The following is a 288,358-nucleotide window of genomic DNA, read 5'->3' on the forward strand; positions in this document are numbered from 1 at the left end:
GTGGCATTAACCCTTAATAGTTAAAAGAAGGTGTTTACTTCAAAGAGTTTGCATTGACTTCTCTCCCCATAGGAATACATTGCCTGCACCTCTAAATTCAACCTGAAGCCTATGTGGGTTATGAATGCCTTATGAACCTGTCTTCTATGACAGTCCATCAGACCACTATGAGGTCTACCTGTGTCGATTCTAAGCTTCCTGGAGCAACCGGAAGTGGTTAGATTGACCCAAAAGGAGTTTTGATGTACATAACCTTCAAAGGTGAAAATGACTGCATTCAACACTGTGTAGATCATAGATCAGTCAATTCTTAACTTAAAGACTTAAAACTCAGGATTCTGTAAGTTTCTATGTCAATCAAGACATGTGTTTACTTATAGCCTCCTGTGCCAACCGGAAGTGCCTTTAATGATGTCACAGTGGCAGTTTCCAAGGGTTAAAAAGGTCAGATCTTTTCAAAACTTCATATGTGTGACTAGGTAACCCTCATGAACTGTAAATCAGTCATTTCTCCCAACATATGTCAAAGAAAAGCTCTCACACGCACACACAGCAAGGCTGGAGTGAAAAAGTGCGGTTCTCAAAGACACAGAGAGCAGGCAATGGCATAAACATAATCTCTAGGCTGTGCCGAGTTCAACGAGATATCCCGCTTGACCGTAGCTCGCTCGGTCTGAGCGCAGCGACCATTAGAAAAGTAGGCCCAAAATGAAGCCTGCCCCACAACATCATTTGCTTTTGGGTGACAGTGAGAGAACCGTTAGGGTGAGAAGCACAATTCGACCTCAGTTATGTTCCTAAGGTCCTTCCGATCCGTGCAAGCCTAACATTGACCGTGTGGCATTAACCCTTAATAGTTAAAAGAAGGTGTTTACTTCAAAGAGTTTGCATTGACTTCTCTCCCCATAGGAATACATTGCCTACACCCCTAAATTCAACCTGAAGTCTATATGGGTTATGAATGCCGTATGAACCTGTCTTTGATAACAGTCCATCAGGCCAGTATGAGGTCTACCTGTGTTGATTCTAGGCTTCCTGGACCAACCGGAAGTGGTTAAAATCACCCTAAAAGTGTTTTTCCATTACCTGCCTGCAGTTTGATAGACATAGTGCATTCAACCCTGTGTAAATCAGTCAATTCTTAACGTAAGGACTTAAAACTCAGGATTCTGTAAAAGCATACCCCAGTGAGGATATGTCTTGACTTATAGCTTCCTGTGCCAACCGGAAGTGCCTTAATTGGTGTCTCGGGGGCTGTTTCGAGGGGTTAAAAAAGTCAGATCTGTCCAAAACTTCATATGTGTGATTAGGCAACCCCCATGAACTGTAAATCAGTCATTTTTCCCATAAAATTTCGAAGGAAAACTAAATCACACAGACACACAACTTGGACACCTACACCACCCGTTGTTACAGGAAGGCCATAAAGATCATCAAGGACATCAACCACCCGAACCACTGCCTGTTCACCCCGCTATCATCCAGAAGGCGAGGTCAGTACAGGTGCATCAAAGCTGGGACCGAGAGACTGAAAAACAGCTTCTATCTCAAGGCCATCAGACTGTTAAACAGCCACCACTAACACTGAGTGGCTGCTGCCAACACACTGTCATTGACACTGACCCAACTCCAGCCATTTTAATAATGGGAATTGATGGGAAATTATGTAAATATATCACTAGCCACTTTAAACAATGCTACCTTATATAATGTTACTTACCCTACATTATTCATCTCATATGCATATGTATATACTGTACTCTACATCATCGACTGCATCCTTATGTAATACATGTATCACTAGCCACTTTAACTATGCCACTTTGTTTACTTTGTCTACACACTCATCTCATATGTATATACTGTATTCGATACCATCTACTGTATCTTGCCTATGCTGCTCTGTACCATCACTCATTCATATATCCTTATGTACATGTTCCTTATCCCCTTACACTGTGTATAAGACAGTAGTTTTGGAATTGTTAGTTAGATTACTTGTTGGTTATCACTGCATTGTCGGAACTAGAAGCACAAGCATTTCGCTACACTCGCATTAACATCTGCTAACCATGTGTATGTGACAAATAAAATTTGATTTGATTTGATTTGATTTGGAAGGCGGGACGTATTGGGGTTTGTAGAGACAGACAGTGCCTCCAATAGTTAGCTTTGTTCGAGCTAAAAAAGAACCGTCAGATCTAGAGTTCCGAAACTTTAGAAACCTGTTCTAGACCTCAGGTCGATAGTGCATGGTGAGTTACGTGGCTCTAGACGGTTCTCGGACCGAGAAACAGCTTCGTACATTTGCAATGACTTCAATTCATTTTGACCATTACGAAAATGGCGACATTTAGAAATGTCTCAGAGACACAAGACTAGGTGCATTGCGACCGTCTCGGCCCATATAGACAGACCCCAACGTTTCTGTCCGATAGCTCATTCAAGGACCCCGTAGCAAGTCATGGAAAAAAGTGGATTTTCAGCACCAGTTAGGGTTTTGCTCGGACACCAAATGACCGATCGAGCCGAAACTTGGGATTCGGGGTCGCCTCAGCTAGGCCTACACGTAACATAAGAAATGGACCCGCAGCTAGAACGTAACTATGTGTTTTATGTTTTTTTTTATGGTTTGAACCAAAGGCGTTGTGAATTTTGGGCCAGCTCTGAAGTATGTGATAGTTGGCTACTAAACAGGTTGGAAAAAGTGGGTTTAGTGTCAGTTTGTATCAGTTTGGTATCAGAATGATATCTAATTGACTGATGGACGGTGACTTGCTGGTGACTCTTGTCCATTTGCAATATGTTTAAACAGTGAGGTACCATCACCAAAAGTGGCATTCTGAAATCAACCCTAACGAGCCATTGAGATGAACCAGAATCACTGCCCAGCCATCCCGAGTTCATCGGGCCAGTCAATTTCACATTCCTGCAGGATTTTTATAGCATGACAAATTCGTGATGGTACCTGCCCATTGAACCATATTGCAAATGCACAGTGACTTTGCAAAAGTGAGAAAACATAAACAAATGGACATGATGAAATCAACACAACGAGTGATGGAAATGTACAACTATCACTGCTTGGCCATCCTGTGTTCATCAGACCAGTCAATTTTGCATTTTTGAGCATGTCAAATTTCATATGGTAAATGCACATTGAAACATATTGCAAATGCACGTGCATTTGCAATATGATTCTATAGTGAAAAAACATCACAAAATGGACATGATGAAGTCAATATAACGAGCGATGGAAAGGAGCAACTATCACTGTCAGGCCATCCCGAGTTCATCTGGCCAGTCAATTTTGCATTTCTGCAGGACTTTTGAGCATGTCAAATTTCATATAGTAATTGTCCATTGAACCATATTGCAAATGCACGTGCACTTGCAATATGATTATATAGTGAAAAAACATCACAAAATGGACATGATGAAGTCAACACAACGAGTGATGGAAAGGAACAACTATCACTGCCCGGCCATCCCGAGTTCATCAGGCCAGTCAATTTTGCATTTCTGCAGGATTTTTGAGCATGTCAAATTTCTTATGTCATTTGGCCCACAAAAAATTCCTTATGCACAATTTAAAAAAATATATAAAAAAATATGAGAATAAAATTGGACAAAAGTATATTCATACAGTTCTTACACATGTGTAATTGACAAAAAAATCGAAAGAATTTCGAAAAACGGTCCAGAAAGCACTTTTTTAAGGGTGTGTGAAGTTTACAAAATTTTGACATTTTTGACTTTTGACTTTTGACTTCCTATGAAATCATATTGAAATTGGACAAAACATATTCCTTATGCGCATGTAAAAATAAAAAAATTATGATAATAAAATTGGACAAAAGTATATTCATACAGTTCTTACACATGTGTAATTGACAAAAAAAATCAAAGAATTTCGAAAAACGGCCCAGAAAGCACTTTTTTAAGGGGTGATAAGTTTGACAAAAAATGCATTTTTTCAAAATTTTACTTTTGGACGTTGACTTGGGTTACATTTCCAATATGAAAAACCCCGGTGGAGCGCATTCGCCCCCTGTTGAATTTTTAAAGTGTTTACAACTGGCAATTGCCATATGGCATTTGCAATACACTTTGCATGAATCAATGCCGAATTGGGTGGTATTGGCCAATGTGTATATGGTTTGTCCGATGCCAATGACTTGCCATTCATTTTTGTCCAATACAGGGGGGACTTCCCTTACTGAAGAAAACGCACTAACAAAATGGAGGTGTTTAGATATAAAGAGACTTCATCGAAGAAAAGGAACATTTATTGAGTAAATGAATGTCTTCTGATTAACACCATATGAAGATCATCCAAAGGTAAGGGATTAAATGTATCTCTATTTCTGAGTTTTGTAACGCTTCTGCTTGGCTGGTTACTGTTTGTAATAATTTGTCAACTGAGCTATGTTCTGGGCTAGGTATGTTCTAAGCTAGGTATGCTTTCGCCGAAAAGCATTTTATAAATATGACACTGTGGTTGGTTTAACAAGAAGTTAACCTTTAAACCTTTGTATAATATGTTTTGTTTACTATAATGAGCATTTCTGTAATTGAATTTGGCGCTCTGCAACCTCACTGGATGTTGGCCAGATGAGCACATACCCTAGAGAGGTTAAAACCTTTTGGGGATAGGGGGCAGCATTTTAACTTTTGGATGAATAGCGTGCCCAGTGAGATATGAATGAGCATGCACTTCCTAGGGCTTCCACTAGTTACACAATGGATTGTCGTTTTGTTCGATAAAGTCCTTCTTTATATCCCAAAAATGTCTATTTATTTGGCGGGTTTGATTCAGCAATACACCTGTTCCAACTCGCCCAACATGCCTACAAAGGATCTAAAAAGTTACCTGTAAACTTGGTCCAAACATTTCAAACAACGTTTCTAATCCAACCTCAGGTACTCTAATATGTAAATAATCTATAAAATTAAAGACAGAATAAACTGTTTTCAATACCGGAGAAAAACAACAAGGAGCGTGCACTGATTCACGTGCACCAAAAGACTAGAGTCCTTTGAGTGACACTTAAAAATAATACGAATACTTCTTCATTTAATAGCTCTTTCTCTCTAATTGAATTGCTTTATTGGCATGAAAACATTGCATAGATATTGCCAATGCATCAATGTATGCAGTTGTAATACTAACCCTAACCCTAGTGACAATAATAGGCTAAACATGGAAAATTAACACGTTACTATTAATACTACTAAAATGAATGCTACCACCACAACTAACACTGACGAAGAGGAGTAGTAGGAAGGATCGGAGGACCAATGCGCAGCGTGGTAAGTGTTCATCTTGTTTATTTGCCTGAACACTAAAATACAAAATAACAACGTGAATAAACGAAACAAACGAAACAGTCCGGTATGGAACAAACACCGACACGGAAAATAATCCCCCACAACTCAAAAGTGAAACCAGGCTACCTAAGTATGGTTCTCAATCAGGGACAACGATTGACAGCTGCCTCTGATTGAGAACAATAGCAGGCCAAACACAGAAATCCCAAATTATAGAAAAAGGAACATATACTGCCCACCCCAACTCACGCCCTGACCATACTAAAACAAAGACAAAACAAAGGAACGTAGGTCAGAACGTGACACCATGCACCTACAAGATAGCTCAGATGAGAGAATGCATTTTTGAATGTTGAAAGTAAAACACAACAGTAGATGTAACATTATCAAATGTAAAGTACCCATCAAAAGTTGACACACCTACTCATTCCAGGGTATTTCTTTATTTTTATATCACAACTATGGAATATATTTATATTTGAGATTCCTCAAAGTAGTCACCCTTTGCCTTGATGACAGCTTTGCATACTCTTGGCATTCTCTCAACCACCTTCATGGGGAATGCTTTTCCAACAGTCTTGAATGAGTTCCCACATACAGTATGCTGAGCACTTGTTGGCTGCTTTTCCTTCACACTGTGGTCCAACTTATCCCAATCCATCTCAATTGGGTTGAGGTAGGGTGATTGTGGAGGCCAAGTCATCTGCTGCAGCATTCCGTCACTTTACTTCTTGGTCAAATATCCCTTACACAGCCTGGAGGTGTGTTGGGTCATTTACCCGTTGAAAAACAAATGATAATGGGACTAACTCTAAACCAGATGGGATGGAGTATCCCTGCAGAATGCTGTCGTAGACATTCTGGTTAAATGTTTCTTGAATTCTAAATAAATTACAGACAGTGTCACCAGAAAAGCACTCCCGCTCCATCACACCTCATCCTGCATGCTTCACGGTGGGAACCACACATGCGGAGATCATCCGTTCACCTACTCTGCATCTCACAAAGGCTCGGTTGGAACCGAAATAGACTCAGACCAAGGGACAGATTTCAACAGGTCTAATGTCCATTGTTTGTGTTTCTTGGCCGAAGCAAGTCTCTTCATATTGGTGTCCTCTAGTAGTGATTTCTTAGAAGCAATTTGACCATGTAGGTCTGATTCACGCAGTCTCCTCTGAACAGTTGATGTTGAGATGTGTTGAGATGCATTTATTTGGGCTGCAATCTGAGTTGCAGTTAACGCGAATGAACTTATCCTCTGCAGCAGAGGTACTCGGAGTCCCCCTTTCCTGTAGCGGTCCTCATGAGAGCCAGTTTCATCATAGCACTTGATGGTTTTTGCAACTCCACTTAGTCAAAATAGTCGTGATCATTTTAAGGAGAACAAAAACGACTTACTGTGAGGATCGATGTTGGAGACAAGAAGCAGGTACAGGGAGTGAATATTTAATAAACAACGGACGTAGAACAGGAACAACGAAAATAATGACATCAATGCTGACACCGGGAACAAACTGAGGAGCAGACAAATATAGAAGGGTAATCAACAAATTAATGGAGTCCAGGTGAGACCAATATTGAGCAACTGCGAGTAATGATGGTGACAGGTGTGCATAAGAAGGGCAGCCTGGCCCCTTTGAACGCCAGAGAGAGAGAGCTGGAGCAGGTGTGACACTTACATTTGAACACCACCGCAAAAGTTTCGCTCTTTGCCATCTTTCAAGTTGTTTTGTTGTTTAGAGATCTAGCTATCAAAACCAGTGGTGGAAAAAGTATCACATTTTCATACTTATAAAAGTAAAGACAATTTAAAAGAAAATGGCTCAAGTAAAAGTGAAAGTCCCCCATTACATACTACTTGAGTAAAAGTCTAAAATATTTGTTTTTAAATGTAGTATCAAAAGTAAAAGTATAAATCATTTCAAATGTATTATATTAAGCAAACCAGACAACACGATTTTCATGTTTTTTTAATTCATGGATAGCTAGCATTTGTGTTTAATGAGTCTGCCAGATCAGAGAAAGTAGGGATGACCAGGGATGTTCTCTAGATAAGTACGTGAATTAGACTATTTTCCTGTCCTACTAAGCATTCAAAATGTAACAAGTACTTTTGGGTGTCAGGGAAAATGTAAGGAGTAGAAAGTACATTATTTTCTTTAGGAATGTAGTGGAATAAAAGTAAAAGTAAAAATATAAATAGTAAAGTACAGATAAGTAGTACTTTACACCACTGATCAAAACTCACAGTCCCCTCTTCCAATGCATTGTGGCTGTGAAATGTGTGTGTACAGTTAATTCTACTAGATGAAAAGCCAAAATGAGTATGACTTCCGGGCATTTAAAGTACATACGATTTTCGGAAAATGTCACATACGATTAAACTACATTTTTTTGCATACTGAAACGGCCTACTATTTAGCACGCAAGTGTGGGTATTCGGACACAGCCATTGTTATCATCACCATTATATCAGTACTACAACTACCGTTATCATTACTACTACCACACCTACTACCCTTACAACTACTACTTGGAATAATAATAAATGTTACTACTTAGTATGCAGATGTAATTATTCAGTCTCTCTCTCTCCTTCTAACCAACCTCCTCACCTCTACTCCACAACTCTCCCTAACTCTCCCTCCCTCTCTCCAAGGTGTTACCCTGACAGGGAATTTGGCTGGTACTGTTATGCAGGTGAGTGAGGACCCAAAAGCGACTTAACAGAAACAGAGTTTATTTAAGTCCAAACAGAAAATAACATAATCCTCAATCCTTAACAGGAAATGTCCAAACGGGGATAACAGAAATCCTCTAGTTGTAGAGGGGAATAACAGGATAAGCGGCAACAGACTGCAGGTCCCTTCGGGAGGGAGCGGGCCGTAGCTGACAGAGACACCTGCTCACACGCAGCATCTGATGAAGGCAAAACACGACAGGACGGAACAAGAACACAGCAACAGCAAACAAGGATCCGACAAGGACAGAAGCAGAAACAGAGAGAGAAATAGAGACTTAATCAGAGGGCAAACTAGGGGACAGGTGTGAAAGAGTAAACGAGGTCGTTAGGAGAATGAGGAACAGCTGGGAGCAGGAACGGAACGATAGAGAGAGACTTAAGGTGAATCAGTGCACAGTACCCAGTGTTTTTGTGCCTGAGGGGGGTGATATCCCTGCACAGGCTCTAGCGGAGGGCTGGAGGAGGAGGGGTGTGGAGGGCGGTGAAATGCCGCCCCCGGGCTCCAGCACATAGAAGCTTAACCCGGGCGGAGTTTGACTGACAGCTTTTTAAGTCATAGGCCCTGGAGTTGGACCAGGTGTGTGTGACAGAGGCGAAGCTCCCACACGATGAGGCCCATATTAGGAGCCAATGTCTGGGGGAGGGAGAGGACGGAGACAGCCCAGCCAAATCTATTCACATTTTATTTGTCACATGCAACAGGTGTAGAACTTACCGTGAAATGCTTACTTACAAGTCCTTAACCAAGAAAGAGTTAAGAAATTATTTACTAAATAAACTAAAGTACAAAATAAAATTAAATGTAACACAATAAAGTAACATTATCAAGGCTATATACAGGGGTTACCGGTACCGAGTCAATATGCAAGGGTACAGGTTAGTCAAGGTCATTTTTACACGTAGGTAGGGGTAAAGTGACTATGCATAGATGACAAACAGCGAGTATCATCAGCGGTTGAGGGGGTCAACATAAATAGTCCGGGTGGCCATTTGATTAATTGTTCAGCAGTCTTTTGGCTTGGGGGTAGAAGCTGTTTTAAGGAGCCTTTTGGTCCTAGACTTGGTGCTCAGGTACTGCTTGCCATGCAGTAGCAGAGAAAACAGTCTATGAGGGTGCATCGAGTCCTTGACAATTTTTTGGGCCTTCATTGGACACCACCTAGTAGATAGGTCCTGGATGGCAGGAATCTTGGCCCCAGTGATGTACTGGGTCATACGCACTACCCTCTGTAGTGCCTTACGGTCAGATGCCGAGCTGTTGCCATACCAAGCAGTGATGCAATGCAACCGGTCAGGATACTCTCGATGGTGCAGCTGTATAACCTTTTGGGGGTGTTTGAGAGGTTCTCAACTGCGTGGAAAGACAAGTGGATTTATCTGGTGCTCAAATTAATGGAGAACACCCCATGGCATATCATGTACCTGCTTTCTCTGGATTTAGGAGCTGTCTCTCAAGTCAAGTTAACTGAATATGATTTGTCCAGGAAAATCCTCTCTTCCAAAATGCAGGTCCCTTCGGGTTGTTGCGCCAATCAAGGCCTCTGACTAGGCAGGACTTCCTGTCAACAGAACATAAGGAAACGGATGGCAGCACAGTGGTATGCATTTACTACTACAGACCCGGTCAGGCATCTGTTTAGCTGCCACAGCTGAATGTGTTTTGGTATTTGTCTGGAGCTCTGAAGGCACAGCCACATACCCTCTGTCACCTCCGCTCATGCTAGACTCTGTGGCACCATGTACTAGTCATTGAGATCTTTGCTATGGCATTGATTCATGGGTAATGTAGTTTTCTTTGACATGTTTGGTACTACAGGTTCAGTTAGAAGTCAGTTGTGAGTCTTTTTGATGACCTCTGGTTCACATCAGCACGCATTGTTTTGAACAGTCCTCTCAATCTAATCCAGGTAACCTGGGGTAACAACAGCTGTGGCGGTGTGCAAACAGAAGGTCAAAGGTTGCACCTCAATTAAGGGTTCAATTAAGCACTTTAATGCTTAGCCTGGGAAAGAAATAACCGACGAGGCTGGGACGCAATCATTGAAAACCAAATTATTAAGTCAGAGCCACAAGAACATAGCTTACCTGCGGCGTTGTATATAGCTTGCTGGTAGAGAAAGCAGTGGAGCACACTATGAACTGATCCTCAAGTTGGTAGTAACACCTATGGTGTATTCAGGATGGACCAGACTCTTTTTGGTTACCACATTTAACTGCTGAAGGGTAGTTGGGGATACAATGCGAGCACACCCAGCCATGCTCCAGACCAGCGTGAATAAAAAGGGAGGTACTCAACTAACTGCTTCATTGAATTAATTGACTTTCATATGGTTTGAAATGTGAGGAATGGCTTAAGTCTAACCTGTACCCCTGCATATTGACTTGGTACCGGTACCCCCTGTATATAACCTCGTTATTGCTATTTTATTGTGTTACTATTTTTTTTTTATTTTTGTAAATATTTTCTTACCTCTTATTTTCTGATATCTGCATTGTTGGTTAAGGGCTTGTAAGTAAGCTTTTCATGGTAAGTGTCACGACTTCTGCCCAAAGTCGGCCCCTCTCCTTGTTCGGGCGGTGTTCGGCGGTCGACGTCACCGGCGGTCGACGTCACCGGCGGTCGACGTCACCGGTGGTCGACGTCACCGGCTTTCTAGCCATCGCCGCTCCATTTTTCTATTATCCATTTGTTTTGTCTTGTTCCATTCACACCTGGTTTGCATTCCCCAATCACACTAGATGTATTTATTCCTCTGTTCCCCCTCATGTCTTTGTGTGAAATGATTTGTGTGTTACGTGTTGTACGCACTAGGCAGAGCTCCGTAATCTGGACAGAGTCAGAGAGGTACAGGACTTCAGTCATCCTCGTGGTTAGAACCGGGAAAAACTAGGAAACAGAACTTGTGAAACAGGAAGACGGGAAAGCACGCTGGTAAGCCCCAAAAAGACGAACTGGCAGTACAATACACAGGGGATAATGGGACATTTGGGCAACACCTGGAGGGGGTGGAAACAAGCACAAAGACAAAACAGATTAGTGTGCGACACTTTCGCAGTCAAAAAGCAAGCCGAGCTCTACTGCTCAGACTTTTTAAACATGACTTAAATGTAACATTAACCTAAAAAAACAGTTATGTAGGAATGAGGTTTGTGTAGTAGGCCTAATACATTATTACAGTATATTGGCTATATGCCTGGCCTGCCAATATTGTTATTATCAGACCATATTATAATTCAAAACTCAAGCTTTGATAACAAAATAGATCAATTGGTGTAGCACTTGCAAGGCACAGCTGAGCATAAATTGACATAATTTGCAAATAATTACATGTTTTATTTGGACCTGGACCTGCATCATTTTATAGTACCTGCATCTGATGAGCATGGTGCTTTCAAGAAAACTGCGAGTTGGGGGGGAAAAAGCGATGTCAAATCAGTGATCTTCAGGTTTGAAAGTTGGAGCTTTCCAACTTGGAATTCCGAGTTTGATGACCGTTCAAAGCGATTTTTCCCAGTTGGATCTTGTTCTTTTCAGAGTTTCTAGTTGTCTTGAAGTCAGAAGTCGAAGAGTTACGAGTTGTTTTGAACACGGCATTACTCTCAGCAGAGGGAGGGAAAAAGCAGCAGAGGGCCTCTCATTTTCCCTGCTCTCTCATTCTTTTCCTCTGGTGAGACTGACCAGAGAGAGGGGACACCGACTTCCACCTATGGTGAAACTCGACAGAGAAAGTGAAATATTCCTCGTTTCTAAAATAGAAACGTCAAGCTACTAATAATAATAATAACAATGGAGGGCTATCGATACACTTGGCTACTAATTTATTGCAGCTTCAGCTTGAGTGGAAGTAGGGAGAAGCGTGTTTTGTAATAGTGTTAAATAAAAACATTGACAGCGCTGAATAAAAATGTAGACATGAAGTCACTCGTAAAAACAGCAGCGCTTTGCTCTATTCTTTTATCATGGTTTTAAAAGTTATTAAATCTCAAAATTAACACTTTGTTTAACGGTGTGCAGGGCTCCTGAATCAAGTGCACCTACCGCCAACAGCGCAACACTATGTTACCACCTAGTACTCTACCCTGCACCTTAAAGACTAATGCCCTATATACATAGTTGTTGAACACTGGTCACTTTAATAATGTTAGCATACTTTTACCCACTTTTACCCACTTTATATACAGTGCCTTGCGAGAGTATTCGGCCCCCTTGAACTTTGCGACCTTTTGCCACATTTCAGGCTTCAAACATAAAGATATAATACTGTATTTTTTTGTGAAGAATCAACAACAAGTGGGACACAATCATGAAGTGGAACGACATTTATTGGATATTTCAAACTTTTTTAACAAATCAAAAACTGAAAAATTGGGCGTGCAAAATTATTCAGCCCCCTTAAGTTAATACTTTGTAGCGCCACCTTTTGCTGCGATTACAACTGTAAGTCGCTTGGGGTATGTCTCTATCAGTTTTGCACATCGAGAGAATGAAATGTTTTCCCATTTCGCAAGGCACTGTATATATACTGAATTCTAGTCATGGCTCATCCTATATAACACAGCTTTTCTGTCCATACTGTATATAAACATCATATACAGAGCCTTCAGAGAGTGTTCACACATCACTTTTTCCATATTTTGTTGTGTCAGAGTCTGAATTTAAAATTGATTTAATTTAGATTTTCTGTCACTGGCCTACACACAACACCCCATAATGTCTACGTGGAATTATGTTTTAATCTTGTTGAGGATAGTGGGCAGTATTTTCACTTTTGATGAATTGCGTGCCCATAGTGAACTGCATTCTACTCTGTCCTAGATTGCTAATATATGCATATTATTATTACTATCGGATAGAAAACACTCTTAAGTTTCTAAAACTGTTTGAATTATGTCTGTGAGTATAACAGAACTCATAGGGCAGGCAATCTTCCAAACAAGAAGTGAAATTCTGAATGTGGGTCAACTTTGAAGTCCTCGTCCCCTCCTTTCCCAACAAGATATGGATCTGGTAGCACTTCCTACGCCTCATTCAGTAGAAAGTGGAATGGAGCCTTTGGTGTGAACTTTAACCAAATGGGAGGGGAAATAATCACTGTCCCAACAGAATTCCATTTTCCTGTGACGCATTTCTCTGTGGGTGCCACCGTCGTTCCATTTGGCTGCAGCTGAAAACGTATGATCCGGTTGGAACGTTATTGGATATATATGAAAATAACATCTTGAAGATTGATTCTCTACTTAGTTTGACCAGTTTATTTGACCTGGAATATATCTTTTTGAAGTTTTCGTGCGAATAGTCTTGGACCAGCATCAGTTTTTGGGCACGTGAGCTGAAAGTGGTAGCAAAAGCAGCTAATTGGACACTAGTATTGGACATTATGGAACAAAACAATGATTTATTGTGGAACTAGGACTCCTTGCACTGCATTCTGATGAAAGATCATCAAAGGTAAGGGAATATTTATGATGTAATTTCATATTTCTGTTGACTCCAACATGGCGGAGAAATACTTTTACGTCTGAGCGATGTCTCAGATTATTGCATGGTAGGCTTTTTCTGTAACGTTTTAAAAAAATCTGACACAGCGATTGCATTTAAGAACCAGTGTTTCTTTAATTATATGTAGAACATGTATCTTTAGTCAAAGTTTATGATGAGTATTTCTGTTATCTGGCGTAGCTTTCTATAATTCCTCCGGATATTTTGGAGGCATTTCTGAACATGGCGTCAATGTAAACCGAGATATGTGGATATAAATATGCATATTATCGAACAAAACATAAACGTATTGTGTAACATGTCATGACTGTTATCTGATGAATATTTACAAAAGGTTAGTGATTCATTTTATCTCTAATCCTGCTTTTGTGACTATCTTTGGCTGGAAAAAATGGCTGCCTTTTTCCTTTGATTTGGTGGTGGTCTAACATAAATATATGTTGTGTTTTCGCTGTAAAACATTTTAAAAATCGGACATGATGGGTAGATGAACAAGATGTTTATCTTTCATTTGAGGTATTGGATGTGTGAAAGTTAAATATTTCTAAAGAATATTTTTGAATTCCCTGTGCCACCTTTTCATCTGAATGGGGGGGTGGAGTTCCCCTTGGGGATCGCCTTGCCATAATTTTAAGAGATTTTTTATCAATTAAAAATGAAAGTAGGAAATGTTTTGAGTCAATAAGTATTCAACCCCTTTGTTATGACAAGCCTAAATAAGTTCAGGAGTAAATAATTTCTTCACAAGTCACATAAATTGCATGGAATAATAGTTTTGTCACACCCTGATCTGTTTCACCTGTCTTTGTGCTTGTTTCACCTGTCTTTGTGCTTGTCTCCACCCCTCTAGGTGTCACCCATCTTCCCCATTATCCCCTGTTTATTCATACCTGTGTTCTCTATTTGTCTGTTGCCAGTTTGTCTTGTCATGTCAGGTCTTACCAGCGTCTTACCGCCTTCCTGTTTCTCTAGTTGTGTTTCCTAGTTTTTTCCGGTTCTGACCATTCTGCCTGCCCTGACCATGAGCCTGCCCTGACCCCGTACCTGCCTGCCGTTCTGTACCTGTCTGACTCTGACCTGATTACAAATCTCTGCTTGCCCTCGGCCTGCCCCGTGTTTACAATAAATAATCTGAGAACTGTATTATCAGCCTCCCGTGTCTGCATCTGGGTCATATCCTGAGTTGTGATAAGTTTACCATTATTTTTAATGATTATCTCATCTCTGTACCCAACACATACAATTATATGTAAGGTCCCTCAGTCAAGCAATGAATTTCAAACACAGATTCAACCACAAATACCAATAAGGTTTTCCAATGCCTCACAAAGAAGGGCACCAATTGGTAAAAAAAAGAAGACACTGAATATCCTTTAAAGCATGGTGAAGTTATTTATTACACTTTTGATAGTGTGTCAATACACCCAGTCACTACAAAATTGCAGGTGTCCTTTCTAATTCAGTTGCCAGAGAGGAAGAAAACCACTCAGGGATTTCACCATTACTCCACAATACTAACTTAACTGACAGAGTGAGAATAAAAATATTCCAAAACATGCATCATGTTTACAATGGCACTGAAGTAATACTGCAAAAAATGTGTCAAAACAATTAACTTTTTATCCTGAATACAAAGTATTATGTTGGGGTCAAATCCAATACAACTCATGACTGAGTACCATTCTCCATATTTTCAAGCATAGTGGTGGCTGCATCATGTTACGGGTATGCTTGCAATTGTTATGGACTGGAGAGTTTTTCAGGACAAAAAAATTTAAGGAATGGACTGAAGAACAGGCAAAATTCTAGAGGAAACCTGGTTCTGTTTGCTTTCCACCAGACACTGGGAGATTAATTCACATTTCAGCAGGACAATAACCTAAAACACAAGGCCAAATCTCCACTGGAGTTGTTTACCAAAGAGACTGTTAATGTTCCTGAGTGGCCGAGTTACAGTTTGAAACAAATCTACTTGAAAAACTATCGCAAGACCTGAAAGTGGTTGCTTAGCAATGATAAATAACACATTTGACAGTGCTTGAAAAATTCAAAAAAATTATAATGGGCAAATGTTGCACAATTCAGGTGTGGAAAGCTCTTAGAAACTTACCCAGAAAGACGTCATAAGGTGAATGCACCAATTTGTAAGTCGCTCTGGATAAGAGCGTCTGCTAAATGACTTAAATGTAAATGTAAAATGTACTTACAGCTGTAATCGATGCCAAAGGTTATTCTACAAAGTATTGAATCAGGGGTGTAAATACTTATGTAAAGGAGATATCTGTATTTAATTTTAAATAAATATACAAACAATTCTAAAAACATGTGTTCAGTCTAATACAACAAAATGTGGAATAAGTCAAGGGGTATGAATACTTTCTGAAGGCACTGTGTGTGAGTATATATATATGCACAGCCATTAAAACTTGCTTTTCCACTACTCCACAAATATCTTGTTAATAACAAACTATAGTTTTGGCAAGTCGGTTAGGACATCTACTTTGTGAATGACACAAGTAATTTTTACAACAATTGTTTACAGATTATTTCACTTATAATTCATTGTATCACAATTCCAGTGGGACAGAAGTTACATACACTAAGTTGATTGTACCAGCTTGGAAAATTCCCGAAAATGTCATGGCTTAAGAAGCTACTGATAGGCTAATTGACATCATTTGAGTTCATTGGAGGTGTATCTGTGGATGTATTTCAAGGCCTAGAGAAAACAGGTATAAAGTGTCTATATCCACCTTAGTCAAATACATTTATACTCAGTTTGTCATGATTCCTGACATTTAATCAGAGTAAAAATTCCCTGATTAAGGTCAGTTAGGATCACCACGTTATTTTAAGAATGTGAAATGTCAGAATAATAGAGAATTATTTATTTGAGCTTTTACTTCTTTCATCACATTCTTAACATACATTCAATTAGTATTTGCTAGCATTGCCTTTAAATTGTTTAACTTGGGTCAAACGTTACAGGTAGCCTTCCACAAGCTTCCCACAATAAATTGGGTGAATTTTGGCCCATTCTTGCTGACAGAGCTGGTGTAACTGAGTCAGGTGTGTAGGCCTCCTTGCTCCCACAAGCTTTTTCAGTTCTGCCAACACATGTTCTATAGATTTGAGGTCAGGGCATTCTGATGGCCACTCCAATACCTTGACTTTGTTGTCCTTTAGCAATTTTACCACAACTTTGGAAGTATGCTAGGGGTCATTGTCCTTTTCGAAGACCGGTTTGCAACCAAGCTTTAATTTCCACATAATTTTCCACCCTCATGATGCCATCTATTTTGTGAAATGCACCAGTCCATCCTGCAGCAAAGTACCCCCACAACATGATGCTGCCAACCCCGTGCTTCACGGTTGGCATAGTGTTCTTCGGCTTGCAAGCCTCACCCTTTTTCATCCAAACATAATGATGGTTATTATTGTAACGGTTCTCTTTTCTTCCTCTTCCTCCGAAGAAGAGGTGTAGTAGGGATCGGACCAAGACGCAGCGTGGTTATAATTCATGGTTTCTTTTAATAACGAAACTATACAAGAAATAGACTACAAAACAAGAAACATGAAAACCCAAAACAGTCCCGTGTGGTACAAACACTGACACGAGACAACCACCCACAAAACCCAACACAAAACAGGCTACCTAAATATGGTTCCCAATCATTGACAATGACTAACACCTGCCTCTGATTGAGAACCATATCAGGGCAAACATAGAAATAGACAAACCAGACACACAACATAGAATGTTGTGTTGGAGCAGTGGCTTCTTCCTTGCTGAGCGGCCTTCAGGTTATGTCGATATAGGACTTGTTATACTGTCGATATAGATACTTTTGTATTTGTTTCCTCCAGCATCTTCACAAGGTTTTTTGCTGTTGTTCTGGGATTGATTTGTACTTTTCTCACCAAAGTATGTTAATCTCTAAGAGACGGAACACGTCTCCTTCCTGAGTGGTATGATGCCTGTGGGGTCCCATGGTGTTTATACTTGCATACTATTGTTTGTACAGATGAATGTGGTACCTTCAGGCGTTTGGAAATTCCTCCCAAGGATGATCCAGACTTGTGGAGGTCGACAAAAAATAAATAAATCTGAGGTCTTGGCTGATTTCTTTTGATTTTCCCATGATGTGAAGCAAAGAGGCTCTGAGTTTGAAGGTAGGCCTTGAAATACATCCAAAGGTACACCTCCATGATGTCAGTTAGCCTATCAGAAGCTTCTAAAGCCATGACATACTTTTCTGGAATTTTCAGAGCTGTTTAAAGGCACAGTCAACTTAGTGTATGTAAACTTCTGACCCACCCACTGGACTTGTGATGTCGTGAATTTTAAGTGGAATAATGTGTTTGTAAACAATTGTTGAAAAACTGACTTGTTTCATGCACAAAGTAGATGCCCAAACAGACTTGCCAAAACTATAGTTTGTCAACAAGAGTGGGGTAACATCTGGAAAATCTGGTGCAGTACATGAGGAGGAGATGCACTGCAGTACTTAATGCAGCTGGTGGCCAGACCAAATATTGACTGTTACTTCTCATTTTGACCCCCCCTTTGTTCAGGGACACATTATTTCATTTCTGTTAGTCACATGTCTGTGGAACTTGTTCAGTTTATGTCTCAGTTGTTGAATCTTGTTGTTCATACAAAAATGTACACATGTTAAGTTTGCTAAAAAATAAACGCAGTTGACAGTGAGATGAAGTTTATTTTTTTGCTGAGTTTATATTGATTTGTTTAACACTCTTTGGTTGCTACATGATTCCATGTGTTATTTCATAGATTTGATGTTGTCCCTATTAATGAAGAAAAACCCTGGAATGACTAGGTCCTTCTGTAGCTCAGTTGGTAGAGCATGGCGCTTGTAACGCCAGGGTAGTGGGTTCGATTCCCGGGACCACCCATACGTAGAATGTATGCACACATGACTGTAAGTCGCTTTGGATAAAAGCATCTACTAAATGGCATATATACTAGGTGTGTCCAAACTTTTGAGTTGTACTGTACATGTAAAAACATTTCCTGATCTTTCTTATATCGCTCAGATAGAGGACAGACACTTCAGAACAAACTTCATTCCTTTTTTGGGGGGGACAGTTATTCAATGGGCTTGTAAATCAAATATATATATTTTTTTCATTTTACCTTTATTTAACCAGGCAAGTCAGTTAAGAACATATTCTTATTTTCAATGACGGCCTGGGAACAGTGGGTTAACTGCCTGTTCAGGGGCAGAACGACAGATTTGTACCTTGTCAGCTCAGGGGTTTGAACTCACAACCTTCCGGTTACTAGTCCAACGCTCTAACCACTAGGCTACGCTGCCGCCCCATATATAGTACATTTAGTATATGTTGTTTTATACTTCAGGCTGTCAAACTTCTAAATCAAATAGCTAAATGATCTAGACAGAGCATAGACTTTCGAGAGTTATTAAACAGCATGATCATTATACAGGTGCACCTTGTGTTGGGGACAATAAAAGGCCACATTAAAATGTACAGTTTTTTCACACAACACAATGCCACAGGTGTCTCAAGTTTTGAGAGAGCATGCAAATGGCATGCTGACTACAGGATTGTCCACCAGAGCTGTTGCCAGAGATTTTAATGTTCATTTCTCTACCATAAGCCGCCTCCAACCGGCCTCACAACTACAGACCATGTGTAACCATGCCAGTCCAGCAGTGGCGGTCAGTGCCGTTTATGATGAGGAAGGACAATTTTTATTTTATTTATTTATTTATTTTATTGCTGTAACAAGGTGGATTCCATTTAATGTAACATCAATAGGTTTAGGCCACTACATGATACACAAATGTTCTCTACACCCATCATGAGGTTGCTACAACCTAGCCTATGAATGAAAGTTTACAAAGTAGGTGCACACAGGTAGAGAAAAACATTTGAGATGACATACAGTGACATATGGACAGACAGTGACAAATTCAATACCGCCTTGCACACTCTTGCCTGCATCTAGCTTATCTAGGGTGTAATCATTAGTCCAAAAGTTGCAAACAAGAGTTTCTTTCGGACAAATTCAGGCATTTTCATTATCCCTGTTTCATTTGCTTCCGTTTAAGAAAAGTTTTTCAACAGAATTGGCGGAATGAGTACACCCCTGATCACAGTTCACTTTCATAGCAGCCACGTTGTAGTCATTCTAGCCTCTATGCACTCTCCTCCTCTCACCGTTCCCTTCGTTTGTGAACTTCAATAAATAACACATTAGCTGTATGTGAACAGGCAAAAAAAACTTTACAGGCCAAGCAAGGTCATAACTGCTAACAAGCAGCCTATAGCGTTGTCCCCATATTAGCTAAACTAACGTCCTAGTCAACATAGCTAATAGAACTAATGCATTAGTAAACCTGCTACAGTCATGCAGTAATGTTAGTGTATAGTCAGTAAGCAGTTACACTTGCGTGCCCCAGTGGCAATATATTAATAAAACCAAAAGCTTACGTTGAATTGGAAGAGTTCCAGTGTTGTGTTGGATAGTCATAGCCAGCTAGCTAACATAGCATCCCTCTGTTTGAGCAACTAAACTAGCCAGCTGCATTTGCTAGTTCAGTGAAACTGAAAGTGAAAAAAATGAGAATCTCTCTCTTGATTCTCCTTAATTTAAAGAAATTAAACTGTTCAACTATTGTCTTTCTTTCTCTTTGAGTCTGCTAATCACCACATTTTATGCACTGCAGTGCTAGCTAGCTGTAGCTTATGCTTTCAGTACTAGATTAATTATTTGATCCTTTGATTGAGTGGACAATATATCAGTTCATACTGCAAGAGCTCTGATAGTATGAAGGACGTCCTCTGGAAGTTGTCATAATTACTGTGTAAGTCTATGGAAGGGGGTGAGAACCAAGAGCCTCCTAGGTTTTGTGTTGAATTAAATATACCAAGAGGAGGATGGAAGCTAGCTGTCCTCTGGCTAAACCATGGTGCTACCCTACAGAGTGCTGTTGAGGCTGCTGTAGACCGTGTGTTTTAATCAATTATTTGGTGACTTGAATATATTTAGTATAGATTTATCTCAAATTGATTACTTTTTCAATGTTTTACCATTTTTATTTTTATGTAATTCACTGAAGAGAATGATCACCCCTTCTTTCCTCTGAGGAACCTCCACCTCTGAGGAACCACCCGGACAGCTGATGAAACTGTGGGTTTGCACAAGCAACGTATTTCGGCACAAACTGTCAGAAACCATCTCAGGGAAGCTCATCTGCGTACTTGTTGTCCATACCAGGGTTCTTGACCTGACTGCAGTTCGGCGTCGTAACCGACTTCAGGGGGAAAATGCTCATCTTCGATGGCCACTGGCTAGCTGGAGAAGTGTGCTCTTTGTGAATGAATCCCGGTTTCAACAATTCTGTGTGTATATCATTGTCTTGGTGAGTGATTTGCTTATGTCAATGTTGTGAACAGAGTGCCCCGTGGTGGCGTTGAGGTTTTAGTATCGGCAGGCATAAGCTATGGAAAACAAACACAATTGCATTTTATCGATGGCAATTTGAATGCACAGAGATACCATGATGAGATCCTAACGCCATTACCTCAAATGTCCCAGTTCTTCCATGGCCTGCATATTCACCAAACATGTCACCCATTGAGCACGTTTGGGATGCTCTGGATCGACATGTTCGACAGCGTATTCCAGTTCCTGCCAATATCCATCAACTTCGCACAGCAATTGAAGCGGAGTGGGAAAAAATTCCACAGGCAACAATCAACAACCTGATCAACTATATGCAGATGAGGCAAATGGTGTTTTTTATTGCTAGGTATTACTGCACTAGAAACACAAGCTGCATAGCGATTCAAGCTGCAAGGCATTCAAGCGATAACACTTGAAATCTGTGTACGTGACCAATAAACTGATTTAATGTTGTCATTGAGGGACAAATGACCAGTGGGAAGAATTGTCTATTGAATGCCTTGTTTATTTTATTTTATTATTTAATTCCACAGTGTTTGTTCAGTACCTTGTGCTTTTTATTTGCAGGCTGCACTGTGGGGGCATGGTAGAGGTGGGCAGGCACAGGGTCTGTATTCTGGGGGTAATGTGTGTTATAAGCTCATATCTCTCTCTTCACTCTCTCTGACTCCTCTCTTTCTCTCTTTGCCTCTCTCTTTCCATGTCTCTCTCACTCCCTCTTTGCCCCCACCCCTCCCTATCTGTTGGGGGGTTTGATGTTGGGAGTGCGGCTGTCTGCCAAGGCACAGACAGCCCCCTATTCCCCCATGATTAGGGAAACGAATGCTGTATTTATGTAATGTTAGCATAGCTATTATTAAAAAAGCTATTTTTTATCCAATTTTGACTTTGCAGCTGGCCTATCTAAGGAGAAATCGCTCAGTTCTGCCCCTAGGGCAACACTCATGACAAGAAACATTGACCTGCATTTAAATTAGGGGGAATAGAGAGTAATGAATAATACTCATACATTCCACAAATCCAGTGTTTTTCCCCTGCTTGCTCTCAGACTCAAAAACAATGGGACATTGTCACCAGAGAAAAGAAAAGCCTTGTTGAATGTGTTACTGCCTTTTTTTCTTCCTTTCATTTCATTCCATTCATCTTCTCCTTCTCTCCCATTCACCCCTTTTTCTGCACTCACTTTTTCCTTATTTGTCTTATATGAATGCATATTCATGCCGGACAATTTCAGAATGGCAGGGCCCAGGATGATTTCTGAACTGTGTGAGCGAGTGTGTGACCTGCTGCACAGTGGGCCCTTTGTGTAGGGCCCTGGTTTATAACACCTCCACTCTCCTCTGCCGCACTGCTTTTACAGTATCCCCTTTCTCCTCACCACCACTCCCTCCCTATTCCACCACACCAGCCCAGAAACACTTTCATGCACAGACATCAAACTGCTGCTTGGTTTTTATTGTAGGCAAGGATCACTACATCTTTCCACAGAGGGAAGCATGTTGTGTACTTTTCTCTCTAAATCATGAGCTTTCACTGCAGGGAAAGGCAACATACAGTACAAAGTACATACACAAATGCAATAGCTTTGTTCTGGGCGTCCACAATAGTGTATTTTCCTGTGGTATGTAGGGCGGCTATATGTAGGACCAGATGTTTGGAAGAATAAGTGTAACGACATTCGTCTGTTGAAGAAAGAGAGTCAGACCGAAATGCAGCGTGTTGGTTACTCATGACTTTAATGAAAGAAAACGCGGTACATGAAATAACTGATACTAAATACAAAAACAACAGAACGGAACGTGAAACTAATTACAGCCTATCTGGTGACTACAACACAGAGACAGGAATAATCACCCACGAAATACAAAGCGAAACTCAGGCTGCCTAAATACGGTTCCCAATCAGAGACAACGAGAATGACCTGACTGATTGAGAATCGCATCAGGCAGCCAAGCCTATACAACACCCCTAATCAGCTGCGATCCCAAAATCTACAAACCCCAACACGAAAAACAACATATAAACCCATGTCACACCCTGGTCTACCCAAACATATAACAAAAACACAAAATACAATGACCAAGGCGTGACAGAACCCCCCTAAGGTGCAGACTCCTGGACGCACCTCAAAAGCATAGGGAGGGTCCGGGTGGGCGTCTGTCCATGGTGGTGGTTCCGGCTCGGGATGTGGACCCCACTCCATTAATGTCCTTGTTCCTCCCCTTCGCGTCCTGGGATAATCCACCCTCTCCGCCGACCATGGCCTAATAGTCCTCACCCAGGTCCCCACATAACTGAGGAGCAGCTCGTGACAGAGGGGCAGCTCGGGACAGAGGGGCAGCTCGGGACATGGGCAGCCCGGGACTGAGGGGAAGCCCAGTACTGAGAGGAAACCCAGTACTGAGAGGAAGCCCAGTACTGAGAGGAAGTCCAGTACTGAGATGAAGCTCAGGCAGGTAGTAGGCTCCGGTAAATCCTGGCTGGCTGGCGGAACTGGAAGATTCAGGTTGACAAGCAGATCTGGAAGATTCTGGTTGTCTGGCAGATCTGGAAGAGACTGGTTGTCTGGCAGATCTGGAAGAGACTGGTTGTCTGGCAGATCTGGAAGAGACTGGTTGTCTGGCAGATCTGGAAGAGACTGGTTGTCTGGCAGATCTGGAAGAGACTGGTTGTCTGGCGGCGCTGGGCAGACTGGGAGCACTGGCGGTGCTGGGCAGACTGGGAGCATTGGCAGCGCTGGGCAGACTGGGAGCACTGGCGGCGCTGGGCAGACTGGGAGCACTGGCGGCGCTGGGCAGACTGGGAGCACTGGCGGCGCTGGGCAGACTGGGAGCACTGGCGGCGCTGGGCAGACTGGGAGCACTGGCGGAGCTGGGCAGACTGGCGGCACTGGCGGTGCTGGGCAGACGGGAGACTCCGGCAGCGCAGGAGAGGAGAAAGGCTCTGGCTGTGCTAAACAGACGGGAGACTCCGACAGCGCAGGAGAGGAGAAAAGCGCTGGCTGCACTGAACAGGCGAGGCGCACTGGAGGCCTGGTGCGTGGTGCTGGAACTGGTGGTACTGGATCGAGGATACGCACAGGAAGCCTGGTGCGGGGAGCTGCTACCGGAGGACTGGTGTGTGGAGGTGGCTCTTGATAGACCGGACCGTGCAGGCGCACTGGAGCTCTTGAGCACCGAGCCTGCCCAAGCTTACCTGGCTCGATGCCCACTCTAGCCTGGCCAATAGGAAGGGCTGGAATGTGCCGCACCGGGCTATGCTCCCGCACTGAGAACACAGTGCGCTCCATAGCATAACACGGTGCCTGCCCGGTCTCTTTAGCCCAACGGTGAGCACAGGGAGTTTGCGCAGGTCTCCTACCTGGCATAACCATACTCCCTTCTAGCCCCCCCAATATTTTTTTTGGGCTGCTTTTCGGGTTTCCTTGCCAACCGTGTTCCCTCGTATCGTCGGCTCCTATCTCCGGCTGCCTCTGCTCTCCTTAGTGCCTCCACCTGTTCCCATGGGAGGCGATCTCTTCCGGCCAATATCTCCTCCCAAGTGTAACAACCTTTACCATCCAACACGTCTTCCCATGTCCATTCTCCGAATAATTCATCCTCCTTTTGCTGCTCCAGCTGTCGCTGCCTGTTTATACCAGCGCCTCTCCGTTTTAGACGGCGTGTCCTTTACTTTGACTCCATTCGCCTATAGTCCTTTTCGCACTGCTGCAGCGAATCCCAGGCGGGCTCCTGCACTCTCTCTGGGTCAGCCGCCCACCTGTCGATTTCTTCCCACGTCGTATACTCCGTGCCTCTGCTATCCATAACGTCCTCCTTTCGCTGCTGAAGCTGTTGCTGCCAGTTTACACACTGCTCGGTCCGATTGTGGTGGGTGATTCTGTAACGGCGTTCGTCTGTTGAAGGAAGAGAGTCGGACCGAAATGCAGCGTGTTGGTTACTCATGACTTTAATGAAAGAAAACGCGGTACATGAAATAACTGATACTAAATACAAAAACAACAGAACGGAACGTGAAACTAATTATAGCCTATCTGGTGACTACAACACAGAGACAGGAACAATCACTCACGAAATACAAAGCGAAACTCAGGCTGCCTAAATACGGTTCCCAATCAGAGACAACAAGAATCACCTGACTGATTGAGAATCGCCTCAGGCAGCCAAGCCTATACAACACCCCTAATCAGCCGCGATCCCAAAATCTACAAACCCCAATACGAAAAACAACATATAAACCCATGCCACACCCTGGCCTACCCAAACATATAACAAAAACACAAAATACAATGACCAAGGCGTGGCAATAAGTCAACAAGTCAAAACCATTATAATCCTTATACTGTGCTACCATCATAGCTTTCATTTTCTCTTTTCTTTATCGTGCTGTAGTTAACTTACTCAGTCCCTGTCAGCAACATACACTTTAATCTCTAGTAGTGGCGGGTGAATTAAAAGTTATATGGACGTTTTAATGAAGCCAATGGGATTACGGATTTATTTACAAAGAGGATTGCTTTTGTTGTTTCCTGAAATTCATGAGGTAGACCATCCTCTTCTTGCTCCCTTGAGGAGCCTTCCATGGTATCTTCCATGTCCTCTACTCCCTCCATCCAGTATACCTCTTTTCTCTGCCTCCTTCCTTTCCCCCTCTCTCTTTCACCACCTTTCTCTAAAAGAGACATGCAGTGCATCTCTATTAGCAGCAGACAGTAGCACCACCACTTCTAGGTCAACATCTGGTGCACAGAGATTACAGTACTCACAGTTCATGGTGCTATGTGTTAACACCGGTTAGAAGAAAATAGGGCACTCCATATTGTCTTTTTCTCTGTTTTTGTCACTGAGAAATGTAAATGAGGAATGTAAAGTGTAAATGTTTCTTGAAGGCTTTTAGTCCAACAGAATGTAGTGTGGTCATAGTTATTATGACTAGCTACACATGATGACGGCTCCTTTTACATACTTTCTTCAGACCCCCATTCAGACGCATTGAGAGCACCATCAATATCGCCACCTTTTTTATTTTCCTACATTAAAAAATGCTGTGTTGTTTGGATGACCCAACTGCTGGGTTGCAGGCGTTCAGGTAACTTAGTCAGGTTGTTTTCTTTAAAAGAGCAGGGTTGGGTTGTTGATTGTGGGTTATTGGTGCTGGGTTTTTAAGATATGTGTGGCGTGGCTTTCAGATAGTTCTTTGTAACCACCCACCAGGATTAAAAGTAATCCCTTTTTATCTGTTCTGCTAAGGTTGACATTTTTGTAGCTTCAATTAGGTTTTCAGAAGTGCATAGGTTCCCTAAAGGCCTATGCAGATCCCACCTTAACCTCTTAGCGCCACCTGAGACGTCTGCGTCCCACCCAGCCATCAGGAAATGCAAATGCACCACGCCAAATGCTAATAGCACTCGTTAAAACTCAAACGTTCATTAAAACACACATGCAAGGTACTCAATTAAAGCTACACTCGTTGTGAATCTCGCCAACGAGTCAGATTTTTAAAATGCTTTTCGGCAAAAGCATGAGAGCCTATTATCTGATAGCATGCAACACCCCAAAATACCTGAAGGGGACGTAAACAAAAGAATTAGCGCGTAGCCGGCGCTACACAAAATGCAGAAATAAAATATAAAACATTCATTACCTTTGACGAGCTTCTTTGTTGGCACTCCTATATGTCCCATAAACATCACTATTGGGTCTTTTTTCAATTAAATCGGTCCATATATACCCAAAATGTCCATTTATAATCATATTATTCAATTATGAATTTTGTTTGTTTTGGAAAATTGTAGTTTGCACTATGTACGTTTAACATGATGAACAGAAATGTAATTTACTCTCACTGTTGGCCAATAAAATCTGAAAGCAACACCTCCAATTGTAAATAACCTAAGGATTATATTAAAAAAGACCCAGCTGCTAGGTCAAACCAGTAGGAAATTAAAAAATACCTGATAGTTACCGACAGTGTCATTGCATTTTGGTGTACCAGAAGCACATTAATTCCCAATGGAATGCTGCATTTGTGTTGCAATATTGCGTTGCAGAGGCAGTGGGTTCTGTGTGGTGCTTAAGTTGGATTTATCAAACATATGTGTCAAACTGTCTGCATAGATGGCTTGACAGAAATGGTAGTTTAATTTTTGTTGAACACATATTCAGATGATACTGCGTAACATTTTGCACAAAGACGCTGTTGGTATGATCAAGTCGTCAGACTCACCACTGAGCAACACATCACTGTCTATCTCAGTAGCCTACTCTCTGTAAAGCAAAGTTGTCATGAGTATTTAATAATTGCTGAGGTACACTCCATTTAACGTTAGCTTCTTACTTACATCCTTCTAACTGGAAAATACTAGCCAGAACCCTTCAACGTTACTGCAATAGAAGTCTCTGCCGGCACCTAACCATCTGGCTAACTGAAATACAGAATCTATCAGCTTATTATACAACGGGTGGGTCTAATCCTGCATGATGATTGGTTAAAACCACATTCCAGCCGGTGTCTATTGCACAAGTTACCACCAGGCTATTAACTCCGTTCCTATTAACTCCATTCCATCTGACTGCGCAATCCACTGTCTCATCAGCCCAGCCAGGCACTTTATAAACTTGATCTCCACTATAAAAGCATCTAGACATTATCTCACATTTATTTTAGACAAACATTTAGTTTTCAACAGCAGACATTTGCTATCTGTGTCTCTGACATTTGCAAAATTGTTTCAATATTCAAAATGTTGCCTTTTTAGCTCATTGTTAAGTATCTATCCAAATAAATGTCACTAGAAAACAGCTTAAACAAATGCAGCTAATTTCCTTTTATTCTGGCAGTAAGTTAACCTTAGTTGTCTAGTTAGCAAACAAGGTATAAGAACGTTGCCAGAAAACATTTAAAACAAACGACTGGGTCACGTCCATAGACACGGAACAAAAAGTGTGAACGACCAGCCGGCTTGGGTAGCAACTCTAGATTTGTGTAGGGACTATATATTGTGGATGGATGAAATATTCTGAATAAATGTATCAAAATAACAACTTTAATGAAAACATGTCAATCATTATTTGAATAAACTAACAGTCAAACAATGCCTAACACCCATACCAATATATTCTCCAAACACCGGCTTCTCGGAATTATCACTTAACTATTTACCAGTTGTTCAATCATCCTCCGACAGTCAGTTTTTGTTTGGGGGATGTCTGTAGACATGGCAGGAGTCACGGGACATTTTAAAAATGCCTTTTGTCCAGCACCTCACACACACACACGCTAAGCATGATCCAGAGGGGTTGGGTTAAATGCATAAGACACATTTCAGTTGAAGGCATTCAGTTGTACAACTGACTGGGTATCCCCCTTTCCTTTCCCTTTAGCTCCCTACTTGAGCCGACTCCGTGCCGCAAGAGGGCGGAGTTAGCCCTTTGAGAGAGTGGTGAATGTGCTGCTAAAAAGGCAAATCGGGGGACACAGGTGAGCATAAATATAAAATCCCTGTTCATGATTCCACTCGTTCACAAAGAGGCAAGCATGATTAGAACTCAGTCAGATCAAGAATCTACGCTGGGAGAAATATTTAGATGTTGACCCGTAATTTATTTTCTTTATTGTGTACATATAATTTTATTATAGCCCCAAGCTCATTGTTGCCTGTAGCCTGTATCAGAACACACAGCTCAACATGCAGCCACAACCAGCCAGTCAGGGCTGAACAGAGAAATGAAAAAGCTAACAAATTGCTAATAAGCAAAGAGGGGAGGAATGTGAGAGAGAGGTCAGTGGGAATATTGACAGAAATTATTAAAAGTGGTGGGGACTCTCTCTCTGTCTCTCTCTCTCTCTTATTCTTCTCAGTTTGATTGTTCTCTCTCTTTCTCGCCCTCCATCATGGTATGTTGGATATGAGTGATAGGCACTCTGCACAGGTATAGTGGGAAGAGGGGGAGAACAATACCCACTCTGTGCAAAGGGCGTGCCCCCCTGGGAGGGAGAAGCAGGGGCAGGATGGGACAGAACATATCTCAAGAGGAACATCTTGAGGTGGAGGTGTGCTGGGTGGGGGTGCAGGCGGTGGGGGTGGGTACTCCAACTCCCCCATTTCCTCAGACTATTTTCATTTCTGTTTCTTCTCTGCCCCCCTTTTCTTCCCCATACCTCTCTCTCTCCCCTCCCTCTTTCCCCTCTCTCTCTCCCTCCCTAACTAACCCCCCCTCTCTCCCTCTGTTATCTCCCACAGACTGACACCAAGAAAAGTGACAGTTCTTTATGGAAGCCCTCCCACCTTTAGACAATCATTCTCTCTCTGTCTGTTGTTCCCTTTCTCTCCTGTTCTCTTTTTTTTCGTGATAGTAAACAGTCAACAGTGGTTGAATCGGTGCCATCCCTGAGTGAACTAGGCCAGCCAAGTACTGCTACAGGTCATCAGGTTTGCAAGGCAGAGAGTGAGAAAGCAATTAAGTAGTTGCTAAATAAAGACTGAGAATAGATGGGAACAGGATGAAAACAACTTATGTGCATGTCAAATGGCATCCTATTTACTATACACTTAAAAATAAGAGTCCTGCCGTAGGGTGTTATTTGCATATTTCCCAAGGTGCCTTTCGAGTGAATTTTAGAGTTAACAGTACCACCCATGACTATGTTTTTTAGTGACATTGTTGTTGTATGCATTCATTCCTAATACTGTGGCCTTCAGTAATTGAGTGGATATGTTAACGTTCAAATGTAATTATTTAAGCTATGACAATACAAAATAGTCCTGTGTGGCTCAACTGGAGAGAGCATGGTGCCAGAGTTGTGGGTTTGATTCCCACTGGAGATCAGTACGAGATAATGTTTTCACTCATTACTGTCAGTCAGTCTGGACAAGAAGGTCTACTGAATAACTCAAATGTAACATATTTCATAAGGCTTTCTTTCTTACACCCTGAAACTCTTAGGCTTGCAAAGTGATGGAAAGAGTAAGTTGCGCGACTACCTTAAATCACCTAAACTACAACAACCATTTCAGTAATGGGTTCAACAAGTCCAAGTAACAGATTGGAACAGTTTAGAAAAATGTATATAATTTATATTTGTGTAACATAATATTAATTAATCAATCAATGTACATGCAAAAACGTAGATATTGAAACAAACAAATCTAAAAACCAACCTGCAATAGAGCATGCTGGGAAATATGATCATGACTGCCGTGGTTTTGGTTCAACTTTGGTATTAACACCAACGTTGGTTATTTTACGCCACTGAGTGTTAATTGAACTCTTCACAGTGTTAATTTAACTCTTGAATCAACACTAGAAATGTTTAACAAAAAAGTCAACACTGTCCAATTTACTGCGTGCTATGAAAGAGACATCTCCTATAAGGTATGAAGGTAAGACCCAGATGCAGACAACGTCGAATAAACAATAGTTTAATTTCCCAACAAAGGTAGGCAATAGACAGGTCAAGGCAGGCAGGGGTCAGTAAACCAGAGGTGGGGCAACAGTACCGGGAGGCAGGCAGGGTCAGGGTAAGGTAGAGGTCGGTAATCCAGAGGGGGCAAAGGAACAAAATTAATTACTTAAAAATCATACAATGTGATTTTATGGAGTTTTGTTTTAGATTCCGTCTCTCACAGTTGAAGTGAACCTATGATAAAAATGACAGACCTCTACATGCTTTGTAAGTAGGGAAACCTGCAAAATCGGCAGTGTATCAAATACTTGTTCTCCCCACTGTATGTGCTCAAATCATGACAAATATTAGTTATACTAACAGAGTAGGCCAATTTAAAGGCTAGAAAGACAAGGAAAGGCTATGGATTGTGGCATGTTTGAAATTTGTGGGCGAGATTGAAAAGTAGCTAGCTCAGCATATTGATAGCAACACTAACAAGTCATTTCTGGGTCACGGATTTGGGATCATTTCAAAATAAAAGTACCCCATGTCATAGTAGAAAAGTGTCAAAAACATATTTGAAAACCTTTTTCCCTATGTAGTTATAATGTTGCATCCTAATGCAATGTTGTGCACTATGCTAAACATTTTGAATTGATATCACACTTTTATTTTGTAACACTTCAAAAGTCAGTCAGCTGTCTTCTACAAGTTCTCCTCTAACCAGTGATTTTTCAAATTATTCCCACATTCCTTGTGGTGGTCCTTCTGTAGCTCAGTTGGTAGAGCATGGCGCTTGTAACACCAGGGTAGTGGGTTTGATCCCCGGGACCACCCATACGTAGAATGTATGCACACATGACTGTAAGTCGCTTTGGATAAAAGCGTCTGCTAAATGGCATATGTTATTATTATTGAGCTGTTTTACTTAACAGGACATGCAACCTGATTTCCCCCCGCTCGCTCTATTGATCACAATGTGATGTCGATATACAGAATTGATTGATAAAACAGTGTTGCGTTTCCTTTTCTGTTTTGTTGACCCCCGCATCAAAATCCAACACACTGAAATATAGCAGGCTGTCCTCTATCCAGCGATGTAAAAAACAACTCCAATTCCAAGTGGTTTTTGAGTTGTTAGTTTCAACAGCATATACAGTGCCTTCAGAAAGTATTCATATCCCTTGACTTGTTGCACATTTTGTGGTTATACATCCTGAATTCAAAATTGATCAAATAAATGTTTTTTCTCACCCATCTACACTCGATACCCCAATATGACAAAGTGAAAACATGTATAGAAAATGAAATACAGAAATATCTCCTTTATATAAGTATTCACACCACTGAGTCAATACATGTTAGAAGCTGTGAATCTGTCTGGTTAAGTCTCTAATACCTTTGCACACCTGGATTGTAAAATATTTGCACATTATTATTTTTAGAATTCTTCAAGCTCTGGCAAATTGGTTGTTGGTCATTGCTAGACAGCCCTTATCAAGTCTTGACATATATTGGGGGTTCACATTCTTAAAATAAAGTGGTGATCCTAACTGACAGTGATTTTTTACTCAGATTAAATGTCTGGAATTGTGAAAATCTGAGTCTAAATGAATTTGGCTAAGGTGTATGTAAACCTCTGACTTCAACTGTATGCACGCACCACTTTTCTGTTTTGAATGTTTCACTTCCCCAATTTGGAATATGTTGTGTATGTCCATTACATGATATCCAAATTAAAATCTATTTAAATTACAGATTGTAATGCAACAAAATAGGAAAAACGCCAAGGGGGATGAATACCTTTGCAAGGCACTGTATGTCTGTGTCTGAGCCCTGCCTGCAGCTGTATGTGCTAATGGTACGCAGGCTCTCATCATTCTCTCTCTCTCTCTCTCGCTCTCACACACACACACACAAGTGTACTGTCTCTTTTTGGAGGGTCACACAGGGATAAAACGTAAAATCCTTGAGATGCATTATGTGTAACTCTAACAAAGTTTCGAAACATTCTCCCATAGACATCTATGCATGTGAGGTTCACACACATTTCCCAAATTTTGGATTTGACCCAGAGAGAGAAAGCATTGCACCCTGACCACCCAGGGCCACACTAAATTGCAGTTCAATTGCACAACGTCTCCACATAAAACAATGCACAACAAACAAACCCCCCAAAAATTCTAAACATGCAAAGCTATGTGTTAAACAGGACGAATTGACAACACACTGAACGGCAACATTTGCAGAAAGTCTGAAGATCATCCATGCTTATAAATAATGCTGTTATCAATTCATTTAGTTGGTGGAGTCATACTGACAGACCCCTTAGGCATAAATCACAGCTTGAATATGTGATAAAGGATGCATGTGTTTTGTGGGATCAATAAAAGTTTATTGGCTTTGAGCAGACCTGGGTTTAAATTGAATCTTTTTTTTCAAATACTTTTAGCATTTGCTTTAGTCTGCATGGAGTGCCATATGGGCAGGGTTTGCACTTTGCAACTCTTCCATTAGTTATATTACATCAGGCAAGTTCAATCAAGCCCAGATACATACTTTTAAATGATTTCAAATAGTATTTGAACCCAGGTCCTGCTTTCAGTATAGGCCTTCCCCTTTCATTCTCTAAAGTTCCTGTGGCAACACTTGTTATCAAATGAGAGACTTTCACTCAGAGCAAACAGAAAAACAGTTTGTATGCTGGTTAGTGGAAGACACACAAAGCTGAATTATGAAAAAGACACACAAAAACATGGCTTGGTAAGTAAAAGGCCATTCATTGAACAAAGGTTTTATCAACAGAGGGTATTTTCAAGAGACTGAGGAGGCAGGGAAGTGAAGTGAACTAAGCTTCACTCTGATCAGGCTATTGTTGGTTTATCTTAACCCAATCCAGCCATATCCCTTATCAAGATCGAGGAGATCAGTTTTAACTTAGTCCCTATTCCCATTACGAGATGCGAAGGAGAGTCTGAGGAGCGGGGTGGCGAAAGAGAATTCTACTTTTCAATTGACATTACATCTTTGTCTTACCTTTCATTGTGGCTGGCAACTCTACATTCTTGGTCCGCAGCTCAAATTGACAGGAGCCATCAGCCAGTAAGCACAAACTATTCAATAATGACAGAAACGTTTCTTCTTAAATATATCTTCAATATTGCAACAATACATAAGTATGTATGTGCAGACAATATAAGGGTTTATTTTCTCATCTGTATACATTTTTATTTTATTTAACCTTTATATATCAAGGCAAGTCAGTTAAAATAACAAATTATGATTTACTTATATACAATGACGCCCTAAACACAGCCAAACCTCAGCTGATATATCACAGTGCTGTACAGAAACCCAGCCTACAACCCCAAACAGCAATGCAGGTGTAGAAGCACGGTGGCTAGGAAAAACTCCTTAGAAAGACCAAAACCTAGGAAGAAACCTAGAGATGAACCAGGCTATGAGGGGTGGCCAGTCCTCCTCTGGCTGTGTCGGGTGGAGATTATAACAGAACATGGCCAAGATGTTCAAATATTCATAAATGACCAGCATGGTCAAATAATAATAATCACAGTAGTTGTCGAGGGTGCAGCAAGTCAGCACCTCAGGAGTAATTGTCAGTTGGCTTTTCATAGCTGGTCATTAAGAGTATCTCTACCGCTCCTGCTGTCTCTAGACAGGTGGACTGGGGACAGCAAGGAGTCATCATGCCTAGGGCTCATGTCCCACGAGAGAGAGAAAGAAAGAGAGAAGGAGAGAGCATACTTAAATTAACGCAGGACAATGAATAAGACAGGAGAAGTACTCCAGATATAATGAACTTACCCTAGCCCCCCCCCACCCTCGACACAAACTACCGTAGTATAAATACTGGAGGCTGGGACAGGAGGGGTCAGGAGACACTGTGGCCCCATCCGATGATAGCCCCGGACAGGGCCAAACAGAAAGGATATAACCCCACCCACTTTGCCAAATCACAGCCCCCACACCACCAGAGGGATTTCTTCAACCACCAACTTACCATCCCGAGACAAGGCCGAGTATAGCTCACAAAGATCTCCGCCACGGCACAACCCAAGGGGGGGCACCAACCCAAACAGGAAGATCACGTCAGTGACTCAACCCACTCAAGTGACGCATCCCTCCTAGGGACGGCATGAAAAAGCACCAGTAAGCCAGTGACTCAGCCCCTGTAATAGGGTTAGAGGCAGAGAATCCCAGTGGAGAGAGGGGAACCGGCCAGGCAGAGACAGCAAGGGCGGTTCGTTGCTCCAGAGCCTTTCCGTTCACCTTCACACTCCAGGGCCAGACTACACTCAATCATATGACCCTCTGAAGAGATGAGTCTTCAGTAAAGACTTAAAGGTTGAGACCGAGTCTGTGTCTCTTGGCAGGCCATTCCATAAAAATGGAGCTCGAAAGGAGAAAGCCCTGCCTCCAGCTGTTTGCTTAGAAATTCTAGGGACAATTAGGAGGCCTGCGTCTTGTGACCGTAGCGTATGTGTAGGTATGTACGGCAGGACCAAATCGGAAATATAGGTAGGAGCAAGCCCATGTAATGCTTTGTAGGTTAGCAGTAAAACCTTGAAATCAGCCCTTGCCTTGACAGGAAGCCAGTGTAGGGAGGCTAGCACTGGAGTAATATGATCAAAGTTTTTGGTTCTCGTCAGGATTCTAGCAGCCGTATTTAGCACTAACTGAAGTTTATTCAGTGCTTTATCTGGGTAGCTGGAAAGTAGAGCATTGCAGTAGTCTAACCTAGAAGTGACAAAAGCATGGATTAATTTTTCTGCATCATTTTTGGACAGAACGTTTCTGATGTTTGCAATGTTACATAGATGAAAAAAAAGCTGTCCTTGAAACAGTCTTGATATGTTCGTCAAAAGAGAGATCATGGTCCAGAGTAACGCCGAGGTCCTTCACAGTTTTATTTGAGATTACTGTACAACCATTAAGATTAATTGTCAGATTCAACAGAAGATCCCTTTGTTTCTTGGGACCGAGAACAAGCACCTCTGTTTTGTCCGAGTTTAAAAGTAGAAAGTTTGCAGCTATCCACTTCGTTATGTCTGAAACGCAGACTTCTAGCGAGGGCAATTTTGGGGCTTCACCATGTTTCATTGAGATGTACAGCTGTGTGTCATCCGCATAGCAGTGAAAGTTTACATTTTGTTTTCGAATGACATCCTCAAGAGGTAAAATATATAGTGAAAACAATAGTGATACTAAAATGGAAGTGGTGAGTCGAGGAACTCTGGAATTCCTCAATGAACCAGATTCGAGGAACACTGGAGTTGCAATGGTTCATATTTGCACCTTCGGTTAGTTGAGGGGTTCGTGGAGGAACCTTTAATGGTTCAATGTAGAAACGGGAACCTGGAGGAACCCTGGAGTGGTGGCGAGGCTTAATAGGAGTGTGGATTTAAGATCTTTTTTGAGGGGGGTGGTTCACCTGGTACAGTAATTGTCATTGTTTTTCATCGGTTCTATTGTCATCACATGTTAAGGGTAAACACTGACAGTTTTGTATCTTTAATTAGGCTAAGTTCCCCCAACGTTGAATTTTATTACTACATTCCCACCCCTTGACGTTTTTCACATTTTGTTGTGTTAAAGTGGGATTCAAATGTATTTTATTGTCATTTTTAGTCAACGATCTACACTAAATACTCTGTTATATCAGTGTGGTGCCACAACAACTTCTCCCTCAATGTCAGCAAGACCAAGAAGCTGATCGTGGATGACAGGAAAAAAGGGGGCTAGCACGCCCCCATCCACATCGACAGGGCGGCAGTGGAGCAGGTGGACAGCTTCAAGTTCCTCTGTGTCCAAATCACTATAGACTTAAAATGGTTCAAACACACACGCACATTCGTTAAGAAGGCGCAACAGTGCCTCTTCCCCCTCAGGAAGTTGAAGAAGTTTGGAATGGGCCCTCATATCCTGAAATGGTTCTACAGCTGTACCATTGAGAGCATACTGACTGGTTGCATCACTGCTTGATATGGCAATAGCACCGCCCTCGATCATATGGCGCTATAGAGGGCCCAATACATTACTGGGGCCGAGCTCCCTTACATCCAGGACCTCTATATCAGGCGGTGTGAATAGAAGTCCCAGAAAATCGTCAAAAACCCAAACCACACACACCATAGACTATTTTCTCTGCTGCCGCACGGCAAGAGGTAGCGCTACATCGAGTCTGAAACCAACAAGCTCTTGAACAGCTTCTATCCCCAAGCAACACGGCTGATATACAGTGCCTTGCGAAAGTATTCGGCCCCCTTGAACTTTGCGACCTTTTGCCACATTTCAGGCTTCAAAAATAAAGATATAAAACTGTATGTTTTTGTGAAGAATCAACAACAAGTGGGACACAATCATGAAGTGGAACGACATTTATTGGATATTTCTAACTTTTTTAACAAATCAAAAACTTAAAAATTGGGCGTGCAAAATTATTCAGCCCCTTTACTTTCAGTGCAGCAAACTCTCTCCAGAAGTTCAGTGAGGATCTCTGAATGATCCAATGTTGACCTAAATGACTTATGATGATTTTTCTGGATCAAAAGCACCAAATAGATTGACATTTTGGATATATATCGACAGAATTAATCAAACAAATTGGTCATATTGGAGTGCCAACAGAAGAAGCTCATCAAAGGTAAGGCATGAAATATATCTTTATTTCTGTGTTTTGTGTTGCGCCTGCAGGGTTGAAATATGCTTTTCTCTCTTTGTTTACTGGGGTAATAGCATTGATAATAGCATTGTTTGCTTTCACCGAAAAGCCTTTTTGAAATCTGACACGTTGGAAGGATTCACAACAAGTGTAACTTTATTTTGCTATCTTACATGTGTGATTACATCAAAGTTAGATTTTTAAAGTAATTTATTTGAATTTGGCACTCTGCATTTTCACTGGCTTTTGGCGAGGTGGGATGCTAGTGTCCCACATATCCCGAGAGGTTTTTATTTTTTATTTTTTATTTATTTAACCAGGTAGGTTAGTTGAGAACAAGTTCTCATTTGCAACTGCGACCTGGCCAACATAATAAAGCATAACAGTGTGAACACACAACAACACAGAGTCACACATGGAGTAAACAATAAACAAGTCAATAACACAGTATAAAAAAATAAAAAAAGAGTCTATATACATTGTGTGCAAAAGGCATGAGGAGGTAGGCAAATAATTACAATTTTGCAGATTAGCACTGGAGTGATAAATTATCAGATGGTCATGTGCAGGTAGAGATACTGGTGTGCAAAAGAGCAGAAAAGTAAATAAATAAAAACGGTATGGGGATGAGGTAGGTAAATTGGGTGGGCTATTTACCGATGGCCTATGTACAGCTGCAGCGATCGGTTCGCTGCTCAGATAGCAGAAAGTTTAAAGTTAGTGAGGGAGATAAAAGTCTCCAACTTCAGCGATTTTTGCAATTTGTTCCAGTCACAGGCAGCAGAGAACTGGAACGAAAGGCGGCCAAATGAGGTGTTGGCTTTAGGGATGATCAGTGAGATACACCTGCTGGAGCGCGTGCTACGGGTGGGTGTTTCCATCGTGACCAGTGAACTGAGATAAGGCGGAGCTTTACCTAGCATGGACTTGTAGATGACCTGGAGCCAGTGGGTCTGGCGACGAATATGTAGCGAGGGCCAGCCGACTTGAGCATACAGGTCGCAGTGGTGGGTGGTATAAGGTGCTTTAGTGACAAAACGGATGGCACTGTGATAAACTGCATCCAGTTTGCTGAGTAGAGTGTTGGAAGCTACAGATGTAGATGACATCGCTAAAGTCATGGATCGGTAGGATAGTCAGTTTTACTAGGGTAAGTTTGGCGGCGTGAATGAAGGAGGCTTTGTTGCGGAATATAAAGCCGACTCTAGATTTTATTTTCGATTGGAGATGTTTGATATGAGTCTGGAAGGAGAGTTTACAGTCTAGCCAGACACCTAGGTACTTATAGATGTCCACATATTCTAGGTCGGAACCATCCAGGGTGGTGATGCTAGTCGGGCGTGCGGGTGCAGGCAGCGAATGGTTGAAAAGCATGCATTTGGTTTTACTAGCGTTTAAGAGCAGTTGGTGGCCACGGAAGGAGTGTTGTATGGCATTGAAGGTCGTTTGGAGGTTAGATAGCACAGTGTCCAAGGAAGGGCCAGTAGTATACAGAATGGTGTCGTCTGCGTATAGGTGGACCAGGGAATCACTCGCAGCAAGAGCAACATCATTGATATATACAGAGAAAAGAGTCGGCCCGAGAATTGAACCCTGTGGCACCCCCATAGAGACTGCCAGAGGACCGGACAACATGCCCTTCGATTTGACACACTGAACTCTTGTCTGCAAAGTAGTTGGTGAACCAGGCAAGGCAGTCATTAGAAAAACCGAGGCTACTGAGTCTGCCGATATGAATATGGTGATTGCTTTTGGCTTTTGAGTCGAAAGCCTTGGCCTAGTTGATGAAGACGGTTGCACAGTACTGTCTTTTATCGATGGCGGTTATGATATCGTTTAGTACCTTGAGCGGGCTGAGGTGCACCCGTGACCAGCTCAGAAACCGGATTGCACAGCGGAGAAGGTACGGTGGGATTTGAGATGGTCAGTGACCTGTTTGTTGACTTGGCTTTCGAAGACCTTAGATAGGCAGGGCAGGATGGATATAGGTCTGTAACAGTTTGGGTCCAGGGTGTCTCTCCCTTTGAAGAGGGGGATGACTGCGGCAGCTTTCCAATCATTGGGGATATCAGACGATATGAAAGAGAGGTTGAACAGGCTGGTAATAGGGGTTGCGACAATGGCGGCGGATAGTTTCAGAAATAGAGGGTCCAGATTGTCAAGCCCAGCTGATTTATACGGGTCCAGGTTTTGCAGCTCTTTCAGAACATCTGCTATCTTGATTTGGGTAAAGGAGAAGCTGAGGAGTCTTGGGCGAGAAGCTGCGCGGGGGTTGGGGGGGAGCTGTAGGCCGAGGTTGGAGTAGCCAGGAGGATGGCATGGCCACCCGTTGAGAAATGCTTGTTGAAGTTTGATTATCATGGATTAATCGGTGGTGACCGTGTTACTAATCTCAGTGCAGTTGGCAGCTGGGAGGAGGTGCTCTTGTTCTCCATGGACGTTATAGTGTCCCAGAACTTTTTGGAGTTAGAGCTACAGGAATAATGGGTATAGGGGTTGAATGGTCATATAAAGGGTGTAGAATGTTTAAATAGTATATTTACGAGGTTCTCCAATATCAATATAAAACAGTTTTTTAAAACATTTACATACATACACTTATTTTCTGCCATGAAACTCTATACACCCATAGAAAATCTTTTGTTTTGATAAAATCTGTTTTGATAAGCCATGTCTGGTCATGGAATGTTTTTGGTAGCTCAGACTTGTGGCTTGGTCAAAAATATATTTGGCGTGTATGGTGAATAAATGTCAAGATTATGTTATAATGTTGTTATTTTATCAGAGAATACACTGCTTGTCATTTCCGGTCACAACTTGCAGACTTGTTTATGTGTTGCTGTGCGTTTTGTTGCCAAGCTTACTTTGCTACCTGACAACTTTACGGTTTTTACTTTTTAATTACCGCTTATATTTTTAGTTATTCCCTCACTCAACTTTTTTTTCATTCAACTTTTTCACTCTGGACGCTTTATCTGGACATGGTTCGTCAGGACCTCCAACAGCCGAAGCTAAGTAGTAACATTAACATGCCTTCTAATTGCAGTCGCTGTACTCATATACAGGAGAACGATCGCCTTACGGCGAGGATAGCTGTGCTGCAAGCCCAGCTTCAGATACAATCATTAGGCAAGGGTAATTTCAGTGTAGGAAAGGATGAAACAGCATCTGTGCCACCAGTAAGTACAGATAGTAACATTAGTAAAAAATCCCCTCGCACGGTCCCCGCAGCCGGACAACTTTCTCATTGCTTCTGGAAGGAAATGCTGTAGGAATGCTCAACCAGTGTCGTTCATTCAGAGGACAGAAACTTTCAACCGGTTTTCCCCATTAAGTAGCGAGTCGGAGTCTGAGGCTGAGTCTTCTCTTGTCCCTACCCCCCTCGTTTCGGGGTCTGAGATGCCGAAGCTTCCCACCATTAGCTCTGACAAATTAAAAACCCTAGTCATTGGCGACTCCATTACCCCCAGTATTAGACTTAAAACGAATCATCCAGCGATCATACACTGTTTACCAGGGGGCAGGGCTACCGACGTTAAATATAATCTGAAGATGGTGCTGGCTAAAGCTAAAACTGAAGAGTGTAGAGAGTATAGAGATATTGTTATCCACGTCGGCACCGACAATTTTAGGATGAAACAGTCAGAGGTCACCAAGCGCAACATAGCTTCAGCATGTAAATCAGCTAGAAAGATGTGTCGGCATCGAGAAATTGTCTCTGGCCCCCTCCCAGTTAGGGGGAGTGATGAGCTATACAGCAGAGTCTCACAACTCAATCGCTGGTTGAAAACTGTTTTCTGCACCTCCCAAAAGATAGAATTTGTAGATAATTGACCCACTTTCTGGGACTCACCCACAAACAGGACCAAGCCTGGCCTGCTGAGGAGTGACGGACTCCATCCTAGTTGTAGGGGTGCTCTCATCTTATCTACCAACATAGACAGGGCTCTAACCCCTCTAGCTCCACAATGAAATAGGGTGCAGGCCAGGCAGCAGGCTGTTAGCCAGCCTGACAGCTTAGTGGTGTCTGCCACTAGCACAGTCAGTGTAGTCAGCTCAGCTATCCCCATTGAGACCGTGTCTGTGCCTCGAACTAGGTTGGGCAAAACTAAACATGGCGGTGTTCGCCTTAGCAATCTCACTAGGATAAATACCTCCTCCATTCCTGCCATTATTGAAATAGATCGTGATACCTCACATCTAAAAATAGGGCTACTTAATGTTAGATCCCTCACTTGATCAGTGAGCAAATCACTGATCATAATCTTGATGTGATTGGCCTGACTGAAACATGGCTTAAGCCTGATGAATTTACTGTGTTATAAATGAGGCCTCACCTCCTGGTTACACTAGTGACCATATCCCCCATGCATGCCGCAAAGGCGGGGTGTTGCTAACATTTACAATAGCAAATTTCAATTTACAATATTTTTTTGCGTTTTCGTCTTTTGAACTTCTAGTCATGAAATCTATGCACCAAAATTGCCCTTGCTAGAAGCCTGTGTTTAAGACATAAGGAAGTGGATGGCTGCAAACTTTCTTCTACTTTTAACCTTTCTAGGGCAAGTGTTCCGCTAGCGGAACCCCTCCATAACATTCCGCTGAAAAAGCAGCGTGCGAAATTCAAAAATATGTTTTAGAAATATGTAACTTTCCCACATTAACAAGTCCAATATAGCAAATGAAAGATAAACATCTTGTTAATATACCCATCGTGTCTGATTTAAAAAAATTCAATTTACATTGAAAGCACAAGATATGATTATGTTAGGTCATAGCCAAGTCCAAAAAACACACAGCCATTTTTCCAGCCAAGTCACAAAAAGCAGAAATATAGATCAAATTAATCACTAACCTTTGATGATCTTCATCAGATAACACTCATAGGACATCATGTTACACAATACATGTATGGTTTGTTCGATAATGTGCATATTTATATCCAAAAATCTCAGTTTACAAGCTTTGAAAAACTACAAACCTCAGATGTCCCACTTCCTGGTTGGATTTTTCTCAGGTTTTCACGTACCATTTGAGTTCTGTTACACTCACAGACATCGTTCAAACAGTTTTAGAAACTCCAGACTGTTTTCTATCCAATACTAATAATAATCATATGAATATATTAGCATCTGGGACAGAGTAGGAGGCAGTTTGCTCTGGGCACGCTCTTCATCCAAAAGTGACAATGCTGCCCCCGATCCCAAAAAGGACAAAACAGAGATCCTTGTTCTAGGTCCCCTGAAACAAAGAGATCTTATGTTGAATCTGACAATGAATCTTGATGGTTGTACAGTCGTCTCAAATAAAACTGTGAAGGACCTCGGCGTTACTCTGGACCATGATCTCTCTTTTGACGAACATATCAAGACTGTTTCAAGGACAACTTTTTTCCATCTACATAACATCGCAAAAATCTGAAACTTTCTGTCCAAAAATGATGCAAAAAAATGTATCCATGCTTTTGTTACTTCTAGGTTAGACTACTGCAATGCTCTACTTTCTGGCTACCCGGATAAAGCACTAAATAAACGTCAGTTAGTGCTAAACATGACTGATAGACTAGAACCAAAAATGTGATCATATTACTCCTGTGCTAGCCTCCCTACACTGGCTTCCTGTTAAGGCAAGGGCTGATTTCAAAGTTTCACTGCTTACCTACAAAGCATTACATGGGCTTGCTCCTACCTATCTTTCCAATTTGGTCCTGCCGTACATACCTACACGTACGCTATGATCACAAGACACAGGCCTCCTAATTGTCCCTAGAATTTCTAAGCAAACAGCTGGAGGCAGGGCTTTCTCCTATAGAGCTCCATTTTTATGGAATGGTCTGCCTACCCATGTGAGAGACGTAGACTCGGTCTCAACCTTTAACCAGTTGTATATAGGGGACGCTGTTTTAATTTTTGGATGAAAAACGTTCCCGTTTTCAACAAGATATTTTGTCTCGAAAAGATGCTTGACTATGCATATAATTGACAGCTTTGGAAAGAAAACACTGACGTTTCCAAAACTGCAAAGATATTGTCTGTGAGTGCCTGAGAACTGATGTTACAGGCGAAACCCAGATAAATATCCAATCAGGAAGTGCCGCACTTTTTGAAACCGCCTCATGCCAATGACTGGCTGTGAATGAGCTACGAATGTCCATCCAAATACTTCTGGCAGGGCAATAATAGTCCAGCTCTAATGAACTTCAATGGAAAGTGCATTTGAAAAATAGAGAGTCTGTTGCAGGGTAAAGCACTGGAACGAGAGGGAAGAGAAAGAGAGAGAAAAAGAGAAATCTTAGCTGTGGTCTTCAGGCCTGCCGGTGTCTGACTGTCCGATGGTTTGTTGGTTTGTATGTTAAAGCTTCGCAACAATGTTGCTACTAATCCATGCGATCCATAAACAAAAACGCGGTCCCAAACAAAAACAACCACGATCTAAAGCGATCACACCGATGATTGAGTTAAATACTACTACTATACTAAACTACAAACGCTGAAAACAAACAAAACGTCTACAGCACAGCACACACAATCAAACTGTCGCACCACCCAAGAGCCCCTCCCCAAAGAGCTGAATGAGCTCTCTTTATTTCCTCCTTCCTTACTGCTCATGTGCTCTTAAAGTGGCAGTGAACAGTGAAGGCTCGGTGCAGATTTCGCCACACTCCTCCCCCCATGAAAAAACAATGCCTGTAGAAACAAAGAGGATGCAGGCTTTGACAAGTTCATGTTCCTGCTACACAAAACCAGGGAAGTCCTCCTCATCAGAGTCCTCCACGAAGAGGTCCTGCAGGTGTTGCTTTTGCCTGCGATCCAGCTCTTCTGCCGTAGGGTCGCAGGGCTTTTGGTCAACAACATGCACTGTCCTGACATCTTCCCCAGTGTCCTCCAAACAGACCAAGTAATTCACTGGTCCCAACTGCTGCACTACACGGTATGGACCTTTCCATCTCAAAGCTAGCTAGGCAGTGAACTTCTTAGATGCCTTTGACAGATGATGTGAACGTACCCAGACACGAGACTGGGGTGGAAAACACATGTCTCGTCTATGTTTGTCATAGTTTCTCAGCTGTCGTTGTTTGGCTTTGGTTTTGCTGGCCTCCACTCTGGCTAGCAAGGTGTGGTGGTGTTGTACGGCATCAAACGCTGGGCAATCAGGTGAAATATTCGAACTTTGCAAGACCCTGTCCATCGGACCTTTTAGGTGGGAAGACCACTAAGAGCTGGATGGTTCACCACGGTCTGCTGCATTTTCCCGGCAGGTCTGCCAATGTCTGGTTTGTATTTCTGGCAGACTTCACACTGCTGTACAAACTTCCGGGTATCAACCCAAATGACCGGCCAGTAAACCACCTCTTGTAGTCTTCGATAAGTTTTATAAACTCCAAGATGGCCACTCATGGGATTGGCATGATAAACTTGGATTATCTGGTCACACAATGTAGAGGGAATGAAGATGCGATAATGGGTGCTGTGTATTCCATCTCCTCTTGGAGTTTTTCGATACACTTTATCCTGAATTATGCTATACTTATCATTGAAGCGACTCTTGGAGTCTTCTTCCGACAGACTCTTGTGGATCGCCATGATGGCAGCATCCTTCGGCTGTGCTCTCCATACACTCTCATCATCCAGAGGAAAGGAATCATCCAGACATTTAGCGGTAGTATAAGTACTGCACAAGGGAGGACAAACATTGGCAGTCTCTGTAATCCGAGAAAGGGCATCTGGTACAACGTTCAGTTTTCCTTTGCGATACTCAATGATGAAGTCAAACTTCTGCAGTTTGATAGACCAGCGAATAAGACGGCTGTTGGTCTTGCCTGATGCCAGAACCCACTGCAGAGCAGCATGGTCTGTGACAACGGTGAAGATCTTTGCCTCCAAGTAGTAGCTCCATTTCTCCAAAGCCCAGACCACAGCGAGGCACTCCCTTTCAGTCGTTGAATAATTCCTCTCGGCTGAATTAAGGGTGCGACTTGCATAGGCAAGAACTTCTGCTGTTCCAAGTCCTGTTTGTTGAGCCAAGGCTGCTCCAAGTCCTGTTTGACTTGCATCCGTGTACACAATGAAATGAGCATTCAGGTTAGGATGTACAAGCACTGGAGGAGTAATTAGACTGTTTTTGAGTGCTTCAAATGCACTTTGGCATGCAGGGATCCATTGGAATTTCACACCTTTCTTCTTCTGTGGTACCATCCAGCCATACTCAGAAACCGCTGAACAGCCTTGAGAGATGTGGGAATTGGGAATTCCTGCACGGCTGCAACTTTGGCTGGATCGGCATGGATACCTTCAGCATTAACCACATAACCAAGGAACTTGAGTTCTGGCAGACAGAAACGTCACTTCTTCAAGTTCAAGGTCTAACCTGCAGCCTTTAGTCTGTCAAAAACGGACTGAATGTCTTGCAGATGATCCACGACAGAGGAGGAGTAGATTATGATGTCATCCAGATACACAAGACACTTCCTACCCCTCAAATCTCCCAAGACAGTCTCTATCAACCGTTGGAAGGTTGCTGGAGCATTCTTCAACCCAAAAGTGGCTATTGGTAGGTGTCAATGGATCCCGCTAGTCAGGACAAGACTGCCTTTGTCACCCCTGCTGGTTTGTACTCCTTCAAAGTGATGCCTTTTGGGTTGTTCATTGAGAATTGCCAGTTTGGCGGGGGACAGCCTGTAAGGACGCTTCAGAATTGGCGCCCAAACAGGGACTTGAAGAGAAATACCCATTTCTCCCGGAGAAGATCTCACGTAAAATACTGAGGTAGCCATTTTTCCAATCACTTCTTATGAGAAAACAATTGCCTCGACGGATATATTATCGAATATATATGTTAAAAACACCTTGAGGATGGATCCTAAGCAACGTTTGCCGTGTTTCTGTCGATATTATGGAGGACATTTTTCAAAAAGTTTGGCGTTATAGTTTAAGTATTTTTCGGTCAATTTCTCAGCCAAAACTGATGAACAAACGAGAGCTTTTTCGCCTACAAAAATATTATTTTTGGAAAAAAGGAACATTTGCTATCTAACTGGGAGTCTCCTGAGTGAAAGCATCTGAAGTTCTTCAAAGGTTATTGAAGTTGGTTGTTTTTCTTATTTTCGTGAAAATGTTGCCTGCTGCCAGCAGAGCCTAGCATAGCATTATGCCATGCTAAACTTACACAAATGCTTGTCTAGCATTGGTTGTAACGCATATTTTGAAAATCTGAGATGACAGTGTTGTTAACAAAAGGCTAAGCTTGTGTTTGAATATATTTATTTCATTTCATTTGAGATTTTCATGAATAGGAAAAGTTGCGTTATGCTAATGCATTTGAGGCTATGATTACGCTCCCGGATACGGGTATGCTAGTCACCTTTAGTAAAGACTCATCTCTTCAGTGGGTCATATGATTGAGTGTTGTCTGGCCCAGGAGTGTGAAGGTGGACGGATAGGCTCTAGAGCAACGCACCACCCTTGCTGTCTCTGCCTGGCCGGTTCCCCTCTCTCCACTGGGATTCTCTGTCTCTAACCCTATTACAGGGGCTGAGTCACTGGCTTACTGGTGCTCTTTCATGCCGTCCCTAGAAGGGGTGCGTCACTTGAGTGGGTTGAGTCACTGACGTGATCTTCCTGTCTGGTTTGGCGCCCCCTTTGAGTTGTGCCGTGGCAGAAATCTTTGTGGGCTATACTCGGCCTTGTCTCAGGATGGTAAGTTGGTGCTTGAAGATATCCATCTAGTGGTGTGGGGGCTGTGATTTGGCAAAGTGGGTGGGGTTATATTATTTCTGTTGGCCCTGTCTGGGGGTATCATCGGATGGGGCCACAGTGTCTCCTGACCCTTGCTGTCCCCAGTCCACCTGATCGAGCTGCTGCTCATGTTTCAACTGTTCTATGGAACCCTGACCTGTTCCCTAGATGTGCTACTTGTCCTAGACCTGCTGTTTTCAACTCTCTAGAGACAGCAGGAGCGGAAGAGGTACTCTTAATGATCGGCTATGAAAAGCCAACTGACATTTACTCTTGAGGTGCTGACTTGCTGCACCCTCGACAACTACTGTAATTATTATTTGACCATACTGGTCATTTATGAACATTAGAACATTTTGGCCATGTTCTGTTATAATCTCCACCCTGCACAGCCAGAAGAGGACTGGCCACCCCTCATAGCCTGGTTCCTCTCTAGGTTTCTTCCTAGGTTTTGGCCTTTCTAGGGAGTTTTTCCCAGCCACCGTGCTTTTTTTGTACCGCACTTTGAGATATCAGCTGATGTAAGAAGGGCTATATAAATACATTTGATTTGATATGTGTTCTACTGAGAATGGGCTTCTGGAAAACGTACGATGTCTTTGGGTGATTCCGCATTCTAGAGTATGAGTTAATGTTTCTGTTCTATAAGGTACCAGGGAGAGATAACTCCAAGGCCAGACCTTGGTCTCTCATACAAATCTTAACCTTGTCACCCATTCCATACATCTGTTGTTTGTCATGTAGCCTGAAGGGGTTGTCACTTGGCTATAAAAGACCTTTGTATTGTTGTCTCAGGGCTATCACTGAATCATCTGAGGGTGATTTGTCGATCAGCCATCATTATCGTAGAGCACTCAATCGATTCACTTTATATATAGTGGGGCAAAAAAAGTATTTAGTCAGCCACCAATTGTGCAAGTTCTCCCACTTAAAAAGATGAAAGAGGCCTGTAATTTTCATCGTAGGTACACTTCAGCTATCACAGACAAAATGAGGGAAAAAAATCCAGAAAATCACATTGTAGGATTTTTTATGAATTTATTTGCAAATTATGGTGGAAATAAGCAGTTTCTCAATACTTTGTTGTGTACCCTTTGTTGGCAATGACAGAGGTCAAACATTTTCTGTAAGTCTTCACAAGGTTTTCACACACTGTTGCTGGTATTTTGGCCCATTCCTCCATGCAGTTCTCCTCTAGAGCAGTGATGTTTTGGGGCTGTTGCTGGGCAACACGGACTTTCAACTCCCTCCAAAGATTTTCTATGGGGTTGAGATCTGGAGACTGGCTAGGCCACTCCAGGACCTTGAAATGCTTCTTACGAAGCCACTCCTTCATTGCCCGGGCGGTGTGTTTGGGATCATTGTCATGCTGAAATACTCAGCCACGTTTCATCTTCAATGCCCTTGCTGATGGAAGGAGGTTTTCACTCAAAATCTCACGATACATGGCCCCATTTATTCCCAACAAGTAATCTAACTAACAATTCCAAAACTACTGTCTTATACACAGTGTAAGGGGATAAAGAATATGTACATAAGGATATATGAATGAGTGATGGTACAGAGCAGCATAGACAAGATACAGTAGATGGTATCGAGTACAGTATATACATATGAGATAAGTATGTAAACAAAGTGGCATAGTTAAAGTGGCTAGTGATACATGTATTACATAAGGATGCAGTCGATGACAGGATCCGCGTCGCGAAAATCATATTCTTGTTCGTACTGATGGTGAGTTGACGCTGATCTTATATTCAGTAGTTGTTCTCGACTGTATGTAATGAAACCTAAGATGACCTGGGGTACTAATGTAAGAAATAACACGGGATGAATCCCGGATTCAACTGTATCGGGCAGATGGCAGACAGCATGTATGGCGTTTCCTGATGACAAAGTTGTGAACAGAGTGCCCCGTGGTGGGGGCGTTATGTTATGGGCAGGCATAAGCTACGGACAACGAACATAATTGCATTTTATCATTGGCAATTTGAATGCACAGAGATGCCTTGATGAGATTCTAAGGCCCATTGTCGTGCCATTCAGCCACTATCATCTCATGTTTTAGCATGATAATAAACAACCCCCAGGATCTGTACGCAATTCAAATCAATTCAAATCAAATTTTATTTGTCACATACACATGGTTAGCAGATGTTAATGCGAGTGTAGCGAAATGCTTGTGCTTCTAGTTCCGACAATGCAGTGATAACCAACAAGTAATCTAACTAACAATTCCAAAAATACTGTCTTATACACAGTGTAAGGGGATAAGGAATATGTACATAAGGATATATGAATGAGTGATGGTACAGAGCAGCATACAGTAGATGGTATCGAGTACAGTATATACATATGAGATGAGTGTGTAGACAAAGTAAACAAAGTGGCATAGTTAAAGTGGCTAGTGATACATGTATTACATAAGGATGCAGTCGATGATGTAGAGTACAGTATATACATATGCATATGAGATGAATAATGTAGGGTAAGTAACATTATATAAGGTAACATTGTTTAAAGTGGCTAGTGATATATTTACATCATTTCCCATCAATTCCCATTATTAAAATGGCTGGAGTTGGGTCAGTGTCAATGACAGTGTGTTGGCAGCAGCCACTCAATGTTAGTTGTGGCTGTTTAACAGTCTGATGGCCTTGAGATAGAAGCTGTTTTTCAGTCTCTCGGTCCCAGCTTTGATGCACCTGTACTGACCACGCCTTCTGGATGATAGCGGGGTGAACAGGCAGTGGTTCGGGTGGTTGATGTCCTTGATGATCTTTATGGCCTTCCTGTAACATCGGGTGGTGTAGGTGTCCTGGAGGGCAGGTAGTTTGCCCCCGGTGATGCGTTGTGCAGTCCTCACTACCCTCTGGAGAGCCTTACGGTTGAGGGCGGAGCAGTTGCCGTACCAGGCGGTGATACAGCCCGCCAGGATGCTCTCGATTGTGCATCTGTAGAAGTTTGTGAGTGCTTTTGGTGACAAGCCGAATTTCTTCAGCCTCCTGAGGTTGAAGAGGCGCTGCTGCGCCTTCTTCACGACGCTGTCAGTGTGAGTGGACCAATTCAGTTTGTCTGTGATGTGTATGCCGAGGAACTTAAAACTAGCTACCCTCTCCACTACTGTTCCATCGATGTGGATAGGGGGGTGTTCCCTCTGCTGTTTCCTGAAGTCCACAATCATCTCCTTAGTTTTGTTGACGTTGAGTGTGAGGTTATTTTCCTGACACCACACTCCGAGGGCCCTCACCTCCTCCCTGGAAGCTATAAATGTCCCAGCTCTTCCATGGCCTGCATACTCACCAGACATGTCACCCATTGAGCACCCATGCTCTGGATAGACGTGTACGAAAGCGTATTCCGGTATCCAGCAACTTCGTATAGCCATTGAAGAGTGGGACAACATTCCACAGGCCACAATCAACAACCTGATCAACTCTATGCAAAGGAGATGTTGCGCTGCATGAGGCAATTGGTCACACCATTTTATTTTTATTTATTTTTATTTCACCTTTATTTAACCAGGTCGGCAAGTTGAGAACAAGTTCTCATTTACAATTGCGACCTGGCAATACTGACTGGTTTTCTGATCCACGCCCACATCTTTTTTTAAGGTATCTGTGAACAACAGATGCACGTCTGTATTCCCAGTCATGCGAAATACATAGCTTTAGAGGTAATGGATTTATTTCAATTGACTTATGTCGTTATGAACTAACTCAGTAAAATCTTTTGAAATTGTTGCATGTTGCGTTTCATATTTTTGTTCAGTCTGTCAGCACCTAAATAGAGTGCCTTCAGAAAGTATTCATACCCCTTGACTTATTCCCCATTTTTTTGTTACAGCATGAATTCAAAATGGATTCAATATTCTACTCACAATACCCCATAATGATAAACAAGTTTTTATAAATGCTTGCACATTTATTGAATATGAAATACAGATATTTCCATTTACATAATTATTCACACACCTACGTCCATATGTGTTAGAATCACCTTTGGCAGCGATTACAGCTGTGAGCATGTCTCAGCTTTGCACACCTTAATTTGTACAATATTATTTTACAAATTCTAGTTCTGTCAAGTTGGTTGTTGATCACAGCCATTTTCAAGCAGGTTCAAGTCAAAACTGTAACTTGGCCACTCAGGAACAGTGTTTATTTGGCCTTGTGTTTTAGGTTATTTTCCCGCTGAAAAGTGCATTTGTCTCCCATTGTCTGTCGAAAAGCAGACTAAGCCAGGTTTTCCTTCAGGATTTTGCCTGTGTTTAGCTCTATTATGTTTATTTTTATCCATAACTCCCCAGTTCTTGCCAATGACAAGCATACCCACAACATGATGCAGCCTCCACCATGCTTAAAAATATAAAGAGTGGTACTCAGTGATGTGTTTTGATTTGCCCCAAACATAATGTTTGTATCCAGGACATAAAGTTAATTTCTTTGCCACATTTTTTTTCACAGTGTCCTATCCCTCAAAGCTCATCATTTAAGCTTGAGGCCCCGGGTCTGAACCCTGCCCTGTCCACCTGGGTCCTAGACTTCCTGATGGCCCGCCCCAGATGGAGAAGGTAGGAAACAACAACTGTACTTCACTGATCCTCAACACTGGGGCCACACAAGGATGCGTGCTCAGCCCCCTCCTGAACTCCCTGTTCACCCATGACTGCATGGACACGCACGCCTCCAACTCAATCATCAAGTTTGCAGAAGACACTTTAGTAGACCTGATTTCTAACAATGACGAGACAGCCTACAGCGAGGAGGTGAGGGCCCTGTGAGTGTGGTGCCAGGAAAGTAACCTCTCACCCAACAAAACAAAGGAGAGGTAACACCCCCCAGTGTTGAGGATTCATCACCTTAAGAAATTTCTTCTTAACTGGCCTTTTTTCTATAGACTATAGATTTAAGAAGAAAGTTAAGCAAAGTTGCTATTCCTCAGAGTTATTGGAAATGTTAAGGTTTTTCTTAACTTTTTTTCTAAGGAAGAAACGTAAGAAGAAATGGGATTTACTTAGCTTTAGGACAGCTAAACCCTCGCCTTGAGACGAATGGCTACTTTTGTAACCAATAATGTTTTCTTGCGCCACAGAAACAGTTGGCTACCGGATATTTAAATACAGCAAGAATATAAATTTAACACGCATTATCTAGCTAGCTAGTAATTAACAATATATTAATATTCTGGAAGTGTTAAATAGCTAGCGCGTCAATTTGCAAAGAAGAATTTGGCAAACTTAGCTAATGATGTTAACGTTAGCTAACTTACCAGTCGCGCAGCCCCTCTACCACCATCTCTATGATGGATGACACCTTCTCCTGAAGCTGGTCCACATGAATGAACACTTCTTTTTTACGGCGTCACTGTCCCTCTTCCACTCTCGCCCATCCTCTCTTTTTGGTCTCTGCAGTGAACCTGCTGTTATCAACGGTCCCCAACAGCAACTTTTTCCTTGCTGCTATTTCTTCCACCATCACTTCAAGCTCTTGTTTACTGAAGTTTTTATTGCGTTTTCCTTGGTTATCCATTTTTTGTTTGATGTACAGTAGCTAACATGAGTGATGGTTATAATATACACTGCTCAAAAAAATAAAGGGAACACTAAAATAACACATCCTAGATCTGAATGAATGAAATGTTCTTATTAAATACTTTTTTTCTTGACATAGTTGAATGTGCTGACAAAAAAAAATCACACAAAAATTATCAATGGCAATCAAATTTGTCAACCCTTGGAGGTCTGGATTTGGAGTCACACTCAAAATTAAAGTGGAAAACCACACTACAGGCTGATCAAACTTTGATGTAATGTCCTTAAAACAAGTCAAAATGAGGCTCAGTAGTATGTGTGGCCTCCACATACCTGTATGACCTCACTACAACGCCTGGGTATGCTCCTGATGAGGTGGCGGATGGTCTCCTGAGGGATCTCCTCCCAGACCTGGACAAAAGCATCCATCAACTCCTGGACAGTCTGTGGTGCAACGTGGCGTTGGTGGATGGAGAATGACATGATGTCCCAGATGTGCTCAATTGGATTCAGGTCTGGGGAACGGGCAGGCCAGTCCATAGCATCAATGCCTTCCTCTTGCAGGAACTGCTGACACACTCCAGCCACATGAGGTCTAGCATTGTCTTGCATTAGGAGGAACCCAGGGCCAACCGCACCAGCATATGGTCTCACAAGGGGTCTGAGGATCTCATCTCTGTACCTAATGGCAGTCAGGCTACCTCTGGCGAGCATATGGGGGGCTGTGCGCCTCCCCAAAGAAATGCCACCCCACACCATGACTGACCGACCGCCAAACCGGTCATGCTGGAGGATGTTGCAGGCAGCAGAACGTTCTCCACGGCGTCTCCAGACTTTCACGTCTGTCACATGTGCTCAGTGTGAACCTGCTTTTATCTGTGAAGAGCACAGGGCGCCAGTGGAGAATTTGCCAATCTGGGTGTTTCTGGCAAATGAAAAACGTCCTGCACAGTGTTGGGCTGTAAGCACAACCCCCACCTGTGGATGTCGGGCCCTCATACCACCCTCATGGAGTCTGTTTCTGACCTTTTGAGCAGACACATGCACATTTGTGGCCTGTTGGAGGTCATTTTGCAGGGCTCTGGCAGAGCTACTCCTGCTCCTCCCTGCACAAAGGCAGAGGTAGCGGTCCTGCTGCTGGGTTGTTGCCCTCCTACCGCCTCCTCCATGTCTCCTGATGTACTGGCCTGTCTCCTGGTAGCGCCTCCTTGCTCTGCACACTACGCTGAAAGACACAGCAAACCTTCTTGCCACAGCTCGCATTGATGTGCCATCCTGGATGAGCTGCACTACCTGAGCCACTTGTGTAAGTTGTAGACTCCGTCTCCTGCTACCACTAGAGTGAAAGCACCGCCAGTATTCAAAAGCGACCAAAACATCAGCCAGGAAGCATAGAAACTGAGAAGTGGTCTGTGGTCACCGCCTGCAGAACCACTCCTTTATTGGGGGTGTCTTGCTAATTGCCTATATTTTCCACCTGTTGTCTATTCCATTTTCACAACAGCATGTGAAATTTATTGTCAATCAGTGTTGCTTCCTAAGTGGACAGTTTGATTTCATAGAAGTGTGATTGACTTGGAGTTACATTGTGTTGTTTAAGTGTTCCCTTTATTTTTTTGAGCAGTGTATATTTTTTAATTTATGTGTAAAGGGTTTGCGAGCCAAATAAATAAAAAATATTCAAGACAAAGCAAAAACATACATGTAATAAAATTTAAATATCAACACTTTTATTGTGGGCCAAATCCTATCATCCCTGTCACAGACTTATTTATTGGTTTCAAGCACATCACTAATTCCACATAAGAAGATATTTAGTTCTTAAAACCTCTTAGGGAAGCTGCGAAAATTTGCAGCTTTTTGTTAAAAATCGCACAACATTTCAGCACCCTGCTATTCATGCCAGGAATATAGTATATGCATATGATTAGTATGTGTGGATAGAAAACACTCAGACGTTTCTAAAACTGGTTAAATCACGGCTGTGACTATAACAGAACGTGCGTTTCATTGAAAAGTGCAGGAAAATCTGATCACTGAAAATGGAAAGAAATATCCATGCGCCACTTCCAAGGATTGTTAAAGGTGAACCGGATTAAATGAGGTCGAGGTTGAAATACCTACAGCTCCCACACGTTGTCTAGAGTCTTGACATTTGCCTACTATTTGTTTCTTGGTCAAACAGACGCAAGGCAGTGCATTTCTTCCAGTCTCCGACCGGATATTTTGGTTGAGATTTATCCGGACAGCATTTCCAGACGGACACCTATAGAATTGACATCGCCTCGTGATCAATTTTATCGCTTATTAACATGTACTAATACCTAAAGTTGCATTACAAAAGTATTTCGAAGTGTTTTGTGAAAGTTTATCGTCTACTTTTTTTATTTAAAAAAATGACGTTACGTCAGATAATAGCTTCTCATGATGAGCTTTGAGGGAACTATTGTAACGATGTTCGTCTGAGGAAGAAGGAGTAGACCAAAGCGCAGCGTGGTACGTGTTCATATTTCCTTTAATTAACTGAACACCAAATACAAAAGAACAAGAGAATAAATGAAAACCGAAACAGTCCCGTATGGTGCAAACACTCAAACGGAAAACTACTCACAACCCATAGTGGGAAAACAGGCTGCTTAAGTATGGTTCTCAATCAGAGACAACGATTGACAGCTGCCTCTGATTGGGAACCATACCAGGCCAAACACCTAGAAATATAACACACAGTAGCAAAACATAGAATGCCCACCCCAACTCACGCCCTGACAAAACTAAAATAGAGACATAAATAAGGAACTAAGGTCAGGACGTGACGACTATGGTGTTGAATGCCAAGCTATAGTCAATGAACAGCATTCTTACATAGGTATTCCTCTTGTCCAGATGGGATAAGGCAGTGTGCAATGAGATGGCGATTGCATTGTCTGTGTACCTATTGGGGCAGTTAGCAAATTGAAGTGGGTCTAGGGTGACACGTGGAGGTAATATGATCATTGACTCGTCTCTCAAAGCACTTCATGATGGCAGAAGTCAGTGCTACAGGGCGATAGTCATTTAGTTCAGTTACCTTTGATTTATTGTGCAAAGGGTTCATCAAGGCAAAGGGTGGCTACTTTGAAGAATCTCAAATAAATTATAAAAAATATGTTGATTTGAACACTTTTTTTGGTTACTACATGATTCCATATGTGTTATTTCATAGTTTTTATGTCTTCACTATTATTCTATAATGTAGAAAATAGTATACTTATCGGTAAACTCAACAGCCTTGGTTTCTCAAATTACTGCATCGCCTGGTTCACCAACTACTTCTCAGACAGAGTTCAGTGTGTCAAATAGGCGGGCCTGTTGTGCGGACATCTGGCAGTCTCTATGTGGGTTCAATTCTCTGGCCAACTCTTCTCTGTATACATCAATGATGTCGCTCTTGCTGCTGGTGATTCTCTGATCCACCTCTACGCAAAAGACACCATTCTGTATACTTCTGGACCTTCTTTGGACACTGTTAAAACCTCTTGGGGATAGGGCTGTCTACTGTCCCCGCTGGAGTAATTGCGTGCCCATAGTAAACAATTCTTTTTGTCAAAAGTTGCTAATATATGCAAATAAAAAATATTATTGAATAGAAAACACTCTAAAGCTTCTAAAACCGTTTAAATTATGTCTGTATGTAAAGCAGAACTCTCAGGGCAGTCATTCTCCCAAACTCTCTCTTGTCATCATAAAAGTTGGCCCAACTTTGACGTCATCGCCCCCACCCTTTCCAAGCAGTTACAGGTCTGGGAACAGTCTCTCTGTCTTCAGCGCGATCTCAGCTTTCAATGGGGATTCTCATTGTGAGAATCGCGCGCTCACGAGAGTTTTGGCGGGCCGAAACCTTTCGGTCACGCGAAAAAACAGGTCACTTTTGTGCCCGCTCTCCTCTGGTGATGTCTTTTTTCCAAAGTTGATTAAACAATTGCTGTGCAATCGCTGTGCACCTTTATAACATGTTAAAGCTTGATTATGAAGTTAGTTTGACAAGTTTAATCGACATATAATAATGTAAGTTCAACGTTTTGGTGCGCATCCACTTGACTTTTGGCTACATTTCAACCGAAATGTGTCGTGATTGACAACGGAAAGAGATAGACTGCAAAACTAAACGCTGTTTTTGGTAAGTATAATTCCTTCCAGGTCTTCTGATGGAAGAACAGCAAAGGTAAGGGAATATTTATGTGGTAAATTTGGGTTTATGTGGACTCCAAGATAGAGGAGTCATAATGCTACTTTTTGAGCGCCGACTCATAGTATAGCCTAGTGAACGAAACCTGTAACGTTAAAAATAAATGTAACACAGCGATTGCATTCAGAAGAAGTGTATCTAACTCTATATATGTAGAACATGCATATTTAGTCAAAGTTTATGATGTGTATTCCTTGTTAGCTGACGTTATCTGCCGGAGCTATCGTCATTTCTCAGGACATTTGAGTAGCATTTTTTGAACGATGCATCCTTGTAAACACAGATTTATGGATATATATAGCATATTATTGAAAAAAACATAAATGTACTGTGTAACATGTTATATTACTGTCATCTGATGAAGATTTCAAAAGGTTAGTGCATTATTTTTCTTTTAATCCTGCGTTTGTTGATTGCATATTCTTTTCAACTTGGCTATGCAAATTAGTCGTGTCTTCGGTGGTGGTTTGACATAAATATGTGCTATGTTTTTGCCGTAAAACATTTTAGAAATCTGACTTGCTGGGTAGATAAACAAGGTGTTTATCTTTCATTTGAGCCATTGGACTTGTTAATGTGTGGAGGTTAAATATTTTTAGGAATATTTTTGCGTTCCATGCGCCACCTTCCACCTGAACCTGGGGGGTGTTCCAAAATTGGAACCCTAGTCTCCTTCTGGTTAACTAACCTCCAGACGAGCTTCAAAGCCATACAAACCTCCTTCAGTGGCCTCCAACTGCAAGTAAAACTAAATGCATGCTCTTCAACCGATCGCTGCCCCCACCTGCCCAGCTGTCCAGCATCACCACTCTGGAAAATTACAAATACCTAGGTGTCTGGTTTGACTGTAAACTCTCCTTCCAGACTCACAAACCTGTTATGGCAAGGCGATCCCCGAGGGGAACTCCACCCCCCATCCAGTTGAAAAGGTGGCGCAGGGAATTCAAAAATATTCTTTAGAAATATTTAACTTGCACACATTAACAAGTCCAATACAGCAAAGGAAAGATAAACATCTTGTTCATCTACCCATCATGTCCGATTTTTAAAATGTTTTACAGCGAAAACACAACATATATTTATGTTAGACCACCGACAAAATCAAAGGAAAAACACAGCCATTTTTTCCAACCAAAGATAGTCACAAAAGCAGGATTAGAGATCAAATTAATCACTAAACTTTTGAAAATCTTCATCAGATGACACTCATATGACATGTTACACAATACATTTATGTTTTCTTCGAAAATATGCATATTTATATCCACAAATCTCGGTTTACATTGACGCCATGTTCAGAAATGCCTCCAAAATATCCGGAGAAATTATAGAAAGCTATGCCAGATAACAGAAACTCATCATAAACTTTGACTAAAGATACATTGGTTCTTAATGCAACCGCTGTGTCAGATTTTTTTTAAACGTTACGGAAAAAGCCTACCATGCAATAATCTGAGACAGCGCTCAGACGTAAAATAATATTTCTCCGCCATGTTGGAGTCAACAGAAATACGAAATTACATCATAAATATTCCCTTACCTTTCTTTGATGATCTTTCATCAGAATGCAGTGCAAGGAGTCCTAGTTCCACAAATCGTTGTTTTGTTCCATAATGTCCAATACTAGTGTCCAATTAGCTGCATTTGCTACCACTTTCAGCTCACGTGCCCAAAAACTGACGCTGGTCCAAGACAACTTGCACGAAAACTTAAAAAAAGATATATTCCAGGTCGAATAAACTGGTCAAACTAAGTAGAGAATCAATCTTCAGGATGTTATTTTCATATATATCCAATAACGTTCCAAACGGATCATACGTTTTCAGCTGCAGCCAAATGGAACAACGGTGGCACCCACAGAGAAAAGCGCCACAGGAAAATATAATTCTGTCGGGACAGTGACTATTTCCCATTCGGTCAAAGTTCACACCAAAAGCTCCATTCCACTTTCTACTCAATGAGGACATCTAGTGGAAGCCAATAGAAGTGCTACCATATCCATATATTGTTGGGAAAGGAGGGGGCGATGATGTCAAAGTTGACCCACATTCAGAATTTCACTTCTTGTTTGGAAGATTGCCTGCCCTATGAGTTCTGTTATACTCACAGACATAATTCAAACAGTTTTAGAAGTTTTAGAAACTTCAGAGTGTTTTCTATCCAATAGTAATAATAATATGCATATATTAGCAATCTAGGACAGAGTAGGATGCAGTTCACTTTGGGCACGCAATTCATCCAAAGTGAAAATACTGCCCCCTATCCTCAACACGATCTAAAATTAAATCTAGAATCGGCTTCCAATTTTGCAACAAAGCATCCTTCACTCATGCTGCCAAACATACCCTTGTAAAACGGACTATCCTACCGATCCTTGACTTCGGCGAGGATCACTCTACTCAACATTCTACTCAGCGAATTGTATGCAGTCTATCACAGTACCATCCATTTAGTCACCAAATACCCATTTTTGTTACCTTTATTTAACTAGGCAAGTCAGTTAAGAACAAATTCCTATTTTCAATGATGGCCTCAGAACAGTGGGTTAACTGCCTGTTCAGGGGGAGAACGATAGATTTGCAGCTTGTCAGCTCGGAGATTTGAACTTGCAATCTTTTGGTTACTAGTCCAACACTCTAACCACTAGGCTACCCTGCCACCCCATATACTACCCACCACTGCGATCTGTATGCTCTCGTTGGCTTGCCATTGCTTCAAATTCATCGCCAAACCCACTGGCTCCAGGTCACCTATAAGTCTTTGCTAGGAAAAGCCCCACCTTATCTCAGCTCACTGGTCACCATAGCAGCACCCACCCGTAGCACGTGCTCCAGCAGGTATATTTCACTGGTCACCCCCAAAGCCTATTCCTCCTTTGGATGCCTTTCCTTCCAGTTCTCTGCTGCCAATGCCTGGAACTAATCATAAATCACTGAAACTGGAGACTCATATCTCCCTCACTAGCGTTAAGCATCAGCTGTCAGAGCAGCTTACCGATCACTACACTTGTACATAGCCCATCTGTAAATAGGCCATCCATCCTACCTCATCTCCATATTGTTAATTATTTTTATATATTTTTTTGCTCCTTTGCACCCCAGTATCTCTACTTGCAGATTCATCTTCTGCACATCTATCACTCCAGTATTTAATTGCTAAAATACTTCGCCACTACGGCCTATTTATTGCCTTACCTCCCTAATCTTACTTCATTTGCGCACGCTGTATATAGATTTATTTTCCTATTGTGTTATTGACTGTATGTTTGTTTATTCCATGTGTAACTCTGCATTGTTTGGGTCGCACTCTGTCACGTTCTGACCTTAGTTCCTTTGTTTTGTCTTTGTTTTAGTTGGTCAGGGCGTGAGTTGGGTGGGCAGTCTATGTGTGTTTTTCTATGTTGGGGTTTTGAGTTCGGCCTAGTATGGTTCTCAATCAGAGATGCAGCTGTCAATCGTTGTCCCTGATTGATAAACATAGCCTTGGTTTCACTTTTGAGTTGTGGGTGTTTGTTTCCGTATGAGTGTTAGTTGCCACACGGTACCGTTTCGATTTCCGTTCACGTTTATTGTTTTGTATTTCATAGTGTTCAGTTTATGTCTTAAAATAAACGTTATGGACACTTACCACGCTGCGCATTGGTCCTCCGATCCTTCTCGCTACTCCTCCTCGGAAGAGGAGGAAGAATGCCGTCACACATTTGCTCTATCTTGGCCAGGTTGCAGTTGTAAATGAGAACTCAACTGGCTTTCCTGGTTAAATAAAGGTGAAAGAAAATAAAAATAAAGGAAAAACCCTTGAATGAGTAGGTGTGTCCAAACTTTTGACTGGTATCTTTTGTATACACGTTGTTCAACTAAGTGTAGAAGTAGCCTGTGACAAATTATTTGAAATTAAATTAACAGTGAATTGATGTATACACATGACTAGAAAGGCAAATGAATAACGTAAGGCAAGTTTAAAATGGAGGAAAATGAAAAGGGGACTATAGAAACAAGGAGGAGTGGATCAGCAGTTCGTGAGGTGTTTGCACATGCTCAAATGCTTCATTGTGTGTGTGGGTTTGCCCCCAGCTTTGTCAGGCTGACTGTTTCTATAATCCAAATGATTGATTGCCATAACAATGCCATGGTGATAGACGTGGGATATAAATCACGGTGTATAACCCTCCTACATACATCTCTTTTTCCAAGCTAACAAGCAGCCCAGTGTTTCTCTCAATACTATAGCTGCTCATTTAACATAGGCGTCTCTTTCTCCCAGTCAATTTCATATATGTTTCAAAGTTCTCTCTCTCGCTCTGTCCCCTGAAAGCCTAGGTACTGTTTCTTCTTTCCCAGGGTAGTTGTGTGTTGCTGATTATTTTGAGGGCAGGTAAAGAGAATGCCTCTGAATGTCTTGGCCTGCGTTCCAAATGCCACCCATTTCCCTATATGGTGCACAGCTTTTGATCAGAGCCCTATGGCTTGGCCTATGGGCCTTGGTCAAAAGTAGTGCACTATAAAGGGAATAGGGTGCAATTTCAGACACACTAACTACATACAGTAGGGAGGAGGTAATTAAAGAAAAGCGTTCCCTCAGTACCTACCCGCCCTGCTCCAACTGAAACCCGCTCTGTCTTGCCCAGACAAGAGGTAATTACAGTTTGACTTAAATGCTCACCTTCAAGCTCTTCACTTCATTCTCTCTCTCTCTCTCTCTCTCTCCATCTCTCCCTTTCTTGCCAAGAGTCAAGATGTGTAACTTTGTGGAATGTTACTTTTTAAAATCATAGACAATAAAGGGTTGGGAGAGATCAATACAGTAGTTCTGACATGTAAAAAAGCAAACAGTGCAAGCAGCGCTGGAAGCTATGCTTAGAGATCAGCTTAACATTTATTTTAAGGTTATTAATAAGATCCATGTTAAGGGCTCCTGAGTGCTGCAGCGGTCTAAGGCACTGCATCTCAGTGTTAGAGGTCTCACTACAGACCCTGGTTCGTTTCCAGGCTGTACCACAACCAGCCGTGATTGGGCGGCGCACAATTGGCCCAGTGTCGTCCGGGTTAGGGTTTGGCCAGGGTAGACCGTCATTGTAAATAATAATTTGTTCTTAACTGACTTGCCTACTTAAATAAAGGTTTAACATGACTACTACATATGTCTCAAAGGTGTGTGTATGCAAAGTAAAGCAAAGCTGCTGTAGTAATGAAACAGTATGTTTATTTGCACAAACCATTAGGAACAGAGGTTCTCTTTTCTAAACATTGTTGTACAGTATTCAAAAATACATCTTACAGCATATCCATACTTTCATTTAAGTGTCTGTGGCCCTTCAGCCAGAGAGTTAGGGGGGAAAATATGAATGTGAATTCCTGAGCCTCAGCCCATTTTTCTGCACTGAAAGCATTCCCTCCCAGGCTTTATGAGGTGACTGGACCCTGGCTGAGGGGAGAGAGGGTGAATGGGCCCCTGAAAAGGTACTTTGTGCAGGGCTATACTCTGGCCAGCTCAACTCCATCAGAGGTTGTGGTTCTAGGCCAGAGGCCAGGTGCTCAGACCCCCTCCGCTGGCACCAGCGGAGCCACCATCTGGGCCAAGGGGGTGATGGGTTGGCCCTCCCTGAGCAGGTCCGTCCACACCGAATTCAACCCTCCAGTCCTTAAACCCTGCATTTCCATTCCCATGGGAGGGTTCCAGACTTCGAGAATGCTCCACGCGGAACTTACAGTGCCTTGCAAAAGTATTCATCCCCCTTGGTGTATTTCCTATTTTGTTGCATTACAACCTTTAATTTAAATGAATTTTTATTTGGATTTCATGTAACGGACATAGACAAAATTGTCCAAATTGGTGAAATTAACATTTTTAAAATACTTGCTTAAAAATAAAAAATAAAAAACGGAAAACTGGTGCGTGCGTATGTATTCAACCACTTTGCTATGAAGCCCCTAAATAAGATCTGGTGCAACCAATTACCTTCAGAAGTCACACAATTGGTTAAATGAAGTCCAATATAAGTGTCACATGATCTGTCAGTATATACATATACACCTGTTCTGAAAGGCCCCAGAGTCTGCAACACCACCAAGCACGGGGCACCACCAAGCAAGTGGCACCATGAAGACCAAGGAGCTCTCCAAACAGGTCGGGGACAAAGTTGTGGAGAAGTACAAATAAGGGTTGGGTTATAATAAAATATCTGAATCTTTGAACATCCCACGGAGCACCGTTAAATCCATTATTAAAAAAGTTGAAAGATTATGTCACCACAACAAACCTGCCAAAAGAGGGCCGCCCACCAAAACTCACAGACCAGGCAATGAGGGCATTAATCAAGAAAAGCAACAAAGAAACCAAAGATAATGCTGAAGGAGCTGCAAAGCTCCATAGCGGAGATTCGAGTATTTGTCCATAGAACCACTAAGGCGTACACTCCACAGAGCTGGGCTTATGGAAGAGTGGCCAGAAAAAAAGCCATTGCTTAAAGAAGAAAATAAGCAAACACATTTGGTGTTCGCCAAATGGCATGTGGGAGACTCCCCAAACATATGGAAGAAGGTACTCTGGTCAGACGAGACTAAAATGTAGCTTTTTGGCCATTGTGCTGCCATCCTGTTAGAAGATAACAGATTATTTTATTACAATGGTTAAATTGGTGAATGCACCAATTTGTAAGTCGCTCTGGATAAGAGCGTCTGCTAAATGACTTAAATGTAAATGTAAATGTAAATTGGATTTTCATTGTTCAATGGTGTTATTTGCCCCCTAGTGGCGCTTTCTGGTACTTAGAGAGACGCGCAAACAGGAAGTTCAGAATTTGTTTTGCACGCATAGAGCAGCTACAAGCAACGCTACGGTGCAGGTCTTTCAATGTAGTTATTTCTTGTCACGCTTCAGCCTTGGAAAAATATTTGTTTGTAAGTTCGATTCAAGCATTTAGCTAATGATGATAATCTTGTTATTGATAGAGTTTCTTACATATCATGGTTGCATTTACTCACAAATTGCAATGCCTTTTGTGTATGTCGTTAGCTGTATTACTTTGCTCATGCGTCATGCAAACGAATTGTAAAATATACAATACTGTAGTTTTGTTACTGTTTCTAGTGTAATATGCTTTGTTATTCTACATAGATGGTTATACATTATTAGAGTAATGAAAGGAGCAATTACCATATGGTTAACAATTAGATATATGGTTTGGCATCATGCCAGATGCATGGTACCTTAGCACGTGCTTTGTATTATGCAACTTCAAATGTTTAATGTACAGCTACAGTATGTCGGTGTGAATTGAACACTAAAGTATATTCTTTTCTGTATTTTGCAGTTTCACAACATAAACGTTTTCAATATATTCATTCAAGAAAAGTCACGCCTTGGGAGTTTTATTGAAGACTTAGTTGTTAGCTATCTGTCTAGTTTTGCATGGGAACGCAACTCAAGGGCAGAATAGCCATCAAGGAAAATGTCTGGTGCAAACCCAACACCTCTCATCACCCTGAGAACACCACCCTCACAGTGAAGCATATTGGTGGCAGCATCATGCTTTGGGGATGTTTTCATAGGCAGGGACTGGGAAACTGGTCAGAATTGAAGGAATGATGGATGGTGCTACATATAGGGAAATTCTTCCAGAGATTTGAGGTTGGAACGGAGGTTCACCTTCCAGCAGGACAATGACCCTGAGCATACTGCTAAAGCAACACTTGAGTGGTTTAGGGGGAAACATTTAAATGTCTTGGAATGGCCTAGTCGAAGCCCAGACCTCAATCCAATTGAGAATCTGTGCTATGACTTGAAGCTTGCTATACACCAGTGGAACCAATCCAAGTTGAAGGAGCTGGAGCAGTTTTGCGTTGAAGAATGGGCAAAAATCGCAGTGACTAGATGTACCAAGCTTATAGAGACATACCCCAAGAGACTTGCAGCTGTAATTGCTGCAAAAGGTGGCTCTACAAAGTATTGACTATTGGGGGGGTGAATAGTTATGCACGCTCAAGTTCTGTTTTTTTGTTATATTTCTTGTTTGTTTCACAATACAAAATATTTTGCATCTTCAAAGTGGCAGGCATGTTGTGTAAATCAAATGATACAAACACACACAAAAAATACTTTAATTCCAGGTTGTAAGGCAACAAAATAGGAAAAATTTCAAGGGGGATGAATACTTTCGCAAGCCACTGTAGAACACTTGAACCTGACCCATACACACATTTCGAATTCATGAATTGCATTTCTGTAACCATACAAAGGTGATGTTCCAACACGTTCTATGCAAGGTATTGGGCATGCATTCTGAGTTTTGGTTCGGTAAAATAAAGTTTAAAAAACAACTCAATATGACATGGCAGGGGAATGATCATGTTCGGTGACTCGTTTTAACTCAGGTTCCTCCATTCGGCTGTCTGCTGCTATATCCCACATCTGAATATTACAAAAGCAAGTGTGAAGATTCAGTATCATCAAATGTGATTTATACTTTTTTATTCAATGCTTGCCTTGGATGTCAACATTGTGGGCGAGCTGAGGAGCTCAATGATCTGCGCACCACTTGGTCGAGAAATGCTGCAAACACAATTAGGGCTGCTTCCCAAATGGCACCCTATTCCCTATATAGTGCACTACTTTTGACCATGGCCCATAGTGGTGCAGTTGTCTTGATGTTCTCTGAGTGGAGGCCCACTGTCTTGACTTTGAAAACACATGTACTAGACTATTAGAGAAGTAGTGAAGTGGATCCTAAGACTAGCTGAGAACTCGAACAGAACAATGTAAAGTGAAGAGGGAAGAAACACACATAGCCATTCTGTGGACTTTGCCTAACTCCCTGGAATTCTTGGAGACAGCCCAAGCCAAACAAATTATAGGACAATTTTTTTTAAATATAACCTCTGTCACGCAAAAACATCACTAAGCTCAGTCCCTCTCTTCTGGAACGGACTCCATACTTTATCCTGTTCTTGGGAGCAGAGCCTTTGTCCTGAATCCTAGAAGAGAGAGAGGGTAGAAGAAAACAAACAGAAGATAGAATGAGAGAAAGTCAAGCATTACGATCTTTTAATTTATTTAAGGCAAGCAAGAAACACTTATGTCAGGATAACCATAACTGGTTGAATGAATGAACGATTCATTCTAGTTTTTAAATAATTAATATTGTTGCCCATTGCCAAATCATGGTTGAGTTAACAAAACCTCTGTCTATGTAGCTGTGAAATGGCAAGCTAGTTAGAGTGACATCATTGATTGTCCAAACTGTATTTCACACCTTGTGATTTATGAGGGGGGAGTGTCCGGAAGTAATCAAATTAGGTCATTTGGTTGTAAACATCCGATTTGGGTGGGACTGATTTGGGGGTTGGTAATTAGGTTGTTCTCCTGTGGCTGTGGGCTTTAGTTATGATAATTAAGGCTCTTTAAATTAGGTTTGTGTGGGTGTTGTCTGTGATTGATGTCTGTTTATATCAAATTACATAATGTCCGGTAGAACCTGACCGGGAGTTGTGACTTATGATTTCAGATGTTAAATCTGTGACTAGGGACTGATTTCTATAAAAGGGTATTTGTACTTACAAGAACATAATGTTACACAAATTAACATATGTAACATGTAAAAGGTTATCAGATTCAATTTGTAAGGTATTATATCCACTGATGCTGCAAACAACACTTGGTGATGAAAAATGTCTGATATTCAAAGACATACATCATCACTTGTGCAATATGTCACATTGCAGTCAGTGAATCTTATGATAGGAACTCAGTCCTGCCAGTGATCAAATGACAGGTCTTAATCAAATCAAATTGTATTTGTCATATACACGTGTTTAGCATATATTGCAATTGTGGCGAAATGCTTGTGATTCTAGCTCTAACAGTGCAGTAATATCTAACAATACATACTATCTAAATTTAAGGAATGGAATTTAGAATATATAAATATTTGGATGAGCAATGTCAGAGCGGCACAGACTTAGATACAGTAGAATAGGACAGAATACAGTATATACATATGAGATGAGTAACGCAAAATATGCAAACATTATTAAAGTGACTAGTGTTCCAGTTATTAAAGTGGCCAATGATTTCAAGTCTATGTATTTAGGGAAGCAGCCTCTAATGTGCTAGCTATTTAACAGTCTGATGGCCTTGAGATGTAAGCTATTTTTCAGTCTCTCGGTCCCAGCTTTGACACACCTCTATTGACCTCGCCTTCTGGATGATAGCAGGGTGAACAGATAGTGGATCGGGTGGTTGTTGTCCTTGATGATCTTTTTGGCTTTCCTGTGACATCAAGGGGTGCTGTAGGTGTCCTGGGGGGCAGGTAGTTTGTCCCCAATGATGCGTTGGGCAGAACGCACCACTCTCTGGAGAGCACCACGGTTGTGGGCGGTGCAGTTGCCCTTACCAGGGGGTGATACAGAACAACAGGATGCTCTCAATTGTGCATCTTTAAAAGTTTGAGGGTTTTAGATGCCAAGCCAAATTTCTTCAGCCTCCTGTGGTTGAAGAGGCGCTGTTGCGCCTTCACCACACTCTCTTTGGGTGGACCATTTCGGGTTGTCTGTGATATGTACGCCAACGAACTTGAAGCTGTCCACCTTCTCCGCTGCGGTCTTGTCAATGTGGATAGGAAGTCCACGATCAGCTCCTTTGTTTTGTTGACGTTAGGTGAGAGGTTATTTTCCTGGCACCACACTCAGGGTCCGCACCACCTCGCTGTAGGCTGTCTCGTCATTGTTGGTAATCAGGCCTACTGTTATGTCATCTACAAACTTGATGATTGAGTTTGAGGCTTGCGTGGCCACGCAGTCATGGGTGAACAGGAAGTACAAGAGGGGGCTGAGCACACATCATTGTGTGACCTCAGTGTTGAAGATCAGCGAAGTGGAGGTATTGTTTCCTACCGTCACCACCTGGGGGCAGCCCATCAGGAAGTCCAGGTCCCAGTTGCACAAGGCAGAGTTCAGACGCAGGGCCTCGAACTTAATGATGAGCTCTGAGGGTACAATGGTGTTGAATGATGCGCTAGAGTCAAAGAAAAGCATTCTTATATAGGTATTCCTCTTGCCCAGATGGGATAGGGTAGTGTGCAGTGTGATGGCGATTACATTGTCTGTGGATCTGTTGGGGCGGTAAGAACATTTAAGTGGGTCTAGGGTGTCAGTTAAGGCAGAGGTGATATGATCCTTGACTAGTCTCTCAAGCACTTCATTATGACAGAAGTGAGTGCTACAGGGCGATAGTCATTTAGTTCAGTTACCTTTACTTTCATGGGTACAGGAACAATGGTGGCCATCTTGAAGCATGTGGGGACAATAGACTGGGATAGGGTTGAGAATGAATATGTCCATAAACACTCCAGCCTGCTGGTCTACGCATGCTCTGAGAAAGCGGCTAGGGATGCCGTCTGGGCCGGCAGCCTTGTTGACACGTTTAAATGTCTTGCTCATGTCGGCCACGGAGAAGGCGAGCCCACAGTCCTTTGCAGCGTGCTCAGTCGGTAGCACAGTGTTATCCTCAAAGTGGGCAAAGAAGTTTAGCTTGTCCAGAAGCAAGGCGTCGGGGTCCGCGACGTGGCTGGTTTTCCTTTGTAGTCTGTGATTTTCTATAGACCCTGCCACATACTTCTTGTGTCTGAGCCGTTGAATTGCGACTCCACACCGATGTTTTGCCTGTTTGATTGCCTTACGGAGGGAATATCTACACTGTTTGTATTTGGACATATTCCCAGTCACCTTGCCATGGTTAAATGCGATGGTTCGCACTTTCAGTTTTGCGCGAATGCTGCCATCTATCCACAGTTTCTCGTTAGGGTAGGTTTTAATAGCCACAGTGGGTACAACATCTCCTATACACTTCCTGATAAACTCAGTCACTGTATCAGCATATGTGTCTGTTGTTTCTGAGACTACATATCCCAGTCCGCGTGATTAAAACAATCTTGAAGCGTGGATTCCGATTGGTCAGACCAGCATTGAATAGTCCTTAGCACGGGTACTTCCTGTTTGAGTTTCTGCCTATAGGAAGGGAGGAGCAAAATCGAGTCGTGATCAGATTTGCCGAAGGGAGGGCCTCGTAGACATCCCGGAAGTTGAAGTAGCAGTGGTTGAGTGTTTTAGCGGATTACTACAGTCAATGTGTTCGGTAACGTTTTCCTCAAATTTGCTTTGTTAAAATCCCCAGCTATCCCCAGCTACAATGAATGTGGCCTCAAGATGCAGCCCCCCTACTCACAAGGCAGGCAATACGCTCGACCTCATCTTTACTAGATGCTGTTCTTCCACTAACCTCATTGCAACTCCCCTCCAAGTCTCCGACCACTACCTTGTATCCTTTTCCCTCTCGCTCTCATCCAACACTTCCCACACTGCCCCTACTCGAATGGTATCGCGCCGTCCCAACCTTCGCTCTCTCTCCCCCGCTACTCTCTCCTCTTCCATCCTATCATCTCTTCCCTCTGCTCAAACCTTCTCCAACCTATCTCCTGATTCTGCCTCCTCAACCCTCCTCTTCTCCCTTTCTGCATCCTTTGACTCTATGCCCCCTATCCTCCAGGCCGGCTCGGTCCTCCCCTCCCGCTCCGTGGCTCGACGACTCATTGCGAGCTCACAGAACAGAGCTCCGGGCAGCCGAGTGGAAATGGAGGAAAACTCGCCTCCCTGCGGACCTGGCATCCTTTCACTCCCTCCTCTCTACATTTTCCTCTTCTGTCTCTGCTGCTAAAGCCACTTTCTACCACTCTAAATTCCAAGCATCTGCCTCTAACCCTAGGAAGCTCTTTGCCACCTTCTTCTCCCTCCTGAATCCTCCTCCCCCCCCCCCCCTCCTCCCTCTCTGCAGATGACTTCGTCAACCATTTTGAAAAGAAGGTCGACGACATCCGATCCTCGTTTGCTAAGTCAAACGACACCGCTGGTTCTGCTCACACTGCCCTACCCTGTGCTCTGACCTCTTTCTCCCCTCTCTCTCCAGATGAAATCTCGCGTCTTGTGACGGCCGGCCGCCCAACAACCTGCCCGCTTGACCCTATCCCCTCCTCTCTTCTCCAGACCATTTCCGGAGACCTTCTCCCTTACCTCACCTCGCTCATCAACTCATCCCTGACCGCTGGCTACGTCCCTTCCGTCTTCAAGAGAGCGAGAGTTGCACCCCTTCTGAAAAAACCTACACTCGATCCCTCCGATGTCAACAACTACAGACCAGTATCCCTTCTTTCTTTTCTTCCAAAACTCTTGAACGTGCCGTCCTTGGCCAGCTCTCCCGCTATCTCTCTCAGAATGACCTTCTTGATCCAAATCAGTTAGGTTTCAAGACTAGTCATACAACTGAGACTGCTCTTCTCTGTATCACGGAGGCGCTCCGCACTGCTAAAGCTAACTCTCTCTCCTCTTCTCTCATCCTTCTAGACCTATCGGCTGCCTTCGATACTGTGAACCATCAGATCCTCCTCTCCACCCTCTCCGAGTTGGGCATATCCGGCGCGGCCCACGCTTGGATTGCGTCCTACCTGACAGGTCGCTCCTACCAGGTGGCATGGCGAGAATCTGTCTCCTCACCACACGCTCTCACCACTGGTGTCCCCCAGGGCTCTGTTCTTGGCCCTCTCCTATTCTCGCTATACACCAAGTCACTTGGCTCTGTCATAACCTCACATGGTCTCTCCTATCATTGCAATGCAGACGACACACAATTAATCTTCTCCTTTCCCCCTTCTGATGACCAGGTGGCGAATCGTATCTCTGCATGTCTGGCAGACATATCAGTGTGGATGACGGATCACCACCTCAAGCTGAACCTCGGTAAGATGGAGCTGCTCTTCCTCCCGGGGAAGGACTGCCCGTTCCATGATCTCGCCATCACGGTTGACAACTCCATTGTGTCCTCCTCCCAGAGCGCTAAGAACCTTGGCGTGATCCTGGACAACACCCTGTCGTTCTCAACTAACATCAAGGCAGTGGCCCGTTCCTGTAGGTTCATGCTCTACAACATCCGCAGAGTACGACCCTACCTCACACAGGAAGCGGCGCAGGTCCTAATCCAGGCACTTGTCATCTCCCATCTGGATTACTGCAACTCGCTGTTGGCTGGGCTCCCTGCCTGTGCCATTAAACCCCTACAACTCATCCAGAACGTCGCAGCCCGTCTGGTGTTCAACCTTCCCAAGTTCTCTCACGTCACCCCGCTCCTCCGCTCTCTCCACTGGCTTCCAGTTGAAGCTCGCATCCGCTACAAGACCATGGTGCTTGCCTACGGAGCTGTGAGGGGAACGGCACCACAGTACCTCCAGGCTCTGATCAGGCCCTACACCCAAACAAGGGCACTGCGTTCATCCACCTCTGGCCTGCTCGCCTCCCTACCACTGAGGAAGTACAGTTCCCGCTCAGCCCAGTCAAAACTGTTCGCTGCTCTGGCCCCCCAATGGTGGAACAAACTCCCTCACGACGCCAGGACAGCGGAGTCAATCACCACCTTCCGGAGACACCTGAAACCCCACCTCTTTAAGGAATACCTAGGATAGGATAAAGTAATCCTTCTCACCCCCCCCCTTAAAAGATTTAGATGCACTATTGTAAGTGGTTGTTCCACTGGATGTCACAAGGTGAATGCACCAATTTGTAAGTCGCTCTGGATAAGAGCGTCTGCTAAATGACTTAAATGTAAATGTAAATGTATCACAAAGTACTTGATGTAGTGTTACTTTTCCTAAGTAACTTTTCCTAAGTAACTTTAAGTCAAATATATTTTTCTTAACCTAACCTTAACTTCTTCCAGTGTGAAGTAATTGGTAGTTTGGTAACTATATTACATGACTCTCTCACAAACCTTCTCAAAGCCTCTCAACTTATCATACTTAATTCCTTGCTGATGGTTGATGGGCTCCTCATTGTATTCAAAATGGTTGCGTATGTTCAGGCCCCAGAACATTCACACCTACCCAAATGAATCAACAAGCAGTTATCTAAACTTCACAGAGCCTTGGAAGTTAATTGAAAATGAACACAGATGAAGGTTATTTATGAAACTTATTTATATAACCGATATGATATCCACATTGTATCAAAAGATAGATATATATTTTCCATATCCATCCCAAATACTAGTCAATTTAAATCTTCTCACATACTGTTGTTGCTGATGTGATACATTTTTCCTGAACATATGCAATTAGGTTATTCTGTTTAACCCTCATACTACCAACTGGGTTCATTTTGACCCCAGAGGCATATTTTTTTATCATAGTCCAAAGGTGTTTTAGTAAATTGTTCACATTTTACATGACGTTGCCAATCAAATCTCTAGCCACTTTAATAATAAAAAATTGGATGTAATAAATGTATCACTAGTCACTTTAAACAATGCCGCTTTATACAATGTTGACATACCCTACATTACTCATCTCATATGCACCTTGCCTATGCCGTTCGGCCATTGCTCATCCATGTATTTCTATGTACATATTCTTATTCATTCCTTTACACTTGTGTGTATAAGGTAGTTGTTGTGAAACTGTTAGATATTACTGCATGGTCGGAACTAGAAGCACAAGCATTTTGCTACGCTCGCATTAACATCTGCTAACCATGTGTATGTGACCAATACAATTTGAATTCATTTGTTTTAACAAATATAAATCATTGTTTAATGTTTCTATATCAAGTCCTTTGGGGTCATTTTGACTCCAGCGAAAATACACCTAATTACACCTATGGTAATTTGATAAATAGGACCTTTATTTCACTCTAGGTTTCTCTGGAGACATAATTCAAACAAATAGATGAGAACTTCTATGTTGGATTTGCCATAATGAACACATGTTACTTTATTGTATTGCTTTTTACAAAACTAACCCATTACTAATTGTGTTCAGATGTTTAACCAGCATTGTTTTCTTAAACCCTAGATGTAAATAATGCAGTTGAACATTGTATTATTATACTACGTAATGTTGTCTTACATTTTATGTCGATAGCACATCCCACCAAAATACAAAGTTTGTTAAATATTTAACAATCAGATTACGTTGAGACAAATATACACCATATATACAAAATTATGTGGACGCCCCTTCAAATTAGTGGACATGGCTATTTCAGCCACACCCATTGCTGACAGGTGTATAACATCGAGCACACAGCCATGCAATCTCCATAGACAAACAATGGCAGTAGAACGGCCTTACTGAAGAGCTCAGTGACTGTCAACATGGCACTGTCATAGTATGCCACCTTAACAAGTCAGTTCATCAAATTTATGACCTGCTAGAGCTTCCCCTGTCAACTGATGGCAGACAGGGACCGGCTGACCAACCAACCAACCGCGTCAACATCCCCACCTGCCCCCCTCTCAACCAACTGTAGAGACCTAACTCAGGGGGGAGGAGGGGGGAGTGGGTGCGTGCCTGCGTGCGTGCATGTGTGTGTGTTGAGACAGAGAGAGCGAGGAAGGGGGACACTTAAACGAGAGAGAAAAGAGGGATACTTATTTTTTTCTTTCTCTTTTCTCCCTCAGTTTTATTTCATGACACCTTGTAAAAAAGGGTTTATGACTGTCAGTGTGGAGTGGTGGGTTCTGGGAGTTTTCAGTGGGATTTAGAAGTCCTTTAGGGCTAGTGCTTAGTCCAAGTGACAAGAAAGCATCTCCAGAGAGAGCTACCCCGGTAAATGTGAAACTCTTTAATCCAACTCCTTCCTCTCTCGCTTGCACTCTCTCTCTCTCCGTCTCCTTTCTCTGTCTTAATCGCTCTCTCTCATCCCTTCACTTGATTCTACCTTCTCTTCTCCTCTCAATATATCACACACACCAACACCCATGCACTGTTCAAAGTGTTCACAATTGCAAATACCTGGACAGGCCCCTCAAAAATGGTAACATCTACAATTTTCACAATTCCTGACATTTAATCCTAGTAAAGATTCCATGTCTTAGGTCAGTTAGGATCACCACTTTATTTTAAGAAAGTGACATGTCAGAATAATAGTAGACAGAATGATTTATTTCAGCTTTTATTTCTTTCATCAAATTCCCAGACGGTCAGACGTTTGCATACACTCAATTAGTATTTGGTAGCATAGCCTTTAACTTGGGTCAAACATTTTGCATGGTCTTCCACAAGCTTCCCACAATAAGTTGGGTGAATTCTGGCCCATTCCTCCTGACAGAGCTGGTGTAACTGAGTCAGGTTTGTAGGCCTCCTTGCTCGCATATGCTTATTTTCAGTTCTGCCCACACATTTTCTATAGGATGAAGTCAGGGCTTTGTGATGCCCACTCCAATACTTTATCTTTGTTGACCTTAAGCCATTTTACCACAACTTTGGAAGTATGCTTGGGTCATTGTTCATTTGGAAGACCCATTTGTGATCGAGCTTTAACTTCCGGACTGATGTCTTGAAATGTTGCTTCAATATATCCACATAATTTCCCTTCCTTGTGATGCAATCTATTTTTTGAAGTGCACCAGTCCCTCCTGCAACAAAGCACCCCCACAACATAATGCTGCCACCCCTGTGCTTCACGGTTGGGATGCTGTTCTTTGGCTTGCAAGCCTCCCCCTTTTTCATCCAAACGTAACGATGGTCATTATGGCCAAACAGCTCTATTTTTGTTTCATCAGACCAGAGGACATTTCTCCAAAAAGTACAATCATTGTTCCCATGTGCAGTTGCAAATCGTCATCTGGCTTTTTTATGGCGGTTTTGGAGCAGTGGCTTCTTCCTTGCTGAGCGGCCTTTCAGGTTTGTCAATATAGGACTCGTTTTACTGTGGATATACAGTGGGGAGAACAAGTATTTGAAACACTGCCAATTTTGCAGGTTTTCCTACTTACAAAGCATGTAGAGGTCTGTAATTTTTACCATAGGTACACTTCAACTGTGAGAGACGGAATCTAAAACAAATATCCAGAAAATGACATTGTATGATTTTTAAGTAATTCATTTGCATTTCATTGCATGACATTAGTATTTGATACATCAGAAAAGCAGAACTTAATATTTGGTACAGAAACCTGTGTTTGCAATAACAGAGATCATAATTTTCCTGTAGTTCTTGACCAGGTTTGCACACACTGCAGCAGGGATTTTGCCCCACTCCTCCATACAGACCTTCTCCAGATCCTTCAGGTTTCAGGGCTGTCGCTGGTCAATACAGACTTTCAGCTCCTTCCAAAGATTTTCCATTGGGTTCAGGTATGGAGACTGGCTCGGCCACTCCAGGGCTCAAGTTGTCATTCCTCCAGCCACAGACAAACATCGAAACCATTGGTCAATATAATCAGCCGCTCAGAACTCAGGAGTTACACACACAGTGGAGGAGAGAAGGGCCTCCCCATTCCCCAGCCTCTTGGTTGCAGGCAGTACAGTGCCATACACACACTCCGGAACAGGTAATGGGACCAGTCTATTTCTATGAGTGTATAGCCTTGCGTGTGATGCATGACGGCACCCAGCACTGCCCCACCTGCTTTAATTCTCCCACCATCTGAGAGGTCATATTGGAGTGTGTGCCCCCTTCAACGTACTGAATGCTCTAAACAGAGACCCTAGGTCCTTATCCCCAACAACCCTCCCGGTCCGATCCGCAACTCCCACCCTCGACCCTACACACCCATTAATATCTGACACCAGAAGACAAATTACAAACAGCATTCAAGCCTCCGGCAGATGTTTTGATGAGGAACCCATATTGGAGTTTGAGCCTGAAGTATGAAAAGGATGAGAAATAAACTGTTGTCAGATAAAGACAACAGTTGTGGAACACACCACCAGTCGAGTGCAACCTCTCGGCATCAACCATATGGTGGCACTTACTTGAACCCCTTTTTCAGCACTGCATTGTTTAATTTCACAAGCGCCTGTTACAGAGGGGAATATATTTGTTTATTCCTATAATGGAATTTGGTTTTGTTGAATAGATAAATGTTTACATCCAGAAAACAAAATAAATAAATCACTTTTATGATGATTTCTCAACTCAAAACAATGCAGACGGATTCTCTAAACAGTATACATTGAGTGAAGGAGTTCATTTATTACAAATTACAGTTGTTTAGTCTCATTTTAGTTTCTCAGGTGATGTCATTGTGTGTGTCTTTGTTTCGTTTGAGCGTAATCATCTTGTGATATTTATTTTATTTATCATTGTTCTCAGATCTGCATCCATTTATAAATACATAAAATGTTTAAGGTTTGTTTCCCATACACTGATTAAGCTCAGACCTGCACTAAAAAGCATACTCAATGGAAATTCTCCACTGAAATTAAAGTTGAACAAGTCAGACAAAAGACATCACCATCCTATTTTAGATGCATTTAAAAAGTTACTCCACCTGGAATTACCAAAAACAAAGAGAGCTTTCCTCACCCACTTTGGCTGAATATGAGAAAATGACAACAAGGTCCAGTGACCTTAGAGGAGAACTATATTATATGGGCCCTGGTCAAATGTATTGTGCTAAAAATGGAATAGGATGCCATTTGGGATGCAGCCATACACTTCCCACTGGGCACATTTAATTTAAATGACGTGGACACAACGTTGATTCAACCAGTGTGTGCCCAGTGGGTTAGAACCACAGAGGACAACAATGATCTACTACTCACGTTTCCTCACAATATTGTTTTGAACATTTGTTTTAGGACTGATGCCCAGTTGAGCATTCTACAGTCTCAGTAGGTGCTGTTGAAGATTGTCTAAAATGCATTTCTTGAAGCAAATAATGAACATGACAAGCTTTTGTCATCACTGTGATGTAGCAAGATTGATTTTAGATGCAGTATAACTTAAGATAGCTAACGTAAACTCACCCCATTCCGTACAAATGTGCGCAACCGCAACAAAAGAAAACGAATGGGACTGTAGTGACTGTGTTGACTTCAAAATCGGGGGTGTGAACTAGGTTTCTATTCATGCGTTGATCGACATGGTGATTGCTCTAGTATTGGAGAAAAGTTGAAAAAATGGACCCTCCGTTACATCGGGACGTGTCATGTGGTAACATACAGCACGCATAAAGCAACTATTTCTGTCTTACAATCTCTCCACCAGGTGTAGCACTTCTCTCATCCTTTAAAAACAAGAAATGGACAGTGACGGGGTAAGGGGGGAATACTTAGTCATTTTTTCCGTCATCATTGCATGCGATCATCATTCTCAAAGCTGTTGTTTACTTCTAAGATCACTTTACCACCACCCTAAAAACCAGATTAAAATTCGGCAAAGCTTCAAATAGGTATGTAATGACACATTTGATAAACTCTTTATAGTGTTTTATTTACATTTTAGAGGCGATAAGGTGATAAGTTGGACAGATCGAGTGAAAAAAAGCAATTTTCCCACACGTGATCTCTCCTTTTAACTATCACACATTAGTTTAGCTTACCCACCCGCCATTTTTAAAAAGACCCGACAGGGCTCATTGCCTGCTTGAACTATGCAGAAACAGGCAGCGTTTAGGACATGTAATTGATTCTGTTGGAAAGGGCAGAAATTGTGCTTTACAATGGTATTGACATTACAGTTGATCTGGAAGTACGTTCTGTTTTTGGGGCGCTAAAATAAGGGCAATTGTACAGAACAAGGCGATGTACGAGCTTACGTGAGTTTACGTTAGCTGATCAGAGGGAAGATCACTTAAATTTTAACTAGCTAACTATAGTGTTGCTAGCTATTTCTGTCTGACTTTTAAGTAAACTTGACAACATCATCATGATAAAGTTATTTTAGGCCACTGTAGTGTAATTTTGACGAAACAGTCATTAGCCCCCGTTAAGACGAAGCATTAACCATCAATATGCTGCGGCATCTGTAGAATGTAGATAACAATGGCAACAACATGAACAAGTTACGTAGGTGCAACCCATGAATAGTCATCTCCAAGGGCCAGGAACATTAAGCCCATTTTAGACTGACCAGTGTTGTGAGTGGGAACGATTGTCAGGGGTGAGGAGGTGTGAGGAGGGGTAGAAAATTAATATGGGCTCTGTAATCATCGCAATAACCACCAAGGCAGGAATGTGGATGAGAAGGACTTTGAGGCATTGTAAGAGTGACAGAAAGTGAGAGTGCGCATGTGTGTGAGTGTGTACTCATGGGAGGTGAAAATGCAGTATGTAATGAGAAAGGAGGGTCTGTTTGAGGTTAGAGAGAAGACCTTCCATTACTAAAGAAAAGGGGAAATGTCTGTAGTTATTGTTGATGGATGGTGTGATAAATGAGAGGATGGGTCATAGGTCCCTGGGAGGAAAAGTAAGGGATGAAGAGGAGAAGTGTAGTTTAGAGAGGTGTTCTCATCTCTCTCTCACCTCTGTGATGTAATGTCTACCTCTCATAGAATGACCTTACTGATCGGTATGAGCCATAACACCTGGTTAACACCTGGTCCGAATAGTATTGTCGACATTTAAAAATGTATTTGCTGTAAAGGTGCCTGGAAGAGCTCACCGGCGGAACAGTTCCAGTTGAATCCTGGCGTCCAAGCTTGGCGTCCCCACTCAAGAACTTCCCTGTATTTAGCGCCATCTTTCAATTCTGACCAGTTTCCCAGTCCCTGCCGATGAAAAACTTCCCCACAGCATTATGCTGCCACCACCATGCTTCACTGAGGTGTTGGCTTTGCGCCAGACATAGCATTTTCCTTGATGGCCAAAAAGCTCAATTTTAGTCTCATCTGACCAGAGCACCTTCTTCCATATGTTTGGGGAGTCTCCCGCGTGCCTTTTGGCAAACACCAAATGTGTTGGCTTACTTTTTTCTTGAAGCAATGGCTTTTTCTGGCCACTCTTCAATAAAACCCAGCTCTGTGGAGTGTACGGCTTCGTGGTTCTATGGACAGATACTCCAATCTCTGCTGTGGAGCTTTGCAACTCCTTCAGGTTTATCTTTGTTGCTTCTGATTAATGCCCTCCTTGCCTGGTCTGTGAGTTTTGGTGGGCAGTCCTCTCTTGGCAGGTTTGTTGTGATGCCATATTATTTAAGATTTTTATAATGGATTTAACGGTTTCTGATAATTTTTTTATAACCCAATCCTGATCTGTACTTCAACACAACTTTGTCCCTGATCTGTTTGGAGCGCACCTTGATCTTCATGGTGCCGCTTGCTTGGTGGTGCCCCTTGCTTAGTGTTGTTGCAGACTCTGGGGCCTTTCAGAACAGGTATATATATACTGAGATCATGTGACACTTAGATTGCACACAGGTGGACTTTATTTAATCAATTATGTGACTTCTGAAGGTAATTGGTTGCACCAGATCTTATTTAGGGGCTTCGTTGTGAAGGGGGTGAATACATACGCACGCAACTCTTTTCCGTTGAAGTTTATTTTGAATTTTTTGAAACAAGACATTTTTTAAATTTCACTTTCCCAATTTGGGCTGTTTTGTGTATGTCCACTACATCAACTCTAAATAAAAATAATTTTAAATTACAGGTTGTTATGCAACAAAATAGGAAAAACGCCAAGGGGGATGAATACTTTTGCAAGGCACTGAAGTTATTTTTGGCCAAATGTCATTCCTGTTCATCATGTTGTATGCAAATGTAAACTTTCTTTGAAAATGTATGAATATTACATATTCTAATATAATGTAAAAATAAATAAATGAAAAATGCAATGTTTGGTCATTGGCCTACATACAATACCCCATAATGTCAAAGTGGAAATATACATTTTTAAAAATGACTTTAATTAAAAATGAAAAGCTGAAATGTCTTGAGTCAATAACTATTCAACCCCTTTGTTATGGCAAGCCTGTCACATCCTGATCTGTTTCACCTATCTTTGTGCTTGTCTCCACCCCCCTCCAGGTTCACCCATCTTCCCCAGTACCCCAAGTGTATTTACAGTTGAAGTCAGAAGTTTACATTCACCTTAGCCAAATATATTGAAACTCAGTCTTTCACAATTCCTGACATTTAATCCTTGTAAAAATTCCCTTTCTTAGATCAGTTTGGATCACCACTTTATTTTAAGAATGTAAAATATCAGAATAAGAGTAGTGATTTATTTCAGCTTTTATTTATTTCATCGCATTCCCAGTGCATCAGAAGTTTACATACACTCAATTAGTATTTGGTAGCATTGCCTTTAAATTGTTTAACTTGGGTTAAACGTTTTGGGTAGCCTTCCATAGGCGTCCCAAAATAAGTTGGGTGAATTTTGGCCATTCCTCCTGACAGAGCTGGTGTAACTGAGTCAGGTTTGTAGGCCTCCTTGCTCGCAGACGCATTTTCAGTTCTGCCCACAAATATTCGACAGGATGGAGGTTGGGCTTTGTGAATGGCCACTTCAATTACCTTGACTTTGTTGTCCTTAAGCCATTTTGCCACAACTTTGGAAGTGCGCTTGGGGTCTTTGTCCAGTTGGAAGCTTTAACTTCCTGATGGATGTCTTGAGATGTTGCTTCAATATATCCATGTAATTTTCCTACCTCATGATGTCATCTATTTTGTGAAGTGCACCAGTCCCTCCTGCAGCAAAGAACCCCCACAACATGATGCTGCCACACCCGTGCCTCACGGTTGGGATGGTGTTCTTCGGCTTGCAAGCCTCCCCCTTTTTCCTCCAAACGTAACGATGGTCATTATGGCCAAGCAGTTCAATCAGTGCAAATGTATAAAAAGTCTTACGTAAGTATACAGACCCTGTACTCAGTACTTTGTTGAAGCGCGTTTGGCAGTGATTACAGCCTCGAGTCTTCTTGGGTATGATGCTACAAGCTTGAAACACCTGTATTTGGGGAGTTTGTCCCATTCTTTGGATGGGACAAACAAGGATGGGGAGTGTTGCTGCACAGCTACAGTATTTTCACCTCTCTCCAGAGATGTATGATTGAGTTCACGTCCGGGCTCTGGCTGGGCCACTCAAGGACATTCAGAGATTTGTCCCGAAGCCACACCTGCATTGTCTTGGCTGTGTGCTTAGGGTTGTTGTCCTTTTGGAAGGTGAACCTTCACCCCAGTCTGAGGTCCTGAGCAGGTTTTCATCAAGGATCGCAGTGTACTTTGCTCCATTCATCTTTCCCTGGATCCTGACTAGTCACCCAGTCCCCACAGCATGATGCTGGCACCACGCTTCACCGTAGGGATGGATCCAGGTTTCCTCCAGACGTGACGCTTGACATTCAGTCCGGGATGATATGACAACAGCCAGTGAATGTGCAGTGCTCCAAATTCAAAACAACAGAAATCTCATAAGTCCTCAAACATAGATGTATCTTATACCGTTTTAAAGGTCGTCTTGCTGTTAATCCCACCACAGTGTCCGATTTCAAATAGGCTTTACAGCGAAAGCACCACAAACGATTATGTTACCACCAAACCACAATTAAAAACAGCCATTTTCCCAGCCAAAAAGAGGAGTCACAAAAAGCACAAATAGTGATAAAATGAATCACTGACATGAATCACTAACCTTTGATGATCTTCATCACTCATAGGACTTCATGTTACACAATACATGTATGTTTTGTTTGAAAAAGTTCATATTTATATAAAAAAGTCTGAGTTTACATTGGCGCATTACATTCACTAATTCCAAAAACATCCAGTGATTTTGCATAGCCACATCGATTCAACAGAAATACTCATCATAAATGTAGATGATAGATGATGATTTGTTCTCAGGTTTTTTCCTGCATATGAGTTCTGTTATACTCTTCAGAGTGTTTTCTATCCAATATTAATAATAATATGCATATATTAGCAACTGAAACTGAGGAGCAGGCCCTTTACTCTGCGCACCTTTCATCCAAGCTACTCAATAGTGCCCCTGCAGCCATAAGAAGTTAAGAATGGAGGCCCCATGTTCTTGGGGACCTTTAATGCTGCAGAAATGTTTTGGTATCCTTCCCCAGATCTGTGCCTCGACACAATCCTGTCTCAGAGCTATATGGAATATTCCATCGACCTCATGGCTTGGTTTTTGCTCTGACGTACGCTGTCAACTGTGGGACCTTATTTTGACAGTTGTGTGCCTTTCCAAATCATGTCCAATCAATTGAATTTACCACAGGTGGACTCCAATCAAGTTGCAGAAACATCAAGGATCATTGATGGAAACAGGATCCACCTATGCTCAATTTTGAGTCTCAAAGCAAAGGGTCTGAATACTTATGTAAATAAAATGTTTATACATTGTAAAAATTCAAAAAACTTGTTTTTGCTTTGTCTTTATGGGGTATTGTGTAGATTGATTTGGAATATGTTTTATACATTTTAGAAAAAGGCTGTAACGTAACAAAAATGTGGAAAAAGGGAAGTGGTCTGAATACTTTCCGAATCCACTATACATAGAAAAGCTAAGTAGCAGCGGTTTAGGTTGGAGAGCCAATGAAACAATCAAAATGCAGGGGGACTGATTTATAACACAATTATGCTACATAATGGGACCCTCATTTCATTCTTTGTAGGGAGGGATTGGTGGTCACTGGCGGTAAAAAAGTAACAAGTTAAACTTCAAGTCAACTTCAAGTCTAGGGTAAACATTTTACAATGTTCAATGAGTGTTTCTTATTGGACAAGTCCAGGTTGTCCCTGTCACGACTTCCGCCGAAGTCTGTTCTTCCCCTTGTTCAGGCGGAGCTCGACCGGTTTTGTACCCATTTGTTTGTTTTTCTGGTTTCCGGTCGTTTTATGAATAAAAATGCTCCGTTGATTACCCAGTTTTGATCTCCTGCGCCTGACTTCCCTGTTACCAGTTACACACTCCCTTACAGTCCCTTCCTATTTCAGTCTGCTTTGTTCCATTTGGTGCCTAATGAACACAGCCAAGTTCCTGAACAAAGTCTCTCTAAGGGGTGAAATTCAGACCCAAATGATGCTTATGTAAATGGAATTTACTTCCCTTTTCATGCACTAATCTCTCTACGTGTATACTGACCTTGAAGTTAAGCATGGGCCAGTGTTAGAAAGGTACACGTATGGGATGGAGATCAAAGAAATGGAGGTGTGTCTACAGTAGTGGCAAAAAAGTTTTGAGAATGACACAAATATTAATTTCCTGAAAGTTTGCTGCTTCAGAGACTCGATATTTGTCAGATGTTTCTATGGAATACTGACATATAATTACAAGCATTTCACAAGTGTCAAAGGCTTTAATTGACAATTACATGAAGTTGATGCAAAGAGTCCATATTTGCAGTGTTGACCCTTCTTTTTCATAACCTCTGCAATCCGCCCTGGCATGCTGTCAATTAACTTCTGGGCCAAATACTGACTGATGGCAGCCCATTCTTGCATAATCAATGCTTGGAGTTTGTCAGAATTTGTGAGTTTTTGTTTGTCCACCTGCCTCTTGAGGATTGACCACAAGTTCTCAATGAAATTAAGGTCTGGGGAGTTTCCTGGCCTTGGACCCAAAATATCGATGTTTTGATCCCCGAGCCACTTAGTTATCACTTTTTCCTTATGGCAAGGTGCTCCATCATGCTGGAAAACACATTGTTTGTCACCAAACTGTTCCTGGAGGGTTGGGCGAAGTTGCTCTCGGAGGATGTGTTGGTACCATTCTTTATTCATGGCTGTGTTAGGCAAAATTGTGAGTGAGCCCACTCCCTTAGCTGAGAAGCAAACGCACACATGAATGGTCTCAGGATGCTTTACTGTTGGCATGACACAGGACTGATGGTAGCGCTCACCTTGTCTTCTCTGGACAAGCTTTTTTTCCGGCTGCACCAAACAATTGGAAAGGGAATTCCGCAGAGGAAATAACTTTACCTCAGTACTCAGCAGTCCAATACCTGTACCTTTTGCAGAAAGTGGCTTCTTTGCTGCCCTTCTTGACACCAGGCCATCCTCCAAAAGTCAGATGCACTCACAACTGCGTGCTGACATTCCTGAGCAAGCTCTGTACAGGTGGTGCTCTGATCCCACAGCTGAATCAACTTTAGGAGACGGTCCTGGCTAGAGGTCGACATATTATGATTTTTCAATGCTGATACCGATACCGACTATTGGAGACCAAAAAAAGCCGATACCGATTAATCGGCCGTTTTTTGAAATGTATTTTTAATAATGACAATTAAACAATACTGAATGAACACTTATTTTAACATAATATAATACATCAATAAAATCTATTTAGCCTCAAATAAATAATGAAACATGTTTAATTTGGTTTAAATAATGCAAAAACAAAGTGTTGGAGAAGAAAGTAAAAGTGCAGTATGTGCCATGTAAGAAAGCTAACGTTTAAGTTCCTTGCTCAGAACATATGAAAGCTGGTGGTTCCTTTTAACATGAGTCTTCAATATTCCCAGGTAAGAAGTTTTAGGTTGTCGTTATTATAGGAATTATAGGACTATTTCTCTCTATACTATTTCTATTTCATTAACCTCTGACTATTGGATGTTCTTATAGGCACTTTAGTATTGCCAGTGTAACAGTATAGCTTCTGTCCCTCTCCTCGCTCCTCCCTGGGCTCGAACCAGGAACACAACGACAACAGCCAACCTCGAAGCAGCGTTACCCATGCAGAGCAAGGGGAACAACCAATCCAAGTTTCAGAGTGAGTGACATTTGAAACGCTATTAGTGTGCACCATGCGATCTAGCTCGCCATTTCATATCAGTTACACCAGCCTAATTTTGAGAGTTTTTGGGAGTTGATAGGCTTGAAGTCATAAACGTCATAATATGAGATATAATATGAGATATATACTGGAGATATAATATGAGATATATACTGTAGACATAATATGAGATATATACTGTAGACATAATATGAGATATATACTGGAGACATAATATGAGATATATACTGGAGACATAATATGAGATATAATATGAGATATATACTGGAGATATAATATGAGATATATACTGTAGACATAATATGAGATATATACTGTAGACATAACATGAGATATATACTGGAGATATAATATGAGATATATACTGGAGATATAATATGAGATATATACTGGAGACATAATGAGATATATACTGTAGACATAATATGAGATATAGACTGTAGACATAATATGAGATATATACTGGAGACATAATATGAGATATATACTGGAGATATAATATGAGATATATACTGGAGATATAATATGAGATATAATATGAGATATATACTGGAGATATAATATGAGATATATACTGGAGATATAATATGAGATATAATATGAGATATATACTGGAGATATAATATGAGATATAATATGAGATATATACTGGAGACATAATATGAGATATAATATGAGATATATACTGGAGACATAATATGAGATATATACTGGAGACATAATATGAGATATATACTGGAGACATAATATGAGATATAATATGAGATATATACTGGAGACATAATATGAGATATAATATGAGACATATACTGGAGACATAATATGAGGTATATACTGGAGACATAACATGAGATATATACTGGAGATATAATATGAGATATATACTGGAGACATAATATGAGATATATACTGTAGACATAACATGAGATATATACTGGAGATATAATATGAGTTATATACTATAGACATAATATGAGACGTGAAATGTCTTTATTCTTTTGGAACTTTTGTGAGTGTAATGTTTACACTCACAAAAGTGTAAGATGAAATCTCCAGACGAAATCTCGCGTCTTGTGACGGCCGGCCGCCCAACAACCTGCCCGCTTGACCCTATCCCCTCCTCTCTTCTCCAGACCATTTCCGGAGACCGTCTCCCTTACCTCACCTCGCTCATCAACTCATCCCTGACTGCTGGCTACGTCTCTTCCGTCTTCAAGAGAGCGAGTGTTGCACCCCTTCTGAAAAAACCTACACTCGATCCCTCCGATGTCAACAACTACAGACCAGTATCCCTTCTTTCTTTTCTCTCCAAAACTCTTGAACGTGCCGTCCTTGGCCAGCTCTCCCGCTATCTCTCTCAGAATGACCTTCTTGATCCAAATCAGTCAGGTTTCAAGACTAGTCATTCAACTGAGACTGCTCTTCTCTGTATCATGGAGGCGCTCCGCACTGCTAAAGCTAACTCTCTCTCCTCTGCTCTCATCCTTCTAGACCTATCGGCTGCCTTCGATACTGTGAACCATCAGATCCTCCTCTCCACCCTCTCCGAGTTGGGCATCTCCGGCGCGGCCCACGCTTGGATTGCGTCCTACCTGACAGGTCGCTCCTACCAAGTGGCGTGGCGAGAATCTGTCTCCTCACCACGCGCTCTCACCACTGGTGTCCCCCAGGGCTCTGTTCTAGGCCCTCTCCTATTCTCGCTATGCACCAAGTCACTTGGCTCTGTCATAACCTCACATGGTCTCTCCTATCATTGCTATGCAGACGACACACAATTAATATTCTCCTTTCCCCCTTCTGATGACCAGGTGGCGAATCGCATCTCTGCATGTCTGGCAGACATATCAGTGTGGATGACGGATCACCACCTCAAGCTGAACCTCGGCAAGACGGAGCTGCTCTTCCTCCCGGGGAAGGACTGCCCGTTCCATGATCTCGCCATCACGGTTGACAACTCCATTGTGTCCTCCTCCCAGAGCGCTAAGAACCTTGGCGTGATCCTGGACAACACCCTGTCGTTCTCAACTAACATCAAGGCGGTGGCCCTTCCTGTAGGTTCATGCTCTACAACATCCGCAGAGTACGACCCTGCCTCACACAGGAAGCAGCGCAGGTCCTAATCCAGGCACTTGTCATCTCCCGTCTGGATTACTGCAACTCGCTGTTGGCTGGGCTCCCTGCCTGTGCCATTAAACTCCTACAACTCATCCAGAACGCCGCAGCCCGTCTGGTGTTCAACCTTCCCAAGTTCTCTCACGTCACCCCGCTCCTCCGCTCTCTCCACTGGCTTCCATTGAAGCTCGCATCCGCTACAAGACCATGGTGCTTGCCTACGGAGCTGTGAGGGGAACGGCACCTCAGTACCTCCAGGCTCTGATCAGGCCCTACACCCAAACAAGGGCACTGCGTTCATCCACCTCTGGCCTGCTCGCCTCCCTACCACTGAGGAAGTACAGTTCCCGCTCAGCCCAGTCAAAACTGTTCGCTGCTCTGGCCCCCAATGGTGGAACAAACTCCCTCACGACGCCAGGACAGCGGAGTCAATACCTTCCGGAGACACCTGAAACCCCACCTCTTTAAGGAATACCTAGGATAGGATAAAGTAATCCTTCTCACCCCCCTTAAAAGATTTAGATGCACTATTGTAAAGTGGCTGCTCCACTGGATGTCATAAGGTGAACGCACCAATTTGTAAGTCGCTCTGGATAAGAGCGTCTGCTAAATGACTTAAATGTAATGTAAATGTAAATAAACAGCGCAATGCTTGACGCACAACGAAGGACTGCTGGCAAAACGCACGAAAGTGCTTTTTGAATGAATGCTTATGAGCCTGCTGCTGCCTACCACAGCTCAGTCAGTCTGCACTATCAAATCATATACTTAGTTATAATATAACACACAGAAATATGAGCCTTAGGTCATTAATATGGTCGAATCTGGAAACTATCATCTCGAAAACAAAACGTTTATTCTTTCAGTGAAATACGGAACCGTTCCTGTTACATTGCACAACCTTCAATGTTATGTCATAATTTCGTAAAATTCTGGCAAATTAGGCGGCCCAAACTGTTGCATATACACTGACTCTGCATGCAATGAACGCAAGAGAAGTGACAGAATTTCACCTGGTTATTATTGCCTGTTAACCTGGATTTGATGTTCATGGTTAGGTACACATTGGAGCAACGATACGCACCGCATGGATTATATTCAACGCAGGACACATTAGATAAACTAGTAATATCATCAACCATGTGTAGTTAACTAGTGATTATGATTGATTGTTTTTTATAAGATAAGTTTAATGCTAGCTAGAAACTTAACTTGGCTTACTGCATTCGCGTAACAGGCAGGCTCCTCGTGGAGTGCAATGAGAGGCAGGTGGTTAGAGCATTGGACCAGTTAACTGTAAATTTGCAAGATTGAATCCCCGAGCTGACAAGGTGAAAATATGTCGAACTGCCCCTGAATGAGGTAGTTAACCCACCGTTCCCAGGCCGTCATTGAAAATAGAATGTGTTCTTAACTGACTTGCCTTGTTAAATAAAGATGAAATAAAATGTGTAAAAAAATATATATCTATTTAAATCGGCCAAATCGGTGTCCAAAAATACCGATTTCCGATTGTTATGAAAACTTGAAATCGGCCCCAATTGATCGGCCATTCCGATTAATCGGTCGACCTCTAGTCCTGGCGCTTGCTGGACTTTCTTGGGCGCCCTGAAGCCTTCGTCACAACAATTGAACCGCTCTCCTTGAAGTTCTTGATGATCTGATGAATGGTTGATTTAGGTGCCATCTTACTGGCAACAATATCCTTGCCTGTGAAGCCCTTTTTTGTGCAAAGTAACAGCACGTGTTTCCTTGCAGGCAACCATGTTTGACAGAGGAAGAACAATGATTCCAAACAATGACGCCTTTTGAAGCTTCCAGTCTGTTATTCGAACTCAATTAGCATGACAGAGTGATCTCCAGCCTTGTCCTTGTCAACACTCACACCTGTGTTAACAAGAGAATCCATGACATGTCTGCTGGTCCTTTTGTGGCAGGGCTGAAATGCAGTGGAAATGTTCTTTGGGGATTCAATTCATTTGCATGGCAAAGAGGGACTTTGCAAGTATTTGCAATTCATCTGATCACTCTTCATAACATTCTGGAGTATATGCAAATTGCCATCATACAAACTGAGGCAGCAGACTTTGTGAAAATGTATATTTGTGTCATTGTCAAAACTTTTGGCCATGACTGTACCGATACCACAGGAAGTTGTTGGCACCTTAATTAAGGAGAATGGGATGGTGGTAATGACTGGAATGGTATCAATACATGGTTTCCTGGTATCAATACATGGTTTCCTGGTATTTGATGCCATTCCATTTGCGCGGTTCTGGACATTATTATGTGCCATTCTCCCCTCAGCAGCCTCCTGTGACAGATATGCCATATTCTGACCTTAACTTAATTCCCTAATAATTCCACATTCACGTGCAAGGGAACCATGAATAACGTAGAGCGAACCTGATGATTCCAAGCTGAAAAAGCATCTACTTAATTTTTTTCCGATAGAAAAAAACAGAATTCTCCATGCACTGTATTTTATACATTGATAAGAGCTACAAAATACAAAATTACAACATAAATATTCCCTTACCTTTGATGATCTTTCATCAGAATGTAGTGCAAGGAGTCCTAGCTCAACAATAAATTGTTTTGTTTCATAATGTTCAATTCTAGTGTCCAAGTAGCAGCATTTGCTTCCACTTTCAGCTCACATGGCCAAAAAATTACTTCTGGTCCAGGATAACTTTGCATGAAAACTTCCAAAACTTCCAAAAGACACATTACAGGTCGAAGAAACTGGTCAAACTAAGTGCAGAATCAATCTTCAGGATGTTATAATCATATATATCCAATAGCATTCCAACCGGATCATTCGTTTTCATCTGGGGCTGATTGGAACAGCCGAAGCACTCAAAGACAAACGCGCCACAACAAAATGGCATTATTTTGCGACACCAACTACTTTCCTTCCCATTAGGTCAAAGTTCCCAGCAAATGCTCCATTACACTTTCTACTGAATGAGGACATCTAGTGGAAGATGTAGGAAGTGTTTCCAGATCCATAACTTGTTGGGAAGCGAGGGGGCGATGACGTCAAAGTTGCCCCAACTTTCAGGATTTCAAAACTTGTTTGGAAAAAGTGTAAAAAGTTGTCAAAAGTGTAGTATTTGGTTCCATATTTGTAGCACGCAATGACTATGTTAAGTTTGTGACTACAAACTCATTGGATGCATTTGCAGTTTGTTTTGATGTGTCAACATTTAAGACCATGGTCAACATTGGCTGACAAAACCAAAGACTTTCAATATACATTTCAACAGTCGTCATCATTCCCTGTAAAGACGAACTGAGCTCCAGGGCAGCGTGTGGTCATGCCTGCCCTGTGAGTTCTGTTATACTCACAGACATAATTCAAATGGTTTTTAGAAACTTCAGAGTGTTTTCTATCCAATATTAATAATAATATGCATATATAAGCAATTTAGGACAGATTTTGATGCAGTTCACTATCGGCACGCAATTCATCCAAAGTGGAAATACTGCCCCCTATCTGTAAGTGAGTAATCCGTTTGGAGAAGAGATTGTAAATACACATAGCAATTGTTTTTAGATGATTTTCCCTTATGATCTCTGGAGACAAATGGGAAACCAGTCATATGAAAGCAAACTGATAATCATATCAATATGACGTATTGTGACCCCTTTTCCACATTTAAGTAGGCTATAAATAGCTGTGCCGTTTTTAACTGTATGCCCTCATAATTTGCAGGGGTAAAATTCTGAGACCCAAGCTATATGTTTCTGTAACCCAGAACCTGACGAGTTGATTTATGCGCTTTAGAAGATTAAGTATATTCCGGGGCTTTATTTGACAATTTGTAAAATATTAGCCAATATCAGGAGCCACCGTCAATAATATATACATTTATAACTGTCACTTTAGTGTTAGTTATCCTTCCATTTGTAGCCTACATTTTAAATTATTCAATTTTCTTTACCTTTCTTCTGTCACATAGTTGTACCCGAAGATTGCTGGCAATAGTTGATCCCATTAGGCCAACGCGTAATAATTTGAGACTTGAAGACTATTTGAATCATTATGGAACACAGACCACACATTGCAGTTTAAACCTGGAGCATGGTTCAGGATGACCTTTGTCATACAGTTCCATGATTAGTGAAGATTAGGGTAGAATTAGAGTACCATTGTTCAACCCCTATTGTACATTTTATTCCACCTTCCAATATTTAATGGATTGTACTCGTTACGTTCCCCAGCAAGAAAATCCAAAATTGTCGCTTCAAACAGAAAGGGGACTAAGAGTCACTGACCAACAGCCAAAACGAAACAGACAGGGTCTTAGGAGGAGTTCTGAAAAGACACTCATAGGGGTATCCACTGAAAGTTGACTAGCAACAACAGGAACCTAAGACACACCCACCATGAGGGCCCACTAAATGTTACTATTGCAGATAGAATGTGGCTTCCATCAATGTAATTGTCTGCATCATTTCCAATCCCCCATATATAAAAAACATATTTTCATGTATTATTTCCACTAACCCTACCAAGCCTCCCCTTATTGGAGTAAACTAATGGACAACATTTAGGTTTCTACTTCTAATTAGGTTTATACTTATTTTACAATAGTTGTCTTTTGATTGTTTTTAGTCCCATCCTTCAGCTCCACTCATCCCCTCCAGTCTATCTAGGAACACCATGCAGTTTTGATTTCTATTTGCCACATATTTTTCAACTGTACTGTGATGTTTCTGAACCTTTCTATTCTCATAGATTCTACATTTTGTAAATTAAATAACATTTTTGGTAAGAGTATTATTATTATTGATCGACGGCCTCCACTTTTTCCAGGACTGGTCGGACTTCTGCAACATTTGAAACGTTACTCCGGCATTTCGTAACTCAAACGGAAGTGGAAGGTTGGAAAACAAACCATCAGGAGTGACAAAAGTAAACAACTATTTGCCTTCAGCAGATGAAACTTGCTAACGTACTTAGCAGATCCAACACGTTCCACACAATCATCAATCTTGTGCAAAGGGTATGAGTCTGCCTTAGAAACGGCATTGAGCGAGAGGGCCAGGCTGACCTGCATCACACACTCCTGCCATCACCATTACGCACACCTGCCTTCCTTCATCACGCGCATCAGCGATATTGAGTCACCTGGACTCACTCATCACCTGTTTATTACCTCCCCTATATTTGTCAGTTCCCCTGCTCTGTTCCCTGCTGATGCGTAATTTTTTTGTCTGTGTTACCCGTTTGCCGATGCTGTTACTGTCTCGTTCGTTGTCCGTTCTATATTATATGTTTTCTCCCCGTACCTGCTTCGTCTCTCCAGCGTCATCCATGTGACAGAATACAGCAGCCATCACACGATGCATCAGGGAGTACTGGCATTCCAGTTGGTATGGTGGCATTGGCTCTGGGTCGCCACCAATGGATCCGGGGATGCCTAAGCAAGCGCGTCGGGCTCTCACGCCCTGGCTGGCTCGAGAGGTTTCCTTGCCTCGGTTGGCTAGGATGGCGCCCATTCCACATCGGGCCTCAGCCAAATCGTCAGTTCTTGTTTGCCAGGCCAGTCCAGGAGTTTTTTTGTTTGTTTTTTTGTTGGTGACGTGGGGGTGCCTAAGCCAGCCCGTCCAGCTTTCACGCCCTGGCTGGCTCAAGAGGTTTCCTTGCCTCGGTTGGCTCGGCGGCTTCCCATCGTACGTCACTCTACACCGGATCGTCGGGCTGCCTCGCTGCAGCAGGATCGACAGGCGTCTTGCCTCAGCCATATTGTCTGGCTTCCATGCCTCAGCGGGTCATGGAAAACAATTAATGCATCAGCAGGGAACAGAGAAGGGGAACTGACAAACAGGTGATGAGTAAGTCTAGGTGAATCCAATAACGCTGATGCTCATGACGACCGAAGGCAGGTGTGCGTGATGCAGGGCAGCCTGGCACCCTCGAGCGCCAGGGGGGGGAAGAGCGGGCGCAGATGTGACAGTACTCCCCCCTCCTACCATGGGGCACCACCTGGCATCCCACCTGGGCGAACCGATCGAGACATGGGCGCTGGGCAAGCCGGTTGGCGCGTGGGAGCCCAACGAACCGGTAGGAGCATGAGAGCCTGGGTACTGTCACGTCTGCTCCCGCTCTACCCCCTGCATCATGTGCATCAGCGATATTGGATTAAAAAAATAAACTCCAGCTGATGCTGTTACTGTCTCGTTCCATGTCCGTTTTATTTCAAATGTTTTTCCCCGTACCTGCTTTGTAAATTCAGTGTCATTCCTTTGTGACAGCTCTAGTACATTTGTCTGGGTTGGCATATCTGAGAATAAACCCTGATATTCTAAAAGCAGTGCAACAATGTCACCTTTTTCCTCTGGAGACAAGTTTGCAAAAAAGTCATCAAGGTTTTCTAGAATCTCCGAGGTACTCAACCGTTCAACCGCCATTGGTGTCAGCAGTGGCCAGAGTGAGAACATCACTACCGGTTTCCACCGACTTTGCCGCCAAATAGTAGCGGGTGAAGTATGGTTTCAACATGTTGACGTGACACAGCCTAGTTTTTCTCCTGCACTCTGATGTGGCAATGTAATCCAGATTATAAGCCTGCAATGGTGGTTTAAGGTGTTGCCCTGCAACAACCTCTCTCTCAGCAAGCTCAAAGGACCCACATTGGGTCAACCCCACCCACTTGCCAAAGCACAGCCCCCCACACCACTGGAGGGATATCTTCGAAGCACCAATTTACAATTTACTTGCAGCATGCCTAAGGCATGAGCAGGGACCCTGGGCATCTTTCTTTGGGGGGTTTTCAGAGTCAGTAGAAAGACCTCTTTAGTGTCCTTAGTTTTCATAACTGTGACCTTAATTGCCTACCGTCTGTAAGCTGTTAGTGTCTTAACATCCGTTCCACAGGTGCATGTTCATGAATTGTTTATGGTTCATTGAACAAGCATGGGAAACAGTGTTCAAACCCTTTACAATGAAGATCTGTGAAGTTATTTGGATTTTTACAAATTATCTTTGAAAGACAGGGTCCTGAAAAAGGGACGTTTCTTTTTTTGCTGAGTTTATTTAGATGGCTTTCTTTCATCGACCCCTATATTCTGAAGCCATTCTCTCAATGTATTCTACTGAGTCTGAAAAAATTCAAATTAAACTGTATTTAAAGGGATGGCAACGATAAATGCCCTGATAACCATGATAAAAAGTCTAATTAAATGTATCCAATGCGCGCAAGGTAGTGACATCTGAAGACCACATTATGTGCCTGCATTAAGTCTGAATACCAACTACTGGGAAGTGAGTAGGAAAGGCATACAGTTCCTGAGTCTGAATTGGACCCTTATTGCCCATAGGTTGCCAATGGCTGCCGCCTTGTCTCCGTAGAAGTTGGCCAAGGCTAATATTGTAGCCCCCTCTATGGGATAGCCAACACTTTGTCTGGGTGTGCTGGTCAGCATTTAAGATCATCTCTAAACCAGAAAGTCCTATTTTGCAATCATCCCTGGGATGCAGTTTAATAAAACAATACATTTACATTTAACATTTAAGTCATTTAGCAGACGCTCTTATCCAGAGCGACTTACAAATTGGTGCATTCACCTTAATATGAATACCTCACCAAAATAATACATGTGATATCAATAAATTCACAGAATGTTCCGAATAAAATTATACAGTAATGTACAGTTCTAGAAATGTGTTTTTTTGAAAGGTACATTAGTCTCGTTTGCCACTCATGGAGCTCCATGCAGAGGCTGTGGGAAGAAACTAAAGGTACAGTAACTGCGTAGTATATACATTGCAAGGAAATGTCTGTATACTTTATCCGTGTGTGTGGTCTTTAAATAACAACTTCTTTCAATCTCAGTCACTAACTTCGGGAAAAAATGTTTAATTATGGGTAGCATTGAACTTGTGTATAGGGAGCACTCTAAACTCTCTCCAGTCTCAGTCACTAACTTCGGGAAAAAATGTTTCATTATGGGTAGCATTGAACTTGTGTATAGGGAGCACTCTAAACTCTCTCCAGTCTCAATATGCAACCTCCTCATTGGAGTGTGTTCACCCCACCCTGGCCTCTCCAGGACTGTGTATAGCCAGCCCACAGGACAATGGAGAGCGGCTGAGCCTTGGTGCTGATAACAGTGAGCTAAAGCCAGTGTGGATAGCCGGCCAACACCACCGCCTTTCTCTCTTTCTCTACACCTCATAATGAAGGGTGTTCGGCTCTGTGGTTAAACTCTGCCACTTTTTCTCTCCTCCAATCCTACAGGGCTCTTCTTGGCCTTTCAGTGTTTCCCTCTATTCGGTGGAAAAAGCTAAATCTCAGGTTACAGGGGCATGAGAGAACACGTCGAGTGGAAGAAGGAGCCATCGAGTCACAGGGGTGAGGGTGCAGTGCACTCTGAGATTCTCAGAGCAAGACAAGTCAATACGTGGTTACTAAGGGTGAGGGAATGAAGATTTACTCTAAAGAATGTAATTGTAAATGTCTAATCTTAATCGCTGGCCTTCCAACTTGACTTGACTTAGGGCTTGTTTCAATCCATATCGCGGAAGATCCGGGGTATTGTTAGGGGACGATTTGGCCGGGGTAGGTTGTCATTGTAATATAAGAATTTGTTCTTAACTGACTTGCCTAGTTAAATAAAAATGAGTAAAATAGTGAGATTGAAATTTAAAGGTAATTTCCAATTGAGGCGATATATGCAGCATGTACCGTGAATGTAGTCCCTGTGAACGCAGGAACATTGCATTTATACATTTAAATCGTGCCAAACCACAGATCTTGATAAGAGCGTCTGCTAAATGACTTAAATGTAATGTAAATCTTCCGCGATACAGATTGAATCGAGCCCTTATTCCTTTTAGCTCCTAGAGGAGCAAAGGGCCTCAACAGTGCACCTCCAGCGAACCCTGTTCTGGGCAATTTTCCTAACTTCATTCCAGGCCCTACAACTAGACACATCATTCCCCTACCCCTCCTATAGACTGGCAGGAAAAATTATCATACATTTTAATGAAAGCTGAATGAATTTGGTGATACTTTAACTCAGTTTTTTATGCCATTGTCTTGCTGTATGTTGCTATTAATGTTATTTCTTTGCTTATAAGAATACAGTGCCATTAACTATATGAACACAGCCATTATCAATTAAATTGATAATTAATATAGCCATTCTCAGACCTCTTTTCTCTCTCAAGGAAATGACAAGATAGCAGAAACTAGTAACGTTTGACTGAATAGTGTGATTACACAAAATAGAAATCAACACACTTGTTTTTCCATCTTTAATTTTGCAAATGTGTCAAGAACACTAGCAAAGAACATCTTAAACTTGGTCCAGTAGAAAAAAAAATACTTGAATGATTTAATACTTTGTTTTTCAGCTTTGAACCCTCTGGTGTGAATTTGGAATCTTACAGATTGCTAGTGGGTGGTTCCAAAATAATTATTCTTTTCAATCATATATAAATATCCAGATATCATATAATTTTGAATGCAAACCTAAGAGTAAAATGACTGGATAGAAACGGCATTATCTACATAAGGGATTAGCAGACAAAATGTACAGTACACTACTAAAAATAGCTTTTGCTTCTGTTACCTCTGAAAGAGAATTTTAAATTACGATAATAAACATAATGGATTATTTATTATCGGCATCATTAATAGCATATCTTTATTACTATTTCAATTTTTTATATATTTTTTTTTCGTAAAAAAAAATCAATAAATTAACAAGCTACCTCTTTCCCTGAAAGCCAATACTCCACTGTGTCATTGAATGAGTGTGTGTGTTTTGTGTGTGTGCGTATATGTGTGTGCATGCCTATATTTGTGTGTGTTGTGTTTAAAAGAACACAAGTGAACAGAAACATAACCTGGGTGATGAAACACCAGTCTCAAACCCAATGAAGGAGGAGGGGAGAGGGGGGATAATTCTGGAGTCCATACAAAAAATAATTCACTGTAAATATATAATATATATTTATACATATTTGAATATATTTACAAATATACCCAGCCCTATATACTGTATATTATTTTTCTCCATAATAATAACAATAAGTGTGTGGACTTATCAAGAGAAAGTATAAAGAAACAAGACAATATTACAAAATATAAAGAAGAGGCAGTGTCTGTCTGTATGCGCTCTTCTCCTATTCATCTGTTTTTGTTAGTTGATTCTTTCTTTCAGTCCTTTCAGTTTCCTATTTTGTCGTCCTCTTTTTGAGTCTCTTGTTTTTTCCGTTCATTACGGTCCATATTTTCCCTCTGGGAACAAGCAAAAGTCTTGGAATGCCAGCCAACGGAATGGAATCACGAAACGCAAAAATAGTAAATTCCAAACTCTAGTAGAAAACAACCGGAACAAATAAAACGGCAAGAGAGGAGAGGAGGTGGACCCTTGGGAACAGATATTCATTCAGTCAGACAAGAGGAACACTGATGAAGGGTCCCGGTCCTCTTCCTAAGACCTTGAACATGTGTATGAATGTGTGTGCAAATGTGTGTGTGTGTGTGTGTGTGTTCAGTTCTAAAAGCAGCACTGTCACCAGCCAAGTCCCATCTGGGTCCGTTAGTCCATTTGGAGCCAGGGGGGGGTTGGGGGCCAGGAGGTTTGTGGGGTTGGTGGTGGGGGTATATCTAATTTTCTCTCTATGGAATTGTCACTTTGTGGGTGTCACTTTGTGGGGGGGGGGGGGGGGGGTCAGGCTGGAGCTGGATGGGGGGATTGAGGAGGGGAGGGCTCATGTTTTGATGCCTCCATTGATGTGCTGGTACTTGGGGAGGCAGGGCTGGTCTGGCAGGGGGTCATGGGAGAACACGGAGTCGTCACCGGAGGAACAGGAGCTGTGTGTGTCCTGGAAGCTGGGAGAATACTGCTCGGCTGGGGCACACAGGTCCAGATACTCCTATACACAGACAGGGTGAGAAGGTAGAACTATTACACTCACAGGTTTAGAGTAGTGAGAGAGCGGAGAGAGAGAGACAAATGGAAAATACTGAAATAGAGAAAGGCATGAAGACAGTTTCAGGAGGACAGTGATGGACATGTGGAGAGTATAATTTTCATTATTTTATTTATGCAAAATATAAATATAAATTATTCCCAAATCACGCTGGACGGATTTATGAAAAATGTTGGCGCCAGGAGAGCAAACGATTTGATACCGGATCCATATGAAAATATGTGGATGAATAATACTTCATAAATGGGGCGTGGGCTAGAGAGAGGGAAACTGTCCAGCACAGTTCACATAGAGCAATGCTGACCTGGTTGCTGTTAGTCTCAGTATAAAATGGTTCAATGTGTCTGGGCGGGCGAGGAAGAACACCCAGACAGAGAGAGCGAGCGAAAGTGAACGAGCGCAGTAGGAGAATGACTGAAAAAAAATATCCCAAAAGCCAAGGAAAAGATAAAGGTACATTTTGTTATTAAAGACATGCTCCGGAACTTTGGCAACTACTAAGTCTTTTTTAAACCTCTTGCTTTGAGCTGGATGTGCCAATCTGTAGTTCATACATCCATAATCTATGATCAGAATGACTGTTTTACCTCAATTAGCCACAACATTTGAAAGCAAGGGTTTTTCTGGAATCTGTGCTGTGCCATTTCCCCTACATTTTCCCCCATGTGTGCCAGCCCCCTTACAATTCGAGTTCTAGCCAATGAGCTTCAGCTCCTGGCCATTTGAGTGGCAGCTAGCAAGATGAACACACAGCAGAGTGAGAAGAGAGAGCAATGACATGGTGCATATATCTGCACATATGTGACATAGTAACCATTTTCGGGGATCATTTTTGGCCCTTAAGTTTATTTTCAAAAGAATTGGCACAAACGTACTGGAGAATCTCTAATGTTAGTTGTTAAAAAAACTTGAACAAGCATTTTGCAGTTGTTTTTGCTCTTTTCATCTTCATCCCTGCACCCTCCTCTCTCCATTTTCTCTTGTCTTTTGTGTCAGTTATTGGAATAGTTGTGAGGTTAAGAAATAGTTGAGAGTGAGTGGGGAGGAAGAAGAGAAGCGTTGTTGGTGTTTGAGCATTCATATAAAAATGAGTGCTGGCTTCCATTTCTCAGCTCAACACAAGGCATCTCACATTACTAAAGAGCGGTTTTAAAAAAAGGAAGGCGCTTTATTACATTTCAAAAGTTCAAACACTGAAACACTTAAGTTGTAGCTTTTGGCATAATCTATGGCGGCCCAGTCTGAAGCCAGACGAGCCCTGACATATTTCCATCCAACAGCCCCTCTTCAGGCCCGTGCATGGATGTCACACACAACAGGGGGGGAATGGTAAGAAACACAAGCCATTATTCTGAGGCGAGGAATAGCTCAGAGTATCTTTTGATGATTTGGCAACATCAGTGGGCCATGGGCACAGCTCTGGGGCCTGGTTTGAATCAAGCAGCCATTTTCTGGTCATTGTTAAGGTCATGTGTCAGCCAACGCAGGATCCTTCTAATGCTTTTCAACATTCTTGGTTAAAAAAAGTGTTGATCAACTTTGCTTGCCCTGGCAATTGGAGTGTCCGTGAGCCTGTATAGTGTGCATCTTTTTCCAAGCTTTTAGGAAGAAGACTGACATGCTTTTTTGACCAAGCACTTCCAAGAATACAAGGTCAGCAGGGTTGGGGTCAACTCCTTTTAAACTCAGTCAATTCAGGAAGTAAACTGAAATTCCAATTCCATGTTTACTCACAATTGAATTGAAAGGGAATTGACCCCAACTCTGGAGGAAAGTGAATTGCTCTGGCTCCATATTCTAAATATGAAAAGGTGAAGCGGAAATGACTGGTTTGTGCCCTCACCTCATTCGTGGCCAGGGTGAGGATGCGATCTAGATCCTCCACCAGCTGCTTGAAGGTGGGCCGGTGGGAGGAGATGGCATGCCAACAGTCTTTCATCATCATGTACCTGAGAGAGAGAGAAGAGAGAGAGAGAAACAAGGAGTATGAACGGTTAGTAAAAGTACTTAATTGTTTTTCTTTCCAAAACACATGCTATGCCATGCCACTCATTCCATAGACTGATGCACATTTCTAAAATCATTGTCCAATTTCCTGTCAAACGTGGGTGAGATGATAAAGACTAATTTATCTGAGCCTAGGTGTCAAGGTATGAACCAGCCAATCCAAACACAGAGCTATGCTGGTTCTATTTCTCTGCACACTCCTCTCTGCACTCTCCGTTTAAGACAAATGCACGCCAATACCAATCCTATCCTAGGTCTGTCTGTCTCCACTGTAGATTTCACTGTTTCCAGTAGAGCGTGAGACCATTAGGCCCGACAATACCGGTGCAGGCAGTGACATTATGTGCTGTGTAACTGGAATGGGCCCATTGTGAATGACAACATTGATACAGGCCCAGGCCAGCTGTGTAGGATCATGGATCTGATGGAGATGGGGTGAGGGTGGGGACCCCAGTAGGGTTTGTGTGTGTGTGCACAATTGTGTGTGTGTGAGTGTGCACATTTGTGCGTGTGTGTGTCTGCCTGCATATATATGTGTGTGTGTGTATATATGAGATAAAGTGAATCAAATAGTATTATACAGCTCATTGGTGCAGTTGCCAGGCTTGTCCATACGATGGCCCTCTTTCAACAGCTTGAAGAGCTCCTCTACGGGGATACCAGGGTACGGAGAACCCCCCAGGGTGAAGATCTCCCACATCAGCACCCCAAATGACCAGCTGGGAAGAAAAACACAAACACACATATTCAACATTAATGCTTTCATTACTATTATCATGTTATGCATCCATTGATACATACATACATACATACATACATACATACATACATACATACATACATACATACATACATACATACATACATACATACATACATACATACATACATACATACATACATACATACATACATACATACATACATACATACATACATACATACATACATACATACATACATACATACATACATACATACATACATACATACATACATACATACATACATACATACATACAAGTGATAACAATGGATGGCAATGAAGTATTACTTTCTTTTTTTTTTACACGATTTCAACTGCTACTGCTCGGAGAAACAAAGGGTTGAAGGGTAACTATATCATCCCATTGATTCCATAATTAATGGAATCAATGGAATTAATTGATTCCGCTAACCATTCTCTATAAATGTCCACCCTAACATTAATTTAGGACTTTAGGGCTCAGAGTGGCATAGCGGTCTAAGGCACTGCATCTCAGTGCAAGAGGGGTCACTACAGATCCTGGTTCGATTCCAGGATGTATCACAACTGGCCATGTTTGGGAGTCCCATAGGGCGGTGCACAATTGGCCCAGCGTCGTCCGGGTTTGGCCGTGGTAGGCCGTCATTGTAAATAAGATTTTTTTTTTTTAAGTGACTTTAAAAAAGTGACTTGCCTTGATAAATAAAGGTTAAATAAATAATCAATGACTCTTCATGGCAGTGTGTGTGTTGGGAGCAACAAAGAGTGTATTGTAGCACCCGCAGGGAATGGAGGCATACACACACACACACCAACACGCCTACGTTAGTGACCCAAAGAGTCCACAACACAATACAAAGACACCGTGATCTTTTATTTGCTCCTGTGGTTATCTCTCCATCGATCTGTTGACATAACTGGCCCTGCGTTTGTTCTCTCTTTCTATCTCTACATTTCTCTGTTTGATAACACATCCCTTTGCTCCATTCAATGGCACTTCGTATCCATCGCTCACCTATTGTCATTCCACTGGCCCATGTAGATACAGTTGAAGTCGGAAGTTTACATACACCTTAGCCAACTACATTTAAACTCAGTTTTTCATAATTCCTGGCATTTAATCCTTGTAAAAAATTCCCTGTCTTAGGTCAGTTAGGATCACCACTTTATTTTAAGAATGTGAAATGTCAGATTAATAGCAGAGAGTATTATTTATTTATTTCATCACATTCCCAGTGGGTCAGACGTTTACATACACTCAATTGGTATTTGAAAGCATTGCCTTTAAATTGTTTAACTTGGGTCAAACGTTTAGGATGGCCTTCCACAAGCTTCCCACAATAAGTTGGGTGAATTTTGGCCCATTCCTCCTGACAGAGCTAGTGTAACTGAGTCAGGTTTGTAGGCCTCCTTGCTCGCACACACTTTTTCAGTTCTACCCACACATTTTCTATAGGATTGAGGTCAGGGCTTTGTGATGGCCACTCCAATACCTTGATGTCCTTAACTTCTTTGGTAGGGGGCAATATTTTCACATCCGGATGAAAAGCATTTTATTTTATTTTACCTTTATTTAACTAGGCAAGTCAGTTAATGTTAAGAAGAAATTCTTATTTTCAATGACGGCCTAGGAACAGTGGGTTAACTGCCTGTTCAGGGGCAGAACGACAGATTTGTACCTTGTCAGCTCGGGGATTTGAACTGGCAACCTTTCAGTAAACTAGTCCAACACTCTAACCACTAGGCTACCCTGCATGCCCAGAGTAAATGGCATGCTACAAAGCCATAAAAGCTAGAAAATGCATATTATTAGTAGATTTGGATATAAACCACTGAAGTTTCTAAAACTTTTTGAATGATGTCTGTGAGTATAACAGAACTCATATGGCAGGCAAAAACCAGAGAAAAAATCCAACCAGGAAGTGGGAAATCTGAGGTTGTTCGATTTTCAACTCAGCTCCTATTGAAGATGTGGGAAATCAAATCAAATTTTATTTGTCACTTACACATGGTTAGCAGATGTTAATGCGAGTGTAGCGAAATGCTTGTGCTTCTAGTTCCGACAATGCAGTAATAACCAACAAGTAATCTAACTAACAATTCCAAAACTACTGTCTTATACACAGTGTAAGGGGATAAAGAATATGTACATAAAGATATATGAATGAGTGATGGTACAGAGCAGCATATGCTCTACAGTAGATGGTATCGGGTACAGTATATACATATGAGATGAGTATGTAAACAAAGTGGCATAGTTAAAGTGGCTAGTGATACATGTATTACATAAGGATGCAGTAGATGATATAGAGTACAGTATATACGTATGCATATGAGATGAATAATGTAGGGTATGTAAACATTATATTGGGTAGCATTGTTTAAAGTTGCTAGTGATATATTTGACATAATTTCCCATCAATTCCCATTATTAAAGTGGCTGGAGTTGAGTCAGTGTCAGTGTGTTGGCAGCAGCCAATCAATGTCAGTGTTGGCTGTTTAACAGTCTGATGGCCTTGAGATAGAAGCTGTTTTTCAGTCTCTCGGTCCCAGCTTTGATGCACCTGTACTGACCTCGCCTTCTGGATGATAGCGGGGTGAACAGGCAGTGGCTCGGGTGGTTGTTGTCCTTGATCATCTTTATGGCCTTCCTGTAACATCGGGTGGTGTAGGTGTCCTGGAGGGCAGGTAGTTTGCCCCCGGTGATGCGTTGTGCAGACCTCACTACCCTCTGGAGAGCCTTACGGTTGTGGGCGGAGCAGTTGCCGTACCAGGCGGTGATACAGCCCGCCAGGATGCCCTCGATTGTGCATCTGTAGAAGTTTGTGAGTGCTTTTGGTGACAAGCCAAATTTCTTCAGCCTCCTGAGGTTGAAGAGGCGCTGCTGCACCTTCTTCACGATGCTGTCTGTGTGAGTGGACCAATTCAGTTTGTCTGTGATGTGTATGCCGAGGAACTTAAAACGTACTACCCTCTCCACTACTGTTCCATCAATGTGGATAGGGGGGTGTTCCCTCTGCTGTTTCCTGAAGTCCACAATCATCTCCTTAGTTTTGTTGACGTTGAGTGTGAGGTTATTTTCCTGACACCACACTCCGAGGGCCCTCACCTCCTCCCTGTAGGCCGTCTCGTCGTTGTTGGTAATCAAGCCTACCACTGTTGTGTCGTCCGCAAACTTAATGATTGAGTTGGAGGCGTGCGTGGCCACGCAGTAGTGGGTGAACAGGGAGTACAGGAGAGGGCTCAGAACGCACCCCCTTGTGGGGCCCCAGTGTTGAGGATCAGCGGGGTGGAGATGTTGTTGCCTACCCTCACCACCTGGGGGCGGCCCATCAGGAAGTCCAGTACCCAGTTGCACAGGGCGGGGTTGAGACCCAGGGTCTCGAGCTTGATGACGAGCTTGGAGGGTACTATGGTGTTGAATGCCGAGCTGTAGTCGATGAACAGCATTCTCACATAGGTATTCCTCTTGTCCAGATGGGTTAGGGCAATGTGCAGTGTGGTTGAGATTGCATCGTCTGTGGACCTATTGGGGCGGTAAGCAAATTGGAGTGGGTCTAGGGTGTCAGGTAGGGTGGAGGTGATATGGTCCTTGACTAGTCTCTCAAAGCACTTCATGATGATGTAAGTGAATGCTACGGGGCGATAGTAGTTTAGCTCAGGTACCTTAGCTTTCTTGGGAACAGGAACAATGGTGGCCCTCATGAAGCATGTTGGAACAGCAGACTGGGATAGGGATTGATTGAATATGTCCGTAAGCACACCAGCCTGCTGGTCTGCGCATGCTCTGAGGACCTAGGGATGCCGTCTGGGCCGGAAGCCTTAACACGTTTAAATGTTGTTCTCATGTTGGCTGCAGTGAAGGAGAGCCCGCAGGTTTTGGTAGCAGGCCGTGTCGGTGGCACTGTATTGTCCTCAAAGCGAGCAAAGAAGTTGTTTAGTTTGTCTGGGAACAAGACATCGGGGACCGCGACGAGGCTGGGTTTTGTAGTCCGTGATTGACTGTAGATTGTAGACCCTGCCACATACCTCTCGTGTCTGAGCCATTGAATTGCGACTCTACTTTGTCTCTATACTGACGCTTAGCTTGTTTGATTGCCTTGGAGGGAATAGCTACACTGTTTGTATTTGGTCATGTTTCCGGTCGCCTTGCCCTGATTAAAAGCAGGGGTTCGCGCTTTCAGTTTTGTGCGAATGCTGCCATCAATCCACGGTTTCTGGTTGGACGGTAGTGTTCCACCTGGCCAACATCCGGTGAAATTGCAGTGCGCGAAATTCAAAAATAGTAAATTCATATATTTAACATTCTTGAAAATATGTGTTATACATCAAAATAAAGTAACTTCTTGTTAATCCAGCCGCTGTGTCAGATTTGAAAAAGGCTTTACTGCAAAAAGCACACCATGCGATTATCTGAGGACAGTGCCCCGGATATAAACACATTAAAATAATTTGTAATAATTTTATAATTTAGGCTATATAATTTAATAAAGAAACCGATGAATTCCTGAAGCTGTTACTTCGTATGTCGATTATTTATCACACGGACCCCGCACACATAGCCTAGCTTGAGAGTGTTGCGTGAAGCAGCTCACTGAAGACCGACAGCGGTATGGGGTAGGAAAGCGTTAAGAAAGATGTTCCAATATCATTTTTTTTTTGTAATGTCAACGCATAATGCCATTGGGAAGGCTTAAAAAAACATGCATTATTCTCTATGTGGTAATGCATACTTTTTTGCAAACATTTTGGGGGGAGATTTATTTCTAAAGGCTATTACAACAATTCAATATAAAATGTAGGTCCATGAAAATTACAATTAAGTACTGGAAAAAGTCCCTGAAGGTCCTTGAATTTGACTTGTCAATGTCTGTATGAATGCTGTAGGCTACTTGCTCAGCCCATATTAAAGATAAAATCACCTGCTATTGAAATTACATGTGCATCATCCGCTTTTCTGCCAGATCTTGACCCAGGACAGAATTATTTTCATACGGGACAGTAACTTTCAGTTGGCAATGGCTCGGTGTGCCATTGGCAAATGTACCTGAATGTCAAGCATTAATTGGGTGTATTGTTTTTAATTGTTAGGTATTACTGCACTGTTGCAGCTAGAAACATAAGCATTTTGCTGCACCTGTGATAACATCTGCAAAATAAGTGTACGCGACCAATAACATTTATTTGATTTGAATTGGAAATGTGATTTTTGCATATCTCCCTGATATCCTCATTACTTGCCCTTTGGGGTTTTATGCTGGGTTTCATTATGAGCACTTTGTGACATCTGCTGATGTAATAAGGGCTTTATAAATACAATTGAATTGGAGTGCAGGGCAGGGGGGAGGTGGGCTCTGGCCCCTTCCAGAGGCTTTGAAGACAGGCAGATTAGTAACAGCATCAGGCCGTGTGAAACTTTCCCTTTCGCCACAGACCGGCCAGTACACACCCCACCCCCCAAACAAATCCCCCTGCACCCCCCTAACTCCGCCACCACCATATCACCTCACTAAACTCCTGTACCCATTCCTCCACCACCATCCCAACCTCTTACCCCCTCAGTCTCACAGCAAAATTTGCATCAGAAAGCTACAGCCAGTGTATAGGCCAGGGTCGTGTTCATTAGGGCACACAATGGAAAACTTTTTAAAACGGCTGGGTTTTAACAGGTTTTCTTACGTTGGGTGCCTAATGAACACAGTCTATGCTGAGTTGCTCTTTCTAAAACAGTAAGCGAATTGTGTGTGTAAGAGAGTAAAATCAAGGTACAGTACTTACACATCACTCTGGTGAGTGTACACACGGTCAAACAGCGCCTCTGGAGCCATCCACTTCACCGGGAGACGACCCTGAGGAGGACACATACACACAGGTCAATAGGTCAAGGTCAAAAAGGTAACATTGAAATATCTATACACAGACAGACATAGCCAATACCAATAGGGAATTCCCAGAGGTACTGTCATACATTTATAGCAGTTAGCAAATAAACTGGGTTGCAGATAAAGACAGTTTATTGCTGCATGTCATTAAACACTGCAGCATGGATAGCAGGTGACAAGCAGGGTCAAATACATTCATGCATACTGAAGTTGCAGTGTAGGAGAAATTATTTTAGTATGGGTAATAGAAAGGTAGGAGCAGATGATAATCACGATTATGATTAACATTAGTTCTGCCCCTACCTTTTTATTAGGCCTTCTGAAATAAGTCTAATTTATCCAAGACTAGAACATAGTATTGTTAAGACTGATGGATTGGAGATTATCGTCATCATCACCATTACCCATTGTCTATGGCTCATGCTGTGTTGTGGTTGGTTGTTTTTGTGGTGCTTGTTGTTTTTAACCAGGCTAGGCTCTCAGCGTGTAATGAAAAGACAGCCATGCATACTAAAGGAGGATGTGCTCTACAGTGGGAATCAGATGAATGCTACTGGGGGTCTGCTATGGAGATGTCAAGCACTCTGTTGCTCTCCCTCTATTTCAGTGTCTCTCCATCTCTTGGTCTGTTAGGACAAGTGGCTATGGAAGTGAAGAAACAAGAGAGGAGGCACAAACTAGTGCAGAGCCTCTATAGAAGCACTGCATTCACTGATGGCCTGGGAACCTCCAGTTAGAGAGCTGCTGGCGGTGTGGAAGGCATTTTTCATGCTGTGGGTGGGAGCGAGTGGTCAGACAGATAACTTTGGGATTAAAATATTTTTGGGTCCCACAGATTATTTAGAACAGTTGTCTTTCTTATCTATTGTATTAAAAACAGCTCTTTGTCGCAATATTTACAAACTCTCAAAGGATAATTTTGCTTCAAGTTCTATAACCTAGCTCTTCTCTATTGTGTTGGGCGTGGGAGATCAAATGTGCCTGTGTTTGGTCTCAATGAAACCTGTATGCTGTATGAATGGATGAGAAGCACGCGCAATGTTCTTTCCGTGGAGATTAATTTCCTAAATATGATAGGCTGTAGTTTAGGTTCCAACTTTGACTGTATATAAATATTGATAACACATTTATTTGTGCCTGCTTTCAAATTGTCCCGCTCCTATATTGAAGTTTTGCAAGATTATTTCAAAACCATTTTGTCTTTCTGTTTTGTAGGCCATTCATTATCTACAGTGCCATCAGAAAGTATAAACACATTCCACTTTTTGTTGTGTTACAGCCTGAATTTAAAATGGCTTAAATTGAGGTGTTGTGTAACTGATCTACACACAATACCCCATAATGTCAAAGTGGAATTATGTTTTTACAAATGTAAAAAAGTTTTGTTATGACAAGTCTAAATCAGTTCAAGAGTAAAAATGTGCTTAATCTCTCTTGGGTAGGGGGCAATATATTGACTTCTGCCTGCCCTGACCCTGAGCCTGCCTGCCGTTCTGTACCCTTTGGACTCTGATCTGGATTACCGACCTCTGCCTGCCCTTGACCTGTCGTTTTGACGGCCCGCTGTTCTAGTAATAAACTTATGTTACAGACACTGTCTGCATCTGGGTCTTCCCTAGAACGTAATAGTACGAACTGACCTTGACTAACCCAGCAGACATCATTGAGCTGCAGCCCTCCTCCTTCCCCTGCTCTAAGATAGCGTACTTCATCACGCTAATGTCCGCGAGTGCTCTCGCCTGGCCTTCGGCACTATGGGAACAACAGTTGGTCGAATGCTTATGTCAGGAGGAGTTTGTGGCGGAGGTAAATACAGTTTTTGATGCTCCATTGTCCGGGACAGAGGCTGCCCAGAAGTTACTCCAGCTTCGGCAAGACTCCTGCAGTGTGGAAGACAATGCGGTGGATTTCCGCACATGCCTGGAACCCGGAAGCGCTGTTCGACATGCTCCTGCACGGACTTTCAGAGGAAGTAAAGAACGAGCTTGCAGCCCAGAAACTACGAAGAAGAGGAGATTTGATTTTGCCCGCCCAAGGATTCAACCTCACCTCCGAGGCATCCCGGAAGTCCTCGATGGAGACGTTGCCGAGAGAACCAGAGGCTACCCGAGCTCCGTCGAGAGTCTCAGAAGTCTGCCGATTCACCTCTTCCCGAGCCAATGCAACTAGGCAGAGTTAGGCTGCCTGTATTGTGGGACTACTGGTAATTTCTTCTCCACCTGTCCACTAAAAGACCAGGCTCACCAGTAGGAGCGAATACTCTGGTGGGCCATACGGAGAACTTTTCCTCTCCCCTTACTCACACCCCTTTTCATGTGATTTTGCTGTGGGGGAACCAATCTAAAGCTCTCCGGGTACTCATCGACTCTGGGGCAAATGAGAGCTTTATGGACGCTACCCTGTCGTCCGAGCTGGGCATCCCCACTCAGCCTCTCTCCATTCCCATGGATGTTAAAGCACTGGACGGGCATTATAGACCGGGTCATCCACAATACCACCCCCATCAACCTACAGGTGTCAGGGAACCACAGAGACAATCCAATTCCTGCTCTAAGTCTCCTCAGGTTCCTGTGGTATTGGGATTCTCTTGGCTCCAGCGATACAATCCTCTTATTGACTGGTCTGCTGGTGCCGTCATGGGCTGGAACTTATGATGGCACTCCTTCAAGACTGTTGGAAAACCATTCCAGGTGAAGCTGCTTAAGATAATGCCAAGAGTGTGCAAAGCTGTCATCAAGGCAAAGCGTGGCTTTGAAGAATCTCAAATTGTGACCCACTGGAATAGTGAGACAGTAAAATAATCTGTCAGTAAACAATTGTTGGAAAAATGACTTGTGTCATGCACAAAGCAGATGTCCTAACCGACTTGCCAAAACTATACTTTGTTAACCTCTCTAGGGTAGGGGGCAGCATTCGGAATTTTGGATGAAAAGCACGCCCAAATTAAATGGCCTGCTCCTCGGGCCCAGAAGATATGATATGCATATAACTGGTAGATTTGGATAGAAAACAAAGTTTTCAAAACTGTTAAAATAGTGTCTGTGAGTATAATAGAACTGATTTAGCAGGTAAAAACCTGAGAAAAATCCATTCAGGAAGTAGTTATGTTTTTGGTTTTGTAGTTTTCTATTCAATGCCATTACAGTATCCATTGACTTAGGACTCCATTTGCTGTTCCTATGCCTTCCACTAAATATCAACAGTCTTTAGAAATCGTTTCAGGCTTGAATTCTTATTCATGAGGGAGTAAGACCAGTCTGAACGAGTGAACCCTAACGTGACGCAGAGTTTTTTCAGGCGCATGTGCATTTCTTGTTCACCTTTTATATTGACGACGTTATTATCCGGTTGAAATATTATAGATCATTTAGGCTAAAAAACAACCTGAGGATTGAATATAAACATCGTTTGACTTGTTTCTATGAGCTTTACGGATATCATTTAAAAATATATATATTTTTTGTCTGATTGTTTTGACTGAGTTTGAGCCTGTGGATTACTGAAGAAAACGCGCTAACAAAACTGAGGTTTTTGGATATAAAGAGACTTCATTGAACAAAAGGAACATTTATTGAGTAAATGAATGTCTTCTGATTGCCACCATATGAAGATCATCAAAGGTAAGGGATTAATTTTATCTCTATTTCTGAGCTTTGTAACTTGGCTGGTTACTGTTAGTAATAATTTGTCAACTGGGCTATGTTATATATATGTTCTGGGCTAGGTATGCTTTCGCTGAAAACCATTTTATAAATATGACACTGTGGTTGGTTTAACAAGAAGTTAATCTTTAAACCTATGTAAAATATGTTTTGTTTTCTGAATTTTTATAATGAGCATTTCTGTAATTGAATTTGGCGCACTGCAAACTCACTGGATGTTGGCCAGATGGGACGCTAAGCGTCTCACATACCCTAGAGAGATTAACAAGAAATTTGTGGAGTGGTTGAAAAACTAGTTTTAATGACTCTAACCTAAGTGTATGTAAACTTCCGACTTCATCTGTATATCTTATATACACTTCGATGTTGGACATAAAACACTATAAAATCACCAGGAAATCAGAGTGATTTTAATTTACACTGAACAAAAATATAAACGCAACATACAACAATTTCAAAGATTTACAGTTCATATAAGGAAATCAGTCAATTGAAATGAATTCTATACGCCCTAATCAATGGATTTGACATGACTGGGAATCCAGATATGCATCTGTTAGCCACAGATACCTTAAAAAAAGTAGGGGTGTGTATCGAAACCACCATTTGCCTCATGCAGCGCAACACATCTCCTTTGCATAAAGTTGATCAAGCTGTTGAATGTGGCCTGTGGAATGTTGTCCCACTCCTCTTCAATGGCTGTGCGAAGTTGCTGGTTATTTGCTGGAACTGGAAAACGTTTTTCTTAGCACATGCCCCCAAGTTTAGTCTCTGTAGTAGAGGAACGCTTGTCACCTCTCAAACAGGGCCAATCACAAGGGCAAGCTCACAAGTATTGGCTTTTTAGACACGGTTCCTATTCAACACTAAAAGCAATATCATTTTGAAAACATAAAAAAACAAATGATTGCATCGACACAGACCGCAAACTGGCTACACAATGCTCAAGTAGGCTACTGCAAAGGGAATCTGACCACTGTTCACTAGAAGAGTCTGGTTTTTCAGCCTATGTAAAGGTGCCTATTGTATTTCTATGCAGAGCATACATCATTTCAGATTTTCGTAATTGATCAAATCTCAAATCTAATGCAAAATGCATTTTAGAAGCATTGCCGCTAATACCGGACACTCATTCATTCTTCATCGCGCAGTCTTCTAAACTCCCGACTCCATTTAATGGCAAGAAGTTTATTTTTATTTTTGATTATAGTTTTGTAATGCTTCTTGTGGCGTGGATCATAATTACAGTTACAGTCTCAGGTTGCGTGATCCTCCTAATGTTACATGGAAAATACAACTAATGGGATGCAGAATTAAATTTATATCACACTTGCACAAATGCAACCGGTTATTTTTCGTATTTGCATTTAATTCACTAGCAAATGCAAGTGAACTGCTGGCACTTTAGAGCCCACTGAATGTCCATCTTATGTTCGCTAACGTTAACTTGAAACAATTAGTGTTTACCTTTCCACAACTCGCAGAGTCGAAAATGGATTTGTCTATGTGTTATGTGCTGCTGACAGTCAGCGAACTCAGCATCACAGCAAACAGGAGGAGGGGCAGACACTGGGTAGCTACGTCGAATAATGATGTATTGATCTCCATGTCCAATTTGTAAGTCGCTCTGGATAAGAGCGTCTGCTAAATGACTTAAATGTAAATGTAAATGTAATGTCCGTTGACACAAACTCTGTACATGTCTGTGTGTTGCAGCTCGAGAATCGGGATGTTAGATTTATTCAGTGGATTTATTTTTTATTAAAATGTAAATATTTTTATATATATATATATATATATATATATATATATATATATATCAGGCCCTTTTCATTTTTCATTTTTGCATACTTTTAACTCGGATCTCGTACCTACGTACATGGACAGAGAGTTACGTAGTTGATACGCAAAATGCTTGCATGTTGGCAGGTCTGCTAATCGCTCAGCAGTAATATTTTCTCTTATTCCAATGTAATCAAGGTTTGAAATGATTATGTTTTTGTCAAATACTATATCTGTTTGTGATTCGTGCGGTCAATTTGCAGTGTACAAATTATTTATAACTATGTTCCGGCCCCGGACCATCCGCTCAAGGAAAAATTGGCTCACGGCAGAATGTAATTGGCAACCCCCTGACCTACAATAACAATGCAGTATGACGGCCGGGTTCGGGACCAGTTCTTGCTGGAGCGGGTGGGAATCGAACAAGAAGTCAGTGGGAGCATGCGTGCATGGTATGAAAAGCAGTGGGAGCGGGATGAAGGAATCAGTCCCGCGCAGACTTCTACCTCCTGTCTCTGCCAAGACTGAGAAGGACGGACGGAGGCTCAATTTACACAATACAAAAAGTAAACTGAAATTCAAATTTTCCTTAAGGAATATCGGTTTACTTCATGAATTAATCAATTGAAATGGAGTTGACTGTCACATACACCCCCTCACAACATTACAGAACACACGACACAGTATACACTCCTCAAGTGCCCCCCCCCCCCCCCAAACTACTCACGTTAGTTGTCTTTTTATAGTAATCGATGTTGTGGACGTCCCTGGCCAGGCCAAAGTCAGCAATCTTCATGAAGTTGCTCTCTGTGACCAGAACGTTTCTCGCTGCTAGATCTCTATGTATACACTGGATGGAGAGAAGGAGAGAAAATGGGACGGGGTGGATGGAGATATAGATGAAATTGAGAATGAGAAATAAAACTTTAATAGAAACACAAGTAAGCTATGCTAAAAATGTTATACTATGTATGTGTATGGTAAGTGTACCAGAAACATATTTAATGAACCCTTTGACAAGTACCAACAAACGTGTGTGATCATTCTACAGTGATCCCTGCAGCGTACACTCAAACCGGTGTGATTAGACCGCTTATTTAGAGCATCCAGTTTCGATTGACGCAACAGTCAACGTTTCAGCTGGCAACACTGCTTTTTCTCATAAACATTTTGCACAAACACAGTCCTCAGAAAGTTATGTCCTGAATTTGACCAGTTTATTTTTGGATGCAATGTTTAAACATTCACAGAAGTAGCAACAGCATAACACAATCATTCAAACTGGAAAATGTAGGCTACATTAGTCCTAGCGCTAATTGAGGAAAGATTGAGGTAACGCATGCGGTCATATTTAGCTAACTCTCGGCTGACAGAAACCACACCATGCTAATAGAAATGACTACTTACAATTCATCACATAACGGGTGAGTTCTCCATTGATTGAAATAACTGAGCAAAACACCATTCCTTCACCTCATTTTGTTATAACACCTTTGGTCTGACAGACGTTGAAGTGACACCCAGAATGCATTGTATAATGTCAACAAACATGGCCCCACACATAGCTGGTAAATAGCTTAGCATTAGCTCATCATAATTAGTACAACCTTCAAAAAGTATTTTACACATACCATAGATGTGGTGAACAACAAAACAACATCTCCACTTCACTGACCCTCAACACTGGGGCACCACAAGGGTGAGTGCTCAGCTCCCTACTGTACTCCCTGTTCACCCAGGACTGCGTGGCCATGCACACCTACAACTCATTCATCAAGTTTGCAGAAGACACAACAGTAGTGGGCTTGATTAGCAACAACGACGAGACAGCCTACAAATAGGAGGTGAGGGCACTCGGAGTGTGGTGTCAGGAAAACAACCTCTCAATCAACATCAACAAAACAAAGGAGATGATCGTGGACTTCAGGAAACAGCAGATGGAGCACCCCCCGATCCACATCGAAGGGACAGCAGTGGAGAAAGTGGAAAGTTTTCACATCACATACAAACTGAAATTGTCCACCCACACAGACAGCCTCAGGAGGCTGAAGAAATGTGGTTTGTCACCTAAAACTCTGACAAACTTTTAGAGATGCACAATCGAGAGCATCCTGTCGGGCTGTATCACAGCTTGGGGCGGCAACTGCCCTCAACCGCAAGGCTCTCCAGAGGGTGGTGAGGTCTGCACAACGCATCACAGGGGAAAACTACCTGCCCTCCATGACACCAGTCCTTCTGTAGCTCTGTTGGTAGAGCATGGCGCTTGTAACGCCAGGGTAGTGGGTTTGTTTCCCGGGACCACCCATACGTAGAATGTATGCACACATGACTGTAAGTCGCTTTGGATAAAAGCGTCTGATAAATGGCATATATTATTATTATATATTACCTACAGCACCCGATGACACAGGAAGGCCAAAAAGATCATCGACAACAACCACCGAGCCACTGCCTGTTCACATTGCTACCATCCAGAAGGAGAGGTCAGTACAGGTGCATCAAAGCTGGGACCGAGAGACTGAAAAACAGCTTCTGTCTCAAGGCCATCAGACTGCTAAACAGCAATCACTACCTCAAAGATGCTGCTGCCTACATAGAGACTCAAATCAGTGGCCACATTAATACATGGATCACTAGACACTTTAAACAATGACACTTTAAAAAAATGCCTATTTAATAATGTTTACATATCTTACATCACTCAAATCATATGTATTTACTGTGTTGATGCCATCTACTGCACCTTGCCTATGCCGCTCGGCCATCGCTCATCCATATATTTATATGTACATATTCTCATTCACCCCTTTAGATTTGTGTGTATTCGGTAGTTGTTGGGAAATTGATAGATTACTTGTTAGATATTACTGCACTGTTGGAACTAGAAGCACAAGCATTTCGCTACACTCGCATTAACATCTGCTAACCATGTGTATGTGACCAATACAATTTGATTTGTTGTCCATTACAATCTATGCAATAATCAGAATGCATGATTTGTCACCAGAACTTCAATTAATGAGGAGGTAGAACACACCACAATTCAAACTGTTGTTAGAAAATAAAACTTAAAGAAGAACTTAAGTAAGAAAATAGCTTGAAAGTGACAAGTTATTTTTGTTTGGGGCAGCGCGGGTTAATTGTGCCGTTCCGTAATAATCACATTTTGGAACAGTGAGTGCATTTTGACATCATGTGCATAAAAACAAAACTCGCCCTGGGGCGACTGTTAGAGATATTTGGAACTCATGCGTGAAAAGGTTAAAGTACACACTACCTAATATAACATGACAACAAAATACATGCACGACAAACATCCCTGAATTGGCGGAAGATTCATGACAGATACATGGTAGAAGTTGTTTGTGCATCTAGATGTGTATGTCTGCCTGTGCATGTGTGTTTATGTGCATGTGTGTATGCGTGTGTATGTATGCGTGTGAGTGTGTTAGCATACTGTGTTATTGTATGCTCTAGGCTCTGTCACATTCCTCTAGTAAGCAGGAGCGTGATGGAGTGTTTGGCTATAGTGCCCATTGCTAGTTGTGAATGCGTTGTGAAAATGCTATTCTTCAGTTGTCCACACAGAGAAGCTTTGTGTGATAGAGAGAGACAATGCTGAGATTTGGACAGGTGGCTAGAGATGTGTTTTCTGGAGACAATATTGATAAACACACACTTTTTACATAACCACCATGGCTAAAGCCCTAGTCACAAGGACCCAGTACAATGCCAAGGAAGTGTGTCTACCAAGCAGAATGGTGAGAATGAACATGTTGTATGTGTGTTTGTGTGTGTGTGTGTACCTTCTGTGAGGCCAGGTATTCCATGCCCCGTGCCACCTGGTAGGTACAGGAGACCAAGTCCTTGAAGGTGAGCTGTTCATCTGAGCAGCGGGTAATATCGTAGGAGTATTCCATGCCAGGGGGCCTGCGGGCACGTAGGTACTCCCTCAGGTTCCCTTTAGAGGCATACTCCACTATCACATATAGAGGGCCTGTCACAGAGAGAAAAAGAGACACAGACAGAAAGAGAGAGAGGACGCATGCACACATTTAGGACTCCACACTGACTGATCACTGCTTTACAAATTGGGGGGGAGGGATGAATCTTGAGTATTGAAGGAACCGAGTCAATCAGGGATTATCGGCATCAGGATGTTATCTTGAAAACTTGAATGACAGAGTCAAACATGACAAATATATGGTGGGAGAGGTTTTGTCGTGTGTGAGGATAAAATACGGATGTAGATTCAGTTCTGATATTCAACACCATATTCATAGTACAGTCGTTGCCAAAAGTTTTGAGACTGACACAAATATAAATTTTCACAAAGTCTGCTGCCTCAGTTTGTATGATGGCAATTTACATATCCTCCAGAATATTATAAAAGTGATCAGATGAATTACAATTAATTGCCTTGCAAATGAACTGAATCCCCAAAAAACATTTCCACTGCATTTCAGCCCTGCCACAAAAGGACCAGCTGACATCATGTCAGTGATTCTCTCGTTAACCTCTCTATGACGCTAGCGTCCCACCTGGCCAACATCCAGTGAGATTGCAGAGCGCCAAATTCAAATACAGGCATACTCATTATACAACTATTTGACATTGGTTTAAAGATTAACTTCTTGTGAATCCAACCACGGTTTCAAAAATGCTTTACGGCGAAAGCATACCTTACGATTATTTGAGAACATAGCCCAGCAGACAAATCATTACAAACAGTAACCAGCCAAGGAGAAGAGTTCAACAAGTCAGAAATAGAGAGAAAATGAATCTCTTACCTTTGATAATCTTCATATGGGTGCACTCAGAAGACATTAACGTATTCAATAAATGTTTATTTTATTCGATAATCCACTTTATATCCGTAAAGTTCATAGAAACATGTCAAACAATGTTTATATTCAATCCTCAGGTTGTTTTTAGCCTAAATAATCTATAATATTTCAACCGGACAATAACGTCGTCAATATAAAAGGTAAACAAGAAAGGCACTGTCTCTGGTCGCGCGCATGAAAAAGCTCTGACACGGCAGGGTCCACTCATTCAGACTGCTCTTACTTCCTCATTTTTCAGAATAAAAGCCTGAAACAATTTCTAAAGACTGTTGACATCTAGTGGAATGCACAGAAACTGCAATTTGAGTCCTAAATCAATGGATACTGCAATGGCATTGAATAGAAAACTACAGAAAAAAAACGACTTCCTGAATGGATTTGTCAGGTTTTCGCCTGCCAAATCAGTTCTGTTATATTCACATTCATTTAACAGTTTTGGAAACTTTAGAGTGTTTTCTATCCTAATCTACTAATTATATGCATATTCTATCTTCTGGGCCTGAGTAGAAAGATGGCATGCTTTTCATCCAAAATTCCAAATGCTGCCCCCTACCATAGAGAATTTAACACAGTTGTGAGTGTTGATGAGGACAGGGCTGGAGATCACTCTGTCATGCTGATTGAGTTCGAATAACAGACTGGAAGCTTCAAAAGGAGGGTGGTGCTTGGAATCATTGTTCTTCCTCTGTCAAACACGTGCCGTCATCATTGCTTTGCACAAAAAGGGCTTCACAGGTATGGATATTGCTGTAAGATTGCACCTAAATCAACCATTTATTGGATCATCAAGAACTTCAAGGAGAGCGGTTCAATTGTTGTGAAGAAGGCTTCAGGGCGCCCAAGAAAATCCAGCAAGTGCCAGGACCGTCTGCTAAAATTGATTCAGCTGCGGGATCGGGGCACCACCACTACAGAGATTGCTCAGGAATGGCAGCACGCAGCACAGTGAGGCAAATACTTTTGGAGGATGGCCTGGTGTCAAGAAGGGCAGCAAAGAAGCCACTTCTCTCCAGGAAAAACATCAGGGACAGACTGATATTCTGCAAAAGGTACAGGGATTGCACAGCTGAGGACTGGGGTAAAGTACATTTCCAATTTTTTGGTGCAGCCGGAAAAATAGCTTGTCCGGAGAAGACATGGTGAGCGCTACCATCAGTCCTGTGTCATGCCAACAGTAAAGCATCCTGAGACCATTCATGTGTGGGGTTGCTTCTCAGCTAAGGGAGTGAGTGGGCTGTGTTTTTCCGAACACAGACATGAATAAAGAATGGTACCAACACATCCTCAGAGAGCAACTTCTCCCAACCATCCAGGAACAGTTTGGTGACAAACAATGCATTTTCCAGCATGATGGAGCACCTTGCCATAAGGCAAAAGTGATAATTAAGTGGCTCGGGGAACAAAACATCAATATTTTGGGTCCAAGATCAGGAAACTCCCCAGACCTTAATCCCATTGAGAACTTGTGGTCAATCCTGAAGAGGCGGGTGGACAATCAAAAACCCACAAATTCTGACAAACTCCAAACATTTATTATGCAAGAATACGCGGCCGTCAGTTTGGCCCAGAAGTTAATTTACAGCATGCCAGGGCGGATTGCAGAGGTCTTGAAAAAGAAGGGTCAATACTGCAAATATTGACTCTTTGCATCAACTTTATGTAATTGTCAATAAAAGCCTTTATCACTTATGAAATGCTTGTAATTTACTGAAATACTTCAGTATTCCATAGTGACATCTGACAAAAAATAACTGAAGACAGTGAAGCAGCAAACTTTGTGGAAATTAATATTTGTGCCATTCTCAACTTTTGGCCACGACTGTAGATGTATGGGAGAGGTACAGAGTAAGTTATGGTAGAGCCCCTTGTACTCACCATCTTGTGTACAGGCCCCTAGCAGGTTGATAATGTTCTTGTGTTTACCGATCATCTTCATCATCTCCATCTCTGACACCAGATCAGACAGGTCCTTTTCTGTAGCATCGTCTGGAGGGGGGAAGGAGGAGGGATGAACAATGGGTCATTATAGAGGACAGAATATACATATTCATTAATTACAGACACATGCGCAATGTTATAGGCTGCATTCATTTGTCAACATCATTACCTGTTAACTAGCCCTCCCTGGATGGTCCTGTCTCGCTCAGTTACTTTAAAATGTAAAGTCCCCATATTTGGGGACCCTATTAGATGTTTTATTTATTCAATTCAGTTTGGAAAAGTAGGGTGTCTGCGGAAAGCTAAGTATCTTGGCTATTGATCGGCGCCTTCAAATCTTTGGTGTGACCTACTACCAAATATGGGCATATGAATTTACAAGGGCAGGCCGAGCCCCAGAGTCATAATGTTTACTTTATACAATGTTTTCACCAAACAGCAAACATCTTAAAATGTAAGTTTCAATTTGGTCTGTGTGTGAGCTATAGCTACATGGGGGCTATCAAATGAATCCTTAGGTAGATAGAAACAAATCTAGCCAATTTCCAATGTTATCTGATTATGTATGACTTAATGGCAACATTAACTCATTACCGAGTTCCAAACTGTCTCTGGAAGCAACATCAGCACAAGAACTGTCAGTCGGGAGCTTCATGAAATGAGTTTCCATGGCCGAGCAGCCACCCACAAGCCTAAAATCACCATGCACAATGCCAAGGGTCGGCTGGAGTGGTGTAAAGCTTGGGGCTATTGGACTATGATGTGATGAATCACGCTTCACCATCTGGCAGTCCGACGGACAAATCTGGGTTTGGAGGATGCCTGTGGAACGCTACCTGACCGAATGCATAGTGCCAACTGTAAAGTTTGGTGAAGGAGGAATAATGATCTGGGTCTGTTTTTCATGGTTTGGGCTAGGCCACTTAGTTCCAGTGAAGATGAATCTAAATGCTACAGCATACAATGACATTCTAAACGATTCTGTGCTTCCAACTTTGTGGCAACAGTTTGGGGGAAGGTCCTGTTTTCGCATGAGAATGCCCTTGCACACAAACCGAGGTCCATACAGAAATGGTTTGTCGAGATCGGCGTGGAAGAACTTTGACTGGCCTGGACAGAGCCCTGACCTCAACCCCATCGAACACCTTTAGGATGAATTGGAACGCCGACTGCAAGCCAGGCCTAATCGCCCAACATCAGTGCCCGACCCCACAAATGCTCTTTTGGCTGACTTCCAGCAAGTCCCCACAGCAATGTTACAACACCTAGTGAAAAGCCTTCCCCGAAGAGTGGAGGCTGTTACAGCAGCAAAGGGGGGACCAACTCCATATTAATGCCAATGATTTTGGAATGAGATGTTCGGCGAGCAGGTGTTCGTGTATGTAGTGTACACGGTTGGGTAGGTTACTTTCTCAATGTAATTATCGTAATCAGTAACATATCTTTTGGATTACCCAAACTCAGGAACATAATCTGATTACTTTCAGTAACTTTTACATTACTTTCCCTTAAGAGGCATTAAAAACCAAAGTCTGTCCGATTTTTGGAATCAGTCAGTTGTAATGGAGTTCATGTAATCCATTATTCCCCCAAGCCTGATGGTGTACGTGCACACACAGCCAGGTGTGCAGTGGTATGTAGTGTAAATAAGAAATAATACATATTGTAAGTAAACACACCTTCGTACACAAACGCACACGCCCAGCCACAACATATACCCCAAACTAGAGCCAGTGGCTTTACAGCTAGCAGGGCAGTGTGTCACACGGCTAGGGATACACTGTGTCAATACTGAGATACTAAGATCCCGTAGGCTTTACTGAGGGAGGGACACACACACAGTGCTAAACACACAAACACACGCACAGATACAAATTGAGGGAATAACTCACATGTACAGTGCATCCGGAAAGTATTTAGACCCCTTTAATTTTTCCACATTTTGTTACGTTAAAGCCATATTCTAAAATGTATTACATCATTTTTTCCCCCTCATCAATATACACACAATACCCCATAATGACAAAACAAAAACAGTTTTTTAGACATGTTTTGCAATAAATACCTTATTTACATAAGTATTTAGACCCTTTGCTATGAGGCTCGAGACTCCTGTTTCCATTTCAACATCCTTGAGATGTTTCTACAACTAGGAGTCCACCTGTGGTAAATGTAATTGATTGGGCATGAATTGGAAAGGCACACACCTGTCTATATAAGGTCCCACAGTTGACAGTGCATGTCAGAGCAAATACCAAGCCATGAAGTCGTAGGAATTGTCTGTAGAGCTCAGAGACAGGATTGTGTCGAGGCACAGATCTTAGGGATGGGTACCAAAACATTTCTACAGCACAGAAGGTTCCCAAGAACACAGTGGCCTCCATCATTCTTAAATGGAAGAAGTTTGGAACCACCAAGCTGGCCACCTGGCCAAACTGAGCAATCAGGGGAGAAGGGCCTTGGTCAGGGAGGTGACCAAGAACCTGATGGTCACTCTGAGAGAGCTCCAGAGTTCCTCTGTGGAGATGGGATAACCTTCCAGAAGGACAACCATCTCTGCAGCACTCTACCAATCAGGCCTTTAAGTAGAGTGGCCAGACAGAAGGCACTCCTCTGTAAAAGGCACATGAGAGCCCACTTGGGGTTTGCCAAAAGGCACCTAAAGGACTCTGACCATGAGAAACAAGATTCTCTGGTCTGATGAAAACAAGATTGAACTCTTTGGCCTGATAGCCAAGTGTCACTCTCATCACCTGACCAATACTATTATCCCTACGGAGAAGCTTGGTGGTGGCAGCATCATGCTGTGGGGATGTTTTTCAGCAGCAGGGACTGGGAGACTAGTCACGATCGAGGTAAAGATGAACAGAGCACAGAGAGATCATGAAAACCTGCTCCAGAGAGCTCAAGATCTCAGACAGGGGCGAAGGTTCACCTTCTAACAGGACAATGATCCTAAGAACACAGCCAAGACAACCCAGGAGTGGCTTCTGGACAAGTCTCTGAATGTCCTTGAGTGGCCCAGCCAGAGCCCGGACTTGAACCCGATCTAACATCTCTGGAGAGACCTGAAAATAGCTGTGCAGCGACGCTCCCCATGCAATCTTACAGAGCTTGAGACGTTCTGCAGAGGAGAATGGGAGAAACTCCTCAAATACAGGTGTGCCAAGGTTGTAGTGTCATAACAAAGAAGACTCTAGGCTGTAATCGCTGCCAAAGGTGCTTCAACAAAGTACTAAGTAAGGCCTCTACTTATGTCATTGTGATATTTCAGGCTTTTATTTTTAATAAATTAGCAAACATTTCTGAACCTTTTGCTTTGTCATTATGGGGTATTGTGTATAGATTGAAGAGTAAAAAAACAACAATTTAATCAATTTTAGAATAAGGCTGTAAAGTAACAAAATCTCAAGGGGTCTGAATACTTTCTGAATGCACTTTACCTTTCAGCATCTTCACAGCCACTGTGACGGCCTCCTTGGGCTTGTCCTTATCAATGCCCAATGCTTCGGCCATCACCACCTGGCCAAAGCAGCCCTCGCCCAGCGGCTTGCCCAGAGTTAACCTGTAGAGGAGGAGAGGGAGAGGTTAGAAGAATAGTTCAAACAGCTGTATAGCGACACACAGAATTTGTAATAGCTCCCCTTTATACACACTCACATGGGCATGTGCACGCACGCACACACACTTAGACCCAGTCCTACACTTCCCACACCACTATCACTCATGGTCACAACACCTCTCTGCTCACTGATCCTTTGGTAATAGATTGGTCCTAGTTTGATTGACAGGCGGTGGCCTGCCCCTGTGGCCCAGACTTGAGGTTGTGTAAACATTCACACTGGCTCCGGGGCCTAAGGCCAGCACGCCATCAGAGTAACACAATCCCTAGTCTGTCCACACAGAGCCCCCCCCCACCCTTAGCTCAATGGCACCCTTTCTGCCCTGGCCCACCACACATAATCAATGTTATTTTTTCTTCCATGCCAGCACAAACGTTAGCATTCCTGAGTGTTCCGCATCTCCACCACAGCCCCCGAGGCACTTGGGAATGACAGACGAGGAGAGTCGGAGAGGAGACAGAGATGAACGAGAGACACACTAGATTTAACAGTAGGGGCTTAATTGAGCATGTCAAGGAGACATGTTGAATGCTTTTGATCTCCTACTGTTAAATCTTCACAAAAACATGGCATGGCGAAACACCACAGGGAGAAGCATATTAATAACCCAAGAGCCAGATTGTGTTTTACTGTCTGGGGTTTCCCCATTGCTTAACAACAAGAGACCTCACCGAAGCAAAATCACTTTGTATAAGTCTGTTGTGGCCTTCAGCCTGACAATTTCCACTGAAACTGACTGAGGCCACTAGTTCAACTCGTAGTAGGGACTAACTCCCCTGGTATGAGGCAAAGCAAACAGTCACAGCACAAACACAGATTACAGCCATGACACACACACAGACACACACACACACACACACGGTCCTGTTCAGTAGGCAAAAAGGAAAAGTGCAACATTAATCGAAAATATGCTTTTCTCATTGGACACTTCCAGGTAGTTCCTCCCGGTTTCAGTCTGTTTCCTTCTGTTTGGTGCCTAATGAACAGGACCCTGGTACAGTGTAGCACTGAGAAATGAGTCATTGGTCTGTGTAAGCGATACAGAAAGGGCTGGGTGCCAATGGCCACCCTGGGTCATGTTCAGTAGAGACCAAAGTTTTTAAACATGGAAAAGAAGCATGTGTGTTTCTTATTTTGTGTGTTTCTTAAGTCAATTTTCTTCTATTTGCTGCCTAATGAACACTACTCTGGTACAGTGACATTTTTTATCACAGTCATTACTCACTGGTTAATCATTACAGATCACAGACCATGTTCAATGGTGCTTAATGGTATATTATACCAGACAACACTAGTACCTCATGTAATAGCCTGCATACACAATCAGTCAGCCAAATATTAGCTAACGTTGTCATTCATGATAAGGGGGTACATGCTACTACAATGGATCTAGTTAGGAGACAAAGTAATTAGCAACATTCACACTTTCACTTGAAAGAGCTAGCGTGAAATCACTGCCACAATCTCTGACAACTGGGACACTGCACTGGATTCATTTCTGGGTTTGTTTGAAGTTCGATAACCTAAAGTAGCAGGCGTAAAATAAACGCCTGAGTGGGGTCGAAGGAAACCGGAAGCATACGGTTTTCAGGCTTCGCCTCTTCTCTGCTTTTCTCCTGAAAACCGGATGATTCTGGATTTCACAGACCCACTGATGGTGTGTTAGGTAGAAATACATTCCAAACTGAGCAAAAACCTCACCGACTGCAGCTTACAGCAGTATGCAGCTAATCTTGGGCCTCACCCATTGCCTTACCGATTCTCAGAGAAATACCTGAGAAAGCCATAGGCCGCATTCCAGGGGGTCGGTGAAACAGTTGCGTAACAAAAATGTGAAAGACACTTACTCTATATTGCAGTCCAGTAGCCTATGTGTTGTGATAATTTGGTTGTTTGCTCTATAACCTGTTAGTTCATATTATATATACTGTAGGCCGAAAGCCCGAGACAATAAGAAGACACAGTGGCAGAATAAATTCAACCACACCTTTGTTTCATCACAAACCCAGCGAGCAAGTCCTCAAAGCATTTTGCATGTAACAAACAGTTACATAACCTACAGCATGGTCAAGCAAATTGTTTCTGATATTTTTGGACTACAAAACACCCATTGATTTAGAACCACGGAGAGTTACCTCAAGTCGAAAAGAGCTGCCTTCACTATTCCAGCACCATTTCAATTTCAACATTATCAAATCACCTACAGTTGAAGTCGGAAGTTTACATGCACCTGAGCCAAATACATTTAAACTCAAGTTTCACAATTCCTGAAATTTAATCCTCGTAAAAATTCCTTGTCTTAGGTCAGTTAGGATCACCACTTCATTTTAAGAATGTGAAATGTCCGAATAATAGTAGAGAGGATTATTTATTTATTTCATCACATTCCCAGTGGGTCAGCAGAAGTTTACATACACAATTAGTATTTGGTAGCAATGCCTTTAAATTGATTAACTTTGGTCAAATGTTTTGTGTAGCCTTCCTAAAGCTTCCCACAATAATTTGGGTGCATTTTGGCCTATTCCTCCTGACAGAGCTGGTGTAACTGAGTCAAGTTTGTAGGCCTCCTTGCTCGCACACGCTTTTTCAGTTTTGCCCACACATTTTCTATAGGATTGAGGTCAGGGCTTTGTGATGGCAATTCCAATACCTTGAATTTGTTGTCCTTAAGTCATTTTGCCCCAACTTTGGAAGTACGCTTGGGGTCATTGTCCATTTGGAAGACCCATTTGCATCTAACTTCCTGACTGATGTCTTGAGATGTCTCTTCAATATACCCACATAATTTTCCGTCCCCATGCCATCTATTTTGGAAGTGCACCAGTCCCTCCTGCAGCAAAGCACCCCCACAACATGATGCTGCCAACCCCGTGCTTCACGGTTGGGATGGTGTTCTTTGGCTTGCAAGCCTCCCCATTTTCCCTCCAAACATAACAATGGTCATTATGGCCAAACAGTTCTATTTTTGTTTCATCAGACCAGAGGACATTCCTCCAAAAAGTACGATCTTTGTCCACATGTGCAGTTGCAAACTGTAGTCTGTTTTTTTTTATGGCGGTTTTGGAGCAGTGGCTTCTTCCTTGCTGAGCGGCCTTTCAGGTTATGTAGATATAGGACTTGTTTCACTGTGGATATAGATACTTTTGTACCAGTTTCCTTCAGCATCTTCACGAGGTCCTTTGCTGCTGTTCTGGGATTGATTTGCAACTCAATTGATTTGATTTTCGCACGGTCATCTATAGGAGAAAGAACATGTCTCCTTCCTCAGCGGTATGACGGCTGCGTGGGCCCATGGTGTTTATACTTGGGTACTATTGTTTGTACCTTCTGGCATTTGGAAATTGCTCCCAAGGATGAACCAGACTTGTGGAGGTCTACACTTTTTTTTCTGAGGTCTTGGATAATTTATTTTGATTTCCCCATGATGTCAAGCAAAGATGCACCGAGTTCGAAGGCAGGCCTTGAAATACATCCACAGGTACACCTCCAATTGACTCAAATCATGTCAATTAGCCTATCAGAAGCTTCTAAAGCCATTACATAACTTTCTGAAATTTTCCAAGCTGTTTAATTAAAGGCACAGTTAATTTAGTGTATGTGAACTTTTGACCCACTGAAATTGTGATACAGTGAATTATTAGTGAAATAATCTTTCTGTAAACAATTGCTGGAAAAATTACTTGTGTCATGCACGAACTTGATGTCCTAACCAACTTGGAACAAGACATTTGTGGTTGAAAAATGTGGTTGAAAAATGACTTTTAATGACTCAAATCCTAAGTGTAAGTAAACTTCCGACTTCAACTGTCTGTTTAATATAGTGGAAAGACACCAAAAACAACTTAGTCCAATCAATGTAAGCTCAATATTATGTGGCTGTCCATTGTACTAATTTGTGTGTTTGTGTGTGCGTGCAAGTAGAAAAAAACATGTTGACTCACCCTACTTGTAGAGAAACGCCAATAACTGATCATCTCTTGTTGGCTAAGAACACACTTGAAGTTTTTGTATACGCTTGAAGTTTTGGTTGTCCTAGGCTACCTGGCTAAAATGCTTGCTCGCTAGCCTATCTTCCTTTCATGGCCATCTATGTGCCAGGCCAGCTAGCTAACATTAGCCTATTAGATCTAGCTACTTCCATCCTCTCAGGCCAGGGGCACAATGTATGAATTTATGGTTGGATCATAATCGCCATTTATAATCATTGGCCGGTACGGAGAATGAAGTAAAACCACAAGTCCAAATCCCTATCTCCATCCATGGCTAATTTAGGAAAAGGGATAGTTTTAGCTAGCTAGCCACCGGAGGACAACGACACAATGAGATGCAACTATTCAAGTTTTTTTGCTATAAATGCCGTTCTGCTTTTGATGTGATTGTTCTGAAGTCAAATCCAAACTGGCTACCCTTGACACTTTTTTAGTGCGCCAGGAACATTCACAGTTGAGCTCACTCAGTTTAGCTCAACGCTAACTGGCTATTATAATTATAATTTTTAAAAATCAAAGTAGGCCAAATGCTCGGTGGCTTCTCTTACATTCAATGCTACGGGCGGCAACAATGTCACTCTTTTTTACCAGACAGCATCAGATAGATGGGCTACACATACTGAGAAAGAGGGGTGCTGTTTCGTTCACTTGGATGCTTCTCCAGTGAGACACGTTCAGCCTCTTGCGAATTGAAAGAAAATTATGAAACAGAGATGTTCTGAGGTTTGGTGAGTGACTACTATGTAGGCGGCCTGAAATGTGGCCATACTGTTGAGGTCAATGACACCCTTGTACACTGACCCCTCACCGCTACATCCTTTACCTCCACCCTTCCCCATTCCTACCCCTGTTCCCGTCCCTGCCCATCACCTGTCTCTGGAGAACTCCCAGCGTGGGTCCTCTGGGAGGTCGTACTCTGGGATGGGGTCGTCATGGCCGGCCGAGCTGCGTCGTGTGGTGATGCGGACCAATGGGGTGCTGGAGTTCATCGAGGAGCTGGAGTCATTTGACACCTGTAGGAGACGACAGATTGGCTGATCACCTGAGCCTAGATACACTGGTCAAATAAGAAATGGCAGGGATAGGCATGTGTGTGTGTTTGTATTACTACTATTGTGAGGACCAGGAGTGTAGGTGGGTAGGTGTGTGTGGGCGCACACGTGTCTGTGTGATGAAAAAAAATCTAAAGATCAAATGCCTCATTACATGGGCTTTAAATTATATTGATACTGTGCAAATCAACATATTCTTCATGCTTTTTAAAAAGCAAGTTAATGCATGTTAGGGATCATTAGTGATCACATCTCAGTGCTAGAGTAACGTTCTATCTGATGAATGTGTCCGTTTATCATTGTCCTCAGGGCTCTTCTCTCCTTCCTGCTCCAACCTTACCTTGACACTGGAACCACCCATCTCTCGCAGGAATGTAATCCATCACCTTTTGTACCTCTTGGAGTTTGTTTTCCCCTTGAGGGAAAGGCATCACTCACAGAGAGGTCGAGGAGCTAGAACAGGAGCTAGAGGTGCTGGAGAGCAGTGCTAACATGCTCAGACACCATGCACTGTAGCTATCTGTCTTTCAGTGGAGTTAACTGATGCATAGCACCTCAAGCAGTGCGATGTATTAGTTACAGTAGTCTTATTAAAATCCACTTCCCCTGAACAGCTAAATTAACTGGGCTCTCAAATCAGAGTCCCAGTAACCCAATTGATCTATGTCAGGAATACAAATGCGGTGGAACTTTTTGGGTGTTTTCTGCTCTTGGTAGGTAAACCTTGGACTATTTTCTGTTGTTTTTATTTAAGATGGAGTATATGGGGCTTTTCACACTGCTGAACCTGAACCAAACCAAGCTGTACTGAGCTGGCCTGGTTACACATCCACCATAGTAGCTGAAACCATGAACAAATAAAATCCCAGTCAGTACAGTTTGGTTTGGGTCGGCACAATAGTGTGAAAAGAGAATTGTGTATACATGCATGTGTGTGTGGAGTTTGTCTTCTTATGGGTGTTAAATGCCTTGGAAACCCCTTATCTACTTTCTGTTACCTGGCGACGCAGAGGTATCTGCTTGCTGAGTTTGTGGACTGCTGGCTGGTTCCCGAAGTCAGGCTTCTTAGCCGTATTCCTCATCCGGCACACCACCACGATGACCACCATACAGGCGATCAGGAACACCCCGATGCAGTATATGGCTATCTCCACGTAGTCAGGTGATGTCAGACCCGTCACTGTCTCTTCCTTATTGGCTGTTTGGGGAGCGGGGGGGGGGAGTGTCAGGGAGGGATAGAAAGTGGAACGTAGAGGCACATACTGACTCATGACATAATGTACACAAACACACGGACGTGGGCACACAGACACTTAAACAAAAAAGACATGGACACATCTGATAGACGCACATGTATGAACAGAACACATGCCATGGAAACGACACACACACACACACACACGTCATTGCTAGATAGACAAACAAAACATAAATAATGAGAAAGACGCACACATGTTTCTCTCTCCATCCCCCTCCCTCTACTCTCTCTTCTTCACACAACCATCTACTGCCCAACTAGGACAGACAGAAAATGGAATTGATCTAAGAAGAGGGGCTAAACCATAGAAATATAATCATTCTGATTCTACTTTTACAAGGTAAATACACTGAGCTCAAACAGGGGGCTGTACTAAGTGCCTACATTCAGGGTTACTTGACACACCACACACATGCAGGGTGAAGGCACACATGCACACACACAAACGTTCTCCCTCCCTCTCTCACCTGGATACACACACGCTTCACATCAGACTGCAAACAAGTGAGTTGTGCCCTTTGTGGCGATATATGGCCTGAGCTTCCTGTCTGTAGGAAATGGGTCTGGGTCTGTCTCTGTGTGGCTATAGGACCACAGCCTGTTCCATAATGCATGTCATCCACCCATGGCTACAAACAATGCCCTTGTACTGTGCAGCCAGGGGGAAGTAACATGTAGGAACCTTTCTCCAGTCGGCTTCGTATCACCTGGTCCAAAACCCACAACGCAACACAGAAGGCAGAAGAGCTATGCAGGCGCCACCAGAGCAGATACATGGGGACTAGGGCAATAAATTAAATGATACTATTCGCCAAGAAATTAAATCCAATCAAAGAACAATGTTCATCCCCCGAATACATCGTGAAATTCTTTGACAAGCCCATTGCTTGACCAGCACATTGACAAGCCCTTAACCAACATTGCAGTTTTAAGGAAAATAAGAGTTGAGAAAATATTTACTAAATAAACTAAAGTTTTAAAAAAGTAACACAATAAAATAACAATAACAAGGCTATATATACAGGAGGTACCGGTACCGAATCAATGTGCAGGGGTACAAGTTAGTTGAGGTAATTGAAGTAATATGTACATGTAAATAGGGGTAAAGCAACTATGCATAATAATAGTATTTTGTTCAGAGACAAAGCAAGGCCATTATCTGGGAGGGCATTGAGGGGATTTTTGTACCTGCTGTCTGTTCATGTTGTGGATTACAGGAGATTAAGTGCTATCATCCATCTCATTTAATGTCCAGAGTCCAGACATCTTACCCACCCTACATACATGTAGATGTATTAATGTTGGCCAACTGTTGCCTGAACTGAAACTCTAAGGAATGAGCATACGTGTTCTATTTATATGGACTTTAACTGTGTTTGGTATATACAGTGGGGTTCGAAATGATTGATATCCTTGATAAAGATGAGCAAAAATGATTGTATAAAATAAATAATTGAAACAGTGAGCTATATTGTATGCTCCAAACATTTTGGAAACTCTATTCTTTTATATGAATATAAATGCTCAGAGAAAGTGATTGTTTAACAGTAATATTTTTTTTTCTCTCAAAAAGGTAGGAGTCTGTTTTTAATACATTTCAATAGCTCATCTCGTGAAGATAATGGCACTGAGACATTTTCTAAAATGTTTTATGAGTTGAACACGTTGGGAGGGATCTTAGACCATTACTCTATACAGAATCCTTCCAGATGCTTGATATCCTTTGTCTAAGTTTATGGACTTGAAAATGGGTTTCAAATCCAGAGACAGATGGCCATTGCAAAATGTTGATTTTGTGGCAAATAACCAGGTTTCCAGTCAACCTTTTTATGTTGGATAAAAAAATGTGACGACAGGCCTGATCAAAATTTGTTGGTAAACCTTCCAAATGTCAACAAAACAAAATATGCTAGACAATGTGGGATCTTTTTGTGTCGGTAAAATGTATTATGCAAGAAATGGAAGTGGAAATGCCTTTATGCGCAAATATCGATATAATAATAACCATCTTATCAAACTTGGAGTCACGAGATTATATGGTGTGTGTGGTCCTCTCACTCGCGAAAGCATGCAGTTTATTATGCTACAGATGAAATCAATTATGATGAACTTCACAGGGTGGTGAAAATGCACTGTGATGAGCTTGATAGTTGCTTTTTCCCCCCACAATAATCTCATCATGTAGGCTATACAAGCGAGCTGTTCTATATCGAGTGCACGTGCCAAGACCAGAGTGGGCACATTTGCTATGTAAGAAATATTTTTTGTGACAAAACCATCAGTAGAGTTGAAAATGCTATGGAAACCGATTTAACTTGTATGTTTTATTCGGTACATGGGAATTTAACCTATTATTATTATTTTTATGTTATTTTAATGTGCACTACATCATCAAGCACAGCCTTTTACCGTCAACAAGTCAATTGGATGGAAACACATCTCTGGTGGGAAAGTACGCATATTGTTTATGTATTTTTGTTATATTAGCATGAAAATCTGTCGCTATTTGGATGGAAACCTAGCTATAGAACAGTGGAGGCTGCTGAGGGGAGGACGGCTCATAATAATGGCTGGAATGCAATCAATGGTTGGTATCATACGTGGTTTCCATGTGGCTGGAAACCACGTATGACCCCTCCTCCCCACAGCAGCCTCCACTGCTATAGAACCATTTCTTTATGGACTCTGAAGTGTTATTGGGGTTATTGTCTTGCTGAAAGATCCATTTGCGGCCAAGTTTCAGCCTCCTGGGGGAGGACACCAGGTATTTGGCTAAAATGTCCCGGTGCTGGGTAAAGTTCATGATGCGTTGACCAGCCAGCGTTGACCTTAAAGGCCCCAAAGACCAGTGGAAGCAAAATAGCGCCAGAACCACCACCATATTTTACAAGTAGGTATGGCGTTCTTTTCTGTTCATGTATTCTCATTTCGATGCGTGGCCAAAGAGCTCTATTTTCATGTCATCCAACATATGTAAATGCCTGGAGTTTGCTAAACGGCATTGGCACTTGGATTGAAACTGGTGCTTTGGTCAGAGGGCATGAAAATAGAGCTCTTTGGCCATGGACACAAGTGGTGGGTTTGCAGTCAAAATGAGAATACATAAGCAGAAAAGAAAATCTCTTTCTCTGAGCAATTGTATTAGTATAAAATAATATAGCTCAGTATTTGAATTAGTTATTTTATACAGTTATTTTTGCAAATCTTTATCAAGGGTGTCAATGACCCCATGCTAAATCTATGGATGTTTGTCAGTGCAGACATGAGGAACACAGACACACTCACACAGACACACATTTAAAAGACACACACACAATCGTGCAGACACAGGGACACACACATACATTTAAACTAGGACTGCCAAACGATAAAATGTTCTAATCGAGTTAATCGTATGACGATTTGATTAATCGCAAATTCAGAATTCACTCAAATTAAGATGTCATTTAAGATTGTTTATACAAAAAGCATTACAAGAATAATGACGTCTTGATTTATCCCAAAATAATGGTTATAATAATTAGGTAAATTGATAAAACACACCTTCTTTCATAAAGCACACCTTCTTTAACCTCAATGTCAACTTGTTTTGGAGACAACATTGTTTTTAGCAGTATATATATTATGTATTTTCATGTTTTCAGTTGATTTTGAACGCTTTCATTAATCACAATTGAAAAAAAGTGTGCACTAAAATCAAGTTAACTGATTAACTCTTTAAACACACACGCACTAAATCAAATATATTGAATACATTTAAAAATATTGGCCCTGATAATTGAGAAAGTCAAGCCGTGAGTATTCCAGCTGTGACATTCTTTTTTATTATCTCAAGGAGAAATAATAAAAAGGCAATCAATTATCAGAGTCAGGAAAGACGTGGAGCCATGAGGGAGTTTTTATTAATTCTCAGGAAATGACAGAGAAGCCACTGACACCGACAGACAGAATCACCAAGACAAACAGACACCCTTCTTCTGTAAAAACGTGCAGTCCGAGCCAAAATGTATGTAGCACCAACATACTTTCCCCGAGAACCAGGGGAGAGAGATGAGGGAGGGGGAGAGAGAGGCAAACCTCCTCTTGAGTAACGAGACACTCAAGCCATTCGGGTTATAATAAGTCGGGTTATAATAAGCTTAGAGCAAATGTCTCTTTATCTGGCCCCTTGCTTTCAACACATCAAGATAACAAAATATATGTGATACATATTCCTGCTCTAATATTACACCGAATTAGATGTTGAGTTGTTGACTGTAAGTTCATCATTGTATTCTGATATTTTGTTATTTTGTTGAGTTTGTGTGTCTTTCACTCCAAAGGAGATTTTCACTTCTCCCTTCTTCCCATAGAAATCATCAAAATAACTTTATTGACCGAATGTTTAAAACCGTTAGTGAATGACATTGAGAGAGAGTGAGAGAGAGTGAGGGGAAAGGGAGGGCAGTATATGAGTGTATATACCTGGAAGCACCGTCAACCAAGCAGTGTGATAGGAGATCCCAATAGAATTACCCGCCAAGCAGGTATACTCCCCAGCATCCTCGTAAGTGACATTGGGGAGGTAGAGGACTTCAATCTCCTTGTCCGTGGTGTTTACACCTGCGGTCTGGGAGAGGGTTAGGAGTAGTTGTGGAGGAGGAGGATGAGAGAGGAAGGGTAGAAGAAGAAAGGGAGGAAGAGGAGAAAGAGAAGGGGCAGGTCGATGGGAGAGGAGGGGTGGAGGAGAAGTATAAGGAAGAGACAGGGATGGAGGAGAATGAAGAGGAAGAGACATGGATGGAGGATGAGAAAGGGAGGGTGGACGTTAAAAGGATAAATTATATTTAAGGGGTGAGTAGGAAGAAAGTAAGATAAAGGGAAGGAGTGAGAGTAGCAATGGAGGGGGGAAAAATAGCAGAGAGGAGAGAAGAGGAGGAAAAGCAGAGGTAACAATTAGACCCACAACACCATGAGAGAGGAGTAGCTGGATGGTGTCCATAGCTGGGAGGAGAACGGTCGTCCCATCTATAGAGAGAGAGAGAGTAGATGGGAGGAGCTTCCAGAGAAGGGAAGGAGGGTCCAGCGAGGGAGGGTCTTCAAAACAAACAGGAAGAGCACCTTGTACCACAAGAAATAATAGCAAACACAATACACCAAAACACGTGATAAAAATACCCTTCACCCACAACACCAGAGCCCAATCGTATCCACACCAGGCCTGGGCATGCACAGTACACACAACCACAGAAGAGGAAGGCAATCACCTATGCCCTTACACATCACACCATTCAAATGGGGGGGGGGTGAAGAAGAAGAGAGAGAGAGAGACAGAGTTGAAAGGTCTGAGATGGATGTAGCAGGATAGTGTGAGTGTGCAGGTACAGTTGGCATTTCCATGGCTGTACAGTCACAGTCAGTAGTTACAGTAGAAAGGATCAGTCAGTCCACAACCCAGCAGGAACTAAGACCACCACACCGAACCGGGTCAGTGACAGGCCCAAAGAGACCACACGGGAGGTGGTCAACAGAGGTCAAGGATCAGGGGTCAGCGGTTACCTGGGATGACCGTCAGCCAGCCCGACTGGTTGACCTCCCCTATATAATTGGAGACTTTACAGGTATACTCTCCGGCGTCCTCCTCAGTCACGTTGGTGAGCGTGAGCACCTCCACATCCGAGCTATTGATGCCTGAGCGCTGGGGTGTGTGAGCCGCACGCACACACACATGTCCACCCATGCACAAACAACCAAACACACACGTACACGGCAGCAGGGGGACAAAACAAAACACAGGCCTGTTACTATCACATCTGCACCTCAGTGCAGGGAAAGGAGGTTACAGGAGCCGCCACCCAGACAGGAATACAGCGAGTGTTCCAGTAGTATAGAGGGAAAAGGGATATTTATTATTACTTGTAAAGGAGAGAGACAGATGTGATAGTAACAAAAATGCTGTTTTTATAAATGGCAAAAAAGTTACCTGAAAACAAAAAAATGATTAGCCTACACTTTGAAGAAAAATAATACGTGAAAAACTGAGAGTGTCAATCGGGTAATCAGATGTCACAAGAAAGAGGAACCAATCATTTTCACTGATCAGGTCAAAACAGCCAATGAGGGGCCAGGGAGGGCTGGAACGTACCTTCAGTACACGGACGTAGGGGTGTCCATCTGGGCCGGTGCGACTACCATTCTTCTGGATGTGCTGCAGCCACTGGATGTGGGGCTGAGCATCACTGTACACCTTACACACGAAGCGTGCGTCCTCCCCTACATTCACACTGGTGTTGGCTGGCAGCCCTGCCTGGAGAATGGGCCTATGAGGGGACCGTTCTAAGATGGAGAGAGAAAAGGGGAGATGTGTTATGGTGAGTTAGTTTGTGCTTGAGACATCACCATTGGCCATTTCAAACCCCAACCTTGCACCATACACCCTTTGGTAAAAGACAGATTTGTATTTCTAATATCAATGACAGCCAATTGATCAACTAAGCTAGATCACAACGGGGTACCTTGGGAATAAGCATTATGACACAGACTTCATTTTGTCTAAGGAACTGAAAACGAGCACAGAATACTTGGGGGTGAGGGTTCGGAGAGTCAGGTGGGGTGGTTTGAGGCCTGAGGGGCACTGGTTCGGTTAAATAATCAAATCAAATCAAAATGACATTTATTTATATAGCCCTTCGTACATCAGCTGATATCTCAAAGTGCTGTACAGAAACCCAGCCTAAAACCCCAAACAGCAAGCAATACAGGTGTAGAAGCATGGTGGCTAGGAAAAACTCCCTAGAAAGGCCAAAACCTAGGAAGAAACCTAGAGAGGAACCAGGCTATGTGGGGTGGCCAGTCCCCTTCTGGCTGTGCCGGGTGGAGATTATAACAGAACATGGCCAAGATGTTCAAATGTTCATAAATGACCAGCATGGTCCAATAATAATAAGGCAGAACAGTTGAAACTGGAGCAGCAGCACGGCCAGGTGGACTGGGGACAGCAAGGAGTCATCATGTCAGGTAGTCCTGGGGCACGGGCCTAGGGCTCAGGTCCTCCGAGAGAGAGAAAGAATGAGAGAAAGAGAGAATTAGAGAGAGCATAATTAAATTCACACTGGACACCGGATAGGACAGGAGAAGTATTCCAGATATAACAAACTGACCCTAGCCCCCCGACACATAAACTACTGCAGCATAAATACTGGAGGCTGAGACAGGAGGGGTCAGGAGACACTGTGTCCTCTTCCGAGGACACCCCCGGACAGGGCCAAACAGGAAGGATATAACCCCACCCACTTTGCCAAAGCACAGCCCCCACACCACTAGAGGGATTTCTTCAACCACCAACTTACCATCCTGAGACAAGGCCGAGTAGGGGGGCAACCCAGACAGGAAGATCACATCAGTGACTCAACCCAACTCAAGTGACACACCTCTCCCAGGGACGGTATGAAAGAGCCCCAGTAAGCCAGTGATTCAGCCCCTGTAATAGGGTTAGAGGCAGAGAATCCCAGTGGAAAGAGGGGAACCGGCCAGGCAGAGACAGCAAGGGCGGTTCGTTGCTCCAGAGCCTTTCCGTTCACCTTCCCACTCCTGGGCCAGACTACACTCAATCATATGACCCACTGAAGAGATGAGTCTTCTGTAAAGACTTAAAGGTTGAGACCGAGTTTGCGTCTCTTACATGGGTAGGCAGACCATTCCATAAAAATGGAGCTCTATAGGAGAAAGCCCTGCCTCCAGCTGTTTGCTTAGAAATTCTAGGGACAATTAGGAGGCCTGCGTCTTGTGACCGTAGTGTACGTGTAGGTATGTACGGCAGGACCAAATCAGAGGAGGAGCAAGCCCATGTAATGCTTTGTAGGTTAGCAGTAAAACCTTGAAATCAGCCCTTGCCTTGACAGGAAGCCAGTGAGGCTAGCACTGGAGTAATATGATCACATTTTTTGGTTCTAGGCAGGATTCTAGTAGCCGTATTTAGCACTAACTGAAATGTATTTTGTGCTTTATCCGGGTAGCCGGAAAGTAGAGTATTGCAGTATTTTAACCTTGAAGTGACAAAAGCATGGATACATTTTTCTGCATCATTTTTGGACAGAAAGTTTCTGATTTTTGCAATATTACGTAGATGGAAAAAAGCGGGCTTAGAATGAAGAAGAATGAGGGCTTATAAGTGGGTGGCAGAGAAAAGAGAGGAGGGGTGGGAAAAAAATATAGCGAATAAAGGGAGCTCAACAGACAGAGTGAAAAGAGAAAGAAAGAGGGGTGAAGAGGGTGAATAAAAAAAGAAAGGTAGAGAGACAACTTTCATACACTGTGTGTCAGTCTGTCAAGAGTTTTGCCACTAGTAATCTTCCTCCGTGCTGTTCCTCTGTCCATCAGAAGGCCAAATGGCTACTCTCTCTCTGTCAGATCAGATGATTCCCACCCCTCCCTCCTCTCACTCTCCCTCCTCCCTACGCATTCCTTGGACTCGCCGTGTTTATTGTCTCTCTACCCTGCTCCTTCCATCCCTCGTGTGTGTGTTTGTGCATGTATGCGTATGTGTGTGTGTGCGCGTGCATGTGTGTTAGTGGTTTAGCGGACTCATGTGGAACTTGTCTGAAGTCATCATATAGTCTTGATGGCTGCTTGGCGTTGCAACTGATGACTTATTCACCAGTCTGCTCTCTGACCACACTGACTCGAGTGTTTCAGTGAAATGAATGTTTGTGACTCGAGTGTTTCTGTGAAATATATGGTTGTTTGCATGTATAGCATATGTCAGGTGTGGATCTATCCATAACTGCATGGATAACATGGTGACTATGACGTACTATCCATATATGTTATAGACACCATGCTATCCTTGCATCTATGGAGAGAACAAGACCTGACACATACTGTACACACACACCCACTCTGCCCTTTTATTATCCCGATCCACTCACCCGAATCAAATACAAAAATCTATTTATCAATGAAGTCATTAGTAAAGTACTTATGGCTGCTGGGAGTTGGAGTTGAGGAAAGGGACAGACTTCTGTGGCGTCTAAGCAGCACCACTAAACTCTGGGTAACCTGGCGGCTTGACACGCAGGGCCCTGGGGGTCAGGGAGGGGTTGTTGATCGGAGGGGGATAGGGCCAGGCCCGGACCAGGGAAAGAAAGTGAAGAAGGAGTGAAAGAAAAGTGGAGGGGACTGGGCATAAACAAAGTGCCCGCGGGGTGACTGGGTACCCCTGTGGGTGAGCAGGCTGGTGAAGGCCAACGGGTACCATTTGCTGACCTCTCGGAGACGCTCAGTCAGGAGGGCACAGATCTGTGTGTGTATGCGCACGGCGGTGTGAGTGAGTGTGTGTGTGCACTGCATGTATGTGTGTGTGTGTTTCTCTGGGGGGCCCTCCCCCGCGCCCGTGGACAGTTTCAGCCAGAAAAGGCGTGTCTAGCTTTGTTTTTAATGTCTGATCCTGTTGGTCATTTGGGCCCAAAAGCACGATAAGAACTGCCTTCCAGACACTCTCTCCCCCTCCATCTCTCTTTCTGTCTCCACCCCTTCTCTCACTCTATTAAACAGCAAAATTCAGTAAAATTAAGCAAGAGGTTGTGGGGGGGGGGTGGGGGGGTTAGTCTGGAGCCGGACATAAAGAGGGTTTACTGCTGAGCAATAAAACAGAACAAAAAACAGAAACAGAGTCTGAAGGAGAGCTTTAGTTAATCCCATAGCAAGGGGGCCTGGAAGGGCGAGAGTGTGTGCGTGTGTGCGTGTGTGCGTGTGTGTGTGTGTGTGTGTGTGTGTGTGTGTGTGTGTGTGCACGCGCATCTGGAGGCTACAACAGTGAGGTATTTGGGGGTATTTACACTCAGGATTCCATCTCTTGTCTGATAGTGTTGTGAACATTGCCCTTTATTACCATGGAGACCCTGACAGAAGGCTAGTGCAAATGAACACAGAGGGTGTCAACTCTCCTGAGAGCTTTACAATAGAATCCAAGACCTCTGGGAATTAAACCACAATGTATTGTGTATTGACCTACTGGTTATCAGTAAGGCATTGATGAACAGTGCGGGGTATTTGCCCCTAGATGCTGATCTGTGGTCAGTTTTTCATTTTCTCCACTAATGGTTAAAGTTAGGAATGGGGGAGGGAAAGCTGATCCTAGATCTGTACCTAGGGTAAAGGTCTCACCGGAAATTGATGAACCCTAGAGGACAGAAGTGCTTTGATGCCCACTGGCTGTTTTTCATGTGGTACAGTAAAGACAACTGGGAAACAAATAGATACAGATTAAAACAATGGCCAAAGACCCCCCACACACACATTGTGGCTGGTCCAATTACCGCATAACTGTTTAACCGACTGTTATTTTTATTTATTTAAAAAATATATTATATATATTATATAGAGGAGTAGCCAGGTGGATTATATAATATATTATTTAACCAGGTAGGCAAGTTGAGAACAAGTTCTCATTTACAATTGCGACCTGGCCAAGATAAAGCAAAGCAGTTCGACACATACAGCAACACAGAGTTACACATGGAGTAAAACAAACATACAGTCAATAATACAGTATAAACTAGTCTATATACGATGTGAGCGAATGACGTGAGATAAGGGAGGTAAAGGCAAAACAAAGGCCATGGTGGCAAAGTAAATATAATATAGCAAGTACAACACTGGAATGGTAGATTTGCAGTGGAAGAATGTGCAAAGTAGAAATAAAAATAATGGGGTGCAAAGGAGCAAAATAAATAAATAAAATAAATACAGTAAGGAAAGAGGTAGTTGTTTGGGCTAAATTATAGGTGGGCTATGTACAGGTGCAGTAATCTGTGAGCTGCTCTGACAGTTGGTGCTTAAAGCTAGTGAGGGAGATAAGTGTTTCCAGTTTCAGAGATTTTTGTAGTTCGTTCCAGTCATTGGCAGCAGAGAACTGGAAGGAGAGGCGGCCAAAGAAATAATTGGTTTTGGGGGTGACCAGAGAGATATACCTGCTGGAGCGCGTGCTACAGGTGGGTGATGCTATGGTGACCAGCGAGCTGACATAAGGGGGGAATTTACCTAGCAGGGGCTTGTAGATGATATGGAGCCAGTGGGTTTGGCGACGAGTATGAAGTGAGGGCCAGCCAACGAGAGCGTACAGGTCGCAATGGTGGGTAGTATATGGGGCTTTGGTGACAAAACGGATTGCACTGTGATAGACTGCATCCAATTTGTTGAGTAGGGTATTGGAGGCTATTTTGTAAATGACATCGCCGAAGTCGAGGATTGGTAGGATGGTCAGTTTTACAAGGGTATGTTTGGTAGCATGAGTGAAGGATGCTTAGTTGCGAAATAGGAAGCCAAATCTAGATTTAACTTTGGATTGGAGATGTTTGATGTGGGTCTGGAAGGAGAGGTTACGGTCTAACCAGACACCTAGGTATTTGTAGTTGTCCACGTATTCTAAGTCAGAGCCGTCCAGAGTAGTGATGTTGGACAGGCGGGCAGGTGCAGGCAGCGATCGGTTGAAGAGCACGCATTTAGTTTTACTTGTATTTAAGAGCAATAGGATGCCACGGAAGGAGAGTTGTATGGCATTGAAGCTTGCCTGGAGGGTTGTTAACACAGTGTCCAAAGAAGGGCCAGAAGTATACAGAATGGTGTCGTCTGCGTTGAGGTGGATCAGAGACTCACCAGCAGCAAGACCGACATCATTGATGTATACAGAGAAGAGAGTCGGTTCAAGAATTGAACCCTGTGGCACCCCCATAGAGACTGCCAGAGGTCCAGACAGCAGACCCTCCGATTTGACACACTGAACTCTATCAGAGAAGTAGTTGGTGAACCAGGCGAGGCAATCATTTGAGAAACCAAGGCTTTCGAGTCTGCCGATGAGGATGTGGTGATTGACAGAGTCGAAAGCCTTGGCCAGATCAATGAATACGGCTGCACAGTAATGTTTCTTATCGATGGCGGTTAAGATATCGTTTAGGACCTTGAGCGTGGCTGAGGTGCACCCATGACCAGCTCTGAAACCAGATTGCATAGCAGAGAAGGTATGGTGAGATTCGAAATGGTCGGTAATCTGTTTGTTGACTTGGCTTTCGAAGACCTTAGAAAGGCAAGGTAGGATAGATATAGGTCTGTAGCAGTTTGGGTCAAGAGTGTCCACCCCTTTGAAGAGGGGGATGACCGCAGCTGCTTTCCAATTTTTGGGAATCTCAGACGACACGAAAGAGAGGTTGAACAGGCTAGTAATAGGGGAAGCAACAATTTCGGCTGATAATTTTAGAAAGACAGGGTCCAGATTGTCTAGCCCGGCTGATTTGTAGGGGTCCAGATTTTTCAGCTCTTTCAGAACATCAGCTGACTGGATTTGGGAGAAGGAGAAATGGGGAAGGCTTGGGCGAGTTGCTGTGGGGGGTGCAGTGCTGTTGACCGGGGTAGGAGTAGCCAGGTGGAAAGCATGGCCGGCCGTAGAAAAATGCTTATTGAAATTCTCAATGATGGTGGATTTATCAGTGGCGACAGTGTTTCCTATCTTCAGTGCAGTGGGCAGCTGGGAGGAGGTGTTCTTTTTCTCCATGGACTTTACAATGTCCCAGAACTTTTTTGAGTTAGTGTTGCAGGATGAATGCATGACAGTTATGGATGAAGACTGTCATGAAAATAAAATAAAAAAATATATATACTATTTCAGGGTTTTTTAGGTTACTACATTATTCTTTATGTTATTTCATAGTTGTGATGTCTTCACTACTATTCTACAATGTAAAGAAAAACCCTTGAATGAGTAGGTGTGTCCAAATGTTTACTGGTACTGTATATACAGTACCAGTCAAAATATTAGGAACACATGCTCTTTCCATGACATGACTAACCAGTTTAATCCAGGTGAAAGCAACAATCCCTTATTGATGTCACCTGTTAAATCCACTTCAATCAGCGTAGATGAAGGGGAGGAGATGTTAAAGGATGATTTTTAAGCCTTGAAACAATTGACACATGGATTGTGTATGTGTGCCATTCAGAAGGTGAATGGGCAAGACAACATATTTAAGTCACTTTGAACAAGGTATGGTAGTAGGTGCCAGGTGCACTGGTTTGAGTGTGTCAAGAACTGCAACCCTGCTGTGTTTCACACTCAACAGTTTCCCATGTGTATCAAGAATGGTCCACCACCCAAAGAAGATCCAGCCAACTAGAGTCCATGCCCTGATGAATTGAGACTGTTCTGAGGGCAAAAAGGGGTGCAACTCAATATTAGGAAGGTGTTCCTAATGTCTTGTACACTCAGTGTATGTATTTATTTATTGTGGAATGAACAGCTGATTGAAGGTGTAGCTGCTGGACATTCATGCAGTTGAGTCTGTTTCAGTAGTAACATGGACACTTAACAACGTGATGAAACTTTGTTGCTCCTTGCGGAAACAAGTAAGGTATATAGCAAACGTGAAACAAGCAAATTTTTGTAGCAAACGGGTCTTTGGTTGCATAGGCAATGCCCCCTCCCTCCAGCAGCACATACACTCTTAGAAAAAGGGGTTCCAAAAGGGTTCTTTGGCTGTCCCCATAGTAGAACCCTTTTGGGTTCCATGTAGAACCCCTCTGTAAGGGTTTTACATGGAACCCAAAAGTGTTCTACATAGAACCAAAATGCTCTTCCAAGGGTTCTCCTATGGGGACAGCCAAACAACCCTTTTAGCTTCTAGATAACCTTTTTTTTCTAAGAGTGTAGAAATGTAATGAATATCATATTCTATTTCTTTGGCAGCACATGCAGTCAGGAGCGGAGGAGAAGAGAACATTTAGTTCTTTAAGAAATATATACATTTGTATAGTTACAACAGTGACCAAGATCATTTGGCTGAGCAATAACCATCATCCAAAATTCCATGACTGTCACAGCCATCACACGCACACACACACACACACACACACACACACACACACACACACACACACACACACACACACACACACACACACACACACACACACACACACACACACACACACACACACACACACACACACACACACACACACACACACACACACACACACACACACACACACACACACACACACACACACAGACCCATATTCATAAGAGTAGATTGTTGAATAACTCAGCAGGGAAAAAACACACACAGGCATGCAATATATACAGTGCACACACATTTATCTGACATTTGATTTAACCCCCTCTTCTCCCCCACCCTCCTGCTAGTTTATTTAGCAAGATGACCAGTGCTCTACATAATACATTGAACACAACACACACACTCTAGTCTTGTTTGCTCCAAAGGTCAGAGTAAAGGGGTTGAGTGAGTTAGGTTTGAACTTGCTTTTTCCCCTTGTAATACTGCTGACCAATGTTCCCTCTAAGCTGCGCACATGCGAGAATGAACTTCACTCAACGTGAATGAACTTCACTCAACTTTGTAGACTTGTCCCTGTTATTTAACACTATCAACGTGTCCCTTCACAATGACAATATTAGCCACTTTCAATGCAACATACCACAACAAAACAAACTATGAAAGACTTAGTATGCCAAACTAACTATGCAAGAGAACTGGATGTAGGCAGAACACATTGGAGTAGGATTTTATTGCATTGACACGCGTACGGCATAACCAATCAGAGCTGCAGTAGGATTATATCACATAGACCATTGCCATATGTGGATCTGGACCATTCACTTTGAACTGGACTGTTCTACAGCATGAGCAATTGTGAGTAGATGCGCTTGTTTTGAGATCAGAGCGAGAGCTTTATGTAGCCACGTGTGCACACATTTTGTTCATATCCTTTGCTAGTTACTGAGCCCAGTTATAGATAATGTGCAGTCAGAAATAGGTAAGTGATTTTTATTTTTTTATTTTACTTAACCAGGCAAGTCAGTTAAGAACACATTCTTATTTTCAATGACGGCCTAGGAACAGTGGGTTAACTGCCTGTTCAGGGGCAGAACGACAGATTTGTACCTTTTCAGCTCGGGGGGTTTGAACTCGCAACCTTCCGGTTACTAGTCCAACGCTCTAACCACTAGGCTACCCTGCAGCCCCTACGAGTACACAAAATGTGTACATTTCTCGACATCTTTAAAAAGCAAGTCAGGTAAAGAGCCTTATGTTTGTCTTAAAGGGGCAGTGTTGTATCACCACCTTCCGGAGACACCTGAAACCCCACCTCTTTAAGGAATACCTAGGATAGGATAAAGTAATCCTTCTCACCCCCCCTCCCTCCCCCCCCTTAAAATATTTAGATGCACTATTGTAAAGTGGTTGTTCCACTGGATGTCATAAGGTGAATGCACCAATTTGTAAGTCGCTCTGGATAAGAGCGTCTGCTAAATGACTTAAATGTAAATGTAATGTAAATGTATTTTGAGACAGGCTTGAATAAGCTAAGTAGCCAATAGGTAGCATTACAGTTTTTTTCGATTGCTAAACGACAGTGGACACAACTGGAGTCACATGTGCAAAACTCTAACTAGTCTGCACAGCAGCAGTTCATGTGGACCAAACTCTAGTTCGTTTTTCATTGCTTGAACACAGTTTTCAAAACTCGACACACTTATCCCATGACTTTAACCACAACCTGCACAACACTGTGGATTTACAGCACTTTGTTCAAATGCTAACACACTGCTGTCAAAACTGTGAACCACACATTCAAAACGGAATAGATTTCAGCTTTGTGCCTTTCAAACACTGCTGATTGCAATTTCAGCTGAAAGGCTAAGCAGGTGTCTTGTTTTAGACTTGTTAGTGAACACACACACATATTACAGTATATATAGGTAGAGCTCAGAAAGACTCATTTTGGAAATGGAACAAGGAAGATGGGTTCGTGGAGGGAGAAGGGTGGCAGGGAGAGGGCGGATGCGTGGAGGAAGACAAAGAAGACAAAGAGCTGTTATTTCAGATGAAATAAGGGCTACACTTATAGACCATGTCGTGAACCATGGTCTCTCATTGAAAGAGGCAGGGTTGAGGGTGCAACCCAATCTGCAAAGATCCACAGTGGCATCTGTAATGTGAATTTTCCATCATGCAAACAGGTGAGAGTTACATCCTTACAGTAAATGAAAACATTACAGGAATCTATTTTGTATTGCAATTATAGAATATTTACACAGATATATATTACAGTAAGTTTGACTGTAAAATATATTTTTACAACAGGACACAAAGGCTGCCCCCAACAGGGGGAAGAGGAAAAATATTTTCAGATGCGCAGGAAAATGCTATTGTTGACATGGTTGTTGTCAACAATGCAATAAAACTGCGGGAGATTCAAGATAGAGTGCTGGCTGATAATGATATATTTGAAAATGTTAATTCTGTCAGCACAACAACTATTGCTCGAGTCCTAAAGAAACACCAAGTTACAATGAAACAGTTATACACTGTACCGTTCGAGAGAAACAGTGAACGGGTAAAAGAGCAAAGATACCAATATGTCCAGGTAAGACTTCTGAGGTTACGTACACAGCTATACAAAATATTTACTGTAACAAAAAACACTAGCATTTCTACAGTAAAACTGTGCACTTACTGTTTTTCAGAGAGTGGAAGCACTGGAAAGACCACATTCATTTGTATTTATCGATGAAGCTGGATTTAACCTTGCCAAAACACGGCGCAGAGGAAGGAATGTTATAGGTCAAAGGGCCACTGTGGAGGTTTCAGGCCAAAGGGGGGGAAATATCACCATGTGTGCTGCAATGGCCAATGATGGTTTGCTTCTCAACACACAACTCATTGGCCCATACAACACAGAAAAAGGCTTATAGCTTTCCGAGAACAGCTCTATGCTCAGCTAGTGCCAGCAGAACAGGGGGAGCCAGTAAGAAACCCCCAAGTTTTTGTCATAGTTTGCGATAACGTTGCTTTTCACCACTCTGCAGCTGTCACAGATTGGTTTGCAGCACATCACAGATTTATGGTTTTGTACCTGCCTGCATATTCACCCTTCCTCAACCCAATAGAGGAGTTTTTCTCTGCCTGGAGGTGGAAAGTGTTTGGTCACCACCCACATGACCAAATGTCTCTTTTGGAAGCCATGCGTGCCGGATGTGAGGACACGAGTCCAGAGGACTGCCAGGGATGGATAAGGCACTCCAGAAGGTTCTTCCCCAGGTGCATGGCAAGAGAAAACATTAGATGTGATGTTGAAGAAAACCTGTGGCCTGATGCTAGAGAGCCCCTCAATTATTTGTTCAAATAACAGTATGTACTTTTAGTTTCTACCTTTTTTTTCTCATTACTGTAATTCTGTAAATTACTACAGACTATTGAAGCAAACTGCTAATTTTAATTTACCTTAAAGAATTGTTATATTCTAAAAAATGTAATAAATCATGTGAAAGAATGTCACTCTTTTCTTTGAAGAAAATATTACTTTGTATGAAGTCACTGAAATTGTTCAAACTGTAAAGATGAAAAGTTTGTATTTTCTGTATTGGTGTTTGATGCTGGTGTTTTTACTCTCAGTGTGTTCTGAGTGACAGTGTGTGTTATCTCAGTGAGGGTTGTGCATAGTGTTTGGCTGCACTGAGCGTGTTTCGAGCCATGTGTTAAGAGTTGTTGCTTGGAATGAGTTTTGCAGGTGATGTGAACTGTTTAGCTCAGGTGACTGTTGGTAGTGCAGACTGTAGTTAGAGTTTTGCACATGTGACTCCAGTTGTGCCCACTGTCGTTTAGCAATCGAAAAAAACTGTAATTCTCTGTAATAATGGTATGCGAATAATAATGCATTTTATTTTGTAAAGTGGTTTCTTGTATCAAACACAACATTTTCAATCACCTTCCCTGAAGGTCAAGTGGATTAACATTTTAATGTCAAGCTCTGAATGTTTTTTTCAAAAGTCAAAGGTCTACATTGAACATCACACATTGGCTGCTACTAAAGGCTGAATGATAGAACAACTATTTCCATGTTAAAATGTTATGGGATGCATTTTATCCATTGTTTTTGATGGAGCCACAGTAACCTACTTGCCCACTGTTAAAACTGAAACTTAAAGCAGGTACAGCCTCAGTGTTCACAGTAAACGTGAGCTGAAGGTTGCACAGAATTTTAACAACGTTCAAGAAGACCAGACATTTGCTCAGTGCCCCAAAATATTTGAGGTAACATTGCTGCTGACTACATTGGTTCTGTTTGCTCCCCGAGAGAGGCTCCGCAGCATGTACTCCCACTGTCCCTCTCCAACTCCTCTAACAGTCACATCAATGGTCCCTTATGTCCAACCGAATGTTTGCTGGATTCACAGTGTTGGGCCAACCCGAACAGTACTTGGATATTTTCTTTTCACAATGTATTTTCCCGCGAGTTTCCAAAAAATGCGGCTGATGCGTAACCAGGCAAGCACAGTACAGTTTGGCTTGTCTTGGTGTGAATCAGACTATTGTGACTAAGGAGCAAACATTTGTCAAAGACTGCAGTCACCCAAGTCATAGACTGTTCTCTCTGCTACTACATGGCAAGCGGTACCGGAGCTCCAAGTCTCGGTCCAAAAGACTCCTTAACAGCTTCTACCCCTAAGCCATCAGACTGCTGAACAATTTACATTGACCCCCACCCTTTGCTTTTACACTGCTGCTACTCGCTGGTTATTATCTATGCAGTCACGACATGTACAAATTACCAAAACTAACCTGTACCCCCGCACATTGACTCGATACCGGTACCCCCTGTATATTGCCTCGTTATTGTTATTTTATTGTCTTACTTTTTATTTGAGTTTATTTAGTAAATATTTTCTTACCTCTATTTCTTGAACTGCATTGTTAAGGGCTTGTAAGTAAGCATTTCACGGTAAGGCCTACTACACCTGTTGTATTTGGCGCATTTGACAAATCAAATTTGATTTGATTTTTTATTGGGCCAGGACCCTGCCTACATACAATACATGCATCAATCCTACTCATAGAAACAGACCTGTAACATCTAGGCAGCATTCCTTCTCTGTACTTACATACAGTGTAGTAGCATGCACCTGGGGATCAAACAGCCAGCAATAACCCTCAACCCCACCCCATCCCCAACACCCTCTGTGAGAATCCCCTAATGCTGGCCCAAACAAGTAACGTTTAGTTGGAGTCTGCATGTAGTCTCGAGGTTAGACCAATTGGCCAGTAACCGAAAAGTTGCTGGTTCAAATCCCGGAGCCAACAAGTTGTCAAATCTGCCGCTGTGCCCTTGAGCAAAGTACCAAAATGCTCCAGGGACACATGCAAATGGCAGACCCCTACTTTTCACAGGTGTCTCGCAGATGTTATTATTAACCCCCCCATCCCTACCTCTATCCCAGGCAGGCCCAGCGCAGTACTCACCCACTACATCCAGGGTGTAGGTGTGGTTGATGGTGCCATATGCGTTCTCCACCAGGCAAGTATAGTTGCCCTTGTCGGATGGAACCACACTCTCCATGATCAGGGTCCAGTGCTGGTGACGCACCTGAAAGGGAAATCCAACCCATTAATGTGAATCTCACAAAGGAACATCCAAACCAATGCAAACTGCGGATTGATGGAAGGCCAGAGAGAGTAAGTGAGGAGGCTCAGTGAGTGACGGGCAGTCAGGTCTATTCTCATGAGCGCATCATGGTGAAAAACAATATTACAGGGAGTGACAGACTGGTCCTAAGGTGAGCTGCTACCCCCACACAAGGAATTTCACTATGCTCTCCCTAAGCTCCTACTTACCACCTCTACTCCTTAGAACACTAGTGAAAACCCTGTAGATTCTAAATATTCTACTTTTTACTACTTACAGAGAAAACACTAGAAATTCTGTCTTTTATTTTAGGGCACTTGTTTTGCATGGACAAGTCAATTGGAGTGTGTTTGTGTGTGTGTGTGTGTGTGGGTGTGCGTGCGTGCGTGCGTGCAGTATGTGTGTGCGTGTTTGTGTGTGTTTACAGAACTGTCACTAAAGATAGTGAGGAGAAAGTGTTCGACTGAATACCGTGTTTATTAGAATGAGACTTTCTGCAGAATTAAAGCCAAGGGGAAACATTCTCCGGAACTTCCCATGAAGAGATGGCTGTGTTTCCTCGTAAACTATCACCCATTAACTACGTGTCACACTTTTTCCTTCCCTATTACATCCCAACACAATAGATAACTTGCAAATGAATCCATCACTGTAAAGTGTAATGTGACTTTTAATTGCACTTTAAAAAACCTTTGATTTGATTTCAATAGATTGGATGATTCCCCAATCGTATTATCATATTCAGCGGAAGCATTTTTATATACAGTGCTTTCGGAAAGCATTCAGACCCCTTGACTTTTTCCACATTTTGTTACGTTACAACCTTATTCTAAAGTGTATTAAATTGTTTTCTTTCTTCATCGATCTACAAACAATACCCCATAAAAAACAAAACAAAAAGAGTTTACAGAAATTTGTGCTAATTTATATATATATAAAATATATATATATATCACATTTACATAAGTATTCAGACCCTTTACTCAGTACTGTGTTGTAGCACCTTTGGCAGTAATTGCATCCTCAAGTTCATTGGGTATGACGCTACAAGCTTGGCACACCTCTATTTGGTGAGTTTCTCCCATTCTTCTCAGCAGATCATCTCAAGCTCTGTCAGGTTGGATGGGGAGAGTCGCTGCACAGCTATTTTCAGGTCTCTCCAGAGATGTTTGATCGGGTTCAAGGACATTCAGACACTTGTCCCGAAGCCACCCCTGCGTTGTCTTGGCAGTGTGCTTAGGGTCATTATCCTGTTGGAAGGTGAACCGACTCTTCTCTGTATATATCAATGATGTTGCTCTTGCTGCGGGTGATTACTTGATCCACCTCTAGGCAGACGACACCATTCTGTATACATCTGGCACTTCTTTGGACACAGTGTTAACCTTTTTGGGATAGGGGGCAGCATTTTCACTTTTGGATGAATAGCGTGCCCAGAGTGAACTGCCTCCTACTCTGTAGGTGCCAGATGCTAATATATGCATATAATTATTAGTATTGGATAGAAAACACTCTGAAGTGTCTAAAACTGTTTGAATGGTGTCTGTGAGTATAACAGAACTCATACGGCAGGCAAAAACCTGAGAAAAAATGCAACCAGGAAGTGGGAAATCTGAGGTTTGTAGTTTTTCAACTCAGCCCCCATTGAAGATACATGGTGATATTAGTTATGTTTCACTTCCCAAGGCTTCCACTAGTTGTCAACAGTATTTAGAACCTGTTTTGAGGATTCTACTCTAAAGGAGGGGCTCATAAGTGCTCTTTGAGTGAGTGGTCTGGCAGAGTGCCACAGCCTCCGTCTGGCGCGCGCTCACATGAAAGGACAGAGGAGCCTCTTAAAGACGGTCTGTGAGAGCCAGAAATCTTGCTTGTTTGTACGTGACCAAATACTTATTTTCCACCATAATTTGCAAATAAATTCATTAAAAATCCTACAATGTGATTTTCTGGATTTCTTTTTCTCATTTTGTCTGTCATAGTTGAAGTGTACCTATGATGAAAATTACAGGCCTCTCATCTTTTTAATTGGGAGAACTTGCACAATTGGTGGCTGACTAAATACATTTTTTGCCCCACTGTATGTTCCACTTAATTTGTACAGACGAAGGAATTGTCCGGTTGGAACATTAATTAAGTTTTATGTTAAAAACATCCTCAAGATTTATTCCATACTTAGTTTGGCATGTTTCTATGGGCTGTAATGGAACCATTTAAACTTTTTGTCCAACGTTCGGCGCGACCTGAACGCGCTTTTTGTTTACCAAACGCCCTAACAAAAGAAGATATTTGGACATAACTGATGGACATCATCGAACAAAATCAAACATTTATGGTGGAACTGGGATTCCTGGGAATGCATTTGATGAAGATCATCAAAGGTAAGTGATTAAAAATTGATATTTCTATAAATAATATTTCTAAGTATTATTGAAGATTTATGATAAAAAATATCCTAAAGATGGATTATATACATCGTTTGACATGTTTCTACGAACTTCAATGGACATTTTTTTACTTTTCGTCTGGACTTTGTGCCCGCACTTTGTGCATTTGGACTAAACGTGCAAACAAAAAGGAGATATTTGGACATAAAGATGAAATTTATCGAACAAAACAAACATTTGTCTAACATGGAGACCTGGGAGTGCCATCAGATGAAGATAATCAAAGGTAAGTGATTAATTTGAACTTTTGTGACAGCTCTCCTTGGTTGGAAAATGGCTGTATGGTTTACTGTGGCTAGGCGCCGACTTAACTTTTTACGGCTGCAGGGGCAGTATTGAGTTACTTGGATGAAAAGGTGCCCATTGTAAACGGCCAGCTCCTCAGTCTCAGTTCCTAATATATGCATATTATTATTAGTATTGGATAGAAAACTCTGAAGTTTCCAAAACTGTCAAAATATTGTCTGAGTATAACAGAACTGATATTGCAGGCGAAACCCTGAGGAAAATCAAAACAGGAAGTGGCTTCTATTTTGAAAACTCCATGTTCCATAGCCTCCCTTTGCTGGATTTAAAGGGATATGAACCAGATTCCTTTTCCTATCACTTCTTCAAGGTGTCAGTCTTCAGACATAGTTTCAGGCTTTTATTTTTAAAAATGAGCCAGAACGTTCATCGCGTCAAGTGGTCACATGAGTTTGGCTCGCGCAACAGAATTTGGACAGACTCCTACTGTGAAAGACATTTGCGGTTGATATATTGTCGATTATATATTTTAAAAACAACCTGAGGATTGATTATAAAAAACATTTGACATGTTTCTGTGGACATTACGGAAACTATTTCTACAAATAATCTTTATGGAACAAAAGTAACATTTGTTCTGTAACTGGGAGTCTCGTGAGTGAAAACATCCGCAGATCAAAGGTAAACGATTAATATGATTGCTTTTCTGATTTGTGACCGAGCTACCTGATGCTAAGTGTAATTAATGTTTTATCGTGCGATCGATAAACTTACAAACACTTGGAATGCTTTTGTTGTAAAGCATAATTTCAAAATCTGGCACGACAGGTGGATTAACAAAAGTCTAAGCTGTGTTTTCCTATATTGCACTTGTGATTTCATGAATATAAATATTTATAGTAATATTGATTGTATGTAGCGCTATGCTATTCAGCGGTTGTTGATGACACTTGTCCCAATATCAGGATTGCAGCCATAACAAGTTAACATAATCGCATGGTGTGCTTTCGCCGTAAAGCCTTTTTGAAATCGGACACAGCGGCTGGGTTTACATTGTTTGTTTGTTACATTGTTTGAGTTTGCAGAATGTGCAAACAGAAGTTGCATGGGTTCTTAGAACATAGACTGGTCCCTTCTGTTCAACTTTATGTCGAGGCTGCGGATCCATAGGTAACCGTCCCGTCCCGCAGGATTCCTTTTCCCCAGAGCTGATGATCCAAATCACTGGCTTTACCTTACACACCAATTTTTTGTGGTCACCCTCCCTTCACATTTCTCACTGCCAATCGTGAATGAATCTTCCATGCCGCACCTGCATTTCAACCATTTGATCTGAACCAGTTTCATGGGGATATTCATCTAGATCCTCTTGAGTTATCGATTGTGATGGGGGGAAAAAAGACAGTTACATATCGGGATATTATTTTTTATGACATATTGTATCGTATCATTTTGACAATATCTCAATATTATTTTTGACTTAGTTGGCTGTACCTGCACCAAAACGTTTTTTCTTCTTTTTCTTATTTTCAATCTTATTTTTTTAAATTTTTAAATAGGGAGCCAATTAGTTTTCAGCACTTATTTCCTGGACTGATAGTTTTCTCATGGCTCTGTCTTGTACCTCTGCAGCAGACATATGGTGGGCAATATGTTTGGAACATTGAATCACAATATATATATATATATATATATATATATATATATATATATATATATATATATAGAATCATGAGAATCACAACACATATCGGCACCTAAGTATCGTGATAATATCATATTGTGAGGTCCCTGACAATTCCGAGCCCTAGTTATTGACATGGTTTCGAAGTACCCTACAGTGTTGGTTTGTATTATGTACCTGGAGCAAATTTGTCTCCTACCTATGTTTTTCTGTTGATCAAAGCACATATTTTGTTCAGTGGTGCACGCTGAGTTGAACATGCAACTATTCGAAAGAAAGACGCAAACATTCGCACAATCATCCTAAAATCTCTTAGGAAAAGAGGTAGTGTTTTTTGTATTACAGTAACGTTATGCTGTATTGTGTGTTCTTGCAGACTTTGATCAACTTTATTAAACAAGCAACATTCGTCAGAGACCGTGCGTAAAGTAGAGAATCCTGCACATGTGAAGAAGCTTCAGGACCCTTAGATGTCGGGAAAAGGGGTGCAGAAAGTCGGCTCCACAGCCACCCCGTAAACTTTAACTAGGCTGCGCAGCTCAACAGTAGTAGCAGTAGAGCCAAAATGGAAGGGCAACAGTCTGCCTCAAAATCAAGATGCAGAAAAATGCATTGAAAGTCCTTTCTAAACCGTCACAAAAGTAAACTTGAATTAAACATTTGATTACATAGACTAATTTCAATGCGCTAGTCATGAGAAACTCCATGTCCCAGCATGCTGCAGTGCGGGGTTCTCTCTCGTACCTTGTACCCGCCCATGCGGTCCTCCTGTCGGAATGGTCGGCTGTTCTTCAGCCAGCGCATCTTAGGACGTGGGTTGCCCCCGGCAGCACAGCGAAACTTGACTGTGTTGGCAGCAGGTACAGCATGTAGCCTCTTCTCCATCTTCTCTAGCATCGTCCAATAGGGAGCCCCTAAAGAAAAGAGATGACCAATCAGGGTTTTTGTTTAGTCAAAATCTCAAGTTAGATTTTGTTCATATATAGCAAAACAGTAACATATATTATATTAGGGAAGTACCAGACAGTACCAGAAAGTGTTCATTGTTACCACATAGTTTATTAGTTAAAACCATATCAGCTTAAACCATGCTGTAAAATAAGTCTTACTTATATTTGTATTCTCTACTGTCAACAGAAACACTGTATGGGAAACATGGCTGAGCAGCAGAGCTCCGTTGATTAACAGTTTCAGTCCAAAGCCTGAACAACATGGATTACTACAACTATAGCAGGTAGTGAGAAAGAGTGAGGGAGGTGGTCACAGGCTATGTCCCAAATGGCACCCTATTCCCTATGGGCCCTAGTCAAAAGGATTGTACTAAATAGGGAATATGGTGCCATTTAGGGAGAAAATACAGTTCACACTGGAAACACTTAATACTCAAACATAAATGTTTTCTTTTGAAGGTTGCAGGACACGTTACCAAGTGGGTAACTAGACCATCACATCCATTTTATCTAGTTGCAGTTAGAGCTTTTTTTAACCACTTCTTCCAATTACAATATTTAGCCTGTCATCAGGAAGATATGGCTGTTGGAGGGAAGGGATATTTATCATCCATGAATAATCATTATGTTCCAGAAGGGAGAAAGATTATTTCACATTTGTTGTGGGTGAGAAATGTTTGGTTTGTAAAGGGTAAGTTACCCACACAATGATCGATCATGCTCCTTCATTCAAATACACTCCCACAGGGAGTTAGTAACACCCCTTTTCTGTCTGGCCTACATACTGTAACTGCAGCTCGTTCACCCCATATATCTCATTTTCTGTAGTTCCCTGAAGCCCCCCCCTCTCTCACACACACACACGTTATCTTCTCTCTACCCCCTGCCTCCCCATTTCTCTCTCTCGGCACCTGGGAGAGTGATTGCATAAGCAGATGCACTCAGAAAGAAGAGAAATTTTACAACCAATGTCCCCACCATCACTTCCTATATCTCTATTACAGGAGCAGAGAGAAGAGGGGGAACACTCCAGGGTTACTGCAGCCATTAGACACTCCTTTAGCCTTATTGGGCCTCTGTCCTTCTCTTTCCACCCCTCCCTCCCTGTTTTAGCCCCTCTCCCTCTTCCCACTCCTCTCTCCCGCCCACCAGAGTTCAATCAGAATACTATCAGAGTCGGTCACCACCCATAATTTTCTCTGGCATGCAAACTGGACAGTACACACATACTTTGATACAGAAGAAGTAATAATATATGCCATTTAGCTCTTCCATTCATACATTCTATGTATGATCAAACCCACTACCCTGAACGCATGCTCTACCAACTGAGCTACAGAAGGACCACCCTAACCTGGGGCCGTTCTAATGCTCTTCCTTCCATGCTCTTCCTTCCAGGATGAACCAACACACTATAATTAGACTAGTTAGGTTATTTTAAGCCCATTTCCTTCTCACTCTGTCCCCCTATTTCTCGCCATCTTATTTTCTCTTTCAACAGTCCTACCTACAGACACAGTCAGACAGGTTAGGGTGGCGACTGCCCTCGTTCGGGAGCTCGTCTCTCTCAGGTGAACTCTGACCTCGGAGTGGCAGCAGCTGTGTCTGATGATGAGCACGGTACATGATAGTGAAAGGTGACCAGGTCTGTTTCCCATGCTCCCGTCGTCCGGTGGTAGCGAGACTTCAAAGACCCCCCAACCTCTGTCCAGATGAGGCCAAACTCTCACTGGCCAACTGCTGTGGCCCTTAAGACCCCGCTGTGGCCCCTAGCACACTGTGTGGCCCCCCTATGGCCCCTTAAGCTCTCTGAATGGACAGCTTCTCTTACTGTTTACTCTGTGGCAGTCTGGGGTTAGCTCAGGTTATCTATGTAACTCCAAAACAAGAATGTGCTGTACGTTCAGCATGAGGAATGCGGCACAAACATAAGTGTCAAATGATAGTATTAATTGTACATTTGCCCCATACTGTAGAGCTGGTACTAGAGCTACATATACAGTATATCTAGGACAAACATAAAGCAGCTAATGATAGACTATTAAAAGCTTGTAAATTGTACCCTACAGATGTTTCAAACGAAGACAACCGGGAGCAATTAAGGATGATCTCCTTAACAGGCCAGAGAATGAGTTAGAACAAAACCAACGAGCGTGGAACCCCACTTCCACTCTGACCTCCCCCTGACGTCAATGCTGCCCCGAAAAAAACAGCCTTCTCCATGATCCTTCCATATGCCTTGCTCGTCTCCTCCAACCACAGCCAACCTCCGCTGACACTGGGTAGGGGGTACATCTTCACCCATAACTTTTTCTCCCAGTGTTTTAGGGGGGGCCTGGTTGTGACGGTGTTGTTGTTCAATCTCTTTTTAAGAAAGTGGAATCAAAGTGTACAGAGTACGAGCTGAGACAGACACTTAAACCTAACCCATTGGGCATTAGAACGGCCCCAAGCACAATGCTCAGACCTCCCCTTCTCCCCCAAAAAAGCCTCCACAACACCCCTCCAAAAGTGGGCCGGGGGCCAGCGCTCTACAGCGTTAGCATACACAGAGAAGTGCTGGTGCTGATCCAAGCCAGAACGCTGTAGTTAAAAGGCCTCAACCGTCCCCTATTTTTTCTCTTCCGCCTCTCTTTTTTTAATATTCCGGTTTTGAATTCTTAGAAAAAAAACACCAGGAGAAAATTAAACCGAGCTGCCAGAACAGTTTTTACTTAGCTTTCAATCAGCTTATTACCACCAGAAACATTTTTTCCCCCTTCTCTCTATTCTCCTCTCCTTACAGAGTTCCTAGATGACATATTTAATGGATTTCAGGCAATTATAGTCGGTGCAAAGTGGGGGAGTTGAACCACTGTGAGGGACGGTGCGTGTTTAAAGTTTTAACAAGATATGGAAGCCTTCAGCCTGTGACACACACACAGAGCCCATCTCCCATCAGGTCCCTAACCCAGTCCAGATGGGAGCATTCCATAATGGATGAGTCCAGCTGACTCGCTCCTTGGGGCCTGACTACCTGCGAGATGCAGGCTACAGGAGGAATGTTAGGAATTCCTCTTCCCTGGAGCGCCTAAAAGGCCTGGGAGAGATAGGCTTACAAACATCACACACACATATACACATTCCCAGCACACACTCCCAGACTTACTACATTTACAGGAATGCTACAGTACAGCTGAGATCTCATTGCAGATTTGAACTAATGAAGCTAAGAGATTTAGTAACACTGTGCACACAACACACAAAAAGACAAACATTTAGGAGTATAGTAACTTTGGTTATGACGGCATTTGACCTGATGGTCGAAAGGCCAAGCCATGTCCTTCAGATCCACAACAGTGTTATTATATAACAATGCAGGTAAAAACAACCCCAAAAAACAACAACTTATTTGCTGAGTTCACATATTGCCTCAATGCCCTGTTCCCACACTGTCCCACAATACTATGCCCATACTCACTTATCTGCTCTCCGTCCACCCCCACGTCCTCTGATCGCTCTGTGTCATCCTCATCGTCCCCAGACGAGATGGCATCTGTAGAGATGACCACGGTTAATTCCTACCATCTCAGCCACCTCTCAACACAGCTCCAGCCATACACATACACTGCTACACACGCGTACACACACACACACACACACACACACACACACACACACACACACACACACACACACACACACACACACACACACACACACACACACACACACACACACACACACACACACACACACACACACACACACACACACACACACACACACACACACACACACACACACACACGTGTTTAGGTGAGGTGGCAGAATCAGGTGATGTAATATTGACGTTTACACTGTTCACAAAATCACTAATCATATGCAACCAAGAACAGCATCACTGAGAGTCACTGACGTTTGTAAGAAAAGTTGAATAACTACAACTACATGACCATTCCACAACCCTTCCATGGCCATTCCCCAACTACCACCCTATTAAAAAAGCATCACAACCACAAAAGATCAGGGATGAAGTAGGCTGGACACATGAAATGTTTAACAATACTTTTTTCTGATTTAAAAACTAGTTCATTGCATCAGCCATGTGCCCAGTTTCATAATATTACCATATGTCCCAGCTGATTGCCATAGGTTTGAAGTAATCATGAAAAAACAGGCATTATTTTTGGGGCTTTTTTCACCCTACCAGCTCCTATATTAGCTATATTGTGCCCCGTGGCACCAACTCGCCTTCCGAACGTTCTGTTCCCAGCCTATTGTTCTACGTCACAATGCCTGCTTTGCTATTGTTGGCAATGAGACCTGCCCACGTTTCTGGTAGTTAAAATGTAAACAACAAAAAATTACTCATGGAACTGAGGTCGTCCCATTGTTTCAAATCGGGAAATATAGGCATGTCTGTCTATTTCAACAAATATCTCGATGTGTATATTTAGATTTATTTTAATTGGACACCATTTTAAATCATGAGAATCTCCTCTTTCTAATTATGTAAGGCTGGCCAGTGTATTCCGTTGTCATCAAACGCTTGCCCCGAAATACCTTTTGTCCTTGGAATGCTGAGCTCCGCCCATTGTTTTCCTACGGACAGGCATGTTGGTATATTGGGTCAAATATCTCGCAATGTGTATATTTCTATTTTTTTTTATCAGGATAATCTAATCTTTCTAATTATGTAAGGCTGGGCAGTGTATTCCGTTGTCATCAAACGCTAGACCAGAAAGTCAGAAGTTGCCATTTTTTCCCCGACATCCTCATTATGTAGACATAAGCACACTTGGCACTTTCGAGGTGCAGATGTTTACTTTCTACACAACTTGGTATTTTTCAGTTTCATCATAAGAACAGATTGTAGTAGTAGTTGTCATGTTTTGTCATTTATTATCTTGTCTTGTCCCTGTGCTTCCCATTCTATTAGTTTCCCTCTGCTGGTCTTATTAGGTTCTTTCCCTCTTTCTATCCCTCTCTCTCCCCCTCCCTCTCTCACTCTCTCGCTCTCTCTTCTCTCTATCGTTCCGTTCCTGCTCCCAGCTGTTCCTATTCCCCTAATCAATCATTTAGTCTTCCCACACCTGTTCCCGATCCTTTCCCCTGATTAGAGTCCCTATTTCTTCCTTTGTGTTCCGTTCCTGTCCTGTCGGTTCCTTGTCTAGAATTCACCGTGCTGTGTTTGTATATCGCCCTGTCGTGTCGTGTTTTCCTCAGATGCTGCGTGGTGAGCAGGTGTCTGAGTCTGTCTGGTTCAAGTGCCTTCCCGAGGCAACCTGCTGTTCACCTGCTGTTCAAGATCGAGTCTCCAGTTTGTCCTCGTCATCTCGAGTGAAAGTTGTGTTTTTGTTTGTATTTACTTTACTGGATTAAAGACTCTGTTTTCGCCAAGTCGCTTTTGGGTCCTCTTTCACCCGCATGACAGAAGGAACCGACCAAGGAATGGACCCAGCGACTTCAGACGCTCGTTACACTGCCGTCGAGATCCAAGGAGCCATGCTCGGCAGACACGAGCAGGAATTGTCTGCTGCTCGCCATGCCGTGGAGAACCTGGCCGCTCAGGTTTCCGACCTCTCTGGACAGTTCCAGAGTCTACGTCTCGTGCCACCTGTTACTTCCTGGCCTGCCGAGCCTCCAGAACCTAGGGTTAATAACCCACCTTGCTACTCCGGGCAGCCCACTGAGTGCCGCTCCTTTCTCACGCAGTGTGAGATTGTGTTCTCTCTCCAACCCAACACATACTCTAGAGAGAGAGCTCGGGTTGCTTACGTCATTTCACTCCTTACTGGCCGGGCTCGAGAATGGGGCACAGCTATCTGGGAGGCAAGGGCTGATTGCTCTAACAAGTTCCAGAACTTTAAAGAGGAGATGATTCGGGTTTTTGACCGTTCAGTTTTTGGTAGGGAGGCTTCTAGGGCCCTGGCTTCCTTATGCCAAGGTGAACGGTCCATAACGGATTATTCTATTGAGTTTCGCACTCTTGCTGCCTCTAGTGAGTGGAACGAGCCGGCGCTGCTCGCTCGTTTTCTGGAGGGACTCCACGCAGTGGTTAAGGATGAGATTCTCTCCCGGGAGGTTCCTTCAGATGTGGACTCTTTGATTGCTCTCGCCATCCGCATAGAACGACGGGTAGATCTTCGTCACCGGGCTCGTGGAAGAGAGCTCGCATCAACGGTGTTTCCCTGCTCCGCATCGCAACCATCTCCCTCCTCTGGCTCAGAGTCTGAGCCCATGCAGCTGGGAGGGATTCGCATCTCGACTAAGGAGAGGGAACGGAGGATCACCAACCGCCTGTGCCTCTATTGCGGAGTTGCTGGACATTTTGTTAATTCATGTCCAGTAAAAGCCAGAGCTCATCTGTAAGCGGAGGGCTACAGGTGAGCGCAACTACTCAAGTCTCTCCATCAAAATCCTGTACTACTTTGTCGGTCCATCTACGCTGGACCGGTTCGGGTGCTACATGTAGTGCCTTGATAGACTCTGGGGCTGAGGGTTGTTTCATGGACGAAGCATGGGTTCGGAAACATGACATTCCTTTCAGAGAGTTAGATAAGCCTACGCCCATGTTCGCCTTAGATGGTAGTCATCTTCCCAGTATCAGATTTGAGACACTACCTTTAACCCTCACAGTATCTGGTAACCACAGTGAGACTATTTCTTTTTTGATTTTTCGTTCACCGTTTACACCTGTTGTTTTGGGTCATCCCTGGCTAGTATGTCATAATCCTTCTATTAATTGGTCTAGTAATTCTATCCTATCCTGGAACGTTTCTTGTCATGTGAAGTGTTTAATGTCTGCCATCCCTCCCGTTTCTTCTGTCCCTACTTCTCAGGAGGAACCTGGCGATTTGACAGGAGTGCCGGAGGAATATCATGATCTGCGCACGGTCTTCAGTCGGTCCCGAGCCAACTCCCTTCCTCCTCACCGGTCGTATGATTGTAGTATTGATCTCTTTCCGGGGACCACTCCTCCTCGGGGTAGACTATACTCTCTGTCGGCTCCCGAACGTAAGGCTCTCGAGGATTATTTGTCTGTGTCTCTTGACGCCGGTACCATAGTGCCTTCTTCCTCTCCGGCCGGGGCGGGGTTCTTTTTTGTTAAGAAGAAGGACGGTACTCTGCGCCCCTGCGTGGATTATCGAGGGTTGAATGACATAACGGTTAAGAATCGTTATCCGCTTCCCCTTATGTCATCAGCCTTCGAGATTCTGCAGGGAGCCAGGTGCTTTACTAAGTTGGACCTTCGTAACGCTTACCATCTCGTGCGCATCAGAGAGGGGGACGAGTGGAAAACGGCGTTTAACACTCCGTTAGGGCATTTTGAGTACCGGGTTCTGCCGTTTGGTCTCGCCAATGCGCCAGCTGTTTTTCAGGCATTAGTTAATGATGTTCTGAGAGACATGCTGAACATCTTTGTTTTTGTCTATCTTGACGATATCCTGATTTTTTCTTCGTCACTCGAGATTCATGTTCAGCACGTTCGACGTGTTCTACAGCGCCTTTTAGAGAATTGTCTCTACGTAAAGTCTGAGAAGTGCTCTTTTCATGTCTCCTCCGTTACTTTTCTCGGTTCCGTTATTTCCGCTGAAGGCATTCAGATGGATTCCGCTAAGGTCCAAGCTGTCAGTGATTGGCCCGTTCCAAGGTCACGTGTCGAGTTGCAGCGCTTTTTAGGTTTCGCTAATTTCTATCGGCGTTTCATTCGTAATTTCGGTCAAGTTGCTGCCCCTCTCACAGCTCTTACTTCTGTCAAGACGTGTTTTAAGTGGTCCGGTTCCGCCCAGGGAGCTTTTGATCTTCTAAAAGAACGTTTTACGTCCGCTCCTATCCTCGTTACTCCTGACGTCACTAGACAATTCATTGTCGAGGTTGACGCTTCAGAGGTAGGCGTGGGAGCCATTCTATCCCAGCGCTTCCAGTCTGACGATAAGGTTCATCCTTGCGCTTATTTTTCTCATCGCCTGTCGCCATCTGAGCGCAACTATGATGTGGGTAACCGTGAACTGCTCGCCATCCGCTTAGCCCTAGGCGAATGGCGACAGTGGTTGGAGGGGGCGACCGTTCCTTTTGTCGTTTGGACAGACCATAAGAACCTTGAGTACATCCGTTCTGCCAAACGACTTAATGCCCGTCAAGCTCGTTGGGCGTTGTTTTTCGCTCGTTTCGAGTTTGTGATTTCTTACCGTCCGGGTAGCAAGAACACCAAGCCTGATGCCTTATCCCGTCTGTTTAGTTCTTCTGTGGCTTCTACTGATCCCGAGGGGATTCTTCCTTATGGGCGTGTTGTCGGGTTAACAGTCTGGGGAATTGAAAGACAGGTTAAGCAAGCACTCACGCACACTGCGTCGCCGCGCGCTTGTCCTAGTAACCTCCTTTTCGTTCCTGTTTCCACTCGTCTGGCTGTTCTTCAGTGGGCTCACTCTGCCAAGTTAGCTGGTCATCCCGGTGTTCGAGGCACTCTTGCGTCTATTCGCCAGCGCTTTTGGTGGCCGACTCAGGAGCGTGACACGCGCCGTTTCGTGGCTGCTTGTTCGGACTGCGCGCAGACTAAGTCGGGTAACTCTCCTCCTGCCGGTCGTCTCAGACCGCTCCCCATTCCTTCTCGACCATGGTCTCACATCGCCCTAGACTTCATTACCGGTCTGCCTTTGTCTGCGGGGAAGACTGTGATTCTTACGGTTGTCGATAGGTTCTCTAAGGCGGCACATTTCATTCCCCTCGCTAAACTTCCTTCCGCTAAGGAGACGGCACAAATCATTATCGAGAATGTATTCAGAATTCATGGCCTCCCGTTAGACGCCGTTTCAGACAGAGGCCCGCAATTCACGTCACAGTTTTGGAGGGAGTTCTGTCGTTTGATTGGTGCGTCCGTCAGTCTCTCTTCCGGGTTTCATCCCCAGTCTAACGGTCAAGCAGAGAGGGCCAATCAGACGATTGGTCGCATACTACGCAGCCTTTCTTTCAGAAACCCTGCGTCTTGGGCAGAACAGCTCCCCTGGGCAGAATACGCTCACAATTCGCTTCCTTCGTCTGCTACCGGGTTATCTCCGTTTCAGAGTAGTCTGGGTTACCAGCCTCCTCTGTTCTCATCCCAGCTTGCCGAGTCCAGCGTTCCCTCCGCTCAAGCGTTTGTCCAACGTTGTGAGCGCACCTGGAGGAGGGTGAGGTCTGCACTTTGCCGTTACAGGGCACAGACTGTGAGAGCCGCCAATAAACGCAGGATTAAGAGTCCAAGGTATTGTTGCGGCCAGAGAGTGTGGCTTTCCACTCGCAACCTTCCTCTTACGACAGCTTCTCGTAAGTTGACTCCGCGGTTCATTGGTCCGTTCCGTGTCTCCCAGGTCGTCAATCCTGTCGCTGTGCGACTGCTTCTTCCGCGACATCTTCGTCGCGTCCATCCTGTCTTCCATGTCTCCTGTGTCAAGCCCTTTCTTCGCACCCCCGTTCGTCTTCCCTCCCCCCCCTCCCGTCCTTGTCGAGAGCGCACCTATTTACAAGGTACATAAGATCATGGACATGCGTTCTCGGGGACGGGGTCACCAATACTTAGTGGATTGGGAGGGTTACGGTCCTGAGGAGAGGAGTTGGGTTCCGTCTCGGGACGTGCTGGACCGTTCACTCATCGATGATTTCCTCCGTTGCCGCCAGGATTCCTCCTCGAGTGCGCCAGGAGGCGCTCGGTGAGTGGGGGGGTACTGTCATGTTTTGTCATTTATTATCTTGTCTTGTCCCTGTGCTTCCCATTCTATTCGTTTCCCTCTGCTGGTCTTATTAGGTTCTTTCCCTCTTTCTATCCCTCTCTCTCCCCCTCCCTCTCTCACTCTCTCGCTCTCTCTTCTCTCTATCGTTCCGTTCCTGCTCCCAGCTGTTCCTATTCCCCTAATCAATCATTTAGTCTTCCCACACCTGTTCCCGATCCTTTCCCCTGATTAGAGTCCCTATTTCTTCCTTTGTGTTCCGTTCCTGTCCTGTCGGTTCCTTGTCTAGAATTCACCGTGCTGTGTTTGTATATCGCCCTGTCGTGTCGTGTTTTCCTCAGATGCTGCGTGGTGAGCAGGTGTCTGAGTCTGTCTGGTTCAAGTGCCTTCCCGAGGCAACCTGCTGTTCACCTGCTGTTCAAGATCGAGTCTCCAGTTTGTCCTCGTCATCTCGAGTGAAAGTTGTGTTTTTGTTTGTATTTACTTTACTGGATTAAAGACTCTGTTTTCGCCAAGTCGCTTTTGGGTCCTCTTTCACCCGCATGACAGTAGTAATAAAAAAAGTGGCGCAGTCTAAAGCACTGCATTACAATTCTAGCTGTGTCACCAGAGATTATGGGTTTGAGTCAAGGCTCTGTTGCAGCCAGCTGTGACCGGGAGACCCATAGACTTTTGTATTGTGTTATTGATTATGTTTGTTTATTCCATGTGTAACTCTGTATTGTTGTTTGTGTCGCACTGCTTTGCTTTATCTTCGCCAGGTCGCAGTTGTAAATGAGAACTTGTTCTCAACTAGCCTACCTGGTTAAATAAAAAATAAATATAAATAAAATGTCTTTAATGTAGGGCTCAGAGAATGCCAAGATTGTGCAAAGCTGTCATCAAGGCAAAGGGTGGCAAGTTTGAAGAATCTCAATTATAACATACATTTTGATTTGTTTAACACTCTTTTGGTTACTACATGATTCTATGTGTTATTTCATAGTTTTGATGTCTTCACTATTATTCTACAATGTAGAAAATAGTGATAATAAAGAAAAACCCTTGAATGAATAGGTTTGTCTAAACTTTTGAATGGGACTGTATGGGATTTATCAACCAATCAATATACATGCAAAAACACAGATATTGAAGCAATCAATTCTTAAACCAACCTGCAATAGAGCATGTTGGGAAATATGGTAATCATGGGCGTGTTTTTTTATATACAGAAAATACTGACACAGGAGGCAGATGGTTCGAGTCTTACAATACTTATTAATCCAATAGGGGAAGGCAAGGGGGTCAAAACCAGTACAAAGTCCAAAAGGTACTGAAGGGCAGAATCAAGGTCAGGCCAGGCAGGATGATCAGGCAGGAGGGAAACAAGTCCAGAGTCAGGCAGGGGTCAAAATTGAAAGGACTATCAAAAAGAGACTAGAAAAAGGAGTATGGGAAAACCACGCTGGTTGACTAGACTAAACAAGCAAGACGAACTTGCACAGAGAGACAGGAAACACAGGGATATATACACTGGGGAAAACAAGCAACACCTGGAGGGGGTGGAGATAATAACAAGGACAGGTGAAACTGATCAGGGTGTGACAGAAATAAATAAATAATGGAAAAGATATTAACTATGTCAGTACTGTACATGTAAAATGATTACAAACAAACATATTCCGAGATAGGTACAGTTTTAAACACTCACACATATTTTTATATTTCTTTGAAAAAATCACCCCTTTTCCCCCATTTTCGTTTTATCCAATTGGTAGTTGTCATCTTGTCTCATTGCTGCAACTCCCATACCGACTCGGAGAGGCGAAGGTCAAGAGCCGTGTGTCCTCCGAATCGCAACCCAACCAAGCCCCACTGCTTCTTGACACAATGCCCACTTAACCTGTAGTGACGCCCAGCCCGTGAACGGGATCGTTATCATCATCTGACACTAATTAGCATAACGCAACGGACATACATCTTCCTAGAAAATATCCCTATTCATGAAAATCACAAGTGAAATATATTGGAACACAGTTAATCACCCTGTCATCTCAGATTTTCAAAATATGCTTTACAGCCAAAGCTAGACAAGCATTTGTGTAAGTTTATCATAGCCTAGCATAGCTAGCAGCAGGCAACATTTTCACGAAAATAAGAAAAGCAATCAAATTAAATCATTTACCTTTGAAGAACTTCAGATGTTTTCACTCACGAGACTCCCAGTTAGATAGCAAATGTTCCTTTTTTCCCAAAATATTATTTTTGTAGGCGAAATAGCTCCGTTTGATCTTCACGTTTGGCTGAGAAATCGACCGGAAAATGTGGTCACTACAACACCGAACTTTTTTCCAAATTAGCTCCATGATATCGACAGAAACATGGCAAACGTTGCTTAGAATCAATCCTCAATGTGTTTTTCACATATCTATTCGATAATATATCAGAGATGAGACAATTGGTTTCTCATTAGAAGCGATTGCAATAATGGCTACCTCTGTACTTTACGCAAGATTTTCTGCAGGAGCCATCTTGTGACCACTTGCTCAATGTAGTCCCTTACGGCTATTCTTCAACATAAATGCGTAAAAATATGTCACAATGCTGTAGACACCTTGGGGAATACGTAGAAAGCGTAAGCTCATTCGTAGCCCATTCACAGCCATATTAGGAGTCATTGGCATGCAGCACTTTCAAAATATGGGGCACTTCCTGGTTGGATTTTTATCTGGGTTTCGCCTGTAACATCAGTTCTGTTATACTCACAGACAATATCTTTGCAGTTTTGGAAACGTCAGTGTTTTCTATCCAAAGCTGTCAATTATATGCATGGTCTAGTATCTTGTCGTGACAAAATATCCCGTTTAAAACGGGAACGTTTTTTATCCAAAAATGAAATACTGCCCCCAAAGTTTCAAGAGGTTAACCCGGAATCCGGCCGCACCAATGTGTCGGAGGAAACACCGTACACCTGGCGACCGTGTCAGCGTGCACTGCACCTGGCCCGCCACAGGAGTCACTAGTGCATGATGGGATAAGGACATCACTGTAGGCCAAACTCTCCCCTAAAACCCTAATTTACGCCACCCTGGCTGTCATTCTAAATGCAGGTTGCAGGTGATTAAAATATCCAATTGTTGGGTAGCCTCACTCACTGGCTGGATTCCAATAGGAATTACACATCACTTTGCAAGCCAGCATAATGTGACTAACATAATGTGACTAACAACTAACAATGTGACTGTAAATCAGGAGTTTCCATTCGCTGTGTTAGGATATCACTAGGCCCTGAAAGAAATGCCTTATGATATACTGTATTGTCATGAAAAAAATATGCAAATAATGGTAGAACCGTTCATGGAGGGTTCTAGGAAGAACCTATAGAGGATAAAAGGGTTCTTGGTAGAATTATTTGTAGAGGGTTCTACGAAGAACCCTTTATAGGGAATCCTAGCTATTACACTTTACAGAGAATTTTATGAAGAACCCTTCATATAGGATTCTAGGTAGAGCCTTCGGCAAAGGGTTCTACCGAGCACCAAAAGGGTTCCTCTATGGAGACAAACTGAAGAACCCTATATGGTTCTACTTAGCACCTTTTTTCTAAGAGTGTAGGACCTACACTATGACCAACTCTACCTTTGTCTGTCCCTGTCCTGCCCTTGCAGGCTGGTTGGCTGGCTCGTTTCTCCCAGCCCTGGCTTTTTGGTTGCTCCCTGCCCTGACTGGCTGGTTATCCCCTGTCCTGCTTCCTGCCTGGCTCCCTGACTCACCTGTGACATTCACTATGAAGCAGAGTGTGTCGCTGCCCTGAGGGCCCGTGGTGCTGCAAGCATACAGGCCCGAGTCCTTGGGCGAGGCGTCGCGGATCTGCAGCACCTCCCGCTCTATCAGGGTGCGGTTGTTGACCCCCAGAGAGGAACCATCCTTAGTCCAGGTGATGGTCCCTACCTCCCCGGTCAGAGGGCAGTTGAGCTTCAGCAATTCCCCCGGGTGCACCGAGCACACGGTGGGCTTAGAGATTTGGTATTTGGTCGGAGGCTCTGCAGAGCAAAGAAAAGGGAGGGGGAGGCCGGGGAGGGGTGTGCACAGAAAGGAGGGAAGAAAGACAGGGAGAAAGGTGGAAGAGGAAGAAACAAGCAATAGTGTAAGAAATATTTTTTTAAACACCACATAACCCCATGGATGCACTTACATCAATGTAAAGCCAAGAGGAGTGATACAGAGAGAGAGGAGGCCCAAACTGTTTAATCTTAAAACCATATATTAACATGACAACCCTCATACAGGACACACCCTAAACATTATCTTTAGTGTTGGGTTGTGTTTTCATGCGTAAAGCATGCAGTTATGGCCCAAAGCAGAGGGTAGAGAGTGGACAGTGGCGTGGAGGTGGAGGCAGAGCCTGTGAGAATAACAACCAATCCGTGGCCAAACAGATAAACAGACCCTCTCCCTTTCAGCACAAATACCAGCCAGTGTGAGTACAGCAGAGAAAGACAGGTACCTCCAAAATAACAAGATATACACTGAATAAAAATATGAACGCAAAATGTAAAGTGTTGGTCCCATGTTTCATGAGCTGAAATAAAAGATCCCAGAATTGATCCATACGAACAAAAAGCAAATTTCTCTAAAATGTTGTGCACAAATTTGTTTACATCCCTGTTAGTGAGTATTTCTCTTTTGCCAAGATAATCCATCCACCTGACAGGTGTGGCATATCAAGAAGCTGATTGAACAGCATGATCATTACACAGGTGCACCTTGTGCTCTGGAAAATAAAAAGCCACTAAAATGTGCAGTTTTGTCACAACACAATGCCACAGATGTCTCAAGTTGAGGGAAAAAGAAATTGCCATGCTGACTGCAGGAATGTCCACCAGAGCTGTTGCCAGATAATTTAATGTTCATTTCTCTACCATAAGCCACCTCCAATATCGTTTTAGAGAATTTGGCAGTACGTCCAACCGGCCTCGCAACCGCAGACCACGTGTAACCACTCCAGCCCAGGACATCCACATCTGGCTTCTTCCTGCAGAATTGTCTGAGACCAGCCACTCAGACAGCTGATGAAACTGTGGATTTAAAACTGATGAAGTTCTGCACAAACTGTCTCAGGGAAGACTGCATGCTCATCATTTTCAGCAGGGTCGTGACCTGACTGCAGTTTGGCATCGTAACCGACTTCAGTGAGCAAATGCTCACCTTCAATGGCTTCTGGCATGCTGGAGAAGTGTGTTCTTCACAGATGAATCCCTTTTTCAACTGTACCAGGCAGATGGCAGACAGCATGTACTGTATGTTGTTGTGCGGGTTGCTGTTGTCAACGTTGTGAACAGAGTGCCCCATGGTGGCGGTGGGGTTATGGTATTGACAGCAGTTTGAATGCACAGAGAAACCGTGGCGAGATCCTCAGGCCCATTTTTCGTGCCATGCAACCATCACCTCATGTTTCAGCAAGATAATGCTTGGCCCCATGTACACATTTCCTGGAAGCTGAAAATATCCCAGTTCTTTCATGGCCTGCCTACTCACCAACGTGTATGACAGCATGTTCCAGTTCCCGACAATACCCAGCAACTTCGCACAGCCACTGAAGAGGAGTGGGACAACATTCCACAGGCACAATCAACAGCCTGATCAACTCTATGCGAAGGAGATGTGTTGAGCTCTTTGAGGCAAGTGGTGGTCACACCAGATACTGACTGGTTTTCTGATCCACGCCCCTACCTTTTTGAAAATGTATCTGTGGCCAACAGATGCATATCTGTGTTCCCAGTCATGTGAAATCCATAGATTAGGGCCTAATGATTTTTTAAAAATTGAATGATTTCCTGATTGAACTGTAACTGAGTAAAATCTTTGAAATTGTTGTATGTTGCGTTTATATTTTTTTTCAGTGTATTTTTTCAATCCCCTACACCCATCAGAAAGAAAATCCAGACAGGAAAGGGTGAAAGCTGTTTTAGAAGGACTTTCTTTTCCTGTCTTGTTTTTGGACAGTAAGACAGAAGACAAAACCTTGACCTAACCAAAGGTCTAACTACTCTGTTTTCCAGCCCTCTCTCTCTACAACCATGGTAAATCTAGTCTCTAACCCCTGCCTTGATTTGACACACTCAGTCTACAGATTTCAACACTTCATTACAAAAACAAACCTTGGCAGAGGTGCAAGATTTTTGGATTGTTTATTGCAATATTGTGTGTGCGCTTGTTTTCCAAAAAATAAATATTTTACGTGGCTAACGTGTCTTACACAGTCCACATTTGGCTGACTGTACCGTAATAATTAGAGGCATAGTACAGAGGCAATCCCAACCGTTCCTGTATCTCAGCACACCTCCCTAAGTACATTCCACCTTCATTGTGTGTGTTACATTAACTCCCACCCCTGAGCAGGAAGAGAAAGTTAATTCCACTTGCAGGCAGCCGGCCATGCCAGAACGTGTGTGCTCTAAGCGCTCCCCCCGGGCACATTGCCCCACACAGGTATAGTTCCGGTATTATGATATTTTTTTCCTCTTTCCTTCACTCCGGAAATAATTAAGCCATCCGTCTCCACCCACCACCCACTGTGCATGGTCTGAGGAGTGTGTATGTTGATTGATGCGGGCTATATTCACCACCTTTGTTTATTTCCCTACATAGTTTTCCATACTACTTTAATTGCATTGTTATTGACATTGCATTTCCCTCCATTGTGTGATCAAAGCCTGTGGAGCTGTTCCTGTTGCCTTCCACTAGGCCTGATACAGGCCTGGCGCTCAGTTCGGGAGCGAGGCCTCTATCAACACAGGTGAGAGAGAAGGGGTGTACAGAAAGCTAATATACACAGAACTGAGAGGGGATGGCCATATACTATGACAGGCACCATCTATCACACACAGAATGGGGGGTGGGGCAGGACATTGTTAAATAACTCCAAATGGTGAACACTTGGAAAGGTATGCTTAAGTGTTACTTTGAGGTGTTGTATCTCTCTTCTCTGCTGTGTGTACATCTGTCCATCTTCATCAATGTCTCTCCTCTCTCATTCTTCTCTTTCACCTCCTTTTCCTCCTCCAATGACTCTGTTGACCTGACCCTGACCCATCCCTAAACCTGTTGACACCTTCAGGATTCACAAATACTCATGGGAACCATGAGGCCAATCCCACTTACACCTCGAAACACACACTCCAAATTCTCTAACCATAAACCACACAGCAGACTGTGGCCATGGACTTTGTTACAATGCAGCATCTCAGTGGAGGTTGAGTGTTTGAAAACTACCACTGCATACTTTTCAGCTCATCCTCTTCCCTCTACACCACAGGAGGATGTGTTCTGATATGAACTCATCTTCCGCCTAGACACCCCTCTCCATTCCTACCACAGTCAAATCTCCCTCCCATTCTCCCCATCAAAAAAATATAAAACACGTTACAAATATTTTGCTGCGTTTCGTAAATGCAGATCAAAAATGCTTCTTATTGTAATTTCTGCACAGCATCAAACACATTTTTTGCTTCAGTTGCACTTCTCCACTTGGATGAGAATTCACGAAAGGGCATTCTATCAAAATACAGCGCTCTGACTGATGTGTAGCTACTTCTCTTGTACTTTTCTTGGTGTAGCCAGCCTACTTTTCTCTGGTAAAATGCAAGATTAACTTTAAGCAAAACAATAGGAAATGTAGCTGGTTGCATTCTTTCTATGATAAACATTAGAAATATGATGGCCATGCATCATTTTTTCATTGTCTCATTTACTTGTGTGGCTGTCAGCCAAATAGTGTTGCACTTCTGTTGTCATCTGACGACAATGAAGCTATTTTCTGCGGAATGTGTTGCACTAATGTATTTTCTGTGATGGAAAAATATAGTTGCACATCCGATAACTATTGATGCAAAAAAAACACAACTTTACTTTCAATATAAAACGCTTTCTCCTGTTGTGCTATTTACAAACATGTGACTAGCTCAACTCCTCTGGGGAACTACGGTAAGCTTCATAATGCAAAATAATGTGACAGGTGAAATGAAGAACACAATCTGTTTTATCTCCTAACGTATTGCACAAGTTGACTGCCGGTAATTTAGCTACAAATATAAACATGTATTGAAAAACGTTTCAAAGGTATTGACGGTACTGAAAAACCATCCCATGGCTATTTCCAAATACAACGGTATACGGTATACTGCCCAAGCTTAGTACCAGCCTACCTGTCAAGAGATGGGTCTCAGCTAAACCCTGCTTATACGACCTGTTGACATGTTGAAGTTTGAGATTTTTCTGACTCTTGCCGTTTGATAATCCGACGATTCCAGACGTCATTCATATTTGGATATGCACACGTACATGATCAAATAGCGATATTCTTTGTTCTCTTTGTTATCATTTCAGCAAGCTAGCTAGCTTTCAATTAATTATCTAAATTGCACATCTATATATCAATGCATTATCTAAATTAAGGGCGCAAATTCGCCATAGAAATAGAAAGAATATAAACTCTGGTAATATGGATAGCCTAACTATTCAACGGTTTGAGCATGTATACGAATTTGCCTAAAACTTTAGAGGTCAAAACCTTTCATCTTGGGGTGACGGGGGGAACGGGGTTCTAAAATGCAATACGAGCACACAATTTTAGCATTTATATGACAAAGCCTTGCAGGTTTCTCAAAGCAACGTTTGAGGATTTTACATTTTGTGGTCATCATCTTCAAAGTTTTTGCGCGGGTCACAAAAAGCTAAATTAACATGACACAAGCTGAAATAAATGTAAAAGGCTTTGAATATAGAAAGATTGGTATATGCTCAGTGCTCCGTTAACATTTCACAGAGATACGCTTGTTTTTGTGAGACATTAAAGCGTATACTAAAATATGAAAATACTAAGTAATGTCTCATATACAGTGGGGCAAAAAAGTATTTCGTCAGCCACCAATTGTGCAAGTTCTCCCACCTAAAAAGATGAGAGAGGCCTGTAATTTCCATCATAGGTACACTTCAACTATGACAGACAAAATTAGAAAATAAATCCAGAAAATCACATGGTAATGAATTTATTTGCAAATTATGGTGGAAAATAAGTATTTGGTCACCTACAAACAAGCAAGATTTCTGGCTCTCAGACCTGTAACTTCTTCTTTAAGAGGCTCCTCTGTCCTCCACTCGTTACCTGAATTAATGGCACCTGTTTGAGCTTGTTATCAGTATAAAAGACACCTGTCCACAACCTCAAACAGTCACACTACAAACTCCACTATGGCCAAGACCAAAGAGCTGTCAAAGGACACCAGAAACATAATTGTAGACCTGCACCAGGCTGGGAAGACTGAATCTGCAATAGGTAAGCAGCTTGGTTTGAAGAAATCAACTGTGGGAGCAATTATTAGGAAATGGAAGACTTACAAGACCACTGATAATCTCCCTCGATCTGGAGCTCCACGCAAAATCACACCCTGTGGGGTCAAAATGATCACAAAATCCCAGAACCACACGGGGGGGCCTAGTGAATGACCTGCAGAGAGCTGGGACCAAAGTAACAAAGCCTACCATCAGTAACACACTACGATTGGGAGAATGTCATATGGTCAGATGAAACCAAAATAGAACATTTGGTAAAAACTCAACTCGTCGTGTTTGGAGTACAAAGAATGCTGAGTTGCATCCATAGAACACCATACCTACTGTGAAGCATGGGGGTGGAAACATCATGCTTTGGGGCTGTTGTTCTGCAAAGGAACCAGGACGACTGATCCGTGTAAAGGAAAGAATGAATGGGGCCATGTATCGTGAGATTTTGAGTGAAAACCTCCTTCCATCAGCAAGGGCATTGAAGATGAAACGTGGCTGGGTCTTTCAGCATGACAATGATCCCAAACACACTGCCCGGGCAATGAAGGAGTGGCTTCGTAAGAAGCATTTCACAGTCCTGGAGTGGCCTAGCCAGTCTCCAGATCTCAACCCCAATAGAAAATCTTTGGAGGGAGTTGAAAGTCTGTGTTGCCCAGCAACAGCCCCAAAACATCACTGCTCTAGAGGAGATCTGCATGGAGGAATGGGCCAAAATACCAGCAACAGTGTGTGAAAACCTTGTGAAGACTTACAGAAAATGTTTGACCTCTGTCATTGTATTCAGATAAACTTTTGTTATTGACCAAATACTTATTTTCCACCAGAATTTGCAAATAAATTCATTAAAAATCCTACAATGTGATTTTCTGGAGAAAAAAAAATCGAATTTTGTCTGTCATAGTTGAAGTGTACCTATGATGAAAATTACAGGCCTCTCATCTTTTTAACTTGGAGAACTTGCACAATTGGTGGCTAACTAAATATTTTTTTGCCCCACTGTATATAGACCAGGGATGAAAACTGCTGAGGGCCCAAATAGGTGACACTTTTTTTGTTGCCCTGAAACATGCAAAAAATCCCTGCTAGGGGGAAATACAGGTTTTAACTAATTAAACAACAAAGAATATGATCTACATGCTCAGTCTGCGTGTAAAATAAAAAGTCGATAAAGTGAACCTAAAATGTAAAGAAAACAATCCAATGTAATTTGTTGCCTAGACTTTACTACAAATGACACTTAAGTATTGAGAAAAAACAATACACTATTACTGCAGTTAGCCATAACAGCCTTCATACAGTTGAAGTCGGAAGTTTACATACACTTGGAGGTTGGAATCATTAAAACTCGTTTTTCAACCACTCCACAAATTTCTTGTTAACAAACTACAGTTTTGGCAAGTCGGTTAGGACGTCTACTTTGTGCATGACACAAGTCATTTTTCCAACAATTGTTACCAGACAGATTATTTCACTTATAATTCACTGTATCACAATTCCAGTGGGTCAAACGTTTACATACACTAAGTTGACTGTGCCTTTAAACAGCTTGGAAAATTCCTGACAATTATGTCATGGCTTTAGAAGCTTCTGATAGGCTAATTGACATAATCTTAGTCAATTGGAGGTGTACCTGTGGATGTATTTCAAGGCCTACCTTCAAACTCAGTGCCTCTTTGCTCATGGGAAAATCAAAAGAAATCAGCCGAGACCTCAGGAAAAAACTGTGGACCTCCACAAGTCTGGCTCATCCTTGGGAGCAATTTCCAAACGCTTAAAGGTACCACGTTCATCTGTACAAACAATATTACCCAAGTATAAACACCATGTAACCACGCAGCTGTCATACCGCTGAGGAAGGAGACGCATTCTGTCCCCTAGAGATGAACATACTATGGTGTGAAAAGTGCAAATCAATCCCAGAACAACAGCTAAGGATTCCGTGAAGATGCTGGAGGAAACAGGTACAAAAGTATCTATATCAACAGTAAAATTAGTTCTATATCGACATAACCTGAAAGGCTGCTCAGCAAGGAAGAAACCACTGTTTCAAAACCGCCATAAAAAAGCCAGACTACGGTTTGCAACTGCACATGGGGACAAAGATTGTACTTTTTGGAGAAATGTCCTCTGGTCTGATGAAACAAAAATAGAACTGTTTGGCCAAAATGACCATCCTTATATTTAGAGGGAAAAGGGGGATGGTTGCAAGCCGAAGAACACCATCCCAACTGTGAAGCACGGGGGTGGCAGCATCATGTTGTGGGGGTGCTTTGCTGCAGGAGGGACTGGTGCATTTCACAAAATAGATGGCATCATGTGGTAGGAAAATTATGTGGATATATTGAAGAAACATCTCAAGACATCAGTCAGGAAGTTAATGCTTCGTCACAAATGGGTCTTCCAAACGGACAAAGACCCCAAGCATACTTCCAAATGTGAAAAATGGCTTAATGACAACAAAGTCTATTGGAGGGGCCATCACAAAGCCTTGACCTGAGTCCTATTGAACATCTGTGGGCAGAACTGAAAAAGCGTGTGAGAGCAAGGAGGCCTACAAACCTGACTCAGTAACACCAGCTCTGTCAGGGGGAATGGGACAGAATTCACACAACTTATTGTGGGAAGCTTGTGGAAGGCTACCCAAAACATTTGACCCAAGTTAAACAATTTAAAGGCAATGCTACCAAATACTAATTGAGTATATGTCAACTTCTGACCCACTGGGAATGTGATGAAAGAAATAAAAGCTGAAATAAATCATTCTGTCCTCTATTACTCTGACATTTCACATTCTTAAAATAAAGTGGTGATCCTAACTGACCTAAAACAGGGTATTTTTACTGGGATTAAATGTCAGGAATTGTGAAAGTTTAAATGTATTTGGCTAAGGTGTATGTAAACTTCCGACTTCAACTTCTAAATATTGCTCTCTTAAAGTAGAAAAAGACATTCTATTTCTGCTCTATTATAGTGGCCACTATGGTAGAAATCGATTAAGTACAGGCTACAGACAAGAAATTAGTGAGTTGCAAAATAGGAAATATAGTTGCAAATAAAATTAAATGAAATGCAAATCAAATTAAATGAGTTGCAAAATAGGAAATATAGTCAAGACGTTGACAAGGTTATAAATAATGATTTTTTATTGAAATAATAATTGTGTCCTTCAAACTTTGCTTTCATCAAATAAACCTACATTTGCAGCAATTATAGCCTTGCAGACCTTTGACATCCTAGTTGTCAATTTGTTGAGGTAATCTGAAGAGATTTCACCCCATGTTTCCTGAAGCACCTCCCACAAGTTGGATTGGCTTGATGGGCACTTCTTACGGTCAAGCTGCTCCCACAACATCCCAATAGGGTTGAGATCCGGTGACTGTGCTGGCCACTACATTATAGACACAATACCAGCTGACTGCTTCTTCCCAAAATAGTTATTGCATAGTTTGAAGCTGTGCTTTGGGTCATTGTCCTGTTGTAGGAGGAAATTGGCTTCAATTAAGCACCGTCCACAGGGTATGGCATGGCGTTGCAAGATGGATTGATAGCCTTCCTTCTTCAAGATATCTTTTACCCTGTACAAATCTCCCACTTTACCACCACCAAAGCATCCCCAGACCATCAGATTGCCTCCACCATGCTTGACAGATGGCGTCAAGCACTCTTCCAGCATTTTTTTAAATGATCTGCGTCTCACGAATGTTCTTCTTTGTGATCCGAACACCTCAAAACTTAGATTCGCCTGTCCCATAACACTTTTTTGCAAATCTTCCTCTGTCCAGTGTCTGTGTTCTTTTTCCCATCTTAATCTTTTCATTTTATTGGCTAGTCTGAGATACGGCATCCTGGAGTCGCCTCTTCACTGTTGATGTTGAGACGGGTGTTTTGCGTGTATTATTTAAAACTTCTTTGGGATCGGTGTCCCATCCACGGGACGGTTGAGCTGACGTAGGCTAATGCAATTAGCATGAGGTTGTAAGTAACAAGAAAATTTCCCAGTACATAGACATATCTGATATTGGCAGAAAGCTTAAATCCTTGTTGATCTGACTGCACTGTCCAATTTACAGTAGCTATTACAGTGAAAGAAAACAATGCTATTGTTTGAGAGCTTTGAACTTTTGAAAAGTTATTAATAAACAAATAGGCACATTTGGGCAGTCTTGGGCAATTTTGAACAGTCTAAAGCTTTGTGCATACACTGCTGCCATCTACTGGCCAAGATCTGGGCTGTCCCTGGGCTGGAATAATACATTATGGCCTTCCTCTTGCATTTCAAAGATGAAGGTACAAAACAATACAAAGAAAATGTAGTTTTTTTCTTTGTATTATCTTTTATCAGATCTAATGTATTATATTGTCCTACATTCCTTTCACATTTCCACAAACTTCAGTCTTTCCTTTCAAATGGTATCAAGAATATGCATATCCTTGCTTCAGGGCCTGAGCTAAAGTCAGTTAGATTTGGGTATGTTATTTCAGGTGAAAATTGAAAGAAATGGGTGGATCCTTAATCTTAAGGACGTGGTCCCGACAATCAGCGGAAATTTCAAGTGCGCCACGTATAGTTTTTGATAAAACTCAAACTTTCATTAATACACACATACAAGGTACTGAATTAAAGCTACACTCGTTGTGAATCTATCCACCAAGTCAGATTTGTAAAATGCTTTTCGGCGAAAGCATGAGAAGCTATTATCTGATACCATGCACCCTCAAAATACTGCAACGTCACCTAACACGGCAGATTTTGCGTTATCCGTCGCAAACGAAAACGCTGAAATAAAATATAAAACATTCATTACCTTTGACGGGCTTCTTTCTTGGCACTCCTAGATGTCCCATAAACATCATTTAGGGTCTTTTTTTCGATTAAATCGGTCCATATATAGCCTAGATATCGATCTAAGAATACTGTGTGATCAACGGAAAAAATAGCGTTTCATAACGTAACTGTCACGCCTTGGTCATTGTATCTTGTGTTTTTGTTATATGTTTGGGTAGGCCAGGGTGTGACATGGGTTTATATGTTGTATTTCGTATTGGGGTTTGTATTAATTGGGAGTGTGTATTAGTAGGGGTGTGTCTAGTTTGGCTTGGCTGCCTGAGGCGATTCCTAATTGGAGTCAGCTGATTCTAGTTGTCTCGGATTGGGAACCGTATTTAGGTAGCTTGAGTGCGCGTTGTATTTCGTGGGCGATTGTACCTGTCTCTGTGTTAGTCACCAGATAGGCTGTAATTAGTTTCACTCGTTTGTTGTTTTTGTATTTTCAGTTATTTCATGTACCGCATATTCTTCATTAAAAGTCATGAGTAACCTACATGCTGCATTTCGGTCTGACTCTCTTCAAACAACAGACGGACTTCATTACAGTAACGTCATTTTTTTTTTATTCAAAAAGTCGACGATAAACTTTCACAAAACACTTCGATATACTTTTGTAATGCAACTTTAGGTATTAGTACACGTTAATAAGCGATAAAATTCATCAGGAGGCGATGTAAAATCTTTAGCTCTCCATGTAGACAAACATGTCTGAAAAGAGGTCGACCAATCATCCCGTCGGAGACAGCAGGGAAGGAGTTCCCTTGTTTGGGTTAGACCAAGAATCAATTGCGAATCAAATGACATGACTCTAGACACCCTGTGGAAGCTGTAGGCAATGTAAACTCGGCTCTATTTAGTTCGGTTCACTTTGAACAATGCCTTGAAGTGGCGGAAGGATATATTTTTCCATTTTCAGTGAACAGATTTCCTTGCACTTTCCGATGAAACGCCCGTTCTGTTAAAGCCACAGCCGTGATTTAAACAGTTTTAGAAACGTCTGAGTGTTTTCTATCCACACATACTAATCATATGCATATACTATATTCCTGGCATGAATAGCAGGGCGCTGAAATGTTGCGCAATTTTTAACAAAAAGCTGAGAAAATTCGCAACATCTTTAACAGGTTTTAAGAGGCTGCCAGTTGAGGACTTGTGAGGTGTCTGTTTCTCAAACACTCTAATGTACTTGTCCTCTTGCTCAGTTGTGCACCGGGGCCTCCCACTCCTCATTCTATTCTGGTTAGAGCCAGTTTGCGCTGTTCTGTGAAGGGAGTAGTACACACACAATTTCTCAAATAGAAAAGCCATCATCTCTCAGAACATGAATAGACTGACAAGTTTCCGAAGAAAGTTCTTTGTTTCTGGCCATTTTGAGCCTGTAATCGAACCCACAAATGCTGATGCTCCAGATACTCAACTAGTCGAAGAAGGGCAGTTTTATTGCTTCTTTAATCAGGACAACAAGTTTCAGCTGTGCTAACATAATTGCAAAAGTGTTTTCTAGGATCAATTAGCCTTTTAAAATGATCAATTTGGATTAGCTATAAACTATCAAAATAAAGAAAGTTGCACACTCCATGTATAATCTCCCAGCAATTTAATGGGTATTAACCAACGTTTCGGCATCACTGTGCATTCCTCACCCCGAGGAATATTCACCGTTAGTAAGCACCTCCACACAAACTATTTTTCTGAGTGTGCCCCAGCTCATTTAAAAATAAATCTACTATTAAACTTGGATTAGCTAACACAACATGCCATTGGAACACAGGAGTGATGGTTGCTGGTAATGGGCCTCTGTACGCCTATGTAGATATTCCATTAAAAATTAGCCGTTTAAAGCTACAATAGTCATTTACAACATTAACTACGTCTACACTGTATTTCTGATTAATTTGATGTTATTTTAATGGACATTTCAAAAACAAGGACCCCTAAAGTGACCCCAAACTTTTGAACGGTAGTGTATCTTGTCTGCTAAATTAAAACAGGCCTACAGCCTATGGGATCGTGCATAGCCAGATAACATACTGTAGGCCAACTCATATTCTGTTCTTCTGAAATACATTTTCTGGTCAGGGACAGAAGAGATTATTATAATCACCAATGTTCCTTTTTAGTGATGACTTGTGTTTACCTAAATCTTTGTGTTAACGTGCTGGGACAATTCAACAAATGACAGAGCACACCTTTCATTTACCATGCTGAGTATTGCTTTACAAAAGACTATTAAAGGTGGCAACTATAAAGCCGATACTCTACCAGATCTGGATCTCTTGTTCTTCTATTATTTCCCAGTATGACCAATTTCCCTAAAACAAATATGTAGTTCTGTGATTTGTAACACTGTTGTTTCAATGATGAGTCAGTGTAAGGACCGATGCTGGAGACGAGAAGCAAGTACATGGAGTGAACATTTAATGGAAAACGGACAAGAAACAAATGTAACGACATCGATGCTGACACGGGGAACAAACTGAGGAGCAGACATATATAGAGGGGCAATCAACAAAGTAAAGGAGTCCAGGTGAGTCCAATGAGTGCTGATGCACGTAATGGGCGGCCTCTAGCGCCAGAGAGGAGAAGTGGGAGCAGGCGTGACAGTCAGTCTAGGTAAAACTTTAGTTCTGGTGGCAAAAATGTGCCAAATCCCATGGTTTTTAAGATGAGATCAACCAAACAGAATGTTTCATCATTGTTTCAGTCAATTTCAATGAGCATGTGAACATTCCAACACGTCTCAAACTTTCTTTATCAGCCTGCAAAGATTCTATTGAATAGACTCCCATACAACACGATTTATAACATTTTGGGAGAAGATATCATATATCAATTTGATCAGGGGCTTGCAGGGAACAATATAATACCATCAAACCTTTGCCACCCCAAAGTGGCCAAACTTTTGCTCTGGCCCATGGACTGACGACAAGGATAAGTTTGATGTCGGACAATAACAATAGAATGGTCATGATGTAATGCATGCCAAAGACGGTAAGATGAAAGGCGACATTCATACTGGGAATTTGACGGGACTTTTAAACACAAAGCCGAAATCATAACTAGGTCAGTTGACGGAAATAAATGTACAGGCTTTGTCACAGGCAATACCTTTCAGATATAGAAAAAAAGTAAGCAAAAAGTTTGAATGCTAAAGTTGGCTGGTTTTTGCCTCTGTTTAAAATGGATCTCTCTCTCTCCCTCTCAATTCAATTAAATTCAACTCAATTCAACTCTCCCTCTCTCTCTGTGACAGTTATTATCAGCGTGGCTATCACTCCTCTCCTCTATTCATTCACACCATCCTGGCAAGAGGGTATTATGCTCTATGAGGGACTGTGGCAAGAGGCTGCAACCAATTCTCACACCAGAACACACTTGTCTATCTAGCTGCATATCTTTCTCACTACATCTGTCCAACTGTCTGTCATGTCTGTGAGCAGACTAAGCACCAACAGTAACATTATCTAAGGAGCATGAGTTGCGTACATAAAGAGCAGTGTGATCTTTCAAATATTTTTTTTCTAAGTGTGTGATCATAAAAACAGGCACTGCTGTAAAACTAGCTAGCTCTTCTATGCCATTTCTCTCTCCTGTAGTTTAGTGAGAGGAGAGGAGTGAATAAAAAGGTTTGAGACAGTGACAGTGTGTGACACCTCATAGACATGCTAATAATAATAACTGTCACCTGGAGAAAGAGGGAGAAAGAGGGAGAAATATCCATTTCAAACAGAGATGAAAACTTTAGCATGAAAACTTTTTGCCAACATGTTTTGTTGCGTACATAAAGATGTGTGTGATCATAAAAACAGACACTGCAGTAACTATTTCTTATTTTAAGAACAAATTCTTATTTACAATGATGGCCTACCAAAAGGCAAAAGGCCTTCTGCGAGGGCTTTGATTCCAAATTAAAATAAATAAAATATAGGACAAAACACACATCACGACAAGAGAGACAACACTACATAAAGAGAGACCTAAGACAACAACATAGCAAGGCAGCAACACATGACAACACATCATGGTAGCGACACAATATAACATCAACATGGTAGCAGCACAAAACATGGTACAAACATTATTGGGCACAGACAACAGCACAAAGGGCAAGAAGGTAAAGACAACAATACACCACACAAAGCAGCCACAACAGTCAGTAAGTGTCCATGATTGAGTCTTTGAATGAAGAGATTGAGATAAAACTGTCCAGTTTGAGTGTTGTTTGCAGCTTGTTCCAGTCGTTAGCTGCAGCGAACTGAAAAGAGGAGCGACCCAGGGATGTGTGTGCTTTGGGGGCCTTTAACAGAATGTGACTGGCAGAACGGGTGTTGTATGTGGAGGATGAGGCCTGCAGTAGATACCTCAGATAGGGGGAGTGAGGCCTAAGAGGGTTTTATAAATAAGCATCAAACAGTGGGTCTTGCGACAGGTTTACAGAGATGACCAGTTTACAGAGGAGTGATGAGGAGCATATAAGGAGCATTGGTGGCCGAATGGTAAAGAACATCTAGCCGCTCGAGAGCACCCTTACCTGCCGATCAATAAATGATGTCTCCATAATCTAGCATGGTCATCTGAATCAGGGTTAGTTTGGCAGCTCGGGAGAAAGAGGAGCAATTCATTTAGCCTGCAGCTTTGACATGTGGTGAACTAGCTAACTCTTCTCTGCCATTTTTGTAACCTTTAACTAACTAGGCAAGTCAGTTAAGAACAAATTCTTATTTACAATGACGGCCTAAAAACAATGGGTTAAACTGCCTTGTCCAAGGGCAGAACAACAGATTTTTACCTTGTCAGCTCAGGGATTTGATCTAGCAACCTTTCGGTTACTAGTCCAACACTCTAACCACTAGGGTACCTGCCGCCCCAAATGAGTGAGAGGAGAGGAGTGAAGAGAGAGGTGTGAGTGGGAGGACTAAAAGTCATAATAAACAAGTGTACACACACACATACATAAGCATGCACACACACCTCACAAGCTATACTATAGAATGCATACTCTCCCCTCTTTCTGTGTCCACTCTACGAACCATTCTTATTTCCCTCTCTCTAGTCTAATTCTCCATTATTTCCTTTCAAATTAAAATTCCATCAAGCTTTATTGTCATGACAATGCAGTGCTCTGCCAACTGCCTTCCAGTGGCGTCCATGGCAACGGCCCTCCGGCCGAGCATTCGGTACCCGCCAGGCACACACATACCACCACCAACCCTCATCAGACAGGTAGTGGAAGAGTGACAAGAAGGCATTTTTTGCTGCATTGGCCAAAGGAAACAACAGTCCATATAACATTAATACACTTCAACAGCAGGTAGCCTAGTGGTTAGAGTGTGGGTCAGTAACCGAAAGGTTGCTGGACCGAATCCCTGAGCTGACAAATTTTTTACAAATCTGTCATTTTGCCCCTGAACAAGGCAGTTAACCTACTGTTCCCCGTTAGTCTGTCATTGTAAATAAGAATTTGCTCTTAACTGACTTGCCTCGTTAAATAAAGGTAAAAATAAATGTAACAGTAACTAGGCCTAATGGCAGGCAAGCAGGGGCCTATAAAAGTCCATTGCATAGAAGAAGCTATCAGTCTAACTGCATGCCACATTGACAGCAGAACTCAGGACAGTTTGTTTAGTGGGAGAGTTTAGCTTCATAGCCACTGACACACAAACAAACACAGAAACATGCACACACATAGACATGCAGGCACATGCACGCTCACACGTACACACGCAGACATGCAGGCACATGCACGCTAACACTTACACACGCATGTAGAGATTCACACAAACACACAACATGTCATTAACAGACCAGAGGCAGGAAGGCTCATACTTTTACAACCTGGATCATTCTGTTGTTAAGATATCACTAAGTTTGAGTCCTATGACCACTATCTCTTCTCATGTAACCACCCACTTACATGCAATAACATCTGGTTCTTCTTATTCAAATTGAACGGGCCATCACTATGCAACTGAATACCTGAACATTGATTTTAGAGAGCAGTAGCAATCTTCTACTACTCCAAACTACTGTAGCACAGGGTATCAGAATGTTCCTTCCTGCTATACTAGCCTTACAGGTTGGAGTCCTACAGTATATCACTAGCTGAAAGGTCATTTTGCTATCATAATGAGTAGCAATCAATCAAAACGAATCACAATGGCGTGCTTTTCATGACAATAGCTTGACGTGTCCATGCATATTTACATGGACTTAGCCTGACTAACCCTCAGTCCAGAGTGAGGATCATAGAAATATAATGAATATATTGTATTTTTTTAAGGTAATGGTTCCGTACTCCACACACATTTTTTTTGTATAAAGCTTCACTTGTTTTATAAAAAATGTATCTCACTGCATCAGAGATAGCATGTAGGACCTTCGGAGTGAGATGGAGAACATTCGTCAACAGCCCATGCTCCCTATAAGAGCAAAGGGCTTAAATAAAAGTAAGTCAAGGGATACACAGACGTTTCATTTAAAAGCCTTCTTCAGTGGGAGGTAAAGAAACAAGCAGCAGAGCTATCATGGGTTCATTCCTCGTTCAAAGCAAGCGGTAACACTGATATGTAATCTATGACAATTACCACTCCCCTCCCAGAGAGGCAGAGAAAGACAGTGGTTTAGGCACTTGTGGCCCCAGGGAGCTCTGGGGTTCAGAGGGGGTGGGGCTAGGGAACACTACTGACAAGACAACCTCTGGGGGGTAACTAAGAGAGGAAAAGAGACACCTCTTTTCATGTTCCTCTGTTTATGTCTGTACAGGTGATGGGCGGGACACCGCCGCAACCACAACCAATCAGAGCAAGAGAGACGAATGATTCACTCTCATATGACCCCATTAGAAATAAATGGTGCAATCTTTGGTGGTTTAAAATGTAGTGTATTAAATTGTGTGTGGCTGGAATGTGTTTTCAAATGGCCAAATAAATCCAATGAAAAATACACAAATGCCAAAATAGATTCTAAATTTACTGGTGCACACAATACACACACACACACACACACACACACACACACACACACACACACACACACACACACACACACACACACACACACACACACACACACACACACACACACACACACACACACACACACACAATCACCACCTTGGAATATTACCCCTGTGGTTGACCAGGGTCAGCTGACAAAAACTGATCTGGAATCAGATATTGGGGATGCTTTCTAAACAAGCCTCCGACCCCTGCCCTGTTGGTACCTCATCATGTGAACCCCCAGGTTCAGCCCACTTAATCCCCGTCACATAACTTCCCAAATTCTCCGTAATCTCCCCTATCTGAAGGAAAAGTCAGGAAAAGTCCAATATGCGCAAATACTCTTTAAAAAATGTTCCTGGGTCTCCCAAGTGTCGCAGTGGTCTAAGGCACTGTATCGCAGTGCTAACTGTGCCTCTTTGTGGCACCTGACTACATGACTGAACAGTAGTCCAGGTGTGACAAAACTAGAGCCTGTAGGACCTGCCTTGTTGATAGTGCTGGTAGAAGGTATAGTAGCGTTTTATTATGGACATACTTCTCCCCATTTTAGCTACTGTTGTAACAATATGTTTTGACCATGACAGTTTACAATCCAGGATTACTCCAAGCAGTTTAGTCACCTCAACAAGATCATATTCCACATGATGTATTACAAGATGAGATTTTGGGTTTAGTGAATGATTTGTCCCAAATACAATGCTTTAAGTTTTTGAAATATTTAGGACTAACTTATTCCTTGTCACCCATTCTGAAACTAACTGTAGCTCTTTGTTAAGTGTTGCAGTCATTACAGTCGTTGTAGTAGCTGACGTGTATAGTGTTGAGTTATCCACATACTGGCTTTACTCAAATGCCAGTGGCATTTCGTAAGTAAAGATTGAAAAAAGTAAGGGGCCTAGACAGCTGCCCTGGGGAATTCCTGATTCTACCAGGATTATGTTGGAGAGGCTTTCATTAAGAACACCCTCTGTGCTTTGTTAGACAGGTAACTCTTCCTCGACAATATAGCAGGGGGAGTAAAGCCATAACACATACGTTTTTCAAGCAGCAGACTATGATTGATAATGTCAAAAGCAGCACTGAAGTCTAACAAAACAGGCCCCACAATATTGGTATCATCAAACCAATCATCAGTCATTTGTGTAAGTACTGTGCGTGTTGAATTTCCTTGCCTATAACTATGCTGAAAGTCTGTTGGCAATTTATTTACTGTAAAAAAGCATTGTATCTGGTCAAACACAGGTTTTCCAAAACTTTACTAAAGGTTGGTAACGGGCTGATTGGTTGGCTATTTGAGCCAGTAAAGGGTTTTTTACTGCTTGTTGGTAGCGGAATGACTTTTGCGTCCCTCCAGGCCTAAGGACACACACTTTCTAGTAGGCATAAATTGAAGATATAGCAAATACGAGTGGCAATATCGTCCGCTATTATCCTCAGTAATTTTCCATCCAAATTGTCAGACCCCAGTGGTTTGTCATTGTTGACAGACACCAATCATTTTTTCACCTCTTCCACACTCACTTTACGGAATTCTTGTCTTTCATAATTTGGTCAGATATACATGGATGTGTAGTGTCAGCGTTTGTTTCTGGCATGTCATGCCTAAATTTGCTAATCTTGACAATTAAAAAATCATTAAAGTAGTTGGCAATATCAGTTGGTTTTGTAATGAATGAGCCATCTGATTCAATGAATGATGGAGCTGAGTTAGCCTTATTCCCCAAAATATAATTGAAGGTGCTTCAAAACTTTTTACTATCATTCTTTAAGTCCTTTATCTTTGTTTCATAGTTTAGTTTCTTCTTCTTTTTATTCAGTTCTCTCAATTTGCAGTATGTTTGCCAATCGGTTGTGCAGCCAGACTTATTTGCCATTCCCTTCGCCTCATCTCTCTCAGCCATACAATTTTTCAATTCCTCATCAATCCACAGGGTTTTAACAGTTTTTACAGTGATTTTTTTAATGCCCCAATATCTCTGTTCCATATGTTTTCTTTCTAATTAATACAAAAGACTGTGGAGATATGGTATTGTGAGGGTGAGGGTACGTGTAACCCTTTACAGTCATATCCATATACAGGTTGAAAATGGCATATATTGGGCACTGATAAACAGCTAAATTGTAACTTAGAGGCTGTACAGTAACACACTATACATGACGTCAGAGCTCCGGCTTTGCACTTCACAGCGCTGTATGGGTTTTACCTACAGCCGTTCTGAACTTGAGCACCTCTCACGACAGGAAATTGCCCCCATCCTCCTGCTAATTTGGCAACTTTTGCTCATTTTTTGTTGTCTGAGTGAGGCAAATGCTGTAAACTAAGAAGACTATGTGTTTTGAAAGATGAGACATTGAGGATTATAATAAATATCGCTTTGATGTCAATCAAGCAAGCGAAACACCCGTGAGTCCAAATGTGCACTTCACTTCAAAGTTTATGATCACTATGTTTGATGTACATTTACAAGATGACATGGTGTCATACCCTTGGTTGTTCTGAACAGAACGAGCCTGTTTGTCTATTGTGAAGAGAATTTGCAGTGGCACATGCACCTGAATGCACTCATTACTCCTTTCTATGCCCACCAAAATGATGATCTGTTTCCCTGAATTGCATTGTGAAAGCCTAACACTGTAAAATCATATTTTATAACTTAGCTAGTCATGTTGGCAATAGAACACGCTTCAAATTATGCCCACCTGACTCCGTTTTTGGATTGCGTAAACAACAAAAGTATTTGTGTGAGGGTGGGGGTGCAGGGTTGTGTTCCAAAAAAACGAATACAAATACTAGTTACATAAAGCACAGCTAGGAGAGCTAGACAAAAGTACATTATAGTCATAAAAATGCATTGAAATTACTTGGAAACTCTATATATGTTGGAGAGGTGTGTGGCCACTTGGAGACACAAGTTAGTCCTCTCACTCAAACCCTTGTCCTATTTTTGTATTTTGTTGCACCAACCCAACATTTTCCAGGAATATTCTTATCATGTAACTGAATGTATCCAGAGTATTTTCAGATTTCGTAATCAACAAATGTGAAAAGTACTGTAAATGTAAAATTCACATAAAATCAACATTGTAATGTTTGGATACAGTCTTGTGTCAGGTGAACTTTTGTGCCCTCAGCTTTTCTCTAATAACTTCCAAAAATCTCAAACTGTTCCCTTTCAATTGCTACCATGGTTATGCAAATGCTTTTCATATTTATTCTGTAACAAACATTTCAATTTAACCTTATCCATATAGGCCAATTCCCACAAGTATAAAGGGATTAGGTTAAATCAATTGGAGAGTACAACTCAAAAGTGCCAGCCCTACTCCTCTCCACCCTGAACCACAACTATCACCCTAACAGTGTACAATAAGTGGTACAATACAAGAGCTAGAGGGCCAAGGAGTCTTACAGCAAAATTACCTCCGGAGCTGAAATAAAAGAGCACAGAAATGTTCCATACACACAAAGAGCTTATTTCTCTCAAATTTTGTGCAGAAATGTGTTACATCCCTGTTAGTGAGCATTTCTCCTTTGCCAAGATAATCCATCCACCTGACAGGTGTGGCATATCAAGAAGCTGATTAAATAGCATGATCATTACACAGGTGCACCTTGTGCTGGGGACAATAAAAATGTGCAGTTTTGTCACACAACAGAATGCCACAAATAACTCAAGTTTTGAGGGAGTGTGCAATTGGCATGCTGACTGCAGGAATGTCCACCAGAGCTGTTGCCAGAAAATTGAACATTCATTTTTCTACCATAAGCCGCCTCCAATGTCGTTTTAGAGAATTTGGTATGTCCAACCGGTCTCACAACCACAGACCGCATGTATGGCGTTGTGTGGGTGAGTGGTTTGCTGATGTCAACATTGTGAACAGAATGCCCCATAGTGGCTGTTATGGTATGGGCAGGCATAACCTACAGACAATAAACACAATTGCATTTTATTGATGGCAATTTGAATGCACAGAAATACTGTGACGAGATCCTGAAGCCCATTGTGAAGCCCGTTTTTTATTAGGTATCTATGACCAACAGATGCATATCTGTATTTTCAGTCATGTGAAATCCATAGATTGATGCCTAAATGAATTGATTTCAATTGACTGATTTCCTCATTAGAACTGCAACTCAGTAAAATCCTTGAAATTGTTGCATATTGCGTTTATATGTTTGTTCAGTATAGGATCAGCTTACCTTTCCCAAATCTTAACCGTAACCATTGAAGGGGGATACCCCTAAACAGACCTTAGATCAGTATCTGGCTAGGGGCAACAAAGTAAATAATACAGCCAATGAGGAGCCAGTGTCTTACCTTCAGGTTCTAGCGTAGCCTCTTCCTCGGCGACAGTGTACGGTGGCCTCGCCACAGTAGCCATCACTAGGGACAGCAGGACGGCGGTGAGCAGCCAGGCCCACGAGGCCATCCTGTTAGAGGAGGGCAAGTCTCCCCCCCCCATCCCCCCCTCCTCAGGCTCCGCCTCCCCCTGGACACTGATCCCATCTGAAGGGCTCCACCCAATCATCAACTGCAGGCTGTGTGGCCTGTCACTCACTGTGAATTCCCCCAATCACCTGGGCTGAGGAAACGCTGTGGGCGGGACAAGAAAGTTGGGAAAAGAGTGGTAGGTAGGTAGGGAGGTAGGGAGGTAGGAATAGATTGAAGGGAAAGGTAGGCAGGGATTACATTATTTTATAATGTGGGGGGGAAAGGATGAGGGAGAAGAGGGAGAAAACCAAAAGAGGAAAATTTGTATTGACGTAGAAAATGAAGCAATTCTGCATTTACACCACAGATGTAGAATCTTAATTTGAAAATGTAAACTTGTAGTGTATTCAAGGTTTAAAAAGGCTTCTAAAGTTTGTAATTTCCACTTTAAAATGTCAGACTTGATTTGGCCTAACAAAAAATATACCAACCCCTACAAAAAATGTCCATTAATTATAATCCACATTTCCTGTTGCTGCAGGATTATTTTCCTGCTGTAGTAAATTGACTCAAATTAAGATCCTACGTCTTTATACTCTGCTAAACTCTCTTGTCTCTATTTCTTACCTGTCTCACCTATTCAAATAGCACGTATAGAAAGAGTGGGTATGAGAGAGGGAGAGAGTGTCACAAAATGCTGTCAAACAAGCCTTGCCACAGACATACCAAAGCTCTGATGCACATCAGCTCAGCACACAACCACACTACACCTACCTTTACGTCCAACCCATTGTCGCAAATCCTCACGTTCACAATTACAATACACGCCGCATGAGTATGTAGCATTTCTATTGGGTGGATTTGATGCTTGCATTCTAAGGCTGAAATGATTGTGGACTACAGGAAAAGGACGTGGCAGTAATGGAGCAGGTTAAGAGCTTCAAGTTCCTTGGTGTCTACATCACCAACAAACTAACATGATCCATGCACACCAAGACAGTCGTGAAGAGGGCAAGACAAAAATAATTCCCCCTCTGGAGGGTAGTGCGTATGGCCCAGCTATAGCTTTGACTGTGGCCAAGCTTCCTGCCATCCAGCTCCTCTATAACAGGCGGTGTCAGAGGAAAGCCCTAAAAATTGTCAAAGACTCCAGCCACCCTATTCATAGACTCTTCTCTCTGCTACCGCATGGCAAGCGGTACCGGAGCACCAAGTCTAGGTCCAAGAGGCATCTAAACAGCTCCTATTGTTATTTTACTGCTGCTCTTTAATTATTTGTTACTTTTAATTCTTATTCTTTCAGGTATTTTTTTATTTATTTTTATTGCATTGTTGGCTAAGGGATGGTAAGTAAGCATTTCACTGTAAGGTCTACCTGTTGTATTCGGTGCATGTGACAAATAACATTTGATTTGATCACAACGCCCCTAACTTCACATTGAAGTGAAGTTTTACATATATAAACAGTTTCTCAGAGAATCAGCATTGAATAGACTTTGTTAGTTATTAAGAAAAAACATGTATCACTAGACTATGTAGGTACTGTAGTTATTACCATTTCACTAACACAATTATTTTTATTGTTATTGTGGTTATTATTATTATTATTATAACTGAAAATGTCCAGCTGTGGAATATCAAATTCCACCAAACATCACTGTCTTCTGATCCGAGAGAGCAGGCAACAATCAATAATCAAATCATCCAATACTGATAGTATATGTCTTATCCTTGTGCGCAACCTGTTGCTTTCCATTTGAAGTCGATCTATTAAAGAACATGCATAAATGCATAAATTAACTTAATTGTAGCCCTATGATTATGCATTTTAAAATTGAAATGGAATACACAAGGACACATCAATCTATTGGCCAGAAATCTGTGGTGGTGCATTCCGATTTAACAGTCTCTGGAGGTTTGGAGCCGGCTGCACCGAGACCCCTGTAGTGCCTTCTGCTACAGCTGCGATGTATTGATTGGTTTACCCAGGAAGATACATATACTACCTTTCAAAAGTTTGTAGTCACTTTAGAAATGTCCTTGTTTTTGATGAAAAACACATTTTTAGTCCATTTAAATAACATCAAATGAATCCAAAATACAGTGTAGACATTGTTAATGTTGTAAATTACTATTGTAGCTGGAAGCAACTGACTTTTAATGGAATATCTACATAGGCGTACAGAGGCCAATTATCAGCAACCATCACTCCCGTGTTCCAATGGACCGTTGTGTTAGCTAATCCAAGTTGATCATTTTAAGGCTAATTGATCATTAGAAAACCCTTTTGCAAGTATGTTAGCACGGCTAAAAACTGTTGTCCTGATTAAAGAAGCAATAAAACTGAAGCAATGGCCTTCTTTTGACTAGCAAAGTATCTGGAGCATCAGCATTTGTGGGTTCGATTACAGGCTTAAAATGGCCAGAAACAAATAACTTTCTTCTGAAACTTGTCAGTCTATTCTTGTTCTGAGAAATTAAGGCTATTCCATGAAAGAAATTGCCAAGAAAATGAAGATCTAGTACAACACTGTGTACTACTCCCTTCACAGAACAGCGCAAACTGGCTCTAACCAGAATAGAATGAGGAGTGGGAGGCCCCGCCCCGGTGCACAACTGAGCAAGAGGACAAGTACATTAGAGTGTCTAGTTTGAGAAACAGAAGCCTCACAAGTCCTCAATTGGCAGCTTCATTAAATAGTACCCGCAAAACACCAGTCTCAACGTCAACAGTGAAGAGGCGACTCCGGGATGCTGGCCTTCTAGGCAAAGTTCCTCTGTCCAGAGACTGTGTTATTTTGCCCATCTTAATATTTTATTTTTATTGGCCAGTCTGAGATATGGTTTTTTCTTTGCAACTCTGCCTAGAAGGCCATCATCCCGAAGTCGCCTCTTCACTGTTGACATTGAGACTGGTGTTTTGCGGGTACTATTTAATGAAGCTGCCATTAACAACATTAACAATGTCTACACTGTATTTCTGATCAATTTGATGTTATTTTAATGGGCAAATAAAGGGCATTTCTAAGTGACCCCAAACTTTTGAAGGGTAGTGTATAATTTGACATGTACACAGAAACTTTGAAAGGTGTCTATAGATTCTGGTTCATCTCTAATGAGGTCGTCACTCATTACCACAGCCACAAAGTCATAATTATGGCTAAACCCCTGAACTATTTCTACAATTTCTCTACTTAAAATCATATTTTTAAGCTGACGCTAGCCGACTAAACTCAATTCCACGATTTACGATGGAGTTGAGTAAAGGGTGGACTGGAGCTCCGACGACACTAAAAACTACGTATTTATAGCCCGCATTTCTTTGGATGCTGAAATCCAGACAGAATAGCCCGCATTTCTTTGGATGCTGAAATCCAGACAGAATAGCCCGCATTTTTGGGGTGCTGAAATCCGTTTTTTTATAAAGACATTGGAACTCCAGTTTGCCCACACTCGTCGCCGCTCAATGCCATTGTAAATCGAGGAGTTGAGTTTAGTTGGCTAACCTAACCCTAACCAAGCTGCTAACCTCATGTCTTACCCTATCCTTAAATGAAGACCAAAAAGCTCATTTTGGTTTTCATTCATCTTTAGGGTTGGGTTTATTATTATTATTATTATTTAAAGTCATAGTTATGGCTAAACCCTGACTATTTTTTACAATTTATCTTCTTAATATCTGATTTTAAACCTAATCCTAGCCGGCTATACTCAAGTCCACGATTTACAATGGATTTGAGCAGCGACTAATGTGGCCGGACTGGAGCTCCAAATATCACATAAAATTAAGATTTTAACAAAAATCTACAGATTTCAGCACCCAAAGAATAGCCCACATTTCTTTGGGTGCTGAAATCCAGAATAGCCCGAATTCTTTAGAGTGCTGAAATCAGTATTTTTTTTAAATAAAAACGTTAGAACTCCAGTATGCCTACTCTAGTCGGCTAACCAAACCCGAACCACACTGCTAACCTTACTCCTAACCATAAGCTCAAATGAAGACAAAAAATCTCATTTTGACTTTCATTAATTTTTAAGAAATAGAACATTTAGACTTTGTGACTGTGGTAACCAGTAACAACCCTCTAATGACCCGGGCATTACATAATGGGATGTTGCCTGTGTCCTGAATGCATCCCTCTCGTGCAACGTGATTGGACCAGGCTAGAGTGGGCAGGCTACCTTGTTTTAGGATGATGGTTTACTTACAAATCGATAAGTCGTCTATTTTGTTTCTCAAATAGTCTATTGCAAAGCGAAGGGAAATGGACACTGTAGGCCAGCGGAGCAAGGTAACTGACAATTCATGGGCAATTTTTTGCATCGACAATTCGCCTAGGTCTAGCCTACTTTTGGTGATTTAGCTGTTGTAGATCTTATCCAGTGTATAGCCTAGCCTATAGCTTTGATAAACACTTTATGAGTTGCTGCTGTCAACAACATGACGTCCAACAACAAGTTCGGACTCATGAGGGCTTTTCCTTATATGCATATCCACACGTTTTCCTGGCCCCCATGTAAACCAAGGCTTCTGAATAGCATTTATTCCGCTGATTGAATTCCTATTGATTGATATTCAAATAATTTGTAAAAACACAACGTGCGGTCATGGGTTAATTGTAATTGGCACCATAAATGCAATGTAGAAAATTAAGCAAAGTAATAAATAACCAAAACAGTGTTGTTAATGAACACTCATTGGTGCTGCAACCATTGCTTGAATTGTATTTTTGTAATTGAGGGGAAGACATGGTAAACGTTGCCATAAAGGCAGCTGTTATTGAATGAAAAATATTATATTTTTCAGAAATGGCAAAAACGAGCTCTTGTTTCGTTGTAGAAAAGGAGTAGGCCTACATTATATTAGCAATGTATTATGATTCGACTGTCAAATCAAGTTCGCTATTAAAAGTAGCCTATGCATAACATGTGCAATTTCACAACTCTTTAGAATAACAAATTAGGTTAATCTCTCATGATTTTAAAAAGTTATTAACAATAAATCACGTTGCATGCGCGTGATGATCATTTGTGTAGCAAACTGGTTCCCCATAAAGATTTCTAAAACTTGGAAACATTACAAATTAGCTATATTCTCCATTATTCTATGACGAATAGAACAATAACTATTTGAAATCTATGCCTACAATAAAACTGCCAGAATACTTACCACGAATAACTACAAAGTCTGAAAGACCTCCGAGTCGCATGCACGGAAAAGGCAGGAGGCGTGTACCCTATAGTCCTCACCGAGCGAATTCTCTTCACATTACCAAAAATGCCAAGAAACGATTTTTATTACCCTCAAATCCAACGAGCAACAACTCAGATCACTGGCGAGACTCTTAAATCCCGAAATTACTGGTGTTCCATTGCACTTGAAAAATGTTGAATTGAAATGCATACATCCTTGAAAAGAACATGAAATGGTTAGCTAGCTAACGTTACGTCTCCAAAACTTTCCTTATTCAGCAAGTTCATACAGTTTCTTCAACTCAAAACATGTCAGTGTTCCACCGCGAGCGCACTCTTCATCCAAACGACTTCTTCTATGAAGAAGTAATGCGTAAAAAATATATATAAATTCCAAAAAGAAGAATCCATCAATTTATGATCTCTCACAGCAGAACGTCTTCTTCCACGAAAATCATAGTAGTACTTGTCCTCAGACGCTTTGTCGGGTTTTAGAAGATTTGTTCTGCTCCTTTACGTCCTCACACACACACACACACACAACCCCCTACTCCCTCACTTCAGTGGGTATCACTCCCCCCTGAAATTCGATCCGTTTCCTGGCTCTGAATTCCTCCGCCAATCAAACCTCAGTGTCTCCCTCTTTCTACGCTTTTGCCTAGAAAGAAACTACGAGCCTTCCTTGCTCTGTACGCCGAAGGAGAGAGAGAGAGAGCTCAACCTCCGGAGCTCACTACAAACGTTGTACTGTATAGGTAATAGGGGTTCTCCTCGTTGACTTGGTGCAACTTGCAGTAACTACGCCCCCGTGCGGACACAACACCTGATGCGCACAAGTCATATGTAGAATAGCAATAGGGAATGCATGTATTATTACCATGTTGTATATAATGAATAATGTTGACATACCGGAGCAGTAGGCTTGTTGTCTATTGCCTATCATTCTCACAGGGTTCGGGTACAGTGTTTTGTATGAGATGAGCCCCCCCTCCCCCATTTCAAGGGGCCCTGAAAGAGAGTTGGAAACTGAGCTGCACTTCCTTAACTCCTGCCAAATGTATGGCCATATTAGAGAGTAGAGACACATATTTCCCTCAGATTAAACAGACCAGCAAAGAATTCTAAAACAAATCCAAGTTTGATAAACTCCCATATCTATTGGGTGAAATACCACAGTAGCATGATTTGTGACCTGTTGCCACAAGAAAATGGCAACCAGTGAAGAACAAACACCATTGTGAATGCAACCCATATTTATGTTTATTTATTTTCCCTTTTGTACTTGATCTATTTGCACATTGTATATAGCCATAATATGACATTTTAAATGTCTCTATTCCTTTAGAACCTTTGTGAGTGTAATGTTTACTGTTGATTTTTATTGTTTAATTCCCTTTTGTTTATTATCTATTTCACTTGCATTGGCAATGTAAACACGTGTTTCCCATGCCAATAAAGCCCTGTGAATTGAATTGAGTGGAGTGGAATAGAGAGAGAGGTGGATGGAGGGAGGAAAGGAGGGAGGCAGAGGACTACTAATCTCTCCCTAAAGTAATTTTTTGTTCTCTTCCAGTAGTGAGTAGAATGTGTGTTTATAGGAAGGAACCCTCCCATATTCAGGATGAATAAAGCAGCTAATAAGGCTGTTACCAAAAGCGAGGTGGTGTGCTGTGAATGGAGCGTTCTCTATCTCTGTTTTTCTCTCCCTTTCACTCGCTATTGCAGTAAAGCCATCAGAGAGATGAAGGTGACAGCTTGGTTCAAAAACAAAGAGGGGGGGAGTTAGAGGAGAAGGGTTGAGAAAGAATTCTGCTGCAGTTTACTCCCAATGTTCCCTCCCCTGTTCCTTCACCTAACCCTATTTGCAACTTTCCATTTTCAACACCTTTTGAACAGCATGTATTTTTGAATGAAATTTCATCATGTTGGGTTTCTTTAGGCTATTGCCTTGGTTGGGCCCATGTGCTACTAGTTCGATATTGTCTTCCTGTCCCTAATTAGGTGGTGGACCGAAGCATTAATAAGGATCGTACCCTTTTCTTTAATTTTCGCCTAAAATGACATGCCCAAATCTCACTACCTATAGCTCAGGACCTGAAGCAAGGTTAATCATATTCTTGATAGCTTTTGAAAGGAAACACTTTGAAGTTGGTGGAAATGTGAAATTAATGTAGGAGAACACATTAGATCTGGTAAAATATAATACAAACAAAAAAACATGCGTTTTCAAAAAATAAATCATCATCTTTGAAATGCAAGAGAAAGTCCACACTTTCAGATAGGAGTCTAGGTGTAATTTAGATTTTGTCCAGCAGATGGAAGCAGTGTGTGTGTGTGTCAAATCAAATCAAATCAAATTGTATTTGTCACATACACATGGTTAGCAGATGTTAATGCGAGTGTAGCGAAATGCTTGTGCTTCTAGTTCCGACAATGCAGTGATTACTTGTTGGTTATCTAACTAACAATTCCAAAACTACTGTCTTATACACAGTGTAAGGGGATAAAGAATATGTACATAAGGATATATGAATGAGTGATGGTACAGAGCAGCATACAGCAGATGGTATCGAGTACAGTATATATATATGAGATGAGTATGTAGACAAAGTAAACAAAGTGGCATAGTTAAAGTGGCTAGTGATACATGTATTACATAAGGATGCAGTCGATGATGTAGAGTACAGTATATACGTATGCATAACAGATGAATAATGTAGGGTAAGTAACATTATATAAGGTAGCATTGTTTAATACCCTACCACTGAGGAAGTACTGAGGAAGTACAGTTCCCGCTCAGCCCAGTCAAAACTGTTCGCTGCTCTGGCCCCCCAATGGTGGAACAAACTCCCTCACGATGCCAGGACAGCGGAGTCAATCACCACCTTCCGGAGACACCTGAAACCCCACCTCTTTAAGGAATACCTAGGATAGGATAAGTAATCCCTCTCACCCCCCCCCTTTAAGATTTAGATGCACTATTGTAAAGTGACTGTTCCACTGGATGTCATAAGGTGAATGCACCAATTTGTAAGTCGCTCTGGATAAGAGCATCTGCTAAATGATTTAAATGTAATGTAAATGTTTAAAGTGGCTAGTGATATATTTACATCATTTCCCATCAATTCCCATTATTAGAGTGGCTGGAGTTGAGTCAGTGTCAATGACAGTGTGTTGGCAGCAGCCACTCAATGTTAGTGGTGGCTGTTTAACAGTCTGATGGCCTTGAGATAGAAGCTGTTTTTCAGTCTCTCGGTCCCAGCTTTGATGCACCTGTACTGACCTCGCCTTCTGGATGATAGCGGGGTGAACAGGCAGTGGCTCGGGTGGTTGATGTCCTTGATGATCTTTATGGCCTTCCTGTAACATCGGGTGGTGTAGGTGTCCTGGAGGGCAGGTAGTTTGCCCCCGGTGATGCATTGTGCAGACCTCACTACCCTCTGGAGAGCCTTACGGTTGAGGGCGGAGCAGTTGCCGTACCAGGCGGTGACACAGCCCGCCAGGATGCTCTCGATTGTGCATCTGTAGAAGTTTGTGAGTGCTTTTGGTGACAAGCCAAATTTCTTCAGCCTCCTGAGGTTGAAGAGGCGCTGCTGCGCCTTCTTCACGACGCTGTCAGTGTGAGTGGACCAATTCAGTTTGTCTGTGATGTGTATGCCGAGGAACTTAAAACTTGCTACCCTCTCCAACTTGCTACCCTCTACCCTTCCATCGATGTGGATAGGGGGGTGTTCCCTCTGCTGTTTCCTGAAGTCCACAATCATCTCCTTAGTTTTGTTGACATTGAGTGTGAGGTTATTTTCCTGACACCACACTCCGAGGGCCCTCACCTCCTCCCTGTAGGCCGTCTCGTCGTTGTTGGTAATCAAGCCTACCACTGTTGTGTCGTCCGCAAACTTGATGATTGAGTTGGAGGCGTGCGTGGCCACGCAGTCATGGGTGAACAGGGAGTACAGGAGAGGGCTCAGAACGCACCCTTGTGGGGCCCCCGTGTTGAAGATCAGCGGGGAGGAGATGTTGTTGCCTACCCTCACCACCTGGAGGCGGCCCGTCAGGAAGTCCAGTACCCAGTTGCACAGGGCGGGTCGAGACCCAGGGTCTCGAGCTAGATGACAAGCTTGGAGGGTACTATGGTGTTGAATGCCGAGCTGTAGTCGATGAACAGCATTCTTACATAGGTATTCCTCTTGTCCAGGTGGGTTAGGGCAGTGTGCAGTGTGGTTGAGATTGCATCGTCTGTGGACCTATTTGGGCGGTAAGCAAATTGGAGTGGGTCTAGGGTGTCAGGTAGGGTGGAGGTGATATGGTCCTTGACTAGTCTCTCAAAGCACTTCATGATGACGGAAGTGAGTGCTACGGGGCGGTAGTCGTTTAGCTCAGTTACCTTAGCTTTCTTGGGAACAGGAACAATGGTGGCCCTCTTGAAGCATGTGGGAACAGCAGACTGGTATAGGGATTGATTGAATATGTCCGTAAACACACCGGCCAGCTGGTCTGCGCATGCTCTGAGGGCGCGGCTGGGGATGCCGTCTGGGCCTGCAGCCTTGCGAGGGTTAACACGTTTAAATGTTTTACTCACCTCGGCTGCAGTGAAGGAGAGACCGCATGTTTTCGTTGCAGGCCATGTCAGTGGCACTGTATTGTTCTCAAAGCGGGCAAAAAAGTTATTTAGTCTGCCTGGGAGCAAGACATCCTGGTCCGTGACTGGGCTGGGTTTCTTCTTGTAGTCCGCGATTGACTGTAGACCCTGCCACATGCCTCTTGTGTCTGAGCCATTGAATTGAGATTCTACTTTGTCTCTGTACTGACGCTTAGCTTGTTTAATAGCCTTGCGGAGGGAATAGCTGCACTGTTTGTATTCGGTCATGTTGCCAGACACCTTGCCCTGATTAAAAGCAGTGGTTCGCGCTTTCAGTTTCACGCGAATGCTGCCATCAATCCACGGTTTCTGGTTAGGGAATGTTTTTATCGTTGCTATGGGAACGACATCTTCGACGCACGTTCTAATGAACTCGCACACCGAATCAGCGTATTCGTCAATATTTTTATCTGACGCAATACGAAACATGTCCCAGTCCACGTGGACAGTCACGTGGACAGTCAGTCTTGGAGTGTGGAGTCCGCTCGGTCGGACCAGCGTTGGACAGACCTCAGCGTGGGAGCCTCTTGTTTAAGTTTCTGCCTGTAGGCAGGGATCAACAAAATGGAGTCGTGGTCAGCTTTTCCGAAAGGGGGGCGGGGCAGGGCCTTATATGCGTCGCGGAAGTTAGAGTAACAATAATCCAAGGTTTTACCACCCCTGGTTGCGCAATCGATATGCTGATACAATTTAGGGAGTCTTGTTTTCAGATTAGCTTTGTTAAAATCCCCAGCTACAATGAATGCAGCCTCCGGATAAATGGTTTCCAGTTTGCAAAGAGTTAAATAGAGTTCGTTCAGAGCCATCGATGTGTCTGCTTGGGGGGGGGGGGGATATATACGGCTGTGATTATAATCGAAGAGAATTCTCTTGGAAGATAATGCGGTCTACATTTGATTGTGAGGAATTCTAAATCAGGTGAACAGAAGGATTTGAGTTCCTGTATGTTTCTTTCATCACACCATGTCTCGTTAGTCATGAGGTATACGCCCCCGCCACTCTTCTTACCAGAAAGAGGTTTTTTTCTGTCGGCGCGATGTATGGAGAAACCCGTTGGCTGCACCGCATCGGATAGCGTCTTCCCAGTAAGCCATGTTTCCGTGAAGCAGAGAACGTTGCAGTCTCTGATGTCCCTCTGGAATGCTACCCTTGCTCGGATTTCATCAACCTTGTTGTCAAGAGACTGGACATTGGCAAGAAGAATGCTGGGGAGTGGTGCGCGATGTGCCGTGGTCCGGAGTCTGACCAGAAGACCGCTACGTTTCCCTCTTTTTCGGAGTCGTTTTTTTGGGTCGCTGCATGCGAGCCATTCCGTTGTCCTGTTTGTAAGGCAGAACACAGGATCCACGTCGCGGAAAACATATTCTTGGTCGTACTGATGGTGAGTTGACGCTGATCTTATATTCAGTAGTTCTTCTTGACTGTATGTAATGAAACCTAAGATGACCTGGGGTACTAATGTAAGAAATAACATGTAAAAAAAAAACTGCATAGTTTCCTAGGAACGCGAAGCGAGGCGGCCATCTCTGTCGGCGCCGGAAGTGTGTGTGTGTGTGTGTGTGTGTGTGTGTGTGTGTGTGTGTGTGTGTGTGTGTGTGTGTGTGTGTGTGTGTGTGTGTGTGTGTGTGTGTGTGTGTGTGTGTGTGTGTGTGTGTGTGTGTGTGTGTGTGCGCAAAGTTTCAGACTGATCCAGTGAATAATTACAGTACTGCACAATATGTTGTATCAAGTCTGCCAGGAGTTTGCCCAAATGTCTTGAATTGGTCAATTGATACATTTTCAAGTACATAACTATAGAGAACTTTCAAAAATGCTATGGTAATGAAAAATGTACGTGTACACACTCCAAGGAACGTCATACATGATGGATCATTAGCTTATACATCTAGACGAATAATTGACCAAGGCGCAGCGTGAGTAGATTATTATTATTATTAGTTCTGTAACGGTTTTCTTCTGGTGAAAGAGAGGTGGACCAAAATGCAGTGAACGGAAAGGCTCTGGAGCAACGAACCGCCCTTGCTGTCTCTGCCTGGCCGGTTCCCCTCTTTCCACTGGGATTCTCTGCCTCTAACCCTATTACAGGGGCTGAGTCACTGGCTTACTGGGGCTCTCTCATGTCGTCCCTGGAAGGGGTGCGTCACCTGAGTGGGTTGATTCACTGATGTGGTCATCCTGTCTGGGTTGGCACCCCCCCTTGGGTTGTGCCGTGGCTATATCAGGCTTGTCTCAGGATGGTAAGTTGGTGGTTGAAGATATCCCTCTAGTGGTGTGGGGGCTGTGCTTTGGCAAAGTGGGTGGGGTTATATCCTTCCTGTTTGGCCCTGTCCGGGGGTGTCCTCGGATGGGGCCACAGTGTCTCCTGACCCCTCCTGTCTCAGCCTCCAGTATTTATGCTGCATTAGTTTATGTGTCGGGGGGCTAGGGTCAGTTTGTTATATCTGGAGTACTTCTCCTGTCCTATTCGGTGTCCTGTATGAATCTAAGTGTGCGTTCTCTAATTCTCTCCTTCTCTCTTTCTTTCTCTCTCTCGGAGGACCTGAGACATAGGACCATGCCCCAGGACTACCTGACATGATGACTCCTTGCTGTCCCCAGTCCACCTGGCCGTGCTGCTGCTCCAGTGTCAACTGTTCTGCCTTATTATTATTCGACCATGCTGGTCATTTATGAACATTTGAACATCTTGGCCATGTTCTGTTATAATCTCCACCTGGCACAGCCAGAAGAGGACTGGCCACCCCACATAGCCTGGTTCCTCTCTAGGTTTCTTCCTAGGTTTTGGCCTTTCTAGGGAGTTTTTCATGCATTACTTGCTGTTTGGGGTTTTAGGCTGGGTTTCTGTACAGCACATTGAGATATCAGCTGATGTACGAAGGGCTATATAAATACATGTGATTTGATTTGATTTGATTGCCTGCTTCTATCTACGTTGTAAACACACCCTCTTGTGAAAACGCGAGCTGCTTTCTAATGAAGAGGAACAGATATAGCTTGTCTTGATTATATGAAGAGATAACTCTGTTGACCATTTAGCCAATTTATTGAAAGCTAGCCAATGTTACTAACCTATCCAGCTACTGTACAGTGCAATCGGAAGGTACTCAGACCCCCATACCTTTTCCACATTTTGTTACGTTAGAGCCTTATTCTAAAAAAAAAATATTCCCTCGTCAATATACAGACAATACCCCATAATGACAAAGCGAAAACAGGTTTTTAGACATTTTTGCAAATGTATCAAAAATAAAACACAGAAACAGCACATTTACATAAGTATTCAGACCCTTTACTCAGTACTTTGTTGAAGCACCTTTGGCAGCAATTACAGGCTTGAGTCTTCTTGGGTATGATGCAACAAGCTTGGCACACCTGTATTTGGGGAGTTTCTCCCATTCTTCTCTGCAGATCCTCTCAAGCTGTCAGGTTGGATGGAGAGCATTGCAGCACAGCTATTTTCAGGTCTCTCCAAAAATGTTGGATCAGGTTCAAGTCTGGGCTCTGGCTTGGCCACTCAAGGATATTCAGCAACTTGTCATGAAGCCACTCCTGCGTTGTATTGGCTGGGTGCTTAGGGTCGTTGTCTTGTTGTAAGGTGAACCTTCACTCCAGTCTGAGGACCTGAGTCCTCTGGAGCAGGTATTCATCATCTGTACTTTGGTCCGTTCATCTTTCCCTCGATCAAGACTAGTCTCCCAGTCCCTTCCGCTGAAAAACATCCCTGCAGCATGATGCTTCCACCATGCTTCACCATAGGGATGGTGCAAGGTTTCCTTCAGCTGTGATGCTTGGCATTCAGGCCAAAGAGTTTAATGTTGATTTAATCAGACCAAAGAATCTTGTTTTCATGGTCTAAGAGTCCTTTAGGTGCCTTTTGACAAACTCCAAGTGGGCTGTCATGTGCCTTTTGCTGAGGAGTGGCTTCCGTAAAGGCCTGATTGGTGAAGTGCTGCAGAGATGTTGTCCTTCTGGAATGTTCTTCCATCTCCACAGAGGAACTCTGGAGCTCTGTCAGAGTGACCATCGGGTTCTTGGTCACCTCCCTTACCAAGGCCCTTCCCCCCCAATTGCTCAGTTTGGCCGGACGGCCAGCCCTTGGTGATTCCAAACTTCTTCCATTTAAGAATGATGGAGGCCACTGTGTTCTTGGGAACCTTCAATGCTGCCCCAGATCTGTGCCTCGACACAACCCTGTCTCGTAGCTTTACGGACAATTCCTTCAACCTCATGGCTTGGTTTTTACTCTGACATGCATTGACAACTATGTGACCTTATATAGACAGGTGTTTGCCTTTCCAAATCATGTCCAATCAATTTAATTCCTGATTTGCATCGTAACAGAGACTCCTTGTGGCGGGCCAGAAGCCTGCAAGCTGACTTCGGTCGTCAGTTGAACGTGTTTCCTCCAACACATTGGTGCAGCTGGCTTCCGGGTAAAGCAGGTGTTTGGCAGGTCATGTTTCGGAAGACGCATGACTCGACCTTCGCCTCTCCCGAGCCTGTTGGGGAGTTGCAGCGATGAGACAAGATGAGACAGCGATGAATTGGATCGCAATTGGATATCATGAAAAAGGGGGTAAAAATAAAAAATAAGGTATTTCTGTTTATATTTTTAATACATTTGCAAACATTTCTAAAACCTGTTTTCGGGTTTTGTCATTATGGGGTATTATGGGGTATTGTGTGTAGATTGATGAGGACATTATTTTATTAAGAATAAGGGTATAACGTAACAAAATGTGGAAAAAGTTAAGGCATCTGAATGGTTTACGAATGCACTGTACCTAAGTCACCCACTCCAGTATCCCTACACATTGAATAAGTTCCTGGCACTGACCTATATATACTGCAATCTCCTGTTCTTTAAAGGGGAATTCCTCTCTGGGGGAATCTTGGCTTGTTTTCATAATTTCTGAGGCATTTCTAGGACAGTGAGACGTGTTTCACACAATTTCCCAGAAGGAAGGCAGGTCAGGACTTCGCGGCTGAAAGATACACCCTATGACGGCTTCTGGTGTTTTGATGGGGGGCGAGATCTAAAAATGCATGTAGTTCTGCTTTCTGACATTTCGAGAAAGCTCTATGTTATACTGATCTCACTATACATTTTTGTGGATGTAGATATGGTTGTCCTTGTTCGATAGAGCCATTGGACTTCTTTCAGCAATGTTCTTATGGGCTGATTCATTGCTAAATACACAAGCAGACACATTCTTTCCAGTCTCTTAAATACTACAACTTGTGTTTGGTGGTGCATTGTGCTCTGGCCCCCATCCTTTCCACAGGCAGGCTTTATTTAATCTTTATTTAACCAGGTAGGCTAGTTAAGAACAAGTTCTCATTTGCAACTGCGACCTGGCCAAGATAAAGCAAAGCAGTTTGAAACATACAACAACACAGAATTACACATGGAATAAACAAACATACATTCAATAGTACAGTAGAAAAATCTATATACAGCATGTGCAAATGAGGTAGGATAAGAGAGGTAAGGCAATAAATAGGCCATGGCAAAGTAATTACAATATAGCAATTTAACACTGGGATGGTTGGATGTGCAGAATATGAATGTGCAAGTTGAAATACTGGGGTGCAAAGGAGCAAGATAAAATAAATAAATACAGTATGGGGATGAGGTAGATTGGATGGGCTATTTACAGATGAGCTATGTACAGGTGCAGTGATCTGTGAGCTGCTCTGAGAGCTGGTGCTTAAAGCTAGTGAGGGCGGTAAGAGTCCCCAGCTTCAGAATTATTTGCAGTTCGTTCCAGTCATTGGCAGCAGAGAACTGGAAGGTGAGGCAGCCAAAGGAAGAATTGACTTTAGGGGTGACCTGTGAGATATACCTGCTGTAGCACGTGCTACGGGTGGGTGCTGCTATGGTGACCAGTGAGCTGAGATAAGGCGGGGCTTTACCTAGCAGAGACTTGTAGATGACCTGGAGCCAGTGGGTTTGGCGATGAGTTTGAAGTGAGGGCCAGCCAACGAGATCATACAGGTCGCAGTGGTGGGTAGTATATGAGGCTTTGGTGACAAAACGGATGGCACTGTGGTAGACTGCATCCAATTTGTTGAGTAGAGTGTTGGAGGCTATTTTGTAAATGACATCGGCGAATTCGAGGATCGGTAGGATGGTCAGTTTTACGAGAGTATGTTTGGCAGCATGAGTGAAGGATGCATTGTTGCAATATAGGAAGCCGATTCTAGATTTAATTTTGGATTGGATATGTTCAATGTGAGTCTGGAAGGAGAGTTTACAGTCTAACCAGACACCTAGGTATTTGTAGTTGTCCACATATTCTAAGTCAGAACCGTCCAGAGTAGTGATGCTGGACGGGCGGGCAGGTGCGGGCAGCGATCGGTTGAAGAGCATGCATTTAGTTTTACTTGCATATAAGAGCAGTTGGAGGCCATGGAAGGAGAGTTGTATGGCATTGAAGCTCATCTGGAGGTTAGTTAACACAGTGTCCAACAGAATGGTGTCTTCTGCATAGAGGTGGATCAGAGAATCATTGATGTATACAGAGAAGAGAGTCGGCCCGAGATTTGAACCCTGTGGCACCCCCATAGAGACTGCCAGAGGTCTGGACAACAGGCCCTCCAATTTGACACACTGAACTCTCAGAGAAGTAGTTGGTAAACCAGGTGAGGCAATAATTTGAGAAACCAAGGCTTTCGAGTCTGCCGATGAGGATGTGGTGATTAACAGAGTCAAAAGCCTTGGCCAGGTCGATGAATACGGCTGCACAGTAATGTCTCTTATCGACGGCGGTTATGATGTCGTTTAGAACCTTGAGCGTGGCTGAGGTGCACCCATGACCAGCTCTGAAACCAGATTGCATAGCGGAGAAGGTACGGTGAGATTCGAAATGGTCGGTAATCTGTTTGTTAACTTGGCTTTCAAAGACCTTAGAAAGGCAGGGTAGGATAGATATAGGTCTGTAGCAGTTTGGGTCTAAAGTCTCTCCCCCTTCGAAGAGGGGGATGACCGCGGCAGCTTTCCAATTTATGGGAATCTCAGACGATACGAAAGAGGTTGAACAGGCTAGTAAATAGGGGTTGCAATAATTTTGGCAGATCATTTTAGAAAGAGAGGGTCCAGATTGTCTATCCCGGCTGATTTGTAGGGGTCCAGATTTTGCAGCTCTTTCAGAACAACAGCTATCTGGATTTGGGTGAAGGAGAAGTGGGGGAGGTTTGTGCGAGTTGCTGTGGGGAGCGCAGGGCTGTTGACTGGGGTAGGGGTAGCCAGGTGGAAAGCATGGCCAGCCGTAGAAAAATGCTTATTCAAATTCTCAATTTGAGAATTAGGCTCAGTGCAGTGGGCAGCTGGGAGAGGTGCTCTTATTCTCCATGGACTTAACAGTGTCCCAGAACTTTTTTTGAGTTGCACTACAGGATGCAAATTTCTGTTTGAAAAAGCTAGCCTTGGCTCTCCTAACTGCCTGTGTATATTGGTTCCTAACTTCCCTAAAAAGTTGACTATCACGGGGGCTATTTGATACTAATGCACAACGCTACAGGATGTTTTTGTGCTGGTCAAGGGCAGACAGGTATGGAGTGAACCAAGGGCTATATCTATTCGTAGTTCTAATTTTTTTGAATGGAGCATGCTTATTTAAGATGGTGAGGAAGGCACTTTTAAAGAATAACCAGGCATCCTCTACTGACGGGATGAGGTCAATGTAATTCCAGGATACCCCGGCCAGGTCAATTAGAAAGGCCTGTTCTCAGAAGTGTTTTAGGGAGCGCTTGACAGTGATGAGAGTTGGTCGTTTGACCGCAGACCCATTACGGATGCAGGCAATGAGGCAGTGATTGCTGAGATCTTGGTTGAAAACAGCAGAGGTGTATTAGAAGGGCGAGTTAGTTAGGATGATATCTATGACGGTGCCCATGTTTACGGATTTGGGGTAGAGTTCGACTAAATATGAATTTTCAACGCCGATAGCGATTATTAGTAGTAAGTTTTAAGTTCCTCGGCGTACACATCACAGACAAACTGAATTGGTCCACCCACACAGACAGCATCATGAAGAAGGCGCAGCAGCGCCTCTTCAACCTCAGGAGGCTGAAGAAATTCGGCTTGTCACCAAAAGCACTCACAAACTTCTACAGATGCACAATCGAGAGCATCCTGTCGGGCTGAATCACCGCCTGGTACAGCAACTGCTCCGCCCACAACCGTAAGGCTCTCCAGAGGGTAGTGAGGTCTGCACAACGCATCACCGGGGGCAAACTACCTGCCCTCCAGGACACCCACACCACCCGATGTCACAGGAAGGCCATAAAGATCATCAAGGACAACAACCACCCGAGCCACTGCCTGTTCACCCCGCTATCATCCAGAAGGCGAGGTCAGTACAGGTGCATCAAAGCTGGGACCGAGAGACTGAAAAACAGCTTCTATCTCTAGGCCATCAGACTGTTAAACAGCCACCACTAACATTGAGTGGCTGCTGCCAACACACTGACTCAACTCCAGCCACTTTAATAACGGGAATTGATGGGAAATGATGTAAAATATATCACAAGCCACTTTAAACAATGCTACCTAATATAATGTTTACATACATTATTCATCTCATATGTATATACTGTACTCTATATCATCTACTGCATCTTTATGTAATACATGTATCACTAGCCACTTTAACTATGCCACTTTGTTTACATACTCATCTCATATGTATATACTGTACTCGATACCATCTACTGTATCTTGCCTATGTCGCTCTGTACCATCACTCACTCATATATCTTTATGTACATATTCTTATCCCCTTACACTTGTGTCTATAAGGTAGTAGTTTTGGAATTGTTAGCTAGATTACTTGTTGGTTATTACTGCATTGTCGGAACTAGAAACACAAGCATTTCGCTACACTCGCATTAACATCTGCTAACCATGTGTATGTGACATATACAATTTGATTTGATTTGATTTATTGGAGGACCAAAAAAAGCAGATACTGATTAATCGGGCGATTTTTATTTATTTATTTGTAATAATGACAATTACAGCAATACTGAATGAACACTTATTTTAACTTAATATAATACATCAATAAAATCAATTTAGCCTCAAATAAATAATGAAACATGTTCAATTTGGTTTAAATAATGCAAAAACAAAGTGTTGGAGAAGAAATAATATATAATAATATATGCCATTTAGCAGACGCTTTTATCCAAAGCGACTTACAGTCATGTGTGCATACATTCTACGTATGGGTGGTCCCGGGAATCGAATCCACTACCCTGGCGTTACAAGCGCCATGCTCTACCAACTGAGCTACAGAAGGACCATAGTAAAAGTTCAATCTGTGCCATGTAAAAAAGCTAACGTTTAAGTTCCTTGCTCAGAACATATGAAAGCTGGTGGTTCCATTTAAAATGAGTCTTCAATATTCTCAGGTAAGAAGTTTTAGGTTGTACTTATTATAGGAATTATAGGACAATTTCTCTCTATACCATTTGTATTTCATTAACCTTTGACTATTGGATGTTCTTATAGGCACTTTAGTATTGCCAGTGTAAGCGTATAGCTTTCGTCCCTCTCCTCGCCCCTACCTGGGCTCGAACCAGGAACACATCGACAACAGCCACCCTCGAAGCAGCATTACCCATGTAGAGCAAGGGGAACAACTACTCCAAGTCTCAGAGCAAGTGACTTTTGAAATGCTATTAGCGCGCACCCCGCTAACTAGCTAGCCATTTCACATTAGTTACAACAGCCTAATCTCGGGAGTTGATAGGCTTGAAGTCATAAACAGCGCAATGCTTGAAACATTGCAAAGACCTGCTGGCAAAACGCACGAAAGTGCTGTTTGAATGAATCCTTACGAGCCTGCTGGTGCCTACCATCGCTCAGTCAGACTGCTCTATCAAATCATAGACTTAATTATAACATATTAATACACAGAAATACGAGCCTTAATATGGTCGAATCCGGAAACTATCATCTCGAAAACAAAACATTTATTCTTTCAGTGAAATACGGAACCATTCCGTATTTCATCTAACAGGTGGTAAGTCTAAATATTCCTGTTACATTGCACAACCTTCAATGTTATGTCATAATTACATAAAATTCTGGCAAATTAGGCGCCCCAAACTGTTGCATATACACTGACTCTGCGTGCAATGAACGCAAGAGAAGTGACACAATTTCACCGGGTTAATATTGTCTGCTAACCTGGATATCTTTTAGCTAAATATGCAGGTTTAAAAATATATACTTCTTTGTATTGTTCTAAAGAAAGGCATTGATGTTTATGGTTAGGTACAGTCGGGCAACGATTGTGCTTTTTTCGCAAATGAGATTTTATTAAATCATCCCCCGTTTGGAGAAGTTGTCTGTCTTTGTTTGGAAGAAATAGTCTTCACAAAGTTCGCAACGAGCCAGGCGGCCCAAACTGCTGCATATAAGCTGACACTGTTGCAAGAGAAGTGACACAATTTCCCTAGTTAAAATAAATTCATGTTAGCAGGCAATATTACCTAAATATGCAGGTTTAAAAATATATACTTGTGTATTGATTTTAAGAAAGGCATTGGTGTTTATGGTTAGGTACACGTTGGAGCAACGGCAGTCCTTTTTTCGCGAATGCGCACCGCATCGATTATATAAAACGCAGGACATGCTAGATAAACGAGTAATATCAGCAACCATGTGTAGTTAACTAGTGATTATGATTGTTGGTTGATTGATAGTTTTTATAAGATAAGTTTAATGCTAGCTAGCAACTTACGTTGGCTTCTTACTGCATTTGCGTAACAGGCAGGCTCCTCATGGAGTGCAATGTAAAGCAGGTGGTTAGAGCGTTGCACTAGTTAACTGTAAGGTTGCAAGATTGAATCCCCGAGCTGACAAGGTAAAAATCTGTCGTTCTGCCCCTGAACAAGGCAGTTAACCCACCGTTCCTTTGGCCGTCATTGAAAATAAGAATGTGTTCTTAACTGACTTGCCCAGTTAAATAAAGGTGTAAAAAAACAAAAAACGGTGTCCAAATATACCGATTTCCGATTGTTATGAAAACTTGAAATCGTCCCTAATTATTCGGCCATTGCGATTAACCGTTTCGACCTCTAATTTGGGGTTGTACCTGGTAGGTTCCTTGATAATTTGTGTGAGATTGAGGGCATCAAGTTTAGATTGTAGGATGGCCGGGGTATTAAGCATGTCCCAGTTTAGGTCACATAGCAGCACAAGCTCAGAAGCTAGATGGGGAGCAATCAATTCACATATGGTGTCCAGGGCACAGCTGGGGAAAGAGGGTGGTCTATAGCAAGCGGCAATGGTGAGAGACTTGTTTCTGGAAAGGTGCATTTTTAGAAGTAGAAGCTTGAAATGTGTTGGTACAGACCAGGATAGTAGATAGGGACGTCGTGATGGGGGAAGCGTCTGTTTTTGCCTCCTCGTACGGTGACATCGATTGACCAGGCGTGGAATTAGTAGGGTTCCAAGTAGCAGAGGGGTCCAAGTCCAATTGGCAAAATGGGTATAGTCATCCAAGAAACTGTCCGTTGGATCAGCTAACAGTCCAATATGCTATAGATAGCTAGCAGGCCGCGGTTAGCAGAATGGGCCTTCAGGGGACGTCGCGCCTGAGGGGCCTGTTGGGATCCTAGGGCAGATTATTTCAGTATTCCAGTTGTGAAAGATCGGCGGGGTTCCATGCCCCGTACCGGCAGTAGATGGGGTCCGGATATTGTAGCCGAGGAGTGGGCTTCAGGAGTATCCCAGGAGCCTTCGCCGGGAGATGGGTCTAACATGGGCTAGCCCCAGGTTAGTTGGTGCTTGCTCCGGGATGGGAACGTTAGCCAGGAGTAGTCAACCCGGGTTGCGGTAGGAATCCGGGGATATGGAGAGAAAAATAGGCTCTGGTTTGAAACGCGTTGTACGAACTGGCGAGAGATTTCCGAGCTAAAGGTTAGCCAACTGGTAGCTAGTTAGCTAGCTTCAGTTGAGGTAATCCAGTTTGGAGGTAAATAGAAATACGTTAGAAAAAAAACAGATCCACACCACATTGGGTGAGGCGGGTAGCAGGAGAGTATTTTGAAGTTGAGGTTTAGGAAAAATGTTAAAAGGAATGCGAAGAAAAAGATATATACATGGAACGAGACAAGACAAAGACGTCTGACTGCTACGCCATCTTGGATATAAAATGGAGGCGGACACTAACTACAATCCTTTGAGCAAAACTGAAAGAACTGACCAGAACTTCAAGTGATTCCTCTCATCAACACGGATTCGATGATGAAGCATCTATTAGCTACATGGTGACATTAAACCTAACATGTTTCAACTGGAAAATAGTGTGGAGAACTCGAAACAAATAGTTGGAATTAGATAATGTTAGAAGCTCAGTGTCACGAGTTCGACCGAGGGTGTTTCCCCTTCCCGGCCTATTAGCTGCCACTGATTGTTTTTCCTCCCCCTCCTTGTATGTTTAGTGGTAGCACCTGTTTAGGTTAATTAGTTTGTCTTTATTAGACAGCCGGCCCGCCTGGTTGTTGTGCGGGATTATTTCATTGTAACCTTCGGCTCTGTTGTAAAGGTACATGTTTGTGCCTGGTCGTGTATTTTTCCATTGTATTTTTTGATTCCCTGTGTTTTGGGAACGTAACTTTTGTGAGAACCCTGTGGTGCGTTGGTGCTATTAAAAGACGCACAGCATTGAACTCTGTCTCCTGCATTTGACTTCACACCCACGACACACAGAGCATTACACTCAGCTACAGCCGATGACCGCACCAAGAGGACAGATGACTACGGTGTAAGTTATTTTTCCTGCAAGCCACCTAGCTAACTTTAGTTATCTACTGAAACTCATATTGTGTATTGCTGGCTAACATACTACTGTGTTACAGTGGGTGGAATTGGTGTTCTTGTAGGTGTTCCTCTTGTCCAGGTGGGAGAGGGCAGTGTGGAGTGCAATAGAGATTGCATCATCTGTGGATCTGATGAGGTGGTATGCGTCTGGGGGATGGTGTTGATGTGAGCAATGGCCAGCCTTTCAAAGCATTTCACGGCTACAAATGTGAGTGCTTCGGGGCGATAGTCATTTAGACAAGTTACCCTGGCTTTTTTGGCCACAGGGATTATGGTGGTCTGCTTGAAACATGTAGGTATTACAGACTGGGTCAGGGAGAGGTTGAAAATGTGAGTGAAAAAACTTGCAGCTGGTCAGCGCATTCTCTGAGGATGCCTTCTGGTAATCTGTCTGACACTGTGGCTTGTGGATGTTAACCTGTTGAAAGATCTTACTCACAACGGCTACGGAGAGCGAGATCACACAGGTGTCCGGAAAAAAATGGTGCTTTCATGCATCGTTCATTGTTGCTTGTGCAGAAGCGAGCATAGAAGGCATTTACCTCGTCTGGTAGGCTCGCATCACTAGTCAATTCGTGGCTGGGTTTCCCTTTGTATTCTGTGAAAGTGTTCAAGCCCTGCTAAATCCGATGAGCTTCAGAGCAGTAGGATTCAATCTTAGTCCTGTATTGGCGTTTTGTCTGTTGAAGGCTCATCTGAGGTCATAGCGGGATTTCTTATAAGTGTCAGGATTAGAGGCCCGCTCCTTGAAAGCAGCAGCTCTCGCCTTTAGTTTAGCTCAGTGTGATGTTGCCTGTACTCCATGGCTTCTGGTTGGGATATGTACGTATGGTCACTGTGGGGATGACACTTATTAAGGAAGCTGGTGCCTGATGTGGTGAACTCCTCAATGTTATTGGATGAATCCTGGAACATATGCTTGTCTGTGCTAGTGAAACAGTCCTGTAGGTTAGCATCCGCTTCATCGCACCACTTGCGGGTACTTCCAGCTTGAGTTTTTGCTTGTAAGCAGGAATCAGGAGGACAGAGTTATGGTCAGATTTGCTTAACTTCTTGCGTGGAGCCATGCCGGATCCGGTAGCGTAATCATAGCCTCAAGCTCAATACCATAAATCGCAAATGAAATGAAATTAATATGCTAGCTATCAAGCTTAGCCTTTTGTTAACAACACTGTCATCTCAGATTTTCAAAAATATGCTTCTCAAGCATAGCAAACTAACATTTGTGTAACAGTACTGATAGCTAGCATAGCATTTAGCATTAGCATCAGCAGGAAACATTTTCACCAAAACCAGAAAAAACATTCAAATAAATCATTTACCTTTGAAGAACTTCGGATGTTTTCAATGAGGAGACTCAGTTAGATAGCAATGTTCAGTTTTTCCTGAAAGATCTTTTTGTGCAGGAGAAATCAGTCCGTTTGGTGCGTCACGTTTGGCTACCAAAAAAAAACAAATTCAGTTATCCAAACGCCAAACTTTTTTCCAAATTAACTCCATAATATCGACTGAAACATGGCAAACGTTGTTTAGAACCAATCCTCAAGGTGTTTTTCACATATCTCTTCAATGATGCACACTTCCAGGAACGATACTTCTCTGTCTGTATCGCATGGTAAAATTATTGCCACTGAGAATTACGCACCAACGTAGACAAAGGACACCGGACGGGCCCCTGGCAAATGTAGTCTCTTATGGCCAATCTTCCAATGATATGCCTACAAATACGTCACAATGCTGCAGACATCTTGGACGAACGGCAGAGCGCATAAGCTCATTCACAGCATATTCACAGCCATATAAGGAGACAATGGAAAACAGAGCCTCAAAAATCCTGCTCATTTCCTGTTTGAAGTTGCGTCTTGGTTTCGCCTGTAAGATCAGTTCTGGGGCACTCACAGATAATATCTTTGCAGTTTTGAAAACGTCAGAGTGTTTTCTTTCCAAAGCTGGCAATTATATGTATAGTCGAGCATCTTTTTGTGACGAAATATTGCACTTAAAACGGGCACATTTTTTTTATCCAATAATGAAATAGCGCCCCCCTAGCTTCAACTGGTTAAGAGAGGGAAAGGGGGAGCATTGTACGTATTTCTGTGTGTGGAGTAACGGTGATCAAACATTTTATTGCCTCTAGTTGCATTAAAATCACAGGCCACAAGAAGCACTTCCTCTGGGTGTGCATTTTTTGTTTGCTTATGTCATGTTTTGTCTTATATTGTCTTGTCATTTTTGCTTTCCCTTCTGTTCGTTTTCCCCCTGCTGGTCTTTTTAGGTTCGTTCCCTTTTTTCTCTCTCCCTCCCTCTCTCTCTTCTCTCTATCGTTCCGTTCCTGCTCCCAGCTGTTCCTATTCCCCTAATCATCATCTAATCTTTTCACACCTGTTCCGTATCTTGCCCTCTGATTAGAGCCCCTATTTCTCCCCTTGTCTTCCGTTTCTGTCCTGTCGGATCCTTGTATATTGTTCACCGTGCTGTGTCTTTGTCTCGCCCTGTCGTGTCGTGTTTCCCTCAGATGCTGCGTGTGAGCAGGTGTCTGAGTCTGCTACGGTCGGTGCCTTCCCGAGGCAACCTACAGTTTATGGTCGAGTCTCCAGTCTGTCCTCGTCACCACGAGTGGAATTAGTTTTTTATGCTTTGTTTACCGCTCCGATTTGTCTAGGAGTATTGCATATTTCCTTTACTGGAATAAAGACTCTGTTTTCGCCAAGTCGCTTTTGGGTCCTCATTCACCTGCATAACAGCTTATGGCCCTATTCAGTTTGTTGAGTGTGGTCTTAGTACCCACAATGTTTTGTGGTGGTAAATAGACAGCTATGAAAACTATATTGGTAAATAGTATGGTCTGCAGCTTAACATGGGTTATTCTAACTCGGGCGAACAAAAACTTGAGATTTCCTTAACATTAGAGATCGTGCACCAGCTGTTGTTAACAAAGAAACATAACCCTCCCCCTCATCTTACACGATACTGCTGTCTATACCATACATGGAAAAGCCAGCGAGATGTCTATTATCCATGTCCTTGTTCAGCCACGACTCTTTGAAACATACAATATTACATTTCTTCAGGTCCCTTTGATAGAATAGTCTCAAACAGAGCTTATCCAGTTTGTTCTCTAGTGACTGTACGTTCGCCAACAGAATGGAAGTTAGAGGCGGTTTATTTGCATGCCAAAGTAGTCTCATCAGGATGCCGGCTCATCTCCCTCTTTTGCACTCTCGCAAGAATTAGGGCCTTGTCCGGAGAAAGTAGAATGTGCAGAAAAGAAAATACATACAGAGAGAAGTCAAGTGTGTTTCTGTAGCACACAAATGCTTAAGATAATGAATTGTTGGAAATTAATCAATCAAATGTATTTATAAAGCCCTTTTTACATCAGCCAACGTCACAAAGTGCTATACAGAAACCCAGCCTTAAACCCCAAACAGCAAGCAATACAGATGTAGAAGCACGGTGGCTAGGAAAAACTCCCTAGAAAGGCAGGAACCTAGGAAGAAACATAGAGAGGAACCAGTATTTGAGGGGTGGCCAGTCCTCTTCTGATCAGGGTTCCATAGCCTCAGGCAGAACAGTTGAAACTGGAGGAGCAGCACAACCCGGTGGACTGGGGACAGCAAGGAGTCATCAGGCCAGGTAGTCCTTAGGCATGGTCCCAGGGCTTAGGTGCCCTGGGAGGGGAGGGAGAAAGAAAGAATTAGAGGGAGCATACTTAAATTCACACAGGACACCGGATAAGACAGGAGGAATACTCCAGATTTAACAGACTGACCCTAGCCCCCTGACACATAAACTATTGCAGCATAAATACTGTAGGCTGAGACAGAAGGGGTCGGGACACTGTGGCGACGCCGACAATACCCCCGGACAGGGCCAACCAGGCAGAATATAACGCCACCCACTTTGCCAAAGAAGATCTCCACCATGGCACGAACCCGAGGGGGTTGCCAAACCTAACAGGAAGATCACATCAGTGGCTCAACCTACTCAAGTGACGCACCCATTCTAGGGACGGCATGGAAGAGCACCAGTAAGCCAGTGACTCAACCCCCATAATAGGGTTAGAGGCAGAGAATTCCCGTGGAGAGAGGGGAACCGGCCAGGCAGAGATAGCAAGGGCGGTTCTTCGCTACAGTGCCTTTCCATTCCCCGTCACACTCCTGGGCCAGACTACACTCAATCATGAGACTGAATAAATTATTCTTCAATAAAGACTTAAAGGTCAAGACCGAGTCTGCGTCTCTCACATGGATAAGCAGACCATTCGATAAAAATGGAGCTCTATAGGAGAAAGCCCTGCCTCCAGCTGTTTTCTTAGAAATTATAGGGACAATAAGGCCTGCATCTTGTGACCGTAGCATACCTGTAGGTACGGCAGGACCAAATTGTAAAGATAGGTAGGAGCAAGCCCATGTAATGCTTTGTAGGTTAGCAGTAAAACCTTGAAATCAGCCCTTGCCTTAACAGAAATACAGTGTAGAGAGGCTAGCACTTGAGTAATATGATCACATTTTTTGGTTCTAGTCAAGATTCTAGCAACCGTGTTTAGCACAAACTGAAGTTTATTTAGTGCTTTATCCGGGTAGCTGGAAAGTAGAGCATTGCAGTAGTCTAATCTAGAAGTGAAAAAACATGGATGAACTTTTCTGCATAATTTTTGGACAGAAAGTTTCTAATTTTTGCAATGTTACGTATTTAAGAAAGCTGTCCTTGAAACTGTCTTGAAACAATCCCTCCATCAGTGCTCAGACTGTCTCGCAATAGGCTGAGAGAGGCTGGACTGAGGGCTTGTAGGCCTGTTGTAAGGCAGGTCCTCACCTGACATCACCAGCATCAACATCGTCTTATGTGCACAAGCCCACCGTCGCTGGACTAGACAGGACTGGCAAAAAGTGCTCTTCACTGGCGAGTTGCTGTTTTGTCTCACCAGGGGTGATGGTCGGATTTGCATTTATCGCTGAATGAATGAGTGTTACACCGACGCCTGTACTCTGGAGCGGGATCGATTTGGAGGTCCATCATGGTCTGGGGTGGTTTGTCACAGCATCAACTGAGCTTGTTGTCATTGCAGGCAATCTCAACGCTGTGCATTACAGGTAAGACATCCTGCTCCCTCATGTGGCACCCTTCCTACAGGCTCATCCTGACATGACCCTCCAGCATGACAATACCACCAGCCATACTGCTTGTTCTGTGTGTGATTTCCTGCAAGACAAGAATGTCAGTGTTCTGCCATGGCCAGTGAAGAGCCCGGATCGCAATCCTATTGAGCATGTCTGGGACCTGTTGGATCGGAAGGTGAGTGCTAGGGCCATTCCCCCCAGAAATATCCAGGAACTTGCAGGTGCCTTGGTGGAAGAGTGGGGTAACATCTCACAGCAAGAACTGGCAAAACTGGTGCAGTCCATGAGGAGGAGATGCACTGCAGCACTTAATGCAGCTGGTGGCCACACCAGATACTGATTGTTACTTTTGATTTTGACCCCCCCTTTGTTCAGGGACACATTATTCAATTTCTGTTGGTCACATGTCTGTGGAACTTGTTCAGTTTATGTCTCAGTTGTTGAATCTCATGTTCATACAAATATTTACACATGTTAAGTTTGCTGAAAATGAACGCAGTTGACAGTGAGAGGACGTTCAATATCTAATTGGACCTAACAAGGCTTTTTAGCATACACACGCCAACACCTGCTACTGTAAATGTATTGATCTACTGTACATCAACATCAGACGTACTCACATTTGATGGGATTCAAGCTTTTCAAACAGCCTAATACATACTGTTTGAGTAGGTTTACCCCATTAATGTACTTGGTCATATAAACATGTTTTTTCATGTAAGACACAAATGCAATCTCCCATCGGGAATCTGTTCAAGGGTCATAATCTCGGCATACAGTGCATTCGGAAAGTATTCAGACACCTTAACTTTTTTCACATTTTGTAAAGTTACACACAATACCCCATAATGACAAAGCAAAAACAGATTTTTAGAAATTTTTGCACATTTATGAAACATTTAAACCAGAAATATCTTATTTACATACAGTGGCATACAGTGGCGACGACAGAGATGGCCGCCTCACTTCACGTTCCTAGGAAACTATGCAGTATTTTCTTTTTTTTACGTGTTATTTCTTACATTGGTACCCCGGGTAATCTTAGGTTTCATTACATACGTCAACTCACCAAAGCGGATCCTGTGTTTTGCCTTCCACCCAGGACAATGGATCGGATCCCAGCCAGCGACCCAAAACAACGACGCCGTAAAAGGGGCAAACGAAGCGGTCTTCTGGTCAGGCTCCGGAGACGGGCACATCGCACACCACTCTACTCGCCAATGTCCAGTCTCTTGACAACAAGGTCAAGAGACTGGTGAAATCCTAGCAAGGGTAGCATTCCAGAGAGACATCAGAGACTGTAACGTTCTTTGCTTCACGAAAACATGGCTCACTCGAGAGATGCTAACGGAGTCGATGCAGCCAGCTGGTTTCTTCACGCATCGCGCCGACAGAAACAAGCATCTTTCTGGTAAGAAGAGGGGTGGGGGGGTATGCCTTATGATTAACGAGACGTGGTGTGATCATAACAACATACAGGAACTCAAGTCCTTCTGTTCACCTAACTTAGAATTCCTCACAATGAAAGGATTACCGCATTATCTGCAAAGAGAATTCTCTTCGATTATAATCACAGCCGTATACAGTGGGGCAAAAAAAGTATTTAGTCAGCCACCAATTGTGCAATGTCTCCCACTTAAAAAGATGAGAGAGGCCTGTAATTTGCATCATAGGTACACTTCATATATGACGGACAAAATTAGGAACAAAAACTCAAATCCTGCAGTGCCAGACGTGTCCCCCTGCTTAATAAGCCAGTACATGTCCAGGCCCATCTGAAGTTTGCTAGAGAGCATTTGGATGATCCAGAAGAAGATTGGGAGAATGTCATATAGTCAGATGAAACCAAAATATAACTTTTTGGTAAAAACTCAACTCGTCGTGTTTGGAGGACAAAGAATGCTGAGTTGCATCCAAAGAACACCATACCTACTGTGAAGCATGGGGGTGGAAACATCATGCTTTTGGGCTGTTTTTCTGCAAAGGGACCAAGACGACTGATCCGTGTAAAGGAAAGAATGAATGTGGCCATGTATCGTGAGATTTTGAGTGAAAACCTCCTTCTATCAGCAAGGGCATTGAAGATGAAACGTGGCTGGGTCTTTCAGCATGACAATGATCCCAAACACACTGCCCGGGCAATGAAGGAGTGGCTTTGTAAGAAGCATTTCAAGGTCCTGGAGTGGCCTAGCCAGCCTCCAGATCTCAACCCCATAGAAAATCTTTGGAGGGAGTTGAAAGTCCGTGTTGCCCAGCAACAGCCCCAAAACATCACTGCTCTAGAGGCGATCTGCATGGAGGAATGGGCAAAAATACCAGCAACAGTGTGTGAAAACCTTGTGAAGACTTATAGAAAACGTTTGACCTCTGTCATTGCCAACAAAGGGTATATAACAAGGTATTGAGATAAACTTTTGTTATTGACCAAATACTTATTTTCCACCATAATTTGCAAATAATTTCATAAAAAATCCCACAATGTGATTTTCTGGAGAAAAGAAATGCTCATTTTGTCTGTCATAGTTGAAGGGTACCTATGATGAAATTTACAGGCCTCTCATCTTTTTAGGTGGGAGAACTTGCACAATTGGTGGCTGACTAAATACTTTTTTGCCCCATTGTATATTCCCCCCCAAGCAGACACATCGATGGCCCTGAACAAACTTGATTTGACTCTATGTAAACTGGAAACCACATATCCTGAGGCTGCATTCATTGTAGCTGGGGATTTTAACAAGGCTAATCTGAAAACAAAACTCCCTAAATTCTATCAGCATATTGATTGTGCTACCAGGGCTGGTAAAACCCTGGTTCATTTTTATTCTAACTTCCGCGATGCATTTAAGGCCCTCCCCGCCCTCCTTTTGGAAAAGCTGACCATTACTCCATTTTGTTGCTTCCATCCGACAGACAGAAACTAAAACAAGAAGCTCAGGTCTGTTCAACGCTAGTCTGACCAATCTGATTCCATACTTCAAGACTGCTTCAATAACGTGGATTGGGATATGTTCAGCATTGCGTCAAACAACAACATTGAGGAATACGCTGATTCGGTGAGCGAGTTCATGAGAAAGTGCATTGGTGATGTTATACCCACAACAACGATTAAAACATTCCCAAAATAGAAACCGTGGATTAATGGCAGCATTCGGGCAAACTGAAAGTGTGAACCACTGCTTTTAACCAGGGAAAGTGACCGGAAACATGACCGAATACAAACAGTGTAGCTATTCCCTCCGCAAGGCAATGAAACAAGCTAAGTGTCAGTATAGAGACAAAGTAGAGTCGCAATTCAACTGCTCAGACAAAAGAGGTATGTGGCAGGGTCAATCACGGATTACAAAAAGAAAACCAGCCCCGTCGCGGACCAGGATGTCTTGTTCCCAGACAGACTAAATAACTTTTTTGCTCGCTTTGAGGACAATACAATGCCACTGACATGGCCCGCTACCAAAACCTGCGGGCTCTCCTTCACTGCAGCCAACGTGAGTAAAACATTTAAACGTGTTAACCGTCGCAAGGCTGCAGGCCCCGACGGCATACCCAGCCGCGTCCTCAGAGCATGTGCAGACCAGCTGGGTGGTGTGTTTACGCACATATTCAATCAATCCTCATCCCAGTCTGCTGTACCCACAGGCTTCAAAAGGGCCACCATTGTTCTTGTTCCCAAGAAAGCTAAGGTAACTGAGCTAAATGACTACCGCCCCTGTAGCACTCACTTCGGTTAGGGTTAGACTAGTCAAGAACCATATCACCTCCACCCTACCTGAAACCCTTGACCCACTCCAATTTGCTTACCGCCCCAATAGGTCCACAGACGACACAATCGCAACCACACTGCACACTGCCCTAACCCATCTGGACAAGAGGAATACCTATGTGAGAATGCTGTTCATCGACTACAGCTCAGCATTTAACACCATTTAACACCATAGTACCCTCCAAACTCATCATCAAGCTCCCTGGGTCTCGACCCCGCCCTGTTCAACCAGGTACTGGACTTCCTGACTGTCCGCCCCCAGGTAGTGAGGGTAGGTTACAACATCTCCACCCCGCTGATCCTCAACACTTGGGGCCCCACAAGGGTGCATTCTGAACCCTCTCCTGTATTCCCTGTTCACCCATGACTGCGTGGCCATGCACGCCTCCAACTCAATCATACGTTTGTGGACGGCACTACAGTAGTAGGCTTGATTACCAACAACGACGAGACGGCCTACAGGGAGAAGGTGAGGGCCCTCGGAGTGTGGTGTCAGGAAAATAACCTCACACTCAACGTCGACAAAACAAAGGAGATGATTGTGGACTTCAGGAAACAGCAGAGGGAGCACCCCCCTATCCACATCGACGGGACAGTAGTGGAGAGGGTAGTAAGTTTTAAGTTCCTCAGTCACGGACAAACTGAATTGGTCCAGCCACACAGACAGCGTTGTGAAGAAGGCGCACCAACCTCAGGAGGCTGGTGAAATTTGGCTTGTCACCAAAAGCACTCACAAACTTCTACAGATGCACAATCGAGAGCATATTTTTTTTATTCAGTTATTTCACCTTTATTTAACCAGGTAGGCTAGTTCTCAAAAAGTTCTCATTTACAACTGTGACCTGGCCAACACAGAGTTACACATGGAGTAAACAGTTAACAAGTCAATAACACAGTAGAAAAAAAACATAAAAAATAGAGTCTATATACATTGTGTGCAAAAGGCATGAGGAGTAGGCGAATAATTACAATTTTGCAGATTAACACTGGAGTGATAAATGATCAGATGTACAGGTAGAGATACTGGTGTGCAAAAGAGCAGAAAAGTAAATAAATATAAACAGTATGGGGATGAGGTAGGTAAATTGGGTGGGCTATTAACCGATAGACTATGTACAGCTGCAGCGATCGGTTAGCTGCTCAGATAGCAGATGTTTGAAGTTGATGAGGGTGATAAAAGTCTCCAACTTCAGCGACTTTTGCAATTCGTTCCAGTCACAGGCAGCAGAGAACTGGAAGGAAAGGTGGCCAAATGAGGTGTTGGCTTTAGGGATGATCAGTGAGATACACCTGCTGGAGTGCGTGCTAGGGGTGGGTGTAGCCATCGTGACCAGTGAACAGAGATAAGGCGGAGCTTTACCTAGCATGGACTTGTAGATGACCTGGAGCCAGTGGGTCTGGCGACGAATATGTAGCGTGGGACAGCCGACTAGAGCATACAGGTCACAGTGGTGGATGGTATAAGGTGCTTTAATAACAAAACGGATGGCACTGTGATAAACTGCATCCAGTTTGCTGAGTAGATGACATCGCCGAAGTCGAGGATCGGTAGGATAGTCAGCTTTACTTGGGTAAATTTGGCGGTGTGAGTGAAGGAGGCTTTGTTGCGGAATAGAAAGCCGACTCTAGATTTGATTTTAGATTGGAGATGTTTGATATGAGTCTGGAAGGAGAGTTTATAATATAATAATAATATTACAGTCTAGCCAGACACCTAGGTACTTATAGATGTCGACATATTCTAGGTCGGAACCATCCAGGGTGGTGATGCTAGTCTGGTGCAGGCAGTGAATGGTTGAAAAGCATGCATTTGGTTTTACGAGCATTTAAGAGCAGTTGGACGCCACGGAAGGAGTGTTGTATGGCGTTGAAGCTCGTTTGGAGGTTAGATAGCACAGTGTCCAAGGCAGTGCCTGAAGTATACAGAATGGCAGTGGCTTCTTCCATGGTGTCCTCCCATGAACACAATTCTTGTTTTACATATCGTAGACTCATCAATAGAGATGTTAGCACATTCCAGAGTACTCTGTAAGTCTTTAGCTGACACTAGGATTCTTCTTAACCTCATTGAGCATTCTGTGCTGTGCTCTTGCAGTCATCTTTGCAGGACGGCCACTCCTAGGCAGAGTAGCAACAGTGCTCAACTTTCTCCATTGAAAGACAATTTGTCTTAGTGTGAACTGATGAACATCAAGGCTTTTAGAGATACTTTTGTAACCCTTTCCAGCTTTATGCAAGTCAACAATTCTTAATCTTAGGTCCTCTGAGATCTCTTTTGTTCGAGGCATGGTTTACATCAAGCAATGCTTCTTGTGAATAGCAAACTCAAATTTTGTGAGTGTTTTTTATAGGGCAAGGCAGTTCTGACCAACATCTCCAATCGTGTCTCATTGATTGGACTCCAATTAGCGTTTGGAGATGTCATTAGCCTAGGGGTTCACATACTTTTTCCAGCCTACACTGTGAATGTTTAAATTCAATGTAGACAACAAAAATAAAATAATTTGTGTGTCATTAGTTTAAGCACACTAGTTTAAACACACTATGTTTGTCTGTTGTTGTGACTTAGATGAAGATCAGATCAAATTTGAAGATAAATTTATACAGAAATCCAGGTAATTCCAAAGGGTTCAAATACTTTTTCTTACCACTAAGTATTCAGACTCTTTGCTATGAGACTCAAAATTGAGCACATGTGCATACTGTTTCCATTGATCATCCTTGAGATGTTTCTACAACTTGACATGATTTGGAAAGGCACACACCTGTTTATATAAGGTCCCGCAGTTGACAGTGCATGTCAGAACAGAAATCAAGACAGGAAGGTCGAAGGAATTGTCCGTAGAGCTCCGAGACAGGATTGTGTCGAGGTACAGATCTGGGGAAGGGTACCACAACATTTCTGCAGCATTGAAGATCCCCAAGAACACAACGGACTCCATATTTCTTGAATGGAAGAAGTTTGGAACTGACCAAACTGATCAGTAGGGAGAAGGGCCTTGGTCAGGGAGGTGACCAAGAACCCTATGGTCACTCTGACAGAGCTCTAGAGTTCCTCTGTGGAGATGGGAGAACCTTCTAGAAGGACAACCATCTCTGCAGCACTACACCAAACAGTCCTTTTTGGTAGTGGCCAGAAAGAAGCCACTACTCAGTAAAAGACACAACAGCCCACTTGGAGTTTTCCAAAAGGCAGCTAAAGACTCTCCGACTATGAGAAACAAGATTCTCTGGCCTCAATGCCAAGCGTCACATCTGGACGAAACCTGGCACCTTCGCTACAGTGAAGCATGGTGGTTGCAGCATCATGCTGTGGGGATATTTTTTCTGCGGCAGGGACTAGTAAGGATCGAGGCAAAGATTAACCGAGAAAAGTACAGAGAGATCCTTGATAAAAACCTGCTCCAGAACGCTCAGGACCTTAGACTGGGGTGAAGGTTCACCTTCTAACAGGACAATGATCCTCAGCATACAGCCAAGACAATGCTGGAGTGGTGTCGGGATAAGTCTCTGAATGTCCTTGAGTGGCCCAGCCAGAGCCCAGACTTGAACCCGATCCAACATCTCTGGAGAGACCTGAAAATAGCTGTGCAGCAACGCTCCCCATCCCACCTGACAGAGCTTTGAGAGGCTCTGTAGAAAGGAATGGGAGAAACTCCCCAAATACAGGCATGCCAAGCTTGTAGCGTCATACCCAAGAAGACTTGAGGCTGTAATCGCTGCCAAAGGTGCTTCAACAAAGTACTGTGTAAATGGTCTGAAAACTTATATAAATTATTTTAAAAATTTGCTTGCAAAATGTCTAAAAAACTGTTTTTGCTTTGTCATTATGTGATATTGTGTGGATTGATGAGGGGGGGAAACAATGTAATACATTTTAGAATAAGGCTGTAATGTAACAAAGTCTGTAAAAAGTAAAGGGGTCTGAATACTTTCCGACTGCACCGTATGCCAATTGATTATTAAAGGGGCCATCTGCGGTTCAAACAATGACAAAGCCACCATCCTGTCACTGATTTGGTAAAAAGATGAGGAATTGAAGCGGAACAATGGACCTACTCTCAAATTCATAGATGAAAATTCTAACCATATTCAGAGGCTAAATGGTGTTTGTTTACAATTGCATTGTTTACAAACAATTGAGTAGAACAAGCATATATTTTAGTTTCTGATGGGATGTTGGCAGCCACTTTCACATTGACCGACTCTCTCTCTCTCCCTTCCTCTACCCCTCTACCTCCCTCTCCCCTCTGGCCTCCCTGCAGTTAAGGTTGCGAGAGCACCACTCCCCCTCACTCATTCCTCCCCTTCCTCAACCCTCCTCACCACCGAGTGAGAGCTGTCACTCCTCCAGTGTGTCAGAGTAATTTACTGTGACAACAAACAACTGGCCACACCACAGAACAGCCCATGCTTCACATCAAACTGAGAGAGAGGTGCTGATAGTGTGTGTGTGTGTGTGTGTGTGTGTGTGTGTGTGTGTGTGTGTGTGTGTGTGTGTGTGTGTGTGTGTGTGTGTGTGTGTGTGTGTGTGTGTGTGTGTGTGTGTGTGTGTGTGTGTGTGTGTGTGTGTGTGTGTGTGTGTGTGTGTGTGTGTGTGTGTGTGTGTGTGTGTGTGTGCGTGTGTGCGCGTGTGTGCGCTTGTGCATGTGCGTTCAGTCAGGAGGAATGGAAGAAATGGGAAGAAAAAGGAAAGGGCAGAAAGAGTAGAGGTAAAGGGACAAAGGAAGGGGAAGGCTATTGCACCTGAACATACCCTGTGTCTATTTTAGCAATAATAAAAAACTCACTTTGATATTTTCCATTCAAATTTAGTGTTCCCAGTTGCACTGCACCGCTTGGCCGTGCCCTGTGTTATAAATAGGGGCTCCCGAGTAGTGCAGCGATCTAAGGCACTACATCTCAGTGCTTGAGGCAACACTACAGACACCCTGGTTCAAATCCAGACTGTATCACAACTGGATGTGATTGGGAGTCCCATAAGGCGGCGCACAATTGGCCCAGTGTCGTCTGGGTTTGGCTGTTGTAGGCTGTCATTGTAAATAAGACATTTTTCTTAACTAACTTGCCTAGTTAAATAAAGGTTAAATAACTCGTGGAATAGAGAATAGAGAGTGGGTGAGAGTCACAGTTTAAAGTTCTACCTGCTTGTTTTTAGTAAAAGTGAGGCTCAAAGTTAAAGTGTCTCCATATATCTCCATCCCTAAAACATGTATAGGAGGGAAAAGGAAAAGAAAGGGAAGTAAAGTTATTTAAAACAAAAAATAGAAATCGTAATATTAAACATTCATGGAAATACAAGTGTCATACATCATTTAAAAGCTTAACTTCTTGTTAATCCAACCGTGTTGTCAGATTTCACAAAGGCTTTATGGCGAAAGCATATCATGCGATTATCTGAGGACAGCGCCCCACACCAAAATACTTTTTCAACCAGCACAGGCGTCACAAAATCCCAAATAGCGATTAAACAAATCACTTACTGTCACGGTCTGACCCTCAGTCCCGAGCTACCCCTCAGTCCTGAGCTACCTCAGTCCGGAGCTGCCCCTCAGTCCAGTGGGGCCCGTTGTTAGGTTTCCTAGGCCAAGGTTAGCGGCGAGGGTCACCACTCAAGGGACGCTAAGGAGGTGGACTAAGAAAATTATGGAGTGGGGTCCACGTCCAGCGCCAGAGTCGCCACCGCGGACAGATGCCCACCCAGACCCTCCCCTATAGGTTTAGGTTGTGCGTTCGGAGTCCGCACCTTGGGGGGGAGGGGGGGGGGTTCTGTCACGGTCTGACCATCGTTCGTATGTGTTTTCCTTGTTTTAGTGTTGGTCAGGACGTGAGCTGGGTGGGCATTCTATGTTGTGTGTCTGGTTTGTCTATTTCTATGTTTGGCCAGATATGGTTCTCAATCAGAGGCAGGTGTTGAAATTCTGTGACTCCCACAGCCCTGACTGTAAACAATAACCAGATTGAAGTGCGGATTCACTGTTTTTATCTACCATAACATATCTTGAACAAAAACACTGATAGGACAAACTTTTTACCAGTTTTCTGACCAGAGCTCTCTCAGGAATGACCAAACATTGACCAAACGTGGGGGTGGTGTTCACAGGGCACAAAGTCATCCTCTGATTGCGCTTGTCACTGTGGTCTCCGGTGGTGAAATAGAATGTGTATAATGTGCACTGTGTGCACAAGTGAGTAGCTTCCATCTGGGTATCAGGCAGATGGGTAAGGTGACCCTGTGGTTTGGAGGTCTGTCAGGGGGGTGTGGGGCCATGTGTCCACCGGGGGGGGGGGGGGGGTCCTGGTGGGTTCTGCAGTCCGTGATCATGAAGACTGTTACCCTCAACCTCCCATCCCAGACACTTGCATTTAAACATACAGACATACATAAGTAGATACAAACACACACACTCACGCATGGGGGATGACCATTATCTTTTCAACCTCAAACTTCAGAAGAACCTGAACTGCACCACACTCTAACTTTACATCAGACACAACATGATCAATCCCCCTTTATTACTGTGGAGAATACTAGAAGTCTCCACGCTGTACTTTTAGAAACATTTAAAATAAGGGCTGTGTTTTGTGTAGTCTTACCCTGGTGTGACCTTTTGATAACAACGTAAATCTCTCTCATTCGACTCTATTTACTCTCAGCTTCGAAAATGCTAATCAGTATCAAAGTAGACATCATGCAAAACTACAAATCCGTGCAAGCTCCTGCACGTCATCTCTAGCTGACATCTTTGTTAACAGTTATTGTGTCAATAAAAAACTTGCACAAGACAGTTCACAGAATTATCAATTTAATTCAATGTAACCAATTTATTAATTCCAACATTTAGCTAACATTAGATAGTTAATCCATAGATTCTTACCTTTGCATCGATTCGGCAGTCTCGTCCAGATCATCATGGCATTTGTAGTTCTTTATGGTAGCCACATTAGCAGCTAATTAGCATTTCATTTTGGGGGGGTAAATACAGGGGAATATATTGATAAAAGTCACCTTGTCCTAGAAGGATTTACACCGTTATCAAAACGTTGCGGTAAAGGTAAACCCAAATGATTTTAAGTGTTTCTAAAACCCCAATGGGAAAAAATGAACGGTGGAAAAATGTTTGGAACCATTTCCCTGTTTGACCGCTAGGTTTTATGGTTATTATGACTCTGTGGTACTCTATTAATGATGTTACTTGTTTACATTTTTGAACTCTGTTTCTGATAAATTTGTTATTGATGAGCATCATGATATAAAGTCCATATAAATTCCAATCCCACCAAGCAAGTGAAGTAAATTAAGCAAATGAGACAATTTAACATTTTATAGAAATCAAAAGGGAAAACCTATTTAAGAATATCGGTCCAGCTTTAAATGACATTCAGCTTATAAAGGCTTAATAAAGGCTTCAAAGCCTTCATAATGCCTTCATAGGCACTACATAAATGTGTTACAAAGTATCTATAACCGTACGTCATGCTTTATAAAGGGTTCATAAATGTGCCATAACTGTATGACATAATCACCAATGTCAAATGTGCCATAACCCACTATGTCAAAAATGATATAAACATGTGCTTTATAAAGGGTGACATGTTGGGTCGAATGATTGGAATACGCTCTAAAGTGAAGTCATGTTAGTCACATTACACCTAATTGTCACATCCTGACCTGTTTCACCTGTCCTTGTGATTGTCTCCACCCCGTTCAGGTGTTGCTGATTTTCCCCAGTGTATTTATCCCTGTGTTTCCTGTCTCTCTGTGCCCGTGCGTCTTGTATGTTTCCAAGTCAACCAGCGTTTTTCCCATTCTCCTGCTTTTTGCATTTCTCCTTTTTATAATCCTCCCGGTTTTGACCTTTGCCTGGTTCTGAACTTTGTACCCGCCTGCTGTACCATTCTGCCTGCCTTGACCACGAGCCTGTCTGCCACTCTGTACCTCCTGGACTTGGATCTGGTTTTGACCTTTTGCCTGTCCACGACCATTCTCTTGCCTACTCCTTTTGGTTTATTAAACATTGTAAAACTCCAACCATCTGCCTCATGTGTCTGCATCTGGGTCTTTCCTTGTGTCATGATAGTACGAACTGGCCATGACAGATCCAGCAGACTTGGACCAGCTCCGGCATGCTGTCTCCCTGCAGGGAGCCACCATTAGGAGGCATGAGGAGTTGTTACAGGGCCTTTTGAAAGGGCTCAGCTCCTTGACGGAATGCCACGACCATGGGTTAAAGGCTATTACGGAGCAAATCGGGGAGTTAGCTCAGCCTGCCACCTCTGAAAAACCCCAATCACCCAGTAATTTTTTCCCTATCTGTGGTGAGTTTGTACAGCCGGCTCCCTGAGAACCCCGCTTACCTCCTCCGGAGCGATATTCAGGGAATCTTGGTACCTGGTAGGTACCAAGGTACCAATTTTCTTTCTCGCATATTTATGAGGTACATCCATCTTCGTTTCCTTCAGAAAAATTGAAGATTGCGTATATTATTATGCTAATGTAAGGAAGGGTGCTCTCCTGGGCTACGGCAGTTTGGGAGCAACAATTTACCATTTGTGGTCATCTGGAGGAATTCATGGCAGAAATGAGAAAGGTATTTGAGTCTCACGGTATCCGGGAGAAAGGCGGCCAGTAAACTAATTGACTTATGCGGTGTCACGTTCGTATGTATGTCATCTAACACTTAACTAGCTACTACAAACTAATTTAAATAACAATAAATCAAAGTTAACTTACTTGTTTTTCGCTGTCCGGTGGCATCATAATTGGGCATTTGATTTGCAATCTCATCATATGATCAGCGTCTCATCAGCAACACTAAAGAAGTACTTCCGGGTTACAGAATTTATAACATTTTCATAATAAAAGCCCCACGTAATAGTATGAAAGTGTCAATAAATTGTATTTATTCATGAAATTTGAAAAAATATTTCCTAAACATTAGCAATGATTCATATTTAACTCACATTTGCATTAAATGGCTGTGCCCATTGCCTGAAAAATAACTTAGTTTGGCCACTTCAGCATATTACAAATCTTCGATGTACTTAGTGCAGTGTATACAAGAACCGGGGCACATGACTTGACAAGTCGTTTACAGTTTTTGACAAATCAACAAAGCAAATAAATGTTGATCACCACGCCAAATAAAGGCTAACTGTAGAGCGAAAGCTAAACAGGGTTGCCAGATATTGTTTAAACCATCTTGGATGGGTTTGTGCTGAGGTTAATTTAATTTGTGGGGGGTTTTCAAGTCCATGAGGGGTAGAAATGAGGGAAGGTATTGTTATGGAATATGATGCAAGAAATATTACTATGATGGGGGATTTATCAATAAATGAGGGGCAAACACAGGAGAAATTTACAAGCTAAATAAAAATAAAGCCCCTCCAAGCTGGCAATCCTGAGGTACCATAGTTACAATCTGATGCCGTGTTCAAACAACTGGTAATTTCAGAACTGGGAACTCAGAAATCTCAGACCTCCGACTTCAGTGCGTTCAAGACAACTGAAAACTCTGGGGAAAAAAAGAGCTCCAACTGGGAAAGATTGTTTTGAATGGTCATCCAACTCAAAATTCCAACTCAGCAACTCGGGCCTCTTTCTAGAGCTTTGACTTTCCGACCTGAAGATCACAGATGTCATGAGCTGACCTTGTATTTTTCAGTTCACTGTTGTCTTGAAAGCACCATAAGTCAGTCGAGTGAACCATCCATTCACTTTGATTTGCTATAACATTTTTGGTCTGACAGACACTTACATGACAACCAAAATGCATTATATGATGTCAACGAACATGGCACCACACATAGTTGGCAAATAGCTCATCATAATCAGTACAACCCCCCAAAAAGTATTTTACACACGTGTCCATTACAATCTCTGCAAGAATCAGGAGGCATGATTTGTTACCAGTACTTGAAAACCTGAATAAAACCGTAAATACATTATGCTCCATACATAGACTCCATATGGTATGCTACAGTAGAAGCAATGCCATATACAGAAAATAAGGAACTTACTTTGATAGGAACGCGCACACGTCCAAAGTTATTATTTGTAAGGAAAACCAGAAAGAGGGAAACGCGGGCGCCAGCCAGAAAATGTGCCAGGGGTAAAAAGTTAGTGCAAGGCCTGTTCTGACGGAGATGCACAAATGTCTGCATACTTGATCTGGGAAACACTGGGGTAGTGCTTGGGCTCTTGTCGAAGAGAGAAGTTTGTCTGGGCAGTAAGTAAAGCCTCAAACATGTCCGGAAAAGTGAAATGGGCTACTATGTGAATTAATGAGGAGGCTTAGTTCAAACTGTTATCAGAAAATAAAACTTGTAAAAAAATAATTTGACAAGTTGAAATTATATAATTAGTAGGCAGCGTGCCTTGGTTTGAGGGCAGCGTGTGTTTACAGTTGCGTAACAATCACATTTTGTAACAGTGAGAGCATTCTGACATCATGCGTATAAAAAAACTCACGCTGGGACGACCGTTAAGAGAAATTTTGAACTCGCATGTGAAAAAGTTCAAATCAAATAGAAAAATGATCCTTGGTATGACCTTCTTAAAACAATTCCATATAGCTTAGTAGAACCCCCACCCCCTTCCCAGCTTAGACAGGGCTTAGACTGTTTAGTGTAAAATTTAAGGGGATAAATACATGTATAAAAAAAACTTTCTTAAATCTATCAGATATAGGAAACTTCAGAACAAACTTCCTCTTGACTTTTTTTTGGGGGGACTATCTGTTGTTCCCTGTAGTAATCTGTAATTCAATGCATTTGTGTGGGCGAATAGCAGTAAGGCCGCCCCCCGGGTTAGACAGGGCTTAGACTCTTATGGGTTAAAGGACAGTAGAGAGAGCAGGATGAGGAACGAGTGGCAGTCAGTGGGGAAAATGACTCAGCCTACACTCAGCATGGGCTTGTGATATGCGATCATGAGAGATCTTTCCATATCTGCTTTATCAGTAGCGAGTGTTTGTGTGTTTTCTTAAGGAGTACCACTTCCTCCCGATTCAGCACATACCTGCCGCCAACTCGGGACCTCTGCCTTGCTAGCACACGTGACTGCCCTCCTGAAGAGGCGCCACGCTAAAAGCTAGCTATTCGCTGGTGAAAGTGGAGACACTTGGCTGAGGAGTAAGTTTCACACATCCCCATGTACTACACATGTGTGTTTGTGCATGTTAAAGAATATACTATATGGAGAATGTACTCTCCCTCTCTCTTTCTCTCATCCAGCTCTCCCTTTTCTTGGATTGAGCCTGTTCAGGTCGTAAAAGGGGCCCAGAAAGAGGAGGACGTCGAACCCAGACACCAAGACGGACCCCTGGCCTCCCCCTCAACCGGCTAGACTCCAGACTGCAGACACCCCTGCATGGACCAGCACAAACCAGACACAGACAATACCAGAGCAGCTCACTTTCACAGCTTTGATTTACAGAGTTATATAGAGGCCAGAGTTCACCTTCATATAAGACTGCCCATTCTCATAACCTCACTGCCTAACACTTTAACCATGTAAAAATGTCAATGTAATGTAATGCAACCCCAGTCACTCGCTCAAAGCAGTCCACTCTATGGGGAACAAAACATATATCTTTATAGAGTGAGTCGTGTCCCACTCAGTCCTTCAGAGAATCTTGGTTATCCTTTGGTTTACCATGATTCTACCCTACCCTCATAAGAACGATGAACTCTTACTGACCATAGAGATATACACTGAGTATACCAAACATTAGGAATACCTTCCTAGTATTCTAGGGTAGTGTAATAGTTGTGTTACAGTGTGTAAAGCCAATTTAAGTAAGTTGTGGGCCATTCTGGATCAGATCAAGCTTACTTTACTGTTAAGACAAAGTAAGGTTTGTTTGAAGCCTGTTGTGGGATAAAAGGGAGGTATGTAGTAAACTGTGGATTAGGGTCGTTTTGTAGAGGGATATAACCCCCAGAATGAGATTGGATTTTGGTTTTGGAATTTGGTTTTGGACAGGCATACCTGCACATGCTAATATGTCTGCATACCAAATGAGCACCCTATATTCACTACATAATGCACTACTTTGACATAATACAGGTAAAACCCTGTCGGTGATTCTCCATCCCTCTCTCCCTACATCCCTCTTTCCTTCTTACGCACATTCCTCTTGCTAACTCCCCTTCTCTCTCTCTCCATCACTATCTATTCTGTCTGTCTCTGGGTGCCTCAGCTGAGTAGCTCAGTTGCTGCAATGATACATGATCTGGTTTTCAATGCTTGAGCAGTGCTGCTAGTTAGAGGGGGAAGGAAGAAACACTGTGCTATGGTATGGGAACTCATACCATAGCACAGACAGACAGTTATCTACAAGCCCAGGATCCACCATAGAGAGAGAGTACATTTTCTTCCTTATAATGTATACCCTCCCCCCAAGTAGACTTTCTTCAACACACCACCATCTCCCTCCTCCAACTCATCCTTGATCTTCTCCCCATTTCTGGGCCCCAGAGCCACCCTGTAACCCTGCACCCCCTTTCCCATCCCGCCCTCTGCATCCCATAGCCCCCCTGTATCCTTCCCCTCTCCTCATTCTACAACCCAAAGCCATGCTGTACCCCCTTTCCTTCCACCCCCTTCTGCACCCCAAATTCACCCTGCACTCCCATCCCATCCCCCTCTTCTGCACCCCTTTGCCCCCTCCTCCTCAGTGCCATGTTCTCTCCGTTCATCTGCCAGTGTCCTCCTGTCTGTGGGGCCAATGAGGTCAGCAGTTTGATAAACACATAAATCAGCCATGCTACACCATGAAGGCCCCCGATGGCCCCTGGTGGCCCATGACACTAGTTCCCACAGCCGGCCTGTCTGTCACTCCAACTGACTGACAACAGTCACCCTCTTCACACCCCTCCCACCCCTTCATCCCCATCCCTGCCCCCCACCCTGGACAGTTGACAATCCGTTAGAGAAGGGATGGGCGTCTCTTTCTCTCCCTCTCTAACTCACTCTCGATCTTCTCCCCCTTTCTGGCCTCCAGAGCCACCCTGAAGAGCCTAAAAGAAATCAGATAATTCTGGATCCTATTTCATCAATCATCAAAATATCAATCATGCATTTCCTGGATATGTTAGATGAAATAGCTTACTTTGTGAATCATAGGCTCCCATCTCAGTTGTCCTACTTGGTACTGGAATTTAAAAAATGTAAAGTAGGCCTAACTGTCCATACAAAATGTATATATTGTTGTACTTGATGTTGTTGAGCAAAGTAGTTACATTTATCACAATATCACTTTTTCTCCACAACGCCCAGCTCTAACACCTCCCCCAAAAATGACTTATGGTAATTGTTTCGGTGATTTATCATTGTCACAAAAAATGGGTAGATTTATTACGATATGTTTTTTTTGTCCATATCACCCATCTCTACCCTGATGCCACCCTTCCCCTTGCAAAATGACACAGATGCTCCTGTGAAGCCAGTGCCCTATACTACCAATCAGGTTTGAGGAGTTAGCGAAGTAACTTTGGTCAACTCTGAATTCAACTCGGGATAACAGGTACCACAAAAGTGGTTCAAACTTTAGCCAGGTACGTTTCTATGGCAACCAATCATTCAGAACTAATCTGCTCCAGGACAGGCTAACTCAGGGCTAACTCCATTTATCCTGAAGGAAGTGTCTGAGCTGCGAGTTGAGGACCAATTAAATCAGATTCAAGTCAAATGTTTTATTTGTCACATGCGCCGAATACAAGCCCTTAACCAACAATGCAGCTTTAAGAAAATAAAGTTAAGAAAATATTTACTATGTAAATAGTCCGGGTGGCCATTTTGATTAATTTTTCAGTAGTCTTATGGCTTGGGGTAGAAGCTGTTAAGAAGCCTTTTGGACCTAGACTTGGCGCTCCGGTACCGCGTGCCGCGCAGCAGCAGAGAGAACAGTCTATGACTTGGGTGACTGTAGTCTTTGACCATTTTTTGGTCCTTCCTCTGACACTGCCTAATAAACAGCTCCTGGATGGCAGGAAGATTGGCCCCAGTGATGTACTGGGCTGTACGCACTACCCTCTGTAGCGCCTTACGGTCGGATGCTGAGCAGTGAGCTGTTACCATACCAGGAGGTGATGATTTTTGATTTCGGGCACAAATTAAAATGTGGCACTGACACAACCATGGATTGATGTTTCAGCATTGTCTCAATGAAAAGTTTGGCATTCGACGAACCTCGTGCAACATGCACGTGCAGTTACAAGCCTGCTAGAGTTAGCGACATGCACGCACAGTTACAAGTCTGCTGGAGTTGGCGGCAGGCGGACAAGCAATATCCACCGTCATAGTACGGATGAAGCCTGCGCTGGAATGTGAAGTTAACTGAAGCTGGCTAGCTTTAGAAAACGATGAGTAAATCTAGCTTCTTTTGTAATATATCCCTCTGGCAAGGTCCACCCAGTATTGTGGAACCATAGAAAAATATTTTCTGGGTGACATCCTGGGTATAGAAAAGTTATGAATGTATCCCTTCAAACTGTCTGTCAGCCCTGTGTAGTCACTCACTTCACAGCAGCAGGGAAATTGATTTAGTCACGCTCAGTCAGGCTGTTTCTCAATTCTTATTTCTGCAATTCCTCACATCCAGGCGAGGGCCTGCTTATCAACCATATTAAAGGAGAAGGTCCCTCCAGTCTGACCTTCATTTCCAATAGGTTTTGAGAAGGAGGTGAGGAGAGAGGATACTAGGAATTGAGGAAAGATTAATTGAGAAACTGCCTTTACTTCCCCTTCCTCCTCAAGGTTGAAGGTCAGTATAGCACTACTCATTAAGGCCATTCCCAGCTCTTCCCCACTTTCCATCCTCACCTCCAGGCCCATGGCACCACGACCCTGGCTCTCAGAACCAAGATTTGGCCTGGTCCTGGGCCTCACAGCAAGAAGAGGCAAGGTCTGGCTCCAGACACCCATCTCCAGGCCTATTGCACCACAGCCTCATCTCGCCCGTGTCCCAGCCGAAGATGAGGCCTGGTCCTGGGCCTCCCAGCCAGCTGAGGCAGGGCCCGGCTCCAGACAGCCATCAGGGTAATGCACTGACTCTATTGTGAAGGCCAGAACCTTGAGGAGCTGCATTAAACTGAGGAGAATTCAGAGTAAATTTAGGAGGAGAAGAGAAGGCGGTTTGACAGGAGATTAGATAATGTAAAGGAGGGCGATAGCTTCAAAAACACAAACTCATGTTCTCTGGGTGGAAAATTGAAATTTTATTGGAAAATCTTGTGTTGGTTATCTTGGTTATTTTGGTTATTTTGGCTATAAGCAGTTTGGGGGTTTTATTATCTTATAATGTATGTTTCTTTGCCATGACAGGCACATATGCATTTTAATCAGTAGTTAGATGTAACGGCTGTTGGAAGGAGAGGACCAAGGTGCAGCGTGGTATGTGTTCATACTTTTATTTGAACTGAACATAACTGAAATAACAAAGAGAACGAACGACACCGAAACAGTTCTGTCTGGTGCAGACACAAAAACAGAAAACAACTTGCCACAAGACACAGGTGGGAAAAAGGCTACCTAAGTATGGTTCTCAATCGGAGACAACGATAGACAGCTGCCTCTGATTGAGAACCACAACTGGCCAAATACACAGAAATAGAAAACATAGAAAACAAAAACATAGAATGCCCACCCCAACTCACGCCCTGACCAAACCAAAATAGAGGCATAAAAAGGATCTCTAAGGTCAGGGCGTGACATTAGAACTATATCACTTTTCCTCGTCAGTGATGACAGATGGATTCCAGCGTTATGAATTAACAACAATAAATGCTAGTCTAACGCAGGACGCATGGGTGTCACGCCCTGGTCTTAGTATTTTGTGTTTATATATCTATTTGGTCAGGCCAGGGTGTGACATGGGTTTATTTTGTTGTGTTTTCGTATTGGGGTTTTAGTAGGCATTGGGATTGTGGCTGAGTAGGGGTGTCTAGCATAGGCTATGGTTGCCTGAGGCGGTTCTCAATCAGAGTCAGGTGGTTCTCGTTGTCTCTGATTGGGAACCATATTTAGGTAGCCTGGGTTTCACTGTGTGTTTTGTGGGTGATTGTTCCTGTCTCTGTGTTTATTGTCACAAGATAGGCTGTATAGGTTTTCACGTTTCGTTTGTTGTTTTGTAGATTTAAGTTATTTCATGTATCATATATTTTTTCATTAAAGAACATGAGTAACCACCACGCCGCATTTTGGTCCGCTCCTCTTTCTACAGACGAACGTCGTTACAATGGGTTAGAAAAGGGAACCAAATGTCTCAGTGTCTGTGTTGTAAATGGCATCACTCTCCCCCTTTCATTTTCTGTCTTTTGAGGTAATTTAAAGGCAATTCTAATTCACTTACAGAACTGCGGTGCGGTGTAGAGGGGAACTGTTTGGGGGTTTGAGTAAAGCTGCTGGTGTTTTAAGTGCGCCACAAAAAAATCACTGACAAATGTTGGGTTAACATTTACAAGGCACACTGTTGGCCAAAAGCTGAAAAAAATATAAAAATTTGGGTCTTGTCGCTTATTATTATGATTTCTAGACGAACGGGGAATTCTAAGGGAATGTGGTGCGTTAGTATGGCACCATTGTGGTCTGGGGCTTTACAGTTAACAGGAGAGGGGAGATGGGTTCTTACAGCACAAACCAAAGGAACCAAAACCCCAGTGCAACTCAATATTAGGAAGGTGTTCACTCAGAGCATAAGGAAAGGAGAATGACACAATGGTCTACTACTATCATACCGGCAGTAATTTACATAATGGGCTATTCATAATAAGAAAAAGTAGTACATTATGTGTAGGGAATATGGTGGAGACTCACTGTTCCCTCTGCTGTGTGTGTCCATATTATGCTAGACCCACTTGTTCGGTTACAGATACACCCAAACGCTCACTGCTTGGGCGCAGAATGACCAGTCTGGATTCTACTACTTTGACTACTCTACCGTATACACGGCTACTACAGTCTAGATGAAGAAGAATGGCAAAGCTAGTACTGTACTTGGGGAGTTTTCCTGCACATACGTTTTTAATTTAACCACTGTTTTGGTTCCATTGGTTTGTGCTATAAGAGCCCATCTCTCCTCTCCTGTTTACTGTTAAGCCCCAGACCGCAATGGGATCATACTAACGCACCACATTCCCTTAGAATTCCCTGTTCATCTAGAAATCATAATAATAAGCGACAAGAACCGAAACGGCTTCCTTTCCCGTAATACTGCAGATCAGGTTTTTGTTCTATTATTCTTAATGTTTGAGCTTTTTTCAGCTTTTGGCTAACAGTGAGCTCGTAAATGTTAACCCAACATTTGCCCAGGATTTTTTGTGGCGCACTTAAAACACTAGCAGCTTTACTCAAACCCCCAAACACAGTCCACCTCTGCACTGCACCGCAGTTCTGTTAGGGGCTTGTACAATTGCCTTTAAATTACCCCAGGGACAGAAAACAAAAGACAGGGGGAGAGCAAGAGAGGGGGATAAATAGAGAGAGGGGGAACAACAGAGATGGAGAGAGAAAGGAAGGAGAGAGGAAGATAATGAGAGAAGGAAAGAAAGAGTGAAGGAAGAGAGGGAAAGGAAGGCTTTGGGGTTGTTTCTGCACTTCTGAGGATTCCTGGATAATGATCGGGTTGTAACCATACTGGCTGCATTCCGCCAAATGAAACAAGGGCACCTGCCAGCTCCAACTATGTTTATTTTGTCATATCCCTTTTTTTCACTTGTAACATGAAAAAAAGCCATAAATACAGAATCTGCATTTAATTTGCATGACAGACCACTATATATTTCCCTCTCTTCTTGTCTGCTCGTCCCTCTATTTCTGCACATTCAGCATGTCAGCTGGCCAAGACAGGGATTTGTGGCTGGTGTTGCTCGCTCACCAGCGGAGGGGAATATTTTCGGAGAAACTGCTCTTGCCAACAGCTTTTTGTGATGCTGCAGCCTCATACACTGACCTGAGCAATCAGCTGCTGACCCTACACACAAAGACTTATTCACTCATGCTGCAGTCATTGTTTAGTAGCAACCCCTGTTCCAAAATTGCCTCCTGAAGCGTCTAGAAATGCAGTCAGTCACTGAAATGAAGGAAGGCCCTATGTCCTTAACAGAAGAGAAAACTATGTGGGAGCAATCATCAATCTTTCCAAAATGGCTTCCACCCACGGTATTGGACTCAAGTAGCTGTTAGTACTACATTTTCTTTTCACTGTAATTGTAACCCTCATATCGGTAAGCGTTGTAGAAAAAGACAAGATAGGAGGTGGAATCAAAGCAGGTAGGACAGAGAGTTGTTGGTATGAGGCCTCTGGGCTGGGTTAGGTCTGTGAGTCATGGGCTTTGCTTTGGAATACCCAGTAATAAGCTTCTGGAAGTGTTCTTAAGCCTGTCACCTCACGCACACACTGTGAACCCAGAATGGACAGGGGAGACGGGGGAGAAAAAGTAGTCATGTCTCCTCCTAATCAAGTCTCAGAGCCACTGATGGGCCTTGGTCCAAGAACCACACTGGCTGGAGGCCGGAGGAAAGACAGAGGGGAGAGTAATCTAGGCTGCATGCCGACAGGGATTTCTAGGTTTACTGAATCTCCCATTATGTCTGAAATGTGGTTGGGAGGAGTCTCCATTTTGGGAGTGAAGATGGGAGTTAAAAAATGCTGCCCCATATTTGTTTAGATTTACAGGTGCTAAGTTGTAAACAGAACTCTCCACATGTACCACACCGAGGAACCTATTTGAGGTGTAATCAGTGGGCATATACAGTATTCTGTATGTGCTTGTTGGGTGTTACTATACCAGCATAGCCCACTAAATACTAAACACTTAAGGTAGCTAGGCCCCATGAACTATGTTTCCCTCCCTGTTCAGTCAGTAATTAACTGAAATCATGGTAACTTCTAATATTATTATACAAACAAGGAGTGATGATGTTACTATTCACTGCCCAAAGTGAACTGGCGTCTGTTGGGATCCATTTCGTGGTGGTCTTGGATGAGGCCCTTGGATATGGGCATGGTGCCATCAATCAATTAATCAATCAATCAATCAATCAATCAAATGTTTTTAGAAAGCTCTCTTTACATCAGCAGATGTCACAAAGTGCTATATAGAAACCCAGCCTAAAACCCCAAACAGCAAGCAATGCAGATGTAGAAGCACAGTGGCTAGGAAAAACTCCCTAGAAAGGAAGGAACCTAGGAAGAAACCTAGAGAAGAACCAGGCTCTGAGGGGTGGCCAGTCCTCTTCTGGCTGAGCTGGGTGGAGATTATAAGAGTAAATGGCCATTTAACCATTTAAGGTCAGATAGTTCTTCAAGATGTTCAAACGTTCATAGATGACCAGCAGGGACAAATAATAAGCAATGGTTGTAGAGGGTGCAACCGGTCAGTACCCCAGGAGTAAATGTCAGTTGGCTTTTCATAGATGAGCATTCAGAGGTCGAGACAGCAGGTGCGGTAGAGAGAGAAAGAGAGAGAGTTGAAAACAGCAAGTCCAGGACAAGGTAGCACGTCCGGTGAACAGGTCAGGGTTCCCTAGCCGCAGGCAGAACAGTTGAAACTGGAGCAGCAGCATGACCAGGTGGACTGGGTACTGTCAGGAGTCATTAGGTCAGGTAGTCCTGAGGCATGAGGGAACATATTTAAATTCACACAGGACACCAGATAAGACAGGAGAATTACACCAGATATAACAGACTGACCCTAGCCCCCTGGCACATAGACTATTGCTGCATAGATACTGGAGACTGAGATGGGTGGGTCGGGGGACACTGTGGCCCCGTCCGACGATACCCCCAGACAGGACAACCAGGCAGGATATAACCACACCCACCTTGCCAAAGCACAGACCCCAACCCACTAGAGGGATATCAACAGATCACCAACTTACTACCCTGAGACAAGGCTGAGTATAGCCCACAAATATCTCCTCCACCGCACAAGCCCCAGCTGTCCCCCTGTCCACTCGCACATGCCAGGCAGACAGGCCATAACCACACCCTCTCCAGTTGCTGAGGGCCAGGGCATTGGGGCGCCTAATGGGCGTCAGCCAGAAATGAACATATTTATCTTGCTAAGCATTTCTGCAAATGGTTAATTGCCCCATCTCTGGGTGATAATCAACTGGGTACAGTCTTGTGCACCAGAGAGAGGATGTGAAAAGGAGAGGACACAGAGACGAGAGAGAGAACGAGAAAGACAGAGAGAGAGAGAGAGAGAGAGAGAGAGAGAGAGAGAGAGAGAGAGAGAGAGAGAGGTAGAATAACTAGTATCACAAAGGATCAAATATTCTGCTCACTAACCCCTTCACCTCTGTGTTTGTGAATTAGAGAACTCAAACAGAGGGTAGCACATCACATGTCAGGGACCAAAATGCATTTCAAATGTGAATGTCATATTATCAAATAAATAATTTAAAAAACACATACACATACAAAACCCAAAACAATTAGAGAAAAGTAAGTGAAAAGTTGGGCACAATAACATATACATGTAGCTCGGGCCCAAGCTTAGATCCACCTGCTGAAAAAACTATGCCCATGGCTTGCACACACTCCCTTGTGAACTCTGAGCCAATGATTACTGGTCTTTCGCATTCCTAGAGCCGAGAAACGGTGCATGAAACATTTCTGATATTTCTCAAATGCGTGGCTAATTAGGAATGGCAGTACACATCTGTGGGATTCTCTAAGTGGGAAAGAACTAGTGGGGTGAGGGAGAGAGAGAAAAGGTGGAGGGAGTATCATAGAATAGGTTTATTACATAGGAAATATGATTATATCATTCAATATGCCAACATGTCTTTTGATAGGTATATTAGGGGTTAGTAAACTCAACACCTTCATAATGTTCATCATGTTGTGAATCCTAAAGTTGTTGAACACAATGTGCCAAAAACCACAAGCACCAATGACTCTAGATGCATTTCATTCTCACTGTCACGCCCTGACCTTAGAGAGCCGTTTTATTTCTCTATTTGGTTAGGTCAGGGTGTGATGTGGGGTGGGCATTCTATGTTTTGTTTTCTATGATTTTGTATTTCTATGTTTTGGTCAGGTATGGTTCTCAATCAAGGACAACTGTCTATCGTTGTCTCTGAATGGGAACCACACTTAGGTAGTCATTTTCCCTCCTTTTTAACCAAGTTAACTTTGGTTGTGGTACATAGCCCTTGAGCGTCACGATTGTTTTTGTATTGTTTTTGTCGGCGTCAGCCTAATAAAAAGGAATATGTACGCTTACCAAGCTGCGCTTTGGTCTTCTTCCAGCAACGGCCGTGACACTCACTCACTTTCTTGGATGGAAATGTATACTGCACATGTGATTATAGTTCCACTATAATTAAGGTAGATGTTATAATGACATGATGATATAGAAAGGTTAGATAAACTGTACATTTTCTGGTGATTTTGATTTGAATTAACAAAACACATGTTATTTTATGTTTTATTTACTCTTAATTTAACTAGGCAAGTCAGTTATTTACAATGACAGCCTACCAAAAGGCAACCAGCGGGGACGGGGGCCTGGGATTAAAATAAATACAATATAAATATAGGACAAAACACACATCACAACAAGAGAGACAACACTACATAAAGAGTGACCTAAAACAACAAGATAGCAAAGCAGCAACACATGACAACACAGCATGGTAGCAACACAATATAACAACATGGTAGCAACACAACATGGTAGCAGCACAAAACATGGTACAAACATTATTTGGCACAGACAACAGCACAAATGGCAAGAAGGTAGAGACAACAATAGCAGCCACAACTGTCAGTAAGTGTCCATGATTGAGTCTTTGAATGAATAGTTTCTGATTATTTTTTGAGTTTCAAGTTACTTAAGTGAAACATAATCCGTAGAACAATAGCTGCCTCTTGGAAAAACTGTCTATTAAATTATTATGGGCTATTAGTGGGAAAAATGTCAGCTATATTTGGATAGATATGAAAGCCAGCTGAATTTACCACATTAGATGAGGCGTCAATAAAGGAGAAAATTGAAAGAATGAGGGCTGAGGTACGTCTTTAGTAGACAAACTAAATGTACATGACTGAAGAGTTGTACACTTGTTGCTTTTTACAATGAAGGTAATGATCTAAAAGTGTACATCCACAGGACCCTTGCTAAACAACGGAGCCTGAAATGCATAAAAACGGAGTCTCGCTGCATAAATAAGGAGACTATACAGTAACACTGTTTCCAACAAAACTTCACAAAACAAAGAAAAACACCATTAAGTGGTTTCCCATAGAAAAACAGTCTTCTGAATCACTCAGTGTGCTGCTAAAAGTTAACTTGCCCTGCCGGGCCCGTGTAAACCTGGGCAAACTGTAAATATAGCAGTTTTTATATTCTTAATTATACAGACATTTTTCTGTTCTGTTCCCTGGGCCAGCTCCCCCTCAGACCCAGCAGGTTACCACAGTAATGCCAAACACTCCCTCTACAACAACAGCCGCATTTACTAGTCCAAGATTTGGAAGCTCTTCAAATATAGACTCCAATTTCTGCAAATATATTTTCTCTGCAAAAGTATGGAGGGGGAAGGAAGAGAAAGAAACAGCATGAGGAAAATTAAAGGAGGTTCGGCCTGACAAAAATATGTAGATTCTTTAGAGGAGACAGCATACATATTTGAAAGGCGGGTAGTTGGTGACCCCATCTCCCCCACCTTAAAACTCAGTCCATTCACTCTGTCCCATTAGTATTATAATGCCACTGGGAATATGTATGGACTGCCCGGAGAAAGAGGTGTGCTGCCCTGTGCCAGAGGGAAGGAGAAAAGAAGAGTGAGGAGAGGGAGGGGTAAGTAGAGAGTAGTGTGGTCGAGAGCTATAAGAAGGAGAGAGAAAGGCAAAGGAGAGGGAGAAAGAGAGGGATAAACATACAGGGGGGACACAGAGAGGGATTTCTAAATAGGGGGCTCCGGGATACGTATAAGGAGACCATTTTACAGCCAGGGAGGCATTGTCTGTGTCGCCATGCCAACCGAGTGGCAGTCTTACTAAGCCATGAGGCTATCTCCATCAGAAAGTTGTTTATTTTCCCAAGTTCTTTTTCTACATTACAACCATTTCATGGTTTTACAGCGCACTGATTAAGGAGCTGGGCGATTTTCATACACAGTTACAATCTTTAACCAACGTTCACTACACAGAAGAGAACTAGCCATGTGTCTAGTTACAGTACATTTTCTCATCAATAAACCTTGCTCTGTCTGGGGAACTAAGGCAATGATTGCTTTAGCAAGCTGCTGCTTTTTACAAAGATAGCCTAAAAACACTTATAGGGACAGTTTTTCTTACATTAAGCTAAGCCCTGGACTAAAATTTTACTTGAATAGACATTCTCTACTGAGCATGCTTTTTAGTACATGAGTGGGCTTATTCTGAGTGCAGGAAACCAGGGAGAGGCCTTTTTTTTTTCGAACTGCCTACTTAATATTAAAATCTAACACTGATATTGATAAACGTGATAGCTAGCTACCACCATGTCAAAGTGAATTTTCCATGCTTCTGTAATCACTCCGACAAATCACTTAAACATTGTCCCATTAAGTGACAATGCCAGAGAAGCCGGTGTTTGGAGGATATATTGGCACGGGTGTTGTTATGCATTATACAATGGGTTACCAACATATTCAAATAATGATTGACATATTTCATTAAAAACATTATTTTGATTAATGTATTCATATTATTTCATCCTTCCACAAGATATACAGTACCAGTCAAAAGTTTGGACACACCTACTCATTCAAGGGGTTTTCTTTATTTTTACTATTTTCCACATTGTAGAATAATAGTGAAGACATCAAAACTATGAAATAACACATATGGAATCATGTAGGAACCAAAAAGGGTTAAACAAATATATATTTTATATTTGAGATTCTTCAAAGTAGTCACCTTTTGCCTTGATGAGAACTTTGCACACTCTTGGTATTCTCTCAACCAGCTTCACCTGGGCTGCTTTTCCTTCTCTCTGTGGTCCAACTCATCCCAAACAATCGTAATTGGGTTGAGGTCGGGTGATTGTGGAAGCCAGGTCATCTGATGCAGCACTCCATCAACTCTCCTTATTGGTCAAATAGCCCTTACACTGCCTGGAGGTGTGTTCAGTCATTGTCTTTTTGAAAAACAAATGATAGTCCCACTAAGCGCAAACCGGATGGGGTGGCGTATGGCTGCAGAATGCTGTGGTAGACATGCTAGTTAAGTGTACCTTGAATTTTAAATAAATCACTGACAGTGTCACCAGCAAAGCACCCCCACACCAACACACCTCCTCCTCCATGCTTCATAGTGGGAACTACACAGGTGGAGATCATCCGTTCACCTACTCTAGGTCTCTCAAAGACAGGGTCGCTGGAACCAAAAGTCTCAAATTTGGACTCATTGGACGAATGGAGAGATTTCCACAATGGTCTAATGTCTGTTGCTCGTGTTTCTTGGCCCATGCAAGTCTCTTCTTCTTATTGGTGTCCTTTAGTAGTGGTTTCTTTGCAGCAATTCCACTATGAATGCCTGATTCACGCAGTCTCCTCTGAACAGTTGATGTTGAGATGTGTTTGTCACTTGAACTCTGTGAAGCATTTATTTGGGCTGCAGTTTCTGAGGCTGATAACTCTAATGAACTTGGTGTGTCCAAACCTTTGACTGGTACTGTACTCCCGACACAAATCTAAGGTTGCTGGAGATGCCACCCAGTTATTCATTATTTTATTCCGTATCTATGGACGTGACCCAGTCGTTTGTTCTAAATTTCCATTGACATACTGGCTGGCAACGTTCTTATCCCTTGTTTTCTAGCTAGACAACTTCGGCTAACTTACAGATACTAAAAAAGTGGCGCGATTTTGCCTGGCTTAGAAAATGTGCTCACTTGTCAGAACACTGTTGTTCAGAGAAGCTAACCAACAACACAGCTACTGTAACACAATCACTTCAATCTGATTGCGTTTCATTTGACCTTTTTTTTGTTCTTTTTTGTATATATCCGTAAAAATGATGCCAGCTGATTCATGATTATGACTGGCTGAGAAATGCTGCCTGTCTGTCTCATCCAGACTCGTTCATTACTATGGGACAGCAGGAGATCAAATTTGTATATTGAAACAATGTTACAAATGTCGGAGATACAAATCTTCGCTGTTGAAAACGAAATGTTAGTCCAAAAGAAATGTGAAATAATGTCTAGATGTTTTTTTTATAGTGGAGATCATGTTTATAAATTGCTTGGCTGGGCTGATGAGACAATGGATTGCACAGTCAAATGGAACAGAGTAAATAGACATTTTAACGTCATAGATTTAGCCGGTGGCAACTTAACTTGTGGAAAAGACACCAGCAGGAATGTGGTTTTTAACCAATCAGCATTCAGGATTAGACTCACCCGTTTTATAATTATGTACAATACAGCCACTCATCATGTCATGTACCCTAGAGAGACAGATAGAGGCAGCAAGCTCCGGAGTCCGCGAGCTCTGGGGATGCTGATAGTGGTGTGTTGAATCTGTGTGACAGAGCCCCAGTGGGAGTGGGCGCCCTCCTGTCCCTCTGTTAATCCCCAGCAGAAAGGGCCTGCATTTTGGCTGTGATACGCTTAATCCAGGGGCCTTGTTCACAAAGGAGCCCAGGACTTCCTCTGACCTGGGAGCTTCCGCTGGGTGGCTGGGGGTTGGTGTGGGTTGCCAGTACAAACATGCTGCAAGCATGAACCCAACACGTCCACGGAGGCCGAGATTGAACAAACACTGTATACATATGCGCAGGCAGGTACTGTACGCACAGACAGACAAACACGCACCCAACCACCCACACGCATGCATGTATACACGACAGACACACACTTTTGCATTCATACTGTCCTAATGTGGGAGCCAATCAAAACATGCAACAAGCTGCACACATACATGAGGGCCAGAGAGAGTGAAGACAATACACACACACACTGATTAGTTACTAGATACTGCCCCCAGAAAGCCTGAATAGACTAAGATAAACTCAGAGGACAGAAAGATAAAGAGAAAGTGAAAGAGGGGGAATAAGACCAAACAGTATAGTGACCGAGATACTGTTTACAAACATCCCTGTGTGCCATTTGCGAAGCCATCAGTGAAAAGACAGCTTTTCTTTAGCCAACTATACAGATGTTCCATGGAATTTCCAGGTTGACTTTCATACTGTGTACACAGTGTGTGGGTAGGTGCACGTGTTAAAGGACCTTACTGGTGGATGACACGCTCTCCTGCTATCCCACGGCTGACCTCTAAGATGCTTTTGTGACCACTCATGTCAACTTTTATTTTGAAAAGACAAATCCCTATTCTAAACTACAACTAGACCATAAAAACAAAGATAAAAATATTAAAAAATATGCTGGCTCTTTATTTTCTTAATGATTCTACTTAGAAATAAACAATACTAGCAGGAATAAGGCTATGTAACTCTCATAGTGTCATGCCCTGACCTTAGTTATTTTTGTTTTCTTTATTATTTTGGTTAGGTCAGGGTGTGACGAGGGTGGTATGTGTGTTTTTGTCTTGTCTAGTTTTTTTTATATATATCTATGGGGTTTTGGTTTGTCTAGGCAAATGAAGCTCTATGGTGGCCTGAATTGGTTCCTGAATTGGTTCCCAATCAGAGGCAGCTGTTTATCATTGTCTCTGATTGGGGATCCTATTTAGGTTGCCATTTTCCATTTTGATGTTGAGGGTTATTGTTGATGTGTAGTTGCATGTCAGCATTCGGTTTATCGTTTTGTTAGTTTAAGTGTTCTTCGTTAATTAAAGAAGAATGTATTCTTATCACGCTGCACCTTTATTTCATACAGTATGAAATAAATATAAACACATAAAATAAACATATCATTCTATTTTAAAAATACATTTCATTCCCATGCAGGGAGAAGAAAGACCAAACTTGGAATATGGGAAACCCCCAGGTCTGTATAATGTATAAATTTACTTGTCCCCCCCCCCCCCCCGATTTCCTTCCCATCTTATTTGATGCCTAAACACAACTATCAGTCCCAAACTTGCAGAAGAGAGAAGGGAGCGGGATAACACAAACACAGGAGCCCTGCAGACCTGCATACAGCAGCTGCAATGTTCAGCTAGGGCTTTTGACTTTCTTGATAGCATGGTCTGTCTGGAAGTCAGTTAGCAATGGGTCAGGCACAGCACGGGGCTCTTAGACAAGATAGAGACAGAGAATCACTGGAATTGACTTAGGATATAATAAGTTATGTGATTAAATGTATTATGTAAAATGAGATCCATATTGAGGTTATTGACCCAGATAGAGGTTATAGATGTTTTATAAAACCTATGTCTATAGACAGGTTATCTATGGTGCACCCTATGGCAGGACAGGATAAATTGTAGGTGGTCCAAATATACGAGTAACTGCCTTAACTCCAATGACTTTCCTTTCAACCCCTGCCGGTCAAACAGACATTGAAATACCTTAAAATATTTTCCAACCCATATATTTTCCTCAAAAGAGAATCGGTGCAGCAGGTAGCCTAGTGGTTAGGGCGTTGGACTAGTAACCAAAAGGTTGCAAGATTGAATCCCCAAGCTGACAAGGTACAAATCTGTCATTCTGCCCCTGAACAAGGTTGTTCATTCACCCACTGTTCCTAGGTTGTCATTGAAAATAAGAATTTGTTCTTAACTGACTTAACTGACTTGCCTGGTTAAATAAATTTTAAAAAGACTGAACCATAATTAGAAAAGTTATAGAGGAGGTTGTCTTTCTGTGTTATGTGGATTTAACAGAAAATGGTGGTATTTAGACAGACGGGGAGGCCCCCACATCGTTGTGTTGGCATTGGCCCTCGTGGTCTAACCAGGACTAACTCATGGCAGGCCCAGGAGTGTGAGTGTGAGTCTGTGTCTTGGACAGAGAAACACACATGCACACACAGACAGAGAGAGACACACACACACACATGGGATGGGGTATTGAGGGAGGAAGGGATGCGGGTAAGCGTGGCTAATGTGGGACAGGAACACCGGGTCCAATATGGCTACAGTCAGCGCCAGTGTTCCCTTCCTGGATAATTATCCTGTCACTCTATCCTACTTCCCAAGAACACAGTCTGTGTGTGTGTTCCAAATAGCACCTTATTCTCTTTACTGAGTGGTTGTGGATCCAACTTTTTCCGGATCTTTAGTGAACTGGACTAAAGATCCGGAAGCTTCTGGCACGTGCAGATGACATCCTGTGCATGTGTATATTCTCTACTTTACACGCAACGAACAGGCTTCTCAGGCGAATGGTGCTTGTTTAATCAAAGCTTAATCAATGTCTGCAAGACCACATAATGATAGTATTCTACATAACAGAACCTAATATAATAGCATAGTATAACTTTACTGTGACAAAATCACCACTGCATTTTTCTCTCATGTGGCCAAAACTCAACAGCACACCCCACTAGGCAAAATACACAGGTAGGCTATGCTACAGTTTATCTGCTCTAAAATTCACTCACTGAACATCATTCAAAACAACACTTAAGGCTACCTCGAAACAATAATGTACAACTCAAGAAGATCTAAATGAATATCTCCATGAAAATGGTTGGTATGCAGATGCAGCATGGTTTTTTCACCGGTAAAATTAGAAGAATTATCATTCACGATTGAATGTGGGGGTGTTTTTGTCTTAGTAACTTTATACTTGTCACGCCTTGGTCTTAGTATTTTGTGTTTTCTTTCTTTATTTGGTCAGGCCAGGGTGTGACATGGGTTATTGTGGTGTGTTTTTGTCTTAGGAGTTTTGTGGGGTGTTACGTAAGTCTATGGCTGCCTGAGGCGGTTCTCAATCAGAGTCAGGTGATTATTGTTGTCTCTGATTGGGAACCATATTTAGGCAGCCATATTCTGTGAGTGTTTTCGTGGGTGATTGTTCCTGTCTTTGTGTTTGCACCAGATAGGGCTGTTTCGGTTTTCGTTATTTCATTTCGTTGTTTTTGTAGTTTCTGTATGTATAGTTTTCCCTTCATTAAAAAATCATGAATCATCATCACGCTGCATTTTGGTCTGATCCTTGTTCTACCTCTTCGTCAGAGGAGGAGATAGAAGAGAGCCGTTACAGAATCACCCACCCCACCCGGACCAAGTGGCGTGGTAACAGGCAACAGCGGCAGCAGGAGCAGCGCGACAAGAATTTCTGGACTTGGGAGGAAATCCTCGACGGGAGAGGACCCTGGGCTAAACCAGGGGAGTGTAGCCGCACCAAGGTGTAGTGAGAGAGGGACTGGACATTGGAGGACGAAATGGACGGTGAAGGACCTTGGGCTCAGCCTGGAGAATATCGCCGCCCCAAGGAAGAACTGGAGGCGGAAAAGCGGAGAAGCGCTGGTATGAGGAGGCAGCACGGCGACGCGGATGGAAGCCTGAGAGTCAGCCCCAAAAATGTATTGGGGGGAGGCTCACAGGGAGTATGGCTATGCCAGGTAGGAGACCTGTGCAAACTCCCTGTGCTTACCGGGGGGCTAGAGAGACCGGGCAGGCACCGTGTTATGCTATGGAGCGCACGGTGTTTCCAGTGCGGGTGCATAGCCAGGTGCGGTTCATACCAGCTCTTCGTATTGGCCGGGCTAGAGTGGGCATCGAGCCAGGTATGGTTGGGCAGGCTTGGTGCTCAAGAGCTCCAGTGCGCCTGCACAGTCCGGTCTATCCAGAGCCACCTCCACACACCAGTCCTCCGGTGGCAGCTTCCCGCACCAGGCTTCCTGTGCGTGTTCTCTATCCAGTTCCACCAGTGCCAGCACCACGCATCAGGCCTACAGTGCGCCTCGCCTCTCCAGCGCTGCCGGAGTCTCCCGCCTGTCTAGCGCTATCAGAGCCTTCCTTCTCTCTAGCGCTGTCGGAGCCTCCCGCCTGTTCAGCGCAGCCAGCGCTTTCCTCCTCTCCTGTGCTGCCGGAGTCTCCCGCCTGTTTAGTGCTGCCAGAGCTTTCCTCCTCTCCTGCGCTGCTGGAGTCTCCTGCCTGTTCAGCGCAGCCAAAGCTGCCAGCCTGCATGGAGCAGCCAGAACTGCCAGTCTGCATGGAGCAGCCAGAGCTGCCAGTCTGCATGGAGCAGCCAGAGCTGCCAGTCTGCATGGAGCAGCCAGAGCTGCCAGTCTGCATGGAGCAGCCAGAGCTGCCAGTTTGCATGGAGCAGCCAGAGCTGCCAGTCTGCTTAGAGCTGCCAGTCTGCATGGAGCAGCCAGAGCTGTCAGTCTGCATGGAGCAGCCAGAGCTGCAAGGTTGCATGGAGCAGCCAGAGCTGCCAGTCTGCATGGCGCAGCCAGAGCAGCTCGATCCGCCAGTCAGCCAGACTCTTCCAGATCTGCCAGTCAGCCAGACTCTTCCAGATCGGCCAGTCAGCCAGACTCTTCCAGATCTGCCAGTCAACCAGACTCTTCCAGATCCACCAGCTAGCCAGGATCTGCCAGAGCCAACTACCTGCCTGAGCTTCCTCTCAGTGCTGAGCTTTCCCTCAGTGCTGAGCTTCCCCTCAGTGCTGAGCTGCCCCTCAGTCCCGAGCTGCCCCTCAGTCCCGAGCTGCCCCTCAGTCCCGAGCTTCCTCTCAGTCCCGAGCTTCCCCTCAGTCCCGAGCTTCCCCTCAGTCCCGAGCTACCCCTCAGTCCCGAGCTACCCCTCAGTCCCGAGCTGCCTCAGTCCCGAGCTGCCCCTCAGTCCTGAGCTGCCCTCAGTCCCGAGCTTCCCCTCAGTCCCGAGCTTCCCCTCAGTCCCGAGCTTCCCCTCAGTCCCGAGCTACCCCTCAGTCCCTAGCTGCCTCAGTCCCGAGCTGCTCCTCAGTCCCGAGCTGCCCCTCAGTCCCAAGCTGCCCCTCAGTCCCGAGCTTCCCCTCAGTCCCGAGCTGCCTCAGTCCCGAGCTGCTCCTCAGTCCCAAGCTGCCCCATTCGCCTGAGTAGCCTGTTCTCTACACGTAAAATTAAGAATATAATACACAAATGCGAAGAATGCCAGAAGTTTTGGGATCTTTAGTCCGGCAGACTAAAGATCCTGAAAAAGTCGGATCCACAGCCACAACCTTCTCTTAATAGTGCACTTGTCACTCCCTGACCTTAGAGAGCCGTTTTATTTCTCTATTTGGTTTGGTCAGGGTGTGATGTGGGGTGAGCATTCTATGTTTTGTTTTCTATGTTTCTTTATTTCTATGTTTTTGCCGGGTATGGTTCTCAATCAGGGACAGCTGTCTATCGTTGTCTCTGATTGGGAATCATACTTAGGTAGCCCTTTTTCCCCTCCTTTCAGTGTGGGTAGCGATCTTCTAATAAAAAGGAATATGTACGCTCACCACGCTGCACCTTGGTCTGCTTCTTACGACGTCCGTGACAGCACTACTTTTGACCAGGGTCAATAGGGTAGTAGGGTTTTGTTAGGAGAGATGAGTTTGTAGCCTGGTTCCAGATCTGTTTGTTGTCTTGTCAACTCCAACAGATCTGGGACCATGCTAGGTTTTTCACCTTTCGTTTTAGTGGGAAAGGTGGTTGTTTTTCAGGCTTGGCTGCAGACAGGGTGGCTGAAACAGCCTCTGGAAAACTCTGTGGAGACCACAACAGCCAGAGCTGAGCAGGCCTGCTAGACAGATCGATATTGTCCAGGATCCAACTCACGACTATGGTTCTGTGGTTACAACACAACTGTTCTGTGTGTGTATGTCTCTGTGTGTGCACGCGTGTCTGTGTGTGTATTACTCCATGGCTGACTGAAGCTCCTGTGTGAATAGGAAGGCCACCCAGCCGTTGCTCGGGGTTAAAGATACAACAGAAATTATCAACTGTCCCAGCAGCAGGAATGACAGAAATACATCTGCCTTCTGAATGTTCACTTCGATCAGACCTGCAGGCTGAGTGTGTTGGCCCTGTCTGTGCATCCTTCTGCCTGGGATAGCTCAGACCTGGGTAGTGTTCACTAGGCACCAAACAGAAAAAAAGACTGATTCTGGGAGCGAATATCTGGACTCGTCCAATAACACCACACATGTTTTTTATTTTTTTATTGCAAAAATGTTTATAACATTGTGCCTTAATGAACACAACCCTGGCCCAGTGTTAGCCTAGGGCCTAGCTCAGACCTGGAGGCTAGCCTGCTGACGTGGGTCTGGCCTGCCTCTGCTTTGGCCTGGCTTGGAGCTGCTAGGCTGGCTGCAGTTGACACGCTTTTGGAAGGCTAGAGGCCATTTGCATTCATGTTCTGCCAGCTCACATATCTGACACCTGTCGTCTGGCCCAAATCAAACAATCCCCGAGTACATCAGAGTGTGCGTGTGTGTTAGTTTTATACAGTGTCAGTCTGTGCAAATTTCCACTTCTATTTGTGTTTGGGAATGAGGTTGAATTCACAGTGTGGTAGCGTTGATCTTGGCAGGTGTGTGTGTGTGTGTGTGTGTGTGTGTGTGTGTGTGTGTGTGTGTGTGTGTGTGTGTGTGTGTGTGTGTGTGTGTGTGTGTGTGTGTGTGTGTGTGTGTGTGTGTGTGTGTGTGTGTGTGTGTGTGTGTGTGTGTGTGTGTGTGTGTGTGTGTGTGTGTGTGTGTGTGTGTGTGTGTTTGTTTGTGTGTGTGTGTGTCCATTCAAGGAAATGCCCCTAAAACCCCATTCTCATGGTTCCTTGCAGGCTGGTCTGTAATATTATTCTCTCATGTAGCACATGGGGATGTGTGAAACTTACTCCTTAGTCTTAAGTGTCCCGCTTGTGTCACATCATTAGCTAGCTTTTGAGGTGGCGCAATCGGCTAAGATGCTTGAGGAGGGCAGCCACGTGTGTTTTGTGTGGTAGAGGTCCCAAGTTCGCGGGCACGTATGAGCTGAATCGGGAGGAAGTGGTACTTGCTAAGCAAGCAGTGTGACATCCTTTACACTTAGAAAGACAAACTTAAATAAGGAATGCAATACTTGATTTATTTTAAACCAAATAATAGTATCAATAAAAGAAGCTCAAATAAACCTATACAAATCAGTGACCGAAAAAACAAGCATACCATGCACACAGAAATGTTTGCTTCACAGGATTTGTGACCTGGCATGTCCACATAGGAGTGAAGCAGCAGCTTTCAGATTCACCTTAACTTCACTGATTCTAGATCAGTACATACTGTAGTCAGTATAGAGCAGTGAGGTTTGGCAGCTAATATCCCCCCTATCTGATCCCAAATCAGTACCGAGGACAACCATACCGTGTTGGGTTGGGAGGCCCTGCTGTAACATAAGGTGATGGCTACTGCTGCTTCAGTGTGGAAAGAGTGAAAGTCAAACATCATGAAATCAAAATTACACTGAAATTGATCTTCCCTGTAATCAAGACTTCCGAGTCTTAATCAACGGTATTGATACTTCACAACTAAATAAAGAACAAATGTTGTTAAACTGAAACCTTTCGTATTATGGCTAAAATTGACATTATCAAACATGATTCAGATATAATAGCATCGACCAGGCCGGCTGGTGAGTGCAATATACTTGATATATACTGACTGACTGACTGACCTTTATACACTATTTATAAAGTACATACTCTTATAGATTTATGAAGCATTTATGTCGTGCTTATGAAGATTTTATGAATGCTATAAAAATGATTTCTAAGTTTCTTTAAAGTGAGAATGGAACATTCTGTAACGCTACATCCTTATGAACAGGCTCAAACCAATCACAAGACATAGCCAAATGCAGACTCACAACACACTTGTTTCAGAGAACTGGGCCTTCGACTTCGCTGCCTTCTCTCATACACCTCTGTTGGCATGGACAGGTTGTTAGACCATTGGCAATCGTTCCAGGAATCCAGGAACCATCACACCAAGAGCATACATAACACCCAGTTCCCCATACTCCTAAACCTGGAGACACAGAGGCACGTTGGTCTGAGTTTGGGTTGTTTACAATGCCTCGCTCCTGGCAGGAGTCTCATTAGGTGCTCAGTCATAAGGCTGCTAGTGAGTTCCCCGAAGACCATTGAGGAAAGTACTATTTTGAAAAGTAATAACTTTCGAGGGGCTAAAAATGGTCCTCGGAGAGTTGAGTGGAAAAAAGGGTGAAGAGGTTGGTAATTCCTGCCATTTAACGTACAGCAGTGCCAACAGTCAGAAAGAAGGCACAGGGCATTGGGGAATATCATGTCACCTGGGTTTACATTTCTACACACGCATTAAGGGCCATATTCTGACTTCAGAGACATGAAATACAACTAGATCCAGAATTTCAAGAGGTCCAAGAACAGTGACTTTGAGGAACCCCTTGACTATTTTTCCCCCTTTGCAAGTACCCCATTGACATCAATGAATGATATACGCAAAATGTCTAATTGTGCACGCTTACTGTATCTATAGGAATCAGGCCGATACTGTACAACCCTCACACTTTGAGGGCCTAAATCAGTCTATCAATCAGTAGACCACCAATGGCCATTTCACTATCAAGTTGTGGTGTAGACTGACCATTCAGCCACATGTACTGTAGCACCAGCCAGAAGGAGGGAGACAAACACGGATTCCACACAGGTGGTGCAGGAGAGTTATGATTGTAATTAACAGATGAAAAAAACCCACCACCCTCTTCATTACTTTACTCTCCCAGCTAGAGATAGGCCAATGTGGTGCCCAGGTGACTGAATTTCTCAAACTATCCACCCAACTATGCGCCACTAAAGCCCATCTCTGTTGTCCAGCTGAAGAGTTATGAGACAGAGGGAGATGGACAAACAGAGAGACGTAAAATACTACTATCATACAGTCGTGGGTTAAAATATTGGCACCCTGCACTTTTCTAAGTAACTCACAATATTTCCTAAAAATAATTTGAAATTGCCAAAGTATTTGTTCTCCACAAATCTTTATTACACAACCTTTGTTTTTTTAAATATATCCATTTAAAATCAGAAAATTAACAGAAATGGCAATAACAAAATTACCGGCACCCTAGACTTAATATTTGGTAACACAACCTTTGGTCAAAATAATTGCAATCAAGAGCTTCCAAAAGCTATCAATGAGCTTCCTGCATCTCTGTACTGGCAGTTTGGCCCACTCCCCTTGTGCAAACTGCTCCAGTTCTCCCATATTTGAAGGGTACCTTCTCATAACTGCTGTTTTCAGATCTCTCCTGAAGTTTTCAATGGGATTTAGATCTGGACTCATTGCTGGCCACTTCAGAACAGTCCAGCGTTTTGCCTTGAACCATTCCTGGGCACCTTTTGAAGTGTGTTTGGGGTCATTGTCCTGCTGGAAGACCCATGACCTTTGACAGAGACCCAGCTTTCCAACACTGAGTCCAACATTGCGCTCCAAAATGCCTTGATATTCTCCTGATTTCATGATACCATGCACACTTTCAAGGCACCCAGTGCCAGAGGCAGCAAGGAAACCCAAAAACATCACTGATCCGCCTCCATGTTTGACTGTAGTGAAGGTGTTATTTTTTTGAAGACTTGATTTTGTTTTCTGTAAACATAGAGTGTGTGTGCTATACCAAAAAGCTCTAATTTGGTCTCATCTGTCCACAGGACATTCTCCCAGAAGGATTTTGGCATGTTCGGGTGTGTTTTGGCAGTCGGGCTTCTTATGTCTAAGCATCAGCTGTCAGAGCAGCTTACCGATCACTGTACCTGTACACAGCCAATCTGTAAATAGCACACCCAACTACCTCATCACCATATTGTTACTTATCTTCTTGCTATTTTGAACCCCAGTATCTCTACTTGCACATCATCATCTGCACATCTATCACTCAAGTGTTAAAGCTAAATTGTAATTATTTTGCCTCCATGGCCTATTTATTGCCTTTACCTCCCTACTCTTCTAAATTTGCATACACTGTGTTTTTTTCTATTGTGTTATTAACTGTATGTTTGTTAATGTGTAACTCTGTGTTGTTCTTTTGTCTCAGGCTTTGCTTTATCTTGGCCAGGTAGCAGTTGTAAATGAGAGCTTGGTCTCAACTGGCCTATCTGGTTAATTAAAGGTGAATTTTTTTTTAAGTATCTTTCTCAGGAGTGGGGTCCTCCTGGGTCTCCTACGATATAACTTGAAGCTTGAATCTGTGTGGCAGTTGATCAAGGTGCTTTCTCCACCATTCAAACAATCCTTCACTGTAATCTTCCATAAGTTCTCTCTTGCGGCCGCGTCCAGGGAGGTTGGTAATTTCTCCAAAAAGTACAATATTTGTCTCCTTGTGCAGTTGCAAACCGTAGTCTGGCTTTCAGGTTATGTCGATATAGGACTCGTTTTACTGTGGATATCGATACTTTTGTACTTGTTTCCCCCAGCATATTCACAAGGTCCTTTGCTGTTGTTCTGGGATTGATTTGCACTTTTCTCACCAAAGTACGTTCATCTCTTGGAGACAGAATGCGTCTCTTTCCTGAGTGGTATGACGGCTGCGTGGTCTAAGGGTGTTTATACTTGCGTACTATTGTTTGTACACATAACCTTGGTACCTTCTGGTATTTGGAAATTGCTCCCAAGAATGAACCAGACTTGTGGGGGTCTACAATTTTTTTTCTGAGGTCTTGGCTGATTTCATTTTATTTTGCCATGATATAAAGCAAAGAGGCACTGAGTTTGAAGGTAGGCCTTGAAATACATCCACAGGTACACCTCCAATTGACTCAAATTATGTCAATTAGCCTATCAGATGCTTCTAAAGACATGGCATAATTTTATGGAATTTTACAAGCTGTTTAAAGGCACAGTCAACTTAGTGTATGCAAACTTCTGACCCACTGTAATTGTGATACAGTGAATTATAAGTGAAATAATCTGTCTGTAAACAATTGTTGGAAAAAGTATTTGTGTCATTCACAAAGTAGATGTCCTAACCGACTTACCAAAACCATAGGTTGTTAATTAACAATACATTTGTGGAGTGGTTGAAAAACAAGTTTTAATGACTCCAATCTAAGTAAGTGTATGTAAACTTCCAACATCAACTGTGTGTGGATACCAAAATAATTTCTAATTTCAACAGTGAGAGGGTTAGAGGGTGCTAATATTTTTGGCCATGACTGTATATAGTCTTGGCATGTCATGACTTTTGATAACCTGCCCACTTACTTTTCCACTTGTAGGGCATTAGTGTCATGTTATGTCTTATATTGTCTTGTCATTTTGCTTTCCCTTCTGTTCGTTTTCCCCCTGCTGGTCTTTTTAGGTTCGTTCCCTTTTTTCTCTCTCCCTCCCTCTCTCTCTTCTCTCTATCGTTCCGTTCCTGCTCCCAGCTGTTCCTATTCCCCTAATCAATCATCTAATCTTTTCACACCTGTTCCGTATCTTGCCCTCTGATTAGAGTCCCTATTTCTCCCCTTGTCTTCCGTTTCTGTCCTGTCGGATCCTTGTATATTGTTCACCGTGCTGTGTCTTTGTCTCGCCCTGTCGTGTCGTGTTTCCCTCAGATGCTGCGTGTGAGCAGGTGTCTGAGTCTGCTACGGTCGGTGCCTTCCCGAGGCAACCTACAGTTTATGGTCGAGTCTCCAGTCTGTCCTCGTCACCACGAGTGGAATTAGTTTTTTATGCTTTGTTTACCGCTCCGATTTGTCTAGGAGTATTGCATATTTCCTTTACTGGAATAAAGACTCTGTTTTCGCCAAGTCGCTTTTGGGTCCTCATTCACCTGCATAACAATTAGTGTGATCTAGATACAGAGCCCTAACAATCCTTTAAATCCATTGACAGTCCATGATGAATATTATCAAAGGAGTAGAGAAGGGAGGGTGCCTAATGGCCACTCTGAATGCTTTTTGACTTCTGTCAACATGTGTTTCTTCCACAGCTCAGCACATGTTATTCAATAATATTTCCACTGGGTCATTAGGGAAGCACTGGAATTAGCTCTTGGGCTCCCAATTTCTATTTATTTTGCTCTCCCACTTATATTTAGAGTGAGACATTGAATTCACAGTTTTGCTTCATGTTTTATTTAAACACTTTGTTTTCCTCTCAGTTTAAAAAAAATCTCCTCTAAAATGCTGATTTGTTGAAATCTACTACATCATCTTCAACTTTTTAAAGAAAAGAAAATCTGCAATATCTCACTAATATGTGCGCCTGTGGCTTCACAAGAGTAAATAAGTTACGTAAACATTTTCATATTCACATTAACTCCCAAAATGAGACAAATGGGCTCATGTTTGGGATGACTGACTGAGGACACAATGCAATCAATCTATCTATTGGTACTACATTGATATTGATTACTGCATTGTTTGGTTTAGAGCTAGCAAGAAAGGCATTTCACTGTACTTGTGCACATGACATTAAAGCTGGAAACATATCTGAGCCCTTATTTAAAAAGGGCCTCAGAGTAGGAGTGCTGATGTAGGATCAGTTTAGCTTTTTAGATCATATTGAGTCAGATTACAGTGGGTTCGGAAAATGATTGACAACTTTGATAAAGAAGAGCAAAAATTGCTGTATAAAATAAATTATTTCCCTATTTTTTGAGCATACAATCTAGCTCAGTATTTTAATTATTTATTTTGTGCAGTCATATTTGCTCATCTTTATTAAGGGTGTCAATCATTTCGGGCCCCACTGTATAGGGACATGGTGGAGACTTGATCCTAGATCAGCACTTTTTTTTAAACGGGTCCTGGCATTGAGGACAGGATGGAGCTCTATGGCACTGTTAGCAATATGCTATCTGGCATTGAAAAGCAGATGGAGCTCTGTTAGTGATTTTAGCGGGGACACAGTGTGACATTCCTGTGCCTGTCTATCACAGTGTTGACAGCAGAATGGAGTTATTTTGCCAGAGGAAAGCAGAGACGAGAGAGAATACTAAACAGTGTCTTTGCCCCAAATGACATCCTATTCCCTATATAGTGCCTTACTTTTAACCAGAGCCCTACCAAATTTAGTGCACCATGTTGGGAATAGGATACCATTTTGGACTCAGACAGCCAGTCATAAACAGAGCTGGAGGATAGAGGCAGAGGCTTTTAGCTGCCGAATTAACCTTGCCAATAACACTGAGCAGAGCTGTCACAAGAGAGAGGAGACCAGGTCTCTCTTTCTCTCTCGCTCTTCCCATCTGTCAGACAATCCAAACATCCGCTCCTCTTATAAACACTTTCCCTCATTCTCTCTCTCTCTCTCTCTCTCTCTCTCTCTCTCTCTCTCTCTCTCTCTCTCTCTCTCTCTCTCTCTCTCTCTCTCTCTCTCTCTCTCTCTCTCTCTCTCTCTCTCTTTTCCAGGGCTCCTGCATGCTGAGCTGCTCCAAACACCCTCGGTCCTTCCGGGCCACCGGACGTCCACTGACAGGGGAGAGAGGGAAAACTGCTTCCAGGTCAGATGTCAGGGGTAATGAGGGGAGAGTAGTGGCTCTGGAGTGAGAGGGTTAGGACGAGATGAGGGGTTCTGGGACTTCTGACACTCAAACACACGCTTTCAATAACCAGCCCAAATTAAAGCCCAGCAAGACCACAGACACTCTGCTGAGAGAGAGACACTTAAAATAATACTTTGGGATTGTGTCAGTGAAGCCCTATATCTACTAGCATTAGCACAATTCTATGGTAACAGCTAGAATGCTAGCTGTTACCATAGACTTAAAGTCATTGCGCTAATGCTAGTTAGCAATTGCGCTAAGGCTAGTTAGCAGCTTCCTTCCAACAGTATCCATTTAAGGGTCCCACACTCTAACAAGTGTTTATCCCGTAGAGAGGGTAATTTTCCTATGTCCCTGTCAAGCAAACAGAGATTATGACAGTGTATGCATGCGAGTGAATAAGCTCATGACTGTGTGTGTCTGTCGCATGCTAGTGAATATACTAATGTGTGTGTGTGTGTGTGTGTGTGTGTGTGTGTGTGTGTGTGTGTGTGTGTGTGTGTGTGTGTGTGTGTGTGTGTGTGTGTGTGTGTGTGTGTGTGTGTGTGTGTGTGTGTGTGTGTGTGTGTGTGTGTGTGTGTGTGTGTGTGTGTAAGAGTGAGAGTGAGAGAGAGAGAGAGAGAGAGAGAGAGAGAGAGAGAGAGAGAGAGAGAGAGAGAGAGAGAGAGAGAGAGAGAGAGAGAGAGAGAGAGAGAGAGAGAGAGAGAGAGAGAGAGAGAGAGAGAGAGAGAGAGTGAGAGTGAGAGAACGCTCATGTGTGTGAGCCCAGTGTTTAAAACATGCCTGAGGTCAGGGAGAGAAAAACCCAGGTTCTCTATGCGGTCAGTTTCAACACATCGGCATAAACTTTTAGATTAGTACTTCACACACACTTCATTAAAGACAGGGCCTACAACCTGCACATCCTGACAACCAGAGATCCCCCAGCAGCTCTCCTTTACCCCACACAGAGCAATACTTTAATCTCAGACGGACATTAGGGAATGCTGTGTTTTTGTTTTTACAGAGAATTGCCTTACAGACAATTACACCAGACTCTGCAATTCAACCAGACGGCTTTACCACTTTCCATATGGATTGAGCAGTGGCTTCTGGTAGGAGTAGGGGGTAAGGGTGTAATGGCACACATATTCCTACCGAACTGTTTGGTTTGGTCCGCACTGTGAATCCGAATGAATACATACAAAAAATAAGGCCTATAGACTAGACTATGCCTCGAGTAAATCGGAGCTGAAAAAAACATTTTGGGCTATTCCATTAAAACTAGGGCTGTGACTGTAATTTAATAACTGTGTAACTGACGGTTATAGATGAAGACCATCATGATATGGAAAATATGAATCTCTCTCCCTCACTTTTCATGTCTCTCTACCTCCCTCACTCTCACTTCTCATCTCCCTCTCTCCAGCTCCCTCCCTCTCTCACTCCCGCTCTTAAGACACCAACACTCCTTTCTCTCTACCTACCTCACTTTTCCTCTCAATCTTTCAATGCCTCCCCGCTCACTCTCCTGTGTCCCTTTCCCGCATTTCACCTCCCTCTCTCCACCAAATCACCTACCCTCCTCGCGAGAGAGTAGACCTTTCCCTTTTTAAACTAACGGTCCTATGCACTGCTGACAGTGTCTCTTCCATTACACCCTCCATACACATCCACTGTTCACACACAAACACGGAAAAGCATACACTTACATACCCACGGGGAATGCCCCTGCATGCACTCACACACACAGAAACACACACACTCATGTACGTACGTACAAACACAAACACAAACACACACACACACACACACACACACACACACACACACACACACACACACACACACACACACACACACACACACACACACACACACACACACACACACACACACACACACACACACACACACACACACACACACACACACACACACACACACACACACACACACACACACACCTGCCAAGATCAACGCTACCACTTGCCCCTACTTACTGAAACTTGACAAACAGTACACTGTTCGCTTTCTCTTCATATTCGGGTAAGATGAAAAATGAAGGCATGGCAATGTTGCAAAAGCCCTGCACTTTTAAAATGTCCGTGTTCCTATGGAATTGCCCATGTTTTGAGCACCTCCATTAGGTAAAATAAATGAGTTATTTTCGTAAAAAATAAGGGAGGGTTGTCAAACTATCATATTTTTTCTTTGGGGAGAGTTATGTTTTTTTATTGGGCACAGGATTCACATTCACTCTTTTGCAGGTTTTACTAAAGTATAGAATTTCTTCCATTCTAGCCAAATTTCCCCATCTGCTTGCATGCGCCTGCCCTACACAGTGCCATCGGTATTCAGACCCCTTGACTTTTTCCACATTTTGTTACGTTACAGCAATAACCTAAAATGTAGAAACATCAGAAATGTACACACAATACCCCCTAATGACAAAGCAAAAACAGTGTATACATTTTTTGCAAATGTATTCAAAATAAATACAGAAATACCTTATTTACAAAAGTATAGATACCAATTGCTATGAGACTCAAAATTGAGCTTGGGTGCATCCTATGCCCATTGATCATCCTTGAGATGTTTTTACAACTTGATTGGAGGCCACCTGTGGTCAATTCAATTGATTGGACATGATTTGAAAATGCACACACCTGTCTATATAAGGTCCCACAGTTGACAGTGCATGTCAGAGCAAAAACCAAACCATGAGGTCGAAGGAATTGTCTGTAGAGCTCCGAGACAGGATTGTGTCGAGGCACAGATCTAGGGAAGGAAGGTCCCCAAGAACACAGTGGCCTCCATCATTCTTCAATTGAAGAAGTTTGGAACCACCAAACTGAGCAATCGAGGGAGAAGGGCCTCTATGGAGAGGAGAGAATCTTCTAGAAGGACAGCCATCTCTGCAGCACTCGACCAATCTGGACTTTATGGTAGAGTTGCCAGACAGAAGCCACTCCTCAGTAAAAGGCACATGACAGCCTGCTTGGAGTTTGCCAAATGGCACCTAAACAAGATTGTCTGGTCTGATGAAACCAAGATTTAACTCTTTGGTCTGAATGCCAAGTATCCCATCTGGAGGAAACCTGGCACCATCCCTATATTGGTCACATACACAAGCATGGTGGTGGTAGTATCATGCTGTGGGGATGTTTTTTAGAGGCAGGGACTGGGAGACTAGTAAGGATTGAGGCAAAGATGAACGGAACAAAGTACAGAGTGATCCTTGATGAAGTCCTGAGTGCTCTGGGGCAGATTCTCAGACTGGGGCGAAGGTTAACCTTCCAACATGACAACAACCATAAGCACACAGCCAAGACCAAGCAGGAGTGGCTTCGGGACAAATGTGAATGTCCTTGAGTGGCTCAGCCAGAGCCCGGACTTGAACCCAATCGAACATCTCTGGATAGACCTGAAAATAGCTGTGTAGCAACACTCCCCATCCAACCTGATAGAGCTTGAGAGGATCTGCAGAGAAGAATGGGAGAAACTCCCCAAATACAGGTATGCCAAGCTTGTAGCATCATTCCCAAGAAGACACGAGGCTGTAATTGCTACCAAAGGTGATTCAACAAAGTAGAGTAAAAGGGTCTGAATGCTTATGTAAAACATTTCTTACAACCTGATTTTGCTTTGATATTATAGAGTATTGTGTGTAGAATGATGAGTTTAAAAATATTTAATCAATTTTAGAATAACCTCAAATCAAATCAAATTGATTTTAGAATAACCTACATTTCTGAAGGTGTTTTGGTACTTCCCTTATGCACTGCTTTTCCGTGTGCAAACTTTTACTATACCACAGGTCTGTATAGTCTAACGGTCTATACTACACTATATCACTCTATTCATAGTGACAATAGTGGTAGGTGGATATTTCGTCATACCACACAATCATACCACACAAAAACTTTCAAAGATGGGTAAATGTTTAATATGAATTGACAAGAACATATAGGAATAGCTGATAGGCAGCAGAGGCCACCATCACTGAGCATGAACGAACAGTGAAGACAGACGCACAGCTCAAAAATCTCCCCTATTGATCTTGTTGAAATCAAATCAAATCAAATGTATCCCTTCGTACATCAGCTGATATCTCAAAGTGCTGTACAGAAACCCAGCTCAAAACCCCAAACAGCAAGCAATGCAGGTGTAGAAGCACGGTGGCTAGGAAAAACTCCCTATAAAGGCCAAAACCTAGAGAGGAACCAGGCTATGTGGGCTCTACCCTTAACCTTGTTCTGAACACCTCCAAATCAAAGGTCATGTGGTTTGGTCATGCCCCTCTTCCCACAGGTATTATTACTACCTCTGAGGGTTTAGAGTTTGAGGTAGTCACAAGTACTTTAGAGTATGGCCAGACGGTGCACTGTCCTTCTCTCAGCACATATCAAAGCTGCAGGCTAAAGTTAAATCTAGACTTGGTTTCCTCTATCGTAATCACTCTTCACCCCAGCTGCCAAACTAACCCTGATTCAAATGACCATCCTACCCATGCTAGATTACGGAGACATAATCTATAGATCGGCAGGTAAGGGTGCTCTTGAGCGGCTAGATGTTCTTTACCATTCGGCCATCAGATTTGCTACCAATGCTCCTTATAGGACACATCACTGCACTCTATACTCTGTAAACTGGTCATCTCTGTATAGCCGTCGCAAAACCCACTGGTTTATGCTTATTTATAAAACCCTCTTAGGCCTCACTCCTCCCTATCTGAGATATCTACTGCAGCCCTCATTCTCCACATACAACACCCGTTCTGCCAGTCACATTCTGTTAAAGGTCCCCAAAGCGCACACATCCCTGGGTCGCTCCTCTTTTCATTTTGCTGTAGCTAGCGACTGGAACGAGCTGCAACAAACACTCAAATGGACAGTTTTATCTCAATCTCTTCATTCAAAGACCATGGACACTCTTACTGACAGTTGTGGCTGCTTTGCATGATGCATTGTTGACTCTACCTTCTTGACCTTTGTGCAGTTGACTTTGCCCAGTAATGTTTCTACCATGTTTTTGTGCTGCTTTCATGTTGTGTTGCTACCATGCTGTGTTGTCATTGTGTTGCTGCCTTGTTATTGCCTTAGGTATCTCTTTATGTAGTGTTGTGTCTCGTTGTGATGTGTGTATTGTCTTATATTTATGTTGTTTTTATTTTTTTAATCCCAGGCCGCTGTCCCAGCCTTTTGCCTTTTGGTAGGCCGTCATTGTAAATAAGAATTTTGTTCTTAACTGACTTGCCTAGTTAAATAAAAGGTTTTAAAATATATATATATAAAATAAACTAGCCTACAACACCACAATGCAATGAATAATTGCATTATTGTTTTTAAGTGAGTACAACATTCTAGCCTACTCTTGGCTGAACTTCATAAGGTGGTGAAAGTGCACAGTGATAAGGTTGATTCTTTTTCCAATAAATATTAAGGGTCTTATTCTGGTGACAATGATTGATGCTTGGCTGCCATTTGACAAATGAAATATTGCACTTTTGTCCATAATAATCTTATCATGTAGTAGGCTATACCTGCACTGTATCTGCAAGTTATTGTCTGGAGGGCACGTACCAATACCAGAATGGGCAGAATACGAGAGCGGGACTCTAACCCGGAAGCTTACAGGAAATCCTGCTATGCCCCCGACGAACCATCAAACAAGGCAAAGCGTAAATACAAAGTGTCAATACAAAGTATCAGGACTAAGATTGAATCGTACTACACCGGCTCCGACATTAGTTGGATGTGGCAGGGCTTGCAAACTATTACAGACCACAAAGGGAAGCACAACCACAAGCTGCCAATGATACAAGCCTACCAGACGAGCTAAATTACTTCTATGCTCGCGTCGAGGCAAGTAACACTGAAGCATGCATGAGATCATCAGCTGTTCTGGATGACTGTGTGATCACGCTGATGTGAGTAAGATCTTTAAAACAGGTCAACATTTACAAGGCCACAGGGTCAGACACATTACCAGGACATGTACTCCGAGCATGCGTTGTGTCTTCACTGACATTTTCAACCTGTCCCTGACTTGAGTCTGTAATACCAACATGTTTCAAGCAGACCACTATAGTCCCTGTGCCCAAGAACACTAAGGTAACCTGCTGAAATGACTACCAACCCGTAGCACTTACGTCTGTAGCCATGAAGTGCTTTGAAAGGCTGGTCATGGATCAAATCAACACTATTATCCCAGAAACCCAAGACCTACTCCAACTTGCATACCGCCCCCAACATATCCACAGATGATGCAATCTCTATTGCACTCCACACTGGACAAAATGAACACCTATGTGAGAATGCTATTCATCAAAGCTCATCAGTAAGCTAAGGACTCTGGGACTAGACACCTCCCTCTGCAACTGGATCCTGGACTTCCTGAAACGCCGCCCCAGGTGGTAAGGGTAGGTAACAATGCATCCGCCACGCTGATTCTCAACATGGGGGCCCCTCAGGGGTGCATGCTCAATCTCCTCCTGTACTCCCTGTTCACTCATGACTGCATGGCCAGGCATAACTCCAAATTACACAACAGTGGTAGGTCTGATAACCAACAACAGTGAGTCTATAGGGAGGGGGTCAGAGACCTCGCCGTGTTGTTTGGCATGGATCCTCAGATCCTCAATGTTCTATAGCTGCACCAGAGAGCATCCTGGTTGCATCACTGCCTGGCATGGCAACTGCTTGGCCTCCGACCGCAAGGCACTACAGAGGATCCTCTCTGTAGTGTAAATATTGTCAAAGATTCCAGCCACCCTAGTCATAGACTGTTCTCTCTGCTACCGCACGGCAAGCGGTACCGGAGCGAAGGCTTCTTAATAACTCCTTAACAGCTAATCAAAGGGCTACACAGACCTCTCTTTCACGCTACTGCTACTCTCTGTTTATTATCAATGCATAGTCACTTTAACTCTACCTACATGTACATATGACCTCAATTACCTTGATTAACCGGTGCCCCTGCACACTGACTCTGTACCGGTACCCCCTGTATATAGCCTCGCTGCTGTTTAATTATTTGTTACTGTAATTTTACATTTCTTACCTAACACTTTTTCTATTTGTTTTTTAAACTTCTTAAAGCATTGTTGGTTAAGGGCTTGTAAGTAAGCATTTCACTGTAAGGTCTATTCTGCGCATGTGGCAAATTAAATTTGATTTGATTTACAAGTCAAAAGTTTGAACACACCTACTGATTCAAAGGTTTTCTTGATCAAATTGCTGCAAAGAACCCACTACTAAAGGTCACCAATAAGAAGAGGAGAATTGCATGGGCCAAGAAACACGTGCAATGGACATTAGACAGGAGGACATCTGCTAAGTTCTTGGTTCCAACTGCCCTGTCTTTGTGAGATGCAGCATAGGTGAACGGATGATCTCCGCATATGTGGTTCCCACCATGAAGCATGGAGGAGGTGTGATGGTGTGGGGCTGCTATGCTGGCGACACTGTCAGTAATTTATTTAAAATTTAAGGCACACTTTAACCAGCATGGTTACCACAGCATGCTGCAGCAATATGCCATTCCATCTGGTTTGCACTTAGGACTATCATTCGTTTTTCTACAGGACAATGACCCAAAACACACCTCCAGGCCGCGTTTTGTTGGCATTTACATATGTCCCCTTTCACTTACTTGCTGTGCTCTTTCGTTGCTCATTTGTTCAGTCATTTCATTCTCAACCAGGATTTCTATGGAACGCCGTTTGGGTCTATCAAAAAAGATACACATCAAATAACACTATTTGACGTTTCAAATAACACGACATAATCTGTTTCAGTAGCTATAGTTAGCTAGCTAACTATTTAGCTATGAGTCATCTAAAAAAACTCTAATTTATAAGACAGTTCTTATTTGATTAATGGTGGTAGGACCCATCTATGTGAAGCTAGCCACAATAAGGATTAGCCACATTCCACTATTGTGCTTAATCCTTATTGTGGCTAACTTCACAACACATAAACCGGTCCGGTCGAGCATCACTAGCCAGATGAAGCTAGATGGCTGATTATAACATTAGCTTTGGGCAACAGGGTAAAGTAGCTAGCTGGCTATTTATTTTCATGAACTGAAATTGTGTTCCATGGTGTTTCATTGTGTTCCATGGTTTTTATCACCCCCGGAGACTCTGTGCCACCAGAGAATCTGGGTTCGAGCCCAGGCTCTGTCGCAGCCGACCGCGACCGGGAGGTCCATGGGGCTAATTAGTGTCAGTTGATGATTACGCTCCCGGACCCGGGATGGGTAGTATCAAGAGGTTTTAAGTCCAGTCCAATGTACATGTGAGTATGTGCAACAACATGGTAGGCCCTACTTTGCTGAACTTCTATTTGAAGTAAAGACACAAGAGCTTAGTGTTAACCCAGCTACATTTTTTTTTTATTTATTTTATTTCACCTTTATTTAACCAGGTAGGCAAGTTGAGAACAAGTTCTCATTTACAATTGCGACCTGGCCAAGATAAAGCAAAGCAGTTCGACAGATACAACGACACAGAGTTACACATGGAGTAAAACAAACATACAGTCAATAATACAGTATAAACAAGTCTATATACAATGTGAGCAAATTAGGTGAGAAGGGAGGTAAAGGCAAAAAAGGCCATGTTGGCAAAGTAAATACAATATAGCAAGTAAAACACTGGAATGGTAGTTTTGCAATGGAAGAATGTGCAAAGTAGAAATAAAAATAATGGGGTGCAAAGGAGCAAAATAAATAAATAAATTAAATACAGTTGGGAATGAGGTAGTTGTTTGGGCTAAATTATAGGTGTACAGGTGCAGTAATCTGTAAGATGCTCTGACAGTTGGTGCTTAAAGCTAGTGATGGAGATAAGTGTTTCCAGTTTCATAGATTTTTGTAGTTCGTTCCCGTCATTGGCAGCAGAGAACTGGAAGGAGAGGCGGCCAAAGAAAGAATTGGTTTTGGGGGTGACTAGAGAGATATACCTGCTGGAGCGTGTGCTACAGGTGGGAGATGCTATGGTGACCAGCGAGCTGAGATAAGGGGGGACTTTACCTAGCAGGGTCTTGTAGATGACATGGAGCCAGTGGGTTTGGCGACGAGTATGAAGCGAGGGCCAGCCAACGCGAGCGTACAGGTCGCAATGGTGGGTAGTATATGGGGCTTTGGTGACAAAACGGATTGCACTGTGATAGACTGCATCCAATTTGTTGAGTAGGGTATTGGAGGCTATTTTGTAAATGACATCGCCAAAGTCGAGGATTGGTAGGATGGTCAGTTTTACAAGGGTATGTTTGGTAGCATGAGTGAAGGATGCTTTGTTGCGAAATAGGAAGCCAATTATAGATTTAACTTTGGATTGGAGATGTTTGATATGGGTCTGGAAGGAGAGTTTACAGTCTAACCAGACACCTAAGTATTTGTAGTTGTCCACGTATTCTAAGTCAGAGCCGTCCAGAGTAGTGATGTTGGACAGGCGGGTAGGTGCAGGTAGCGGTCGGTTGAAGAGCATGCATTTAGTTTTACTTGTATTTAAGAGCAATTGGAGGCCACGGAAGGAGAGTTGTATGGCATTGAAGCTTGCCTGGAGGGTTGTTAACACAGTGTCCAAAGAAGGGCCGGAAGTATACAGAATGGTGTCGTCTGCGTAGAGGTGGATCAGGGACTCACCAGCAGCAAGAGCGACCTCATTGATGTATACAGAGAAGAGAGTCTGTCCAAGAATTGAACCCTGTGGCACCCCCATAGAGACTGCCAGAGGTCCGGACAGCAGACCCTCCGATTTGACACACTGAACTCTATCAGAGAAGTAGTTGGTGAACCAGGCGAGGCAATCATTTGAGAAACCAAGGCTGTCGAGTCTGCCGATGAGGATGTGGTGATTGACAGAGTCGAAAGCCTTGGCCAGATCAATGAATACGGCTGCACAGTAATGTTTCTTATCGATGGCGGTTAAGATATCGTTTAGGACCTTGAGCGTGGCTGAGGTGCACCCATGACCAGCTCTGAAACCAGATTGCATAGCAGAGAAGGTATGGTGAGATTCAAAATTTTCGGTCATCTGTTTGTTGACTTGGCTTTCGAAGACCTCAGAAAGGCATGGTAGGATAGATATATAGGTCTGTAGCAGTTTGGGTCAAGAGTGTCCCCCCTTTGAAGAGGGGGATGACCGCAGCTGCTTTCCAATCTTTGGGAATCTCCGACGACACGAAAGAGAGGTTGAACAGGCTAGTAATAGGGGTGGCAACAATTTCGGCAGATAATTTTAGAAAGAAAGGGTCCAGATTGTCTAGCCCGGCTGATTTGTAGGGGTCCAGATTTTCAGCTCTTATAGAACATCAGCTGAATGGATTTGGGAAAAGGAGAAATGGGGAAGGCTTGGGCGAGTTGCTGTTGGGTGTGCAGTGCTGTTGGCCGGGGTAGGAGTAGCCAGGTGGAAAGCATGGCCAGCCGTAGAAAAATGCTTATTGAAATTCTCAATTAATTCAGTGCAGTGGGCAGCTGGGAGGAGGTGTTCTTATTCTCCATGGACTTTACAGTGTCCCAGAACTTTTTTGAGTTAGTGTTGCAGGAAGCAAATTTCTGCTTGAAAAAGCTAGCCTTGGCTTTTCTAACTGCCTGTGTATAACGGTTTCTAGCTTCCCTGAACAGCTGCATATCACGGGGGCTGTTCGATGCTAATGCAGAACGCCATAGGATGTTTTTGTGTTGGTTAAGGGCAGTCAGGTCTGGGGAGAATCAAGGGCTATATCTGTTCCTGGTTCTAAATTTCTTGAATGGGGCATGTTTATTTAAGATGGTTAGGAACTATTGTTTTCACTATATATTTTAACTCTTGGGGACGTTATTCGAAAACATAATGTAAACTTTCACTGCTATGCGGATGACACACAGCTGTACATTTCAATGAAACATGGTGAAGCCCCAAAATTGCCCTCGCTAGAAGCATGTGTTTCAGACATAAGGAAGTGGATGGCTGCAAACTTTCTACTATTAAACTCGGACAAAACAGAGATGCTTGTTCTAGGTCCCAAGAAACAAAGAGATCTTCTGTTGAATCTGACAATTAATCTTAATGGTTGTACAGTCGTCTCAAATAAAACTGTGAAGGACCTCGGCGTTACTCTGGACCCTGGTCTCTCTTTTGAAGAACATATCAAGACCATTTCCAGGACAGCTTTTTTCCATCTACGTAACATTGCAAAAATCAGAAACTTTCTGTCCAAAAATGATGCAGAAAAATTAATCCATGCTTTTGTCACTTCTAGGTTAGACTACTGCAATGCTCTATTTTCCGGCTGCCCGGATAAAGCACTAAATAAACTTCAGTTAGTGCTAAATACGGCTGCTAGAATCCTGACTAGAACCAAAAAATTTGATCATATTACTCCAGTGCTAGCCTCTCTACACTGGCTTCCTGTCAAAGCAAGGGCTGATTTTAAGGTTTTACTGCTAACCTACAAAGCATTACATGGGCTTGCTCCTACCTATCTCTCTGATTTGGTCCTGCCGTACATACCTACACGTACGCTACGGTCACAAGACGCAGGCCTCCTAATTGTCCCTAGAATTTCGAAGCAAACAGCTGGAGGCAGGGCTTTCTCCTATAGAGCTCGATTTTTATGGAACGGTATGCCTACCCATGTCAGAGAAGCAAACTCGGTCTCAACCTTTAAGTCTTTACTGAAGACTCATCTCTTCAGTGGGTCATATGATTGAGTGTAGTCTGGCCCAGGAGTGGGAAGGTGAATGGAAAGGCTCTGGAGCAACGAACCGCCCTTGCTGTCTCTGCCTGGCCTATTCCCCTCTTTCCACTGGGATTCTCTGCCTCTAACCCTGTTACGGGGGCTGAGTCACTGGCTTACTGGGGCTCTCTCATGCCGTCCCTGGGGGGGTGTGTCACCTGAGTGGGTTGATTGATTCACTGTTGTGGTCGGCCTGTCTGGGTTGGCGCCCCCCCCTTGGGTTGTGCCGTGGCGGAGATCTTTGTGGGCTATACTCGGCCTTGTCTCAGGATGGTAAGTTGGTGGTTGAAGATATCCCTCTAGTGGTGTGGGGGCTGTGATTTGGCAAATTGGGTGGGGTTATATCCTTCCTGTTTGGCCCTGTCCGGGGGTGTCCTCGGATGGGGACACAGTGTCTCCTGACCCCTCCTGTCTCAGCCTCCAGTATTTATGCTGCAGTAGTTTATGTGTCGGGGGGCTAGGGTCAGTTTGTTATATCCGGAGTACTTCTCCTGTCCTATTCGGTGTCCTGTGTGAATCTAAGTGTGCGTTCTCTAATTCTCTCCTTCTCTCTTTCTTTCTCTCTCTCGGAGGACCTGAGCCCTAGGACCATGCCCCAGGACTACCTGACATGATGACTCGTTGCTGTCCCCAGTCCACCTGGCCATGCTGCTGCTCCAGTTTCAACTGGCCTGGGCCCTAGGACCATGTCCCAGGACTACCTGACATGATGACTCCTTGCTGTCCCCAGTCCACCTGGCCATGCTGCTGCTCCAGTTTCAACTGTTCTGCCTTACTATTATTCAACCATGCTGGTCATTTATGAACATTTGAACATCTTGGCCACGTTCTGTTCTGTTATAATCTCCACCCGGCACAGCCAGAAGAGGACTGGCCACCCCACATATGCTCTCTCTAATTCTCTCTTTCTTTCTCTCTCTCGAAGGACCTGAGCCCTAGGACCGTGCCCCAGGACTACCTGACATGATGACTCCTTGCTGTCCCCAGTCCACCTGACTGTGCTGCTGCTCCAGTTTCAACTGTTCTGCCTTATTATTATTTGACCATGCTGGTCATTTATGAACATTTGAACATCTTGGTCATGTTCTGTTATAATCTCTACCCGGCACAGCCAGAAGAGGACTGGCCACCCCATATGCCCTCTCTAATAGCCTGGTTCCTCTCTAGGTTTCTTCCTTTCAGGTTTTGGCCTTTCTAGGGTTCTGTTAGTTTTCCTCTCCTTCCTAGGTTTTGGCCACCTAGCCACCGTGCTTTTACACCTGCATTGTTTGCTGTTTGGGGTTTTAGGCTGGGTTTCTGTACAGCACTTTGAGATATCAGCTGATGTACGAAGGGCTATATAAATAAATTTGATTTGATTTAGGAAGGCATTTAAAATATCCAGGCATCCTCTACTGACGGGATGAGATCAATATCCTTCCAGGATACCCCGGCCAGAACGATTAGAAAGGCCTGCTCGCTGAAGTGTTTCAGGGAGCGTTTTACAGTGATGAGTGGAGGTCATTTGACCGCTCACCCATTACGGATGCAGGCAATGAGGCAGTGATCACTGAGATCTTGGTTGAAGACAGCAGAGGTGTATTTAGAGGGGAAGTTAGTTAGGATGATATCTATGAGGGTGCCCGTGTTTAAGGCTTTGGGGGGTACCTGGTCGGTTCATTGATAATTTTTGTGAGATTGAGGGCATCAAGTTTCGATTGTAGGATGGCTGGGGTGTTAAGCATGTTCCAGTTTAGGTCGCCTAGCAGCACGAGCTCTGAAGATAGATGGGGGGCAATCAGTTCACATATGGTGTCCAGAGCACAGCTGGGGGCAGAGGGTGGTCTATAGCAGGCGGCAATGGTGAGAGACTTGTTTTTAGAAAGGTGGATTTTTAAAGGTAGAAGTTCAAATTGTTTGGGTACAGACCTGGATAGTAGGACAGAACTCTGCAGGCTATCTTTGCAGTAGATTGCAACACCGCCCCCTTTGGCAGTTCTATCTTGTCTGAAAATGTTGTAGTTTGGAATTAAAATTTCTGAATTTTTGGTGGTCTTCCTAAGCCAGGATTCAGACACAGCTAGAACATCCGGGTTGGCAGGGTGTGCTAAAGCAGTGAATAGAACAAACTTAGGGAGGAGGCTTCTAATGTTAACATACATGAAACCAAGGCTATTACGGTTACAGAAGTCATCAAAAGAGAGCGCCTGGGGAATAGGAGTGGAGTTAGCCACTGCAGGGCCTGGATTCACCTCTACATCGCCAGAGGAACATAGGAGGAGAAGAATAAGGGTACGGCTAAAAGCAATAAGAATTGGTCATCTAGAACGTCTGGAACAGAGAGTAAAAGGAGGTTTCTGGGGGCGATAAAATAGCATCAAGGTATAATGTACAGACAAAGGTATGGTAGGATGTGAATACAGTGGAGGTAAACTTAGGTATTGAGTGATGAAGAGAGAGATATTGTCTCTAGAAACATCATTGAAACCAGGAGATGTCATTGCATGTGTGGGTGGTGGAACTAATAAATTGGATAAGGTATAGTGAGCAGGACTAGAGGCTCTACAGTGAAATAAGCCAATAAACACTAACCAGAACAGCAATGGACAAGACATATTGACATTAAGGAGAGGCATCCTTAGTCGAGTGATCAAAAGTGTCCAGTGAGTGGAGAGGTTGGTTTGAGGGTCACGGAGATTTAGCCAGGACATCGATAGCAAGCTAGCATAGGATGGAGGTCTGTTGTTAGCCACCTCTTGCGTTCCGTCAGTAGATTAGTGGGATTCCGTCCAAATCACACAAAAAAACAACAACAACAAAAAAACAATATATATAGTTATAGAGGCCCAAGAAGAAACATAATAATAATAAAAATAAATAAATTGTCCGATTGTCTATTCTGAGAGCAGCCGGTAAGACAGCTAACGGTTAGCAGGCCGCAGATGGTCGTTCAGGTAACGTCGCGACGGAGGAGCCAGCCGGATCTCCTTCGGGTAGATAACGTCGGCAGTCCAGTTGTGAAGGCCCGGTGGGGCTCTGCGTAGGCAGTAAAATGGGTCCGGATAGGTGACTGCAGCCCAGGAGTGATTGACGGAGCTCAGGAGTGATTGACGGAGCTGGCTAGCTCCGGAGTAATTGATGTTTGCTCCGGAAACGACGAGAGCAGATAGACACACGGATAGCAGCTAGCTAGCTGTGAGATCCGGGAATGAATGTCCAGAGAGCAGTTGAAATCCAAGGACATGGAGAGAAAAATTGTTCCGGTATGTTCCGCTCCGAGCCGCGCTGCGCCATACAAAACTGCCGATATATTTTCGAGCTAAAGGATAGCTGATGACCACAAACCGTGGTTAGCTGGATACTAACGATTTGCCAGTAAAGAAGCTAACTAGCTTCTGAACTAGCTTCTGATTAGCTTCTGGCTAGCTCCTGACTAGCTTCTGGCTAGTTTCTGGCTAGCTTCTTGGAGTTTCTGGCTAGCTTCTTGGAGGATTGCAGATTTGAGGTAAATAATACTTATTTATAAATAGAAATTGGTGAGGCGGGTTGCAGGAGAGTGTTTTGAAGTTGAGTTGATGGAAAATAAAAAATAAAATGTATGTGAAAAAAGTTGTAAATATTTATATATACAGGACACGACAAGATGAGGACAAAAGACGTCTGAACTGCTATGCCATCTCGGGACCATGATGCCACAATCAAGACAGTAGCAAACAACAGAGCATGAACAGAGGCTCTCTGTTCAAAAGAAAGGAACAACAGCATGGTGTAAATGGAAAACAAGCCCACTTCCAGTCACACACACAGAACCTCCCTGAGTCACAAGTGGCACCAGACCTCATCAAGTACCTCCTACGCCGTGAGATGGTGAGTTTTGGACTCCTGAAGTTTGATGATCGCCCTGAAAATTATTGGGCATGGAAAACATTATTTCTCAATGCGACCAGAGACTTGCATTTATCAGCCAGGGAAGAGTTAGATCTGGCTAGGGGCAGAGATGTCTGAGCAAGCAAAGAGAACTAGATCTGTCCATATTTTCAATGCAACAGCAGGGCTTAACATGGTCTGGCAACGACTAGTAGAGTGCTATGGTGCTATGGCTACCCAGGTGTCTACGAAAAGTGAGAAACCTGCCAGGTACAGCAGCAAGACACCTGGTGACTGTATACAAAACAGACGTGCCATCTGAGCCCTCAGACCACCAAAACAAACCCAGTAAGACAAAGGTTGAATGCCCTAACCATCACTGCTCAATACATAACAAGCCTCATCCTCTTTAAAAGTGTTGTGGGTTTAGATACAGAACTCTGGCATTTGTTTTCAATGTTGTGGGTCAACTCAGCACAGAGCTAAAGACTGTAATGTGTAAATCAAGTGCCCTGAGTGTGACAGGGACAGACATCTTGATGCTCTGCATCCAGGCCCAGCCCCTTCAAATACAGACACCGCTACAGCAGAGAAAGTGCAAGGTGACGATGCTCTTATATCTGTCACCTTAAAGTGTACCGAGATCTGTGGTGAGGCAATCAATCCAAGATCATGTTCAAAAATATTCTTGGAACATCTACGTTGATGATGGGCTGACATCAGTAGCTACTACAGAAGAAACTATCAACATTCTAAGAAAAACACAAGCAATGTTAGCGGAGTCCAACATGAAACTACACAAGATTGCATCCAATAGCAAAACAGTTATGGAAGCCTTCCATATGGAGGACCGTGCTAAAGACTTAAAAGAGCTGGACGTCGGAGTGGATCCTCTCCCCTTTCAACGGAGCCTGGGACTTTCCTGGAACCTGGAAACATACAGCTTCTCATTTCAGGTCTCCCACAATGAGAAGCCTTTTACACGGAGAGGCATCCTGTTTATTTTACCTTTATTTACCAGGCAAGTCAGTTAAGAACAAATTCTTATTTTCAATGACTGCCTAGGAACAGTGGGTTAACTGCCTGTTCAGGGGCAGAACGACAGATTTGTACCATGTCAGCTCAGGGGGTTTGAACTTGCAACCTTGCGATTACTAGTCCAACGCTCTAACCACTAGGCTACCCTGCTGTCCATAGTGAATATGACCCCCTTGGGGTCGTGGTTCCATTAACAATGCAAGGTCAGAGTGAGTGGGATGTCCCCCTACCCACAGACTTAAAGAGGAATGGAAAATGTGGAAGGAATAGATCAAAAACTAAGGACATGGTGATTGACTTTTGACTTTTGAAGGAACACTACCATGCACACACCATCACTGATAAAGGTGAGCCCATTGAAATAGTGGAGTACAAATACTTTGGGCTAGTCATTGATAACAAGCTGTCCTGGGATCGGTGTACTGACACTATTTTTAAGAAAGGCCAATCAGAGAATGTATTTCCTATGGAAACTTCACTTTTTTTATGTTGATCTAACCATCAAGGTTCTCTTTTATAAATCATGAATTGAGAGCATTCTGTCCTACTGCTTGACCTGCTGGTTTGGGAATATCAAGGTTGCACAGAAAAAAATAGGTTGGGCAAGATAGTCAGGACTTGCGGAAAAATCATGGGGCAGCAACAGCAAGAACTGACCTGAGTTGAGCCCTCCATAAGGCGAATAAAATAGTGGTTGACTCTTCCCATCCACTCCACCCTGAATTCCAGCTCCTTCCCTCTAGTCGCAGGTACAGACTACCTAAGGTTAAAAAAATAGGGCTAAGTCTTTTATTTCGAATGCCATTCTGCAACTTAAAATGTTGGACTAATTGCACTTACCCTGCCTATTTGTTTGTAAATATCCTTTGCTATTTATTTGACATTTTTTGATGTGATATGTTTTATGACTGCTGCAAGATGAATTGCCTCTGAGGACATTAAAAGTTTTCTGAATCTGAATCATATAGTGGACACAAGCCTATAGGTCTATGCATGCAATGCCCTGAAGTATTTAGTGCTCAAATCTCAGACAGCTGAACCATGAGGTTCAATTGTTGTTTTAGGAAAGTAGCCTAAAAATATTATATAAAGTTTTGCATATGTTACAGATTGAAACACAGGGAATAGTGTTTTTGTCATTTGTTATAGGCTGTTTTTAAGGACGAGTAAATGTGGCTCATTTGGTCAATATCCCTTGCTTAATGATGGCGCTGCCTGCGCCAAGTTAAAACTGAATCTAAATTTAAATATTCCCGATCACGTTGTCGAGCACCAAATTTTCCTAATGGAAACCCTGTGCATATTGTTTTTATGCAGATTTGATAATGTTCACATTAAAATCTGTCACTAATTGGATGTAAACCTACAGGCACCCTAAAGTTCAGTGGCACTTTGATTATGTCTGCACATCATGGTTCACCAGTAGCCCCAAGCATCTAAAGAATAAGCTACAGACTAGGGTTGAACATTTTCCTTGTGTTTTACAAATGTTCCATCCAGAGGATAATCACTTGTCTCCCGGGAAACTTGGCATTCGAAATGTACACCATGTATACAAAAGTATTGGACACCCTTTCAAATGAGTTTATTCAGCACTTTCAGCCACATCACTTGCTGGCAGGTGTATAAAATCGTGCACACAGCCATGCAATCTCCATAGACAAACATTGGCAGTAGAATGGCCTTACTGAAGAGCTCAGTGAATTTCAACATGGCACTGTCATCGGATGCCACCTTTCCAACAAGTCAGTTCGTCAAATTTTGGTCTGGCTAGAGCTGCCCCCGTCAAATGTAAGTGCTGTTGTTTTGATCGTCTAGGAGCAACAGCTCAGCCGCGAAGTGGTAGGACACACAAGTGCACAGAATGGGACCGCCGAGTGCTGAAGCACGTAAAAATTGTCTGTCCTCGGATGCAACACTCCCTACCGAGTTCCAAACTGCCTCTCTAAACAACGTAGCACAATAGCTGTTCGTTGGGAGTTTCATGAAATGGGTTTCCATGACCGAGCAGCCACACACAAGACTAAGATTACAAAGCGCAATGCCAAGCGTCGACTTGAGTGGTGTAAAGCTCGCCGCCATTGGACTCTGGAGCAGCGGAAGTGCGTTCTCTGGAGTGATGAATCACGCTTCACCATCTGGCAGTCCGATGGACAAATCTGGGTTTGACAGAATAATGGTCTGGGGCTGTTTTTCGTGGTTTGGGCTAGGCCCCTTAGTTCTTAATTCTACAGAATAAAATTACATTCTAGAAGATTCTGTGCTTCCAACTTTGTGGCAACAGTTTGGGGAAGGCCCATTCCTGTTTCAGCATGACAATGCCCCCGTGCACAAAGTGAGTTTCACACAAAAATGGTTTGTTAAGATTGGTGTAGAAGAACGTGACTGTCCTGCACAGAGCCCTGTCCTCAACTCCATCACGCATCTTTGGGATAAATTGGAAAGCAGACTGCGAGCCAAGCCTAATCACCCAACATCAGTACCCAACCTCACTAATGCTCTTGCGGCTGAATGGAAACAAGTCCCCGCAGAAAATGTTAGACGAGCACGTGTCCACTTACTTTTGGTAATGGAGTGTACAGTTGAAGTTGGACATTTACATACACCTTAGCCAAATACATTTAAACTCAGTTTTTCACAATTGCTGACATTTAATCCTAGCAAAAATGCCATGTCTTAGGTCAGTCAGGATCACCACTCTATTCTAAGAATGTGAAATAAGAATAATAGTAGAGAATAATAGTAGAGAGAATGATTTATTTCAGCTATTATTTATTTCATCAAATTCCCAGTGGGTCAGAAATTGAGATACACTCAATTAGTATTTGGTAGCATTGCCTTTAAATTGTTGAACTTGGGACAAATGTTTGAGGTAGCCTTCCACAAGCTTCCCACAATAAGTTGGGTGAACTTTGGCCCATTCCTCCTGACAGAGCTGGTGTAACTGAGTGAGGTTTGTAGGCATCCTTGCTCGCACATGCTTTTTCAGTTCTGCCCACATATTTTCTATAAGGTTGAGGTCAGGGCTTTGTGATGGCCATTCTAATACCTTGACTTTGTTGTCCTTAAGCCATTTTGCCACAACTTTGGAAGTATGCTTGGGGTCATTGTCCATTTGGAATACCCATTTGCGACCAAGCTTTAACTTCCTGACTGATTTCTTGAGATGTTGCTTCAATTTATCCACATAATTTTCCTTTCCTCATAATGTCATCTATTTTGTGAAGTGCACCAGTCCCTCCTGCAGAAAAGAACCCCCACAACATGATGCTGCCACCCCCGTGTTTCACGGTTGGGATGGTGTTCTTCAGCTTGCAAGCCTCCCCCTTTTTCCTCCAAACATAATGATGTTCATTATGGCCAAACAGTTCTATTTTTGTTTCATCAGACCAGAGGACATTTCTCCAAAAAGTACGATCTTTGTCCCCATGTGCAGTTGCAAACCGTAGTCTGGCTTTTTATGGCGGTTATGGAGCAGTGGCTTCTTCCTTGCTGACCACCCTCGTTTTACTGTGGATATAGATACTTTTGTACCTGTTTCCTCCAGCATCTTCACAAGGTCCTTTGCTGTTGTTCTGGGATTGATTTGCACTTTTCACAACAAAGTACGTTCATCTCTAGGAGACAGAGATGGACCAGCAAAGGACCTTGTGAAGATGCTGGTGCGGCAAGTAACCTACTGGTTAGAGCATTGAACTAGTAACCGAAATGTTGCAAGATTGAATCCCTGAGCTGACAAGGTAAAAATCTGTCATTCTGCCCCTGAACAAGGCAGTTAACCCACAAGGCTGTCAATAATTTGTTCTTAACTGACTTGCCTAGTTAAATAAAGGTACAAAAATAACAAAAGAGAACGTGTCTCCTTCCTGAGCGGTATGATGACTGTGTGGTCCCATGGTGTTTATACTTGTGCGCTATTGTTTGTTCACATGAACATTGTACCTTTAGGCACTTGGAAATTGCTCCCAGGGATGAACCAGACTTGTGGAGGACCACAATTTTTTTTCTGAAGTCTTGGCTGATTTCTTTAGATTTTCCCATGATGTCAAGCAAAGAGGCACTGAGTTTGAAGGTAGGTCTTGAAATACATCCACAGGTACACCTCCAATTGACTCAAATGATTTCAATTAGCCTTTCAGAAGCTTCTAAAGCCATGGCATCATTTTCTGGAATGTTCCTGTTTAAAGGCACAGTCAACTTAGTGTATGTAAACTTCTGACCCACTGGAATTGTGATACAGTGAGTTATAAGTGAAATAATCTGTCTGTAAACAATTTTTGAAAAGTAGATGTCCTAACCGACTTGCCAAAACTATAGTTTGTTAACAAGAAATGTGTGGAGTGGTTGAAAAACAAGTTTTAATGACTCCAACCTAAGTGTATGTAAACTTTCGACATCAACTGTATCTAATGAAGGTAGTTTACAATATATGTGGCAATATAATTCCACCAAAGGGCATCAGATTTTAACAACTTTTAACAATGATTTTCTCTTTCTCTCCGCTTGCAGGCTACTATACACACAGGAGACAAAGACTCAAACTCAAAGATCTGCTAGCTGTACAGATTAACATCTCACCTATATTTTTGTTTCCTTAGCCAGATCAGTGAGTAGAGTTGAGATTCTCATAGACACAGCCAGGCTCATCATGAAAGAGCTAAACGGCTTTGGAGAGGATTACTATAGCCACTGCAGTGGGGGTAAGTGTGTGTGCTGATATAGAACTCTAACAACTCAGAGGAGAGTAGAGAACTGCACAGTCAGCAGAGCAGGACATAGATTGGAGAGGGAGAGAGAGGGGACTGTGTGTGTGTGTGAGAGAGAAAGAGTACTTTTAAGTACCCCACTAGCCAGTTACCTGCAGTGAACCCTCTCTCTCCTTCTCCTCCTCTCCAACCGCTCTCTTCCATCCATGGCGCCTCCTGGTCGGCCCAGCTTTTATCACTGATATCATTATTCTGGAAATAATAACACTGAAACTGCATCCCAAATGTCACCCTTTTCCCTACATAGTGCAATACTTCTTACCAGGGCCCCAGGTCAGGGTGCAATTTGGGACGCAGCCCTGAGTCCTCATTAATGACAGTGTCAGCTCTCAGACCACAGTGGAGCCAGTTGAGCTAGCACACAAACTGACCTGGGTTCAGGGACCGCTCTGTGTCTGGAGCCATCCCAGAGGTTTCAACATACTGCACGATCAGACTCGATCAGTTCGGTTCACACACGGTTCATCCGAGCACATACGCATCCAAAACAGCTTGAACATTTTTTTTGAATATACTTTTTAAAAAGTAGGACCAATGTGGTGGGCTGCATTTACCACGGGATATCCATGTGATTTGCGGGTCCTGACAGAGATTACTGTGTGGTCAGCATTGTTCATGCTGCAGGTGGGAGCAGGTGGTGAGACAGACAACTTTGGGATTATTTGCAAACTAAATCTTTCTGCTTTGCATGCATTAGCTTGCTACCTATTGTATTAAAAGCACCTCTTTCTCGCATTATTCACACACTCAGCATTCACAACTTCAAGTTCAGTAGCCTACCTCTCCTAGTTGTAAATGCGAGATCAAGTGGCCTATATGTTTGCACTGCAAATGGTCCCGCTCCTAAAGGTAGGCTTCATCCTATATGCAAAACCTAAAGAGCAAGTGCAAGTGTCCTCACATTTCTTTTTCTCCTTCAAGTTCAGTAGCCTTTGGCCTACCTCTCCTCTTGGGCATGCGAGATCAGGGGCGCGTGCATGTGGTCTCAATTAAATAGAGTAGTCTATATGCATGGGTGGAGAAGTACGGGACAGGTATCTTTCCAAGGAAATTAACTTCTAGATTGCCTGGAAATAAATATTGATCACCCATATCTCTGTCTGAAAATCATTCCGCTCCTAAAAGGTAGCCTATCTGCAAAACGCAGCTCAAGAGAAAGTGCAGGTGTCTGCTCTCTCTCCAACTCTGCTCTCTTCAAACAATGTCTATCCTAATCAAATCTAAATCAAATTTATTTGTCACATAGACATGGTTAGCAGATGTTAATGCGAGTGTAGCGAAATGCTTGTGCTTCTAGTTCTGACAATGCAGTAATCACCAACGAGTAATCTAACCTAACAATTCCAAAACGACTACCTTATACACACAAGAGTAAAGGGATAAAGAATATGTACATAAAGATATGAATGAGTGATGGTACAGAACGGCATAGGCAAGATGCAGTAGATGGTATCGAGTACAGTATATACATATGAGTAATATAGGGTATGTAAACAAAGTGGCATAGTTAAAGTGGCTAGTGATACATGTATTACATAAAGATTCATTAGATGATATAGAGTACAGTATATACATATGAGATGAGTAATGTAGGGTATGTAAACATTATATTAAGTAGCATTATTAAGTAGCATTGTTTAAAGTGGCTAGTGATACACAGTGGGGCAAAAAGTATTTAGTCAGCCAACAATTGTGCAAGTTCTCCCACTTAAAAAGATGAGTGAGTTCCTGTAATTTTCATCATAGGTCAGATTATGGTGGAAAATAAGTATTTGGTCACCTACAAACAAGCAAGATTTCTGGCTCTCACAGACCTGTAACTTCTTTAAGAGGCTCCTCTGTTCTCCACTCGTTACCTGTATTAATAGCACCTGTTTGAACTTGTTATCAATATAAAAGACACCTGTCCACAACCTCAAACAGTCACATTCCAAACTCCACTATGGCCAAGACCAAAGAGCTGTCAAAGGACACCAGAAACAACATTGTAGACCTGCACCAGGCTGGGAAGACTGAATCTGCAATAGGTAAGCAGCTTGGTTTGAAGAAATCAACTGTGGGAGCAATTATTAGGAAATGGAAGACATACAAGACCACTGATAATCACCCTCGATCTGGGGCTCCACGCAAGATCTCACTCCGTGGGGTCAAGATGATCACAAGAATGGTGAGCAAAAATCCCTGAATCACACAGGGGGACCTAGTGAATGACCTGCAGAGAGCTGGGACCAAAGTAACAAAGCCTACCATCAGTAACACACTACGCCGCCAGAGACTCATATCCTGCAGTGCCAGACGTGTCCCCCTGCTTAAGCCAGTACATGTCCAGGCCCGTCTGAAGTTTGCTAGAGAGCATTTGGATGATCCAGAAGAAGATTGGGAGAATGCCATATGGTCAGATGAAACCAAAATATAATTTTTGGTTTTTATAATTTTTTTGGTTAAAACTCAACTCGTTGTGTTTGGAGGACAAAGAATGTTGAGTTGCATCCAAAGAACACCATACCTACTGTGAAGCGAATGGGGCCATGTATCGTGAGATTTTGAGTGAAAACCTCCTTCCATCAGCAAGGGCATTGAAGATGAAACGTGGCTGGGTCTTTCAGCATGACAATGATCCCAAACACACCGCCCGGGCAACGAAGGTGTGGCTTCGTAAGAAGCATTTCAAAGTCCTGGAGTGGCCTAGCCAGTCTCCAGATCTCAACCCCATAAAAATTATTTGGAGGGAGTTGAAAGTCTGTGTTGCCCAGCAACAGCCCCAAAACATCACTGCTCTAGAGGAGGAATGGGCCAAAATAACAGCAACAGTGTGTGAAAACCTTGTGAAGACTTACAGAAAACGTTTGACCTCTGTCATTGCCAACAAAGGGTTTATAACAAAGTATTGAGAAACTTTTGTTATTGACCAAATACTTATTTTCCACCATAATTTGCAAATAAATTCATTAAAACTCCTACAATGTGATTTTCTGGATTTTTTTTTCTCATTTTGTCTGTCATGTACCTATGATGAAAATTACAGGCCTCTCTCATCTTTTTAAGTGGGAGAACTTGCACAATTGGTGGTTGCGACTCTACTTTGACCCTATACTGGCGCTTAGCTTGTTTCATTGCCTTGCGTAGGGAATAGCTACACTGTTTTTATTCGGGTCACCTTGCCCTGGTTAAAAGAAGTGGTTCGAGCTTTCAGTTTCAAGCGAATGCTGCCATCAATCCACAGTTTCTGGTTTGGGAATGTTTTAATCGTTGCTATGGGTACGACATTGTCAATGCACTTTCTAATGAACTCACTCACCGAATCAGCGTATTCATCAATGTTGTTGTTTGACGCAGTACGGAACATATCCCAATCCACATGATCAAAGCAGTCTTGAAGCGTGGAATCAGATTGGTCGAACAGACCTGAGCGTGGGAGCTTCTTGTTTTAGTTTCTGTCTGTAGGCAGAAACCAATAGCCTAATATAATGGGCCAAGTGAAAAGCTCTGGTAATTTAACACATTTCTTAGGTTGTTTTTACGCATTGTGATATTGCCTATAGGGCGCAAAATAGCTGGGGGGCTTTAGTGAAAAAGTTTGGGAACCCGTGGTCTAAGGGGATGATTGGATGAGTGGGTTGTCAGTTTTCAGTGTGTGGGATACAACATTGTCCAATGTGAATTGGAAATGTGCTTTTTATTATGTCTTATGATATTCCTAACCCCAACCAGTTGTAGAGGTTTAGTGCCTTGCTTACGGGCACAACGGCAGTAGATGGCACCTGAGATTCTGATGAAAGCAAGCCATATTTCCTCCGGGGATCCGAATCAAGAACCCTCCGATTACTGTCCCACTTCTCTAATCTTGAGGCTATTGCCGACCAAGAATGACTGATAGGTCAGTGTGCTGATTGCTGTAGGGTAGTGTTCCTAGTGTACAAGTAGGGAGCTGTGTTCATTACCTGCGTCAGGTTCCTGGTTGAAGCGAGCGTAGTGGGTCTGCTCCAGGCTTGGTATGCAGCTCTCTATGGGCACAAAGACATACGTCTCTGGGCACAGGAGGTCTGAAGGCTGGTACTGCCCCTGGAGAGAGAGAGAGAGAGGGGTTGTTATTTTACCATATATAACATAATCCTGCAGCAAATTCAGGGGACGTATTCGGGAGGTGGTCCGACCAGTACTGGAACCCGGGTGCAGCAAACATCAATCCAACACCAATTTAATATGCTACTCCAAGAGGTTGACACAATATTTTGAGTAATACTTAGAGGTCATGGGGAAAGTCCGATTAAGAAGAAAAGGCTGAAGTCTGAGTCTGGTGTAGAGGAAAAGGCTGAAGAGAAAGAAAGCGAGAAAAGAGTAGAATGCAGCAGCAGATACTTGGCCTTTTATCAGAGGCCTGGAGTCGATCACAGGGCTCCAAACAAACACAGATTACACTATAAACAAGCAGGCGCCTCCAAAAGGCCTTCTACACCGTCTCACACACACACACACTTACATAAACACACAGGCTCACAAACACACACATGAACAAAACACACACTCATGCCCAAACATACGGACACTGATAAACACACAAACAAAAGATTATGCAATAAACAAGCAGGCGCCTACAAGTGGGCTTCTGCACCATCTCAAACACTCATGCGCACACACACACACATTCCCACAAATGTTCTCACACAAACACACACACGCACACACACACACACACACACACACACACACACACACACACACACACACACACACACACACACACACACACACACACACACACACACACACACACACACACACACACACACACACACACACACACACACATACACACACACACACACACACACACTTGGGTGAGGACGAGGGGCTCTCTCTCTCACAATAATAAAACCTATTTTGCTATACCATCACTGACTGTGACTTGTCTGTCAGTGGGCCTGCATGCAAAAACTATGCAGCCTGTTTTCACAAGCAGAATGCCATGAGAACAGACTTGTCTTATCACTGCTCGCAAAAATATATATATATATAATCTAAGAAGGGTGGGGCCATTGAGGTCCTGCCCTGGCGGCTGCTTGTCTATATGTTACCTTTGGTCCGGGTTTGGGGACAGGGTAAGGCCATGGACAGGACCAGGGTCATATTCATAAGGGCACATTGTAGCAAAACGTTTTGCAATGGAAAATTAAAACAAGTTCAAGTAGTCGCTCCCTGTTTCCGTGTTTTCTTCCATTTGGTGCCAAATGAATACGACCCTGGACATGACACACAAACACAATGGGGACAAACAGAGTCACCAGGGCCAGCTGCAGGGGACGTTTTCGTGAGTTGACTTGAGCCGGTGCCAACAGATTAGTTGCAGGAGACACACCCACACAAATGTATTTTCCTGCTTTCCCCTACACCCACTGATGTTCCCCGACTGCCAACAGTCACCAACACACTGTCACACTTCACCACGACTAGTCTATGGGTTCCCTCATTACTGCTAAGCAAAAGCACACCTCCACATGTTTTTCTCACACGCACACACCTGCACACACACACATATGCATGTGCACACACACACACACACCAGTGTGCACACACACACACCAGTGTGCACACACAGACACACACTGTGCTGGACCTGTTGTGAACAGCCGTGGGCACGGATGAGTGAAGGGACACAAGGAGGGAGGGATGGAGGGAGAAATGGAGAGGGATGTAAGGTGGAGTGACTAGGCCACAGTTACACTCTGTACCACCAGAATACTTCTTAAGCAGACAGAGTGAAGTGAGCCAACTTGTAAGGGCAGGCTTCTCTCTCTCCGTACTCTCCTATACCATGACAAGAAACAGATACAGGACGACGGAATTTGGAATTTAGGCATTAAAAACGTCCATGTTTGTGTTCCAAATGGCACCCTATACCCTATATATTTCACCACTTTTGACCAAGGCACATAAGGGTTCTGGTGAAAAGTAGTGGACTATATGGGGAATAGGGTACCATTTGGGACGGGTCCCATATTAGATTATTTAGGCCTATTTTTATGTCCCGGTCCAAACTTTAGCCCAGAATAACATCTCTGTGCCTTTAAAGATTTCCATGGTGATGGTATAAAAGTTTAAAGATGTAGAGAGAGGGTCTATATAACCACAATGAGAGACAGAGGAGGGCCTGGGCCAATGTTCGCTCTTGTTTTTTTTTGGCACACAGCAAATCTAAAATTGAGCGCAAACTTGAATGTTGTGCAAATTCGGTGCAACTTCCGGTGCGCGTTTACTGTGAACACTGAGGCTGTACACACTAAGTTACAATTTTAACAGTGGCCAAATATGATACTATGGCTATTTGATCATAATGTAGGCCTACCAGAGTAGCCTACCATCAAAAAATGTAGAAAATCTCATAAAATTTTAACATGGAAATAGCTATTGAAATAGATGTTCTAGCTGTGCTATAGTCTACAGTAGCAGTGTTCGATGTAGGCCAACATTCCATAAGCCTTTTTAAAACATGCAGAGCTCGATATTAACCTGTTTAGCTACTTGTCCTTCAGAAAAGGCTGTGACTGAAAATGTTGTATTGTGTTGTTTGATGCAAGAAACCACTTTACAAAATAAAATTCATTATTATTCTCATATAAATTTTTACATATAATCAGACAATGTATTGTCTTTGTCTGCCTATTATCTTAGCTTATTCAAGCCTGTCTCAAAATACAACACACCCCTTCAAAAAACCGTTTACCTGACTTTTCAATGATGGCTAAAAATGTACACATTTTGTGCTCTTGTAAGAAGCAAATCAGTCCCCCATTGCTGACCAGAAATTAGCTACAACTTACTAACTAGGTACATACAGCTTTGATCTCAAAACAAGCACATCTACTTGAGACCGCTCGTGCCTGTCAATGCAATAGCATCCTCCTCCGATGTACTCTGCCTAAAACAAAATGGCACACTAAGTCTGGCATAATTACATTTGTTTCGATATGTTGCATTGAAAGGGACAAATATTAATGTTGATTCGATCACAATTCCCAAAGTAGAGGGAAACAATGATACTATAAACCAGTGGTCACCAACCAGTCGATCACGATCTACTGGTCGATCTCCAAGGCATTCCTAGTCAATCTCCAAACATTTTTGTAAAAACCCAATGATAAAGCATTTGTGTTCCTATTTATTCGGTAGGTGCACCCGAATCAGTCTCCCTGCACGGTGGGTAGGCAAAGTGTTCCCATTTTTTCCAGGCCCGGAGAGTAAATCAAGTGCACTACAGGCCTACCGCTGGCCAATCAGATGCATTGGCAGGGTAATTCAAGCAAAGCCCATATGCGGTGATAATGTATTGGGCCTATAGCCTGCTGCCCAAACCTCATTGCTAAAGTACTGTTTTTAAACAGTTAATGTTGCATAGGCTTACGTTTTATAAGTGATGTTAAAAAGAATATGTGGGGTAGATCTGGGCTTGAATTTACACTCAGAAAGGGATTTTCACTCAAAGGGTTGGTGACCTCTGGTGTAAACTAACATGGCAAATTAGTCAAGTTGAGCGAAGCTCAATCTTGTGCATCTCTGCACATGCTGGCATTTCTTTTGCGTGGCAGTCCTGGGGGAGCTGTGCGTCCGTGCTCAGCTTAGAGAGAACATTGGTCAGGACACAGTCAGAGAACTCAGCACTCCTACAAAAAGGAAGACAAGACGGGAGTGGGAGAGGAGGGACAGAACCCAAAATATGAAAGGACACAGCGATTAGTGAAAAAGTGATTAGAGAAAGAATAGGAGGAAGGAGGAGGGCGAGAAATCAGGCTGGCCGCTATTTGTGTGTCTGTTCCCTTTCCTTTTTGGACTGGGCCCCGTTTCCCAAAAGCATCTTAAGGCTAAGTTCATCGGTCTGTCTCTTCTCTTTTCTCACTCTCTTTCCCCATTCCCTCATGCTTCTCTTTCCTCACTGTGTTTTCTAACACTCTCCCTGTTTTTGTCCTTTCTTTCTCTCCCTTTCTTTCTCTCTCTCCCTCCCTCCCTCTCGCCTCCTTCACTCTCTTTCTCAATCACTCCCTTCATCATCATTGTCCTCTCTCTTCTCTCTAGTTTCACAAATACTTCTACA

General features: G+C 42.9%; 1 protein-coding gene and 2 long non-coding RNA genes across 7 annotated transcripts; 2 read left to right on the top strand and 1 right to left on the bottom strand.

The window, feature by feature from the left end:
• The first annotated feature begins 10,656 nt into the window (after nt 1–10,656).
• On the top strand, nt 10,657–14,717 carry LOC124047763. Its single transcript, XR_006841125.1, has 2 exons — nt 10,657–11,006; nt 14,547–14,717. It is a non-coding gene; the product is annotated as an uncharacterized LOC124047763 (long non-coding RNA).
• An 80,750-nt stretch (nt 14,718–95,467) lies between these two features.
• Nucleotides 95,468–193,942, bottom strand: LOC124048540 (fibroblast growth factor receptor 2-like). 5 transcript variants are annotated; one of them, XM_046369419.1, is made up of 18 exons: nt 193,178–193,942; nt 187,894–188,169; nt 166,174–166,443; nt 156,193–156,267; nt 152,527–152,696; nt 147,246–147,369; nt 134,078–134,268; nt 132,418–132,562; nt 127,694–127,893; nt 126,514–126,656; nt 121,475–121,596; nt 117,969–118,079; nt 115,053–115,243; nt 111,974–112,096; nt 105,699–105,769; nt 99,757–99,894; nt 99,012–99,117; nt 95,468–97,111 (listed from the first exon to the last, which is right to left on the bottom strand). In XM_046369419.1, exons 2-18 carry the CDS (start codon nt 188,102–188,104, stop codon nt 96,947–96,949), a joined length of 2,556 nt encoding a protein of 851 aa, XP_046225375.1. In that variant the 5' UTR covers nt 188,105–188,169; nt 193,178–193,942; the 3' UTR covers nt 95,468–96,946. The 5 variants fall into 5 exon arrangements, with proteins under 5 accessions (XP_046225375.1, XP_046225378.1, XP_046225377.1 ...); XM_046369422.1 differs by lacking the exon at nt 132,418–132,562 and adding an exon at nt 133,492–133,630; XM_046369421.1 differs by lacking the exon at nt 132,418–132,562 and adding an exon at nt 133,492–133,630 and having other exon boundaries at nt 127,688–127,893; nt 193,178–193,941.
• On the top strand, nt 192,203–233,353 carry LOC124048541. Its single transcript, XR_006841249.1, has 3 exons — nt 192,203–192,299; nt 230,550–230,693; nt 230,796–233,353. It is a non-coding gene; the product is annotated as an uncharacterized LOC124048541 (long non-coding RNA).
• Nucleotides 233,354–288,358: the final 55,005 nt, after the last annotated feature.

This window comes from Oncorhynchus gorbuscha, linkage group LG11 (genome assembly GCF_021184085.1).
Source record: "Oncorhynchus gorbuscha isolate QuinsamMale2020 ecotype Even-year linkage group LG11, OgorEven_v1.0, whole genome shotgun sequence".
Taxonomy (NCBI): domain Eukaryota; kingdom Metazoa; phylum Chordata; class Actinopteri; order Salmoniformes; family Salmonidae; genus Oncorhynchus; species Oncorhynchus gorbuscha.

What these genes read in the sequence shown, in the direction of transcription:
- LOC124048540 (XM_046369418.1), bottom strand. Translation starts at nt 188,104, where the DNA reads ATGATTGGGTGGAGCCCTTCAGATGGGATCAGTGTCCAGGGGGAGGCG. An exon ending in CTTCATAGTGAATGTCACAG is followed by an intron (nt 156,268 to 166,173) that starts GTGAGTCAGGGA and finishes TCATCTCTACAG; the next exon opens with ATGCCATCTCGTCTGGGGAC. An exon ending in CTCTGCGTCGCCAGGTAACA is followed by an intron (nt 126,657 to 127,687) that starts GAAAGTAGATAA and finishes CGTCTCCTACAG; the next exon opens with GTGTCAAATGACTCCAGCTC.